This window comes from Molothrus aeneus, chromosome 10, assembly GCF_037042795.1.
Source record: "Molothrus aeneus isolate 106 chromosome 10, BPBGC_Maene_1.0, whole genome shotgun sequence".
Classification (NCBI taxonomy): Eukaryota; Metazoa; Chordata; class Aves; order Passeriformes; family Icteridae; genus Molothrus; species Molothrus aeneus.
Window position 1 is genome coordinate 19,349,854 of NC_089655.1, and position 288,358 is coordinate 19,638,211.

The window sequence follows — 288,358 nt, forward strand, 5'->3', positions numbered from 1 at the left end:
CTCTGCTATTATGTCCATAAGCCCAGAGCCCAGTGCTGCTGAATCATGTGGTTGTAGTAAATGTGACCTGCAAGGTGGATACACAAAATGATGGCAAGCCCAGCCACCCCCTCTCTGCACACTGGATTCCTGTGCCTGTTCTCAGTCAGACTGGCCTCACTCAGCAGGAAGGGAAGAGGATGGCTCATTAGCTGAGGGGTAGAGTAACAAGGCAAAAGCCAATGGGACTGTCTGGCAAAGCTACTGCTTCTGCTAATTAATGAGGAGAGGTGGTTGCTGGGCCAGTGCAGATGTTGCTGCAAATGATGCCATTGCTATCCCTGCCAGCGAGCTCTCGCTGCAGCTCGCACATCTCCAGGTGTTCTTGCCACAACAATAGTCCCTGCTGTTCATTTTGTCTCCTTACAGGGAAAATAAAATCCTTCCTTTTGGTGGGGAGAAATGCTCATTTTGAAGAGTTTATCAAGCCCAGACTACACTCCTTTAATTTCTGTCCCATTTTCCTTCCTCAAACTCTCTTCATTTTCTATTCAAATTGCTTTCCAGACCACAGAATAAGGCTGGAGAGAAACACCCTGAGCGATGCCAATTTCCTGCTCGGTTTCCCAGCCAGGAACACCAGGAGGATGTCTTGAGGGAGCTGCTGACACCTCTTCCCACCCCAGCTCTCTCCTGTCCCCCATGGGGTCATTGGCAATGTGACCAGGCTGGTACTGGCTCTGGCTCTGAACAGGCTGTTTCTCCCCCGCACATTTATTATACAAACCCGTGTAAGTTCACTGGGTAAAACCTGACGTTCAACTTTTGCACAAAGTCAGCAGAATGAAAGGAAAAGAAGGAGAAGCCCAACCCCCACGGCGTTCTCCAGCTTTGCTCCGTATGCAAAACCTGTCTGTGCAGTTCTGCTGAGCGTTGATGCCCTACTTTCATCCCTCACATAGCTCAACTAGAAATACACTGAGATTTCCAGCAAGGTCCCTGCTGTGCAGTGTCTGAGTGAGCAGGCATTGCTGCAGCCCCAGCCCCAGCCATGCCTGCACCATGCCGTTCTCCCAGCACAATTTATACCAACCCCGGGCATCACACAGGATGAGAAAAAAACACCAAACTGGAGAAAATCAATACCCCTTCTCCCTCCAGTTCAAAAAAAAATGTCCTGGCGTGCTGTTGCAAGGGCAAAATTGAAGGAGGAGGTGAGATAACTTAAGATCTCCTTGCCACTATTGCTGCTATCCGTGGTGTTTGTAACAGAGTGGTACCAACAAAACCCTGCTGGTATCGAGGGTGGGTTAGAGCAGCAACATCTGGAGCTCTGAAACAGTCATGAAAATAAAACCATGGCCAAAACTATTCATACTTGCTTTATGTGCTTAAACTGAAAAGAGACTATCAGGTTATTTTTTGTCTGATTAGTGCAGTCCTGAGGAAGCGGAATAAATAAAAGTTTGTCGAAACCAATTTTAAAAACAAGGGGATCTAATGGTGATTATTTGTGTTGAACATAGGGTCAATACACTTTTCTGCCCTGAAAAAAGTGACTGAATTTTAGCAGCTGGTTTCTCAATTTATCCTGAACAATGAGGTTTTTTGACAAGACTGTGGCTGTCTTAGATGGCTTCAGCTTGAAATTCACTTCGGCTGTCTAATGCCTCATTTTCTGCTACATAAGGAGGAAAATGGAAATTATTTCATGACACATATGGATTATTTGCAAATAAGGATGTACATACATGAGCCTAATTCATTTGAGGAATGGCCATTACTGCTGTGACAAGTCAGCTGTTTCCACATGCAGAGCATTAACCTCACAGGTTCTTTGCATGGGGACGTTCCCTGGTTATGACCATCATCTGCAATAGCTGGGATGTGACCCCAAATGTCTCAGCTGTGGGAATGTTAACCTGATAATCCTGTGAAATGTGGCATTTGACTCCTGCTGGGGGCACAAATCTCACATGGAGCCACTGCTCACAGCAGGACAGGGGACAAAGGAGCTTCCCTGCCCACAGAGAGGTGCCCAGGTCCTTGTTTAGGAAGAGGAATCAGGCTCTGAAGGAAAGCCTGATGCAGAGTGCACTTCCCTGGGCAGCCCCCTCTGTTGCAGAAAACACCTATGATGCAATTCCTTGGCAGACTAAATTATAAGTAAAATACTTGTAAAAGTCATGAAGGCACATACATTTAATTTAGACTTCAGGATGCTGTTGCTTTTTTTTTAATTAAATATTAATTCCCTTTAAAAGAGTGCTTTTGAGCTGTTTTGAGAACACAACTGGTAATCTAATGTCATCTAATTAATTAAGAATTTCATACTCATATGTATTAACAGTCTGCTGTTATTGCTGAGGACATTTCACTGGTATTTAAATACATTGAAGCAAACATGAATTGCATTTAAATGGCAATGACCCATCCAGCTTCCTGGAAAGGCATGGCTGGGAGATAAAGTCTGACTTTGCCTCCTGGACCTCAATGTCCTGCCAGTACACTCAGCGTGGATTTCACCCCACAAATCAAGAAATGGCAAGGAAACAACGGAGTTTCTCCCAAAGCACAGCATAGACAGGGTATTTTGTGTGCCCACTGGTGACAAACACAATCTCACCACTGACACCCTCATTAACAGCACCACCTCTCTTTTCTGCTATGCTGTCCTTTCCCACCTTCCTGGTTGATTCTTTTGACATGCACTTTATTGGAGATGTTAGACAGGAGCCCTGTAACATCCAGAGTCACAGATCTGGCAGGAGGTGAAGATTTGAGCCTCTTTGTCCCCTGAGTCCAGCTCTCATCAAGCTGAGATGGGAACCTTTGGTGCATCCCTGTCTTCTTATGTCCCCAAGGATGTGTTAGACAGCTGGAGAGAGAAAGGGTGCAGAAAGGAGAAGATGGGCTGTGGGGGTTTAACCACAAGAGATGCATCAGTGGGATGTGCTCTCCTTTAAGAACTATCTCAGCTGTTTCCATTTCCAGGATGAGTTCCCAGCACTTATGTATTACTCTTACACTTGTCTAATACAGCTCACATCGATTTTTTTCCCCTTACTCTCTGCTGACTGCACAGTCTGAAACACCAAAGACCTTAAAGTCAAGGTCAAGTTTTTATTCCCTGAGTAAACAAGCTGTGGAGAAGGGGAAAGAGGGAGCAAGCACTTACACAAAAAGATAGAAAGCTATTGAACAAATATATTCCTTCTAAAAACCTCTCCTAGGAAGAAGGCGTACAAAAGATTAATTCTTTCAGTCTGCAAATTCTGCAGGAAATAAAATCCTTACTCCTGAGAAATGAATGTTAAGAGCAGGCCAGTGTGCACGTGATCAAAACAAAGCCATTCTCTAATGCCTGAAGTCAAACATGACGTTCAACACTGTAGTCAAGGTACAATGAAGAATTCAAAATCGTTACCATCTTGCTAGCCAAGAGGCTTTTCTTTTGCCCATGCAATGAATACTTTTTTTATTCCTCATCATTGTATCTAAGCATTGATCCCATTACATCAAACTCCCAGTGTTATTTTTGAGCAATTAATGACACCATCCATTATGTTTGCCCATTTGTAATTAGGAGCAAAGTTAGACAGAAAATGTCTGGCTGCTTATCTGTGATTCATGGACTCCCTTGAGCCTACTAATTTGGCTGGAAACTTGGTTAGAAATAATTTTGGCCAAAGATTTTTGGATGATTCTTGCTGTCTTGAGCTGAAATACAACGAGTTCAAGCATTTTGGGGCTTCTGCTTTGGGTTTCTGCCAGGCCGAGAAATGGGTCAATATGAAAATAACAAAGCAGCAAGGTGGAGGTGCAGGAGCTGCCTCACTGGGACAGACCTGGGCCCCATTCAGACCCAATGCTGGCACCAAGAGCATCCCAAGCACAAGTAGGGCTGGACACAACCCTTTCCATCCTCAGCCCTGTCTCTCAAAGATTGATTCAAAGTCTGATGCTCAATGCTCTTTCTGATTTTCATTATGCTTTATCTGATATTTTTCATGAAAACGAGTTAATATATATCTGGTAATAATTGCAAGCTGGTCTTCCAGCTCTGTTTGGAAACAGAGGGTCCCAGCTGGAGCTGACAGCGCAGGTTTGGGACAAAACAAATTATCTTATGCAATTTAGTTTAGCTGTTTTCAATGCTAATATAATTAAATGAGACAAATTCTACAAGGAGAGGTAATACATTTTATTAGAACAAACTGATGGTTTGGGGGAAAAAAGCAGGTATGTTTTCAGGCACACAGACTCTTTTTCAGGCTTATATGCCAGAAAGCCTATCAGTGTATCAGCTCAACAAATGATATTACTTTTCTGTATAAATAGGGCTTCAGTCATATCCTTAGATGATAACAGCAACAATAACATTGCTAACATAATTAAAAGCAGTTGGGGATGACTGAATGCCATTTCACAGCAGCATTGGACATGAAGTTTCCCAAGAATAGCAGGGTGGAGCCATGCTGCAGACACAAAAATATTTGTACTTTTCTCTCTATCTTTACTCTGCAATTCTGATTTTACTCACACCAGTGTAAATGGAAGCCACGGCAGCGATCCCCTTTGGATTTTGCATGTGTTTTAGAGCAGCCTCACCACCTTGTATCTCTAATGCAGAGGATAAAAGTAGGTCATCCATTTTCTCCACCATCCTGCTCTCTCAGTAGCATTAAGCAGAAAGAACAGTTTGTGCACATTTTTAGCTGGCATCACCATCACCGAATTCCATCAAATTATGACCCTTCAGTCCCACCATTGGAGCGACTCCCAGAAAACAGCAACAATGGAAATAAGGCAATAATGGAAATGATGCAAAATAAGATAAATCCTCCTAAGGTGGAAAATGGATTGACAATAAGCCAGCTTAGCTTTCCCTGATGTTGTTTATTTTCATATTATGTTTTTAAAGCAAATTTTCCCCAGACACCTCACAACTGACTTCACAGACACAAATAGAAACAATTTGTACGTCGCGGTAAATCTCTAAAGGAGCAAATCAAGACTTGCAAGAAGGGAGTCAAGACAGGCAAGATAAGAAGTAGAGAATGATTAAACAAAATAATTTTGGAAATTTAGATATTAGAATTTGTTCTCTGGGTGAGAGCAAAGCATGCCATCAAAGAGCAGGAATGTAAAGGAGTTTTTAGGATTAGGTGAGGTGTGGAAAAAGCATCTTCCAGAGAGAGAGGAGACAATAAAATGTGCAACAAAGAGGCTGGAGATTTATGAAAGCTGGGGGGGGAGGAAAGAAAGACAAAAACAGGGAGAGGACTGAGGGCATGTGTGGAGGAGCCCTTGTCTGCTGGCTGGGATTCAGGTGATGCTGCGCCACATCCAGCACCAGGCTCTGCTCCTGGCTGTCCCCAGGAGCCACCAGGGTGCCTTGGCTGCAGCAAACACCTGCTGCAGGTGTCTCCCATGCAGCACTTTGTCTTATTTCCCCTTTTTTAAAACACAGTTTCCAAGCCTGCACTTTTGAGTCACCAGAGAGAACTGCAAGCTCCACCAGCCTGGGAGAGAGCAGAGCGTGCTGCTGACATGCGCAGAAAGGCTCCAGAACGCCCTAAATGAGCACTGCCAATGTTTATTTCTAAACATCAGAGAACCAGGGAAATAGAGTAGCACTTTGACTGTTTTGATTTGGAAACATTTGTGCAGATTCAACACTTGTCTGCAGCACCCTTCTGGGATGAAACCGCATAGGTACAGCAAGTGCCAAAAGTGCAGACACAGAATTTGGAGGGGAAATTCCAAAACTCTGTGTAATTTTGAAGAAAAGCCATTTAAAAGAAGTCTGATAAGGCAGAAAATTTGTATTTCAGATAGCTCACTCCCTCTGTAACCATAACTCTCCCAGGAATCTCATGCTTTTGTTTTGTCTTAACAAAAAGCCAGTAAAAGAGTCACGTTTAAAACTTAACTATTTTTGACCTAACTGCATTTTAGTTATTACCTACTAAATGCCACTGCAGGCCATAAAAATAATTTTAAATTATTGTTTATTTACATGTAAATCCATATTTAATAATTGCTAACTTCATGTTTAAGGGAAGTAACATAGAACGAGGTTCCTGGTGATTCCTATTTCTTATTATAACATCAATTGTGAAAGCAGATTTGCCTAATGGAAGGCCTAGCAGTGAAATTCTCTATAAAAAATGCATGAAGATCAGAAATAATAACCATAACTGTTAACACTGTGTTATTAATCATTAATTTTCATTACCACTATGGATCATAATTATTATGTAGCCACAATAAACACATTGGCCCTGCCATATCCAGACAGTGATGACAGGGGGTTTTCTGCCTCTTTTTAAGAGCTTTGTTGTGTTAAAAGCAGTTTTTCCAGGTTTTCCTCCTCTACAAAGGCAATTTGCCCATGCCAGGGGCTGAGCCTCCTCCTCCTCTCCCTGGCTCAGCCCCACCAGGGGTGTCCTTACCCCACAGCAGCACACACAGCCACAGCCTGGCATCTCAACATTGTGGATCAGCACCAGGGCAAGGGTTGGGAAAGAGTTATTTGATGTTTTTTTGCCTCTTTTAAATCTGTGGGTTATCCTGAGATAATGATCCTGAGGATGATCCTGAGACTGATAGGGGAAGTGGAAAGTGAAAAATCCCACATATCAAATCACAAACCTCCCATCTTCATTAACATCCCCATACAGGAGCAGATGTTCATGGGAAACAAATAACACAGAGAATATCTCTGGAGGAATTTGTTATTACATATTTACAAATATGGCATTGAGGGGTCACTCCAACACAGTTTGCAAAGGTGCAAGGAACATTTTGGGTGTTCATCCAGTGCCTGCCAGGCTCCAAACCCATCCTGACTCGGCTAAGAGCAGCAGCAGCACTGCTGTGCACATATCTTCTGCATCAATTTCCCCCTCCCTTGCTGGAACCTGGATAATACTCATTCCTCAGTGCTGTGATCACAGTGGAAAGCCCAAACTCACCCTTTTCCCCTGAAACATAATTCAGTGGGATATTATTTCATAAAAAAAATATGGCTGGTATATTTTTGTTTCACATGAAAAAGACTGGGATTCAATAATGCAGACATGGTCTCACGGGAATGAAATCCCTGCTTATATTTGGCCATGCAAATTTAATTTTTGTTAACCCTGAAGTGGAAGGAGAACTCAGTGTATTTAACAGGAGTGACTGGCAGAGCTGTCTGCACTGAAGACCACAGTACAGTTGCCTTGGGCTGAGAATAATAATAGAACTGGAAATTATTTTTGAATTGTGATGTCTTGGAGAAAGACTTTTTAAAAGCAGCTGTACATACTCTGAGTCATTGCAGCAAGGCCACCAGATTGCACATTTGTCACTGCTCCATTCCAGCCATGGAGTGTCAATCTGCACCTGGGGTTATAGGAAACAGAGACAGGTAGGAGGCAAGGGGAATAGACTAAAATATGGAGAAAGGAAGGCTCTGAAGACACCTCATTGTGGCTTTCCCAGGACTTAAAGCTAATAAAGAAGAGGGAGAGCAACTTTTTACATGGAGAGATAGTGATTTGAGCCTTAATGGTCTTAAACTAAAAGAGAGAGATTCAGATTAGATGTTAGGAAGAAATTCTTTACTATGGGATGGTGAGATGGTGGGATGGCAGCACAGGCTGCCCAAACAGATGTGGATGCTCCCTCCCTGAAGTGTCCAAGGGCAGGTTGGATGGGGCTTGCAGCAGCCTGGGAGAGTGGAAGATGCCCCTGCTCATGGCAGAGGGAAGGAACAAGATGATCTTTTAAAGTCCCTTCCAACCCAAACCACCTATGATTATATGAAAACAGAAGAAAATGGCACTAACAATGCACAGTGAATGAATCAGAATTTTCTAATCCCAGTGCTGGGCAGGGCACTGAAATGCATCTTGATTTGCTGCTCACTGGTGTAGCTCATGCATCCCCTTCCTCCTGCTGAATCTAGAAACAGGTAAAGGCTCTGAAGGGCATGAGAACCACCTGTAGAAAATGACAGTTTGTTAGGGATTGCTCACTATCCTGATTCTTGCAGCAAAATCCTAAAGAGCTGCAGGGAGGGAGGCAAAAAGTAGTGGATATGCTTCTGGGGCAGCAGGGTCCAGCTACCCCATCGTGACAATGTTGCTGTGTCTGGTGTCCAGATAGGCTCTGGGCACAAGAACTTTTAAACCAGTTAGATGAGGAGGCCAAGGCCCAGAGAGAGTGAGATTGAAGAGGTAATGAAGGCACAGCTGCAGTCCTGGCTCCTCTCCATGGATCACGCTTCCAGTGATGCTCACACTGCCACAACAGGGACGTGTGAGTGCTGCAGGCAGCTCACAGCCCTTTCCCACAAAACTGTGGGCATAATAAACCCCAAATTCATCTGCTGCTAATGAAGAGACTTTAGAATAAGATACCCCAAGGCCTTGAGTGGCCTCAGGTGTCTTGGGGAGTTGCAGCATCTGAAGAGCTCCACCACAGGAGATGTCCCTGAGTCATTTGGCTCTGCAGGGCTCACCCACCACAACCTCCCGAGCACAGGGATGTGCCTGATGGCTGAGAGGGTCCCTGCTCTGCAGTGAGCACCATGGGGAGGGAGGTGAGCTTAAACACCAGCAAAACCATGGTCTGAGAGTGCCAGAGCCAGGGCAGAAACTGAGCCAGCCATAAACAGAGCCGGTCCCACAGCGATTGTTTGATTAAGGCTGTTTTTGGAATCGAAACTCACGGGAGGGAAGGGAACCAGAAAGGAGATAAATCAGCCTTTAAAAGCTGCACAGCCTTGTGGCTGAAGCCTCTCAGCCGTTTCAGGTGGTGAGGAACAGAGAACACAACAAATCCCCCTTTGTTCTTCTGCCCCCTCTGTGTGCCTGATCCGGAGATAAGACACAGGCAAGGGTTCAATTTGCTGGTGAACCATGGGGTTATTCATTAACCTGCTAGGCTAAATAAAATCCTGATAAGGGCAAACCCGGGTGCAGTGGGGCCTGAAGACAGCCATGGAGTGGGCAGGAATGTCCCTGTTCTGTGCCAGGGCCACCGAGTCACCAATGGTCACACATACTCAGGGTGCCACCATGCTTTGGGGCACACAAAAAGCTCCATTTCAGCAGCCCCCTTTTTGCACAGCAAAACCAGGGATGTGGAGGAAAGGCAGAAATATACTGTTGGATGAAGGCATTGCTTCCTTTTAGCAGCTGGAGATGAGACAGGAGTGAAAACAGTGAGAAAAGTAGATGAATATGGATTTTTTAGATTGGTCGTCAAATCCAAAAAAAGGAGAAAATGAGTAAACTCAAGTATTTTCCTCAACAGGAAGAGAGATGGTCTTTTTTTATTATATAATTCTGGTTTAAAAAATCCTTCCCTAAAATTTAGGTCAGTTTTTAAACAACAAAGCTTGTTTCCAAACAAAAAGTCAAAATATTTTGTTTTGATGATGTTGAAACAAAATGTCTCCATATCTCCAAACCATTTCTTTCTGACATGTCGGAATGAAACATTTGTACACTTTCTAATTTTTTTCGCAAATACCGTTGGTTCCTGCATTTTGCAGTGAACTTATCCATTCAGGGAATGTCACTCAACTCCAAAAATTACCATACATACAGAGCTACCTCTGTTGCCACATTATGTCTCGTGCAAGCGTGCCAAATGTGAATTCCTCACAAGGGAGCTGGTGAGACTTCAAAGCTGACCGATAAAGCCTGGGAAGGCACAATGCCAATTAAAAGGGTCAAAACGTTCCTCAACTTTCCTTCAACCCTCCCCAGGGTCCCCTCCGCAGGTCAGTGCTGTGAGCCACGGGCAGGTGAGTTGTCTTGCTCTCTTTGAAGAGCGCATGTTTGGGGGTCAGGCCAAAGCTCACACCCCCTCATGTGTGCTCAGATTAGTGCTGTAATTCTCATTAAGGCAGCCTGTCTAAATCAGAGGTTCTGGGAAATGCATTTGATGGATCATGGTAGGGACCCTGTTGGTCTGCAGGTCTCTGCAGGTATCTCAAGGACCTCTCTGCTGGCTTCTTGCAGGGAGGTTTTGTGGGGTCTAGCCATGAAATCATGGGCACACCTGGAAATCTGTGAGTCCTCCAGAGCCTGAAATTTTGTGTAAGGAGCCATGAGACAGAAACATCCCTCTACACAGCCCTGAGGAAGGAGCCCCCCAGGAAGGCTGGTAGGTTGCTGTAATGCTTGGGGTGACTCTTCTCATCTCATTTGTCTTCAGAAAGCATCTTTCAGCTTTCCTCTTGGGGTCTGATCATCAGCTCCCTGGTTAAATATTATTAGACTGGGGATGTTGCATGGTTCTCCTGGTGTCTGGGTGGGTGAGAGAAGCCCAGGTCCTGCTGGGGTGGTGGAGTTTTATGGACAGTGGCAGCCAAACCCTCCTCAGCACAGCACACCCATCTGAGGCCACAGCTGGCACACACCAGAGTTTCATTAGCTCCCACTGATTTAAATCAAACCCCCTCTTTGTTGCTAATCACTCCATTCAGGGTTGGAAAGTCCACAGAAACAAAAATATACCCAGTTAGTCAGCAGGCTTGTGAATATTTTGAGATAGTGTAGGTCAAAAGTCAATTTGCCGGCATTATCTTGATTATCCTATGGAAGTCTTTACTCAAAAATAGTCTCCAAAAGTGCAAGTTTAGCAAAACTTGGAGCTGGAATCATTGGAAAACATTAAACGTACTCACCAAGCTAAATCCACATGAGGCCAGTTACTGTGTAATAGACAGATGCTTTTAACTAACCTTTTATGTTTTGGTGCTTATTCACATCCAGGAGCAATATTATAGGTGTAAGGTTAGAATAAAAAATAATAACTTCCTAAAATCATAATGCAGGGCTTTTATATTCAGATCTACCAGGTGCATGCAGAATCACAGAATTATAGAATTATAGAATCACAGGATGGCCTGGGTTGGAAGGAACCTTTAAAATTACCTTGTTCCAACCCCCCTGCGGTGGACAGGGACAACTTCCACTGGACCAGGTGGCTCAGAGCTGCATCCAGCCTGGCCTTGGACACTTCCAGGGATGGGGCATGTGCATTTATCGTTTTTTAAAATAAATCATAGGTTAAAACAATCTATAGGGGTTGCTGGTGTCAGGACAGCTGGCAAGCATGGTACATGGAGAGATTTTTTTTAGGGAATCTGTTTCTCCAGGGTTATTTTCTTGGTCACCCTTAGTGGTCAGGGATGCAGGGGATGCCTGGGCTGGAGACTCGCTGTGCTCTCTGTGCACTATGACTCCTGGCTGTGGAAGGCACCAAAATGATGCTCCAGCTTTCCTTATCTGCCTGCATGCACACACAAACAATTTGTACACCTTCATCTCATTCTGCCATGCTCCATTACAGTGATTTATGTGCTGTCTGTCATCTGGAGCACTGGAGGAACACAAGTGAGGGAAGAGCAATAAACAAATAATAATCAGCAGAGATAACACTGCAATGAGTCCACAAATGCTCCCCCCAAACAGGCAGCAGTGTTAAGCCCCCAAGGAAAGGGGTATTAGAGGGGCTTTTAGTTCTCCAGAGAAAGGCAAAAGAGGGAGCCTTTGGCAGGGGGATAAATCCTATGGAGGAGTGATCCAGCACTGTGCTCTTTGGAGGGCACAGGCAACACCAGAACAGATTGGCTGTGGGCATGGAAAAAGAAATCTGATATTGTGAAATGGAAAAAGGAGAGCTCCTGGTAGGGAGGTAAAGAAGGAGATGGATAGTGGCAGGAAACAAGGGTGGGTTGGGCTGCAGGGCTGAGTGTGCTGTGAGCACTGAATCCCCCTGCCCAGCAGGCAGGAAGAACAGGTGCTGTGTGTGCCACAGGGCTGAGGAGGCCAAAAATATTCATCCCTTTTACCCTCGTGGCCCTGCCTTTGATTGCTGCCTGTCACCTCAGGGCCCCTTGTCCCAGCCAAAGCACAGCACTGTACTGGGGGCTTTGCCAGGGCTGTGACATGCCCAGGCCTGTGACAGGTGGCTTTGGGAAAGGGTTTGGGCTGGAAAGGACACGTGAAAGCTCACCTGGCCCATGCTGGGGGGTTCTGTGCAGGGCTGGGAGCTGGACTCATTGATCCCTGTGGGACCCTCCCAGCCCAGGACATTCTGTGATTCTCTTTGCACAGCTTGTGTCACAGAACCACTGGCCAGGGCACACCCCTGTGGGGCCTGTGTGGCTGAACAGGGGCCTCTTGCTCAGCACCCAGCATCCCTACATGATTGGAGAAGAGCTGGGGCCCTTGCAGATATTAGCGGACGGTAAATTTTTCCCTTCGTTTGTTATTCGTGATGAATAATGAATTATTCTCATAACATTTACTATGCTGTTCATTTATTATACAGGACAGGGGAATGTTTAGAGCTAATTATTGCTAGGAAGGCTCTGCACTTGCAAAATATGTGACTTTTGCATATTTTTATATCTGTGCTTCAAGTGGGGGAAGGGCTGTTTTTCTGCTTTGGCAGGGCTCAGAGCCAGGCATTGCTGGAGAAGCCAGACAGACAAATCCTGGGGAGCAGGAGGAGATGGCCTCCTGAATGGGGAGAGGTTGGGGACACTGTTTGTTATGCTCTAAGTACTGTATTGGGAGACTTAAGTGAGTAATATCCTCAACAGTGATCTACCAAGGGCTGTAAATTGTCAGTTGTCAAAACTAACTGTGCTGTGCTGCTGCTCACCAACAGATTTATCCTGGCCATTTACAGTTGGTAAATAATTTATCCATTACTTTGAAAAATGCTTTTAAGGAGCCTCATGTCCATCTCCTCTCCCCTGGGTGCAGCACTCTGCTGGCTCCCCAGGGCCAGCTGTGTCCGTGTCCTGCCCCTGCACACAAGGGTCATTGTCCTGGTTTGCCTTGAGTGCCCAGCTACAGGAGGCAGAGCTGGCAGGAAGGTTGCAGTGTCCCCAAAGCTTAGCCCTGCTTGAAAGGGAGCATCATGGATGCACCCATGCCTTTCCAAGTCCTGTGTGGCAGCTTGTGGGTCCAACCCCCAGCTGGAGGGAGCTGGCACAGATACCACTGACCTTGGTGGAGCAATGTACATTTACAGCAGGAGACAAGCTAGTTTGTGCTGTCTAATATCCTCCTTATCTTCATTATGTGCCTAATATCAATGTCCCCTTGTGGCTTCTAGAGATAGCCTTACATATCTCTGGATAACTGTTAACAGAGCTAAGCCAGTGAGAGCTTTATAAAGCCATGGGGAAAGATAGCTCAACACCATGTTTCTGAATAATTGATTATCACATGCTTCAGTATAAAACTGATCTTCAGTGATACCCTTTTGGCTGTGCCTCATCATCCTTTTTTGTTTTATTTTCATTCCCCAGCAGAAATCTCTCTCCACCAGCTGCCTTTGTAACCTCGTAAGAGCATTGTGAGCTGCCAGTAAATGATCTTTTATTTTATTTTTCATCCTTGTAGTGGTAAATTATTGTGTCAGCACAGAGATGATGCAGGTGACTAACCTCATAAAATGTAGTAAATGATTAATAAAATCTCAAATAAAAATGGCTCCATGGGCAGATCATAACTCGCCTCTCAAGCAGCCCCATGCCTTTAGAGGATACAGCCTGATTGCTCTGTGGGTGAGATTTTTTTTTGCCATGAGACAACAGAGAAATGCCAACCTAGAAGCAGCTTGTGAGCACTAAGAGAGAGACACCACACTCTGATTTTCAGGCGCAGGGACCCCCCCTGCACTGAGCAGTGTCACCACAAGCTGGGGTCCCACAGGCAGCTGTTGTGCTCTGGTGCCACTGGGGCCAGGGCCACAGCTGGACACAGGGACACCAGGGACACATGCTTCAGAGCAGGGAGACCCTTGTGAGCATGGCAGGATGCTCACACCTGTGGGTGATGGGGGAGCCTCTGCTAAACCATGGCCATGATCCCAGAGACACAGAACAGCTGCTCCAGAGTCTGCTCCAAGGGGCTTTTTAAATTATTTTTCTCTTCAGACAGGGACAATTACTTTTGGTAAGGTTAAATCAGCTACTTTGATGGAAAGGCTGCTGGGCTGAAGCCCACTCTCAGCAGATTTCAGAGGGGATGAGGGTTTGGCATGCAGTGTCAAAAGTGGTCCCCACTTACTCAGAGATTTCTGGAGCAAATCAACTGTCCAGAGGCAAACAAGTGCTAAAGAGGAGCAGATCAATCCCTCCAGAAAGGCCTTGCCTGGATCCTTGCCTGTCCTTCCCAGTGGGAAGCTGAACCACCAGCCAGCAGGACTGGGAAAGGTGTGCACATGAGGGCACATGAAGGCACTTTCTGTTCATGTTAGTTTTGCAGGACCCACAAACCTCAGAGGCTGTGCCTCAGCTGCATCCCCATCACTTTGGCACTTACCTCCACAGGCACAGAATCCTTGCAGCACACAAGAAAATGCCTTTCTTGAAGCAGCTCTTTATTCCCTGAAGGCACAATAAGGGACAGAGACCTCAGAGAAAGGGAGACAAACTGTACTTTTCCATGCTACTCCAACTATTAACATTCCAGTATTGGCCAAGCACTTGTAGAGCTGTAATGAGAACATCCTCTTATGTGCTGTTTCCAGGATTTATGCACAACAAGCAATACATAAATATCAATTAATGAAGCAACTATAGAAAAATTAATTAAAACATGAGAGGATAGAAAAGCCCCCTAAAAAGGAACGACACGTTCACAAATCCCTCCCTCCTGCTCAGAAGAAAGCTCTCAATTCCAGAGGAAGGAAACCATTAATTTTTTTTTAATTGCACAATATTTTAAATTAATTTCCATAAGCACCACGATAGAAACAGCTAGTGGGGGAGGGAAAATTAAAGATTTCAAGCTTAAATTAGGACTTGATAGCTGTCTCTTGCCTGCTGGTTCTGATCCAAACCCCCTCTATCCTTTAATTTCCCTTAATATGGTGGCAGAGGTGTAGACAGCAAGGAGCAGCCTGGCTGGGGTCATCCATGAAGTCCTTAGTGTCAGGGCTTAACTAATGGCACCTAAACCTATAAACCTAAAGCTATAACCATTAATGCATTAATTAGCCTGAATTAAAATTAAAAACTATTAAAGAACACAGCTGAAGGTGAAAACCCCACATTCATGGTGAGGTTGCTTTTTTTTTTCCTGTTCACTGTTCCAGCCACAATCTGGACATGGTTTATTGGTAGAAAGTGGCAGCTGAGTTGACCCTGGCTCCAGCACAGCCATGGGATTCTCTCTCCATTGGCCATCCCAGGATGTAGCTCATCCTGCTGGAAGGAAACATGGAACAAAACAGGGAAATGGGCAAGGAGCACCTCATGGGCCAGCCAGGCAGAGAGTCATGGACTGTGCTTGGCAGGCACTGTGGGCAGGCTGGAAAACCTTTTGCAACCTGCTCACCCCAAGATGACATCTGTGACTGTATTTTCATTTTTTCTGTGTCACAGTGATTGTCCCTTTGGGTCCCACAGAGTTCTGGTGCCAAGGAGCTGCCAGTGGCAGGCACTGGACTTGGAGAGCATTGGTTGCAAACTGTAAAAATCTCTGATCCTATTTTTCCTCAGGCTTTTCCAGCTGTGAGCCAGGGATATCTATTCTCTTTCAGTGGAGAAAAAGTGGATCAGTGTGACTGCCTTTTATAGAAAAATAAATGGAAAATAGGGCAACTCAGCAATGCTTTTCCTGCTTTTCCAAGAAGTGCCCAAGTGCTCTGCATCCATGGAGGGGGTGAGCACACCAGCACTAGGATAAATAAACTGCAGCAGTGGCTGCTGCACACAGCAGTGCCCTACAGAAACACTGGCTCAGGGATGCATTGTGGTGCTGTTCACAGGGGTCCCAGGATGAGGGAAGAGATGAGGATCTGACTCCATGTTTCAGAAGGCTTGATTTATTATTTTATGATATATATTATATTAAAACTATACTAAAAGAATAGAAGAAAGGATTTCATCAGAAGGCTAGCTAAGAATAGAAAAAGGATGATAACAAAGGCTTGTGACTGACCGAGACAGTCTGGACAGCTGGACTGTGATTGGCCATTAATTAGGAACATCCAACATGGACCAATCCCAGATGCACCTGTTGCATTCCACAGCAGCAGATAACCAATGTTTACATTTTGTTCCTGTGGCCTCTCAGCTTCTCAGGAGAAAAAATCCTAAGGAAAGGATTTTTCATAAAATATGTCTGTGACAATGCACAGCCAGTGTCTCACCATGCACTCACTGCCTGTTATCTGAGGCACTGCCAGGGCTGGACCCTCATTAACAACACCAACAATAATAACATTTTCCTTTGCCAGCACCCAGAGCTGAGATTCCAGAGTGTTTTCCTTCAGGCAGCACCCAGTTGTCTTTGTGTGCAGCTGGAGCTTTGCCCAGCTTGGTTTGACCCAGCACTTCAGGAACTGATCAACGCTGCTCCCACCCAGCAGGTCACGGTGCTTAGCAAAGAGCAGAACTTCTTCTGACCTACCAAATACAGGATATTTTACAGCATCTATCTCAGAGCTTGATGAACAAATGCAGATTTTCTACAAATCACTGTGCATGTGAGGCCAGGTGTCAGGAAGGAGCTGCTGAGGGCACGAACCACCAGGCCATGCCTTGTCCCCTGCTGTCCCCTCTCAGGAAAGGTCACCCCTGCCTTCCTAACAATTTCCCCCCTCAGTAAGGACCTGCTCCTTTGAGTTATGTTGCCTTCTGCATTTATCAAAAATGTCATCTGTTTGCTGTAATGGGTAAAAATAATATTTTGCACATGTCTGGGGTTGCCTCCTGGAGGCTCCTCACAAACAGTGTGAAATCAGCTCTTACAGTGAGCTGGGCAGGTCAGTGCCTATGTTAATGTGTCTGTATTCCCACAGATGGCTGAGAATGATGATCAGAATTTACAACTGTGCAGTTGGGGAGCCAGTCAAGATCTGGGGAAGGCAGTGGTGGGGTCAGGAGCAGAGCTCAAGGTTACCAGAGTCCCCAGCCTAAAGGAGGGTGCAGCCTAGGACAAGGAGCCCCACCTAATGCTGTAGCAGAGTGGTCTCAGCCTTTGGCTTTATTATGCCCAGACCACATTGACTTGCCCTTTTCCTTTCTTTCCACCCTTCCAGCAATGAGCTGTGCTAACACAGCTGGTTCATCACTTCCCTCCATGCTGGGAGAAGGGTTCTGCCCAGGGTCACTTCTGAGCATCCCAGTGGTGATCAGTGAGCACCACCACGGCTCTGCCTTCACCAGGGATGCCTTTGCTGCCTGAAACTCCACCTGGCATCAGCTCCCACACCAGGACAAAGCAGAGCACACAGCCCGTTTCCTCATTTAACAGAACTTGTTAATTTTTCTCTTTTATAACCTGCATCATTATCAGCAGCAAATTACTGCTATCGATAACTCGTTAGCAAATAAAATGAAAGACAACTGCTGCCGACATCTGTATGAAGCCATGTCTGAGTGGCTCTGGCTCCTGCTTATTGGCCTTTTAGTATTCATTAGGGCTGGTAAACGGTGTGTGTTTAAAATGCTGATCCCTGCAGCATGTGCTGAACTCTCAATCTGCATTAGCTGAGGCAGCGGCTCGTACCAGCTCTGCTGCCTAACGAACTTGATTTATCATCGTTTCCTAAGCCCTGTTTATGAGGCTGTTTTGTTTGTAATGACTTAATATTTTTTTCACATGGGAGAATTTATCAACATCTGTGCATCACATTGTGTCGGGTGTCCGGGTGGCCTTGGCTGCAGTTGTGGAGCAGAGCTGGGGCAGAGCAGTTCTGCTGGGAGTCCTGGGACTGCTTCCCAAATGACAGCTAATTTAAAAGGTGCTGCTTCCTCTGGCCATTCGTATCAAAAGAAGGAAAAGCTGATTATCATTTCCTCTTCTGTCCTTTCTCTGTCTGGCTGAGGAAAAGGAGTGCAGGGTTTGGGAGCTCCCTGCCATGGGCTGCCAGCCAGGTCGGGTGGCACAAAAAAAGATGGGTTGGACTTCTGTACTGTAATAAATGATATTTGTGCACGTCACCAGGCACTGAGCAAGGAGGAATGTTGTTCTGACATTGACTCTGTCCTCTCCAGCAGGCTTGACCCTGACCAGATAAGATGCTCTGTGCTGTTCTGTTCCTTATCTCTAAAGGCTGCAGCCCTGTGACATCAAAGATACACAGAACTGCTCCTTAGCACAATTACCCACAACATCTTCAGCTGGTGCCCTCAAAACCTGGCTCACAGTCTGCCAAAAGCATGACTTCAGATACTTTGTGCACAGCATTAGACAAAGACTGGGCATCTTACACCACCTTAATGATATTCTCAAGCATCTTCCAGTGGCCTCTGGATCTCCTCTGGTCTCCCTTTTGCAAACCAAGGCAGCTCCTGAGATGGAATTCCCTTATAGAGAAAATGTCTCTATGCATTTGAGGCTTTGTTGGTTGTGTTTTGTTTGTTTTTTATAGTCAGCTAAATAAATATAAATATTTTAAAGCTAAATATTAAAACATTAGAAGCTTTCTCTGATATAGGATTACATCCAGCTTTAATAGAAATATGTGTGGTTTCCTACTTACCTGTCTCTGAGGGTGGAAGGTGGACATCAGTGTCTCCAGAGTGGCTGGGATGGAAAGGTAATTGTGAAACACTCGGGGCTTGGGGCACACAGGCCCCTGTGGGCCTTGCTATGGCTTTGGGAGCTCAGATATGAACCCAAACTGCTGGACTTCCCACCATGTTTCACTGTCAGGAAATTTCCCACTTCCTGGGAAAGTTCTTTGGCTGAACCACAGACAAAAATCAAAGAAAATTACTGTTCTTCTGACCTGGAAAAATCAGTATTTGATGCTTCTATTCAAAGGCCAATAGAGCCACATGAAAAAGCCACCTCTGAGCTACACAGAGCAGCAATAGGGGAAACTGGGAACCAGGGTGCTGCTCACCCAATTTCAGGTCTCCTTGTGCAGCAGAGCAGTGTTACAGAAGTGGTAGCAGTAGTCCTCTTGTAAACACACTTTACTGGGTCACACAGCACATTTGTTTCCAATTTGCTTATTCCTGGAATTTGGCATATAACTTGTCATCCACAGCATCTGTGGAAATTTTTATTAGAAGGGGAAAAGCAGTGGAAAAGATCCACCAGTCCTGGATTTGATTTCTGGCTTGGCCATTAACTCAGGCCATCTTTGTGCAAACAGCCACTGGGTTATCTATCTGAATTCATGCATAAAGAATTGCTGCCATGAGGGGCTGGGGCAGCAATGCACGACTTTGGGGGAGCATCTCCCTGTCTCTCCATCTCTCTGCATCTAAAATATCTCTAAGAATACTTCTCTCCCAAGGTTGAGCTGATTTTTACAGCTTTACTTGGAAATCTTGAGGGGGATGTACCATTAAAGCACAGAGAATGATTATTAACTGATGGAGAGGTATTTTAATGAAATATGCTGGCAATGTTCCCTTTACTGTGCAATGGCAGTGTTAAATAGGCTGCTTGAGGAGCAGCAGATCTTCACTTTCTGAGAGAATGGCTGAGAAATAACCCAAGCTGCTTCCCCCAGTGCATTTGTTCCTGGGTCATTCTTTTTTCTTGCCATCTCTCCTTCATCTCCTCCCCAGTAAATTCGGTGCCAGCTCAAAAGCTGAGGCAATCCACAGCATTCCTCCCCTGAGTTTCTCAGTGCTGGGAAGCCTTTCTCTGTGTCATCCAAAGAGCCCACATTCCCCTTGTGCAACCAGCCTCGGGAGCTCAGCCAGCACTGATTCCCCAAAGCTGTCACTGGGCTCAAATGCTCCTTGCTATCTGTGCTTTGGCTTATCCCAGGATAAATGGTGTGCAAAGGGAATCAGAAGAGAGGCAGAGATGTGGGTTTTGACCATGAAGAGTTCCTTGGAAAGCATCAGCAGCACTGGACACAAAGCTGAGCTGGGCTCTGGGACCATCATCTTGGTGTGGGGAGATCCTCCCCCCTCACCCTGGGCAGGGACCTGCTTTGTGAGCTTTGGGTTTGTTGCACTCCGGTGAAATTGGTTTTGGTTGCAGAAAGCAGGAGGAAGCAGGGATTGTGCACAAAGGCTGAGACCAGACTGGCCACAAGTGGCCGAGCTCTCTCCGGGAAGAAGCTGCAGCAAGATCTCCCCACGAGCACATTACCAGATACATTTCCTTGGGAATGACCTTTTGTGCTGGAATTGGACCAAAATGTGCTCTGCTGAGAGGACCATTCCCCTGAGCTGTCCTCATCCAGAGGCAACACATCCTCACAGCCAATGACTGCCGTGGACTGAGAAGGTCCCTTTGCAACCTGGCCAAATATTCCCACGTTACAGTCATGTCCTCAGAACCAGCAGGGCTAGCAGGCATTTTCCTTCAATTTTTCCCCCAGATCTGCACAAGGAGGTGACTTTGGAGTTCCAGTTTGTCCTCCTGAGACTTTCAGGTTAGCCATAAATTCTGGATATGGGCTGGTATCTTCATTGCTCATGCCAGTCCTGCTGGGTGCCATAGAGCAGTGGGAACCAGAACTTTGTTTTGTGGCCATCTCTAGCAATTATCACATCTCCTGGCATGGGAAGTAGGCTGGCAATTTCCCCCATTTGCATTAGGCCCCTGCCAGTATGCCATGTGAATGGGAAACCAAAACAAATCCTGAAACCCCTGTAAGAAGAGATTGGTGCAGGAAGATCCACTCGTGCAAGGCAGTGCTACCTTCGAGGAACACAGCGAAAGCCAGCCAAAGACACCATCTGCTTGTAGTGGAATTACATTCCCATCTATTTCTGAGCTCCTGCATTGTGAAACTGGAAATGTCTCAGCTGCAGTGTGCACAGGACATGGAACAGCATGGGGATCCACCTGGTGTTTGAGCCCAGGACATGGGCAGAGCCTGCTCATACTGAAATTAAACGAGGTGAGGCCGTAGCAGGCAGCAGAAACCATTGCAGAACTTCTGTGTGTGCCAGAGCCTCTGCAAAGCTCCTCCAAAGAATTCACCAGGCCTCGTCATGGAAGAGTAACAACTACTTGATGAGCCAGTTTCCCACATTATGTATCTGGCATTCCCAGTGCCTTTTCCCCAAAAATAGTTGGATTTCTGTTTGTGAATCATTCAGATTTGCATCAGTTAGAAGCCTGGCTGCACAGTTCTATTTTTTGCTTCTTCTGTTATCTTCCAGTGGTTCACGTCACGCTTCTTTTCCTTCTCTCATGCCTGTTCCTCACACCAAAAGGGTGAATCTTTCACTCCCAACCTCCTTTAAATGTTTTGTAGGAATGCCTGAATCTCTGAACAGAGATGTCATCCACCACAGAAGGCCAGCACCCACGGCAGAGCAGGCAGAGGCTTTGCAGATTGCTCTGGGCAGCCCAGAGGTGGATCCTATTTACTGACCATGGGTTGGAGCCCCTTGGTTTGGAGAGCAGCAGTTGAGATTACCATGGGCCCTTGAGCTGTGAAATCCCAGCCTTTGGGAGCTACCAGCCCCTGGTATTGGTGTGTATCAGCACAGTGAATGTACAGTGGTCATTCTACAGGGCAGGAATGCCCTTGGGACATTTTCTAGCCCAGAAAGGCCCAAATCCTTGCTGAATTTTCAATGCGCTCCTGTACAACAAACAGTGATAAAGACGTGAAAGAAAGGAAACTGCCACCGGAGTGTGGAGCATTTCCATGAACGATTCCAGAAATATTAAATACCATTGGCACAGAATGATTGTGGTGGGGTTTGGAAGTGTGAATATCCTTGGATTTCCGTGGCCAAGGTGAACATTTGCTCAGCCATGTTAAAGCCTATTAGTCAGGTTGTGTGTTAGAGAGCTCTGTCTTTCTAATGTAACTTCCCTGCTCATTTGTCTCACAAAACCATTGCACCCTCCCCTCAATTAAAGTTGCATGGAGCCTTCAGCTCTGTCAATGGTGTAATTTGCATTTTCCTTGGCTTGTGAGCCTTGGGGCTTTGTCTGGTGTTACATAGGATATGCTATACAACAATTAGCCTGGAACCAAGACAACATGCGTTTACATGATAATGAGCTATTTTCTTCTTCAAACCCTGACTCGTGCATTCCAGCCATCTCCCAGTCATTTAGTGTGATTCTAGCCAGTATTTTCAAGAGATTTTGGACAGCCACACAGGTCTGGGATGGCAGGAATATGGCTGCTATGACCATTTGCTGCCAGTCCTCAAGCTGGCAGGGCTGACTGAGAGTAATGTAGGACAGGTGAAGAATCCACTGGGTCCTTCAATTATCATTCTATGGATGCCTGACATTAGCATTTTGAACTGATACAAATTTTATTTTTTTAAGTAATATATTTTATAGTTTTAATGCATCAGCTGGATGCTGTGAAACACTTTCAGCTGCCTTAGTGTATTCTTGCTATTTTCTGATTTCACGGGGTTTGGGCTCATTCCTATTTATTAATGCTGCCCCTTGGATAATTACAGCTCCCTTCGCCTGTGATCGTCTCTGATCATATTATAATTTCCTTTAATCTTCATATGAAACTTCTTTGGATTCAGGATCCAGAATGAATTTGAGTATTATTGATCAAAATAATGTGCCACATCTTAAAAGAGCCCTTACTACATGGTGTATATTCTTGCAGCTCATTACAGCAGAATCACTTTGAAATGCAGTCTTGTCCTCTTCCCTGTAATGGGAAGAAATGATATAGTCTTGATGATACTATTGTTCCCCCTTTTGGTGCAGGATTAGCATCAATCAGCTGGACAGCATGATTGATTTTCTAATTAATAAGGCATTTGTATCAGCTTGCATAACCACACAAAGCTTAATGGGTTCCCTACTGTATCTGAAAACAGATTTTGTGTGTGTGTGAATTTACTCCTGCACTTGGAAGCTTTTTAACCAGTGGCAAGGCTGGTTGTAGAATCCTTCACCTACAGCTCCACAGCGTAGTAAAGGATTTAAAGCATGTTTCACTAATCACCACAACCAGATTTAAAAGCTTATTTTGAATGAAGGCTTTTGTTCCAAGGCTCAAAAACAATTGAGAGACATGGGAAGAGGAGAATTAATGTCCTTCAAGGTGAGCTCAAAATACAGTTGGTGCAGCACTGCTCCACCAGGAGTGGGGACTGCCCTGCCCAGTTTAGCATTGCTTTTTAGCATTTTTTGATTTATCCTGAAACAATCCCTAGGCTAGCAAAATGACCCATCCAGCTTCCCCCTGAGCTCTGTGAGCTCCCCTAGGACACTGTGTGTCACCCTGAATGCTGTAGCAGCTGTCACCTCAAAGGGATGCTTGAGTTAGAGAATTCCCAGCCCCCCCAGATCTCCTAAATGTCAGAGATGGTGGCCAGGGCAGGGAAAGGCCAGTCAATACCCTTAACTGTGCCCCATGCCAGGGAAATCTGAGTCCAGCTGCCACAGACACGAGACTGGAGGGTCACAGTGTGACCAGGTGGTGCTGAGGAATTGGGGCATGTCCTTGGTGAATAAATAAGCAGAAAACCAGTGGAGAGCTGTCCCACTTCAAGCACCTATTCTGGGTTATGGCAGCTAATTGCTGTGATGGCATAAATGATTCAGGTTTAGAAATGATTTAGAATTTCCCACCTTGAGGGGCTGTTTGCAGCCAGAGGATGGCTGCATCTGCAGCAATGCACCTGGGCCAGGCTGCATGCGGGATGCAATTTCCCTGGGAGGATGGGGATAAACCACCAGGCAGGAGCTGAGCAGAGAGGGTGTCCTGTGGGACACCTGGCTGCAAGAAAAACACTGGCTTGAGAAATTCTCAGCTGATGCATCAGTTTCTTGCACATGTGGCCTTCCTGCACTGCCAGTCCCAGGGGAGCAAAGCTGAAATCAATGAGAAGAGCTGGCATCTCCTTCAGTTCAACTTTGATCTGGCTACACTGAGAAAATGGTTTAATTCCCATCTTGCATCACTGTGTCTTTCAACAAAAGGAGAGGAACTGTGGGCTCTGCCCCTGGTATGAATCTCCCCTTGGCTGCACAGTCCCCAGGAGCAAAAAGATGAAACAACGGCTAAATCTTGCAGGCAACCCAAACTAAACGAGGTCAAAGATGTTCCATGATTTTAATCTACCCTGTAAATTAAATGCAGTGCAGATGGGAGCATAGTGAAGCTTCTTCACAATCTTTTTCCCTGGCTTACACTTCCCCAGCCCCCTTGCACTAAATTATAAATCGGATGGAGAAAGCCATACATCAGCATGGATTTTGGCCCCCAGCCCTAACACACTGTCTGGAGAATGAACAAGCTTCACAGTGTTAAAATAAATAGACTCACATGCAAGCCTGGGATGATTTAAACCAGCTCTCAGAGCAAGAATCAGCGGCCACCCATGTGGTGGTTACAGCATCAGGGTCAGACAGGCAGGGATGGCAGCTCACAGGCTATGGGGGGACTGGGGGGGTCACACCACTCACAGCTGCCAGGAGAATGGCAATGTAAAGCTTTGGGGGGAAAAAGACAATGGGAATAATCTGCTGTGTGAGCTGTGCAGGCTGCTACCAACCACACATAGGGCTGGGGGATTCCTGGCCTGGTCCAGCTGATGCTCTTTATTCCTTGAACAGAATCACAGAATATCCTGAGATGGGAGGGACACACAGGGGTCATCAAGTCCTGCTCCTGATTTGGCCAAGATGGTGATACTGGTTTAAAAGTACTTCCATTAATTTAAGAACACCCCAACCTGGCATTAAAGTGCACTAATCTGAAGTGATTTACTACATGTAACATGATGGCAGCTCATTCTCTGCTGGGATATAATTACATATATTTGGAGCTACATGTCAGATCATCCCTTGCATTTCAGGCCAGTTTTGGCTCCCAGAGGACAGAGAGCCCCAGTCTGCACCAGCATCTCCACACACCTCAGAGGTACAGCAGATGAACCAAACTCTCAAAGCCTTCTGTAAAGCAACATCCCCATTCACATGATATAAAAAGTTCTGTGATTTCTCTACCTAGGAAGAAAAAACAACAAAACAGTCGCTGGAGAGCTCTGAGGGTAATGAGGCAGGACAGGCTGAGTTCATGCAGCAATACCCCAGGGCAGTGGGACTTCCACAGGAATGCTGCTGGTCAGCTGAGACTGTGCAATCACTTTAAACCCCCAAGGATGAGGTTTGCACTCAAATATTTCAGCCCTCCTCGATGAGGTTAGAAAAGCACACTGTTAGAATGACTCAGCTGACGTGCAATAAGGGAGGAGAAGATGGAGTGCATGAGTTTTTGCCTTGTGCCTCTATCATGAGAGACTGGTACAAGCCACAGGCTGTGGGGACCTTTCCTGTCCTGGTGAGCAGAGTGAATTTAGGGGCTGGAGTCGCCCTGTTTGGCCACAGGCAGATGCCTCCCTGGCAGAGCAGTGAAAAGCACTGGGTGTGGGACCTCCTGCCCTTGTTCAGATGCTGGAGGAGGATTTCCAGCCCTTGAATTAACCTTGGAGGTTTTCCCAAGCTCTGCCAGGGCCGCTGCTGGAGGCGATCAGCTGCAGCAACCCTGAGACACAGCTCTGCTTTGGCACAGCAAAGCCCCATCACCTGGGCAGGCTCCTGCCTCCCTGGCCCTCCCTTCACCTCCCAGCCTCCTGACAGACCCCTGATTTTTTACATCGTGTATCTGACAATACACATGTCCATCTTGGAATGCTCGGATTTCTGCTGTGATCTTTGATTGGAACATGGGATGCTGGAGCACCAAGTGCAATCAGCTCCTCTTGCAAGCTGTTAACTGGGTTCAGATTTCATATTTGTCCTATGTTTTATCCTTCTGGGGAATTTGTCATCCCTAATTAATCTTGGATCATATCTTGTGTAACCACTTTATTGATTGTTCTAAATGTGCAATCATCTATTATTTTGCTTACTCCATTGGCTAAATGGCATTTTGTTTTTTGAGACCAGCTCATCTTTTTCTCATCAGTTCAAAATCACTGGAATTATTCCATGAATTCACAGATTCATTATGTCTTGTTAATAAAAGGGGATAAAGCTGTCTTCTGTAAATAATTTTATTTCATTTGGTTTCCTCAGAATGGAGAAAGAGATGGACTATTATCCAGGATTTCCTAAGCAAGTCCATCAGTATTTTCAAGTGTTTTTGGCTGAGTGGTAAGGAGTGACAGTGAGCACAGCTCTGCTGCACACTCAGCCTGTCCAGCCAGCAGAGTCAGGGCATGGCCAAATGCCCCACTGTGCACTCAGAGTGGGACAGGAGCATCCCTGGGAGCAGAGACTGTGACTGCTCCACAAAACCTGAGGGAAAAGCTGCTGAGAAGCAGATATCTCTGATCCTCCCCATGAAGGCAGAGTTGTGGCATTTGGACATCCAAGTTGTTTAGCACATGGCATATATTCAATCTCTGAATTTCTAATATTTCACCTGTAAGTAAAAATTAGTCCACTTATATGTTACACCATAACTTTTTTTTTTTACTTCATTTTTTCCTAAGACAGTTTTCTCTGTGAAAAGTGAGGCTTGAGCAAGGTCCCTGGATGGCAGCTCCACGGTGGCAGCCCCAGTGCTGTCAGAGCCATGACACTTTCCAAAGTGAAGTTACAGCCTGTTACCTAACTCAAAGCTGATAGTGGACAAGAAAAGAGATGTTTTCATCTCAATAACTGAAAATAACTTCTGATCTATAAATACACTCTGATCACTTCTGATCTATAAATACACTCATTGAATTTCCCCTGCCTTCTCTGTTGGATTACACAGCTCATGCTGTATTCCAGTTTCTGACAGTAGAACATTTTATGATTCTCCATCACCTCTCCAGGAATGAAACCCTGCTGGGCTCAAGCACTGTATGGCCATGCTGTGCCTGGTGCAGCCCCATGTCACCACTGATTTTGGGGGTGTTACAGAGATCTCTGATCCCAAATATCACCCTTTTTCCAGTTGTTCCTTGTCCTTAGGAATGCCATTGCTTTTGTGGTGAGATCTGCCCATAATATCTCTGGCAACAAAAGCTTTGGGAAAGTGACCACACTGGGTAGTTGTGGTAGAGTGCTCACACAGGGAGACCTGATCCCAAATCCATGTCAGCAGTGGGGTTATTCCCACCAGCCTCTGCTGGCTGGAGTTCAGGAGCCTTTTTTGATCCTCAGCAGGTCTTTTCCCTAGAAAGGGATATTAGCTTTGAGCTGTCTCCTTCTGTATTTCAGAAAAAAAAACCCCAACCTTAAAGGTGAAATTGCTTAACTCACTCTGTGTCAGAGATCAAGAAATGCTACATCTGTTTTTCCCTCCCACAGCCTGCAGCTGCAGAAAGGACAGATTATCCAGGGTCAGGCAAACCCCATCCCCCAGCTGGGGAGCAGAGGAGCATTCCCATCACTGCTGGAAGAGTTAAGGATGGAAGCATCTGAACAGCTGCCTGCTTAAAGCCTCTGGCTCGGGCAGAGATCAGGGCAAATACTTCCCATTTCTTGCAGAAATGATAAAAGGAAATAAAAATCTGAAAGCATTTTGTTAAAGGCAAGCTAAAAGCAAAATAGATAGCTTTATAATTATTTGTATTAATTAATTTTAATTGAATGCTGCCACATTCAGTCTCAGAGGTCCTCTTGCCAGAGCAGCTGAGAATGGGGGGCAGAGGAACCCCCAGCTCTGCTCAGCCTCTGCTCTGTGCTCAGGTACTCCCCAAAACAAGCACAAGGATGAAGATAGAGAAATTGTTTTCAGGCAATATTAGATAATTTGGGAAGCACTTGGGAACTTGGGAATGATTCATACTGAACAAGGTGTGAAAGTGGCAAACTTCAGGGCGGTTATTTGACTTTTCAGCCTCAAAACGAGCGCTATTATTTTTAACATTATTCACTGATGTCATTGCAGCAGCTGCTCGAAATCTGGTGTGGTTTTAAATCACCTGGGAAAAGGGGAACATATTCAGGTGGCACCCCAAGGGCTGGGGAGGCATGGCTTGGTCACACAGGTGAGGGGGTTGATTGTCCATGGCGTGATGCCCACGGTGTGGGAGAATCCTCGGGCACAGCATGGACAGGAACTTTCCAGCTGCCATTTGGGAGAAAATCCTGAGCTTGCAGGGAGCTGCAGTGAGACTCAGGCTCTTGTTTTCTCTTCAGTCACCAGCCTTACGTGGCAGCAGCCAGGGGAAGAGAAGGGCAGAGGGAAGAGCTGCAGGATAAACCCCTCCAGGGTCTCTTCTCCCTTGGATGGCCTCCTCCTCTCACCCCTGAAATGTTTCAGAGGAAGGTTTATCTTTAATTGCAGAACGTTCTGCGGAGTCTCTGTATTATTAAAATGACTCCTGATTTTCTAGGGGTATTCTGTTAATTAGTAGGTTTCTCCTCCCAGCCAGGCTGTAAATGGAAAGAATACATTCTAAACCGATTGCCCTACTTATGCAGCTACTCGGAGGAATGCTAAGATGGATTAACATGCATAGCAGAAGGCTTATGACCCTGGGAGACAGAAGAACCTGGAATAACCTTAATATCCTGTCAACTTGCATTACTGAGCCTCAGTGAACAAGAAGAGCCTATTTAGCAGTCTGTCTTGGAGGAAAAATTCATATCTTTTATCTTGACTTATTCCTCCCTCTTTTCAAATGGAAGTGGGTTTTTTTTTATCTCTCCCAAATTTATTTTTATGAGGCATAATAAAGCTGTGTCACCCCCCCACACACACACACACACATCTCCCCATCCTAAATGACACCCCCACTGCATGGAATGGCTCAGCTCTTGAGAGATGCCTTTGTCATGCTGGTGTGTGCTGAAAACCATCTGCACCCAGCTGGGCAGAGGATGCTGAGCTGCCCCTCCCTGCTGCTGTCACCGATGCTGCCCACGTGTGACACCAGCAATGTCACCTCCCTGCCCCTGCCTGCCCTGGGTGAGCACCACGGTGACTGTGCTGGGCAGAAGGCAGAAGGCTTGAGCTGCCTTCAAACTGTAAAAATCCCCACTTCCAGATATTTCATTCTCCTCCATGAATTGCCATTGTGGATTTCAGGTCTGCCCCAGGCTAAGCCCTATCACCCAAGCCCCAGATATTTTACTGTTCCCAGTCCTCCCAGTCTGGGTGTCTGGGTTCTTCTGAATGACTGATACTGCTGGAAAGATGGCAACCATCACACCCCTCTTAACAATGCACATCTCAGCCCTTCCAAGCCCCTTCCATCACAGAAATAACTGCTAAGGGTAGCAACACTCTTAATGGGATGTCCATCCCCTCAGAGCTGTGCTGTACATTCAACACCTGTGAAGATCACTGGAGTCCATGGAGCTAAACACACCCTTTGTGCTGAAGTGACAACTTAAAAGTCCCTTAATTGCCCCCATGCTGGGGACAACCCAGCCCTGGCCAGCCCTCTCTGGTCCCAGGAGCATCACAGAGGGGGTTTCTGTGCTGCAGGGGTAAACTTTAATGGGAAATGCAGCAGTGCTCCCATGGCAGGCAGAATCTTCATCATCATTAATTATTCCTCCTTCCCTCACCTTTCCACCTGGGGCTTAGCTCAGCCTTGATAAAAGAGGGGGGTATTTCTTTAATGAAAAAAAAAAAAAAGAATCAGAAATGCATCTCACAATTATGGAGTTCAGTCTAATTAGGACTGAAAAACACACATGTGATTGCCTTATGTGTCTGCTCCTGAGATTTCCTTCCATGTTAAGTACGTGTGGAGCACCTTCCCTGATAAATGACATTTTTCTTACAGTTCCCAGGGAGCAAAAGGAGAGAGCCCCGTGCTGCTGCCCCTCAGGAAGGTCTGCTCCCCTCCAGCCCTGCTGCAAGGGGCATTCCAGAGAACTGGGAGCAGAAAGCAGCCCCAGGGTTTGGGACAGCTCCTCATGTCCGTGGAGGGGGAAAAATGTGCTAAGCATAGAAATAGGTCAGGGCTGAAGCAATGCATCCTCCAGTTGCTTTGCTTGCCTCCCTTAAATAGAGGAAACACCAAAAGCTTCATTTCTATTCAAAGTGAGGGCCTTTGGGCTCAAAAACCCTCATAGCAAATGCATAAGGAGGGAAAGCAGCAAATACAAGTATTCCTCCTGCATGAAGGAAATTAGGGAATATAGTGAGGGGAAAACCTCACCTGGGACACATCCAGTATTTATTCCAGCTGCATTTTTCAAAAGCAGCAATCGAACGCTGCGCCTGCTGAAGGACATAATTCAGCTCTCACTGAGGGAAATGGTAAAACTCTCATTTAACAGGATAACTGCTGCTAGCCCAGCCATTGCTATCCCCTCCCTCCCCTCACCACTCCATGCAGGGTCCAGTGCCAGGGGGAGCGTGGTCCAACCTTGCCACTTTCCCAGCATGTCCTTCCCCTAAGGAAAAATGCACCCATGTGCACCAGCACTGCAGAGGAGGTGGTATTAATTTATAAATATATAAATATATAAATCTGGAGCAGCAGGGTGTGCAGGTTCCATGGGAATGGGCTGGGCATTCAATCCCCTATCCTGCCTTTAACAGCAATGTGTGAAGAAGGGGTAGGGGGGATGCAGGATCCAGGATAAGTGTTCCAGCACTTGTCCCACAGTGGCAGGAGAAGGGGACTGTGTGGGAAGAGGCAGAAGAAATATCAGAACCCAGTTAAAAGGTCAGCCAGGCTCTCTCAAGCCCTGGGTCCTCCCCCAGTGAGGAAATCATAACCTTCTTTACACCACAACCTGTCAAAAATATAAACATAATGTATCAGCCTGGATGTGTCAACTAAAACCAGGGAGGAAAATGTCTCTGGGACAGAGCCAGACTCCAGGGAGTGCCTGGCTGCAGAGCCTGAGTCACGCCTGCACATTGCAGCACACACACCTCATTGAGCCCAGCTGTCAGGTTTTGTGTTTGTGGTGTCACCCAGATGGGGTGATGGCATTGCCAAGAGAGTTTCCATGGCCTGGCCCGGCACTGAGGGGTGGCACAGCTCATCCTGGGTCAAGAGCTGACTGCAGCAGGGTCTTACATTTATGCTTGAGGGTCCAGAAAACTGACGCAGCAGAGAGAAATAATAAAGGAAAAGTCACAATGAATGAGGACAATGCAGAGCTCAAATGATGAGATGTCAAATTGCTTGTGAAATTGCCCACGAGACAGAGGACGACGGAAAAAGATGGAGAAACTTCTCTTGACTTTGGTTGGTTAGAAAGGAGGTGAAGAACTCAGCTGTTGATTCATTAGGGTTTTCCTCCAGCATCTCATTGGCTTTGTACCTGCCTTTTCTGCTCAGATCTCCTTCAAATACCCCACCAGGGCTATGGGAAAAACCCTTTGTGAAAATTCACCCTAAGAGCATCATTTTCTGGGTTATTCTCATTTCCACTGCAGCTCCAACCAGCAGAACTATTGCTGGACCCTTCACATGGAGGGACATGTGAAGCCCACTTGTGGTCCTGTAAAATTGCTGGAAAAATTGGGAATGGCAAAGAGACCCTTATATGACTTTTCTCCTTTTTGTTTTTTTTTAAGGAAGATGCTTGGCAAGGAGGGGCTGTGCACTCCTGGGAGCAGAAACACCAGAGCTGCTGGGAGACAAAGGCAAAGAGAGAAAGCAAAAGGCTGAGAGGAGGATGAAGCACCAGAGACAGCCCCATCCTGGCATGCCAGTAGGCAACTAAATAATTGAAATATTTGCTGTCAAGGTGCCACGTTTTCATAGTGTCCCTTGCAAAAAACACTGCACATTATGATGCTATAAATCCTTATTATCTACATCTTCACAACCAGAAGCTTCCCATTACCCAAAAGAAGGGTGAATCCCATGAGACACATCAATGGCCTTGAAAACTCCTCCTGTTATCTTAAGCCTTGATTAATCAACCTTATTTAGTACATGATGGTGGGATAATTGATGCCATCCCTGTATTTTTTTAAAAGTGCAATAAGTGTGTTCGCTTCTGCAGCTCCATTTCCTTATTGCACGGATATTGATGCCTCCTGGAGAGCCCTGTGCAATCCTCTGCCTGGGGACAGTGCCACTGCTCTATATTTTCAGGGCACATTAGCTGGGGGTTCCTGTTTGTGGCATTTTTAGCAGGAGAGCAGGATTGCTGCTTCTCACAAACCCATCTGTTCCTGCTGCTCATTCACAACCTGGAGCCACAGACTCCTGTCATCTCCCTGTCACTCTGGAAAATAATAACTGTGGGAGGACAATATAATGGATTGTTCACCGGCGTATTCCTAGATATTAAAAGTACAATTTGGGGGTTGGTGCCAGAAAAATGGAAAATTATTTTATATGGGTTTAACATAATTATGAGCAAATTAGGCCTGATCCTCATCTCACTTGGGTCTACATTCACTCACAGCTCGTGGAGCTGGCTGGTATTTTTGGAATGTGAAGTCTTCTGTGACATTTTTTACAACAGAGGTAATTTGGAGAGAAAAGTTCTGTAATTTTCCTGGGCTTTTTTTTTCTGCTTCCTTTTTGGCTTCTTTTTTTCCTTATTTCAGTAAACACATGCAAAGAAAAAAGAAAAAAAAAACCTTGCAAGAATTTTCCACAAAGAGAACAACATTTTGTGTTTTCTTGAGAGCATATTGTCAGGCAACAGAGGAACACAACAGAGGCAATTTGGGCTGAGGGAGTTGTTGCCCAGATAGTTTTCTGTCCTCTAAAGCTGCCTTTGTCCCCCAGTATCGTCAGGGTCCATCAAATTCTGCTGCTCCAACTGACTGCCAAGGGAAGCTGCGAAAAAATTTTTGCCAATGATGCTTTGCATGTAAAAAAAAAAAAAATAAAAAAGAGGAAATTCAGCAATTATTATTTTGGCATTATTAAAAATAGGCTTTGGATAAAATACTTAGAGAAGAACTAAGCTCCAATACTGTAAGCCAGACAGAAAGCATCCTCTCTCCTTCCCACTGCTCTTTTTGTCCACTGTGAAAGTCAAGATGAACAAATTTCCCCTTTATTTCTCAGACAACATTTTCTCTTTGAGTAAAGATATAAGAGATCACAGGAAGGTAAAAAGGTCCTTTTCAAAATTGCTTTGGCTTTCCCTAATGTTTTATAGTCTCCAATTAACATCATTGGCCGGTGTCCCCTGAGGCCTCAGGAAGTGCAGTGACAGCATCAATGATCTTCATGACTGATGGACTTTCTGGCAGATGCTTTTAAGCACCAAACCCTGGCCATTGAGTGCCCAAATGTGTTCAAACTGAGTGGCCCCCATGAGCTCCCACAGCTGTAACCAGAGCCCAGCATCCCAATGGAAAGAGCTTCTCTAAGAGCACCTCCAACATTTCAGAGCCTAACATGGGGGGGAGAAAATCCCTTCCTGGTGATGGCACCTCCCCTTTTCTTGCTATTTTTATTCTCTTGTATTATTAAAAAGAAAAATGTTTTCAAAATCCCCCATTCTTTTCCAGGAGGTGGGAGCCCGTGTTGCCTGGAGCACAAATCCCATTTCTGGGATCACACAAACCATGGGTGCAGCCACAGCTCAGGCAGGTTTGGGATGAGCACTGAGTCCCAGGTGAGGGTGGATGAGGCTCCCTGGATGTGCTCAGGCTGTTCAGCTGTTGTTTCAGCGCTGGTGATTTATGCCCTGATGATCCTCTCCACCTGCTGAGTTATTTACAACTGATTTTTCTGGGAACAAAAGTCCCTCAGGCCTTAATAGGAGCATTGCTTTGGGCTGAGCATGTGGGCACTGGGGGCAGAAAACAACCAGGGCAACACAGCAGCCATTCAGTGTGTCTCAGGACTTCAGGCTGAGGACAAAATAAAACCCAGCATCAGGAGAGCTCACTGCTAAATGGTAACTTAAGCCAATTATATGTGCCCCATTCATCTTTTAGATAAGAAGCAGAGAGAAATAGTTTTTCTATTTCCATAATCATGCCACTAACTAGACAAAACGTGATAATCCATAATGAGCTAGGAAGAGAATTAAATGGAGAACAGGGTCCTTTGATGACTTGCCAGTTTTCTCTAACATCATTCATACGGGTTATTGACACAGGACCAATTTTTCATCCTCACTTTAACAGGACTCCCATTATTGCAGCTGAAAAATGGCAGGCACAAATGTTTGCAGGCACATTTTGGTACCTTAATTTAAGATTTCCTCAGATTTACAAGTTCTTAATTGTAAGTACAAGCCAGGTGCCCAGGAAATAATGTCATGTGCAAACAGCTGCAAACACTATTTCTGTGTGATTGGATCTGGTCTCCAGCTCTGGCCCTCAATAACCACCAAGTGGGTTTTCCTCCTTGTGAAACACACTTTGTCACCCTTATTGGCCAGCAATGAACTGGAAATAAATTTCTGAGATGCCAACTCCAGGCGAGAATTTGAGATGGTTTTATAAAGTGTCTGGGGAGAGAAAGCCAAAAAAAAATTGGGAGATTTGTGGAGGAAAATACAGCTTAGTATGAGTTTTGTAAAACTTTGGGGAAAAAATTAAAAATACTGTGACTCCTGGAGTGACTTGGACTCCTGTGTTTTCAGCTCTGCAAGGAAGAGCATGCACTTCAAAAAGTCTGTGTTTTGGGTTCCTTTTCTCCCAACCCTTTCCTTTGAGGCCAGACACCCTCAGCCCTGGCAGAACAGCCATGTGCTGAATACCACATTTCCAATAGCACATCAATTTTATCTCTCTCCCAGGACACCAGAACTTTTTCCAATAAAACCCCAATTTCATTCTAAAAAGACTTCTCCAGCTCTCACATTCATGAAAAAAAAAAAAAGACTTGCAAGGTTAAGGAAGAACCCCAAATTTATTATTCCCACTAAACTTCCCACAGTCCTTTAAATAATATTTTTCTCTGGATTCTGCAGTGCTGCTGTTGTGTCTCCCCCAGGGCTGGACACCTCATGGCCACCAGGTCCCATGGAAAGAGGGACCACAGTGCTGATGGCCCCTGGGCCACCCTGGGGACTGGGGCTTCTAACAGAGCCACTGTGGTGCTCCACCCCAAAATGCATCCCCTGGCAGGGAATATGCTGGAAGGTGAGCCCATGAGAATCCTCCTCAGATTTTTCCTCTTTCTTCTCTTTTTTTTCCAGTTTCTCAGCTCACTCGATTTGAGGTTGGGATGCACAATCTGGTAATATGACAGCAACAAGGGACTTTAAAGTCTTTTCCTGGTCATTACTTATTGATTGTCTAACAGAAAACTCCACTGGGACTGAAAGGAGGAGAGAAATTCTTTCTGAAAAGCATTAATCCCTCTTTTTTAAGGAGATTGAGTTAGATTTTTCCTTTTTTTCAAAGCAGAAGCTGCAGGGGTGGAGTTTTCTTCAGCTGAAACATCTCAGCTAGAGGCATTAAGAGATGGACAGAGGGGAAAAACCTTTCCAGAATTTTGGTTTTTGACTGACAGTTCCCAGAGGGTCCCCCTGTTTTCCCCAGCACTGAAGCTCTCACTGCTGAGAGGGGGGGCCAGGTTTTATATGAATTAAAATTTGAGAGCTTGTGCCCATCAGAGACCAAGTCAGCATCAATTTGCAGTTTGTACAAATTAATACTACATCACGAGAAAATTCAATACAGCAACTTTTGTGTAAAACCACCCCAGGGTGCTTTGCAAATAAAACACACTAAAATGCTGTATGCAAGGTCTGCTCTCCACCAAATGATAAATATTAATGCCCTAAACAGAAGGGATATTTATGCTTCAACCTGCAAGCATTTATTGATTTCCTCATTCCATCCTGGCTGTTGAAATGCGGGTTGAAAGAGCAGCCCCACACCAGCGGGGTGTCCCCCAGCCCAGGGGACACCCTTTGGTTGGGGACACGAAAGGTGGGTGCTCTAAAGCACTGGCAGCACTGTGAGCATCTTGTGTAAACATCTGGGTGTTAAAGATCCCACACTGCTGTGAAATGCTCAGCAAAATATCTGCTGTGAGGGTGGGAGCCCCTGGCTCAGCTGGGGCTGCCCCTGGATCCCTGCGAGTGTCCAAGGCTGGGCTGGACAGGGCTTGGAGCACCCTGGGATAGTGGAAATGTCCCTGCCCATGGCAGGGGGTTGGAACTAATGCTCCACAACCCAAACCATTCTGAGATTCCATGAAAACAAGTCTCAGTCATTGAAGTGTTGGAGGGGACGGGTTGTTTGCTGGGGCAGAGCTTTCTCTGGCACACCTGAACACGCTGGCCTTGAGACAGCCTCGTCTAGCAGGCTGTAAAAGCATTCAAACCAGAGCAATAAATAGATCAGGAGTGATAAGAAATGTGGAGGAGGAGGAGGAGGAGGGAAGAAAGGAGCCTGACAAAGTTCAGGGCCAGTGCAGGGTGGGCATTTCCTTCACCAGGATAACAGAATACACCCAGGCCCTTGGCAATGCTTTGCTGACTATTCCCATCCAAGCCTGGTCCAGAATAGAGTTGATATTTTTTTTCCCTTAAAAATATAATCTCCACACCTTCAGTGTAGGCTGTGGGACAAAATCACTGCCATTTTGGGAGTGCAAATCAGCTCTACCTGCCATGGAGCCAGCAGAGATTTAGCACTGTCATTTAGCACACCACTCATAGATTAAAGGGGCTTGTCCTTTTCACTTCACCTTATTTATGATTTTCAAACAATAAAGCATTCAGGGAGAAATTATGGCTCTGTTAAACCATAGATGTGTCCGTGTTCATCCCCCATAAATGTACCTGAGGGCTGGAAGTTCATCAGTTTGAATTCAGGAATGAATCTGAACTGGAGCCAAGAAAATATTGGACCTAGACCAGCTTGGGTTTACACCAGCTTTACAAAAACCCCTTTGCTTTGAGATTTCAGGCAAGGTGCAGCCTGTTTGTGTTCCAGTCTGGGCTTCACACAACCCAGTGTTGCCCAAACGTTTATGAATTTTTAATTAATATTTAGTGAGGCTGTTTTTCAAGGGGTTTTTTTCCATGTGGATGAGTTCCTGTGCAGCACTGGGGGTGTGCAGGAGAGAGCCACAGCAGGGACACATCTTTAGGGCTCAGAGCCCCCCTTCCTGCCAGGCCAGCAGCCAGCCTGGCCTTCCTGCCTGCATGGATGTGTTTAATTATTCCCAAGGGGCTGGGGGCAAAGAAAATTTTAAAAAGGGGCCAGGGTGACTTTGTCCCTGCGGTGCATGAGAACAGCCAGACACGTGAAGGGCTCAGTTAATGCTGGACCAGCCTGGCACTGTTTGAAACCCAGCAGTCCTTGCTCAGCTGAGGAGAGCTTGGAGTTTAGCACCAGGTAATTAATGTGACATTTAAAAGCAGTTTTCCTCAGCTCAGACCTGCACCTTGGCTGGTGCCACACCACATAGCACTGACCAAACCCACAGCCACAAGGACCCAGCCTTGCACTCAGCTACACCCTGCAGAGCAGCTTCAGGAAGCCAGAGGTCGGGGTTTTTTCTCCATTAATTGTTTTTTTCTAGGGGACACTGGAATCCCAGGGACCTCCCCTTTCAGTACTCACATCACTTTTTAGAGGGCTGGACCAATCCTGACTGCCAGTTCCTTCCTCTCACTGCCTAACACTCCCTTCCCCCTTTTGCCATGGACCATTCCATGCCTTATGTGTGCTTGTTCCCATTGCTAGAAACTCATTTTTTTAGGCATGGTGTATCTGTAATGTGACAGGTTAAAAAGTGGATGGACTCATCACATTACTCACACAAAGGTGAGCAGGAGCTGGCACCCAAATGTGCAAACAGCACAAAGCCCTAAATATCCCAATGCATTTTAGAGTGGTCATTTCTAATTAGCACTTGAATCCAACACCCTACTTAGCCTAATTAGAGACATAACAAAAAACCTGTTTGAGCTCACATGCACATCGAGTATGCAGATCTCTAGCATCCAGCACTGCCCTGCTCCACGGACCAACAGCAAGCAAAGCCTCTCAGCATCCAGCATGGATGAAAACTGGTCCCAGCATGGCCCTAAACTGGTCCCAGGAAGCCAATGTGATGAAAATCTGCACCATTAACTCCATTAAAACGCTTTAAATGTAAATCAGAAAGGTTTTGATGAGAGTTATGTTACTGGGGGAAAGGAAGGCAAACCCACGGTTTAGGAGATGCTGCATTTATATTTTGCATCTTAATCCAGAAGATTTTGCAGTCTAATTTAAACCAGGAAACAGAAGGAAGATAGATGAGGAGGAGGAACAGCAGGGGAGAATCATAAAATGGTTTAGGCTGGAAAGGTTGTTTAAAGGCCATCTAGTCCAACCCCCTGCAACAAAGACGGACATTTTCCATTAGAGCAGTTTCCTCAGAGCTCTGTCCAACCTGACCTCGAATGTTCCCAGGGATGGGTCATCCATGACCTCTCTAGGCAACCTATGCCAGTGTTTCACCACAAAAAATTCTGCCTAACCCTTTTTCTTAGGGTAAAACCATCCCCCCTTGTCCTATCCCAGCTTGCCCTTCAAGCACTGGGCCCAGCCCAGCGCAGGTGGCTGTGCCAGGGCTGGCACCAGCAGCGTTAAAGGCACCTTGTGGCTCTGCAGATCTACCAGGACAGACAAACCAGGCATCACCTCCAAGCCTGGCTGGTTTCAAGGGAAAACACCCCTGCACCAAAGGAACACAGGAAAGCTGCTGTGCCCGTGTGCCCACGCCTCACTTGGGGATGGATGCAGGGAAGCACCGGGAGGTTTCATTGCGATGGAGACGAGGGGCGCTCTCAGCTCCATGGAAACCCGCACAGATGGGATCGGGCTCGGCACAGCGACAGCGCCGAAAGGACAAGCTCTGTTAATATTTAACACGGAGCAGGGACGTGGTAAAACCTAGCAACCCCTCGGCAGTGGTTATGCAATTCACCACTAATAGCTCGGAGGGATCCAGCATCACCTTAGCGCCTCCCCTCCCCCATTTATATACGTGAGGGTTTTTTCTCCCCCTGTTGCTAAACCTTAAAGTGAGAGGAAACAAAGAAATCACTATTGCATAATGCAGACCTACAGCCAAGCCGTATTCCTGCTGTTTTGGAAACATTTGGGGGAAGGAAATCAAAAGCTAAGAAGAGCCATGCGATAGGATCCTATATTTTTTCTTCTTCCTTCCATTTTCTTATTTCCCATTAAATACATTCACTTTCCCCAAGATCTGTTGGACCTTATCTAATACTGAGACATGAAGTAGGGTCTTTGGTAGTGATAATTATTGGCAGTAATATTATAATTATATCCCACAGGTCTACAAAGTGTTATGGCATGATTGCTGTGACCGTGTTCACAGGGGTCTCAGGTTGAGGGAAGAGACGAGGATCTGACTCCATGTTTCAGAAGGCTTGATTTATTATTTTATGATATATATTACATTAAAATGATACTAAAAGAATAGAAGAAAGGATTTCATCAGAAGGCTAGCTAAGAATAGAATAGGAAAGAATGACAACAAAGGTTTGTGGCTCAGGTTCTCTGTCTGAGACAGCTGGTCTGTGATTGGCCATTAATTAGAAACATCCAAAATGGGCCAATCACAGATCCACCTGTTGCATTCCACAGCAGCAGATAATCATTGTTTACATTTTGTTCCTGAGGCCTCTCAGCTTCTCAGGAAGAAAAATCCTAAGAAAAGTGTTTTTCATAAAAGATGTCTGTGACAGATTGCATCATTTCTTAAAGAAAAAAAAAAAGGAGGTTATTGAGAGTTTGCTTCAGGCATCCCACAGGCTTTGCACACCCTGCATCCCCACCAGGTCAGGGTGCTCCACATCAGTCCATCTGCAGCAGTGGGGGCAGCATCAGCAGTGGTGTCACTTGTGGAGGGGCTCGGCTCCAGTGTGAGGCTGGCTGCAGAGGGATTAAGGGAATCCCTGAGCCCCTGGAGCATTTTAGGGCAGCCTCAAGGGCCCAGGATGGCTGGGCTGCCACCAGACATGGTGTGGAGGCCAACAATTGCTGTGCCACAGGTGTGCTCTTGCTCTGCTGTTTATTCTCCCATCTGGTAGCAGAGCGCAGCAGAGCTGGGGTGGGATTACTCCTGGCACTCTGCTTCTCAGGAGGCATCTACCCTGTTCAGCTTTGGTTTAATGCTCCTGAACACAGCTCTTGGCAGAGGACAACCACTTGGGGAGGTAGGTTACCCCAAAGCTGCTCAGGTTCTACCAGAAGGTACCTACCCAAACCACAGAATTTCTATAGTCTATTTCTATAGGCTATATATGTATATTTATAATATAGCCTATTTCTATAGGCTGTCCCATAGGAAAACACAGAAAAGAGAGGGCCTGCTGCTCCTTAGCAGATTCAGCCTTTCCCAAAGGTCCAAAGCTCTGGTTTGAAGCTGTGCTTTGGTCAGGGCCAGGGAGCTCTGGTTTCTGGGAGGAACCTTGGGTTTGCCAAGGTCAGCCAGGGAGCTGCAGTGGCACCTGGAGGGAGGACAGCAGTCACTCAAGGCTCTGCTGCAGGATGCTCCACCTCAGGCAGCCCAGTGCTCTGCATTTCCCATCAGCCAGCCCTCACACATCTCCTCCTGTGCCTCAGTTCTCAGAGTGTAACTTGGAATCAGCAATTCCTCATTTCTTGGGGCTGTTGTGAGACTACACATGAGCCTGTAAGCTGCTCAGTGTATAAGGACATCTGAAGTTTGCACAAAATAATATAAAACACCTCCAAATCCCAATTCTAAACTCCCAAAGAGCACAAGTACACTTTTCTTCCCACTTCATGTTTTTCCCACATGGAAGAGGGGCCTTCCATTAGCCCTTGAGCCAAAACCCTTGGAAAGATCTTGAAAACAAGATAATATATGTTGTGTGGATCCTTTTGCTCTCTTCTGTTAGCTAGCTAACCACCCTAGAAAAACAAGCCATAAATCAATGGAAAGCTTAACCTACAGTCTGCCAATCTGAAAAGCAGACACTGTCCCAGGAATGTGACCACAGCTCACTAAAACAATAGGAACAAAGGGAAAAAAAAACCCCAAACAATTCTAACTTTCACCCACTAATTCAGCAGAGCTGCAGAAACACCAGGCAGGCAGGATCCCCATGAGCTCCACAGCACCTTAAGCCCACAGTCTCCTCCTGAGCAGAGAGGTGCAGAGGGTTTCTAGGTGAAGATGGGTTTCAGCCTCCAGCTCAGCTGGAGAGAATTAAGGCAGCTCAGATTCCTCCTATAAAGGGACTGAGGGTCCCTAACAGTGGCTTTTCTATTTCTCCTCTTTTGTTTTTTAGGCTTTCAGCAGAATTAGGGCTCTTCTAGATTTTGGTGAAGTCACCACTGGTTGTCTTTGTTTTCAGGGTGTAAAGGCAAGGCAAGAAAGCACAGGGTGGGTGTGGTAGGTGCTACAGGACAGTCTGGCATTTTCACGTTCCTTGCATGAAGAGGTGCATCAGAGGGAAGGTTCTCCTCAGAGGCACAAAATGATCTTTACATAAACACAAAGAATCTCAAGGGCTGTGAGCCTCTAGATCGACTGCAATACTCAAAGCACTTTAATGAGCAGTGAGAAAAAAAATGTCATTTTTAAATGTAACTGTGTCCTCAGTGAGGTTAATGCATCAAATCAGGACCAGTCTTCAGAACAAAATGCTGCCCAAAAGACCAGAAATTAAGAGGAATAAGGAAAGAAACCTAATGAGATTGTGAACTCAAAGTGAATTTATGAGCTCTGACCACAAAGCGGTATGGAACAGTAGCAAGGCACTCATTAACAGCTTGCAGTTGCTAATGGGTGACTAAGAGAGAAAGTTTGCTGTAAATAAATGCTAGTATTGCTTCAGGACTCCTGCTTTTGTAACTGGGGCACTTGTAAATCAACATCAGAGCCCTGCAAGCTGTGGGATACCTGTTCTGAGATCAGGCCAGCTGGAAATGAAGCCAAACCCAACAATTTTCCCAGACTGGGGGTTGCAGGAGCTGTTTGGGGGAAGCAGTGCCTGGTGCTCCAGGCTGCCCTGTGGAGTCCTTTCATTATTTAGGCAGAAGAAAGAAACACCCCCTTCTCCCCTCACTTGTGCTAAAAACCAACCCTCAGCCAGCCAGAGAAGTGGCCTGTATTTTTAATACCTTTTTTTTGCACTTCATTACTGAGGGCCTGGAGCAAACTCTGTCATCAGCGATGACATAAGGAATAGAAGCAGTTGCAGGGCACTAGAAGGGAAGGGGAAATTAAGCCATTTAACACACGGGCAGGAGACGTGTGTTTGGGTCCAGGCTGGGATTTTTTTCTAATTAAAAACCTGGAGAAAAACTCCTTGCCTCTAATGGAATAAGCACCAAGGCAACTTTATCTGACCCACGGACTCCCCCCGCTGCCGCTGTCTGCTGTAAGGAGAGCAGAAGGGAGGAGTGGGTGAGTCTGATTTCTATGTAAAGATTGTGCAGCCAGACCTGCCCTGGAGCTGCAAAGCAACCAGACACTGGAACCCAGCCAGTTTTGTGTCGTTTCTGCAGGGCTGGCCAAATGTGCTACTGCTATTTTGGCTTCGCCCGCTTCTTTCCCCTTTTCTAGCCTAATTGCTGTGGCTCCTTGATTTCTGCTCAATGGAAAGGGTTAAATAGTTTGTTATACTGGAATTTGATTTGCAGAAAAAAGCTTTGATGTTTTCACGTTGCCTGTGATTAGCAAATAAATTGTTATTTCTGCTGCCATGGTTAATATTTGGAAATTACCATTAACTGTTTATGCAAGCACAGCTTGCCCTGTCCTTTCCTGTGAATCACTGAAGTCTGTGGAGTTAACCCTCACTGCTGCCCCATGACTCTTCACCAGGCTTTCTGCTCTGCTTTTATGATGGGGTGATGGAAAGTTTATACATGTCAGGTGAGGTTAGAGATAAAGCATAAGAAATGCTGTGCTGCTGGTGTGAAATTATTCCTTATTCCGTAGGCAGAGGGGACTCGCAGAATTATTCAAAAATTCAGGAGGAGCAGCCTTAACTGTGAACACAGGAATGAGATTTCTGTTCCCATCTAGGAGAAAATGCCCTGGCCACAGCAGAGCGTGGAAATTCAAGTGCTTGGCTGGTTGTGCTCATTATCCCCCAAGGTAGAGGTGATGCCAACCTGTGAAGAAACCACAGTGATCTGACAGCTGGGGGCTTTTTATTTCCATTAATTTATTGTCCTTTTCTTTGGAGACGTGTCAGTGCTGGGTATGGAAGCCAGGGATCTCACCCTGGTTGAGATAACACAGCATCTGTAGCACAGTGTCCACTGCCTCACTGAGGAGCAGGGAAGAGCCCCCCTGCTCAGGAGGATGTGGAAACTGGATGGAAAATTCCTCCATGCTCAGATAAGGGACTTGGAAAGCAGCTGCTTTCGGCAGGTTTTAAGAGGTAACATTCCTCTTTCGTGTCATCCTCTGCCACACTTCCCACCTGAAAAGGTGCCATCCTCAAAAGCAGACGCTAGAAAGCTCTTTAAGGACCTTTCAATTGTGGTGTTGGTTAATACAGAAAGCCACAAAATGGAAAGGAAGAACTGGAGGTCAGTTGAAATCTTCCACAGCAGAGAGGCTACAGCTCAACACTCACAGGCTAAAAGACATCTTGTTTGGAAGCAGAGCAGGACCACATTCTCTTCCTCAAGTTGTCAGCTGATTAGGACCTAAAATTCCTTTTAGAATATATTGGTAATAAAACCTTTGAAGCCAGCATGGGATTAACTCTGGATGTTGCTTTGAAATCCGACATTGTGATAGAGAAAATCAGAAATGAGTGGTAGGGCTGGCAGGGAAGCTCTTTGCAGCCCTGCTCAGGAAAGAGTGGGGCTGGGAAATGCACCTCTTGCACAGGCAAGGTATCATTACAAAAGCTCATTTATATCCTCTCTTTTTCAATGTCCTGTGCTGGGTGGCTTGGAAAGAGCATTAGGACAATGCAGAAGTGGTCAGGCAGCATCTTCCCAACTGCTGGTGACCCGTGATGTTTAATTTTAATCAGCCTCACTGGACTATTTTTCAAGAATTCTACAGATTTTTGAATTAATTTGTATTTCTGGTATCCATAACATATTGTGACAATCACTGGTGGTTCCCAAGGTGCCATTGAACATGAATAGAGATATAGGCCAGTTCTGTTTTGGTAACACTGAGCAAGCCTTGCAAATACTTTTCCACCTTAACTGGAGAGCAGACATCAAATGGGATCTGGCTGGACCCCAAAACAAATGAATAGTGCTGATGTTCAGAAAGGAAACACCAGTTGTCCTTAAATAGTCAAGCATTGTTCTCTGACTTCCTGCAATAATCTCAGCCCTTTTACCCAAAAAGATTCCTGACTGTGTGGGTCCAATGCCTCTCTGGTGTCTGCCTGCTGTGTGTTTAAACATTAGTGATTTTTATCCTTTTCCTTTGAACAATCCCGTGCCTAATACACAGCACGTGGCATTTGGTGGGTATGAAGTGGATATTCCACATCCCCTCCTGGATAAAACACGCATGAGGTGATACCTCATGGCGTATAAAGCTTGGTGTCAGCAGTCAGGGAGGGAGACACAGGGGCTGAGGAGCTGCCCCAGTGATGGGGCACACGGGGAACAAGGTGGCCAACAGTGCCTGAGGACAGCTGGGGACTGCTCTGTTTGATCAGCGGTGCCTGAGCACTCACAGCAGCTCACAAATGCAACAGCCACTCCTGGGGAAGTCCAGGTGATCAAAGTGTGAGAGTGTGGCCATGATGGCAAAGCAGCCCAGGAACACCTGGAGAGGTCCAGCGCGGCTGGGCATGGAGGCTGCAGTGAAGGTGACCTGCCACAGCTGCTCAAGAGCTTCAGAGCAATATAAAATAGGGAATATTTTATTTATTGATCCTCCAGTGGCTGGGGGATAGGGCTGGCAGCTCCTGTACCCAATGGGAAGAGGCTGCCAGCAAAGGGGAGGCTGAGCCATGGCAGGAGACACCATGACCATGGGAGATGATGATCTGGGACCCTGCTGGGATGAGCATCCAACACCATGGCAGAGCATCAGTTCTTCTCTGGAGCTGTCTGGGAGAGAGGAGAGAAAACCTTTGGTCCATAGGGCACAAGTCCCGGTGGGAGCAGGGCAGTTTGTCTGTTGCTCCAGGGTCTGATCCCAAATAACCCATGGATAAACACCCCTCAGGAGGTGCAGGGCACAAAGTAAAGCAAGAGGCAATCCTGTGTTCCAATCTGCCACCTGTATTTTTCTCCTGGGAATTGTGGAGCATTTTCCCACCTTAATTATCCTCTTTCCATCTAGATCTTGTTTTTCTGTAAATTAGTGACTGGCATAAAAAGGGGAGGTGACAGACACAACCCAATTAATTTTTGCTGGTGATTCATCTTTTAAAATCTCTGCACATTCACAGGGCTGTGATGGGACATAGACATGGAATCCTCTCCCCAGCACCTGGCCAACCTGGGTGTTAAACCTGCACACCTTTTTGTGGCACCTGATCCCTTGCTGAAGAAGTGTTCATCCTACATTTCATTTTTGCTGAGGAGCACTGACCCAAACCTGTCCTGTGAGACACCAGGAGCTCAATCTGGCTCTTCTCCCCAGTTTGGAAGAACTTCTTGGGACATCCCCATGTGGAGTCCAGGGACACAGTGCAGTGGCAGACAACAATGGATGTGTTGCTGATAAATTGAAGAATCTGCCACCAAAATATATTTGGAGGCTAATTTGACATTTAGCTGATGGGTTGTCCAACCCGCATATCTTATTTAAGTTATGCTTACAAATACACCTCGACCTCTGAACACTTCAGTAATGGGTTGGAGCCAGGAGTGAGTTCTGTTTCACTGAAGTAATTATTTATTCACTTAATGGGGACTGATGGTTTTGCTCAGCTGGGAGCTGTACATAATTAAAACCATGGTCCCTGCCCCAAGAGGCTTCCAGTCTGAAAGATGAAGCTAAGGCTGTGCCAGCAGAAATTGCAGGAATGCTGTGTGCTCAAAGTGGAGGTTCAAAAAATTACATTAAAAAAAAAAAACCCAAATGTGAGCTCTTTTCATACAGCTTGAGACAGGGCATTTGGGGCTAGCATGTATTTAACAGAAGTTTCTGCTTGCCTGGCTGCAACACTGACAAAGAAATGGCTGCTATAGGTCAGAGGTCCTCCCAAAAGCTGTAAGATAAATGCAAACTTGCAGGATAAAAAGAAAAAAATAATAATAATAAAAAAAATATATATACCTAATCCTGAAACTATGCTCAGTGTAACCTGAGGAGAAACATTTCCCAAACTGGAGTTGCCCCCCTTAAACCAGCCCAGGAAAGTGTGGGAGCCAGTGCCAGACACCTTGCCCCAGGCAGAGCAGGCTGATCAAAGAGACCTGGGCTGCAGCAATCCTGACATCCAGCTGTTCTGCAGCTGCCAGGAACCAGTGCCTCTCCCCAGACCCGGGAAAGGGCTCGTGTTCCTGAAAGCTTGGCTGTTTTTTTGCTAATTATATCATTTGGCTTAATAAAAGCTGTTACCTCTCCATACAAATCTTGTGTCTCTTTGAATAGGTTGGCACATTTCCTAATAGAACCAGAAACTGCTTCTTAAACAGAAGTTTGACCATTATTGTTATTAAAATAGGAAAGGAAATGGAGGCTCATTCACAACAAAGTGATATTTATTGCTCAGTTTAATTGCCTAACGAAAAGCACATGACTGGGGATTTGGAGGGGCTGATTTGCAGTTTGGTCACTTTGAAACAAAACCACTCAGGGTGAAATTGCATGCTGGAGCTCAAGGATTGAAATGGCTCAGGCAGCTGAGAGAGGAATAGAAATGTTACCTAAGCACTGGACCCCTCAAGCATCTCCTCAGACTGCGACAATCTCTGGGACATGTGCAGGTTTTATGGCCTTAGGACAAACAGGGAATGGCTCAAACAGGCATTTTCTGCCCAGCCCCTCCCCAGCAAGCCCTGAACCCAGCATTTTCCACGAGTGATTCAGCAGCTTTGTGCAGGGGGTGGGAGCTGCCCTGCTCCGAGCTCTGTCAACATGTAATAAATCCAGCATGATGGCAATGAAATTACTTTTTTTTTTTTTTTTGGATGCCTGGAAAGCTGCTTTCAAAAGTGGCTATACTGGCAGCATGACTTCAAGGCTGGGGAGGTTTGACTCCTGGGCACGGGAGCTCATGGTTGTGGAGAGTGGGAATTCACCAGAGGGACACCCTCTCTCCACAATGATGACCAGGAAAGGTGCCCACACAAACCTAAACCCCATACTTCAAACAAAAAACCAGTCTAAAGTCCTTTTCCTATCACTGAGAGCAAGGATTTTCCCTAAAGTCTCCCTGAATGTCACCAATATCCTGCCATGCCAAGGGCTCCCAGCACAGCCCCTCTGCAGCCAGGCAGAGGGATGGGACCCCAGGGCTTTCCAGCAGCACCGTGGTTTTCCTTAAGTGGCATCTTGTTTATTCCAGTGGAACTGGGAGGCTCTGAGCTATTCCCACAGCACTCTCAGCAATCAGCCCTGCTATGTTGAAGGGCATATTTGTCATGTCTCAGCCAGTCTCTCAGAGAAACAGTCACGGGTCATGTTGGTTACCTAATTTATATGTCAGGGGCTGCAGGAATGAATCAACAGCAATTTTTTTTGTATTTTTCCAGACAGTAGCTTGATATTCCCTGCATGCTGAGCCCTAGGAGTTCCCTGGCTTTTGTGATCATTCGCAGTCCCTCCTCATTTGGCTGATGCTGCAGTAATTCAAGCAGAAAAATGTGCTGTGAGCACAGAGAGACAACATCTCCCTCATGGATGGCCCTCAGAGCAGCTCCTGTGTGTGCAGCCCGTGCTGTGAGGGTGTCCAGGCATCCAGGTGTGGGAACCCAGGACATCCCTCTGGCTGTCCAGGACGGCCAGGACCCCTGCCAGGGGCTCAGAGACCCTGGCACAGAGCCCAAAACACCTGTGGGTTTGATTATGACCCATGGAGCAAATTACCAACCTGATATGAAGATCAGCAAGCCACAACAGTTTAGGTAGAATAATAGTGAAGTTATCACAGGGTGGAAAAGTAGATTTTGGGGTTTTTGGTATGGGGGTTCAGGGGGCAAGATGGAGGGAACTGAGTGTGTCCAGCCTTTCTCCTTCTTCTTCTTGGCCTCCATCTTCTGCTGTGATGGTGGCACTTACAGATTGGTCTAGAGTAGAAGCTCACTGTCTAACATAGGTGATAGGTATTGGAAAGTAACTGTAAACATTGTATATGTAGTTTTTAGAATAAAGACATAACACCACCCTGGGGGCAGGCAGGCTGTGTTAATGGCAGCAGTCGATGATCTCACAGGTCCTACCCCGACGTTAATGCTTTCATGATCCTTGTTCCATTAGAGCTCTCAGGGGGTGGCCAAAATGAAAGCAGAGAGCTGAGGTGAGAGGCCAACACCTCCAGCCCATGCCAGTGCCAGGAGCAGGGGCTGCCCAGCACTTCCACATGGATATTCCTGCTGGGACTGAACATGATCCCATGTGAGACATTTCAGGCAGCTCTTCTCCAGCATGTGAACCTGTGTTTATTTCTATCTGGCCATATGTGTTTGGGAAGATGGATATGGGGAACCATTCCTGATGGAAGCAATATCTGACCTAGAAGCAGTGGCTGTGCAAGTCCCTAAATCCCACAGGACCCCTGTACACCCAGCACGGCGCTGGGCCTGGCAGGTGCCCAGGGAAGGGGAACCTGGCTGCGGTGTGCAGAGCAAAGAGCAAATTAGCCCAGGCCAGGGCTGTGGGGTGACCGAGGGTTCCCCCACACTCTTTAGGGGTGTCTCTGCATTCTGGGGTGCACTGAGGGGTTCAACCTGGCACGGGAGGAGGGGAGCAGGATTCCTCCCAGCAGGAATCACAAAGCAGGGAGGAAGATGTTTCACAAAGATCCCGTTTGGAAATAAAGCACGAGGCTGTGCCCCCAGGGGCCGTGGGAAACACGGTCAGGTGGGGAGGGGAGAAATAAATCCCAGTAGGCGCAGCCTGCCAGAATGGGGACACGCGGAGCAGCAAATTATTAGCTCGGGGGGTTTTTTGCAAGGCGAAAGATCACCCGTTAACTGTTTCTGGGAAATACTTTGCAAAGCCTTTTGTGCAGCAGTTTTTCTTAGAAGGGCTCTCCCAGCACCCCGGGCATCCCGGGTGGTGGTAGGGGAACGCCCCGGCTGCAGAGCTTTGAGCTTGAACTCGTTTATTCAGCTTCGACTTTTCTCTTGATGGAGTAGCTGGACTTAGCCCAAACCTCAAAAGTAAGCTATAGCCAAATATTTTTGAGGTTGGTAATGAGATGCCAAAGCTTTACTTTTTTAAAAGAAAAGAGCCTTGCCCCAAATTCCCCTGCAGCATGTGGGGCCGATGCTCCACGGGCACGGGGCTGGCCATGGCCAAGCTCTGCCCCAGGTGAGCCCAAAACTCACAATTTTCACTGCAGAACAAACATTTGGGCATTTCTGTTCTCACACACCCACAGCTCGGGTTAATTGTGACAGATCATGTCCTTCCCTGCCCTAAATTCCTACTTGGCTCCTGAAGTCTCCCACTTTCCAGCAGCCCAGAAAGATGGTGTGACCTGCAAAGCCTCTGTATTTGAATGAAATCACGAGAAAGGATAAATGCCTTGAGATCTTCAGGCTCTGGTGCAAAGCAGCATTATAAAAATCTGCATCTTCCCTGGGAGAATAGTCAATTAGCAGCTAGATGCCCCCCTCAGCAAGGGAAAGGGTTAATTGCTTTGGTTTCCCCCTGATGCTTATGGTTAGTGCCAATCAGATCTGGAATGATAGGAATAAAATATGATTGAGACTTCTGGCTCTTCCAAAAAGCATATGTTTTAATTAAATTGAGAACTAGCTGGTTAATCAGCACAAGGACTAATGGTCTGATTAGCAGGAAATGCCTGGTGAAAAATAGACCCTCTGTTTGTCTGGGCTGGGGGAGACCCATGGGCTGGGGACAGCCCAGAGCTGGGGGCTGGAGTGCTTTGCAGAGGGCATCGGGCTCCATCCGAGGAACAGACACATCCCTGATCCCAAATATGCCTCTGGAGGGGAGGGGAGAAGGGAAGGATGTCCTTGGATGGAGCTGCCCCCCCTCAGAGTGTCCCTGCTGATGAAACCCTTTCCAGGGAGCATCACAGGGGAGGAGGGGATGCCAGGGTGGCAAATGAAACCTCTGGTCTCAATTGCCTTTGAAAGGGAGAGTGCAAGGATGGGGGAGACAGGATTGCAAAATCAATTTGAAATTTACTGCGTCAAGGGGAAAAAAAATAGCCAAAACGACAATAACAACAACAAAAAGCCCAGCACCATGCAAGAAATAAACTTTTGAAATGAAAGAATCAATGGAGAAATGTCCTTCTGGCCAGCCCTTCCCCCACAGCGCAGAGCACAGGCTTCCTTCTGACTAAAGCTCCGCCTGGAGCATTCTCGGTGGCAGGAGGCCAGGACAGAGCTTAAGGTGCTCTCTGCAGTTTAAGGTGGAGCTGCTCCCCTCACCTTCCCCAGCAGCAGCGGCTGCGGCCACCCCGGAGCAGCATCCTCGGGCTCACAGGGGACACCCTGGACATGGTGACACCCCAGAGACGGTGACACCCCAGAGACGGTGACACCCTGGACATGGTGACACCCCAGACACGGTGACACCCCAGAGATGGTGACACCCTGGACATGGTGACACCCCAGACACGGTGACACCCCAGACACGGTGACACCCCAGAGATGGTGACACCCTGGACATGGTGACACCCCAGAGACGGTGACACCCCAGAGACGGTGACACCCTGGACACGGTGATGCCCCAGAGACGGTGACACCCCACGGACAGTGGCACCCCAGAGACGCTGACACCCCGGACATGGTGATGCCCTGGACACAGTGGCACCCCGGACACAGTGACACTACTGGCACGGTGACACCCCAGAGATGGTCACACCAGACATGGTGACACCCCAAAGATGGTGATACCCCAGACATGCTGACACCCTAGACACAGTGATACCCCAGAGATGGTGACACCCCAGACACGGTGATGCCCTGGACATGGTGACACTCCTGGCACAGTGACACCCCAGAGATGGTGACACCCCGGACACTGTGACACCCCTGGCACAGTGACACCCTGGACACAGTGACACCCCAGAGACGGTGACACCCCGGGCACAGTGACACCCTGACCATGGTGACACCCCTGGCACAGTGACACCCCAGACGTGCCGTGGTGGCTCTGGTTTGCACCCCAGCATGAGCCAAGTCAGGCTCTCTCTGGCAGAGCAGCCTCGGTGGGTTTTGTTCTGCTTGCAGCTGCCTGCAATGGCTTTCACCAAAAAAATGGAATCGGGTGTGAAGTGAGAGGGAAGGGCTGCAGGAATAGGGTGTGCCCCACTGTTGGGAAGAAGTGTTTGGGATGGTCCTGCTGATTCCTGCACCTTGGGGTGTGCTCAGAGCTCTGGGATTCAGCCCCAAACCCTGCAGGAGCCTTGTCCAACATCCCTGACAAGGGTCAGCCAACAGCAGCACGGCCCTGCTGCTTCCTGGGATCAGTGCCATGGCATGAACACCCCAAGGAGCACCCAGAGGAGGAACCTCAGCCTGCAAGCAGGCACAAGGGCACCTCTGTGTCAGAACAGGCTGGGGAGCAGGAAAGGGGAGCTGATGGGCAGCTCTTGGCCCTGAAAGAGGCTGCAGCCCCAGCAGGGAGGGGCTCCAGAAACCAGGACCAACCAAGCCACCCATGCAGAGCCCTGTGCCAGCTGTTGGAGCTAGGATGGCTGCTCCATGCCCTTTCTCTGGATAAGAGGATGCCTCAGGGAAAGGTGGAGGGTCTGATGCCCACCAGAAATGCTTTATCCCACCCAACAGCCCCATCCTTGCCAGTGAGGGACAGAACTCTGGAGAGACTCGTCCCAAAACCACACGGGTGCCCCTCTCCACAGATAAGTGCAGTTTTGGGAGAAGGCTCAGCTGGGGCTGCCTGTGGATTTGAGCTGCCCTGGGATCAGCCCAGCCCCTGTGGACTCCCCCTGTCCCCACAGAGGGACAGCAAAGCAGGGAGGGAGGTGCTTCTCCTGGTCTGGAAGGGGAGCCACAGCACCATGAGGTTAAGAAATAACATGCAGAGGTGATGCAAATGCCACAGCAGGATTTTCAAAAAGGCAAATCCCAGCACTGAGCCCTCCTGAATATGCACAGTGCCACCAAACCTTCAGTGTCACCCCCCCCCCCAGTTAAAGATGTCATTCAGCATGCTGGCAGTGTGGCAGTATCTCCCATTTGAATCTAAATACATGAGATCAGACCTGGTCAGATCTGAACCAGGCTATAGAATGGTACCTGCAGTCTTTAAATTGTGCCTGCTGTAAAATACATTTTACAGAGATTTTTAAAAATTATTTTATTTATTTAAAAGCAATATGAGGAACCAGGTGAAAAATACTGTGCAGCTCTCAGAAAGCCCCAGACCCATCTGTATGGAGCCACCATGGAGACTGGAGAGCTGCCAAGTGCAGAATCTATAAATCATGAATTGAGCCCCCCATTCCCCTCCCTAAATCACAATTGTTTTAAAAAGAAATAAGACATATTGGTTCTTTTAATTTGCCTTTTGGAGTCTGTGCCTGTAGGCACATTTTCCAGCTTTTCAAAAACACAGACTCGAAATTTCTTCTCATTTCTCAGCGAAAGCTGAGCTTCACTTAATTACTTGCATCCAAGAGCCACAGCTTTATGAAAAATTCCAAATATCAGAAGATTGGTATTAAAATCACAGGGGCTGGCAATGCTGAGATTCCAGTTAGATGCAGGATATTCCTTTCATGGGTGTCCAAGAGTAGGCACCAATGGGATGCTGTTCTGCTACAAGAGTAACAAATAGAATGAGTTTTGGTCAACTGACACAGAAAATAGACCTAATGTCTACGTTCCTCTGCCAGGTTTGTCCCTGTTTCCCTCTGGCACTCAGGCCCCAGTGGTTTTTAGTCATGGTGCTGGTGGTAATGCACACAGGGATTTAACTGGGACCAGGGCAAAGGTGGCTGGCATTTGCACAAGGGCTTTGGCAGTCACAGGGCAAAGCACCTGGCAAGGGTGATCAGGAAGCTGGGAGGTGCCAAGGGGAGTTTGAGGGTTAGGAAAGAAAAGCTGAGGCTCAGCCAGCCCTTCAGAGAAGAAACCTGGTGAAATTATGTGGTATTTGAGACATCTTTTGCTCAGGTCCCAACCTGCACCCCCATCAAAGCACTTTTGTTCACCTGGGCTGCTCTCCAGGCTTTGGGTTTAACATTGCAGCCCTGACCCAAAAAAGCATCTTGGGGTCACAGAATCACTTGGGTGGAAAAACCTCCAGGATCATTGAGTGCAACCACTAATCCAGCCCTGACAAGTCCATCATCATCTCCTTAAATGCCATCTATGTGTTTTTTTAATCTCTCCAGGGTTAGTGACTCTACCACTTTCTTTATCAGCCTATTCCAACGCTTGAACACTCTTTCCATGAAGACATTTTTTCTAATATCCCATCTAAAGCTCCCCTGGCACACCTTGAGGACATTTCCATTGTCCTATTGCTTGTTATGTGGGAGAAAAGACCCCCACTTGCATCCCGTCCCACCTTGGGGTTTCTCCTTGGGCTTTCAGTACTCTCTGTGGTTTCTTCTGGATTTAGTTCAGTGGCCATGTCCTCCCAGCCAGGCCTGGTGTCCCAGCAGCACGAGAACATTTCATGTTGCTATTCACGGGGATGATGAGATAATGGCCTGAAATCTTGGTTCCTCTAACATAATTGAAAATGGAGCAAAACTGCAACTCTAAAAAGGAAGTCTAAATTAGGTTGCAGAAGAGAAAAGGATATTTGACATCAGGAGCAGGCTCTGGAAATGCAGTCATTGTTTCTACTTATGGGTTTTGAAATGTAAATAATTTAACACCCAGCTAAGCAGAGGAAAATCTGCTATTTTTGGTTTCTTCTGAACAAAGACAGCTGTGTATTCTAAAACACACAGTTCAGCATCAAAAAATAATAATACAGAAATAATGCTGTCGAGAATGTCTTTAGGTATTTTAGACCCAGTGCCAGGGTCTGGGCTGGCTGTGCCTTGCATTACACAGGAACATTTGCAGAGACCTCGAGTCTCATCAGGTCACTGGAATAAACCCATAAATAAACGACTTGGATGGGCTCGTTCTGGGGGTTCATTAAAAATTTCAGCTGGGGGATAAAAGCACAGGAAGAGCCTTCAGTGAGGTGGCAGCCTGGCTCAGATGGCCAGGCTGATTCCCAGCTGGGTGATGGATCTGGAGTCAGAGGTGGATCCTGCTCTCCTTAACAAGATTCCCACAGCCACAGCGAGCCACCAGCTCTGCTCAGTCCAAAGCAGCACCGAGAAGTGGATTGCAATTCAAATCCTGGTCCCCATTAAATTAACAACAGCTGAAGCTGGCACACAGAGTGTTTCTGGGAGCTGAAGATGAAGCCTCTTCCTTCAGAGACCTTAACTGACTTGTTCTTTGGAAGTTGGTGCAATTAGGCCTGGTTTGTTTTTCTGTTCTCTCAGCCCTCTCAAATACACATTTTTTAATAACTTGCTGAGAGAAATGGTTAAAGCCCTCCCAGCTGTATAAAACCTCCTGCAAATGTCACTGCCTTTCCAGCTGTGCTTGCTGCCTGCTGATAGACTCTGCAACAATTTGATGGGATCTGCTCCTGTTTTTCTGCTGGGTGAAACCAGATGAGATGATGAAACCCCATCCAGTGCCACAAGAGTAACCACAGTATTAGGAGTAGCTGCTGCCCTTCCTTCAGTGTTCACTTGGTCTGGCTCATGAGACTGGGAATATTGTGCTTAGACAGGAAACCTTTGTAGCTCAGAGATGTACAGCTGGGTCCTCCTCCTGGTCCAGACTCTGCAGAGAGGACACAGGGGCAGGGGGGAATTTTCCCTAGCACAGGGGCTGAGTGCCCACCCTGAGGAGGGGCTGCAGCTTTGTGGGCACATCCTGCAAAGGAGGGCAGCACCTGGAGCTGCTGATCACTTCATCCCATCTCCAGCTGGTAGTGGTGGTGCAATCTGGGCTCTCCCAACAACAAGACTTCACAGCCTGGCTGGGGAGGTGAAACCTGTGCTGGAACCTGCCCCAGACAGCTGGGCAGCATCTCCTCTGCCCTGGATGGAAAGGTAGATAAAAACTCCTTTAGAAATATGCAGGTATATCTTGGGTGGCCAGGGTTTCCTACACAGCACAGAAACTCTCCCTGCCCTTGCCAGGCTGCCTGGCTGTAAACACATTACTGAGCTGGAGGGCAAAACACATTGGTGCTGATTCTCCTTGGAAAACCTGACTCTGGGTGTGGGGAGCACCTGGAAATCTTCCTCCCAGCTCTTACATTAATCCAGCCTCGTGGGCCTGCTGAGGCTCATTGAAATTCAGGGGGAGTCTTCCCATTGAGCTTTGAATAAGGTCGTTTTTCTCTTCAATGTTATTTTCTTTTTTCTTTTTCTTTTTTTTATTTTTTAAACCTATGCTCAGTCTGGGGGAAAATGTACTTAAGCCCAGAAGTGCAGGCATGCTGCTGTTGTCTCCCCAGCAGCAATGTGGCTCTGTGAGAGGCTCCATCCCCACAGGGAGCTTGTCAGAGGGGATGGCCTCCAGTGCAAAGCTCTTGAAGCCATTTCACCTCACTCCAAACCCACCCAGATGTTGTGGGTGCATCTGGGCTGATGTGGAGTCAAACGCTGCTTAGGCTGTGCTTGTTTTGCACATAATAGAGAGACAGTGAGGGGAAGAGGTGGGCTGGTGTGTCTAGGATAAGATTCTTCTTGGTTTGGGGGTTGATCTGGCTCCTTTCAATGCCTGCTTTTCATCTGGGTAGCAAAACACAAAGTTAGGTGTTATATGAAACATGTTATCCGGGGGATTTGAAGCACCTCTCAAAGAAGAGAGGTTATTCCCAATTTACAGATGGAAATGAGACTTACCCAGACTTGCACACAGCAGTGGTGGCAGAGCTGGGAATGTTCCTAAATGTGCCTGGTTCCCCCTCCCCAGGGCCACCACATTGTGCTATTCAGGCAGCACAAACTCTGCTGACCCTCAGAGCTCCTTTTATCCCAGACTATCTCCCCTTCCACTTGACTCCAGGCAAAAACGGTGCCAGCAACTGATGTCCATCAGCCATGCTTCAAAATGTCTGATTATTAGGAGAAAAGTCCTTTTTGCCACAAATTTTCCCTGACTTCCCTTAGATTTGAAAGGGTGAAAGGTCCATGGAGAAGCCACAAAACAAAAGACCCTTCACTGTTTCTCCCCCAGCCCTCTTGGCAGCTTTATCAGCCTTGCCCACTTTGCCCTGGGAGATATTTAGGATAGACAAGCAAGCTTTGAGTGCTAACTGCTTTCTATTTTGTCCCATTTCCTGCTGAGCATCCCTCCATCTCCCATCCCTCCCTGGCACCAACACTGCAAACACAAAGGTGAGTGAGTGAGGGCAGGGAACAACGAGTGCTCCAGATATGAAGCAGATGGGATTGAGGAGTCTGGTACCAATTGTCTCTTTTTTAATTCATTGAGACTCTCTCAACCCTCCCATCCCCCCAAGAGTACTCCCTGTATGCTTCATTAGAGAGCTGAAAATGAAGCTGCTCCTTTGCAAGGCAGGATTTTGCAGTATCACCCATGGGTGTGACTTTGCCCCACATTATTAATAATGGTGGTGAATATTTCAGATGGTTTCCTGTGAATGTGGGCTTGGATGCTGCAATTATTTCACTGGGTGAATTCCTCTCCTTTGTTCATGCTCCACCTTTCTTTGAGTGTTCATAGAGTGCATCAACCGGAATTAATGTCTGCAAAAATTGACTTTTGTAACGGGATGAAAATCAATAGAAATTTTCAGCTTCTCTTTTCAAGCTGAATCAGATGAACATTTTGAGCCAAAGTACCAGAATGTGTCATGGATTGAAGAGAAATGGTCAATCAAAATTATCCAAAATCCATGTTTTGACATTTTCCATTGTAGTGAACTGATCAGGTCTTGCTAAATCCTGTTTCCTTTGACTATGAATCACAACACATAAGATTTAATTTCCAGTTACTTCTATAATGGATGTGTGTAGGGTCCTACAGGGCCTTTGAGGCTGTTGGCAGCTGGATGCATTTTCTCCCCTTTTCCCTGCAGGATAAATTCCTTGGTTTTCCTATTTTTGTTGATACATACTCACAAGACTTGCATAATACACCACAGGCTGGAGGGTCTTTTTGATTTATGTGAGATTTCCTCAGGATAAAATTATAGATTTTGCAGTAGCTTATTTCTGCTAGAAAAATGTATTTTAATGGAAAATTCCCAAGTTGCTCTTGAGCTGTGATATTCAGAAACACAAATCAGGGTTCATGGAATGTACTTTTAAAGCATATACTGATTTCTATTCATTTCAGCCATGTTTTGACACCTGAGCCAGGAGGTAAATCTCAAATCCTGTGATCTACATTGATTAACCATCTAGCTCAAAAAAGTAACACTGAAAAACATGAATCAATCATGAGCATAATGAGTTAAAAGCATTTCAAATATCACCCAACTCTGGCGAAGTAACAACCTGCTTGCAGAGACTCCACAAGGAGAAAGAAAATCTAAATTCATTGGATAAATTATTTGTTGCAAATTATTTCTTTAGCTCTAATTAGTAATCTTCATTTTACACAGTAGGCCTCTAATGACCTGCTTGACAACTATGATGTCTGATAGACAGTGGGGATTTGCATGAAAATGAGTTTTGTTTTCTCCCATCCCAGCCATAAAATGACAACAGCGAGGCAGCTCAGCTTTACCATGCAAAAAGGGAATACCCAGGCCCCCAAGTGTTGCAGTGTGAGGTACTTAATTCCTATACCCAAGCTCTGGGTAAGAGAAGATAATTCAGCTATATTTTGGGAAATAGAAGGAAAAAAAAAATAAAAGCCAGGAAGCACTAATTCAAAGAAAACTATGAGGCACTAATTCAAACAAAAAAATAATAGCACCTGGCATACAAAATGTGGTTGCTGAATGGGTCATGTGAAGAGCAGATGATGGAGCAAAAGCAGAGGATCTCAATGAAAATGTGGTGACCCAGCTCTGAAGGGTCTAGCACTGCTGTTTTCCAGGACTGAATAATCCTCTGCCTTTTTATGGCAAGGGTTTTGAAATGCTGGACGTATTTCAAGAGCATTATCATCTCCTGTCTGCTGGAAAGTGACAAGATTTGGATCTTTCTCTGGCTTGTGTATCTTGAGCCCAGACAGATTCAAGCAGAAGATGCTGCTCTTGCCAGTCACCAGCAGCTCAAATAAGGTTAAAACAGAGCAAGAGAAAACCAGGGTAAGGCAACAAAGCTGATGCCCCTCCTGGTGCTCCAAGGATTTCTTTCTCTGGGATTTGCAGTATTTTTTTTGTGATTGCAGCAATGCTATTCCCAGCCGAGTTCAGCACATCTTGTGCTTTGACAGCTGACTGCACCTGGAAATTATTATTTGATAAAAACTGGCAACCTCTCTCATTTTGGAAGGCTTTTCTTTGGAAATGGGACTTTATTCTTACCTGGCTTCTGAGCTTCTGCTGGTGTAAAAGGAGGTGGAAGTGGATGCTGATTTAAGGTGGTGTAAAAAGCACTGCAATACTGCCTGCACAACATTCTCTCAGAGTCCTGATCTGGGGGTGCAGGCAGGGAAAATGTTGATGGTTTGTATTTTGGCAAGTAAGCACTGGGTGCACACACACAGTCTGTCATCAGACAAGCTGCCATCAGAGTTCTGTCCACTTATTTGATGGAAAATGTGAACATGATGGCTTGAATTGCTACAGTAAATCAGTGAGCTATTGGGGTAGCTGAGTCCAGAATCTGACCTGAAAAGCAATCTCATCCAATTTTTCTTTCTTTCTTTTTAAAATTATTTTTTTCAAAATAATATTGCAATCATACAAATTTGTTAAGAAAAAGGCAGTTTTTAGTTGCTGCTCATCCCATTCACTCGATTCTTCCCTTTAATGATTTGGCAAATGATCTCGCAGCAAAAAAAAAAAAATAAAAGATGTAATAAACTGCTTTCAGCCACTTCTCTGTGAATTGATCCTGCTCCTTCTTCATCTTTTGTTGATCTTCTAATTTAATCACTTGTCCAGAGGGCACATGCGATTTTTTAGGAAGTAAAAATGTCACAGAAGAAAAAAGAAGGAGGATGAGAGTGGAAATATCTTCCCTTGCCAGGCTGTGTGTCCTATATGGGAAGCATCACCCAGCACAGGCACTGCCTTGGGCTGGGAACTGAAGTGATGAAGAGGAGCTGCCTTCATCCTGCCAGCATCAGTGTCACCACCCCTGGCCAGGGGAAGCATAAATCATTCAAGGGCCCATGGACAGGCAGCCAGGAACACATCAACACAGCCAGAATGCTGAGTTCTGTTTCACCAGAAAACCAACCTAAAAACAGTGTGGGGAGGGCAGGGAGGGGTGCTCTGTGCCAGCAGCCCCAGCCAGCACTGCCACCTCTGCAGGGGCAGCAGCAAAAGTGACTTTCCACAAGTGGGAGTGAAGAAGGGGGTGTGTGCAGTGCTGGTTCACAGGAGCAATCACTGACCACCATCTGCAGCCTTCAGCTGGTTGGCCATGGCAACCTCTGCCTTTCATGTACCCAGAAAGGCAGAAGCTGAAAAGTTAGCCATGGCTGTGCTTGTGGATGCAGCACTTTAATGATTTATTGAATTCTTCTGTGTGTTGGTTAGGTTGGGTTTTTTTTTTTTTTTTTTTTAGGTCAGAGGTTGCTGTTTTAAAATGCCCTGTAAAAAGCAGATGTGTAAATCAATTAACTTCTGAAGTCCATTTTCATGAGTGGCAGAAAACCTGCTCAGCTCTGGTGCCAGCCCAAACCTGCAGCCCTGATGGTCACCCCACAAAGGTGTTCAGCCCTGTGGCAGCTCTGGGATTCCCAAGCCACAGTCTGTGTGGAGGGGACACAGCACAGCTCCTCACTCCTCACTTTCAGTCCCCAGGCCCCTCTGCCAAGGGACCAGAGAAGATCTGCATCCCTGGCAGAGGAGAAGCAGCAACGGGCAGCAATTTCTGCATGTGGATGCAGAGGGGAGCAGCTGTGGGGTGGCCAAGGGAGGGATGGAGAGCTGCAACATGCAGCAGTGAGGAGCAGGCAGTGCAGGAGGAGAAGTGGCCAAGGAAGTCCTTTCTAGGGAGTTTCCATGAACATCTGCAATGTGCAAAGCCAAGGTGGGACATGTGCCCACAGCCCGAGGTACAGACCTCATCCAAATCTACTCCTGATCCTCTCCAGGCTTAGCTGAGCTGATCCAGGCTGCATCATCTGACAGCTTGTCTCCTGAGACCAGCAGAAAATGGGGATGTCTTTGGGCTTTCCAAACCTGGGGCTGATCCATGTCCCTGTGTCCTCCCCACGTCTCTCCTGGGCACAGGCTGGAGCAGTGAGTGGGGCTGGAACCAAAATAGAAAGTGCCTAGAAAGTGATGGTGGCAGGGTCTGAGTCTGCCTCCACAGGGTTTGGGTCATGTCTCCCGGGGTTTAAAAAAAGAAACTTGACTGCAGGCCAGGTCCTCTGTTGGTATAAATGGCCATGGTCCCCCTGAGCAGAGTTCAATCTATTTATACCAGTGAAGAATTTGGCCCATTGGATAGAAGAAATCCTGTACTCTGCTTTGCTCTTTGAGTTTCTGCCCTGCAGAGCCACAAGACTGTGTGTCCATAGAAAGAAACAACAAAAGGGAGCCTTTCCACTAGCACTGTTCTGCAAAAATTGTGGATACAGGGAAAGTTGAAGTTTTCACAGGAACACACCCATCCTGATTGGACTTTCTTTGGAAACTGTTTTTCAGCAGGCTTGTACCATAAAATTCTCCCCAGCAAAATTTGTCCCCTGCTGAAGCAAACAGCTGAGTTCAAACCACACAGAGCACCAGGGATGGGAAAAAATGAAGGGCAAGAAACCCAAATTCCAGCTTTTGCTCTGCCTGTGGGACTTGCACCAGCAGGGAAGCATCTTACTAAAGGGTGATTTGCTCATCCAGGGTGTTCCTCTCTCCAGGAGGGTGGAGAGGGAATTTGATTTGCTTGTTTGTTTTAGAAAAGCTTTGAAAAGCTTTGGCTTCCTCTCAAATTCAGGGGAAGAGCTGCAAAAATCTCAAATAAATCCCCAAAAAAAACAACAACAACAACAAAAAAAAAAAAAAAAAAAAAAAAAAAAAAAAAAAAAACACCCAACCCTAACACCTCCTTGGGTTTTGAAAGCTTTTTCCTACCCTGTTCCAGAAGGGGCCGTTAATCATAGAGCATTTCAATTGCAGAAAATCTGACTATTGAGTTAAAGAGTCTTTTTGAGCCTAACCAGATGTGTGGGGCTTTTGTAAGTCACTCTCCACATCACAGCAGCTCAATATAGTTATCATTGCTCAGAATATTCATTGCCAGTGGCTGTAAATATGTCTGTATTTCATTGTAGAGACCCCTGCAAGCATCTCGGAACCAAAACTTTCCCTCCACACCCCAGCCACGAAATGAGATTATGCACTGATTGCATAATTACTGTATAACAAGGTTTGCTCAGCCCCTCCGTGCACAATGCCTGTTTTCAGAGCATTTAATGGGAGAGGCATAATGGGCACCAGCTTGAATAGCCTGATGCCAACGAGGCATTGCATTTCCCAAAGCAGCTTGAGTCTGCAAAATCTGGTCCAGCTGCTCAGCACACAGAAGGGTGACAAGGGAGGACTCCCAGGAATTGGAATGTGCAAGGGGAAACACCCCCTTCCCCACTCTGAGGTGGGCTGGCTGGCTCATAGCACTGCCTGGGTTGTTTCTTCAGGCTACACGAGCCAGCTACATTAATGCTGTGACCTTCACATGTGTTTTGCCTGCACCAGCATTTGCAAATCTGGACTGATAATGCTCTCACTAATTTTGCTCTGTCTGCTGCTGCTCTGGTCTTTCCTCTTTGCTCTGAGTGAATGATTTAAAATGGCTCAAATCCCACACAAGGCTTGTTTTTGTAATGAGTAAGGCAGCAAATTTGCTCATGTATTCAGCCCTGGCTCTGTCCTGAGTGGTATGGATCTGGAACAGCCCATAAACAGCAATTTGCTCATCTTTTAAGCTCTATTGTTTAGGCAATGGGTTTTACTTGGATGGTTGAAGGCCAGCCCTCTCTGCGCACAAAATGTTTTCTCTGCTCCAACAATAACTACAACCCTTTCTTTCTGCTTTGCATTTATTTGCAATTAAAATAAATGGACCAAATGCTACCAGATGAAATGAGCACGACATTCCATGTTGACTTACCCACAGCTCCAACAGGTCCCCTGGCCCCGGGGTTGCTGCTTGTCCTCGGTGCCCTTGCACGCTGCTGATGTCCTGGCTCTCCTGTACAAGTCCTTCAGGGACTCGGGGGGTCTTTTCTCAGCCTGAAGGGGGCATGTGGATGGTGCACAGTATTTGCAGCAGGGTGGTCTCCAGTTCTGCACACACGGCTTTATTCTGGGGAATGTGAAGGAGCTGAGCTGGGACCTGTCTCCCTGTGACAGTAGAGCTGTCCATAAGTGTCTGCCTGTTCAAAGAGAGTGGCAAAGCAAAGATTATGGGCCTGAGCTCATTGAAGGTAATTTTTTTAAGGGTTAGGTTGAAACCTTTAGGTTGAAACATGCTGTCTGGGAAAAAATGGTGAAGCATTTTGAGAAATTTTCAGGCTCTTTAATGTCAGACACACTTTGGGGAAAGAGGTTTTCTTGCTCTCATCCTTTCATTATCCACCATCTCCTCCAACTGATGGCTCAAAGCCACTCAGATCATGCTCCTTGGCTTGCCACTGTGCAGTGCTGTGATTTTTATCTCTGGTTTGGTGGGTGCCTGGGGAAGTGCCCAGAACAGGTGCTGCCCCCAACACCAGCTGGGTTGGCAGTGGAGGAAGGGAGTCAGGACAGGACAAACTCAGGGCAGCACAGACATGTCTGTGCCATGCTGAAGAAATCCACCTTCCTCACTATTTTCTGTTGGTGATATAACCAGCAGAAAGCTATTTGGAGAAAGGCTTTCTAAGTCTGAAGTGTGCTGTGGAAGCACTCAGGCTATTGGGAAGGTAATGCCCCTGTTAAAGTCCTTCACCCTTTCTTACTATGCTCACTCACGGCCATAAATTGATGAGCAGCTTTCATGGGAAGGTTGGCAGAGTGAGCTTTTCTGGTGTAGCTTTATGAGCTATGCCAGAACCCTCAGCTGCCCTGAGCCACTCTGGGATGGAGAGAAGTGGAGACAGATATGGGATGGAGAGCAGGGGAGATGGATCTGGGATGGAGAGCACTGGAGATGGATCTGGGATGGAGAGCACTGGAGATGGATCTGGGATGGAGAGCACTGAAGGTGGATCTGGGATGGAGAGCACTGGAGGTGGATCTGGGATGGAGAGCACTGGAGGTACAGACAGTCATCAAACACGTGGGGCAGGAGAGGAAATGCCAACGATTCCCAGGCAGACGTTCACTCCTGCCAAGTATGCCACTGGGCCTTTCATATCCCCACAGAGCAGATATTTTTTAAGTTTTTGCTAGACCTCAGATTTTCAAGGTCCTTCTACAGAGATGTACTGAGCAGAAGAGGAGTGTGGCCATTGAGGTTGGCCTCTGTCCCCCTGGGGTGCTGGCACAATGCATTACCAGGTCAGCCTGATCCCAAACAAGCTGAACGTTCCAGGAGAGAGTGGACACAGTGCTTTCAATCCATCTATTTTTATAAAACACATGGGGGGCTTTGAGCATGGATGGATTTGGCACCCAGGCACACCAACTCCATGAATGCCCCCAGCTGCAGGCACAGCCCGTGCCCCAGCCATGGTGAGAGGGCAGGGGAAAAGCCACAGTGAAACAAGGAGCTGCACAGAAAATGGACATTTTGACAGGCTCCCATTTCATATTAGAAATATTTTGATTTCGTTTCCTCTGCAGAACATAAACAGATTTTGAAACCTCAGAAGTTGCCATGAGACAAAACCCGCTGTTTCCTGGCCAGCTCCAATTGTGGCTTGTGACCAGCCCTTGCCTATTGAAGTCAGAAGTTACACAAGGGAGGATCCTGGCTCAGCACAGATTTGTGTGGAGAAATATGATTTGCCACTATCTCTTGAAACAAAGTTAACTCTTCAGTTAAAGATTCTTTTTGTGTCTGTCTCTCTTTACTACCAGCAAATCCCTGCAGAAAGTGTCCTACAGGCAGTGTGACAATGGGAAGGGCTGATGTGAACGTGACATGTCATGTGAGCATGGCAATGCTTTTATCCCTGCTTTTATCCCTGGAGTGCTGGGATCTGAGTGCAGCCATGGGGCAGCATTCCTCATGTCCCAGCACAGCACAGACACCAAGGGCTGAGCTGAGCCTGAAGCAACATCATTGCCTTCCTCATGTGGGAAAGGTGCTTCCTTCTCCCCGTCCTCTAGATCCACAGGCTGAGAATTTTTGAGTTTTCTTGGAGATTTTAATGCCAGCAAAAGAGAAAAAAAAAAAGAAGAAATGAGCCACCCAACTCCTGCAGACAGCTTTGAAAAGATCAGCTTTGTATTTCTGTGCAGCTCATGAGCTCAGGAGTGCTGACAAAGTGGCCAAAATTAGGGAAGAGCAAGAAAAATGATGAAGTGCTTGGGTAGAGGGGCTTGGCCAGGGTGGGAGAAGGCACTGAGGGTTGTAAGACTGCATTGGAAGAGGAAAATACCCCAGGGGCAGGAGGGAGGTTGGACAGAGGTGGTAGGTGTTGAGAAAAATAAAAGCCAACAGTGGCAGCACACCAGGAAACCTTTCCTCAGTCTGAACTTCAACCCATTGTGAAACCTTCCCTGTGGGGAAATGCTGGAAAGCCCCGAGGTCATGTCAACAACAGTGGGGCTGGCTGGAGCCGCAGGAGGCTGGCAGGAAATGCAGCTCTGGAGAGAGCTGGTGTACCTGGGCTACCCCCAGTTTTATCTGATCACATCAAAGCCACCTGTCCTGCAGGGCTCAGTGCAGGCAGGGACCTGACTGGCAGCCAGGTTTGGCAGAGCAGGAGCAGGAAAAGCCAATTTTGCAACTGGCTGGTTGAGCTACAACAGGAGAGCACAGACCCACTGCCTGTACAGGCACTAAATGTACAGGCCAGTGATTTTCTTTTGGATCAGGGTTTCATCTAAGAGAAAATCCTAATTTCACTGTCTGGTACCAAACAAGTTGATAGCAGTGCCAAGGATTTATAAATATAGGACTTCTTTCAAGATAATCAGTGCTGCTCTTGACCTGAATTCAGGCTGTTAGGTTTTTCATCCCTCTCATGACAATTTCATTTTATCATCCCCGCCACTACACAGATTTTTCTGCAATGACTAATTTTGAAGATGGTAAGCTCACTGCTAAAAAACCGCATCAGAAATGTGTGGTTATCAGGAGCAGTGGGTGCCAAAGGTACAAATCTTACAGCTGCGCGAGGGGAAGCAACAACAGTCATCTGAATACAGAATTATTTGCATCCCATCTTTGTCCTAGTGCCTCTGTAAAAGAAAAACAATCCCTTTTATTTTTCCCAGTGTCTAAGGAATAACATCATAAACCAAAGAATCCCTCCAAGTTACTGTTAAATTTCCTTTGTGGTGTCTGTAGCAATCCCTTAAAGGGTTAGCTCCGAGCATTTCTTAATTTTGCAAGGACAACACAGGAAATGACTGCAACTGTGTTGGGTAAGTACACAGATTGTTTTTTCAATGAATTCTTTGTGTCTTTGATTTCCATTTATACTTCTGCATTCTGGTGCACCTAAGCAAATATTTCTGGGAGGAGCCAGGGAAAACTGAATTTTTTTTCTCAGAACTGACATTTTGAATATTTCCAGCCAGCTTTCAAGTTGACTGAAAAATGAGTGTCATTGTTTGGGAAGAAAATTACCTGGTTTATTCCACATTTTCCCAATATTCAAATTTAAAATCTCAATGGTGTTTAGGAGCTGCAAGGTGTTTATTTCTTGCCTGGGCTCTGCAGTGCTTATCCACGCTGCTCTTGGGGAAGGATGAGAGTTATGTGATGTATCAGATCCGTCATGGCTGCAATTATCTGAGAAGTCATTGCAGACCCTTTTTTATTGTGAGAAATAGAGCTATCATGTTTTGACCACAGCAAATCTTCAAACAGGGAAAGAAGAAATCACGTTCTGTGTTTGCTTTTTCATGTGCCACTGATTGCTATGGTAATCCCATTGCCAAATCCTTTCCTATCTGAAAGCCTGGGCAATTGTTTTTAAAGCCTTAAACCACAGACTGTGCCTCATGAAACCTTCAATATTGACTGTGCTGGCTCTTAGGTTTCACTTTTGAACGTTTGTGGAGATTTGGGGAGATTCCAGCCCAGCGAGCAGCAGGGCTTGTTCATCCTAAGGCAGATGCTTCCAAAACGCAGTGGGAGCAGGGCACACATGTTTCCAATTATCATATAAGAATTAAAAAAAAGCCAAAACATTCTTAGAGGTTTCCAGACTTAGGCCTACGTGTTTACAAAACTGGTTTCAGCTTTTAAGAATGTATTTCCTGGCTTTGAAGCAGAGCCCTTGACTTCATGGGATGTTGGATGTGATCCCTGGCTGCTCCTGGAGCTCCAGTGCCAAAGTAGCTCAGAGCAGGGGCTGATACCCAGAGCTCCATCCCTGCTGTGCCAGGGATGGGAGGGCTGTCCCAGCCTGCCAGCCCCATGGACTGCAATACTTCTATAAGGGTTGGTTGGGGTTTTTTTTATTCCATTCCAGTCTCTGAGGAGATTTTGGCCAGCCCCAGTTAGGAGGCACATTTGTATTCAGTGGTGTAAGAACTAAAGACTTCAGAGTATCCTCAAAATCACAGTGGGGAGGCAGAGACAATGTCCTCTCTTGGGACACCAGTGCTGGATCACTCCCTGATGTGACTTTCCCTGTGTTTTTTCCATAGCCATTTTAAACACCATAAAAAAAGCACCCGTCCCATCAGTCTAAATAGAGTTTATTGTACATTAATGCTTTTATATTAACATTCTAAATACATATTATGTCCTTTTTGCCCTCTGTTTTTTTTTCTTCTTCCATTAGCAGAGAAAACTGCTGTTTTATTTTATGTCCCTTCACTTCAGCACTTGATGTACCTCCACGAAAACCTGCAGTTATTCCATAAAATCAGTCACTGAGGTAAATAATAACAATCTTACCCCATAAACCTGCTGAAACTGTTGAAATACAGCAAAAGATTAGAGCAATCATTATTAATATAAACTACAAGAAAACAGAACATTAGCTGAATCTGTTATAAAAAAGGAATTTTTTTTCCAAGTTGGTTTTAATTTCTAATAAATAACGGAAATATTTTTTTCTGGGAACATGAAGGATAGTTTTATAGCCTCAGTCTATCAGAAACAATGCCCCGTTGGCTCTGTTCTCTGCCACACACACTGAAGAGCTCAGACTCTAAAGCACCAGCTTCTCTTCTTCAGATACAGGGCAAAAATACTGCTAATGAACATTTCATAAAAGCACAAAGACCTTTATCAAAGGGAAGGATGCATAATGCATTTTCAGCGTTATTATTATTATTATAGCACTTGCCTTTACACAATTATTATTTGATGTTTTGGTTTGCTTGAGAAGAACATCTGAAAAAGATCTTCTAAGTCAAATCCAATGCTTTTAAAAGGCACTTAATGAATTTTTCTTGCTGTGTTTATGTTGAAAGGTTATTTGTTTGGAGATCATCTGTCATTTTTTTGTGCAAAACATTTGAATTTTGTAAGTCTATTAGTGAGATTACTTGTGCAATGGGTATATTTTTCCCCAGTCCTGCAGGAGTCTCCTGCATAGTGATTTAGTGCTTTTGGAATCTGCCTGGCTGCCCTGGAGACCATTTTTTTCTTAATTGGTGGAGATACAGATCCAGTCTTTCCAGAACATGCCCGATGTGTCTGTACACACCAGCACAAGGACCTGGGCATCCTCAGCTCCTCTGTGCTGATGGGACATGGAGAGGCTTGGAAATGCCCCATGAGAACAGAGTTTTTGACCTTGCCTTGGGCTTCTTTTGAATAAATCCAAATTGTGGTTAGATAGAGCCTCCCAAAACACCCATCATCTGGGCTGTGGGAAGCCAGATTCTGTGTTTTTTCACAGTAATAGTAAAATAATTTTTTTTTCCCTTACTATTGATTCCACTCCCTAATTTCCTGAGGAATTCCTGTAAAATTCCCCGAGGAGTTGCACATGGGAGGGGACAACCATTTCCAGGTCAACTCAAATACATCATCTTAATTATGTACAGCAAAATTTGATGCCCACTTGTCTCACCTCATGATGGGAGAGCCAGGAGGTCGACACAGCTCTGGAGCCACTCCATCTGTGGTGCTTCTCCTGCACATGGGGGAGTAAATAAAAGCAATGCTGGGATCAGGAAGGGTCATTTCCTGTGCTTCCCTCAGTCTTCCCAACCTGGTGCCCTGCTGGTCCCTGTCCATCACTGTGGGGCAATGTCTGGGAAAACCACTGGGAGGGGTGGATGGTTTTTCACCTGGGGATTCAGTTCAGGCTTCCTTCTACACCACCCTGACAATTGAATTTAATTGATGGAATACTAAACCACGTCACATTTGTGTTAAAATTAAATAGTATGGACCAGACATCTGAGAATCAGGCAGGGCAAAGGGTTTTATTATTTTTTCTCCCTTCTTAGTGTCTCTTTTAACATTGCAAAGGCTGCCAGAATCTGAGTGGTGTTAACACAGAAGATGTCACTTTAAATTGAGAAGTTTATCACTTCAGCTCTCCTTTGCCTCCTTTCTCTGACCAGTTGGTGTCTGGCAGCACGACCTCATCTCTCATTAGCGCCGAGGCAAGAGATGAGGCCGAGCTTGGGCGATCTGACAGGCCAGGCACTTGTTTTTACAGATTGCCTTTAGCAGCTGAACTTGTCAGACATTTTAGGTAGAAAGAGCAGAAATGAGTAATGGAGGCATCTGATTATAGCCATAAAATTCACCCAACCCCAGAAAAACCCAAGCAGATATTTTAAGTGTGCGTTTGCAGGCTCCAGGGCTGCTGAGGCTGCTGCCAGCAGTAATAAACTCCCATCATCCGATCCCAGCCCAGCCCAGCCCAGCCGGCTGCTTTATTTGGGTGAGGTGTGGAGGGCAGAAATTCCCTTTGTTGATTTCCACTCCCAATGGCAGGGTCTGCACAGAAACCCAATAAGCCAGGGCTGTGGATAAATCTTAATTCTATTGCTGCTCCCTTTGGGGATTGGTGTCAGTGGGGTTTTCAGCACTCCTCAGGGTCTCTTTGGGGAGCAACAGTGTTCTGAGATTCCTCAGCTGCCACTGCATGGCCATATCAGATAAAGCACTTAGACCTCTGCCTTTGGCAACCAGGAGAAGCAGAAGTGACCAGAAAACTATGGAATCATAGAAAAACCTAAGGTGGGAGGGATCCACAAGGATCATTGAGTCCAGCTCCTGGCTCTGCACAGGACAACCCCAGGAATCACACCATGTGCCTGAGAGTCTTGTCCAAATGCCTTTTGAACTCGGGCAGGATTGAAGATGTGACCACATCCCTGGGGAGCTGTTCCAGTGCTCAACCACCCTCTGGGTGAAAAGCCTTCCCCTAATATCTAACCTAAATACAGGGATGCCTCTGGTTCTGGCAGCACTGGCCCATCTTCTCCTCAAGGTGTGGGGGCTCAGGAAGCAGAGGCTTTTCTCTTTCCTGGCCAGAATTTTATCTTTTGCTCACATTTTGACAGCACTGACAACAGCTTTGCATTTTGCTCCGTTCCTACAATAGACAAACAGGGATGGTTTCAGCCTGGGATTGAAGCAGGAGGGAGCAGATTTCTCCTCCAACATTCAAACTCCTAAAACTGGGCACATGTGCCCTGGAAGTAGAAGGGTGGTGTGATCATGATGCATGGACACACAGAGGAATGTCATGAAGCCAGACAGCACTGGACTGGCTCCAAAAGCTGCTCTCAGTTCCTTCCCCAAGTTAGTAGGCGAGTGGCCACATCTCCAGTGGAGGTCAGACTGACCTTGGAAAATGCAGGCAATGCAGCTCACCCGGTTTGTAAACTGAGTCCAACACCAGGAGCTGTAAGATGAGGCGGCCCAGGCCAGAAACCTCGACCCCATGACCTGACTTGGTCAGCCCTCCGTGACCCTGAGACAACCAAACCTACACTTTATCATGAAACAGCAGATCCTGTGTCCTTTTGTGGTCATCCCAGCCAAGGTCACACTGGCACAAGGGGTTTAATGCTGAGACTGAGAGAAAAATTTCTGTTTGTTGAGCTGACTGAGAGGCTGAAGATGCTGGAAGGAGGAGAGCCAGGGCTAACAGAGAGCAAGGAAAAACTAATGGCTTTTATTAGTTTCTCATTTCTTTTATTGGTTTCTCATTTATTCTTCCCAGTTACTTGGAACACCTTCTTTTGAGGATTTTTTTTTTTTGCCATTTTTGCTTTACAGCAATTACCCCTGATTGTTTCAAACTATTAGCATTCAGAAATAAAGCACGATTATCTCTTTCCAATATTTTTCGCGGATTTTTGACTTCAAATCCATCCAATAAACCCAACCTGAATTAATGAGCCTACCTAGGCAGTTTTTAGATAAAAGCAAAGGCAAGGAGCCATTCCTGCTTTTCCTGCTGCTCGTCAATGCCCACCAGGCACCTCATGCTGCTATTCCCTACAAATTAAAGGAAATGTCCCAAGGAGTGAGCACTGCCCTAGCAGGACCCTTTTTCCCAGTTTTCAGAGGACACCTGATGGTATTAGCAGCAGCAGAGCTGTGGTGTTTCATCTCCCATGGTTTATGTGCAATTACACAAGGGCAGTTCATGCCCAGGCACTGCCAGAAGCGGTGCCTGCTCCACCACGCTCAGCCCCGCTGCCAACACCTCCCTGCCTCCCATCAAAGAGAAACGTGAGGAGCTGCTTCACCTGATCTGAGGGAAGCTTTTGACATAGTTAACTGTAGCATATTAATTAACAAACTTCAGCACCGAGGCTCCTCTGATGCAGCTCTCACAGGGTTTCACAGCTGGAGTGAAGCAGGAGGAGGGAGGGGATGTTCACAGCTCTGGGTCCTTCACCTTCACACAGATACAGCATCCAAGTACAGCAGCAGCAGCCAGGGTGGTGGTCCACGGTGCTGGGAGGGGATGGAGCTGCAGCATCCCCCAGCCACCTGGCCAACCTCACCCTTGTGTCATCCTGCAGCCCTGGTATCCCACAGAGGGGCTTCTCACTGTGATTTGCTCTGTGAATTTCTAAGGAGATAGAAAAAGGTTACAGCAGGGGCTGCCTGGCTCCTGCTGCGCCACATCCCAGCTTGGCTGTGCCCATATTTAGACTCATTGTGCTTCCGTGGTCCTGTATTCCTGCAGAAACCTAAACCAAGGGAAAATGGGGCAGTGGATGACAGCAATGTCACCATGGCCCCAATGCACAGCAACTGCAGGCCACGGAAATTGGGTCAGCTTCTTCTGGTGTAAATCAGCACTCCTTTGCTGAAGCCAGTGGAGTTAAAAGAGTGCAAGACAGACCAAAAGTAGGTCAATCAGATGCACAGCTCCTTTTATGCAGCAACGTAACCCTCTTCTTTCTTCCTACTATTCTGCACAGTCAAGTAGGTCAGAAGTATCTCCTGTCAGGCAGCTGGGTCCACTGAGGTAGCTCTAAAATATTCTCCAAATCAGTGGGACATCAGGAAAATACATCCCTGTCCCCTCCTGCCACTGTGGTCTCTGAGCACAGGTCTGAGGGGGAACAGGCTCTCAGGGGGCTGATGAAGGCAGGAATTAAAACGCCCCAAAACTCTTAGTCTGGGTCTAACCAGACAAGAGATAACCTACATTCCTAAATACCCCATTCATAGCATTTGCCTTCTGGGAAGGGTTTTGCCATGGCCTGTGCTTGAAAGGGACATCACAGACATGATGAGGGGTTATTCTGGTGGCCCCCAGCAACCCCTGAGCCACCTGCACCAGAGCCTTCTCCTTGTGTGAGCAGTGGGATGTGCTCCTGCAGGGTCCCACAGCTTCCAGTGCCACTGCTCCTGGGGCATGCTTTCTTTCCCAAAGGAGAGCTAGAATAATTGGACCAGACCTCTCCTCAGAAAGCAGGGCAACAACTCCTCTGTTTCCCTGAAGAGCCTCTTATACACAACCTTCTGGACATATTTTACACGCCTCGAACCAGTGAGACCAGAACAACTGCTTAACACCCACTGGAAAAGAGGCATAATTGAAACAAACTGGAAATAAGATCATTAGTGAAGCAATCCAGCTTCCTATTTTCATTCACCAGGAGCAGTGCCAAAAGGTAATTCTGAAGCTGGAGAAACTCTGTGAAGAACTGTGGTGGAGTCAGCGGAGCAGCGCAGGGAGGGAGAACGTGGGTGAGAAATAGTCTTGAATTGCTGAACACATTGTTTGAGCTATAATGATTTTGTGATTCTGACTGAGAACTTTCTGCCTGAATCATAAAATAAATAAGGGTCCCAGAGCACCATAGCAGCAGCCAAGGAGATGAAATCATGAGACTTTCAAAACCAGAGCTGCTCCCAAGTTTGGCAACTCCCCTCTGCGGTGAGGAATGAAAGCTGTGTGCCAAGTCAGTCACAAATTATAAACAGTCACAGAAATGGTTATTTCTTCTGCACACAGCCTTTTTCAACATTTTCTTCTCTTAAACTGTTCCACATCTTGTGCCTGCCTTACCTTGTGTCTATATATAGTCTCTAGAGGTCTGCAATAGGTGACTAGCACGTGTTAGCACCAGTTATCCCCCTGGGTGTCTATGGAGCCAGGATGTGACTGGCTGGATAGTGAGGGGGTCTTAATTGCTTATCACACTGAGACATTACTGTAGTCACAACACCCATGTGAGACAGTGATAGCAGCAACCAGACTTTGGTCCGACAGCAATAAAAATGCACAATACTAATTTCTGCAATTATTTACCACTCACAAGCAAATTAGTCATCTCTTTGCCATACCTGAGACAGTAGATGCCACAAAATACCTTCAGTGCCATCTAGCTACTAAGTTACTTGGAGAGATAAATTTGCAACTCGCACTAATTGTCACAAGGCCCATCAGTAGCAATGTCCTGTTGCAGCAGCTGATGCTCTGCCCTCAGGGGTCTAATCAGGATGGTAATGAAAGCCACAGAGATAATTCGCAACCATAGAAAAATCTGCTTTAAATGGATGCTTATCTAAAGTAAAGTGAATTCCTCAGAATGATGACTAAATGAATAAATAACTACATGCACCCCAAACCCACAGGATATTTCCTTCCACTTGTAAAGCCACTTCAGTATCTCCAGTCCCTCTGAACATTTCCAAGAAGGAGCAACAGCACTTTTGTGGTTTAGCTTTAGTTTCACTGAGACCTAAAGAAACTCTGAAAAGTACCACCCTTGCTTTCTGCTTGCCTTGGGTTCCATGTCCATCTCCATACCCATCATGTTCCAGGATCTCTGAGTCCATCATGGAGGTACTGGAGTGTTTTTATCCCTGCTCATCTCTGAACTGCTGGATTTTTACAGAAAATACAATAACCTTCCAGATTCCATGGACCTATTTTACTGGTGGTGGCCCCACTGGCTGTTTGTGATGAGTGCACCCACAATTATGCCCACACCACAGCCATGTGTGTGTTGTGCCAGGCTGGAGGCAGGCTGGGAATGGCTGCATACTAAGGGATACAGCAGACATGTAGCTTTCCCTAGATAACTCATGCTGAACAGAGCTGCTTTTTCACTTTTTCCACCCCTGGCCCAGACTGTTGCCAGGCATTTTGGTGTGTCCTGGACCAAGTTTCAGAGCAAAAAGCTAAGAGAAGCAAAACAGAATTAATGTCAAAGAGCGGCTGCTTTTATGACATACTGTATTTTGGTGAGGTTATTCCATTTATGGTGTGATTTGTCCAGATAAAATCTGTCTAGAAATGACCTTATGGTCTGGGTATGATGCTGATACAGGATGCATGTGTGCTTGTGCTCCCACAATGTCAAGCAGCAATGCCTGGACAAGGATCAGCTCCATGGATGGAGCAGGCAAGTGTCCCTGCCCACTCTGCAGGTCTGATCCTACTCTGGGTGCATGCTCCTGGGAAGGTGGAATCAGTCCCACCAAGGGAAGATGCCCTGGCTGTGGCAGCAGCACACATCTGGCAGCGATGCCACATGCACTGATGGCAGCAGGACGTGTGTCAGAAGAGATCAGTGCCTGTTGGAGCACAGTCAGGATTTCCTCTTTGGAGGCTCTCACTACCTTAATGCTGGAGAGTTTATCCAGACCAGATTATCATGGAATCACAGAATTATTAAGGTTGGAAAAGACCATTGAGTCCAATCATTATTAACCCAGTAATACCATGTTCACCTCTAAATCATACTTTCAGGTGCCACATTCACACATTTTTTGCAAATCTCCAGGAGCAAACAGCATTAGCCATTTCAGGGAGCCCAAGCCAGCTTCTGCTGGCTGACAATCAGTCTGTAATGCCAACATCAGAGCAAAAGTTTTTGGAGCACATTAATAGTTGAAATTAGTGCTGAGGATGATACTCATTTCATATGGATGGACCTCAGCAGTGTGAAGTGGGTCTTAAAAAGAGCATATGTGTGGCACCCACAAGGAGAATTTTAATTGTTCCTTAAAGCTTTCATTGCAAAAGGCAGATCTGAGCATGGCAAAAGCTGGGAGTTGAAGGTAGTTGAAGCAGAGAAGGCCTGCAGCCCTCAGGTGTCCCTCTGAGCTGGAATTACCATATAGACACTTAAATAAAAATGAGCCCAGCACAGGAACCTGACACCACATCTCAATCCAAGCCTTGCTGATTTACACCAGCCAAAAAGAGGCCTGACCTGCAGGGCCAAACCTGGCCCACGGCTGTGTCCCGGCAGCTGCAGTGATTTAGAAGCTCTGTCAGTGTCAGTCACCAGTGGGTCTCGTTGAAAGCCACATTTATCTTGTAATCTGCACTAGAGGCGTAAACTGCTACTGCTGCTCCCACACAAAATAAATCAGCCCAACGCAGCCCAGAGCTGGTGGCTGTGAGCTCCAGTCCTCACTCTGATTTATACATCTTTATGTTAAAGTCAGCGGTGGCCAAAGGTGGGCAGGAACCTTCCTGTCACCTCCAGGCAGGGGACTCCAGCTGCAGGGTGGCACTGGGGGCAGCATGGGGACCTGCCTGGCCTGGGGACAGCCACAAGCCTTTGGGTCAGCCTGATCCAGGCTTCCAGTGCCTGGCCAGAGCTTCCCAAGGCTGTGGCAGCTGGAGCAGGCACTGCTGTCCTGCTTCGCCAGGGAAATGCCTGAGCACACAGGGTTAACTCAGCCTTCAGGCTCACCTGAAGATGTGTTAATTTTTAGTTAATTTAATGAGTCAATTAACTCATTCTAGGTATTTTTCTCTGGTTCTGAAACAGAGGCTGACAAAACTCAAGAAGAAAGATAATAATATAATACCCACCCAAATGTAGTCCCAGGGAGCGTAAGCCTCCAACTCTTCATATCCCTACTGTGAGCTTACGATTTCAGCAGCTCTCCCCTTTGGGATTTTTTGTTATCACGTAAGATAAAGAGCACTGTTTTCTCTTTCAGTCCTGCATAGCACCACCACTGCTCTATCACTGCCCTGGCACACTCCTTTTGGAGACAAAGCAAAAGCCCCAGGACAGGGGCAAATTTTGAAGCCCACCCAGCAAAGGGAGTACAGGATTTGGGGATGCATCAGAGAATTGGTGATTACCAAACATCCAAACAGGGCCAGAGCAGCGGGGTTTTGGCAAGTAGTGACCCAGGAGGCAGAGGAAAGACAATGCTGTTTTCCTGGCTACAAGAGGGGTGTTGGTGGCAGCCCATGAGAGTCCACCCTGATGAAGAAGAACCATCCAAGTGTTGTGCTGGAGTGTGCGCATTCCTCGGTGTCGAGTGAAGCCACAGGGGTTTGGCAGAGCAGCCACAGCTACACCCGGTCCCTCCACAGATACTGCTGGCAATTTCAGGCAGCAAAATAACACCCTGGCAGTGCCAAAAGCCACAGTGATTAGCAACAGTGTAAGTAATCAAGTAAAATCTCTTTTCCACAGCCAAATGACCAGATTGCCAAGCACGCAAAGGGTAGTAGCTAAAATTGATTGCAGCTCACATGGATAATTTCTATCAGAATTATGTTATTGTATTAAAACAGTGATGCATAATGTATGGCCGTGCATCTCTGCAATAAACATCTTATGTTTAATTTAAAAATCTATGAGTCATTAGAAAAGTTCTCTCATTATGCTGCACAGACCTTTGTTGAGTCAGCCGTAGAAGAGACTTTAAACAAATAAAGTTCAAGGAATCACATGGATGTGAAATACCTGAGCTGGGAATGGGAGTGTGACCTGAGCACTGTGTGATAGCATAAGCTGTGGAACAGCCCATCCTGGGGGCCATGTGCTATGCAGGAAGTAGACATCCCTGCTCTGCACTGGAAGCTTATGCAACAGCCTTGTAGTAGCAGAGGAAAAATCAGCATGTCTGATCCTGAAGCTGTTGCATAGGTTTAACTTCCATGAGGTTCCACGGGCACTTGCAACACAGGTGAAATTGCCAGCTAGGTGGAGGGTTGCATCAAACGTGCAGCCAGGGTGGTTTCCACCAGCACTTGCTGTGAGCTGTGGCTCTGCAGTCACTGCATTTTACAGCAGAGAGACTCGCTCATTCTGATTAAACTTACTCCCCTCCTTGTGTTGGGTAATGTCTCCCTGCCACTCACAGAAACCCTTTGCACCTCCCAGAGGCCTTTTTCCCTCTGTAGCCATCCACAATTCCAACGTGGGTACCAATGGATCTCATTGTTCTGGTTCTTTCTGCAAGCCCTCTGTACTGACAGCAGCTCCTGCTCTCTGCTTGCCGCCTCTCAGCAGGGTGGATCAGCTGGACACCACAGCCAGCTCAGCCAAAAAGCAGAGCTCAGTGCTTGATTCAATGTGAAAACCACCATCAGCTGGGACCAGGTCTGGACAGGCAGTGTGATTTTTTTGTCATGTGAAAATGGGCTGATCAAAGTGCTGCTGGCAGGTAGCGTGGTCGGGCAGTGCTGCAGAGAGCTCGGCGGGCCCGCAGGAAACCACAGCGCTCTGAAACGAGCACGCCTTTGCCAGAGTCAGCAACAGCAGCCTGCAGACCTGAACTTCATTACTTCTCATTTCATACACTCTTTAAACTGATCTCTTCTTTACCTTCCCCCAAGTTTTATATCCTAGAATTTTACTAGGGAATCTTTCCTCTCTGTGGACAAGGAAGGTTTTAGAAGATTTAGGATAATAAAAGCCTTGGGAAAAAGGAAAGCAATGGGGTTTCCAGGTACTGTGCAGAATTGTGCAATGGCAATTTGGAGACAGAAGCACTATTTCTGGCACTGATGTTGCTTGGGAATTCTTCCTCCATGCTATTTCCACACTGCCACCTTCTCTGCAGAGGCCCTCACTGCCCATCCAAGCACCTCACACAGCACAGAGGAGGCATTTTCATCATGTGCAGGAGGAACCAGAGATCTCTGTTGCTATCTAAACATTAGAAGCTTTAATATTTGCTCTTCTCAGGCTCCTGTCCAGCAGCCCATGCAGCTTTCCACATAAAGACAAAGACGTCGATCAATACTGAGCACAGCCGCACCATGCTACTCATTCCTCCCTGAGAGGGGGTTTTACCAAAGCTGAATCACGGCAAAAACCTGCAGAAATGATAGTGATTCCAGGCTTCAGTGGATATCACTGGGAAACAGAGTGGCCGTATGGATTTTCCACCTACCATCAGTTACTAGCAACAAAACATGCTTCACTCCTGAGATGCACACTTAGGGTTGGGTTAAAAATAGATAAAGGAAGGAGAGCAGAGCACTGTGGTGTTTGTGTGTGATCAGCACAGGAGCCAACTCAGCAAGAAAGGCACTGGGCAGGGTTGATCCAGTGATGCCCCTTGGCACAGGGCCACGGCTTTGCCCACTCCTCCTGGAAGATGCTGCTTTGTAAAGCAATGGAGAAAATACAAGAGGGAGTAACAGCAGAGCAAAGCATGGATCACATAAGGACTAACAGCACTCAGCTTTGACGCACGAGGCATGTAGGTAGCTCCCGCACATGGTGCCAAAACCTCTCTTAAAAAATGCCTTCACTGGGATGGATAATACTTTGCTCCTCAGTGCTTGAAACAAATGGAGGATGCCCCACCGTGCCTGTCTTGGCAAGGAAATGGCCTCACCCCCCCCGTGGCTCAAGTGAGGGTCTGCTCAGCTCACAGGGGGATCGGCAGCCTGGTCATGGTGGGTATGTTGCTGTTGTTAATCATGATCACAACTGACACGGAATGTGAGTCAGCAGGAACTGGAAAGTGCAGAAACAAGGCTTCCCTTCCCCACCTTGGAGACCACCCCAGTGGTCCCAGCTGAATGCCTGGGACACCCGAGGCCAGAGCCAGCCAGCTCTGGATTTGGCACCACCATAAAGCCCTCAGCGCCAACAGTTCTCTCTAATTTGGGCAATTTGTGAGAGTGATGGGTGCCCTCATACAGCCCGTGGGGACTGGGCTGTGTAATAGGACACAAGGGAGAAGAAAAGAGAGGCACCAGTGTGTGTGTGCACATCTTTGTGTGCGTGTGTGTGTGTGTGTGTGTGTGTGGCAGTTCAGGTACAACGTCACATCCCTGCTTTATTTATTCCATGAAGTATAAAACCACATAGAAGATGTTTGAGGTTATCTGAATCTTGAACTCCTAAACAAATGATCAACTTCTGACTCATTTCTAAGAAACTCGGGCTTCTGTGACCAAGCTTCCTTTACAGTCATCAGTGAATTTTAAATTACAAGCTGAGAGGACGTAATTTTCAATGAAAGACGCCTCCTGTGCATTTTGTGGGTTTGATTTAGTATCTGGAAGATGATACTAAATATTTGAAGAAATATTTGAGTCTATAACAATTAATGAGCATATTCTGGAGGTTATAGTTGCATCACAGTTCCTACCATGAGTCTCCTTAGTTTTTTTTAACTGCTAACAAACACAGAGGTTGTGTATCTCCACACCCAGTAACTGCCTTCACATTCACGCTAACTTTAACAAGACTCACTGTTTTCCAAGGCCCACGAAAGGCCTTGACCTATAAAATTCAATTTCAAATGGTAAAAATCCCCTGGCCACTGTAGATGCTGGTGACAAACTAATGTGTTATGTTCCATAATGGTCTGTTTTGAGTGCTGGCTTGACCTGTAAGTGTTCTAGATACAACCTGACTAAAATGGGTTTTATTATTTCCCATTAGTGCCTGCCGCAAGAAAATCAACGGGCAGTCCACAGGGGAAATAAAAGTATTTTCTCCTCTAGATAGCATCTGCTGCAAATGTAAACAGACCCTTTCCCATCCCTTTCCTCCTTTCAGTTTCTTTCCAACGCTCTGATGTGATCAGATTTCCCAAGATATGTGCTTTTGTTGCAAGTCCCAAGGCAGGGTGAGAGCAGGAGATGTTCTCCCACCCCACAGGACCCACTCCTGTGGTTGGGTGATGCTCCATCAAACCCCTGCCCAGCAGCTGGTCACAGAGATGCACTCTCATCATGCTGAACTGGCAGCACAGGAGGAGGATGGTGGCTGAGTGGTGTTCCCCATCTTACAGTTGGACTCACTGACATCAGGAACTTTATTTTTCACAGAACTGTAGAATGGTTTGGGTTGGAAGAGACCAAATGCCCCTGCCATGGGCAGGAATGCCACCAGGTTGCTCCAAGCCTAGGAGTGGGGCATTCACAGTTTCTTGGACAACACACAACATATGCCCAGCCACGCTGCTGTGCAGACCCCAACATCCAGAGCAAGCCCGCGATGACCTGGGGCAGAGCCCTGTGCCATGTGAGCACATGGCCCCATGCAGGCACCCTGGGACAGGGCTGATGGCACAGCTGTCCCCTGCACTCTGGCACCCTGGGACAGGGCTGATGGCACTGCTGTCCCCTGCACTCTGGCACCCTGGGACAGGGCTGATGGCACAGCTGTCCCCTGCACTCTGGCACCCTGGGACAGGGCTGATGGCACTGCTGTCCCCTGCACTTGGGCACCCTGGGACAGGGCTGATGGCACTGCTGTCCCCTGCACTTGGGCACCCTGGGACAGAGCTGATGGCACTGCTGTCCCCTGCACTTGGGCACCCTGGGACAGAGCTGATGGCACTGCTGTCCCCTGCACTTGGGCACCCTGGGACAGGGCTGATGGCACAGCTGTCCCCTGCACTTGGGCACCCTGGGACAGAGCTGATGGCACAGCTGTCCCCTGCACTCTGGCACCCTGGGACAGGGCTGATGGCACAGCTGTCCCCTGCACTCTGGCACCCTGGGACAGAGCTGATGGCACTGCTGTCCCCTGCACTCTGGCACCCTGGGACAGAGCTGATGGCACAGCTGTCCCCTGCACTTGGGCACCCTGGGACAGGGCTGATGGCACAGCTGTCCCCTGCACTCTGGCACCATGGGACAGGGCTGATGGCACTGCTGTCCCCTGAACTTGGGCACTGTGGCCACACAGGGACACCCAGCAACTGAGCCTGCCCAGTGCTGCCTCCACACCCCAGGAGCAGCATGTGCTCCTTGGACTCTGCTCCTTCCTGGCTTTTTCTGCCCCTCATCAGAGAGTGCTTCCCAGCAGTGCCCACCAAACTCGCTTGCCCTCCTTTCATTTCCCAAAACTTTTTTTTCTTTTTAAAGCAAATTATGCAGTTAAAAAAAACCCCTAGCATTAAAACCTGCCTCACGTCGTCATGTCTCAGTAAAACAATGACATTTTTCCCTCTTTGATGCTCAGATCTGGCTCTGCAGGAAATTTTACTACCATGACTCTTTCATCTCTCTCCTGGTTTGAAGATAAATGATCCTTGGACTCTTCTGGACCCACATAAATCACAAAAGCAATCTACTAAGAGAGCTGCCTGTGGCACCGACTTCAGCAGGAATTGAAAAGGACAGTCAAAAATATCCATAGTGCTTACACAAGGAGTAACAGACCTGGAGTAATCCAATGCCTTCTCCTTTTGGCAAGGAGGGACCATGGCATGGAGAAGAGGAAAATGGTGGGAACATGGCACTGGGTGAATGACAGCCCTGGGATATCATCCTTGGAGATACCGAGGATCACTGCAGAGAAAGCACAAAACTGAGCAACTTCTGAGGACATGGGATTTGCTTCCAAAGACAAACAAGTCCTGGTTCATCGCCAGGCCATCAAATTTGGTCCTGGGGGTCAGATGCTTGTGACACCATCCCTTTCCTAACTACATCTAGCTTTACCTGCAACTTAAAGGGGGTTTGCCCCCAATCAATATCTGAATAAGGGACTATGGCCAGAGAGATGGCACCTTTGGGGACTCAAGTTTGGGGGTCAGGAGAGGCAGCTCACCTTACACTGCAAAGTTCAGCCTTTGTTGAGGTTTCATTGCAGGATGGAGAAACTTGAATGGTTTCTACTCAGCATTATTTTTTCTCCTTGCAGAAACTCCCCTGAGGGTCCAGAGTGATGAGGAAGACAACCATAGCACCAGAAACTTGGCTTGAGAGTAGGGTGAGAGTCTCCAAACAAGACTTCTCCTGCTTGGAAACTGCACGAGAAACCACAGGGAAAAAAGGACAGCACATGGCCTGGGGGAAATTATTTATCTCACACTGCCTAGCTTGAGGCTGATTTGGCCAAACTGGAGCAGGGAGCATGTGGGGTTAATATCCTGTACACTGAGCTTGATTGGGAGATGGCAATAGGGTGGGCAAGAGTGGCCAGCTCTCAACATGGCCTCGTGGGGTGAAGCAAATCCTCTGCTGCATGAAGGTTTAGGTGCAACTGAGAGCCTGATGCTCGTCCCCAGGCACAGCTTCACCCTGGAGCAGCCTGGCAGGCTGCAGCTGCAGAGAACGCTGCTCCAGCAGCTGCTGCTCCAGCAAGCAACTGCTCCTGGGTGATTTGTGCTTTCCCGTGGGTGGGGTGTGGGCTGCAGAGCTATTTTTGTGTCTCCCCTCGCTTTCACCCGAGTGCAACTGGATACCACAAGCCCCATCAGCCCTGAGCAGCGTGCACAGCACTGCTCATGCAAAGCATGGCGTGCTCGCAGGCAAGGTGATGAGGTTTCTCACTTCTTTTTTTTCCTTAAGCGAATTTTTGAAGCCCTAATTGCCAAGTAGTTGTGTTGCTCATTGCTCCTTGAATTTGGGAACATCTGCTGAAATCATTCAAGCAGGGTTGCTCCCCATTAATACAGGTATTATCTTGAAACTGGATCGAACACAGACCCTCCTGACACTCTGCTCCTTCCAGTCTGATAAAGCACTTTGTGATCCTGTTTTCAGTCATAACATTCCAATCCACACCAGAATCATTTGAGTGCATACATGTACCCCCAGCTATTAAATAGCTTTTTACTACAGTAAAGCACCACCTCCCAGCAGTGACCCCTGCATCAGTCAGGGTGGGATGTGGGGACACTCAGCCTAAAGCATTACGGATGATGCCCTCTATTTTTGCTCCATCTCAGTTCATATTGCACGGCCATCTCCCACTTTTTCATCTGCTTTATTCAACTTTGACTACCTTACTAAAAGAGGTACAGAAATAGGAGCCAGGAAGTGTCATGAGAGATGTTTTTTTGGAATAATTATCCTTTTTTCCATCACAGAGCTGCAAAGAGAAGCAGAAGCTCTCTTGAGTTCTAAGCTCTTCTCATGAGATAATGAAATCAGTAACTCCAAGCTCTTCACGCAGGTTTAGGGATTCCCATGCTTGCATATCTCTACCGGAAGCTCGTGAAAAATCAGGCCTGATTTTCACAGCTGTTTGATTTTTCCCTTTTCTGACTTGGAAAAGCTTGGCAGTGTTTGCATGGCATTTTACACATGTGGAATTACTGATCTAATTTTGGTTTCTTCCATCCTTTTATTTGGGTACAGACAAATAACACCCTTTTGCACAGCGTATTTGTGGGAAATGACACAGGACGCCAGCTCAGAGCAAAACCTCATGAGCAGGAGGACAACAGACAGAGGAAATGGTCTGAAAAGCAATGGATGGAAAGACAGAAGGGGATGAACAACTCCACTTCAGCAGGGTACTGCACGTGAGGAAAGCAGAATGCTGGCTGTGACATTCTGCTCCCTTCAGGACTGATTTTCACAAAGTTTTTGTATTCCTGTTGACACTGTGGTCAGTGGGACCATTGGACTCCACTCCCCTGAAACGAAGCTCTTTGAGGTTGGAAAAGACTTTTAAGATCATCGAGTCCAACCATTAACCCAGCACCAGTGGAGCCACAGGGGAGGATGGCAGGGCAGGGGTGTTAATCAAGAGATAAGTCAGAGTCATGCACTTGAATGTCTTTTCACGAACCAAGTGGGTTGATTTGGCAGAAATTTTCTTATCTTTCGGGTGATTTTCAATGAGAAAAATACTGCTGATCTTCAAGGTTGACTGAGTTGCTCAGGAGAATGAGTCCTGCTGGAGTCCAGCAGCCAGGCTTAGCTGGTGGCCAACACCAGCTTTCCTGCTCCTGTGATTGGGAAGGGTTTTCAGAGCTGGAGGACTACAGACCCAGCCTTCATCCTACGTTCAGTTGTGTGTTTGTGATTTACCAAGCAAATTTATGTGAGCTTTAGGGTGCAATTTCATTAAAATGTCCTTTTTCCCTAACTCCAGAAGATGGTTACAAAACATGCTGAAATTTGTTTTTCACTCATTAGGGCTTCCAAAACTTTGTGCTCATCTATCTTACGTTATTTTTCTTTCTATTTGTGGTTTTGAGGTCATGGCTTCAGAAATGTTAACTCTTCATGTAAAGTTCTGAGCCAAAACCAAATTCTTCTTGAAGGAAATACTGACCTTTCCACTGGTGCCTCACAAATGAAAAACATGGAAATGGATACATGGTAATTGATCTCTCCTTTGATCAAAAGGTACCTCAGGGAAGTTACATCCTCATGGAAAATGCTAAATGATAGTGTTGGGTGGACAGTGCAAACAGACAAGCTTTCCCACAAATATTTGCTTGTCTTAAATCTGCTTGGCTCTGCTCATGGCTCGCCAGAGTTTATTTTCCACAAATATTCTAACAAGAGCTTGTTGGCAAGAATATACATAGAAACTGCTCAAGGTAACATCTGAGGAAACTATTTTTGAAAGTCAGTTTTAAGGCCAGCAACCCTAAACCCCTGCTATTTTCATGTTTTTGGAATTACCATCCCCACGGAGAGGGCAGCATTCCCCTTGGAGGAGGCCAGGCGTGGGGATGTGGCTCTGAGTCATGAGGCAGATTCTTATTCTGCTCTGGGGAAGATGCTGATTAACCAGTGACAGCTGGAGCACTGAGATTGTATGGTCAGAGGAAGAAAGCTCTGGAAATGTTCTCCCCTGCTCCCTGCCTTGAGTTATGGGAAGGCATGAGAATCAGGGATCTCCTCTTATTCCTCTTCCCCAAATACAGATGACAGCTGGCAGTGATGTTCCAGGTGGTATTTCGGGCACAGGGAGCAGTGAGGGTCCTGAACATGCAAGTTTGGGTCGCTGGTCTGGCTGCACATCACTGCCAAAACCAGAGATAGCAAAATTCCCTTCCCTGAGTACTTAGACGACCGAGATCTTGCTGGAGCAGGCTGCAACACGAATCCTCCAGGCAGTTTATATATAGCCTGAGAGAATCAAAGAACATTATTTTAAGTTCATGACCTAGTCTTCATATTCCTTGTAGCAACCACAAGGCAGCTGGGATCAGACTTGCCCTGTGAATGCAAGACTGGGGCACCTTCTCTCTCTGGAGCTTGAGCAAGGAAGCAGATCCTCAGGGAAACCCCACAGCAAACTGGAACTGCAGAACTGGGCTGCTGGGGCTGCATCTTCCAGCTCACTGCAGAGCTTGACATCTTCAAGTCTGGCTTCATTTTGATTCAGAAGAGAATGGCTGGAACTCTCCTCAAAACTAAAAGGAAGACCCTTCTGGATAGATCATAGCATTTAATTTTTATTGAGACTCCTTTATTTCCTATTACTGTAATAAATAATAAACAATAAAACTGGTAAGCCATTCCAGAATGAAAAATATCATAGAATTATATAAAATCCTGAGTTGGAAGGGACCCTCAAAGATCACAGAGTCCAACTCCTGGCCCTGCACAGACACTCCAGGAATCACACCCTGGGCCTGAGAGGATTTGCCAAATCTGAACTGCCAACTCTTGAACTCCGTCAGGCTTGGGGCCGTGACCACTTCCCTGGGAGCCTGTTCAGTGCCCAACCACCCTCTGGGTGAAAAACCTTTTTGTAATATCCAACCTAAACCTTCCCTGACACAACTTGAGGCCACTCCCTCAGGTCCTGCCCCTGGTCACCTTCCACTTCCCCTCATGAGGAAGCTGCAGACGCCAATGAGGTCTGACCTTGGTCTCCTCTTCTCCAGCTGAACAAACCAAGTGACCTCAGCTGCTTTTATGGCTTCCCCTCCAGACCCTTCACCATCCTTGTGTCTCTCCTTTTTATGATCACTACTAGCTTTATATCTTATATTGTGGTGTCCAAACCTGCACACAGCACTCAAGGTGAGGCCACTGATGTGGTTTTTTCTTAAACCTGGTTAGTCTTCGGGGAACACATAATTTTGGACGTATTTTGATGGAAGTATTTCATCAGCAGAGTTTCAAACTTGTCTATCACCTTGTTAATAGTACATAGCAGTAATATTTTGCTCTTCTTCAGGCACCTTACCCAGTTTCTCAAAGCACATTATGAAACTACATGGTTACCTCTATTTTAGACTGATCTTTCTAAAGGTGAGGTGGAAATTTTTTCATTGCACTTCTAAACCATCACTGTAAATTACAAGTGTACAGTCAGGAAACGAAACCATTTTCACAGTGTACGTCAAAATTGGGCAGCATGAACTGACTACAGCCTCCCCAGACAGGAGAGAGAGCTGTGAACAGGAGTCAAGACATTCTTCTCTGCAAACCCCTTCCCATAGAGCTGTTTGTGCATCTCCTCATTGCATGTCTTTTTTCCCCCTCATTTAGGCTGCTGGGTGTGTTTAGTCTGGAAATCTGCTGGGAAAAGCATGGTGGCCTCCTGCTGCCATTGCTATTGATGCTACAGGGTGGAAGGGCCATGCAAATAATTTTGGAACAGGAGATGTGACATGATGGAAAAGAAAATCACAAGAAATTGTTATTGCCTGAAAGCGTTTTAACAACTTTTGCTTTTTATTATGTCTCAAAAAATTTAAAGGGAACAAAACTTAACCATTAGGCTTACAGAATAGAGTGACTCCTGCAAAACACAATCACAAGCAGTTGTGATATTAGCAGCCACCCCTTCAGCATTCTGGTTACGTAGGCACTGAATGAGAAAGGCAGAAGGGTATGTTTGGAAAGGAAACCAATTTTTCACAGGTTCCTCCCTCCACAGTGGGAGACCACAGACTGAGAAGAGCTGACTACCCTTCCGGTAGCAATAATGCAACTGTGCTATTCATAGCGAGACAGAAAAACACCAGCTGATTTTCTTTGCATCATAATCTGGTAACCTCGGAATTAACCTTGCTGGACCCAGATCTGTTAACTTTCACCATGCTTCTCCCATTAAACTAGTGAAGTCTGTGACAGAAATAGCTGCCCACAGCTGTTATGAATTGATATGTTCCCTGATGATGCTTGACACTGCCTGCAGAAAAAAGTTTCTTATTTCATACTCTGCCATGAAGTCAACCTTTTTATTCCTTTTATTTTTTCTATTTTTAATATTCTTTCATTGCAGACTGACGGTATTAGACTGCTGTGCTATGCTTTGCTTGGAATGGAAAGCAGACGTGTTCCTTGAGTCTGCTCCACAGTGGTAACTCCATACCTGATATTTTCAGTTTAGGAAAGGAAGGGTGGAGGGTGCTGGCAGGGCTGAGAAGCTGCAAGTGCATCAAGTTACACCAGAGTATGCCCTGCACTTCCAGTGCTAACAGGGAGCCACAGACCCTGAGATCTCCCAGCCCAGCTGGCAATGACACAAAGGAAGGCAGCAATCCACTTGAGGCCACCATCCTGAGAACACCAGCTCACACACAGCGGCAGCCACGGGTTCAGTGCGTGCTCAGAACGGAAATCCCCAAATCTGCAAACGGCACAAAAATGGCAAAATCCCCATATCTGCAAAACCACCTCTGCAAACTGGTTTATGTATGTACCAAACAAACGCAGATCTTTAGAAACACATTAACACCTGCTTAGAACTCCTTGGGCCTGGCCACCCTGGATGAAGGATGTTTAAGCACTGGTTGAGTGTCACATCCACAAAGTAAAGCTTTCATAAATCTTTTTGAGCCTGAAAAATTGACTTAATTACCAACAGTCAGATTGTGTCCTTGGGACATACAGCACGTTTATAGAACACAAAGTATGGGAAGATGCCTAAAGTGAGAACAGTGACAGCAAAACCCACATGAACTCCTGACTTGCTGGCAAGAACATTTGTAGGGTACAGACAAAGCAGCCCAGGTGCCAGGATCATCTGCTCAGCACTTGGCAATGAGACACCCAGACACGAGGGACCTGCCTGCAACCGTCTGCATTCAAACCACCCAAACTCACCCATTCAAAGCAGCAGCATTTTGTGAAGCTGCATCACTGCAGGGCATCCTGGGGTGGGAAAGTCACCCATCCACCCCAGATGCAGGTACCCCACTCAGTGTCCTGTGCTGTCCACAGGCTGTCCCCGTGGGTGGGAGCCACCAGGCACATGGCTGCTCTGCCAACTGGGACAAAACCAGCTACAGATGGGATGGTGTGGTGTAAAACTCGTCGGGAGCTTGGTTTTCTCCTCCACAGTCTCCAATCCTATCGTGATTTGCAACAAATGAAAGCATTGAGTGTCTCCAAAATCTCCAAATAACTCATGATTTCTGATCGTATGCCCCTTGATCCATGCATGCTCCTGTGTTTGCCTTCCCTTGTCCTGCATCTAGAGCAGAAATTACAAGTTACACCATCAGCAGCCCAGCAAGGTCTAAGTCACAAGGAAGGATCTGAGTCATCTTCCTGGGAGAGTATTTTAGCCATACATCATTGTTTGTTTTCAGGCAAACCCGTACAATTATGCAACATAAATTCTTTTAAAGCATTTGGGACTTCAGTTCAAAATCTTCAATTTTTTCAAAATCTTCAATTTAAAATCCTGTAGATTTTATGGCCAGAGTGAGGGATACAAATTTGTACATAGAAATGAAGACTTGGGAAGCAGTATGTGGGAAGGATTAAAGGGCACACGGAGTCTCATGCACACTCTGGGCAAGTTTTGGCCAGGCTGTACCACAGCATGGGAGACCTGGAAGAGCCCATGTCAAAAGCTGGGTCATGATATTTATGTCTCCAGAGCATGGCTTTGCTCTCCCAGCGCAGTGAGTGTTTTCTGTGAGGACAGGGCCTGATTGTGATCTCTTGTGAGTGCATTTCCACAGGCTTCAATAGAGCCAGGTGACTTTGCCTAGATTAACTCCTGATTTTTGCTGGCTTAAATGGGAATGAAAATACCATCTATTTAAAAACAAGGATCAGTTACATCAGGAGTAGAGGGAAACATTAAAATATCTCCAATCTGAGTATTTTCTCACTCCAGGGAAGTGTAAAGCGAGAGGTATAAGGCAGCCTGGTCCCTCTTAGGCAGCAGGATGACCAGTGCCACAGCCCTGGCACCTTGAGGTTGTTTGTTCATTCGGTCACAAGGGCCTCAACTGTGTCTGAGGTGCTTTTACCACCACCCTCTGCCTTCTCCCTCTCCCATTGCAGGGGACCACGGGTGGGTCTTGCCCCTTTGTCCTCACAGGGTGACAAACACTTCACACTGTCACACTTTTTCTCTAATTAACAGATGGAACACAAATCACCCCCTTCCAGCACAAGCTCTGCACGCACCTTTCTGCTATGAGCAAGACACAAAGCCCAGCTGTGTAACCTTGAAAGCTGCTCTGCATCCACATCCAAAGAGCTCAGCTCTGAGCACCACCAGGACTGGCCCAGTGCTGAGGGTAAGCACAGGCCTCAAGGCTTGTGGGGCAGGAGGCAAATGGGAGGAAACACAGCCCCAAGTCATGTTCCCAGTGCCCAGCTCAGCCTTGGCACTCATCAGTGCTGCTTCCTGTGGTGGAAAACATACACTTACTAAACCAACAACAGGATGAAAGGCAACTGTAACTCAGCACTTGCAAAAAACCCAAATTGTTAATGGTAATTTATTATTTATTATTATTATTACTATCATCATCACTACTATTTAAAGAGCCACTGCTGTTGTGCAGTTACATGACCCTCATTGTACAAACAAGGTCTTGTTCTTGTGACCTGCAGACCCCACCGAGAGCCGGGAGCTAGGGATGCAACAATGGAAAGCAAAGAAAGCGATCCCAAAGCTTGGCTGAATGCTTTCCTCAAAATGTACTCTCATGATTTCAGCAGGCCTAGCAAATAAATCAGAGTTTACAGTGTTGGCTACTTATTTATTTCTGCTTCTGTATAAAGGAGTGTAGTCTAGAGCATTATTTTTTCCTCTCTTTTTTTTTTTTTTTAGGGGAATATACAGACAGCTTTACATTCATTTTTCACTTGCAATGTAAACTCCACTGAAGCTGGGGGAATTATTGACAACCAATACTGAGGCAATCCAAGGCCAGACCTTGACCTATTGATTTCCCTGAGATTGCACAGGACGTATGCAGTGCATTGCAGAATACAGTCTTTGTTTGTTTTGTTTATTACTCAATATATAACCATGTGGAATAAAGGACACCGCCGAGCTGCAGAAATGCCTGAGGATTTCTCTTTAATTGAAATCAGTACCGGGAACATCCTTGCAAATCAAGAGCAGTCAGCCTTTGAGAAAATTCACTGCTTTCACAAAGTTTACTTCCAAATGGGATTTAGCTTTAACTCTTTGTCTCTCACATCAGCTCAGCTACATAACTTTTATTGATTTCTCTGAAGTGGCTACATGCTGCTCAGTAGTCTGGAAACTTCCACGCACAACAGATGCTGTGCAGGACTCTAGTTTATACTAAAGCTGTGCACAGCAGTTTATAAAAATCAAGTACATGTAATTATTAGAGATATTCCTGATATCTGTCAGAATCTGTATTTTTAAAAAGCATCTCCAGATGCTCTTCAAAATCCTTTGGAAGGATTTTGGTTCAGTCCATTAAGAACCTATGACCTAGATCTGAATTTTACTTAAGTTTGACAGTGCTTTAGATTAACTTTTAGTTCAGAGTCCTCTAATTGCAATGCAGAGAGCAGTGCAGAGAGCCCTTAACTCCATCAGCAGTCTGGCTCCAGCTCCAGCCCCCTCTGAGAGCGCCCCCGCCCCTGATAAATGGGTGCCAGCCCCAGCGAGCAGAAGGAACATCTCAGCTCTGATGTACTAATTAAAGTCCCCTCGTTTCCCACACTGGAGCTCCCTGTGTGTTATGAAACAGCCAAACAAGAGTGTTCCTGCTTAGCTAAAGATTTCACAACGGGACTTTCCTTCTTCAGCTGTAATTTTCCAAACTCCCATTTCCAGAGGCTCTCATTTCAGGGCGTTTATTGGATTGAGATGTCTCATAATTATAACAAAAGGGTTCATCCCTCCAGCCTGTTGTGAATGGGCAGCAGCAGGCTGTGAGAGGATCAGGATATGAAGATTAATGCAACAAACTTGAATTCTTTTGCTCCCTCCCTCCCTCCAGTAACCAGTGTGTGTGTGTGTGTGTGTGTGTGCGCGTGCATGCATGTGTGTAGCTGGGAAGGAAAAGAAAGGGCTCCTATGCTCTGGGATAATAGCAAATGCTACTGGAGAGGAAAAAGGGAAACACTGTTTATCCCTAGCAGAGAGATAATTGATCTGTAGTCTGCACACAACTGGTCTCAAAGCAGCCAGCAGCCACATGGAAGGGACTGTAGCTACCCAGAGCCCAAACGAGCCTGTCAAACAAAGGCTTTATGGGGACACCAGGGAGAACAAAAGTGGCACATTTCATTCCTTCATAATAAATCTTCCATCTTTATTGTGCAGAGATGTTTTGCTCCTGGGTGTGCCGTGTTTCAGAGCAGGACCTGCCCCTGCCTCCCCACCCCCGAAATGCTTGACGTTGACCCAGAGCCTGAGCTGTGTGGCTTTATGGGGTTTATTTGTGCCGTGCACAGCCAGGCCCAGCTGTTCTCTGCATCCTCAGACAGCTCCTGGGCTCCAGCTCTATCTCACTCTATTTTATGTGTGCTAAAGGTAATAAAATAACCATTTCTAAATTTAACTAGCATTACATAATGCAGCTATTTATTATGTAAAGCTGCTGCTTACAATGCCCAGAATATTGATCACTACAAAAAATGCAATTCAGCTACAGCTCGTTTAAATTAATGTTACTGTTTCCCTTTCTTTTTGTTTAAAGGATAAATCAAAGATCTAATTTGTCCTCATGAATTCACCCCTGCAAAGCACACAAGGCACCGGGCAGAGCCTTGCTGTCACTCAGGCTCATGTGCAGCTCTCGGCTCAGAATCTGGCAGAGGATTTGCCAAGATGACAATTTGTTCATTATCCAAACCACTGGAAAAGGCAAATAAAGCACACTAACCTGCATACTAACCTGCTTCATTTCAAATCAGGTCAATTTTTTTTTTTTTCTTTTCTCAGCTATAAAGCAGCATCGCAACCACTTAAGAATTCCAGCATTATGACTGTATATCATCATTATCACCTACAGGAGATCATGAATAGGTATTTTCTTACAATAGCACATGAAGCCAGAGAAAATGAAAGATGTTTTCCTATTCTTCAGGCCTTTTGGGGGTAGAAAGAGGGATGGGAAAAGAGAATTAAATATTAACAGAGCGAACAGATCACTAAGCAAAAAACAATTAAATAGCACAGCATCCATTCAACAGTAACACCAAATCATGATGCAACCACAGAGCATGGGGTGACATTCTAATCACGGATTAAAGGACTGATTTGTGTCTCATGAGTATTCATGGGCAAAACCTGATACGTGCTAACTGATCTCGGGGAAATATGTTTTGTGGGAAACATGAGGTTACACCAGTGTCTGAGCAAAATGATGATGCCTTTTCTTGACTGTGCCTTAGGGACAAAGAAAATATTTACCTTTTTATCTCCTACTTTCTTTTTTTCCATGGAGTTGCTTTCCTCCTCACTACAGAATGAGACACAGGGTTTTTCCCATCTACCTGCCCATCCTTACATTTGCCTGTACAAATACAGGCAATCATAAAATGTCACTCCTGCCATTTGATGTCACCAGAAAACCAAAGGTAGGAGAAACCACAGAGCATGCCACTGTGGGCACTTTTCCTCTAATGGCATCCATGAGCCAGCATTTCCAAACATGAATCACTCCTACAAACTGAGAAGGAGATGGTGTAAATCCAGCCCCACAGCAATTGTGCTGTAAGCCATTGCACATGGCTGATCCCTGGGGAAGAGGCGTTGGGACAGCAAACTGGGAAATGCCCTGACCCGGAGGGAGCACCTTTTTCAACCATTAGAGTGGCCTGGCTTGGCTTCAATGCAAAAGTTGCTGTTAGTCACAATCTTATATGAATTCTTTTCTTCCAGTTACCATCAGCTCAGGACACAATAAAATTAAATATAGTAATGGGCCAAATTATGAGCTCCTAGAGAAATTTCCATTTTGGACCACAGAAGACCTCAGAGTCTCGGACTGAGAAAGTTCATCTCTAGTGGTGTCTGAATACCAACTACTGCCATGTAGGTAGAGAGATGTATACTTTGTGCAAAAGACCTGGGAAATGATCCTTTTCAATATTTTCCACTAAACAACTACTCCAAAACATTGAGGAACCCATGCATGACTTCAGTGCACTGAGGAGGCTTTGCTGGGTATCCTCAGGCATCTGACTTACGTAACTGTAGCCCTGGTATATCAGACTGGTTTCCTTTCCCTGTTTTACATTTTGGAAAGTCCCTGATTTCTCCATTTACATCCTCATCAGCTATCAATCATCAATGTCAGTGCAGGACTGTTTGTTAATACTGAGATCACTCTTCTCACTCAGCCTCTGAGCAGTTGTCTTCCTTTCAGCACAGTAAAAAATCCAGCAGCTAAGGCAGTACATTTCTATAATCTTAATGGAGATCATACTTTAAAGGAACCTAAAGAGTGGGAAAGCCCCTGTGGAAAATCCAGTATTTTCATATGCAAGTCAGGTTTTTGGTTGTGTATTAACTACTGTTATTTTCAGTAGCCAGTGTTTCATTTCTGTTCAGAAGCAAATGCAAGAAAGCAAGTGAGCAATTTATAATGAAATAATCAATGCTGGTGGTGAATTTGCTGGTTCCTGTGCACTTAGTCTTGACTATGATAAGAAATTTCTCTTGGGGGCAGCATTTCTTACAGAGATGGATGGATTTATTTTCTGTCTTCAAAATGTTTACCAGCACATCTAGATTTCCTTCTCCAGCTGTACTGCTGGTTGGGGGGCCAAGAGCTCCCCACACTAATGCCAGCAGGGGAGAACAGAGGCATCTCGAGGTGGAACAGCAAACCAAAGGCAAGCCACTGTCCCTTTCCCTTCCCCTGAAATTCCCCACTTAGCAGCTCCAGTGGGGCACTTCATGAGAAACTTGCAGTTCACCCAAGCAACCTGCCATGGGATTTAGGAGCCCCTGTTCCCCAGGGTGGGCTTTGTGGGAGCACCAAAGCACAGGCTGCCTGCACCAGGCACCAGGGATCACTAATGCCAGGGACTATCTGAGGCCCCATTCCCACAGTAAGATGAAGCACATGGAGCTGACTTCAGGCTGCTGAGAGCCCTTAATGTCTGCCCACGCAGCTCCAGCCCCTGCCCTAAGCCTCTAAGGGGCTTGTTTGACTGGTGTGGGACACGTCTGCTGGTGAGTGTGTGGGCTGGGGGTCAAGCCAAGGTGACAGAGAAAATGCAGCTCAGTCATGCTCTGTGTAGGTCAGACATGGGAAGCTGTCCCACAAACATGCCAAGAGGTTACAGACCTATAAATGTTTAATTGGATTTTTCCACATCAGTCCCAGCAGATGAAGTCCTGCAAGGAGTACGGGAGAAGCAGATGCAGTGTCTGCTCTGATGCTCAGGACCATGGGCTCTCAAACCCTGTGGGTTTCTCAGGAGCACGTGGCCAAACTAGGTGAAAATATAGCCAAGGATGGCTAATTAGGAGCCTGGCTTGGAGCAATCCATGAGGGCTCGGCTCTCCTCTGAACTAAACCTGAAGAATATGGCTGAGGTTCAACATCTTGGCAGGAAAGTGCTGGTGAGCAAAGGACTGAAGAAACTATTCAGTGCATTGTGAGAGATGAGAGTAAGAGCAGAAGGGTGCTCCTGCAGGGAATAGTCCCAGAAACCTGAACAAATACACAGCACAAAATAAACTGAGGAGCTTTACACCAATGGAACTTCACATTCCACACTCAGGTGGAATGTCAGGTGTTCAGGATTTATCAACAAAGCTGAGAGGACAGTTGTACTCACAGCTCACTTAACTATGGGAGCCCCAAAACAGATGCTTCTGAATGCAGGCAGAGAGAAACCCAGGTCATTTTTGGAAATTGCCCTCTTGTTTTTTCTCTCTTTGAGACTGAGGGGACTGATTTTCACCTTGTTTATGTGATTGTAAATCAGAAGCAAATTTAGCAAAGGCAAGAAGGTGATGTGGGTGTAGTGTGCTGGAATGCCTAAGAACCATCCTTATTGTTATTATTAAGCTGTAACTGTATGTGGCACTATAAATCAGCCCACCCTGCTGATAAGGGAGTGTTTGGTAACACTACACCTTTGTAACAAGCCTGAGACTGGTGGGGTTTATGAGCAACCCACAACAGTAAATGCCTGAGCTCCCCCTCTGTTGCGAAGAGCCAAGGCTCTTTCCTTTCTGTCACTGTTGTGGCTGAGCCACAAAAACCCTTCTGCTTTCTTCCCTGATATCCAGATCTTTGTGTTTTGCAGTGATTCTCCGAGCAGGTTTTGTATTCTGCAGACTCTGGGTGTCGTTCCAGCAGTTTTCACAGGGGGAATAGAAGATATTTCTGCAGAAATGAAGCATAAACAAAGTGCAGTCCACCTCAATGTGGCTGGTGACCTTTGCTCAGCACCCATAGGTGTGGATGGCTGAAAATCTCACTGCAGAGTACACACTTCTGTTTGGTGCATACTACGTGTGGAAGATGCTTCTGGCCTTAAATTCCTCTTCCCATCCATTGCCCCACAGGACCATTTCCTCTTGTCTTGCTGGGATCAACTGCCTGCCCTTTCCTGCTGCACAAGATGCTCCTGCTCATCTCAACAGCATCACTGATCTAACCTGGGGTACCCCAGTGTCAAAACCAGGAGGCTGAGCTGACTTGCAGAAGCCCCACTGGTGATAATCAAGCATGTAAGTGGGGTTTACAGACATCCCCAAGTGGGGAAACGACTGGTGAGTGAGACAAGGTGCCAGGCAGAGAGAGATCCCTCATCCTCAGCTTCCTGGGGCCACTGTCACCCCGGGCCACTGCCACCCTGGGGCACAAAACCACCAATGACTTCATACAGGGTGCTCCTGTGAGGGCTTTAGAATCAGGGATCAGACCTGACACAATGTGGGTGTTAAAGAGAGGTCATCCTGCAGCCTCTGTGTGTGTTGAGACCAGACTGCCTTTGCATCACAGCCAACGAAGAGGCCTCATTTTGCTTGTGGTCTGCCTTCACATCCTTCACTTCAAATGCCAGGGTACTGTTTTCCAGCTGCAATCCTCTGCTGGTCTTGGGGGAAGGGAGAACAGGTCCTTATCTTTAGAATCAAAAAGAAGAGCTATAGAAACCTCATGAAGAGTGTCTAGCCCTTCCCCCCTCAGCCTGCAGGAGTAAACATCCTCACTTAGGTGTGCCTTTTACCATATTAATAGCTACTTCCCTTTCCGTAATCACTGGGTTATTGCTCAACAAATTGCAGCAACGTTAATAACCAGTGACCCACAAACTCAGTACAGCATCAAAGGTCGCTGCGTTATCTCACGCAACGTACTTGCTTTTGATGAATTGGTACCATTCCCTGGAACATTCTTACAGTAATTTTAAGAGTCATAACATCTTACCATGTGCTGCTTTAACTTTTTGACATGGAGCTAAAAATAGCAAGCGCTGCACAGCCTGGGAGAACAGCTTCAAGTTCAGATCTGAGCTGAAAATCCCCAGTGTTCCAGGCTGTTCGCACGAGCCTTTTGATTTCAACAGACCATAAAGACAAGGTTAAAATGAGAAGTTTGGATATGAGTCCCAAGCAGGAAGGGGACAGGTACAAAAAACGTTTGCCTGACTTCATCTGATTTCTATTTAGAGAATCACAGCATCAAAAGCTGGCAACCGATCTGCAGGCAGAGGCCAGCTCAAAATGATCAGTGATCATAAGCAGATGCTGCTGAGGCTTTGGTTGCTGTGCTGTTTGCTGTCTCGGCCACGTCACCACACGGGTGTCAATGCCCATCTTGGGTCTTGCTCACCCACTACACAACACGTAACACAGCTCACTATTGCTCACTGGCCTCACAGGGCCGAGAAAATGCACAGGGGTTGGTTGGGTTTTGCCAAGTGCTTTGAGACCCCTGGGTGGAAGGTGCCATTACAACTGGTATTGACTGTGGTGATTTGCTGGCTTTCTGTGGGAGGTTAAGATACCGCGATGTTACGGTCAGGCAGAACCCCTCCCCTTTTACTGTTACCGGTTACCGTTAGCCCCTGTTATAAATGACCCAGTTCAACCATTAATAAAGGCCATTTTACCGTCCACCACAATGGTGAGTGCGTGTGCTTGGTCCGTGTGGCAAAGGTGCTGCCACCGAGCCGTTCTTGACTCGGGATGCCACGCCCTAAGTGGCGGCAACAGCTCTCTCCTAGCTCAGCATCCTGCTGGGAAGGCAGGCACTGGAGGAAGTCTTGAGCTCAGAGGGCAGATATGTGCCAGAAGCCCCAGCAAATGAGGGACAGTGTGAGCTCTGCATCCTGTGACCCTACAGGAGGCCAAGCCAGGATCCACGGCCCCCTGCCATGGCCTTTCCTGCAGTGCCTGGGGACAGGAGAGGATCCCTGCGCTTTCTGCGTACCTGATTCTGAGAAAACATGGAAGCCTGGACTATTTCTATATTGTGTTTCCATACCGCCCCTCTGCCACACGCCTGCTGTTCCTTGATCTGCCCTGGCTGATCTCAGGCACTGGGCTGTTCCAGCCCCCTGGGATGCGGGGTGGCTGCACTGGAAGCAGCGAGGAGGTGGCTCTGCCTTGTTTACGTTTGGAGCATGAATGCCTGCTCACAATCCCGTGGGCTGTTCCGGTTATCAGGCACGGCACTGCTCTGCTGGCAGCTCCCGCATCTTGAGCTTGGAGCGGGCGATGCGACACCTTAGGTAATCCAGTGTGGGAAGGGTGAACACCCTGCCATTTACTGGTTATTTATACACCCAGATTGGCTTTCTCTGCCTGCCTAGCTCCTTTACTTTTAAAGGGGAATGTGAATGTTCAAAAGATGTTTTTTGAAACTGTTCTCTCCCCTCGCCTGGATGCAGCCAAGGGAATTCTCTCCTCTAGCTCCCACCAAACTTCGAAGAAATATTGCCATGTCAAAGTAGCCATGAGGCAGCACCCCTGCCACTGGGATTGAGGTGAGGGGAAGATGAGGATAAAGATGACCACCATGGCTACAGAGGTGCCAGGCAGCCCAGAGAGGGGAGAGTAGCCTTTTCCCAAGGATTTAAGGGCTAAGCCTGGAATATCCTTTCACTAAGGCTTAAAGGCACATTTTGAGGCTATGCATGCTGTGAAGCGAGGTGGATGGGTGCAGATGGGATTCCTTGGGTTTGGATTGGAGCAGCATGCCTGCTGCTCCGTACATCTTGCCATCCGCTGTTAGATGTGATCTGTGCAGGCACTGTGGATCCCACTTGCTAAATCCTGGGCAACCTCACATGTGATGTTTTGGGGTAATTCAATCCAAGCTTGTGTTGTGTTTGCTGCGCTGTAGACAGGAAGGAAGACTGTCATGACAGAGTTGTCTTCTTCTCCTACCCATCTGTCCACTCTTCCTTTTATAACAGGGATTTCTTGTGCCATTTCCCTCACGGACTGTTCCCACACAAACACCACAGGAGAAACAACAGCAGAGTGAAATGCAGCACTGCCCTGGTTCCGTGGTTGGATACGGTTTAGGTAACCAGGCTGCTCTCTCTTTTTTTCCACAGGAGGCTCCTTGGCAAAGCCAATAAAATAAGAGGAAAATGTTTTGCACTTGCACTGTCTTTTGTGCCAGGAGCTCTCAGCACGGTACCCACAACAATGAACCAGCCTCACAATGCTCCTTTGGGGCGGATTAGCACAATCACACACATTTTGGATGGCCATGTTAGAGCCAGTTAAGGTCAAAATCATTCACTCCGGTATGCCCTGAAGCACTGTAACTGGATCAGCTCACCAGGGCACCTAATCCATGGGCTGCAGGGCCCCTCCTGACTGCTCACAGCCTCAGCAGGAAGCACAGGATACTCAGCTGCTCCCTGAAGCTATTTGCCAGATGCTGAAAACACCGGGATTCTGCTGGGACTCATGCGGCAGAAAGTGATTATCGGGCTGAGGCGAGAAGCTGGAGAACCTGATAAATTCCCAGTTTCTATTTACTGTTCCCTGAGGACCTATAGAGAAGGAAAAGTGCCCTCCTGGGTGATTTTTCCACCAGCCGTGGGCTGGCTGGCAGAGGACCTGTGTGCTGCCAGCGGTGTCTTGGGACATGTCACCAGAGGGCATTGCTGAGACTTGCAGAGCCCAAACTCGGCTGGGATTGCACCAACAATGCCATGGGGACTCTGAAGAGGGGAATTTTGTGGATTTCACTGTTAACACTATATGGAGCCTACAGGCATCGCCCTAGACATGCCCCAAAGCAGCAACAATCCAGACTGTGCAGAGGCTGGGGTTGGCACAGGAGCTGTACAGGCAGTGGAGATTTAGGATACACCTGGTGCTCCTCATCTTGACATGGCCATTGTCTTTTCACAGTGCTAGCAGCCTAGGAGAAATAAGAATTAAAAAAAAAAAGTGCATAAATAAACATATAAACATGCATCCTCTCAATGTAAATTAAGGCCATATTGCAGGAGAAATTGAATCCAAAGAATGCAAAAAAGTCAAACAAACAAACAAGCAAGCAACCAAAGAAAACCAATTATTTTTTGAGGGAGTCAGGAATGAGTAAACAAAACAATGAGTGTCTCTGGCCTCCAGCATCCGTGCACTGGCACTATCACATCTCCCTGGGAGCAAGGCCTGGCCTTCCTCTTGGAGTCACTCCTGCCTCACCATGATGCCCTTCTACCCTGTGGCTTGTTTATCTCAGTTTAAAACAGTTTAATTGTGACACACGGCTGTGCCTGATGGACTTGGCACCAGCATTTTTTGGTTAAAGCCATAGACAAACCCCAGAAAGATGAGAATTTATTTTTCCATTTTCCTTGGAGCATCCACTTTAGAAGAAATTAATTTCTCCTCCTCCTTGACTGGCCATGCAGCCTTACAGAATCTCCCTGCATCATTTGAAAACCAGCATAGATGGTTGGCCTATTGTGAGAAACCACAGGGAGTTTTTAAGCTGTACAGTAACCAGCTTTAGCTTCACAGGGATGAAAATAGACAATAGCTAGAGGAAGGGGGTTCTGGAGAGCTCCAGCTCACTGTTTCCAATTAGGAAGGGACTTTGGTTCGTTCCATCACTGTAGCACATCTTCCAGAGCAGCACAATTTGTTTGGGTCCTTGCTTGGGTTCTGCTTCCAAGAAACCTCCCTGATCAGCAAAGCACCTCAGAGCGTGCTCCAGTCACGCAGAAATCAACGAGGGCCACGCAAATGCTCCAAGGGGATCCCAAACCTTCCAGCCTTCCCTGAGCCGGCATCTCCCAGCCTGTGGGATGGGGAAGGCAGAGGGAGTGCCCTGGTTGCCAGTGAATGCTCCCAGTGCTGCCTCGCACCACCTGACCCAAGCTCAGCCTAAGCACAGACCACTCTGCTGCTTTTAGCATCTTGTTATCCAAACTGCAACGCGGCCTGCCTTACTTCTAATGAACCAGCCAGTGATGAATTTACTATTTACTGTAAATCTCCTAGCCACTTCCTGGCTAATTTTACAGGTTTTAGCCAAGATTATTCACGCTTCTGGCCGACTACTATCCCACGTCATTGTGGTGGAAGGATCTGTCCCTCATTTATTGTCCTTCCTAGTTTATTGCCTTTGTTTTTCTTTTCACAGATTAATTACAAACATCTCACTCTGTGAACTCCCACTGTATGGTGGCTGTGTGATCTCAGCGCCATGAATTATAGATGCCTGACATATCACACCAAGCTATTATGATTTTTCTTTTCCACAAGCAAGCTATGAATAATGAAAAAGATCTATTAAATTTATAATATTCTCTATCTTTGGTATAGGAACGGGAAGGCAAAGCCCGATGATGCCTTTTATCGCCCTCCCCTCCCTCTATGGGCTCGGGCAGCTCAGACAATGTGTGTCTCAATATGGACTCTGTGTATTTAGAAAAAAAATATTGATGTTGTTGAGATTTCAGCCTTGGGGTCCCTCCGTCAGTTGCACGAGGGTATCTCACGGCTTTATTCAGTCCGCTGGGGACTGTGGCTGGCCAGGGCCACTGTGCAAGGGGCCATGGCTGACACGGCCCCACCACCCGCTCCTGTGCCAGCGGCCTCTTGCCTCCTTTCCTGGCACATTCTGCAGAAGGATGGAGGTGTTCAAATGGAGGGGTGGAGGGAGGCTGTGACAGGCGGCTGAGCGGGGGCTACACGAGAGGAGGGTATGAACCCCCATAGCTCAGAACCGTGACCCTCGGCCGCCCCCTCTCAGGGTTTTCCCCTCAGCGGCCCCTCCTCAGCGCTTTCCCCCGGGGTCTCCCCTCAGTGGCCTTCCCCTCGGGGGTCTCCCCTTAGCCATTTCTCCTCAGGGGTCTCCCCTCGGCACCGCCTTTGCCGCCATTTCCCCTCAGGCCCTTCCCCCCCCCCCCCCCCCCACGGGGGTCTCCCCTCAGCCCTTTCCCGCGGGGTCTCCCCCGGACCCCCCCAGGGGCGCGGCCCCGCCCCCTCCCCCGCGCGCGGCAGCCCCGCGCGGTGCCCGCGCGCCGCCGGTGACGTCACAGCGCGTTATTGCCCGTGCCCGTGAATGACTGAGCGCCGGGGGGGGGGGGGGGGGGACGCGGGGGGAAGGGGGGCGGGGAGGCCGCGCGCGCGCGGCGCCCGGCCAGGCGGAAATGGGCGCGCGGGCCGCGGCGGCGGGCGGGGGAGGGGCGGGAGGCAGGTGGGGCCGCGCCCGGCGGCGCCGCGAAATGGCGGCGGGAGGGTCCCGGGGCCGCGGGTTCGGGGCCCGCTGGGACAGGGGGTGATGTCCTGAGGGGGACCCGGGCCGACAACTGCCCTCGGGCACGGGGGGTCCTGAGCAGAACTGTGGGGCATGGGGAGCCCCCATCCACATCCTCCCATCCACATCCTCCATCCCATGCCCATCCACGTCCCCATCCCTGCCTCTTTACCTATTCCTCATTCCTCATCCCAGTCCTTGCCCTCATGCCCGTCCCCATCTTCGTCCCCATCCACATCAACATCCTAGTCTCCATTCCTGTCCCTGCTCCTCGGTGCCTGCTGTGGGTGACAGAGTGGGGCCCGTGGCTGGTGTCACGGAGGCTCTCGGCAGCCGCAGGTGGCCCCACAGTGTTGAGGCAGCCCCGGCGCTGTGGCCGGGGTGTGTGGGGATGGCCTCCCCACAGCTCCCCGTGCCGTACTCCTGCCTTGGCCATCAGCGTTGGCCCGGCCCAGCCACAGCCTGTTTTCTCACCGTGGCAGGGTCGATCCTGCCCTGCTCCACCCTGGGCACAGTGACAAGGGCATTGTCCCTCACTCACCCCACTGACCATGTCACCCTCGCACACCGCACTGCTCACCTGCCATATCCCTGCACATGGCCCTGCCTGGTTCCCACTCTCCTGGCCACTGCAGTGTGCCGGCACCATCTCACTCAGGGTCAAACCCACCACCTGCTTTTTCAGTGCTCAAACAAGCCACTTTAAGCTTTCTCATGTGTTTCCAACTTGGCTGTGCCACGAGGATTATGATTTATGGCAGTGGGAGGCAGCTGGGGTGCTGCGGGTCCTGGCTCCGTCAGGCACGGCTGGATCCCGGTGTCTGGAGCTGGGGCTTCTCCCCCAACCCAAACCCATAGGATGTGAATTCCTTGGGTCATTCGGATCACCCAGAGCTTCTCCATGGACTCCAGGAGAGCAGGATTGGACACAGTGGGAATCACCTGCCCCAGGTGCAATTTGCTCCACTGGTGTGGTGCAAACTGAGGGAGAAGATCACATCACTTAATTTTATTTATGGGGTCAAGTATCTGCTAATAGCAGAGAGGTTTAATTTCTAGGATACAAAAACACTGCAGAAGCAAATGCCCCAGTGCATTTCAGTGCACACACAGCGTGATTAAAGCCCAGACTGTCATTTGCCACCTGAAAGCTGGATAAAGCACAGGGAAAAAAGTCTGTGGCGAAGCTGAATCCTCTTGTTCATGCCCAACAGGAAGGTAAGGGCTTTACTGGAGCATCCCGTGTGTGATACCTCTGGGAGCTGCTGGAGCCAAACAAGACGGACACAACAAATGCCTTCTGGATATAATCGTTCCCAGGCACAGCAGAAGGGAAGGAAGACTTTTATAAACAATTATCCATGCAAGCTGCAAGAGTAGCATTTGCAGTAGCTCTCCAGGGCCCTGATAATACTCCCTGAGACATGCTGAGATGGATAGGATTTATAAACCGTGGATGGGTATTTCCTACATTGCATCTCTCCTGGCAGTATTATCCCATGAAACTCTCTGCAGAAGACATATATGTTCATGAAAACATTTTATAGCCCTGTTGTGCTGGGATTAATATCAGATACAAAAGTCCAGACCACGCGTACTTTGTTCTTCCTAACACATTTCCAAGTCTGCAAATAGAAAAAGAGTCCAAAGGAGCAGATGACTATTAACTAATATTCTTGCAACTTCGTGCAATTTTGGCATTTCATACATGGTTTTCATAATAATTTACAGGCATGCATTTCTTCAAAAGTAGACAGTGGTGACATTGTGTAAAGCCCTTTGGATGCCCCTCTCCTCACCCCTGGAATCTCCTTGAACTGTCCATTCTCACTCTTCTCATTTTTCAGGTGTGACCAGCACAACACAGAGTAGGGAACTTGCTGGAGAGCTCAGCCTCGTCACTGGAGGGAACTGGAGGAGATGTGACATTCAGGGCAGGTTAGAAACCCATCTGCCCAGCTACCAACCCCAGGCTGTGGGGAGAGAGGTGCCAACATAAGATACCAGCCCCAGCTGCAACTACTGGCACCAAGAGAGTCCACCTCATTTTTGAGGCAATCACGCTGTCATAACAGCCTGTTTTGTGGAAAATGCCAGGATTTATTTAATGAATAACATATATGAACCACCCAAGGTAGGGGGATTCGAATTAGATGATCTTTAAGGTCCCTTTCAACCCAAACCTTTCTAAGACTGTGGACTCAGAAGTTTCCTTAACAGAAAAAAGTCACTGAATCGTCTTTCTGAGGCTTATATGGACGCAGTTGGATTTACACCACTGTGGGAACGAGCAGGGCCATCTCCAGAAATCCAGTTCTCTTTGTGAGAGAAACAGAATGAGAGAATGTTACTGCCTGAAAATATTATCCACACACACAGAACTTCATGTGGAGCAGGCTTCAGGATGGGTTTAGCACAGGGAACCCTTCTCCCTTCAACATGGCCATGAAATCTCACACACCTTGAACATTCCCCATTGCCTCCTGCTCTGAGCTCCACCACTGTGTGCCCAGAATATTCCACAGCCACCAGTGTGCTCGGAGCCTTTCTGTCTGCCCACGGGAACCTGTGGTACCTCCAGGCCATTGGTATTTGAGGCATTCCAGGATGCAGGAGCTGCTCCTGTGCTGCCTGCAGCCCCCTCCCCAGGCAGGAGTGGTCAGATGGGCACCATGCAGGGACCCTTGTGCAAGGAGAACTGAACATGTTGTGCTGAAGAAGTTTTGTTTTACATTAGGCTTATAATTTTAGGACTAATGTTTGGTTTGGAAGCTCAAAGCCGTGCCCAAGCCCGCAGCTGCCAGCTCTGGAGCAGGCAGTGGTGTAATAGCCATTTAATTCCCCTGAACTGTAATCTGATGGTGGGATATGCTCCCAGGCTGCTTTTAGGTCTGACTGGGGAACGAAATCAATCACAGAACACCCGTTACAACGAAAGCGCTGTTGGTGTCAATTACCTAAACTCTGCGAACGTAACTCTTCTAATTTCCTGTTAAATCAGTAATGTTACCAATCTCAGTCTATTATTTTAATTAGGACTGTGACTGCAGTTGCTAGGAGCCGAGCGAGCGCAGACAAATGCGAATGTCTAATTAGTGCCACAAACGAGTGGCAAGTTGAATGTGTCACCATCCTGGATAGCTCCAGCACGGGGTGCAGCGGGAGGCCAGGCAACTTGGGCCAGATCCTGATCTCACTGCCCTCAGTGCCAGCCCAGCAGGCTCCACAGAGGTCACCAATACCCCAGACATCAGCTGGGCTCAGGGAATCCAGATCTGGCCCCTGGTCATTGCAGCTTCTTGGAGCTTCAGCCTGGGTTATTTTTAAAATGTCTGATGCCCCACCTTCTTTGATTGACTTTTTTTTTTCTTCTTGCTGTAACGCCTCCTCAGAGCCAATTATCCTGCAGTGAACACTGCAGTCAGGTTAGCTGAACGTGGGTGTTCCCAGCGCCAGCCGGCATCGGATTCCAGCCCTCCCAGGGGACCGGAGCTCCTAGGGTGGGTATGGAAGTGCTTGGCTCCCTCCTCTCCCTTCCTAGCTGCGAAAGAAACCTCTCAGCTTCTGTCACATCTGACTGCCTCACGCTTCCCCAAAACAGCCGCGCTCTGACAAGGGAGACAGGCGTTTGTTCCGACAGCAGAGCAGCGCTAGCTACCAACCTCACCAGAAAACACGAGCTGAGGACAGAACCCCTGGCTAAATATAGAGCTCAACTGGGAGAGAAAACAATGTGGCATTGCAGATCTATCAAAATTAAGAATGAAAATGTGAAGGCGCTGGTCACTGACGACCCCCGGCTGCTCCCAGCGAGCGCCGTGTGCCCAAAGGTCCAGCCCGCCGCCAGTATCCAGCATGGAATGGCACAGGAGGAGAGCACTGCTTTTATTAGCACTTGGCCATCAGTCAGCAGTCCACACTCCACAAATAAATGAACGGGCTGGGTGCATGTCATCCCAGTTCACGTGTTACAGAAATAACGCTGGACTGGAACCAGAGTTAACACAGCTGAGATTTGGGATGTGGCTGATTTGGAGAGAGGGCAGATGGCAGGGCCTCGTTGGGCTATACCTGCTCTTGGAGGCAGACCTGATTTACAGCTCCATCCATCTTCTACACTCTAATTTCCCTGCTTTAGTAAGTCACTCTCCTGCTTCATATGGTACTTCTTTCAGAACAAATAGACCAGGAAGAAGTCAAGGGTTTGGTGTATATTGGATGGACTGATTTGGTCACCTTTCCAAGACAAAACCAGTAGAGAAATAGTATGAAAAGAGTGAGTGAACCCCGAAGGTGTTGTGCACAGGTTATTCCCAGGGGACCTGAGGACCAGGCAGTGATGCTGTGCCAACACGAGCCCTGCAATGCCTTCAGTCCTGGTACCTCATCTGGGTCTGGCTGTGGCTTCATACATCACTCATGGCTTATGTTGGATTGGATTTTTCCTCCTGTCTCGTGACATTCAAACAGAGGTCAGGCCCTGTTATTTGCTGCATTAAGCTTTGAGCCCAGTTCCCCAGTGATGGAGCCTCTGCCACCGCCTTGCAAGAGCTGCTGTGACCTGCAGAAGGTGCCTGACCTGCCCTTGTTTTTCTCCTGCTTACTTTCCTCTAGTCCTCCAGGAAACAGCTTTAACCAAAGCCACATTGCAAGTGTGTTTTATAACAACAATGCACTGTTACTGTCACTGGTGGGTTTTCAGGCCCTGTCCCAACATGTGTCCTTGCAGCAGAAATGCCTGCATCCCTCCTGGGACAGAGCCAAGCCTCACCAGTCCTGAAGGGTGGGTGCCTACTCCATTCCTGAGAGAGCCCTGGGCAGGGTGGCTGTCACCTCTGAGTTGTTGCAGGTCAATACACTCATCTGAAGAGCCCAGGGGCTGGCAGAGCTCCCTGCTGCCTCCACTGCCCTTGAGATGCCTGTTTTGTGCAGGAAACAGGGAGAGCTGCCATCCTCACGCCCTTGTGTCCTGAAGGAACAGGAGCCACGGCTGGCGGGATGCTGCAGCACCCCTGGTGCTCTGTGGATCCTCATTCCAGCTTTCTGCAGGAAGGGAGGTGTAAAGCACCTGTACCACCCCAGCTGCAGACTGGCCAGGCAGGTTCCTCATCCCACCACGGAGCCCTCTGAGGTGAACCCCTTGATTAAAGCCTGTGTGATGTCACAGATGTGCACAGATACCCTTAGCTGTAGGATTGTGCAACTGGCTGGTAATGTGCATGTTAATAAGGCTATTAAGGTTTACAAATATTCTACTCTTCCTTACAGTTTATAATTTAATTAATTGCCAGTTAATTGTCTTATTTTCCCCCTGTGATTGATGTCAGTGAGTGGGATTAGGCAGCATCAGATGACAGAGGAAGGAGGAATGAATGCAGCTTCCTATGATGGTGTGAGAGGAGATGTTTTTATGGACAAATCCTTTCTGACATGGATGAATACCTCAATGAGATATCACAGAGTATCAGCTCAATACATATTGTAATGGGATCATTAGTGGAGGTACCAGCTGTGTGAGGTTTGCATTCACAAGCCACGAGTAAGTAACGGGGAAATATTGGCTCCTTGGAAATGTTTGCCAAGCATAAATCTTCCCTGTTTTTACTGAGCTGGTGCTCAGTTTACATAAACTGGGAAATAATTCTCTAAGACTTGTGGGACTGCTCCAGCTACTCCTGAAGTTGGTCACGGCAGGGCAGCTTTGGTGAAGGAAGGGAATCTAAATGCAGCCCTGCTGGGCAATATTTTTCCATGGGGAAAAATTAAAGAGGAGGGTTTGAGGAGGGTGTGTAAGCCAGGCTGTGGCTCTGTCCCTAAAACAAAAGGCATCTTTACTTCTAAGCAGAGAAGGGGGGATGCCTGAGCAGACACTGCATCTTCTCTCCAGGATTTTGAGTCTCTCACCAGGCTTGTTCACACCCTGCCCACCCCCAAATGCCTGTTTGATGGACAGGTCTGTGCATCACAGACGTGCTGGGAATATCATTCCTTCAGGATGCCCTAGTGCCTGCAGAACGGGCAATCTGCAGCCACGAGGGCCAAGTGGGTCACTGAGCTCAGGGTGATTCTCCACCTGGAGATGGTGCAGAAGGAACTTTTGCCTTCCCTGAGTCTTTCTGGGTGACCAAAGGCAACCAGCTGTGGGGGAGAATGGCATTCCTTTAGCTCCCAAGGCCTGCAGCAGTGCCAAGCAAGGGGATCTGGGGTAAACAAAAACTCAAGCGACTTTTGACCAGACTTTGATCGCATTTCAGCAGAATAAACCTGGAGTGATTCCAGTGGCTTTGGTGTGAGTGGGATCAAACTGGGCTGCACGGCAGAAAGCTGAATGTTCCTGCTGGGGTGGCTGTGCTGTGTGGTTGAACCCCTGCTTAAATCGGCACAAACTAACGAGGTCATTTCTGAGGCTGGAATCAGAACACGGAGCCGGCCAAACCACATCTGTCTCCTTTAATTCATTCCTTCCATTTTGGGGACTTAGCCTTTAGGAACAGCTATCTGTGATTACATAAAAGAGATTAGCCAACAGTTCTGCATAAATCAAGGCCAGTGCAAGATGTGTCCTAAGTGCATTGCGAAACCTGGGGCTGGTGGAGGACAAGTTCCTCCTCTTGGGGAGTGAGGCTCTGCAGCATGGGCCCAAGGGCAAAACCTTCCTGCTTCTCAAAATGGCCCTTCAGGCAAAACCCTCTCCAAGCAGAGATGGGCACGGTGGGGCATGGTGTGCCCTGGGGTTGTCTGGTGTGGATTTTTTCACCAAAGCAGATTTTCTGTCCGAGATACAGGAGATACACGATGGAAACAATGAAAGAAAGGAAAGGGCTGGAGAACCTTATTGTAAACCAGATCCCCATGTGTGAATGCAAATAAATCTTACTGCTGAAGGAAAAGCCAAACCAGAATGTGTTACATTTAGTCTTTTAGCACAGTTGCTAAGAAAATATCTTGATTCGAACACTGTTGGATGACTCAACAAATCTTTTTTTTTCTGGCTTTTTTTTTTTTCCATTTTGAGGTAATTTCATCATTTTTCCCCCTGTTTGTTTGTCTGTTAACATGCAGGGTGAGGTTGTCCCAAGGTCAGGGAGTTGGAATTTCCCTTCCAGTGTTGTTCTACTGCTCCTCTCCTTTTTTTCTTGCTTTTTTTGCTGCAGGTCACAGCAGATATATGGTGAGGTTGGTGGGGGAAAGCTCATCCTTTCTCTCCCACTCCATCTGCCCTGGATAGTGCCGGTCCCTTGATAGGAGAGCACCTGGCTGGGCATTGTCCTTCCACCTCATCATCAGTATGTCTGCATCACAGCTTCCCTCCTGAGCTTTTAGGGCAAAATTACCAAAAGCAGTCTTGAATTTTTGATGTCTTTATTTTTGGGGAACTGAACATGAGACCCAGCAGCTGAGTTTCAACAGAGCTGAACATCAGTAGCTCCTGTTACTGGCTGAGCACTCATTGCTGCTTGAAATCAGGCTTGGAGTGTCTTTAATGGTATTTATTGTTTACTGGAGAATTGTGCATCAAACCCGAGCAAGACCTGGGAGAAATCAAAGAAAAGGGGATTTTTCCTACTCCCCTGGTAGGAAACTGAAACAATGTGCAATTTAAGATCTGCCACTTAAATGTACGTTGGCTCCTCATGATGAAACCACCTACCCGAAGGCATTTAGAATTATTTTTTTTAAAAAGCACAAAAATGCTTATTTCCTATTGAAATGTTCAGGAAACACATATGCCCTGGAATAGAGCTGAAAATGAATCTGGTTATCTTTCTTCATCCTTTGATCTCTAACATCTTTCAAAATCTGGCCTCCAAGTAATGTGCCCGAGGATACACGAAATCAACGGCTGAATCTTTATCTCCTCCACTCGAGCCTCTCTGCACTGCAGTTCACAACACAGATCCATTGCTCCTCAGGACTAGCCCTGGCTGAGGCAGCCAACAAGACTAATCCCAGAAATACAGGTCCTGGATGGGAATTCACAAATGCCCTGCACAGGCACCCTCCCTGTTTCCTCCCATCCAGGTCGCAGCTGCCTTTGTCCCGGGATTCTCCCCAGATGTGTGGTGAATTTAAAGATCTATCCCAGTCCTTCACCTACATGGAGGAGCACAGAGCCAGTCATTTCTGAACCAAAAGCCACAGAGAACCTGAGGCCTTTTCATGCTGGAAATAACCATGGGGAGGAAGGAGAGTGCCTACAGACAGCAACTGCCTCTGTAGTGAAGGGAAGTCTGAAGTTTCCCCTCTGCTTTTTCGTGCATAACAGCATCTGTATGCCTCATTTCCATCTTCACAGCTCCTGTAATTTACATAATGAACATTTGCAAAGCCTGAGATCTGGGTTCACTTTGTACCACATTTACTGTAGATGACCTTCAGCAAATCATCAAAAAAGTTTCCCAGGCAATTTTCCCAAAGGGTGTGAACATGAAACCTAAGATCATCAGGGAAGGAGGAAAGGGGAATGAAAGCAGATTTCTGAGATATCTGTCATTCAAAGATATGTTTTCTCTTCTACAGCAGAACAAAAATACTTGAATTTAAAAAGAAGGGAGTTTTGTCTTTAAAGCAGGTGTTGGTATCAGGTCCCTCAATAAAGTGACTTTAATTAGGTTTGTCTTCCTAGATCTGCAGAAAGACTATTTCCTTGATAAAAATGCATTTGAAAAAATATTAAGCAGAGGGGAAAAAATCCTCAGAGAGAATTTTATTTGCATTCCTTCATAAGCAATGGATGTAAAAAGAATTTATCCACTTTGGCCCCCAGATCAGGTAATGAATCTGAAAAAAAAAAAAGTCTGGTGACAAATAACTGGCAATCCAGCAGAGATTCAGGACTGAGGAGGAATTCTGACCTCAAAGGATAGGAATAGGACATCAGGGTGAGAACAAGCAGCTGAAGGCACTTATGGCTCCTCTGGAGGTGTCAGCTGCAGCTCTGATTGCACCTCCTGATAGTGCTCCAGCAATCACAAAGTGATAAAGCAGGAACTGACCCATTTTTGCTTCTGACACCCATCCTCAATGAACTGTCCTTTTCATCCCCAAGTTCCTGCAGAGTTCATCTGACAGAGAGTCCTGGGAATCTGCATCTCCAAGATTATATTGAATATGGGACAACAGGGAACACACTTTTATAGGTGTTGGTTGGCTTCTAGGTAAGCACAAATCAGGGATCATCTCTCATCTGAAAAGGGCTTGTGAGTCCACTTTTTGTTTGCTTTTTGGGCAACAACACAGGTTATTGCTCACTGCAGCAACGGAGGATGCTTTGAAAGAAGAAATTGATGTTGTAACTGACTCAGGACTCCTGTTTGTACAGAAAACGAGCTGAAAGCTGAAATGCAGAGCCTTATTCTGGTGATGAAGAAGGGTTCTCATATCAGCTGTCATAAGACTCTTCAGACAGAATGAATCACAAACCCACCATGATAGGCATACTGGAAATGCTCACGTTGATAAACCTGACACTGCTCCCCTTGCTGTAGGCCAGGCACAGATGAGGTGTTGCTTTACATAATAATCTTGAGAAGGCAAGCAAGCTTTTTAGATTCCTTTCTGCTTTGAAAACAGTGCCCTCCTCTTGGGGCAGGTAGGTGTATTTGCATCCTGCCGGGTAATTACAGTGTGATGGGTATTAGCCTGTATCTTCCTGCCTCTGGTTTGTTGCCAGAGCTTTGTCCATATATCCTTTGGGATTGATGTTTCAGCTATAGGGCCACTGGATGAGTGAGAACTGGAATCAGGGTGAATCTTCACCAGCTTGTCTCTTTTAGTGTGGTCTGGCTCTTGGACTCCAGTCATTACCTTGGCCTGCAGGCAGTTAATTGTATAATTAAGTATTTGGAAGATGGGCTGCATGTGGCAAACTTTCCACCTTGGGACCAAAAAGGAAAGGGGGTGGTTTGGAGGGAGAAGAGAAATGGTGCTGTTTGATGGGCCCTGGGAGGGACCGCTGGTCCTCAGTGGCTGCTGCGTCAGGCACAGCAGATAGGGCTGGAAGAGGAGCAGCTGTGTCAGGTGAGGTGTCCAGCACGTTTCCTGAGCCAAATATGGGATCTGTGCAGCTCCCCTATGCATTTTCCTAAAATGACACGAGTCTGCCACAGCTCAGGGCTGCTGGACCTTCCTTCTGGATTGGGAGAGCTTTTGCTTGTAGCCTTAAAGAAAGACCCTGTGGTTTTCAAGCACAGGCTGGACTGTGAACAAATGGTTAATGTTGCTGCAAGGAAGGAATGTTTCCTCCTTTCAGCCTGCCCTTTTTCTATCTTTCTTTCAATTTTTTTTTTTCCATGGTACCATATAGTGTTTAATAATTCAATACATACATAATCCAAAATAAACACACTAATTAACCTTTGTTTTGAGAAATTTAATTAGTTAATGCTTAGTCTCTGTTCAGCTTCCAAACAGTTTGGAGTGGGAAAGGTGCCATGGGGAAAGCATGGCAAAATATGTTTAATGCTGAGCACCTTCAATTATTTAAACAGTAACGTGGGCTGGACCAATTAAAAAACGAAGTTGTTATACAGGCATATACATGCTGAAATATCTTGATGTAGTGTTCTCAAACTCCAGCCTTGCTGCAGAATATGTGGTGAAATATATCTGTGCATGAAGCAACTGTATGAAGGAGGGAAGCTGGTGGATGAGGAGTGATTCAGCTGCTTGCCAGCAGCCCCAGAACTTCCCTGCTGGGCTCAGGGTGCAGCAGGGGTAAGGGAGGTGCTAAAGCTGTTGTGGTGGTGACTGCCCATCCTGGCTGGGGGAAGCTGGAGGACAAATCTTGCCCTGTGTCCCAAATAGATGATGAGTTTTCTGAAAGGTCAGATGCTGTGCTCTGACTCACTAGTACAAGTCATCCACGGCCCAAGTGCCTTCCTTCAAAATATGTTACTGTAGGGTAATAATTTTAGCCAAATCCTCAAGCTTTAATATTCTTCCCCAGATGAACTGTAAATAAAATTATTTCCTAAGAGCACTTATTTGAGCTTGATTATTAAATACATTGCCAAAATCTGGTCGTTTAATATACTGCCTGCTACTTGAGCTGAAGTATCTGAAAGACAAAGAACGAAGTAAACGAAAAGGAAATCAACATTTTGCTAAATTGCATGTTTTTAAAAATCCTATAATTGAGGCTGCTACTTCATTTCCATTTGTAAAACAGATTGAGTTCCCCTTCCATCTACTAATGGATCTGGTTTATCTCTAATACTAACTGCAGCATTTGCATGGTTTGCACAGGCTGCTGGTGACAGGGTTGGGTAGGGAAAGTCAAACATCTCCTGCTGAGCTCTGGGCTGTCACTGAGGAGTGATACTTGGCATAGAACTCTGCTGAACTTCAAGCCCTTGTTCTTTCTCCTATGGCTCCAAAGTCTGGGTCAATCAACCAAAATAAACTTGTTAATTCGTTTTCAGGATTCTGTGTCTCAGGTCTCGCTTGAGAAGCAGTGGGAAGGCTCAGGTGATAATAAAGAAACACCAGACAGTCTGGATGTTTAATTAAACTTGTCCATGCTCTCTCTGACCTAGTGACTGGGCTGGAAATGTCACCAGGACAAAGGCTGCTCATGAGGTTTCCATGTGGGCTTTCTTGTTGCACGAGGCTGTGGGGAGAGGCGGGGGGTTGCAGTTCTTTTCTCATTCTTGCAGGTTATTGTTGGGAAGGGAATTATGCTCTGAAGATCTGGGGAAAAAGAAAACAAGTTTGTGCTTCTTTAGATGAATGAGCCTTTTCTTGGGCCCTGCTCTAGCAAATCTGTTGGCACACACCTGAATTAAGCACTTCTGGGTGCTGGGTCTGGTGGAAACATGCCTGGCTCTTAGTTAGCAGCTGTTCAAGAGCTCAGGTGTACACCTTTAACTGCTGGGGTGAGGAGGCAAAGCAGCTTGTCAGAGGACTGCACCCAGGAATGTGAGCTGGAGACCTCTGTTCTCCCCTGCCTATTGGTTTTTGCAGCCCAGACACTTTTCCTGGTACCCCTGTGCACAGATCTATGATAAAAGCTTCTGTGAGGTGTTTCAGCCTCTAACATCAGTATCCATACCTACAGAAGCAAGCTGAGGATTCACCCTTTGCTGTCCATCCTTTCATTTTGCATTTAGAAACAGAAATGTTTGTCTTTTTAATTTTTTTAAGGCACTCTTGAAAGTGATCCATTGGATTCCCAGCGTGGCAGAGGGAGCCCTGGCCACACAGTGGCCTTTGTGGAGCAGGTCCATGGGCTCAGTGCCACCAGCACCACAGGGGAGCCTGTAATAACCACACCAGCACAGCCCAGATGTCTTGGAGAGGATTTGGTTTCAAGACACATGGCTGCAAGTTCAGGAGAATGTGGAGGGGGGAGGGGTTCTGCTCTAATATACATAATTTGTTTAAAAAGTTTGCAGGTGTTAGAATTTTTATTGAAGGCTGGGAGCTGAGAAATCGTATCCAGTCGGTGAGGTAATGCTTTCTCTGCTTGGGGAGTGCACACAATCTGCATTAAATAAATGGCAGCTGTGTTGCCAGCAGAATTTTATATATATGAAAACTAATCTGAGCCATACCAAGCCAGACCTCCGCTCCTGCAAATCCTGGGAGAGAACAAGAAAATCCACTGATTGCTCACAGCTTTCCCCCAAAAGCTGGTGGGGATTGTCCCCCAGGCGTGGGAGCCCCTGTCCCAGCTCCATCACCCTGCAGCTGTGGGGGATGAGCTGAGGGGACCAGGGATGCTGCTGTGCTGGAGACATCCCTGCAGCTCATCACAGGCTTTGGGGCAGTGGGAACAGCTGCTTGCCCTGTCAGCTCCCAACTAAAATCCTGTGATGTGTGATCCCATGGGGGCCAGTAGAGCTGAGGCCTCACCTCAGCTCCAGCTGCAGGGCTTTGCTCTCCTAAGCCAGAGAAGGAGAGCACACACCAACAGTGGTTCCCATGGAGCTATTCAAGGGTTGTAGTTTTCTGTTTTCTCTTTCTCTGAGCTCAATTCTGCTATATGTTGAAGCCCCAGTAGAGAATTTTTTTCTTCTTATTGTTTTTTTTTTTTTATAGACAGGTTGTAATGTCAGGATATGAGGTTGAAAGGGCAGGTCTGAGTCAACTCTCAGATGAATTCTGAGCATTTCCTTTCTACGTGGATGAATTCCAAGAATTTATCTCAGTTCAATAAACCCCACTTATTTCTGATGCTCATTCAAACAGACTTCGAATCCCTTGTGCCCATAGACCAGGGCTGGTCATTTGGGTTCTGCAAAGCTCTTTCCAGAGAGGTCAGGACATGTGGAGACAGTGGGGGGGGATGTTTTGGGGTGACACTTGAAGTAGGTTTCTTTATTTTTATATATATTATTGATATTACAGATTTGATATATATATATATATATACACGTGTGTTTTCTACTGCCTGTCAGCATGCAGCCTGTAAGACTCAGGTATCATCCTTTCAGGTACTGCTGCATCCAGTGCATGGGGCAGAAGGCCCTGGCAGACACAGGTCCTGCTCTAAGGGTGTGGGTACAGGCTTTGTCCTCAGCACAGCCCAGGAGTGTGGCACCTTCCCATCATCACACAGCAGTTACATAAACTGGGCTAAAATTAGAGCAAATGACAGGCACAACATCATCCCCGGGGGCTCTCAGGGTTTCTAGCAGCTGGGGCTAAGGAAGGCACAGCAATGGTGTGAGTTTTGCTGCTGGAGCCCCCACATCCTACCAGGCTGCCCCCAACATCCTCCCCCTCCCTGAGCCTGGACTGAGCGAGTCCCATGGGGTCTTTTTGTCTGCCTAAAGTAAATTTTCTCTTATTTCCCTCCAGGCTGTCTTTTCCCCTGTTGCTGAATTTTGCTCAGTATAATGATTTCAAGGGCACCATTTTCAATTTCCTCTGTAGAGCCAAAATTAATACTGAGTTTATGCCACAGCATAGCAGCACTTTAAGCATCCACCAACAGTGTGCATATTTCACAATAATGTAATGGCTCCTAAACCCAAATACTGCTTAAACCACCATGGTATCCACTGTAAATATCAGTAATTCCTGCCTGAACTGTGGCACCAGCAACGATGACTCTGTAGGTGCTGCTGATGTGCCCATTAACACCCCCCCATGATAACAATTTTTTTAGCACCAGGGCCACATTTGGATGCTGCTGCAGGGCAGGAAAAGGTGCTGGCCTTCACCTGGGAGAACGGAAAGATTCACAGCTTGCATTTTTCTATTTCCCTTTCAGCACTGCCCCTGTAGGGCAGCCCCTCTCCTCTCGCTTCCATCACTTCCTCTCATCCTGGCTCTAGGCGAGGCTTAGATCCAGACAAGAAAGCTTGGGTCTATTTTCCTCAGTCCCCAAGCCTTGTGGGCAAATTGTTGAGATGAAGGTTTTTGGTTGAGTTACTCCTTTGGGTTATGCCCTTCTGTTTATGCCTTACCCCTTACAAGGGAGGTGGCCATGGGTTTTTTTTTAAGTAATACATATAGGTGGGAAGAACAGAGGGACATTTGTCAAACAAACAGGTTCTAAGTGATTGCCAAGCTATGGATTGACTGACCATGCTTGCTGCCTTGGGATGGTGATTTTGACTCTGTTTAGAAAGGAGCAGGGGGAATTACAAGAACCTGTGTGTGCAAAAGTACACAAGCCATTAATTATGGCGACTGCTGCTTGATAGAATCTAGCAAGAGCTAATGGAGCTTGAGAAACCTGTGGAAAATGTTAGCGAGAGCTGTCAGGATGTTTGTCTTAGAGCTGCTCTGGATGATCTCATCTCTCCAACGTTTCAGAGGGCGAGGGGTGTGCCGGGTCAGCTGGAGCCGGCAGGCAGGCGCCCCCACTTGGGAAAGAGGGTGATGGAGTGGGGGCTCAGGGTCTGCCCAGGCAGAGAGAGGGGCACTTAGAGGGCTCCACGGCTGGAGATGAAAAATAGGGATGGAAAGAGTAGGGCTTGAGGGCATTTGGAAAGCGTTGTGTTGTCTTTTCTTCCTGCTCCTCTGAAACAGCCTAAATAAAATGTCACTTGGCATTGCATAGCAGGGGGATGCAGGGCCTGGGGAGCAGCTCAGAGGGGCAGCACTGGAGCCCCAGGCGAGGCAGGAGGGATGTGGCTGGGATGGGGAGCTGATGTGCTTGCTGCTGCATGCAGGGCAAGAACCAAGGGCAAGAACCACTTCCCAGGGGAATTCCTGCTGCTCCCAACCCTTCTCCACGCTGTGGCTCGCAGAGACTATGCCTGGAGAACCGAGTGATGACAAACAGGTCAAAAATGGTGGCTTGGTAATGTCAAAGCCAGGAGTCAGCTCTGTATTCTGATTTATAAGAGATGTCTCTCTGTGTCCCAGGGCTGCCTTGGCTTTTCATTCATGCTGGCGATGACGAAGGGCCGTGCTTAAGCAGCATGACCGAGCTGGCACGGGCGGCTTTTAGGAGCAGGAAACCGCTCCCTTTATCCTCGCTTGATCTTTTGAGTGAAATACGTGCAGTGCCCTTGTCAGCAGTAAGAGCCTCCTAAGGAAAGAAAGAAAGGTTAGCAAGCAGAAACAGATGTTTACCTTTAACTTCTGGCTTTGTGTGGACTGGGGAGACTGGGGGAGGGGGGTTTGCAGGGCAGGGAAAATGCTCTCTGGAAGCCTGAGAAAGTCCTGTCAGATCGAATCTGCCTTTCCCTTCATTTTGCTGTGGTTTTTATTTGGCCCAGTGTCCTTTCATCATTATTATTATTATTATTTAAACACACCATTCTCTTAAGGGAAAGATAATTGCTTTTTCTTTCTTCTGCCTGAGCTTCTCAACATGATTAAGATATAGAAACCAAATGCCTGGACATGAGGATGATCTAATAGGCACCGACCAGGCCGAGTCACTGTGGCCCAGTTTAAAAACATGGCACTTTTCCAGAATCTATTTGTTTCTCTTAATATGGTGATTTGTTTTTCTATATTGCTCTCTATAATTATCACTGTGCTGTGTATTCACTGGCTCTAGGCTCAGTGTAATATAAATCTGGAATTAGTCTATTGAAGTCAGTGTCAGATACATTTCCTTTAACATCTAAACTAGGTCTTTGGCCCATTTATCCTACTGTAGCTCCAAACTAACTACACTGAAATAAATACACACCAGTGTTTTTCAAAAAGCCTTTGCCATGGTCCTTCCCTCCACCTTCTACCCTTAGGCTAAATCTCGGGCTGAGGTTTAGAAAAAAAAATCACTAAAAAAGTGGTGAAACATTGAAGTAAGTTGCCCAGGGAGGTGTTGGAGTCACCGTCTCTGGAAGTGTTCAAGAGGCCTCTGGATGTGGCACTTGGAGGACATGGTTTAGGGGTGATTGTGGTGGGCTGGGTTGATGGTTGGACTCGATGATCTTGAAGGTCTCTTCCAACTTTGATGAGTCTGTGATTCTGTGAAGATAACAGCTGTAGCATCTTGCTGTGCCTTCAGAATGAGCCTTCTCTAACCCCCACTGAGGTCTGGCTCTGTTTGTCCTTGATGGAGAAGGGATGGCTTGGAGCCAGTGCTTGCCCTGCACTGCTGGTGATGAGGCTGGTGTTCCTTGAGTTCAGCCTCCCTCCCAAATGCAGGATAACCCTGGGCTCAGGCTGCTCTTAAATCTGCTGCTTGAACCTTTTTCCTTTCTCTGGGCTGCCAGGGCTGGAAACTCCCTTTACAGGTCCAGGAGATCCTGTGGCTTGTGTGCACACATAACATGTGCCTAGTCAGAGCTGAATTGGGTCCAATATTTATCCTTCCCAAGGTTGTGTTCAGTAGCTCAAGAGGAAGATGGGGAGGCCCTGGCACAGGCTGCCAGAGAAGTGTGGCTGCCCCTGGATCCCTGGAATTGTTCAAGGCCAGGTTGGATGTGGCTTGGAGCAACCTGGGCTAGTGGAAGGTGTCCCTGCCCATGGCAGGGTGATTGGAATGAGATGGTCTTTAAGGTCCCTTGATGTTCTTATGGTCTTTTCCAGCCTAAATGATCCTATAATTCTATACATGTATAAATTATCAGGGAAAATATTATCATGGTTGCTGTGCTGCACACACACACACGGAGCTGCCTTGAGTGGAGGGACCATGGCTCGTCCCCTGGAAGTAACAAAGTGCTTTTCTGCAGACTCTGGCAGGCATTTCTTTAAAATAAAAGAAATATATACCTTTTCAATCTCTTCCAATTTTAGACTCTGATAATCTGGAGACATCCTGATATATCTGAGGGATTAAGAGCTTTTTTTTCCTTTCTCAGATGAAGGTTGTGCACATCAATGGGTGCCCAAAAATACACCTTGTGCTTCCCAGTGTTTTCCCTAGTTTTTTTTTCTTCAGTCACTGCACAATGAATGCACTTCACAGGGCTGTGCTGCTGCTTGATAACACAGCTGGAAAGAAGCTATTTTCTGATTTTCAGATACTGTGGTTTATCTCTAATGTTGGTTTTCACTGGCAGTTTAAGGAGTTCTTAGAAAACTCTTCAACTTCCCCCTTAGTACTGAGATGGTAAGAGCAGATAAAACTTGTCGCTTAATAATAACCATCAAAAAATTTAGAGGTTTTTTTTTGAGATAAACTCAGGAGCTATTATTTGGTTTTTAGAGACAACACATGGCTCACCTCTACCCCAAGGAGAAAGGGAATTTATTAACTGTCCTTTCTACTGGACCTAAGCAAACAAACAAACAAACACTCCCAACATCCCCCCCCCCCCCAACAGAATGTAGATTTTTGAATTGAAAAGTTGAAATGTGAAGATCTAGGGGCAAACCTTTCAATTCAAAGCCAAAAGTTCTGACTGGGAGATTTTCTTGCTGGGCAGTTTTGTGGGCCAAGACACAGCCCTGTATCACCATGTGATGGCCTTTCAAATGGAAATCAAGATGTTCCTGGTCATGGTGTCTCACTGGGGATGAGGCTGGGCTTGGGAGCTCTTCCCAGGAGGAAAAAGAAAGCATTTTTTGTTAGGAAAAGAAATTTACTATTTTCCACAGGACAGCAGACCTGTTTGTGAAGATTTCTGTTACAAACACACTATTTTTCCAGAAAACATTGTTCCTGCTGGCTACGTGCATCACTTCAGAGCAGAGAGACCTTCTGGTCCTTTCCTAAACATCCCCCCAAACCAGCAATATCCAACCAGCTCCTGCTCCCTGTTAGAATTCAAACCACAGCCTTCCTCACCACTCCTTCTCTCAGATGACATTTAAACCTGTCAGCAGTTACAACTGGAGTCGCGTAATCTTTGCAACCAGTGCAAAAATTGCACTCTGGCTTCTAAAAACAGAAAAAGGAAGGGGATGGCTAAGAATGGACATAAATACTCCAAAATGCCCGTGTGCTGCTGTCCTTGTTGCTGGCCTGATGGTGTTTCCACCACTCCTCCCCTTGGAAAGCAAAATAAATCAGGGCAGTGGTGAGTAATAACATGTAATAAGCAGAGATGAGAAATACAGTTATTAGCAGTCAAATGAGATGGACAGTGTGCCACCCCTGTCCCCATGCCACATTTGATGGCACCTAAGTGTCTCTATGGATAAGGAAAGGGTGCTGGGACACGTCTGCTGAGAAGCTGGAATACAATTCCCATAGAGCAGCTGGAAGGGGATCCCAAAAGGGATCCTCAAAAGACTCCTAAAGAGATTCATAGAATTGTTAAGGTCGGAAAAGACCTCTAAGGTCCTGAAGTCCAGCCAGCAACTCAGCACCACCTTTATGTTCACCACTAAAGCAAGTCCTCAAGTGCCACATCCATGTGTTTTTAACACTTGCAGGGATGGTGACTTCACAGCTTCCTTGGGCAGCTTGCTGTGAGGAATTTTTTCCTAATAGCTAATCTAAACCTCCCTGAATTCTGTCACCCGTGGGCTCTGGCATTTCAGAGCTGGTCGGAACACAGCTATGGCCAATACTGCCTTGAGTCTTGAACACACATGTGAGCCATCCTAATTGCTTTCATCTGGCCCAAAATGTGGCCACTGGTAAGCAAAGACCTGCTGTTTATGTAAAGTACAAAGCAGGCCAGACAGTCCTCTCGAGCTGTTTCCGTTTCCCCATGATTAATATATTCAAGTCTATAGTCATTTGTTTTTACAAACTTCACAAACAAAACCTTGATGTTTTGGTACCAAGCTCAAATATGGGAACAATTTGGTTCCCAGCGCCAGCATTTCTGATGCAAGAACTGAAAGGCGTCCAGAAATGCCGTGTTTTCACTGAATAGTCTTCAGTCCCAAGATATAGCATTTTTAAAGCATTACAGAAGCAAAAACAATCCCAGTGCCTTGAAAGCTTTTTACACTGACTCTGCTTCATGGAAACACTGACTCAGGGCCAAATGGCTGATTATGTCGTGTGATGTAAGAAGGAGTTAGAAAGCTTAGCAGGGCATTAGAATAAAGCAGTGTGTGTGTCTGTGTCTGTGTGCAGTGAAGGGGGGACATGGCATTTATTAGAAAGCTTTAAATCTTTTGCAGCTCCACGTTAGTCACTTGCAAAACAGTCTCAGACCCAGCTGAAAGCGATGGGGATGTGATGTGTGACAAGCTCTAAGCTGCTGAGCTGAGCTGAGCTCCTGCTCGAGATCTTTTCAGTTCATTTCAAGGCTGCAAAGCCTTCCTCGCTGGGGTGTGGGGGAAGCAAACGCTGCTGCTGTGCAGCCAAGGCAGAAAAGGACTCTCTTTTACTTCTGGAAAGGGAGAGCTAAATTGTGGCTTGGCTTCTGCTGTCACACGGAACTAAGGGTGGAGATTTGGGGATGGTGCAGCTCTCCCTCAGTTCAGATGCTGGTAAAGGGAGGACAAAAAATGGCAAAACTGCTGGCAAAAATGTGATGTAAGGAGAGTCCTGCCTGTTCCCTGCTCTGTGCTGGTGGGAGCCACTTCATTGGGGAAGATTTTATCATTTACTTTATCTCATTGTCCAGAGAAGCCATTCATTGCAAACGTCAACTTTGAGACAAGTAAAAGTCAGAGATGACCCAAGTGCCTGGAGGCATAAAAACCAGCTGCTGAATTGTTCCGCTTGTTTAATGAAATGGAGCAGCACAAAGCCACAGTTCAAGTGTAGATCGGTATATACAACACTGGCACTCAAACAATTTGTGGAGCTCACTGCAAATTTAAGGTTGGGAAACCTGGCTGGTGTCAGCTGTTAGGGAGAGACTTGGGATAGAAAGTCCTATTGGAAAAGCTGCCCTTGCTGTAGTGCTGTGATGGTGAACATGAAGGAGCTGGGGATGTGCCAGCTCAGAGCTGCTGTGGGAGGTCAAGGGGAGCTGCTGCTCGAACCTCAGGTCTGGCTACAGCAAAGCTGCTGTCAACTTGCCCTTGAGTGGTGACTCCCTGCAGAGCCACAGGTAAGTAAGTCACTGTCCCCACTGCACCTGCAGGACAGACTGAGATACCAGGCAGATGTGCTGCAGTTCACTCCTGTTTTCTAAGTATTTAAGTATTTCTCTTATACACACACACACACACACACACACACACAGAGCCATCCCACAGCCATCCATGCTGTTCTTTGCTTCCCAGGCACCCCAGTTCCCAGCAGTTTGATTGTGAACTGTCTGCCCATAGTGGCCTCACTGCCCATACTGCTCTCTATGCCCTCATTGCTCTCTCTGCCCTCACCCTGCTCCGTGTCTGCCCATGGCACAGCCCCGTGGCCTCTCCTGCCTGCTGGGCAGCTGTGATGGCTCCAGGCTGTGAGTGCTCCCAGAGTGCAGGGTGAGTAAGGCTGTCTCATCACGCTGCTCCCACCTCCAGTGAGTCATCAGCCAAGAGGAGATGCAGGCACTGAACTATATTTGATGCCTGTATCTGAAACACTGGGTTTGAATGACTGTGCAGGTCATTAGATCCCTAATTTCTTCTTTAATGGATTTTCTAATGTATCTGATGAATAAAGAGATGCTCAATAGTAAATAAAAATACCATTTGCAACCTTGGACTCGAAATGGGGCCATAATGTTGCTTATGTTTACCCAAGGGCTGTGGACCTCACCGAGGTGGAACAGTGTGAATGTTGCAATGACAGGGGCTGGGAGTGTCACTCCAGGCTACTGCCAAAGGAACAACTTGTGCATGCACAGGGTTTTTGGGACATGAATGATCCCATTGACTCCTGATCGACTGCAGATACGACCTGGGCTGAATGGGTCTTGTGTTTGCACGGGGAGATGGCCCAGAAGGACCCAAGAAGGATTCCAAGCAGACATTGCTCAATGTTGCAGTGTATGTGCAGGGTCTGTCCTAGCCCTGGCTGTGACCCCTGAGGGGCTCCTGGGTGCCTGAGGCTGTGGGGGTGGCATGAGCAGGGTTCTGGCTGATGCTGCAGGCTGCCCTGACCCCTCAGAAGGGCTCACACTCCCTGCACGGGGGCTGCCCTCCCTCCTGCTTGGGAGGGAGCTCTGTGCCCTGCTGGCTGCAGCGCTTTCAGCCTCTGGTTTCACAAGTGCCACGTTGGTGCAGGATTATGTGATTACACATCCACATCCATTTGTGTAATGCTGGCAGCCTCCTCTGTGAATATTTCTGTGCCTCCAGTTTCTAAATGGCATTTCTGCTACCAGCCATATATCATCATTACCAGCCAGGCTTTGGAGGATGCACCAGCAAAGTGTGATATTACTTAAACCTCTGCAAGTACTGTCTGATAATTAATCAGGCATGGGTTGGTTGTGTTTTCACCTTACTCAGTGAAGAATAATGCAGTGCAAGGGAGCAGGATTTTTGTTAAAATTCTCTGGTGAGCTGCTCCCCCAGGTCAGGATAGCTGTCTCCCTCTGTGTGTGTATGTGTGTGTATGAGGGCACCATGGACCTGAAGGCTTGTCCAAATCTTTTCCTTCCTCCTGAAGCATCAGACAGCCACTGAGTCAGTGCCAGAGGTGACAGCTCAGCCCAGAGGAACCAAGGGTCCTATCCAAGCCTGCAGACTCCCTGCCCTTGCTGGCCCAGACACCGTTTGATTTTTGGGGTCTCATCCTGCAGCTATTTCTGCTGTGGTGTTTTCTGCAATCGTGCCATTATGTATTAATAGGGGATGGAGCTGGCAGCAGGAAAGGGCAGCAGAAGCACACATTTGTCTTGCTGTCCAGTAAGCCACATAACAAATAGCGATGCCAAGTGTAATCCTGCTTCAGTTAAAACTGTTGCTTTGGTTTGTCATCATTCATTGTTTGCAGTACAGCTGCTTAATGACAGGATGTGGGAAATGAAAAGTTTCTTATGTCCTAGGAGACTTTTTAAAATAAAAATTCCTGAGTGATGAAGGGGAAGAAGGTGCTTGCGTGGAAACTCTGGGTCTCAGTGCCGAGACGCAGCCTGGATGGAGAGAACCTTTCCCCAACAAGGCTCAGGAGATGGAGGTTTTGCTCTCAGCTTTAAAAATAACCTGCTGTGTAAATCCAGGCAGTATCCGTGCCTCAGCTTGCTTTGCTTACATTACACATCTGCTGCAGCTGCCTCTGCCTGGTGCCTTGCAGAACAGGACCTGTGTTTGATAGGAAGAAATTAAAAATAAAAGGCAAATGCCATGGATCTGTGTGTGGCCACATCTTTGCAAAACACCTCATGGCAAATTAAATTACCAAATGTTATATATTGAACCTAAATACAGAGAATGGAGGGAGTTTATCCACATGGACCATGAGCAAGCAGATGGAGTCTGAGGTGGACAGGGCACTTGTAGAGGAGAATTCATTAAGCCAGTAAGGAAAGAGACAACCAGACAACCCCAACTATGCCAAGAACTGGGGTGTGTGGAGGTGCCTTTTTTATTTTTGGGTACATTTTAACAATCTTAATTTTCATACAGGCTGCGGTGGGGCCACAGTGGGGCTCCACCCCTTCTGCCTGTTAATCACTTCTAATTGACAGTGCAGAATTACCAGTGGGTGCATGATCTTTGCTCCCAGTAGGAACTCTCTGTGTGGGTGCACTGCACATCATGTAAGGAAAATAGGGAATGTGATGGGTTTGGAGAGAGATGCATTTCATTTGGGCTTTAAACTCATTTTTGGCAGGTACAGCCCTTGAAGAACCACTGATGTGTATGTGGCCAACAAGTCTGCATAATTGCTAGCCCATGCCCTGCTTCACTCTGCTTCTAGAAATACTCTCCCTCCTCTTCTATGTATATTTATTGAGTCATGTCCTGAACTATGTGGAATCAGTGTGGAATTTGCCTTAGGTTCCTCTCTGCTGGCCCAGGGCTTCTCAGCAGTGTAAGCAAAATTAAAGGAGGTGCTGGGGTTGGGATGAAACCACTCCTGCTTATCAAAGAGCGAGAAAGAGACAAGTCAGGGAGCTGTGCTCTCTGCCCTAAGTGCTGCAGGAGGATTAGGGAGTGGCTGAAATCCCTGAGGTGTGCTTCCCACATACCTGGCATTCTCCATGTTTTACAATCTCAGATAAATGCCACTTTTTTTTTAGGATTATTTGATATATTCTTGCAGTAATCTATTACCAGCAGATCACCACCATGCTCATCACCACTCTCTAGGTCCAAAAGTTGTTTTCTTCTGTGTGTTTGCTTGTATCCCTTGAAAATTTCTATTTCCAACAAGCCTACTGTTATCTCACTTTTGCTATTTTAAGTTCCGTGGCACAAAAAGGCTGACTCACAGAAAGCCATGTTGTAGGAAATATTGGCTCAGCTGAGGAAATAATTCTCAGTTCATTCTCCCACTGTGAGATTTGGGTTTGGTTTTTTTTTTGTTTTGTTTTGTTTTGTTCTTTGGTTGTTTTTTTTTTTTTCCCGGTTGTTATTGTTGGGTGTTTATTTTTGGGGTTTTTTGGGTTTTTTTTTTTCTTTGTGTGTTTATTTTTCTTTTTTTTTTTCTTTTTTTTCTTTTTTTTTTTTTTTTGTGTGCGTGTGTGAGTGAGTTTTGGTCTCACGGTATGGCACACATCAAGCGCTGTGAAATATTGACAGCTATTCCTAAATGCACTGCTCTACCCAGTCTGATCTTTCTTTTTGCTCACACCCTGAAGTGTTTTATGTACCTGCTAGGAACGTTACACAGGATGCTCGCACAGCTCATAAAATTTGGTCTCGTATTGGAAATGTTTTGTGGGAATGTGCTGCTTAATCTACTGCAGCCACTCACAGTTACTGTCATAGGGAGGGGGTGAAGATTACAGCCAACTTGGGGAAGTTTGATACCTTATCAGAAGTCCTCAAGAATAAAACTGAAAGAAATGGATGTTCAATAAAATGTAGATAATTGACTGAAAAAAGGGGAAATACGGAAAGCCCCAGTGAAGTCATCCTTTTGGCTGAGCTTATGCTGCTGTCAGTTCCCTCTGAGTACCTGCAGTCACCCTCTGCTAGGGGATTGAGGGGAATAAATCCTGGGTGTGCTTTAATTAAGTGTTAAGCACATCAGTGATGTGCAGTGAAAGACAAGGCTGGAGATCCAGGATGGAATCCTTGCCCAGCGGGGTGGGGAAACAAAAACAACCCAACAACTACAAAACCTCTATTGACTTCAAGGGCTTTAATCACTGGAGCAAGTTGTCTAATAACATACTGCAGGGTGTGCTTTGGCACTGCCACCTTCATCATTCATTTTATGCTTAATATGCTAGAAAACAATGTTTAACATCTGGTGTAAGTGGATATAGCATATCTGTCTACAAGAAAGCAGCTGAGGCAAATAATTTAAGAAATAAAACCAGTTCAAGTGTACCTATTGATATTTTTTCCTACACTTTTTTGACACTAGCATTAGCAAAACCTAATTAGAAAGTGGTTTTCAACAACTGCTGTCCTCAAGGCATAACGTAGAGCCCTCATATAAATAATATTATCATCTTAAAAATACTTCATAAACACTAATTTACCCCCCCAATTTCTTGTGAGATAGATAATTATGTGTTAACAATAATATAATCACCATTAGTAGCCGTGTTAGTTCTCTCTTTTTATAGACAGAAGCTCATGCCCTGATCATAAACAGCTTGCTGAAGGCCACATGAGAAGCCTTTCAGGACTCTGATTAGGGAGAGAATCAGTCCTGGCTCTGTCCTCCCCTCACATAAAGAACCAGAACAATGATAGTATAATGAAAGAAAAGCAGGGTTTAAGGATGGGCAAGAAAGAGAAATTTCCTTCAGGTTGGCTGGATTCTTGGACTCACAGGAAATATTAAAACAGTATGTGACAGAGATCAAGGTAAATAACAAATATTATACCTTTTGTACTTGTGCCTTTATTTACTCTGCAGTAATTACACCAAGTAATGTAGATTACATTATGATTCACTATGACGCTTACAAGACTGAATTTTTTGCAACCACATCCTGAGCCTGTGAGATAATCTGTTTGATCTCCTACGAGGACCAGATATGTCTTGCTTGAAACTTCAGAGGTATGCCAGAGCAGCTGGGACACACCCTTTTTCGTAACCGTGTTAAAATAAAACAAGTTTGGATTTGCTCAGCCACTGTAGGACGTAACATCTGAGTTACATGCCTGCTGTGAAGGGAGTTTTGCCATAACCTCAGAGTTAACAGGGGCCTCTTCAGTGTTTCTGTCTGAGAAGTAACATTTTCTTTCCATCTTAAAAAATGTGCGTATTTACATACGCAAAAAACCCCAAACCCCAAAACAAAAAAAAAAAAAATCCGACAGAACAAAAAAACCCAATTCTTAGCAAATTATTAAAGCCAAAACACAAATTTGTTGCCATGCCTGTAAGAACCCCGGTTCACACTGAAGCTACAGTGCTGCACCTGCAATAACTGAACCCGCTGAGGTCAGTGTGTGTCACTTCCCAGAGTGAGGTCTGTATCAGCACCTTTCCACGCTGTTCACTCATTTTTCTCCTCTTCTTGTGTGAAACCTCCACCAATCCTCCTGGGGCTGGATTGTGGGTAGTGAGGGATGACATTCAGCTTTTATTTTGTCCTCTCTCTTGTGCCAGGAACCACAGTGGGAGCTCAGGTGGGCAGGGACATTCTCTGCCCCAAACAACAGCCTCTCCATGGGCAGGGAGGCCCTGGGACTGCAGCAACAAACCCACTGGTTTTCCTCCCCAAAAATAAAAAGGGACCATGTGGCTCAGTAGAAGCCAAGGTGCAGGAATCTGGTGCAAGGTGCTTGAAGGAGCTCAGGCAGTGGGCATCTCCTTATTTTCCTTTAAAAATCCGTTCCTCTGGCACTGATCTGGAAGCTCTCCTTGGTGTGACACGTTCACACACACATCTGCGTTTCTCTTACAGCCTTTAGGGAATGATGGGCCTCTGGGTGGGAGGTTGGCAGCAATAAAACAGTAAGGCCAGGCTGTTTGGTAGGCATCCCCATCCTGCAGCAGTCCCGACCTTTTTTGGGGGTCCTGTGGTAGATTTTGAAAATAGCAATGTGAAATTGCCCCTGTGCAGAAGGGCTGAGGCCAGCAGCCGTGTCCAGCAGAAGCTCTGAGCACCAGGGAGGTGCTGAACAGTTCACATGCCTGAACACCAAGTGAGAGCTGAACATGCTCTGAGCAGCACAACTCGTGTCCTAAAACTTCTGAAAGAGCCACTTCATGGCTTTGGATCACACAGTTCATGAGGGACTGTTCACCTGGTCACGCTGCTCCTCTGCTCCTGCTGTTTATTCTGGAAAGCAGAAGCCTCCCAAATCGATCTGGAAAGTGTATCAATGAGATGATTGTCTTTGGATTGACTCCTCCCTGGCTCATGGAGATCTACAGGGTTATCTGTGTGAGTATGCCTTAAAGCAACTGATGAAACTAGTGGTACTGCTATGTTGATCACAAGTGTTGGACATTTTTTACCATATATGATCAATAAATGATGAATCACCAATAAATTTATGCTAAGGTAGGGAAGAAGATGCTCCCTTCTCAGAAAGAAGCCCTTTTCCAGCATGTCCTCTCCTGCAGAGAGTCATTGTCAGCAGCCTCAAAAGGAATAAAACCACTGCCTTCAAACCAGTGAACCTCCATTTCCTTTGTCAGCATGCACAATACAAATAATTTAGAGGTGGTCTTTTTTTCTTAATGTTGATATCTCCCTCAAATTAAGGGGAAAAAAAGGTCTCAGGTGTATGAAGGCCTCTAGGCCGAACTGTTTAGTGCTTCTGATCCAGAGGAACTCTTGGTGGAATTGCTAGGGTGTGGGTGTACCTGCTCATTAGGATTAAAGTGCCCTTGTGCTTCACATTAATCCACTTTGGGATGCAAAGTGACAAAAGCATCTTTGTGGGGGATCCCTCCGTGTGGGGAGCCCGGTCCCTCCGCTGCCCTGCCAAGCCCGGAGCTCCCCCGTGGGAGCCTGACGGTTCTTCTGCTTAAATCAACAGGGTTTAAGTCCCGCTGGTTTAAATATCAGGTTTAACTGGGGCTTGCCTGCATATCAAAGGCACTATGATAATTTTTACGAGGGAAAGTGCGGAGGGGAAGTGTTTGCCTGGTGCTGTCCAGGCTCCTCCCTGCCCTCGGTGCTGAGTCACTGCCCTTCCTCGCCCAGCAGTGCCTGCACCCTCCTGGTGCTGTGTTTGTGCACGATGGGGTCACACATACCCGGGCTGGGGGAGCCCCTGCATCAACAAGAGCTAAAAATGAACAAAGAGCCTTCCTGCTTCGCTGCTATTTATTTACGTGCTGCTGTGCGTGGTGAGCTCCGCTCTGGCACCTGGGTTGTGTGTGGACTGGGCTTGAACTTTTCTGGAGTCAGCCATCTGCTTCCTGCTGATGTGCTGGTGCCTCGCTGTGCCTTCAGTCTCGCTCCAATCTGCACAAGATTTATGGATAGATATTATATAGATTTAACACAATAGCATGGGTTTTATTATTTGCTGGAAAATGTTAATAAACCCCAAGTATTACAGATGCATTTTAATCCCTGAAGTGATTTTTGAGTAGAATGCATGAATTATTAATTATTGTTATTGTTATTATTGCAGTGCATACCTACCTCACAGGGCATTGTGAGGATTAATTAATTCTTGTAAAGATGTAAAAGGCCGTATAGGTGTCAAGGGTTATGACTAAAGTGCTTTGAAAATGGAAACCACTCTGCAAGTGCCAAGTATTATTATTTATGGAGTCCAGGCAGTGTGCTTGGTGCTGTGCAAACACTGGGCCAATTATTGCAAATATTTGCTTATATGTGCTTGGTAGGCCGAGCACTCCCTGTTACAAGTCATTTCAACTATTTTAAAGATACGTCTTAAAAATATGGGCATGAGAAGACTTCCCAGTCATTGGGATTATGGAGCCACTGGCCATGAGCAGCTGTCACTGAAGAACTTCAGAAGCGTGCTTGTATTCAAACACAGAGATGAACCAAGACCTCAGTTCTGCTCCAGTTTTACATCTGAAAGTCAGGGTTTTGTGCAATCTTTCTTGCTACTTTGGGAAGGGAAGTGTAACAAGAGTTATTGTTTAGAAGTGGCTCTCCCAGAAGGCAAAGCCAACTCCCTGAGCTCAGCTCACTCACTGAACAATCTGCTGTAAACCACAACCTGTTCAACTGCCCCGTGTTACCCAACATCCGTTCTTGGAAACCTCTGAAAGCGAGAGCCTCCTTCCCATGCGCTCTGGAAGTGTCCCCTGTAGCTCTGAATCCAGCTGCACATTTGGGCCAGAGAACTGCAAAGGCTAAAGCCCATCACAGAGAGTGAGAGGCCTTTGTGCAGTCCTGAGGGGTGTTCGCCTTCATGAAAAAAGGCAAACCAGAACAAAACAGATGGGGGACAACTATTAAAGCACAAATCCGCCAGAATTCACTTTGCAGATCCTGCAGAGCAGAGCTTCTCGGGAAATTGCCCAGTTGAGCACATCATTGTGTTAAAAAAGAGAGCCTGGTACCCAAGAGCTGCGACTGAACATTTGGAGAACACCAGAGCACGGAAACCTTCAGCCAGATGACTTCAGCTCAGCGCCTTGTCGCTGCTCGGCAGATGGATGGGAAGACAGTGTTTGTAGTTCCTGAGGGCCAAACAACGCACACTTCAGGGATTCTCCCTCCCCCGTTCCTCACACAAGCTTTCTGAATGTCACACCTCTCATTCCCATTTCATGGACTTCTCACGTGTCCTTCCTTAGGCCCCTGCTGTCCCCCAGTCCCCCAAAAGAGTTCCCTTTCCTCTTGCCTTAGGCTATATTCCCCTTCCTCCACACACTGTTACTGCTTATCTTCTTTCACCTGGGAAATAAATCAGAGTATCAAGAGGTCAAACTCCATTAGAAGCACGGACAGATCTAAGATTATAATGCGTGAACGTGTTAATGAGTGCCTTGCCACTTTTTCTTCCCCTCTTAAACTTCTTGATTTTCAGCAAATTTTGGAGCTGAACTGGATATAGTGTTCAAAACTATTCCCTCTTACATACCTAAAGCAGACAGCCTACACACCATTACTGAGAAAAGAAAGGTGCCCTCTTGGGCCACCAAAATCATTACACAGATAAATGCTGGACACCAATGATTTACAGCTACAAATATGCTTCCTAGCTTTTCTAGAGAGATTTAGGTTTCTTTACATAACTTTGGCCTGTATTTAAATATTTTTCTTCATAAAGGAAAGAAAAATGCATGGGTTTGATCCTGAAGAAAATGAGTACTATGAGAGGATCCTACACCCAGAGATCTACACAAGGCTTTGTGGAGCCGATGAACCCCATCAGCCTGTGGTAGGCAAAATCTGCCAATGGTATATCCCAGGTGTTAGACTGAAGGTAAAATCCAGAAATGCTGCCTTAGGACTAGCATAGTTCTCTGGCAATACTCTATCCACAAAAAAAGAAAAATAAAAAAAGAAAAAAAGGCATTATATTCATGATCATCTCTTTTTCCACTGCCAGCTGCAGTGAAATCGTTCTGAAATTGAGTGTGGTGATGTGGACGCCCTGTTTGAGCAGCACCAGAGCTGGGCTGGGGTGTGTGGAGAGCCTTGGAATGAGCTGGGATAACCTCGGATGTTGCCATCGCATCCGTGCAGGGTTTGTGGTCATTGGGACTCTGCACGGGTGCCAATGTCCGGACATGAGAGTGCTGGACCATCGCCCAAGAGTGTGAAATGCTCTTGCAAAACCATTTTAAGATGGAAAGGGCTGCCTGGTGACGAATGTGGTTTTGATTAACAAAGCTCGCTTTCAAAAACAAACAATGCGGCCCTATAGATGACAAACAGCATTTCACTTGTAAAAATGAGCAGCGCCCAGGTAGGACATTGCATTAGCGCCGGGGAGGATTATTTTCATTAAATGGAACGAGAGGGCAGAGGCGGCAGCGGGGTGCCCACACGGGGCTGGATCCCGGTGCCAGGTGCCATCGCCAACCGCGACGGGCTGCGAGGAGAGAGGCAAAACCACCATGTTACATCCTGCATTTACATAAGCTCTGTTGGCAGCGCAGTTTAATGTCTTTCCTAGAAAAGCTCCGCGGCCTGGGGCCTGCCGTGCCCGGGCGGCCTCCCCTTCGCTTCCCTCCCTTCGCCCGCGGCCGCCTCCCCTCCCCTCCCGCACTGCCGGGCGCGGCGGGGAAGGCGTCAGGGAGCGGGTCCCCCTCCCGACCCCCGCGCTGGGCTTGTGTGGCCGGGCCGGGCCGCTCCTCCTCGCCTGGCCTCGCCTCCCGGCTCCGCTGCTTCCCTTCCTCCTTCCTTCCCTCCCTTCCTTCCCTTCCCTTCCCTCCGCCGGCGCCCATTTCGGCGCGGCCGGGCACCCGGAGTGTCTGCGGGCCGCCGGCTGCTCCGCGCCGCTTGGCTCCTTCCCCCAGTAACAGCTCCCACATTCCGCCCCGATCCCTCCTCAATCTCAATCACACACACACATATTACTTTTTTTTTTTTCCCCTCCTTCCTCGGGACTTAATCTCCAGTCCCGTCCCCCCCCCCCCCCCACCCGCCCTCCCCACCCTCCCCTCCCCCGGCCCCTGGCTCGGATATAATTGAATATCACAGCGCTACGCGCTGGGTATTTTTTTTCCTTCCTCCTCCTGTGTGTGTGTGGTGGTTTTGTTGGTTTTTTTTTTTTCCCTGGTGTTTTTTTTTCTCCTCCTCCTCTCGGTGTGGACACCTTAAAAATACATATATATATATATGTGTGTATATACATATATATATATAATCGATAACTATACGCGTGTACACACACACACTCACACAGGCAGGGATGTGCGCGTATATACACGCGGCGGTATAAAACACACGGGAGGAGGAGAGACAATCCAGGGTGAATTCCTCGTGCCTCCATTCCCTGGGAAAGGGGGGAGCAGCCGCTCGCAAGGTAAGAACCGGGGGGCTCGGAGCCCCGGGGGCGGGCGGGGGCCGGCGATGGGGGTGGGGGGCGGCCGCCCTGTTTGTGTCGGTGCGGGCGGGAGGGGGATGGGACCACAACGCCTCTGTGACCCCCCCGTTTTTATTAATATGTGTATATATACATATATATACAGACACACATATACATATATATACACACGTATTTATCCCTTCCCCTCCCCCACCCCGCGCCGCTGGCTTCCCCTCCCCCACCCGCCTTCATTTTTTTTTTTTTAAAATTAAAGAAAAAAAAAAAGAAAAGGTTTAATGGAGCGGGGGGATGGGGGGGACACCGGCCTCGGCAGCGAATGGCACACTGGAGCCATGGCGAGAGGCCTATTTTTAGCCCGATTTGTGTGGAAGAGCGGCTTCCCCTCCCCCCCTTCCCGCATATTTACTTGGGGGGGGAGGGGAAGGGGGGCAGGGCCGGGTCGGGATGGGGGAGGGGAGGCCCTTCCCCTCCCCCACTGGCGGAGCTCTCCCCCATCCCGGCTCCCCGTTCCTGGCGAGGGGATACACCCCCACCCCGGGCCATTCCCCGTGTTCCCCCCAGTGCCAAGTTATTGATCAGTTCGGCGGCGAAGTTCGGGGTGGAACATGCAGTGCCCCGCGGTGCCAGGGAGCGGGCCCGCTTCGAGGCATAAAATAAGCTTTTATTTCCCTATTTCCCAGCGTCTCTCCTTCCCAGGGTTTATCCCAGTCCGAAACCCTGGTGTAAATTGTGTGTTGCATCAATTAGAGGGGCTCTGCACGGTTGATGCAGTGTGTACTGTTTTCTTGGTGGAGGATTTAAGTCCTGAAATGTGTGGCTTGTTATTGTTGTTCCCTCGAAAGGGTTAAAATTTATCGTGTTGTTCCAGGTGAATTTAATCTTTCATCACCGAATTTCCTTTTAAGGCAGCTTGACAGAATAAAAGTCTCTCCCTCGCTTGTCTTTATCCCCAGAACAGCAAAACTTTGTGCTTTATGGCAGGGGCTGGTTGCTGCAGATGACACGTGAGTCTGGAGGAAAGTTTGGTTTGTAGGTCGCTGTGTAGGAAAGTGAAGTTTGCTGGTGAAGTTTTTACTACTCTCCAGTGTGCTCGACTTCCTCGTTTTCCTGTCTGTGTAAATCAAATTCCTAACTGATTTATGGGGGAGGGGATCACAAAACATATTCCTTCCTTATTGTTAAGGCATGGGAGGCATGATCAGGAGAAACAGGTCTTTATTGCATAAAAAAAAAGGAGTTTTGTGGGCTTGTCTGACTCGCTTTGCTGTCCTTCCGTGCTAAAATAAATGTCTGAGCACGTTGTGTGCTTTAAAAAGGTTCTTTGCTGTTGATGGTCTCTGCCCTTTGGGTGCTGTGAGTTGTGCTCCTTGAGCAGCAAGGGCACCATATGCCAGGTTGGGGTTTGGGGTTTGGCTGTACCTGGGCTTTGGGGCAGTTTGGTGCCCTTTTCTTGCTCTGAGTAACCCAGAGGCTTGTCCATGTGAGGCTCAGGTTGGGTTTGGGGCCTTCCTTTGGACACGTGTGTTAGTGGGTTTTTCCGAATATACTGCAAATGAGGACTGGACTGCAAGCTCCTGCGTGTGTCCTTAAATTTAAGTGAGTGGGTATGTGTTTGTGGATGAGCTGTGAAGGGGTTTTTGCCCTTATCCATTGAAAAAAAGGGGCTGCTGATGGTGCTTAGGGCACAGGTGGTGCCCTGTGAAATTGATCGAAACAAACTTTCTGTGCTTTTCTCTAGTGTTTTTTTTCTCCTTTGTTTTTGTTTAAGGTCTAATGGAATGGCAACATTTGTATTATTTACCTAAGGTCACCTGAGGTGGTACACTGTCGCTATCTTAAGTTTTCTTGGGAGAAGTTGGATTTTTCTCCATGAGAACCGTGTTTTCTGGTACTCTGTCATGGGAGCGTGGTGGCCTGCCTCCCAAACTGTTATTGGGAACACCTGGAGAACACTTAGCTCTCATTCCTTCAGGAAAGGAGAAGGAAATGTAATTTAAATCTATGAAAGGAGTTGGGGTTTGGCTTTTGGGCTTTCTAATTTATTTTTAAGAGTTTATAAGAGTGTATAGTTTTTGTTTGAACGTGCACAGCCATAATGCGTGTTTGTAGCATAAAGAATACGATAATTACAAAAGATTCTGTTGCTTTTTCCCCCCTTTAAACAGGTAGTTAAGATTTTTTTTTTTCTTGTGAGTTTCTTTTTTAATATGAATACTTCTTTCAGTTTTACTCTATATATGGTAATTATTGATGTTTGTGTAATGCTTTGAAGTTGTAAGGCAGGATATAAGCGCTAAGTACCCAACAGCAATACTTCATAGTCATTTTCCCATCATGAAAGAGTTTGATGCTAAAAAGTGCTACAGCCCTAAGCATAAAAGAGACTCTGGATGTATTAGGGGAAATGGCCAAAATTGCTGATAATGTTGTTTTCAGATAATAGTTTTAAGTTAGGAAGAACAGATCTGAATAATGTAAAGCAAACTGAGTTATTTTACCTAACTTCATTTTGGTCTGGAATTTAATAGAACGTGGACTTCACATTTGAGTCAGAACGTGTTTGCTGTTAGAAGTTCTGTAGTGGCAGTAAAGACCCACATCCTACAAGGATGTAATCATGCAGGAGTCAGGAAGTCCTGTAAAACACACAGCTTTGTGAACATCAGTGGCCTCGTTCAGCTGAATGAGCTCTGCAGCTGTCTGTGAAGTTGCTCCCAGAAGTTGGGTGTGTTTTGTATTAGTGGTGGGCAGTAGGATGTGAATCTTTCATTACCCTGGTACTGTTTTGGTACAAGAGCACTGTAAAATGTCTTGGGAAGGCCGAGGTAGTGGCGGGTGTGACACCTTTTCATCACTGATTCCTCTGCTCGTTGGGAGTCCCAAGTGACAGTCCCCCCTCCAGTTTTTGCTTGCTTTGCCTGTCCGTTCTGCCCCCTGGTCCCACAGCTGCTGAGGATTGTGGTGCCTGTGTGAATTCTGACACCTTGCTGGCGAGGACACTGCTGGCGGGCGGAGGAGAGACAGACACAAGTCTCTGCCAGTCTTCCCCTCCCCAGCTGGGATAAGGTGGTGGTGGTGGTAAAGTGGTCTGGTCTGTGCTCTGGAGAGGAGAGCAAGGACAGGGTGTGCTGCAGGTCGGTGTTGTGTCAATACTGCAATATTGTGATTCTGAGATGTATCGTACCCTAGTGTGACTCATTGATAATCTAACTCACGTTATTCATTTTGAGTGGTGTGATACTGGTCTGTGTGCTGGCCATCCTCGCTGGGTGTGTGTTTGCACATGCCTGCACCCAGAGTTCAGGGTGTAATAATGACTGTATTTAGTGCCCTAAACATCAGCTCATGCAAGTAGCTGCAGGTTGGGAGAGAAGTGAAAGTGTGTGTGTGCACACTCTGTAATTATGCCTGTTTGGCTCCTGCAAAAAGTAACTGCTCTGAGAATATACTCATTGCATGCTCATTTTTAAATACAAATTTAAGTGTTTGTGTTAGGTGAAGGAGTGTCAGGAGCTTCCCATTAGGAGCTATGATTGACAGCTCTTCTCTCTTTTTGAGTTGCATTGCTGCATTAATGTAGTAGCTTTAAATTAACAGGTGATGAAGAAACCATTTCTATGTTTCTGCTCTTGATTTAGCTAGCCCTGTCCCAAATGTGCCCAGTTTTTTAGGTGCAGAAGTATGAAGTTAGATGGTCTTAATTTCTGTAAAGTCACTTAAATGACGAGTGACTTTACTAGAAAAAGTTCAAGTGATCCTGACCAGAGTAGATTGAGACGGCTTTATTCATTTTATAATTGGCTTCTTCTGAGATAAAGTGTGACAATGAAATGAGGAATAAGGAATATCTTTTGCTATGAAATTGTAGGGGAATATATTGGCTTTCCTTTAATTTTGCAAAATTGAATTAGCTAACTGGAGGTAAGAAGCAGTGAAAATGAGGCAGCATAGCTGTCACTCTGAGAGAGTTGGTAGCTTGAGTGAAAAAGTTTGGAATTCTGGTCTGGAAATTGCCAATTTGTATGAAAACTGGCAAACTTAGGGTTCTGCCGTGTGGTATCTAGTCCAAGATGAGAAGGCCCTTTCCTTCCCACTTGTAATGAAAACAAGGCTGAGCTTGTTTATACAAAATGCCCTAGAGTTTTAGTGGCCTTCTTTGAGCTCAGGTTAAATGTTTCCTTGGTTTGGAAGGATCCACAGAGCCGTAACTCAGCTTACACTCTGAAACCTTTGTCTTTAGTACCTTACCATTACGTTTCTGTGACATCCTTTAGACTTAACTTTTTATATTGATAAGGAGCATTAAAAATAATTCTGCCTTGATAAGAAGTAAATGGTCATTCCAAGCTGGAGGTTGTGTAATTGTAGGGGAATATTCGCTCATTGGTTGGGTGTGTAGGATTTTGCTGTCTTGGCTAGCCAAGGAGTGAAATTGCTGGTGTTGCAGCTCACACCTGCTCACTTGCTTCTTGGATGGGCTGATTGCAGGGAAGACTTTTTAGTGCATTTCCTCACCTGTAGAAATAGTAATCAGAAAGTCTGGTGAATTGGTGTAGCTTTCTGAAGAACTTACTGAAAGAGGCTCCAGAGTGATGAAGGGGAGCGTTATGGAATTGTCTTGGCCAATATATGCAACGTCTTTCGAAGAGTCTCAATTTAATTTGGATACAATTATGTGTCGCCAAACTCAGTGCTAAGTGGAGATACTGAGGTCCTTTGGAATATGTTAGCTAGAATGCCAGAAGCAACATCCCTAGGTATGCTATTGGCCTAACACACCATTTTTTGAGGATGAGTAATGCAGGCAGATTGGGTGTCAGCCTGGCTGTGTGGTTCAGTGCCTGCCCATGGCCCTTCCTGGTGCTCTCTGTATCCTGCTTGCCTCCAGGAGCTGGAGGTGTGGTGGCAGTGGGGATCTGGTCCCTGCATTTGTGCTGTAGTTGTGCTTGGTGCAAGCTTGACTCTACTTAAGAAGAGTATAAGCTGGCATCTGCATCTCTAAAGTAAGATATTAATAGTCTTATTTTCAAAGATGCTGAGTCCCTGCAGTTGCATGTGAAGTTGGCAGTCTCTGTGTGTGCTTAGCATTTCTAAAAATCAACTCTTGTGTGTGGTTTGCAGGCTTTTGCAAACTCCCGTGAGGGTGTAGTTTCTGTTCCTGGGAGCAGTATTAGTAAAAGGCTATGTTGTGTGCTCTGACTTGTGTTTATTGTTGTAATTCTGAAGTCTCCATGTTGCAGAGGAGCAATCTTGCTTACTAGTAATGTCTAGCAGTAAAAAATCAGAATCATCCAGAGAAAACAGTTGTGTGGGATTTTTTGTTTTATGATCGGAGGCTCTGTTCAATCTCTGCTCAGTGTCAGTGTGTTACAGACACTCTCCACAACCCTGTGCCATATGCAGACACGCTGGGTGTCATTTCAGATTGCTGGAGGTGCGTGGCTGGAACTTTGAGCTGCTGGGGTGTGAGTAGCAGACCTTCCCTTCCCCTTCAGTGGGGCAATAGTTTTGCCAGCCTGGCAGGGCAGGCGAGCAGCTGTCCCTGCAGTAATGCTGGTGCTCCTTTTAACCCGTTGTGGGTTTGGGGAATGATGCAGTTGCTTCTCTGGCTGGATGCAGAGCTCCCTCTCGCCCCACTGACCTCAGGCTGATGGTAGATTTTTATGAATTGGGACTGTGAAAGTGGAAACTTTGCTCTGTGCACAGCTTCGTGCCTGTTGGTGGCAAGCAGAGAGCTGCAGAAAAGATCTCTGTGCTGCCTATTCCTGGAGCATTTTTCCAAGGTTATGAGTTACGGGTCAAATATTTACTGTTTATGAAAATACAGTGCTAAATACTGTGTCTGGTGCCAAAACCACAGAAACTGTCAAGGGCTAGAGTCCTAAATAGAACCCATCCTCAAAGTTGCATCCATTTGACATTAACAATGTCAAAAGTTCAGGCTCTTCACATGGGTGACCTATTGCCAGTGAACTGAGTGGGGAATTATGGATGGTGAGCACATGTGAGGCAGATTTGAGTCCCCTGATGGTTCCCTAAAAGTACCAGGCAGAGAGGAGACAGTTTGATTTCCTGGAATAAGTTGCCCAAGCTGTCCAAGGAGTGGAATAACAAGTTTCATAGCTCTTTAGTGGTTTTTGGACAGACTGATTCATGCTTGAGTGTCAGCATGACTCCTGAAAATACTATTTTGCTTTGTAAAAATAGTATTAAAAAGATGTCATTATTTTTCATTTATTATTGATATTGGTCTAACTTACAGTCCTCTTGGACAAATGAGTGTTTCTGCCATTAATTTCAGCAGTTGAGAAAGGAGCTTACCTTAAAATACCGATTGATCTTAAGAGAGATGAGTGAGTCTCACCCTCCCCCCCCCGCTTCCTGGTCTCTCTAGCTCACAGTAAGCATGAGAACTTTTCCTCTTTTAGGTTATGTCTAAATTTGTGGGGAAAAAATAGTTTTGATATTGCATAGACCTATGGGGGAAATAACAAGAGATCTGGGTCAAAAAAGTAGGACGTGCAAGATTTAGAAGGTGTTGAAGTGTATTTATTTGTCCTATATTAGGTTAAAGGAAGTATTGGTGCTCTCAGTTTGGCAACGTGTCCTGCAGTCTGCGGTGTGCTGTAAAGGGAAGACAACTGCTAAACAATGAATCACCACTAATTTTTGTATGGATGTTCACATTCTTCTCTAGTGCAGAAATTTCTGATTGTGTATCAACACAAACACACTTCTCTAAATACAGACTCTTGGAGATAAATTTTAATTGGGCAGTGCTTTGTAAAAATGCAAGTTTTTTGCCATGATGATGTTTGTGATCCTGTAATGTATCAGATTTTATACCTCTTAATGTACTTACAAAGCAAAGTTAGCACAAATGTAGATGGAGGAAAATGAGGGATGGTGTGGTCAAACCATCTATTAATGCTGACATCAAATAAATTGTGCTAGGAACATATCTTGTGTAGCAGTGCTGTTTCCTATTGCTAGTGCAACAAATATGGGGTTTATAGAAGTGGGGTCTGTACTTGATGAACAATATGAATGTTTTCTTGATGCTGACATGGTACCTGATTTTCCACTTTATTTTGAAGGCACAACTAAATTTCACAATCTGGTATGTTGTTTAGACTGTAAGTATTTACCATTGTGGGCATGAAAAAAGTCAGCAATATGAAACTTCAATATGTTGAGTTGTGACAAAACTTGAACACAAATAAAATGAAACAACCTACAAAGCAGTTTTGATGAGCTTGATCTGATAGCAGGAACGGATGTCTAAATGTAGCTGATTAATAGAAACCAACTTATTTTTCTTTTTTTTTTTAACAGCTTTTGCCTTTATAGTAAATATTTGTCACAGTTGTTTGAGTTGTAAGAAAAATGCTTTGTATTTCTGTGAATGTCTTCCAGGGCAGATTGTGAATGGCCTTTGATTACATTAGAAATATCAATGTTATCTTGCTGTTGGCAAAATCCATGTTAGTTGGTTCTTCTGCTGTCTACATGTGCAAGGTTATTTTTTACTTATCCTAGTTCATCAAGGCCTTTTGTAAGATTCTTTTTTACAGTACATATAATACGTATTAAATGCACTAGCAATTAAGTTTTAAGAGTCTCTTCTATTAAAATAAAACAAAAAGCCCTCTATACCACTGGGTCATCCCGTTGAGGTGCCTGGGCACCACAGCCCTCCTAGGTGTATTATTTTCTGGTAAGAAGGGCATTGCTTTTGTCTTAAAAAATGAACCCTCTCTTGGTGTGGTTCTGTGGGCTGATTGTGAAAGCACCAAATTCAATTTTCCCATTAGTCTGCTGTTGTCCCAGTGCCTGGAACACAGCTGAGGTCTCATGTTAGAGAGATGCTCACTGCTTGCATGTGCTGGGGACTTCTGGGGATCCCGTGCGTATCGACAGAAATGGTGGGGAGAATTTTTTTAAAAATTACATGAAAGATAAAGGGATGGAAACTTTCAGGGGTAGCCAGGGAAAACACTGTGGATGTGTTTTGACTCGCTCTTTGACGCTAGGGGTGACTTCACACACGAGGCTCGGAGGGTATGTGAAATGCAGTGTCAGACTCCGGCTAGGAGAACGTCCCTTACGTAGGCTGAGGTCTGGCTGTTGTGCCAGCAGCAAGGCTTGTGTGTGTTGGATGCTGCTGCAGAGCTCCAGAAAGCTCCATTGATGGTGTTGGAATATGTGAAATTTCATTATGCACTTAATGTGCCTCCCACTTACCCAGCTGTGGCCTGGGCCTGTAACCCTGTAACTATCTGCTTGTGGAATGGAGTTTTGTCAAGGTGAAACGAAAGAAATGCTCAGGTTTTAAAAGCACATTCAGAGATCAGGTTAGCCAGATTTCATTTGTGTTAATGTTCTGTAAATGGTGAAAGTTTGGAACTGCAATGTACTTCCGTGTGCCTGTTGCTGCCTAGTTGTATTTGTTAATCTGATGCTGCTGGGCCTACTGCTGTTCTGTGTAATTAAAATAACCCCCCAAGCCTCCCCCCGTGTGATAAAAAGACAAGTGGTGCAAGATTGTGCTGCTTTTTTCTTTCTGAATTAACCCCTTCCAAGTGTCAGGGTGGCTCTGCCTTTTCCTCTTGGCTCTGCTCCTTGTACGTGCTCTAGTGGGAAAGTGACAAATAAGTGTAGTGAACTGTCATTTTGCACCATTTTGTTCTTACACCTTCCTAAGGCTTTATTTAATTTTTCTAATCATTCCCCACCTGTTTTTTTTTTTTTTGGTTTTTTTTTTTTTGGGCTTTCTCTGCCCTCTTTGTTACTTTGGACTTTTTCTTTTGCGTTGTCCCCATCTGTTCTCTTTTCAGTCATTTAAATCAAATTGGTGCCTTCTTGTTTCTGTTCTCTGGGTCTTCTCTGCTTTCTTCCTCTTTCTTAAAATGTTAAAATTATATGCAGGACTCAGTCCTAGGTAGCCCTCTTGAACTGGAGGGGTTGAATGGGTTTGGATGATGTAGCCTGAGTCAGTGGTGGAGCAAAACCTGCTGGGGAAGTTTCATTATCCCGTGTGTGCCCCTGGCAGCGAGCAGGAGGTGAGCGAGGGGCCTGCCTGCGGGCACATGGGTGCTTGGGATGGGCACACGGGGCAGGAAATGCAGAGGACAAATTTTGGCAGTGCTCTTATATGATAAAAATAATCTTGGCTCTAGGCATATAGCATTGATCCAACTCTTGATGAAGTCAGAGGGAGGCTTTGGAGGGAGTTGGTGTGAGCATTTAGTACAGACACGAAAAGCTGAGGAAGTTGGAGTGAAAACCTCTGCGCAAGGTGGGGTTGGCTTTGGGCTCTTCAAAATAAGGGGTTTTATGCAAGAAGTTTTTATTGACATTGTGACTTAAAATTAGTGAAAACAAAGTCAGTCATCGTGAAATCAGTGGCAGCCTTATCTTATTGTTTTTATTGTGGGTAGTGTTGACAAGTCACATGCCCCATTGTTCTGGGTGAACAAACAGGGCTTTGAGGCTGCGAGCTGGGACGTGCGCACAGGCGCCTTTGTCCTGTGGGGAACTGCGACTTTGGAGCTTTGTCTTTAAAGAGTTCACATCCAGAAACTGCATGATAAAACACTCTCTTGCTTGATATCCAAACACCATTTTTGTTTCATGTCTTGTTGTCCAGAACCTAAGAAAATAAACACAGGTGACTTAATGGATCATAAACTCTCTCCTACCTCATTTCCCAGCAAAACCTATGGATAGCAGGCCGGTGTTCTAGCTCCAGAGTGGATGTGCTTGGGACTGAGAGAATGGAGAATGTGCTTTTGAGAAAGTCAGTAAAAGCTTGAAAGTCTTCCAGGTGTAAGTCCTTTACCATAAGGCTGGTGACACTGAAAACAATAATAGTGAACCTCATCTGTACTGAAGTCACACTTTTGTGGATCACCTCTAAATTACTCATGCTGTTTATAAATCCCTGTAATGAGGATATGTGTAGTGTAACTAAGATGGATGCAGTAGAGACTGGCTGCAGGAGCAGACTTGGCACGTGTAGGCTGTGGATGTAGTCATCCAGCCGTATCTGGGGGAGAATTCCATTGAAATTGCTGTGAGTTTTGCTTAAGGAAGAGCAGAAAGATTAGTCTTCCCTGCCTACAGTGATTTTTATTATGTTATTGTTTTTAGTACATCTTAACAATGCCTGTGTAGCTCATTGTCTGGTCCAGTATTTTTGATTTGTAGAATAAATGTGGTTGTGGTTTGGGGTGGTGTTTTGTTTTTTTTTTTTGGTTTGTTTTGTTTTTTTTTTTTAATCAGCATTTAGTCTTGCTTATTCCTCTTTGGAAGCTGGTGCTTGCAGTGTATTTTATACCTCTACAGGACTGTTCACCAAAATGATCTTGAATTGTCAGAGCTCCACAGTAGGTATTACCAAGTTGCTTTCACTTGTAATGGCACGGAAGGTGGTAGAAACTTTCAAGCTGGTAGAGATTCTCGTAGCAATCTTGACTGCGTGTCAACAGTGTCAGCTGCGTGTCCATCTGCTCTCTGGTATTAGAAAACTTCCCCAGTTTGGGTGGCTTGCAGGCAGTCTGTAAAATACTGCCTCAATTTCAATGCAGGATGAATGGCAAACTTTTGGCATCCTAATGTGGGTGTAATACAGCAATGGAATATATTCTGTGGGTTACTGCTCAAGGTTTTCAGGCCTTTTTTTTTTTTTTTTGAGCGTGACTGCAGTTTGTTTACACAGTTCCTTCATAGGAACTGCCTGATAGAGGGAATTATGGAATTACTTTCTGGGTGTAAATTCTCTCCATACATTTCCACAGGCCTGTCTAGCTCTGTGGTGGATCCCCAGAGACACACCTCCACTCCCCACACCCACAATTTTGCTTTCTGAGTTGACCTAATATACGAGTATGTGACAGATAACTGTGTTTACTTGATTTTTTGTTTACATTACTGAAGATTTTCTGTCCACATAATGATTAGGACAGAAAGCTGGTGTCAGGATTATCTGTTATTTCTGCCACTGTGTGACCTTCGCAAATGGATTAACAAATTTACCCATGCACCACTGATTTAATACCTAACAGTGGCTTTTTCAGACCAGTTCAGTGCCCTGAGATCTTCTGGTGAAAGGTTGTGTAGGTAGCAGTGTAAAGTGGCTTTTGTTTAATTTTTCAGTCTCTGCTTACTTGGAGTTTTCAGTTTAAGCAAGTACTCCATTTTAATTTCTAGGTTTTGTCTGTGTCTTTTAGTTTTCTGTGGGACAGAACATGGTCCTTTACATTGGAAATATTTTCTACTAGTGCCAGGACATGTTGAAATCAGGCTACTTGGTTCATAAATTTAGGCATGTTTCTGTCCTTAGTAATGTGGAAATGCAACCTTATATGAAGTTTTAAGATGCCTGCACTTTTTCTGGACCCTGGCAGAGTTTTGGAGTTAGGAAAGGCAGAACTTTCTTGGTGGAGCCGTTTCAGGAATGGGTTTTGGAGAACAGCTACAAAAGCAGCCACTTATCCCAGCACTGGGGGTGGGAAGGGGGGTGATGGGACCCTTGAGCTGACCCTGTTCTTGATGGAGCAGAGGCACAACAGAGTTTCTATCCTCTGATGTGGTATATTGAGTCCTCTGCCAGGCTGAGACAGATTTATGGGTCCTAAAAACATCATCTCTGGAAGGATGTGTTAAACCCAACAGCTGTTTTGGTGGGGAGAGGGGATTAAAGTCCAGGTAGTTTTGCTGCACCAGTTTACAGCCTAGCTCCACAAAACACTGGTGTTGCTACTGTGGAGGCTGTGGCTGAGCCATTGGAGTGAACGTGGTTGGTTTAGGTAAGGGTGGGCCATGAACCCCTTAGCTGAGTTGTGCTGTCAGGCAGAATCTGCTCAGAGTGCAGTGAGCCAGCTGATAGCTCAGCCAGCCTGTACATCAGGCTTGTACTGACTGCTCGGGTTCACCCATACATAAAATACACATAAATCTTTGCCGTGTGCATCTAATTTCATTTGGGTGAGTCTTCCTTTATAGCTTCCTAAATGTGTATTGTTTATAAGTTTAACTATAAACTAATTTACAAGCTTTTATGAAAATCTTTTTTTAATGCCCTTTACTGGGAGCCAGTGGTGTTTTCCTGGCCTGAGGACACTGATTTCTGGTCAATGTTTTCCTTGCTGGTATAGGTGTATCCTGAAGCACATCTCAGTCATGGCTGTCACAGCTGTGCTTGTGACACTGATGAGCAGACATTCACTGTTAAATTATCTTTTTTTCATATGTTGTGTGGACATTTTTCATCTGCTGAAAAAATGAAATTTTAGAGTGTGTTGTAATTCTGGGGAGTCTCTTCACTTTGGGAGTAGTACCTAAAGTTGTAGACATTTGGGTTTTGCTGTTATAAATTGTACTTCTGTATGGTGACTTTTCTTATTTTCACCATGCTCTACCTTGAGAAATATCCCTGGTTATTTTGCAAAGAAAGTCCTGCTAGCACTAAATAAATACCTTGAACTTTGCAAAGATGTATTTACACACACTGGCAGCATGGGTTGAAGTTAAAAGTGGGAATTTACAGTACGCTCACATTTTTTTTGGAATGACTCCAGGAAGAAAGTGTCTCATTCCTGTTTAGAGTAATATATATCTATATATCAGCTGATATAGCTGTTGGTGTAGTCAAGCCCTAATTATTTAAAAAAAATATCACTTAAGTGTGATTCTTTGGTATATTTAGAAGAGCTGAGTGAAGCCCTTTCTTGCTTGAACCATTTTCTTGTGATCTCAGACAGTTTGCATGTTCTTCCTAAGAAATATATTATCGCTCCATTGAAGTCAATTCAGGTTCTTTGGAAGTAATCCAACCTTTAGGAAAGAAAAATATTAGTGTGCATGTTGAGGGAAAGGGTTTCCCTTTATTTCGGAATTTGCTTGTCATGTGTAGCAAATAAGCCATTTTCAGACACATTAAGGCTCTGTGAAACTAATTTTCAGCGCTGACAGTTTTCTAGTCCTGGGTTAAGCGGAAAGATTTAAATTGAATGTTTCCAATTTTTTGTATTGTTTTAAATAGGAAGGGTTATGTATATTTGCTCAGTTATAATTTGAGTGCCCTAGGATAACAGAAAAATGAACCATTTGAAATGCTGAGGATGACAGGGGTTTTTTTGCCAGTTGTTTGTTTCAGTGTCTGAAATGTGTTGTTGCCAGTTTAAATGTTGGACTTTATGGAAGTAGCCTTTGCTTGGAAGCCTTAAATATTTGCAATGTGTTGTTTATTTGGTTTATGAAGTTTTGTGCCATTGGAAGGCTGGTTTTTGTTTTAGCAATGGGTTTTGGCAGAGCACATTTTAGCATATGTAGTCAGTCATAAACAAACTAGAGACCACTAATGCTTTCATCCTGTGGCTGTATCAAAGCATGTAAGGTTGAATTAAAACTGTCTGTCTGACTGTGCTTCTTGGACCTGTGCTGCACTGAGACCTTCAGGATGCTCATGATAAAATTCTTCAGGATGCTCACGATAAAACTCTGTGCCTTCTGCCATTAAAGCAGTGACTCTCTTTTGTTTTTTGTGACTTTAATCTTTTAATCAAGGAGGGGTTTTCAGGTTTCCAGGCTTGGTTTGTGGCTGAAGACCAGCGCTGCACACGCAGAGCTGAGTTGGGCGCCGGTTCTCCACGCAGAGCGCGTGGAGCTCCAGCGGTTTGTGCAGGATTTGATGTGCTTCCCAGGGGAGGACAGGGATTTGGCAGGAGCCTGCCCTTCGGTAGCTGTGTGCTCTTGGAGGTTACGCAAGCTGGGTCATTGAGCCGGGTTGTGGAGCCTGCAGAGGGCTGCACAAGGGCAGAGGTGAGCTGCGGTGGAGAGGAGCCCCAGGATCAAGGGCTTTCCTCCCAGGGCTGTCACCTCAAGGGCAGGACACAGCGAGGACACTCGGGGTGGACAGGAGAAGAGCTTGGAGCCCTCCCCTCAACCCAGGGGTTTCGCAGGCTGTGCTGGAGCACAGCCCTTCTCCAGGAAGCCGCCACCCTCCCTGGGACCTGCCCTTCATTCTCTCCTCGGGTTCAGCCTCCAAACCCATGGCATTCTTCCTACACCTGGTCAAAGCACTTCTTCAGTGTTGCTTCCGAACCAAATGCTGTCTTTGCCTCCCTGTCATTGCAATCATAGAGCTACAGTTTAGAAATTATTATATTTTTTAATATTTGCACATATTTCAGTCTATTTTCCTAAATGTTTTGTTTAGGCTTTTAACATCTTAATGACTCAAAGTCTCAGCTGGTTTTGTTTGGAGCTATTTCTTCCTCAGGCAAAAATCAGACCTAAAATGTTTTTTCTAAAGTTTGTGAAGAAAAAGCTCTTTGGTAGCATTTCTGAGTTGTTGAGATTAGCTCTGAATTTCCAGATAATGTAATTTTCTTTTTTAAAAGAGGTCCCCTCCCCCCTCCCCGGCAAGCCCTAAAGTATTCTTTGTGTGAATGTACTATATGATCTCTAATTATATGATCACATACCATTCCACAAATAGTGCAATACAATAGCATAGAATTATTCCTAGGATCTGGTAGAGGTCTATTCACTAGACTACCTTAAACCCTGAGCTTGCAAGTTGTTTTGTGTAAATTGACTCCTTCGCCTCCCAGAAGCCCTGTTTACTGTAGCTCTGCCTTAAGCCCAGGTTCAAAGCTTGTTATGGAATCAGGGTTTGGGATGTCAGCCTTGAAAGTTGCCATTAACTGCTCTCATACAGCACATGCATATTAAGTAGGATAGCAGAATAACAGTGAAATTGCTCACCTAGGTCTGCAGATGAATTACCATAATTAACTGCTTCTTCCCATGAATTGCACCTAACGAAGGCTGTGCTGTTGGCTGAAAATAAATTGCATAATGCATTGCTGTTGACTAAATTATTTACATACCTTGGAGAGGAGATGGTATAAAAAGGCAGCAGAACGAGTGCTGGACCATTATGAAAAAGAAATGGGGGGAGGGAATCACAGCCAGAATGTGGTGTAGCCTGCCTTCTCCTGGGTCACCCAGGAGCTCTGTGTCCTGTTTGCAACACAGTGTGTGCCTCCATGGTTACATATTTATCACATTGCATTGCATAATGTATGTGTGGAGAAAGCAGAGTTAGATCTGTGCACACAGCCTTGGGCCTGCTCTTAAAAAGAGTGTGGCTGTGTAGTTATAAATTGCTAAAAATGACTTTTTTTTTTCCTCCCCCTGTGTAACTGGTCCCAAAATATCTGAAGTCAAAAGCAGAATGTGGCTTAAAAAAATCAATTATAAACCAAACTGGACAATTTTTGAAATGCTTGCTGTTTTGTGTTTACTTGAGAAGTGTCCTTTGTGTGCCTGTTGTGAGGGGGTTGACGATTAAGCTCTATCCATTATGTGTTTTTCTTAACTTCTTATTTAGCCACGAACTGTTTTAAAAGAGCTGTATTTGGATCTGCTGTCCTTTTGTTGTCTTGTAGAATGCTGTGCAGCCCTATTTATTACAACTTACTAAAAAAGATGGCTCTACTGCATAGAAATTGCTTACACTAATTTACCAGAGGGGTCAGACAATAAATATATGTGTGAGCTGCTCCATGCACACAAAATTACTGTAACACCAAAATTACTGCAGCAACTGAACATGGGCTCCATCAGAGGTGGTGTTCTGTGTTAGAATTTTCCAAAATAAGGCTTGTGTTTTCCATAGGCAAAAACCAATCTGGAATTTTAGATCTTGTTTCCTAATTTTCTGGGGGTTTGCTTTGGCCTGGGACGTTGTTTTGGGCCTAATCTTGACAAAGTCCTTGACAAAACTTGGAAATGCCTTATTTTTTTTTTTCCCTTGTGCATGGGGTTGTCCATCCCTCTGCCTCCATTACGGAGGTGGTGCCTCGGGATGGACAAAGGAAGCTGCAAGTGGGGTCATGGCCCTCACAGAAACTCAGTTGTTTATGTGATCACTTCTGGTTATGGTCCCAGTGGAAATGTGGCTGCACTGGGGAAAAGCTTTGTAAAAACAACTCCGCTGAGGAAACTGGATCGCAAATAATTTTTTATAAGTAGGCCAAAACATTGCGTGATAAGGTTTGTATTGCGTAGGCTCCCTTTTCTTGCCAAATTAGCTGGAATAGGTCAGCTTTTGTGATAGTAGCAATGAGAAAAACTAGTCAGTTGTTTTTTGTTGGTTTTTTTTTTTTACCTATTAAAAATTTTTCTTGAAAAGCTTTATTTCCTGTTTGAGAACATGTGCTTGAAGTTTGGCAAAGATATGATCTTTGTGTCAGGGGATATTTTTGGCTTGGTTTTGTTTTGGATTTGTTTTGTTGGTTTGGGGTTTTTTATTGTTCGTAGGGCTATTGTGTAAAACATAAATCTGACATAGGCAGCCTTAGTTTTTGCATTTCTAATAGACTGTTCAGGCTGGTGAACCACTTACTGTGTTGCAGTATTAAATAGCAATAAATGACAAAAACCCATTAATTGATATGCAGGCAAAAGTGTAAAACTAGCAGAACAGGCTTGGAAATAAAATACATCAATGCTACCTAACATTTGTGACATACCTAACAAATTATGACAAAATATTTTTAACAAACGCTTTTCTCCAAAATTTCAGAATGCTTTCAAACACTTCACACACGGTTCCTGCACTGTACACTTCGTAGTGATGAGTGATTAACACTGCTGCAAATGCATCCTGTCCAAAAAAATGCCACAGAGGAAAATTTGTTTTGTGTGTGTAGCTTTTGGGTTTTTTTAATATTGTGTTTCCTATTTATATTTTTAGAGACTGAGCCAAATTTAATTTATGGAAAAAAATGGGAGATTTCCATAGAAAGGTTTTGAGATTTGCAGTGAACAGAAAGGGAATCTGCTCATGGTTATTACAGTTCTTCAGACACACAGTGAATCTTGAAATCACTGCTGAAGGATGGAGCCTTTAGTGCTATTCTTCTGTTGTTGTCACTGAACTTCTGAGCTGTTATTTAGGAGAGAGGGATGATCAGAAAGGACAGCAAAGACCTTGGAAACACCCTGGCAGAATTGGAAAGCTGAGCTGGGGTGTTTTAAAGGCATATTTCCTTTTAGAGGACTGGAAGAGAAGACCAGAGCCATAAGAGTGTAGAGGAAGGGGAGAAGTAGCATTGATTCTGTTTCTTGCTCTTCCCTTTGGAACACAGATTCCATGAATGCCTGACTTCAGTGCCCTGCTTTAATGTGGTGGGAACTTCACCAGCTTCCTTGTTCTGTCTGTTAACAATCAACTGATTGAGGGTCACGAGTGCTTTACAGGACACGGCCACCTGACGTGGCACTGCTTGTGGGACAGGGACCCATCTGGTCTGGGCTTTAAGTGTGCCTTATTGTGTGCAGGTAGAACTTCAGTGCAAAAATTGTGCAGTAGGGAAGGGATAGAGAGAGGAAAGTGTGCATGGAATTACTGATTTTGCATTGTCTGTGAGGAGAAAGGGTAATTTCAGAATGTGACATAACTGTCTCCAAATTTGTTTGGCTTTTTGGTGGGTTGGATGAAGATTTTTGTGTGTTACAGAAAAATTTTGAGAGATGTCACAAAGGGGATAAATGTAAAAAATGTTGTGCAAAGCCTTGGGCAGTGAGAACCTGCTATGAAGCATGAGTATAGAGGGCAAGATTTTACATTCAGTGTATAATTGTAGATATGGAATAATTGTAAATTTGCAGGTGAGAAAAATACTGTACTTTGCATCAGGCTTTCCAAGTCCCAGTTGAGCAAGGATGGTATTTGTCTTGGCTAACATCTGTTCCTTTCTGGAATAAGTGGCTTTAAAGGAAGGCATGAAACTTTAATATGATTTCTGGTTAGCTCAATCTATCTCTTTCTCCGTAGTTTCAAAACATACTTTATTTTATTAAATTCAAGAATACAGGTTACCTATACAAGCTGCTGGCTCCTTACACAAATAATCATATGATAAATGCAATTAGATTGAAGTCCAGCAATATTGAAATCATTTCCATAGGAAGCTGGCTGCCTGCCCAGACATCTGACGTCATCTAGGAACCACGCTCTTGGTCTTGGACAAATGTCTTCGGCACAGCCCTGTGAAAGTCACTGTGGTTGGGATCTGGGTGGAAATAAGCTCTGAAAGGCTGAGTGTTTATGCCTGATGCCTTCCCAGGCATCTCCCTCCCTGTAGACACCTTCCTGCACACCTCTGAGGAGCCCTGCTCTCCACAGGCACAGGGAGGAGAATGCCAATCCTTAACCATTAAGAATTCTTTCATGTATAGTAACAAGTTTCCACTCAGCCTTCCAAACCCTTGATATGTGCTGGAATAATGTGGGAGAAGGACTTCGTTGTGGCCAACGTAATTCTTGGTAAACAGAGATGAGGAATGATGTCTCATTAAAAAATGTAGTGTGGCAATAGGAAAGTCATGTTTATTACCAGTTCTAGAGTTGTATAAATAGAGATGTGAGACATCTGCTGAGCATTGCTGTCGTAGAAACACTGAAATCACGTTTTTTCAAGTTAATAAATCTCAGAGCTAAGAAGAAGAGTAGTGGAATGAGGGCTTGGAGCAAGGCAAATGAAATGAGCAGGGCAGTGGAATGATGGGAGACTTTTTCAAATGTATTTTGCCAAGGAGGCAGTTGTATAACAATGTTCCATGTTTTAGGATTTGTATCTCCTTGTGCTTGTTGAAAAGCAGGAGAGACTTGACATAACTGGGAAAAGCCTTGCATCAGGCCATTAATTACACTTTTATTTAGGTGGTGAGTGTGTATTGGGCTGGTGGAAAGGAGAGCTGCTTCTGCAGAGCAAGTCATCCCAGCAGTGGGGAGCTCCCTCTGTTGAAGGGACAATTTTAGGGGGATTCCCACATTTTAGAAAGTTTTTGTCTCCTTCTCACCTGCAGGATTTGGCCTTGAAAGATCACTAATGTTTATGATAAAGTAGGACTTGGGGTTTTCTTGGTGGCCTTCTTTTGTTTGATGGGTTATTTATTTATTTAAAAATGTGTCTCAAAATTCTAAAATAAAAAAAAACACCCTCTTTCTGTGCACTGTAGTTCTAAGCTGCTAAGGAGCAGAATCATCGTTTAGATTTAAATGCAAAAGTAAATGAGTAATTTATTGCCTGTTAAACATGAGCAAACAAAATCCCAGTATATTGAAGAATGTTTTGAATCTATTTCCATGGGACATATAGACAAGAATCTCTCATAATTGGTCACCTGTGGCCTAAACAAGGCAATTGTGTCTGCTGTGTGACAGCTGTGTGTTCTTGCAGGATCACTGGTTTTACCTGTTAGAGCAAGAATAAAATAGAAGGTGCAATTGCCACAAAATGTAGTTCCACAAATATATGCCAGTATTTCTCTTTATTACAACAGAGTTGTTGAAATAAGGAGAAACTCAGAAATTGCATCAAGTATATTTCAGACTGGTTTAATAGAATTCTTATGTTTCATTTTGTTGTTTGGTTTTGGGGTTTTTTAATACTCAAAGGTAGACTGCTGGATGTTTTTCTGCTGTATTTATGTACTGAAATTTGTGAGTTATTCAGTTGGCCACCTCCTATCTCTCATCTCATGAATATTAATTCAGAGGTTTTTTTGTTTGTTTAACAAAAAACCTTGTAAAATAATGCTGTGCTGTTTTCCACTCAAACCCTTCCTTATTGCCTGAGCAGAATTGGTTTTGATGGTAGTAATGTTACCTGTCCCTCTCTCCAGTGTTGGCTTTTCTTCAATAAAAGCTCATTCTTCATCCATTTCCAGTTTAGCAACCAGTTCCCCAAACCCATTCAACTTTATCCAAGTGTGATGCCAAACTGGATTCTTTGTGGTGTGGAGCATCCACCAAATTCTGTGGATACAAATACCCTAGTTCTGACTCTAGTGTTAGTATGATGAGGTTGTTAGAAATTTTATAACAAAAATTAACTGTGAACAGCTCAGGAAGAACAGGGCAAGATCTTTTTTTCTTTAAACCCTGAATCATTCTAGCTTGAACTTTTTTTTTTTTAATACATTTTTACAAGCTGTGTTTTGAGTGGAAAAATTGTAAGATTCTGAATATTGTTCAAACAGACCTGAAAACTTGATGACTTTCTGACTGCAAGCTGGATGTCTGCTCTTATGTTCTGTGGACATTTGTGTGTGTAAATGAAATGGCTGCATTCTGTTTAATTTGAATGGTGGAAATTACTGTAGTAATTCCAGTATTATTTAGTGAACCAGTATGATTGCTGGAATGGGGTGGCATGGGAAGATTGAGGGACTTCATTATTTATGGGGCAATTTTTACTTTGTTGTTCATTATATTGGCTTGAAATTAATTCACTGTGAGGTTCCTGTAAAATTGCTTTTTGTGAAATATTATTTATTTTACCTTTTAATAAAACACCCTGACTTCTATGAAAGGCATGAAAATAATTGAAATAAATTATATGCAAATAATTATTTAAATAGTGCGGAAATCTAATGTGTGGTGCAATTAAAATTCCTGGACTCCCATCAGTCTTCCTAAGTGAAGTCCTCATAATGGTGTTTTTCCAGAGGCAGTTTTTCCATGGGAAATTCAGCAGCAGCTTGGGTCAACCAGAGCAACCCTTAGAAACATGGCCAGGATTATCTTTCTAGGGATGCCACGGTGAGGATTTTAGGAACACCTAGACAGAGCTGTTCTCATTGCTGCCTGGATTTAAGGCCTCAGAGGGTTTAAATCTCTAACCCTGCTGGGGTCAGAAGAGCAAGCCCTTACTGGGATTTTGATACACACAGGAGGAAGGAAAGCTCCTTAGGACCCTGGTTGTAGGGAAGAAATTAGGCTTTAACCAGATCTATCTCTTTGTTGGGTGTCTCCCGGTGTAGTTTCCTCACATTGCTGTTTTCTGAAGCTCAAAATAATGCCTTGTTCTCAAGCGATATTAATCATCTTGCATGCATTGAAGTGTGGATCTGACTGTGACTCAGAACAATTTAAAATCAGGCTTCATGTCTTATGAAAATAAATGGCTCCCAGAGGAGAAAGGACTTCTGTTTTCATTTACTGCTCGTGATGGTGAGCTGTGCCTCGGTTTGAGACGTCCCATCTTGCACTGACTTCCTCCGTGTCCCTGTTCAGGCTGACAATGCCATTGGCTTTGATCCCAGCCTTTACTGGGAGAAAAATCTTGTCATGGTTTGGGTGGCTTGTGGACAGATCTGATAAGAGAGGGTTTCTGATGTTTCCTCAGCAGGTCAGGCAGGGATTGACAGAAATACACTGGAGTGTGTTTTAAGCATGGGGAGGGAAAGGTAACTGAAGGGAAGGCAGCTTATAGGAAGAATTGACTCGGCTTTGAGAACAGCCCTGGAGCTAGGAGCTACCAAAGTAAAGGGTGTGAAGATTGATCATTTGGGGGTTGTTGCTGGAGGGTATGTGAAACATTTTGCTATCATTAAAATAACTTAAATATGCGTGTTTTCTAACTGGTACCTTATCTTTACACCACAATTGAAGGAAGTTACTTTTTGTCCTTTTGGATTGCATTGGGTGTGTCTGTTTCGGGGGTTTATAGCCAGTTTCAGAGGGGTTTTTTTACTTGGAATGAATGGTCAAGGTTGGTTACTTAAGTAACAGGTTTCAAAGTGGGAAGGGAAAGTGAAATTTTCAGCGCTGTGTTTGCTCACAGTGAACTCAGCTGAGCAGAACATTTAATGGTTTCATTGAAAACTGTTGAGAGCTACGGGAATTCTTGCCTAAATTAATTCACTGCATTAATTTCTAGAAGACACTGGGTAGTGTGGGTATACAAGCTACACTGTAGTTCCACCTTTGGGCATGGGCTAGTGGATCTTTTTTAAAGCATGATCTTCCCCATCAGAGGCAGCATGTATGATTGGTTGCTTTTTTTTGATTATTGATTAATTATTTTTGATAATTTTAGATTATCTAAAATTCTGACCATCCATTTGTCAGAATTTTAGATAATCTAAGACAGAGTTGCTTTTGTAGACAAGTCTATTTTTGGAGTGTGTTCTGGGAACAGTAAGTTGGGGTGGTAATTTTTATTTATGTTTTTTGGATGCTTTCTCATTGTCCTCATCCTTGTTGAGCTGGACGAAATGGTTACATTTTAAGGCAAAAAATGTAATCTAGTTTGGGAGTTAATGCATTGCATTATTCAACAGCAGCCTCCACCCAGTTAAATGTAGTATTGACAGTTGCAGTAGCACGCTTCAATGTATTGAAGATTAAAATATGTGTGTGTATTTGTGGGAGAGCATTTCTGGTGCTTTTTATTTGATACATGTAATCATCATAGCCCATTTGTCATTTATCTGTCTAGTGTCAGACACGTCACACCTGTGATCCTTCAGAGAACCTGTGATCAGTTATACTTTACTGCAAAGGCAATAGATTTTTGGTAATCTTCCCTTAAAAAGTGGAAAACTTGCATGGACATTGGTGCAGGTTTGGTGCCTACAGTGTAATTTTGTGTTATCCTATATAGCTGCCATGGAAGTTTGGCTTCCTGTTCATTAGATTATTTCTTTATTTTATTATTTCACTTATGAAACTGGCTTTTTTGTAACACTAGTGAAAGCAAAAATCTCAGGAGGCTGTGCTGAATGGCTGCAGTTATTTGAGAAAAATTCAGAATGAAATTTACCTTCTTTTCTCAGCAAGCAAGAACACAAGAATTAGTGCTGATTAAGACCTCCTATGTCGTCATCTTGTTAATTATAATTTTTAGTTATGGCTTAGGGGGAGGGGATGTGTCAGTTTACCCAATGAATTAAGAAAAGAGTAGCAGGTGGAGAGACTCTGAATCTTTGAGCTGTTCAGTCCAGCAAAGTCATGTGTTTGTGTGGAGGGAACTGAATTAGTTCTCCTTGCTTGTGACATCTGTGATATCTTGTGCAACAGAGTGTGGTTGGACTTGGGGCAGGTGTTGGATTTGTGGTTGGATGTGTTCTTGATCTGTGATGACTTTCTGTTGCATTTCATTGAGCTGTGTGTTCCTGGAAATGATAAGCTCTGTCTGGCAGCGGGAGATTCTGGTATTTTTTCATTGTCTTGAGCAACATCTGTACTCAACTGTGCAGTTTCAGAGGGCAGGTATCTGAGGTCTCTACATGACAGTTCATGCTTCCAGCAGCAATTGCTTTGTAGGTGGTCAAATGGAAAATGAGAATCCTATTTGCATTCTCTGTCCTGTTTTCAGTCTGATGGGGAGATTGAGATACTTGAGTTACCTGAACGACATAAAAACCCAAGCGAGCCTGGCCCTAGGCCAGAGCTCCATCTTTGTGCTAAAGGGTGAGTGTGCTTTTTGTAACTGCGCTTATTACCAGGAAATCAGCAAGGGCACAACTGATCCCCTGCCTTTGGAGGAGGAGCAGCAGCAGTGTTTGATCAAATCGGGTGTGTGCCAGATCACAGCTGCTCCTTTAGGGCTTTTTTGTGCAAATCCAATCTGGCAACATAATTTTGTACCAGCTCATCCTTTTGCCTGGCGTGGTGGTTTGATGTGGTGTTTCATGTTCAGCCCTTGACCTGGTTTAGCCAAAGTCCTTGGTGTGTTTGCAGAGAGAACGGGTAAAGGTTCACATCTGTAACAAAAACCTGAAACCCTTGCAATACAAGCAACAGTATTTGCCACTGTAAGAATTTCAAATTATTGCAGTGCAGAGTGTGAGGGCAAATAGTCTCTGGTAGTCAGTACTGGAATAAGATGTATTTCTCCAGTATCCTTCTCTAGCTGTTCAGCCTTCAGACACTAAAGGAAAAAGCATGTTGAAGTTTAACCTGGCAGTTCCACTAGGGTGGACCAATCTGCTGCTGTGGATTTGATGTGTTGTTCACAAGTGTGCTGGGAGAGGTGCATTTTACAGTCACAGCCATGTGCACTAGGGACAGTTCCTTTGTGTTCTAAGCCTCCTGGTAATCCGTGGTTCCAAGCTCCTGTGGATTTATCTGCTCTCCTCTAGAACCACAGCAGCTGAAGCAACTTCCATGAAACTTGAGGATAAGTATGAGGGAGTTTGCTTAGTAAAGAAACAAACTCCATGATGATTTCTGGATGTGAACTTCTAACATAGGAGAGTGCAGTTAAGGTAATTTTAAAGAAATGAAAGTTATTTTATATGAGTGGCAGACTCTCACATCTTCATATGATTTCTTCATTGGTTCCCCTGTTGGCAGTTCACAATCTGTCCTTCAGGCTTGCACTTAATGGGGCGAGTGTTTGCTGCATTTTCTGCTCCTAACTACCATAGGTGCTTATTTGCTCCTCTCTGGCCTGTGGCACTTACAGGTATGCCTCTGGAGTGAGGAAATGAGGAGTCATTAAACTAGAGGAAACTCAAAAATAGCTTGCTTCAGGCAGCTTATTGCAAGGTTGTTTAGTGTTTTTTTTTCTAAATAGCAGAACAAAGCCACAACAGTACAAATGTTTTATGGGCCTTTTCCTCACTGCTGTGACTTGTTTCTTTTTTGTTAATTCTTTTTTTTTCCCCCACCTCATGTCATATTATGAAATTTTTGGGCCGTTACCTTACCATAGCTACAGCCTTAGTGAAAATGAAAATAGTAACCTGAGTAATCCCATATGCCAGGGGTGGCAGCAACGCTTCCCCTGGAGCAGTGGATGAAGCTCTCACTCTTGGTTTAGCTGTGGGATATACAGGTGATACATTGACCTCTCCTCCAGGTTTTGGCAGTAAATCCAAGCTGGGCTTTCTCCCATGGGCTGGGGTGTTCAGTTGCTGTCTGCAGGATGTGATGGGAGCAGTGGTTATCCCATGGCAGCTGCCAGGCTGGGAAGCAAAGTGTGGCCAGGTGAAGAGCAGGCAGAGCCAGGGCCCCTGTGCTTGGTGGGCAGCTCTTGGCAGCACGTGTGGTGTTGGCACCCTGGAGGTGAGGAGCAGTCGGTTCTAAGGGGGAACCCCACTGCTTGGGGCTGCCAGGGAGAAGAAGGTGTCACCCCTCAGGATAAAAATTGGGCATTTGGGGTGGCAGGATTTGAGAACAAAGGAGGTGGCAGCAAAGGCTGGGAGGAAGAATGGCTGGAAAGTGTCAAGGCAGTAGACAGAGGTGGCAGAGGGTGAGTAGCTGGCAGAGGAGAAGCTTGTTTCAAAGTGACTGGGACCATTTGGTTTATGTTAACACATTCTACTTCACAGTTTGGGAGGAGTGCAAATAAACTAGGTCAGCTCATGCAAGCCTTGTTAAGAGAAACATGAAAAAATGGCTAAGTGTAGTGAGAGAAACTATGGGAAACGTCAAAGATAAAATTGTTTGAATGATTTTATAATTTTTAAAATGATTATTTTTATTGGATGTGCAGTGTTAACTTAGTGAGGCAGCATGGATTTTATTTTCCCTGCTGCTGTAGTTAATGATTATCTTGCTTCTTTTGGAGACTGAAAAATAACAGTGGTCTAGTGTGGCTGGGGCTCTGGAAATATCTGTGACTCAGTAGGCAGCAGTTCTGTAAACAGATGCAAGACATCTTAGAAAAGGATATAAAATTATTAAACCATAAAGCAGTGAAACCATAGAACCTTTCAGTGTGTTTACCAAAGTTCTTACAGGTTCACGCTCAGAGGAAATAAAACCACTGGTAGAGAATCTCATTAATTTATGTCTCAGTCAGCTTCAAATCTGTACCAAAAATGCATTTCCTGACTTAAAAATATGAATTTATTAGGACACTACTGCTGTGCTGTGAGTATCATGTGGAAGTTGCTCATCTAGTAAATTAATGGAGGCATGTGCATTGAACCTCCTTACACAGCCATTCCCTTCTGCTACCCAAAGCAGGAACTGATGACTTTTTCCCTGCTGTTGCAGAATAAGGAATTGGACCAGAGGCAGATTAGGCTCTAACAGCAGTTGTGTTAGAGCTGCTGCCAAAGTGCACAGGAGCCAGGTCTGCAGCTTCCCTGCAGGTTTCTGGTTTGTCACAGCCACCTCGTCATCCTCAGTGAAGTTCAGCCCTTGAGAGAAAATCCAATCCATTTTTCACGGCGGTGAGGCGAGGCGTGGAGCTGGAATAACGCAGCGGTGGGGGAGGATTTGTCAGTCCTCAGTGTCCCTCGCTGCCTGTCCCCTCCTGCTGCCATCATCTGGGTCACATGGAGCACCTCTCTTCTCCTGGCAGCAGAAATTCGTAGTGCTGACACCTTTCTTTGTACACTGGACTCAGCATCTAATGCTCTTGAGGCAGAACAATTCCAGAAGCCTGTCCTGCTGATGAGAAAAAAAAAAAAAAAAAACCAAAGTGATTTCTTTTCAAGTCTTTTCTAGAAACTTAGCGAGGTGTCTGCTTGGGGATACAAGTTGGGTCATCCCCACAGTCAGAACTGGCAGTGGAGGAGTTTCATTAGGCGGTCGAGTAATCTCCAGTTTGAGTGGCAGGAACCCATTAACAGCTGAGGGAGGGATGTGAGAGATTTGTAAATTGGGGAGCACTGTGGTGAAGGTAATTAGGGAGTGATTGCTGTTGCTCTAATGCAAAGAGTAAAGGCATCAAATGAAACTAAAAAGTGATATCCAAAATAAACACAGGTATTTTTTTTTCCTAGAATATTCCTGCAGACTTTTTTTGCCTCAGGACATGGTAATGCTAAAAGTTGATGTGAATTCAGAAAGCCATTATGTATTCATGGAAGAAAAATTGACCTGGAGCTATTGAACACTCAGTTTTTGAGCTGACATGGAAAGGGAGACTTTTCAAAAGGGATTGAAAGGAGACTTGTGAATTTAGGAACAGCTTTCATAATGAGCACTGTGTGAGAAAGCATGCTGATGCTCATCAGAAAATACATCAAGTGCATCATTAGCCATTTGGAGGGAGCTGGAGTTGCTCTCTGGTACCAAATCAGTGATAAGCAAGGTGCAAAGGCCCTTCTTGGCTAATAAAAGAGGAGCCTGGTAAGTTGTTATGTTTGAGGCATTAGAAGGTGAAGCTGGTGCAGGACTATAAAGAGACATGGCAAGACAAAAGCCAGTCACCTTTTTAGAAGGATTTTAAGTGGTTCTGAGTGAGGTGAGACTGCCTTTGTCAGGGGCAGCAGAAGCTCAAGTGTGAGGTAACAAAAAACTTCAGTTGGGTTGGGGTGGATGGATGGATGGATGGATGGAATAGGCCTTGTTTTACTGGTGCTAAGCAGAAAGAATTGCTGAACTTAGATATCACCTAGTTAAATCTATGTAAAGACAGAGGCATGTACACCAGTAAAAAATGTGAGTTTTTAAGGAGTGGCATTGTACATCTTGTGTATGTATTTGAGCATTTTGAAGATGTAGATTCAGAGTCTCTAAGGCTTTTGAAACACTTTAAAAATAAGAATACCTTTGGTTTTTATTGCCATTTGCTTAAAGTATAAGGAGCCTTGGAATGTACACTGAGGCTTCAAGAAGTAAAACAATCTTGCTTTTCTTCATGGTTATTTAAAGAGTAAATGCTCTGATTGTGCAGACTTAGTTAAGAGGATTCCTTGAAGAGCAGTGGAAATGGAATGGTGGTGTATGTCAGCCTTTCAGCTAATATGCCAGCTATAGGCTTTAATCTTCTTTTTTCTCCCAAAGTGATCATTACATGAGATTGTGGTTACTGTAATGCAAAGACTAAAGGCATCACCTGAAAATAGAGGGTGATGTCCAAAATAAACACAAGTATATTTTTCATAGAATATTTCTGGAATCTGCCAAGTATTGCTCAGATATGTGTCATAAAGTCTTTTTTTAATTGACCTTGGTTTGGGAATGTTTATGATATTTTTCTCATATTTTTGTGTTAGGAGATTGAATTTCATTTTAGGAAGAAGTTCTGTAGTAAGCAGATACTTAGCTAAAGGGAAGAATTTTGCAAGTATTTTGAAATTCTAGGAGCACTATAAGCATCACCCTGCCAAATTACATTTTAACCTCAGGATGTGGTTTAAACCTTAATTTTTAAGAGAATTCCTTTTAACAACTCTGATTTTTATCTAGGTTTGATTAGAAGCCTTGTGCTTACACAATTAGAATACGTCACCATACAATTAAAAAATGTCCCATGTGTGGTGAATGTTACATATTTGAATATTGGCAAGGTGGAATGGGATGAAGATAGGGCTGCTGTTCAAGCTTGGGAAGACAGTCACGTTAAAGTTTCTTGCTTCTTTTTTTCCCCCCTAGATGTTCACAGTTAAATCTCCAGCTTTCTCTTTGTGCAGCTGCTGTTCTTTTTCCTGGCAGAAGATGATTGGGGGTAGCATTGGTTACAGTGTGGGTGCATGTGTTTAGCTCCCCTGGTGTTTAGGGGAAATGAAGCTGGGCTCTTTTTGTCCCCACCATGCTTTGCTTTTCATGTTTCAAAAATGTGCTTCTATATAAAATATTTAAGAGTGTTTGTGCCTATATACATATATATAAAATACAGTGTTTATATGAACATGCTTCTTGGATAGAGTTGCCTTGGTTTAGGTTAGAAATAGCAATTATGTGCTAACAAATTGCCTATTACATATGCCCAGTATACAATTTTTCCAGTAAATTTGTAACAGTTTGCTCAGTTCCAAGCCTGTGTGAGTGTGTGTTGCCTCTCCAACCTATTCTGGTTTTTGCGTGTGGAAATAAATTAATTTGGTTTTGCATGTTAAGTACTGTATTAATGCAAACTCAAATAGTCACATATATTTATGGGACTTTGCAATTGCTTGACTTTTAAGATGCTTGATAACGAATTGGAATTAAATGCAAACTCAAGGAGCTCCTTTGGCAAATAAGCATAGATGCTCATTGCACTCATCATGTGGCAGTTTTTCATGCACACAGTATTTATTTTAGCAGCATGAACTGTAGAATGTGCCCCTTAAAGTGCCAATTGTGGCTCAATTATAGACGCAGAAATCACAATTTTAAGTTGTTTTGCTGAAGGCTGTGCACTGGCTCTCTCTGAAGACAAGTGCACATTTTGGGAATAAAAAATCCACAACCAGCAGTACCTGCTGGATGTGGATGTGCTGCAATTGTATTTTCTACCAGGGTTTATTTTATAAAAGAACTGTTGAAATCATGTTGTTAAGGTTTCAAAGTCAAATATCCCAACAGCAGTGAATAGACAGAATAAACCATTGTAGGATTCAAGATGTCCAAGAGCACACACCACCACTGGCTGCTGCTTGGCCATCACCCACAGGTTCTTCTCAGCTGTGGGTCCCAGCCTGGATTGATGGAAGGGCTCTTCCCTCCCTGGAGCCACAGCCTGCATTGGTCCTTGCAGAATTCCAGGGCGTTCCTGGTCTCTTTGGATGCCAGCCTGCTTTCAGGCAGGTTTCAGTAGCTGCTTGTTGCCCCCAGACTGGTGTTACCTGCAAGCTTGATGAGAGTGCATTCCTGGGCTTCCTCTAAGTCACTGGTGGAGTCACTGGATAGGTCAGGTCCCAGGAGAGATGGCTGCAGTATCCCAGGCGTTACTGGCCTCCTGGTCACCACAGAATGGTTTGTGTTGGAAGGGACATTAAAGACCATCTCATTCCAACCAGAACTCTGCCTGGAACAATTCCAGGCATGAGGCATCCATATCTTCTCTGGGAAACCTGTTCCAGAGTCCCCTCACAGTAAAAATTTCTTCCCCATATCCAATCTAAACTGGCCTCTGTTTAAAGCCATTCCCCCTTTTCCTATCACGATGTGCCCTTGTGCAAAGTCCCTCTCTGTATTTTTTTTTTTTTTTTGGAGGTCCCCTTAAGATACTGGAAGGTGCTCTAAGGTCTCTGAAGCTTTTTCTTCTTCAGTTCTCTCAATATAGCTTCATAGCAGAGGTGCTCTAGTCTTTTAAACAACTTTGTGGCTTCCTCTCAGTTGCTGAAGGACCCATTAATTGCTGTGTTTGGAGCCCAGCTGTGTTTCCACCCATTGGGGGGTCATTCATCCCACTGGCCACATCCCAGACTGGATAGGTCCATACTGTGGGGTATAAATTGGGGTAATACCCTCTGCTGCTCTCTGTTTTTATTTGAGGATGGCAGAGAACCTGCCTTTGTGTAGCCACTGAGGACCCCTCAGTCTCCCTGAGCCTTCTGACACGACAGTGGTGGCCTTGCTGTGACCTTGGTTCTCTGCACCCTTGGACACAGCCCATCTGGTCCCATGGGTCAAGATCAAATAATCCCTGGTAGGAACCCCAGCCTTATCTCCCATCTGCTGCCACTAAATCATCCACCTCCTTCAGCAGCAGCCCCACTTTTCCCCTGCTTAGCCTTTTACTATTATTTGCAGCATTAAACGTCAAACTATTTTTGAAGCATTTCCATGAAACGTTGATTTGAAAAGTTGTGGTTTATCAGTGAAATGTAATGCAGAGTGTGTTACACCCCAATTATATGTGCATTAAGCGTTCCCATAAGAAGTCTAAACTGAATTTTGCAAATTTTTATTTAATTATAGACTTACATTTCAGGATGTATTAGGCCACCCACTGAGTGTGAGGGCGTTCTAGATTGCTTCCAAAGAGCTACCGGTTGCTTTGGGAAAACTTAGTTCTTGTCAACCTGATGAAGTTTATAGGAAATCTTCCTGCAAAAATGACAGCAGCTCTCCTCTGACTTCTCTATGGTACCCAATAATTTAATTTTAAAACCATAAAATCCAGTATTTGAAATAACTTCTTGTTAGTGACAAGTATAAATATTTTTCACTTTTATTCAATATTTGAAACAAGTGCCGTGACTGTTTGTGTATGAATGTGTGCATTTGTACACTGCATAGAAAAATACTCAGCATTTATGTGTGCTTCATTCATTTTACTGTTATGAAAAAACCCCTTGTATGTCTATCCAGAACAGAATTTTACTGTAAACCTAATGCAGTGTGCTCATTTGTATGGGTTGCTGCAACTGGAATTTTTCAAATGCATAATGTGGTGGTCATGATAATGTGTTTACAGAGTGTAAAATTTGAGCTTGAATTATGATTACTGAAATAATTGATCGTCAGCATTTGTGCTTTGCATAAGAAGAGTTCAGGAAAGCTGAATATTAAATAAACAGCATGTTGGATGAACAGCATTTCTCTTTCAACTCATCAAATGAACAAAAACTAAAAGAGCATGTATTCTTATTGCCAATTACTGTCCAAGGAGGATAATGATACAATCTTTATGACCTGCTAGAACTGTATTCTTAAAATAAATTTCCCATTACATTCTTCTCACTGTTAAAATACAGTCTTTCTACCAGCAGATAAGTTGTGCCAAAAATAAAACCAGAAAGGTCTCTCATACATAGTTTCTGGTTATTAAATGATGTGTACTCTCCCTATCCCTTCCCAGCAGGATATTCTGGCTTCTCCAAGGGCTTAAGGAGCTCCTGCAGGAACTCAAGGAGCTGGTAGATGCAGGGGGTGAATGAACAAAATTAAAGTTCTCTCCTTAGAACTTCTCACTTGTTTTGATCATCTTGCAAATGAGTAGAAATGTATAGAATTTCTGTTTGTTGAAAAACAATATTTACACTGTGTCTCTGATACCTACAGAACAATGCTCAGGCATCAAAGGGGATCTTCCTTTTGTGGGAATTGTAAACTCTGCAAGAAAATTATTAGAGAAATCATTAGGATTTAGAGGTACATAATTAATATGTGGGAGTCAAATGCGTTATGCACTCAGTGTGTTTATCAGCCCATATTCTGGGAGTGCAATCTCTGAGAGAGGCCCTGAAGTGCTCTGTGGTGTGTGTGGGCCAAGGGTGAGGGATGGAGAAACCTCTCTGATCAGAGCAGCAAAGCACAGAGAGCCTCCTGCTTTGTCTGGATGGGGAGTGTTTGCTGCTCCGAGGGAATAAATAACAGAAATAAATACCAGCAATCATCACACTGTCTCAGGGCTGAGGCCACGGCCAGAGCAGGTGGGGAAATCTTTGAGGAGATGATGCTTTAGTCTCTCTGAGGTGTTCACTCCCCCATGCCTGTGTTTTCCTGGAGCTCTGTGCTCTGGCAGCATGGGAGCAATGCAGAGCCAACAGGTTGCAGGGGTTTGCATGCAGTGGTAAAAAGGAGAATGTGTCTGGCACGGCATAGGCAAGAGGAATACAGGAATATACACCCCCACCTTTCTGGGTTTTGTTCCCTTTGGCAGTCTCTGCTGTCCCTAGTACATCTCTGTTTGTATGCTAAAATGATCAAATCAGTAATGATCACTTTCTTGGGGTTTTTATGCTTTTTCTTGTTTCTTTTCTGCAAGGAGTCCTTCAGGGCTTCTGAAGATCTCATTTCTATTCTTGTGATAGCAGGTGCCTTTGATAATCTGTTTTTCTCCAGTCTTGATTATTCTTTTTCTGTGTTGTTTGTTTCTTCCTTTTGGCAATTACATCCTCAATTTTGGATTATTTTAGATTTCTATTGCTAAAATCAAAACATAGTCACTAACCATCTTTCTGCATTTGCTGATTTATTTTTTTGGGCAGCAAGGCCCCTGCTCCTTTGGCATCCTAGCTGTCTGCATATGGTAATTTATATTGTCTCTTAGCTGCGAGATATTTTTTCTTCAGCAAATTATTCGTGTTTGTTTGCAGCTGATCATTTTTGTTTAATAGCATTTTCTATTCCATGGCACAGCAGCGTCCTGGGAGAAAAGGATTTTCTCTTGGTGCTCTAATGAGTTGTTTTCTTAACTCCCCCAAATGGTGTCCCATTCTTAGAAACAGTCCAGCAAGTGTCCTTGTGGTGTGGACATACAGCAGGGCTTGGCAGATCCGTTCTGCCTTGGTTGGGAATTTCTCAGGCACTGAGCTGGATCCAAGTGAATCAGGCAGGATGCTGATGGAGCCAGGGTGACAATTAAATGCCAGCCCAGGCTCCCAGAGCCTTCAGTGCCCTCTCTGCTCGGGGACTCCAGCCTGAGCTCAGCTGCTCCACGGGAGGAATGACTCTGCAGAGCACCAACCCCCATGGCTCCAAACCAGCAGTGATCTGAAATCAGAGTTTTGGTGCTATGATCAAAAGAATTTTTTGTAGTTTCCATGAGTAAAATCCCTCCAACACTAGCAAAAGGGTTGTGTCTGCTGATCAAAGGGTCCTTTGGCATCCCCAGCCAGTGAGATTCAGTGCAAAGGGAATTTTCAGAAAGCTCATTAAAAATTAACAATATTGTGGGGGAGAAAAGCCCAGAGATAAATCCTTAGAGATCATGTTACTTTAATAGAAGTTTTTACTTGAAATAAGAAATACCTGAATGCCCACTAGAAAACAAGTTCTGTAATAAATTCTTTGCACCACATTCCCTGTTTAAGGATGTGGGAAGTTTATAAATTCTGGATTTTATAACCTGTTTTGTTTCTTCTATGGAGATATCTTTGATTTATCTCAGTGTTTGCTACTGTACAATTTACCATATTAAAAGTCAAATTATGGATTTCTGCACCTTAGATTCTTATGGGTTGTATTGATCTTTCAGGGCCTTTCATGTTTTTGAAGTGTGTAAGACGGTGAAATCTAAATTCAGAAGGTGTTTCTGAGGTTTATTCTTTTATAATGTATGTATTTTATGTTATTGATTCCTTATTTGCTACTGTACAAATGGGAACAACTTTATTATTCTTCTGACATGGCTTGTAGTTAAAATCAGCCCTCTTGGCCCAGTCTTTGGTGTTTCTCACTGATGTTCCAGAAGGGATACAGAGGAGGCACTGTAAAGAAACTTCTGGATGAGATGTACAAGTTAATTATCAATGAGCTGAGATTTTATGATACCCACAGTGAACTTGTGGGGAATGCTTCCCTGCAGAAGCTAGAGCAAGTGTGGCACTGCTGAAATGAAGTGTAAAAAAAAGCTTATTTTCAATGCATACTAAATTCAGAAATAGTTGCAGGCACAATTAATAGAGGTAACTTCCTGTGGCAACTGCCCTCTTATTCTTTCTTTCTTTCTCAGTGTAATTACTTGAAGATTACTGTAGTCTGGATACAACTTTGTGGATTATTTCAATATATTTGCTGGTTTAGAATTCAATGGTAAAGTTAAGCTTAAAAAAACAAACAAAACCCATCCCACCCAGGACTGAATGATTAAATTTCCTTTATTTGTTTGTTTGGTGCTCACTTTTGTATCTCCAGAGGAGCACTGAGCACCTCAGGATGTGGGTTAGGTCCTGCTAGGGTTTTCCTTGGATCTATTTTCAGTGACTTCCATCCAGAGACAAAGGGACTACCCAGTGCTGCCCTATTCAAAATCTTTTTTTTTTTTTGCAAGTAGTGAACATCAAGGCTGATTATAGATGTTGTTTTAAGGAGGTCTTTTAGTCTTTAATTTACACCTTTGACTATTTAATACCAGAAGAAATGTCTGCTAAGCCCAGGGTGGATCGAAGGGAAAGCAATTTAATCAACAGGTAGAAGCCCTTGTTTGAAGTAATTGATTGTAATTTTGCTTTGGATTTAGAGAAATCAAACTTTGGCGAGAAAATAACTGTGCTGCAATCTATTAAAATGTTTGATTTGCTACTAAGATTGAATTGTTGAAGTAGAAGTGGTATTTATTTTGCTAATCAGGCTGATTTACTGCTTTGCTCTGCTTTTGTTAAAGCACATAACCTTTATTTATACAAATTATTTGAGCTTTTATGACTTTTTAGGAAGTTGCATGTTGATGAATAGTGTATTTCTAATTTGTGTGAAACTGCATTTAGAGGAAGGCGTGTATCTAATACATGAAATTTTCACTTGGTTTACTGTTGCAGTGTACTGGATAAAAGAGGGAGACTTCTGAATTTCGAATTAGGGAAAAGTGCTCTTTTGACAGTAGTGAAATGAACTGATTTTCTTGTTCAGTATTTTGGAATTAGTGGGGGTTTGTAGTCTCATAACTGGCAGATAAATTTCTTATCCTTGCGTGTCTGGAGCGCATGCAAAGCACTGAAGCCACTTGAATTCAAAATAGTTGTGGTATTAAAAATCATTTCTGTGCCACTGTAAAAACTGGCCACTTATCACTTTTAGTTCATGAACACTCTGCCTGTGATTTCCAGCAGTTCCACTGATTGATTAGTTTTCTTCAAACTGTAAATATTGCTTGATTATTTCATTTATCTGATATTTTCTTCTAGTGGCTTCAACCAGGTTTTGGTTCAGGTTGCCAAAAATTTAAATTGAATTTGAAATTAAAATCTAAACTCAGTTTTGACATGATATTTTTATAGTATCTATATCTGCAGTGGGTTCTGTCATCAAAACACTGAAGAATTTCAGTTAAAAAATTGCAAAAGGATTTTTTACTCATCATCTTTTTAAAATAGAAATTCTTTGTAAATATGAAAAGAACTGTGTGGTTTTGAATGGAATAAACAGAAATGCTTCTGTAGTATTCTCTCTTCTGCTTCCCTGATGCTGTGAGGCAGCAGCACAGGGCAGGAGACACAGCCCTGCCCTCCAGTTCTCTTTAGGCACCACCATTTGGTTGTGTTTTCTTCTACTTGGTTAAAATAGTAAGCAGCAGGGTTTAAAATTTACTTTGTGGTATCTGTAGGGGTTTCTATTTTAATCTTCCTTAATTCTAAACTTATTAAATAATAATGTCATGGAAGTGTCTATCTTCTTTACCAGAATTTTTATGTTCACCCTACCTCAGTTCTGGCTTTTTGGGTCTCTCTGGCCACGAGCAACTCAGCTACTCATCTTGGGCAGTGCCCACAGTTTTTAGATACTTAGACAGTTTTAGATAGTTAGTTAATTTAAAAGAGAAAAGCCTCAGGAGGCTTTGGGTGGAGTGCCTGAGATAGGACTGCTGAAATGACCTCACCAGGTCAAGCCTGCTGGTGACTAAGGGTGAGCAGGAGTGTCTCCCTGGTTTGTTAGTCAAGAGAAACGCAGATCTTGGCTTTAATGCTTTGGCAAGCACACCTCTCTTCTTAAAGTGTGTCACATGAGGGATGTGACATGTTTGTACATGGAGAGTTACATGTGAAATCAGACTGGCCCTGCAGTATGAAGTCCTGCCAGAAAGGAGAAGCTGCTGCAGTGATCATTGCAGCACATTGCTGGAATCCAGGGTTATTTCCTTATCTTACCCTGTATGGCTCTGCAGCTTGTGCTGGGACAGAGGAATTCCATGCAGCGATGGGAGGCTTTGTAGATCACTTCCATACATGTGTTACTGACACTTCACACTGGGGCTGCTTCTCTGGCATGAATTATTTGCACTTCCCTGTGGCTGCCTCCCTTCATCCACACTCAGCTTTGCCCTGTGAGCCCATGGATGGTCTTGCCTCTCCATGCAGCCACTCTCTTCAAACTTTAGTAAGAATGTTTGGCAAGTGTTGTTTTGAGGACTGGCAATTGTTCAAGTCAGTTAAGAATTTTGCAGTAAAGTCGTTACACAATGAAGTTATAAAAATTAACTCTTTGTATGCAGGCTAAAGTAAATGAGTGTAGTTTGATTTTTACTGCTTTACGGGAACAGAAAGATAAAACTAGTCAAGTTTTCTGAATCACTGAATTAACCAATTAGCTAAAAATGCCCCAAGGAAATTATCCTAACTTGACCAAAGGACAAATAGTGCTAATTGCTCTTAAACTGAGCTTGTTTAGTCTGCAGATGCTGCTAGCAAAACTGCATCCTTTTTGTGGGAGAGGGAGTGCCAGTGTGTAGGTGGCAAACACACCCAGCTTGTGACAAGGAGGGTCAGCAAGACTTCTCTGAAAAGGTGTCAAAATCAGTCCAGTAGTAGTATTCCTGGGAGAATATGGCAAGTGGATTTATTTCTGGGTAAAGTTGGTGTAAAAAAAGAAGGGGATATGTTAAATGGGTCAGAAGTGCTAGTGTTTCAGATGCTTTTATAATTCCAAGGTTTTGCTTGTTCCTTCGGCAGTGATAAGAAAGATAAGACACAAGAAAAAGTCTGATAAATGATTGCAGCTGTACTGTATCACACAATAAAAAAATATATGTATTGAACCTTGTTTTTATCTGATATGGTAAACAGTCTCTTCTGAAGTGCAGCAACTTGTAAACCTGTTTTTTTTTTTTTTTCCTTTTTGGTGCATCATTATTGGGCTACCAAGTCCTGTGCATTTATTACTCTGTGCTGTATGGGGTCTGTGTATTTATTAGTGCTAAATACCTCATATTGTTCCCTTTCAACATTCTGCCACTGACTTGGAAAAGTATGGCATGAAAGTATCCTCCAAAAAAATAGGGAAGAAAAGCCCTTGACTAGGTGTGACTGGAATAATATCTACAATGTTCTGTTTGGAGATGAACCAGACCCCAATCTTTGGTGTTTGACACTGAGGGGAAATACTTCTGCTAGGTGGAGTATTTTTGACAAGTGTGTTCAATTGTGTTCAATACTCCTCCCCTGAGCATTTGTCACTTGCTTCCTTGGAAAACCAGTGTATGTTAGCATGATCACAAAAGAAAACAGCAAAATATACAGGCCTTCTGTTTGTTCTCCATCAGTAAAAAGACCTAAATATCTGTAGGTTCAAATGGAAAATAGAGGCATAGCTTTGTGGGTTTTTTTTTTAGGTTCATGAATATTCATCACTTTTTCCCTTAAAAAATGAAAACTGGGCTGGTCTGTGGATGGTTTAGTGACTCTGTATCTCAGAGCAGCAAAAACCACATCAGGAGCAAATCTTTTCAGTGATGGTACCTACCTGGCATATTTTAATATTAAGATGTGGGTAAATTTTCCATCTTTAGCTAGGTAAAAGATTAAGGAAGTTTTATTTCCCAAAGACCAAGAAAGTATTGAGTTTGTTACTTTCTCTGAGCAATCTGGTAATCACATTGATAATTATGAGTTGACTTAAAAAATAGAAAAAAAGTCCCAAACCCACTGGTTTCATGAAGCCCTGACAGCAGTTAGAGAATGAGAATTCTGTAGGTGACTGCAGAGGCAGAGCTCTGTAAATGTAATTCCCAAACGGTGAAACCCTATCCCCAGCCTATTCCAGTTTGAACGAGATTTGCAGGATGCACAGCTCAGCCAGTTTCAGATTCCTGGTGTGAAACAATCAAGATAAGAATCAAAAAGTAAAGAAAGGGAAAAGCCCTGTTAGATCAAACACTAAACACTAATCTTTCTCCTTAGGCAGAATTACTCCTTCCAGAATCCTTACTGCTCTTGTTTAAAATAACAGAAGCCCCATGGCACCGAGAGTTTCTCTTAACTTGTCTTCAGCTGCATGATTTTGTTATGGGGAAGTTTTTCCTGGTTATTTAAAATGTATTTGCAACTACCCAATCTTTACCAGACAAACCTAAGTCTTCTCAAGAAATTGCTGTTTTTTCTCCTGTCGGTGATGTTACATAGCTGTACTTGAGACTGATCCCTTAACTAACACCAGCATTCTTTTTTTTTTCTGCTTTTTAAATTGTTTGTAAAGTGGTGTAATAGGTTATCTAATCCCACTTTCACTTGTTTGTAGGATAAACACCTGCTGTGTGTTGCTCTGTATGTGTAACACGTAAGTTCAAAGGGATATAAATTGAGCTGTACAGCTGCAATGACTGTAGGAAATCCAACAGAAAATACTTGCAGTGAAACAAAAATATTGACTTCACTCATTTTGGCAACAAAATAAGTTTACTTAGGGTTTTTTTCCCCTATTGAAAATGAGTGTAAAACCATTTCCTACAAGCAGGAAAACCAACATAATTGAAATGTTAATAAAACAGTATTTTTAGGAGATGGGATTTTTTGTTTTAAATTTCTGGATATACCACCTAGGTCTGTCCTGGAGGGTACATAGTTTATTAATTCAAGTGTACGCATACAGCTAAGCCCTCTTTACTGCTTAGGACAGGCTTGAATACGGGCACTGTTAGGTTGTTACCAATTAATCATGGCCTAGTTGATGATCTTTGTAAAACCTCTCTGCTGTGGCTTTGTTTCCTGAAGTCTCAGTTCTTTTGAATATGTTGTCTTTGATGAATCAAATACATGTTTTCCTTGGTCATGCTTAAGTTTTGTTGTTACGAAAAGAAACCAACAAAGGACAAGTGGCATGATTATATTAGTTTAATATGCTGCTGTTGATTAATGACTTTAGTCCATTTATTTAATAGCTGCTGTTCTCCTTGACCATAGTGTTAAAGTAAATAGTTTGCTGTTTCTCTGTACTGTAAGCTCCTTATTCTCTGGGACAGGTTTTGGTGTCTCTTACTCCATGTACAAGTCCAATATTGATGCAGCTATTTTTGTATTCAGTCAGTGTGACAGACAAACAGCTCTGGTATCCAAATGGTTTGAAAAGACAGCAGAATAACAGATACCTGTTTTACACACTTGGTGCTTGTGCTGTTTGTGGTACAGCTTGTACCTAGTACATCATTCTAGGTTTGAGAGCTTTTTGTGCTGGGCTCCCTTTCTCTGTCCAAGGCACCAGGCATCCTTTGGAAACACGTATTTTGATGGTGGAGCTATAGGTCAATGCTCCTCCTGCATTTCTTCCCTTTCTTGAGCCAGGTCTGTCCTCCTCTGACCCTGCAGTGGGGTGCTTCAAGAGCTGAGTGGAAGAAAATTTAATTTTGTTTTCAGAGGAAAGGAAGTGTTGAGAACACCCAGCTGGGAGAGGGTAGATGAGGGTAAACTGAGGTCTCCCCATGCAATAGCAGTGAGATCTTGGCTAGGATGAGATTTGAGCTTAAAACGAAACCAAAGCCTTCAGGTGAGCCACACCTCTGAGGTCTTAGGGACAAGAGGCAGCTCCTTTGGCTGTGCCTCTGCCTTCTGTGACTTTAGCCCCTGCTGCAGGGAAGGTTTCCTTTCTCAGGGGCAGGAAAGCCTCCGTGCTAATGAGCAGCACAGGCTTTTCTCCTATTCCCTGCTCTGCAATTTGTCACAGCTCAGTAGCTGCTGTGTAAGAATAAGTTGTCCTTTTAGCAGGGATGGCTGGATAAGCAGTGCATGAACAAGGGCAGCCCTCTCCAGGTAGATTTTAACTCTTTGTGAATCAGAGCCCTCAATTGAAGTTGCAAAATTGCTCTGTTGGAGAAGTGATGGAGACATGGAAAGAGCAGAGGCCAAAGATTGTAGGAATGGTATTGTCTACTGGTGGCATGGTGTGAAAATTTGGAAGAAGGAAAAAATCCTTGTGTTGCTTGGTCTTGGGCAACGTGTCTGCTTCTTAGTCACAGGGTTTACCTGTACAGGAAGAACTTCATCTCCAGGTTATTTGTGTGAAAATATGACCGACACACAGTAGTAGTTCTGAAAGGTGATACAACTGCCTGAGTGCATTGTGCTTCAGGTGTCACTCAGTTTTGAAGGTTCCTGGGGAAATGAGAGGGGACTGTACGCAGAAGTGCAGCAGTTTTTGTTGACCAGTATTTTTGAAAAATAAAATAAAAAGAAAGAAGTTATTCCTTGATGCATTTAATTGATGATTTCAGGGTATTCAGTGTTACCCTTTTTTTGGCAGTGTGAGAGGCTTATGTTTTTCTCTGGCTTTGCACAAAATAATAACAGTAATAATAATTCTAGGAAGAATCTGGAACCCATTATTATAAACACCTTATTTTAGTGGAGCTGCATCCCAGGAACACCTGGAGTGTATGAGCCCAAGGGCCACCACAAACTTTGCTTTTGGCCTCTGGTATGACTTAAAGTTTTCAGAAAAATGTTTTCATACCTGTGGATTTTTAAGTGCTTTTGAGTTTTAAAAGTAACTTATAATTTTGAGTGCTATTTTAAAAGAATTCTTGGATCCTAACTCTTCAGCCTCTACGCTATCACTATCACCCAATATTGCGAGCAAGGTAGATTTTAAAGAACATTTTGGAATACCTTAGTTTTTAACCCTGCCCCTTTGCTGCAAGGGCAGGTACCCTGGGAATTATTCCTGCAGTGGGCAGACAGAAGGCAACCAGGCTTCCTGGTGTGTCCTCAGACAGGGAGAGTCACTTGAGCAGCCCTGGGTGTGCCCAGCGTTCAGGGTCAGTGGCCACAGCGGGACAGCTCCAGCCTGTTGACGTCAGGCTGTCTGCAAACACCTCCGGCAGCACCAACCAAGCCCCACTGCATTGTCTGAATGTCCTCAGCAGCTCCTTCGCTTGGCTCGGCAGCAAATGGACATCTGAGCCGTGTCTTTGGAAGGATGCCCTGATTGACTTTGGGGTGCCCAAAGAACTAAAGGTGGTAGTGGCACCAACACTGAGGGAAACCCAGCCAGGGCTCCCATGGTGGTTACACTCACTGAGGTTGGAAATAATAACAATATTGTCAAGTCCTTTTGTTATTTTGGGAGATTTCCTTCTGTAAACATATTGAGCCTAGTTCCAAATGTGATCTCTGTGTAAAACGTGTGTCCCACCTCACTGAAATACGGCATATTTGAGACAGAATTTTAATTAATTCAGTAAATTAAGATTGCTATAATCTAGATAAGCTCTTCTGCATGGCTACTGTGAATTCCAAAGCAAAAGAATATATTGTTCTGAAAACACAGTATCTATCTGAAAACACAGATGAGGCAGGCACTGTTAGCAGAAGAAGGTGATTTTCCCAGGAAAGCAGTTTGAGCTTTGTTCCATATCCCACATTGGAGACCAGTTTAAAAGTCCTTCCAACCTTGCAATTACCAGTTCCCTGCAGGCACATTTCCATGTTGGCAAAAGCAGCTGTGGCCTTCCTTCAGCTGTGAAGGCTCATCTGAGTTTACTGGGTCTGAGTTCTGAGTGGAGAATGGAAGGGTTCTTACCCACCAGTGCAGCTGAGTTGATTTAGTGAGCTGGAGAAGACTGAGTTAGTATATGGGAAATATGTCTGTTCTTGCTCTGAGGAATGGGGAAAAATATTCTGATTTTTTTAAATTTTTTTTTGTTTTGTTTTGTTTCATGTTCTTGGGGTTTTTTTGTGTCTTGGTTCAGTGTTTAAGGTAAGTATTTGAAATCTGTAATAACAGAGTGGCCCCTAAATGTTACACCTCAGGTTTTTATTCTTTTTTTTTTTTTAGAGAAGGAAAAATCTTTTTCTCTTTCCTATTTGAAGTGAGTCTGCTGAGAGCACCCACTTTGACAAGTTGTTTTAGCTGATTAATATTCCAGTGATTAATTTAAATTTAAAACTCAGTTCTAGACTAAAAAAACAGAAAAATTATTTGTAAATATGCTACTGTTTTGAGCAATATGTCAGTAGTCATCATGTCCACCATTTTTGGAAGAAGAACTCCACAAATTGGAAACTACCTTGAATTTTCACAGGTGGGCCCTGATCCTGCAGGTAGCAGGTGGGGTTTTGTGAGTGCTCTAAGGTCCTTTGGCATGAGAGTGCTTTGGGTAATAACTCTTTATACTCTTTCCCAGTCTAGACTGGGTTTAACTTCATTCTCTAGGACCTTCTAACTTCCAGTTTATGTGAATTGGATTACTTGCTAATGAATTTCATTTAAATGCTTGCAAGTGAAATGGTGCTGCAGTGCTGCTTGCCTTCCTACCAGCTGATTGGTATTGACAAGATTACTGGGGTGCATTATGGGCTTTTAATGGAGCTGGCTGAGTTGGTTTCCTCTCCAACAATTCAACTTCCTTCCCTGTCAGTGGGTTATGAGCTATTTTCTATGATTGCCTCAGTTTTTGACTGTAACAGAAACTGGTGTTTAAATTTCTGCAGTATTCTCTTGCTCTGGTCTGACTTAGCCTGTGTTTATCCTGTGTTTCTCATTGCACAGTGAATCCTGTTTCTGTGGGTTTGCAATGAGTGGTTTCTGTATCTGGATGAACTTTTCTCCAGAATAGTGCTGTCTGCTTGCCCAGTTCTTATTCTTTATCCCCTCAGATACCCTTTGTATTAGCAGTTGATTCACATATGTCCATGGACATACAGGTGCTTGTTCTATAAAAGAGTATTCCTGAAACGTGGAAAGTTGTGCAGCTTTAATGTGATATGAATGTACAAGTTAAGCATTTCTTTGAAACATCTGGAAGGTTGGCTTACATCAGTTTTTTCTATATTTCTGATGGAATAAAGGTAGAAGAACAAAGATCAGGAAATAAAAATGGCTTAATTGACAGAGAAGATCTGTTTCAGGTAGAGTTTGTGTGGATAAGTCTCTGGGCAGGTCTTACCTACTTTCAGTTCTTCCCCTGATGAGGCTTCCTGTAAAACATCCTCGCCCACGCCCTGCTCCCAGAGCGAAGTACAGGAGCAGTCTGTGCATGTTATTTTGTCACTAGGAACCCTATTGCTACCTACCACTTTCAAGTAATGACACTTCTTAACTACATCTTGTGTGTGGTGCTGATTTCCCCCCCCCACACACTTGTATGTATTTGTTTCTCCTGAATTTTCTGAGTTGGTATTTGTCTCAGTTTAGCCTCTCTGTCAGATCTGAAAAGCAGATGTTGTTGTAGACGTGCTGAATTGCTTAAAAAAAATTATTGCCATACATCACTGTGGAACTGTGATTAAAAGAAATAACTTTGGTTTTCTCTGTTTATGTTCCAAGCACAGCAGTGGTAGAATCACCATTAGCTTTGTATGTGCCTATTAACCAAATGAAAGGAAGGATTCAATGGAGTGATTAGTTTTCAATTTAGGCTTTTAAAGTTATTGTCTCATGGTTTTTGCAGCCTAGTTACTGAGGGGAATATCCAGGGTTTAGTTATTTTTAATTCTGTTTTGATTGGGACACTTTTTCCAGTTACTGGAATTCAGATTAAAGCAGGATACTCAAGGATAATTTAGAAGAAAAGATACTGTGTCCTTAGAAGGCTTCTGTGATTCGGAAAGCACAACATCTCATGGCTAAATTTGTTGTTAGAACTCAAATAGCACCAAAATCTCAGAAAGTAGTTTAAACAGTGTGATCCTAAGAGGATTAGAAAGAAGCACAAGTTCACATGGGGAACACGAGCAATTCAAAGCTCATGCAAAAACCACTGCTTTAACCATAACACATACCCAATGTAATGTCTGGGAAAGAGAAGGTAGCACCCATAGCAGCATTTATGGAAGGAAATGGTTAAACATTTCTGCAAGTAGCATTTAAAGAAATCCTTGCTTTGAACTGATTGTGTTCGGAAGCAGGTAAGGACTAACATCAGCGCACGTCTGGTCTGTGTGTTTATAACCAGATCTGTCACTGTGTTGGTGCCAGGGTTGTTTTTATCTGTGGTTTCCTTTGCACCACGTGGTTATTGCTTGGCTGATAGCAGCAGCCCAGTCTGTGCAGGCAGCCTGGATGGGTATCTGCTGCTTTGATGAAGCTGGTTTGGTGTGTTGGTTTAGCCCTGCAGGTGAGAACTGCCTGACTCATGCAGGCTGGGTTTAAGCCTGGGGCATGGCTGGTCTCTGTACACCCCAGCAGGGTAGGATGCTCTTCACAGGGAGATGAGGGCTGTTGTACTGAGTGTTTGGCCCCAAATCTCCAAGGGGCACGCGCACCAGTTGTGTCATTTTGTGCAGAAAAAACTGGTGTGGGCAAGACTGGTAAGCACTGGCTCTGAGCACACGTTGTGTTCATCGAAATCATCTTTCTTTTCAAGTTGAGTGGAGCAGTTTTCAGTTGATGTTGAACACATCACCAGGCAGTGGTGAGCCGTTCCAGCTCCTCCAAAATGAAGGATCCAAACTCACAAGCTGCTGTGCATTCCCCAGGTGTGCCTTATCAACTTAAAAATAATCCACCAGATGCCCTTTAAGTGTCATGTACAATAGCTGTTACTGCATCTGGGCACCTGTTTAAATCACCGTAACGTGGTGGAATATAAAGGTGAGAGATAGTCTGAAATCAATACATTATAACTGTCACCTGCATTGTTTCAAGGTACATGCCAAAATCCAATAAGATAAATTTGGAAAGGAAAAAAAGCTGCTGATGAGGCGTTTGTACTCAGCAATTGATTCTGAAGAAGGACATTGCAGAGTTTTCTAAGTGTTTACACATCGCTTCAAGCGCCCTTCTTTAAAACTGGAGCCTACAACCAATTAACATTGAAGGAGGAATGAAGTCAGTGAACCCTTTCTTTTCTAATTCTCTGCTCTCTTGAGTCTTTGCTTCCAGCTTCTTTCCGTGTCACTGCCCTGTTTAGATGTAAAGCAAAGGACAAGAAGCCTCTTCCACGGATCAGGCAGAAAGGTTTCCCTCTCTGGCTTCAATGATAAGTACTGCACTCGAGATTGCACAAGGGCAAAGAGGTGTTGGAAGGAGAGAGTTTGGGCAGTGTGTACTGAAAAAAGCCTTTTTTCCTTGAAGAAAATCTTGTATGTCTGTGCGATCATCCCTTTATTTGTGTTTGTAATGTTCCTTCCCAAATGGAGTAAACCAAACCAAGCGTCACACTCAGAAGCAGGGCCCTCCTCTGCCTTTCTCTGCACACAGCTTTTATCATGATTTAGATTGTCCTCCAAACAATCTTGTTTGGTTGCTGTTTTGTCCTGCTTTTAAGGAAAACTCGTTATAAGCAAATAATGTTTTTATGGGGTCTGCAGAGCGGGTGTTAAAGCATTCTCTTCTCAGCTCTGACTGTGGAAAAAAAAAGCTTTGAGTAGCCGTGCATAGGATACTGTACCTCTTGAGGAGTGGAGTTTCACTCAGCCTATTTACATATTTTCTGCAGCACAAGTACAACTAAGCAAGGAAATAAGAGCATGTTTGCAAATTCTTTCAATTCCCAGCATTCCTGCATTCCTCAGCATCCTCTGCAGTGCCTCTTGCTTGCACTGTGAAGGTGATGTTACTGCCTGCCTTGTGGGATCTTCTAAGAATAAAATAAGTCCAAATGGTGCAGCTCTTTTCTTTTATTTTCTTCTTTCTTTTCTTTTTTTTTTTTTTGGGCTGGGTCCAAAAATGGCTCTATAATGAATGATTTCCTGCTGGTTGAGCTTGAAAGTTGCACATGAGAACCTTGTGTTAATCATGAGTCCCACAAACTGTAGTTACTCTTTACTCATAGTAAAAGTTTTTTGACCACAGGTTGCAGATGCTTGGTAAAGAATTGAATCTAAAAATAGTCTGGTAATACTTCATTAGTCAGCCATGTCCATCTGTCACCCTTCCTGCTCTTTGAGTGGGTGATTAGATTATGTCCTAAAGAAAAGTCGTCTGGCAAGTATTTGTACGGAGGGCAACCACTCAGGAATATTAGTGTGGATAAAAATCATTTGTCACTGCTGAATAAAAATGAATGTTGTAGTGGATGGAGTTACCTCATATTTGGATGTCAAAAGCTGTGTGCTTACACTTAGTTATTTTATTGTAGGGTGCATAAAATTATTATTGACGTGTAAAGAAAATTACTAAAATGTAGAAGAGTGTGGATTTGTTTGGATTATGTTTTTATTTGGGTTTTAAAGGTGGACAAGAGTTCTCTTGAATTTTGCACTAGGAAGATTTATGTTATTTTCATGTTGTCAAGTGTTGCTAGCAATTAGTGTGAGCTGGTTGTTTTCTTTAATTACTGAGGTCACTGCAGGAGTTGGTAACTCTTTGGGCTCATGGGCACACCTGTGTACATAAATTGAGTTATTTAGTGCAAGATGTGTTAGGAAAACAGATTTTTCTTTTACTGCTTCACAGTGGATGTAACCATTTTGGAAGTCATACCATTGGAATTTTGATTTTTGTTTGGAGCTTTTCAAAATTTTTAGGTGTCAGTACCTGTGGTTTCAAGATAATAAATACTAACATTTCCTATTTTGTCTCCTTATTTTTCTGTCAGCATCACCCTTCTGTGGCAAGAGGCACCCGAAAGGAAAACTTCTGCATATCAATGCACTGCCAATGGTAAGTACCTTTTTAACTGACTAAAGCTGGTGTGGTTTCTGTCTGCACACGTGCCATTAGCAGGCTTACACTGCAAATAGTGTTTTTAGAATAACTACTTTTTAGTATTCAAGTGGATTATTTTCATTTTTTAAGGAACATCTAGACCATTATGCTGTTTGACAGAAATATTACAATTGCACCTGGTTTTATCCTGTGGAAAGTAGGGCAGCATGTTAATTTTGAAGTGAGAAGTGTGACTCGACAGTAACATAGCTCATCCTGTTAGTAACTGGTGTTGCTTCCTCTTTTGGCCAAGAGCCTGTTTGGGGTGAGCTGTAGCCAAGCTGAAAATTCTGTTGCCCCCACTTGGGTGCTCTCTGCAGTTTGTTTCAATACTAACAGAAAAAAAAAAACCCAAGACCAGCTCTGCATTGTCAGGTGTATTTTACTCCAGCCCATTTGGCAGTGTAGGACCAGTGAAGTTAAAATCTTAGCTTCCGTAGAAAGGGGCAATCTTCTTATTCCATCTCTGAATGTTAGTGTTGCAGACTGCTGCAAATTCATATTTTCAGGCTATCCTTATGGTTTGCTGGTGCTTCCTGATAGCTGTGCAGATGGAAAGCAGAGCTGAGGTCTGAAGGGAAGGACTGGAACTTGCTGCTTCAGCTTTGATCAAACAACCTCTTTTTTAGCAGTTTTGATATCTTCTGTTGTCACAGTTGAGGTGTGCAAGAGTGGTACCTTCAGCATTAGCCTTAAGAATTAAATGCATAAAGTGCCAGTGTGAATTCTATATTTAAATCATCTCTCTCTTGTTGTGCTCAGTACAGAAGTTAAAGGGATAATGTTTTGAACCACTTGCTTTGAAAACATAGTTTTGGATTTGAGAGCTGAGCTGATTTCTGTTGGTTTGCATGTGGAAATGGATCTAAAGAATATTTAAATCAATTACAGCCTCACTTATTTATACCTTTGCAACTCCACTGTCTTTGCCCTGTGAGGAAAAATGATGCTCAAAGAGAGTTTGCTTGGATGTAACTCCTTCACTTTGAGGTAGTGAGCAATTCTGTTAACTCCCAAAGATGTCATGGAGTGAAATGTAATATATTTGTCACAAAGTAAAGCAAATATACCTCTGAAATCAGAAGATCTGCACCAAGGATATATGTTGTTTAATAGTCTGGTTTTTAGGCTCAGAGTTTATATGAGTAGAGTTTATATTAATTAGAGATGAATTTCAGGTGGTGGGAATGGATTTGTTGAGTGAGAAAGAATAGTGTTTACCTGGTCACTCAGACTGGTATTTCAACTTCTTGGTCCTGAAATGAGCAGTGCTCTCAGCCTTTTCTAGTATTGTTAAATCTTCATTGTTGTTGTTGACCTTTTTCCAGCAAAAAGCTGCTCTGTTTTCTTTTTATTTTGTAGTGGTTGAGTGTTATTATAGTTATGATTTAAGATACTGATCTGTATTACTGCCTCTCTTAAAAACATGACTCATTTCATATTAACCTAGTCCTTATACTTCATAAAATTTTAAAATACTGTGAGACTGTACTTGAAATGTTACTGCATTTTGTCCTAATTTTCCCCCTACAAATTATATTAGAAATTCAGAATTGCACAGTCTCAAGGGCATGGTAGTTGTTACAGTGATCATAAAACATACTCAGCTGTTACTTGCAGTGAAGTACTCCCCACTCTTGTCTTTGAGGGCTGTTTTTGTGCTATAAGTTGTTATACTTTATTATTCAAGAGATTTCTAAGCTATTACTCACCTCTGATTAACTTTGAGATAGTTTGAATGTAGATTTAAGAGACAAGCTAGACACATTTTTTACCATCCCCAAAGTAATTGTAACTAAACCTGTACAGTAAAAAAGACTTTTAGAGGTTTTTATTATGTTTTTCTCTTTGCTGTGTGTAAACAAAGTGTGAGCCAGAGGTCACTGAAGAAAGCAGGTTTTGTACATCCCCCAGAAAGGCCTTGCTTTAACCATGGTTGCTCATGTTCAACACATATATTTGAATAAGAAATTAATTTCTGATTCCCTTGAGAAATGGTTGTAGCATTTTTGGTCATGTTTAAATCCTGATTGTCAGTTCCATTTCTTAGTAGTAAAAACACCCAAAATAACAATTTACACATACTCCATCCTTTTTTGTTGTTTTCTTAGATTTTCAATTTTCAAGGTAATTAAAAGAAACTTATTTTTTGCATCATATTATGTTATGATATGCATAATATATTCTATTATGTATATGTTAACTGATAAACCAAATAGGGTAAAATACTAGTTACTCTTTAAAAATTATTGTAATTGTTGGCAATTCTTTAGAAAAATAAATATTGATATTGTGATATAGCATGGCTGTGTTCTCAGTGGGTGTAAGTTCTCCTTCTCATTTTTGCAGCCAAATTTAACATTCCTCACAATGTCTAAGGAAAGATGCAAAGGCTTAATGAAAAAGGCCTGGTAATTGCAGGAAAGTAAGTGTCTAATGCTACTTTTCTAGGATTTTGAAGGTTCATTTAGAGGCTGATAACTGGTACTTAATCTGTGGTCACAAGAATTAATGTGTCAGAAATAAAAATGTGAAGTCATGGATCTTTGGTCTAAGCAAATGATGACATCAGGATTTCAACAAGGGCTTTAGCAAATACATTTTCTTATTATGTGATGGAACTTGTAGCTTACCCAAGAAAGATTTTCCATTGTGTCTTGCTTTTTTGTGAGTTTTGGAAGCAAACCAGTTTGCCTTTCTGTCTTTGCAAGTCATTGAAGCAGGTTTGTGTGTTCACATAAGTGAACGTGGGAATATAGGAATGTGCATGTATTTATACACACATATAGGTGTATATCTAAATTTAGAAATACAGAATGGACTGTGCAAAAGCCAGGAGCTTACAGAAAGGTGGGAGCTACCAGTTTGTGACTCTCCCATGACAGCTTGCTGGGATGGGTTTAATTTTGCAGAGGTAACCAGAAAGGGCTGGGAAGGACTCAAGCTGGGCCATGTGCTGGCCTTCTTACAGGCATCCTGGCAAACACTGTGTCCAGGCTCTGAGCCTTTACATGGATGGTTTGACAAAGATCAACACCCTGATCAGTTAAAAAGGTCTAATGCAGAGAGCATTGAGGATGTTATTGTTTATTACAAGCTGGCACAGGTAAAGTCTGAGGATAGGCAGTGAACACAAAATTACCTAGTCCCCAGGCAAGCAGAGTCATCAACAGCTAAGGCATGTCCTCACAGTCTTGGGGGGAATACCAAGTAGGTGATTTACATCCATTCTTTTCAGTGCTGCCTACTTCTAGGTGAACACATTATGCTGTGTTTCGAGGGTGTAGCACACCTATTGTGTGTTGTGTCAACTGTTCCTACTCATAAGAGATGGGATAGAGCAGCTCTGCAGGCACTGGGTCTCTTGGGCCAGCAAATCCAGGGGTGCAACATTTCAGTGTAATTACCTGCAGGGGATTTGCTCAGAAACAGCAGGAGGGCTTGGAGGAGCTGGGGAGAGCAAGTCACTCTAAAGTGAAGGGAGACTGTCTGCAAAAATTTCCCCAAGACTGCAGCGAGTCATTTTTAATTTGAATGTCTTTGTGGTGCCTTCAGGTAGTCCTGTGACCTTCACACTCCTTAGAAGACAGGTAAATCCATTTATTCATTTACCTATTAGCCCATGCTTCTCCAGCAGCTAAACCCATCCAAATACTGATCTGCCAGGCCACTATGCTGAAATTCTTCCATGCAAAGGAAGACAACCAAGGGAGGGAATATGAGCTGGAGAGCTGGGTTTGGTGTGGAAGCCTTGTCTCTGCTGGCACCTCCCAAGGACTACTGGAGGTCTGGGCCTCTAGCTCCAAGGTTTTTGCACTGGAATTGCAAAACTGGCTTTGTTTCAAGAGGAGCTGAATGGCATCTCTCAGCTAGGGGTGTATAAAATGAGCATCTGCTGATGAGCAGCTCTTTGCAAGGTGGTGGAGCTGAAGGTTGGTTGTCGTACTGAGAGCAGGGACCCCTGCTTTCCAGAGTTTATGGAACTTGACAGGACTAAAGATGTTGCCCTCAATAACCTAGAATAATTGATTCAAAATAAATAACCCTGCAAGACTTAAGGCCCTTATTCTATGAAATAGAAATGCATGTGCCTACATGTAACTTTTAGTGTAGGAGTAGTTCTTTTGCAATATAAATAAGGAGTTCTTGCATGCATAAAGCTAACCAAGCTTGAAAGCACATTGAACAGTAGGGCCTAAAAGTGCTCGTGAAATTTATTGTTGAGGCTGTTGGTTGTACAGTTTATGGAGTGCAGCCTTAAAAGGAAAAAAACCTATTTCTAGCAGGTTCTGAAATAGTCTCAAATAATCGACCACATGAAATTTTGGACTGTTTTGCTCCTTCTGAAATCAGTGGATGCTGTTATTAATGAGGAAAGGTGAAGTGCAATGTATTTTGTGTGATAATTGGTTGTGGCTAAACAGTTATATTTCAAAATGTTCATACATCAGTTCTATTTATTGGATCAGCATGAATTAGCTAATCTAGTGGTTTATGTGTGGAAGAGGAAATACTGCTGATAATGTGATATAAAAGAAAAGTTCCATCGTGTGGTAGGGTGCAAACTGTGGTAAGCATTAAAAATTGTACATACACTATTCTGAATAATTTTTGGAAGGGTTTTTGAATTTTCTGTTTCTTTACAGAGAGCAAGTTAAGCACACTAGCAAGATCCCTTTCTGACTGAGAGGGAAAACACCCCTTTTCTCCTATTTCTGCCATTAAAGTTCACCCCTGAATGAATCAACTGAAACGGAAATGAACGTCCTTTAAAAATTGAAGTTTTGGCTCTGTTTTGAAGAAGCATTTGTCAGAGAACTTTGTCTGCTGTTTCTCTAAGCATTTTACAGTTCAAAAATAAGCTTTGACTAAGAATTCTCAGCAAAATCATAAATATGTAATTATCTAAGCAGCTGGAATATTTAGCCCCTGGCAGGTGCCCAGTGCAGTGCAAGAGCAAAGGGAACTGGGCCAGTATCTCAAGCTAGTAGAACATCTAAAACAGGGTGAGGGCCATTACTATTCCTTATCTCCTGCTATTTCTAGTTTTTAAATCTTAAATATATCTGAAAAGAGGCTGTATCTGCTGCTATGGGTTGTCCTCTCTTACAGCTGGCTTAGTCTGGTTTTTTTATTGTTTTCCTCTGTTTTACCTGCCCTAGTTTTTTTGTCTTCACTGCTTTATACTGATGTTGGTTCAATAGATAATAGTAGTGCAGTTAGCATTAGATTATATCTTACTTGATCAGCATGCCATCTGCTTTAGAGGAGAGGGAGATTTTGTGTTTGTGCTCTGGGTTCACTGACATATGCCCATGAAGTTGTATAACCTGAAATTACCCTTTTCCTGCTCTGTTATATGAAAAAATTAGAAATACGGTGTAAAGTCTTGTCAACATTGGCAAAGTTTGTTGCATAGTTAAAAAATTAAACTGGCTTTTGTGTGTACATGTAGTAGGATATTGTAGAGAAAACCCAAGGACAGGCTATTTTGTGTCCCAGCACGTGAGTGCCGCCATCTGCAGAAGAGCAAGGCTGATTTCACAGGAGACCATGTCAATGTGTCACTTGTATCATCAGGCCTTGATCCTGGTTTCCTTCTTGTCAACAGAAAGTTGATGTTAGTCCAAGTTAACAAAAGTAAAAGCTGCCCTTAGTTTCAGCAGTGCTGATGCTGGGAGATAATGAATATTGCTGCAGAACAATAGGAAGTCTGCAGGCTGTGTGGAGTGACACTGTGCTGACTTTTATTTACTCAGGGGAAACAGAGACCTGCTGGCCTTCAAAAACCAGGACCCTGTGTGGCCATCAGCATGGATGGCATGGCTAGAAGTCTGTATTTGCTTCCCAAGTCTTTAGTTCACCCAGTGATGAGAAGCAAAAATTGTAATCATTGTGTTAGTGCACCCATATTTGTAAATAAAGGTCATGTGTGGTGTTCTTATTGTAATTTAGTGAACAAATATAAGAAACTGTTCTAGACAAGGGATTTGAATCCCACACTGAGCATATGTATGTAGGATTGGCATCCATGAATTTAATATTCACACAAATGGAGGGTATTGATGTCAAATGTGAGCCATAATTGGAATCTTTGACCTCATTAATGATATTCATGAAATCTTCCCCTTTCACTTCTTTGGGCTGTAGATGGACCATATTTTACTGTAGTCTACATGTGTTTTAAAAATGTTTTATCCTGTGTTCAGGTGTTTAACAACGGTTTTAACTTATGCTGCTGGACTTAGCTTTTTTTTAAATTCAAGTCCATCATAACAATGTGAAAAGGAGAGGATTTGAATAAAGCAATAACTGGGCATGTGGTGTGACTTGGGAATGGTTCTGTGCATGGCAAGGAGTTGGACTCAATGACCCTCATTGGTCTCTTCCAGCTCAGCTGATTCTGTGAAGCTGGCAAAGGAGCTTTTATAAAATCAGCCATTTCACTCTCTTGTAACTTGTTTTCTCTTCTAGCTTAGTTGACACTTTTTATGAGAACAGCCATGCACTTCTGGTAAAGGGCATACAGTAAGCCAAATTACACATACATGATGGGCTATGGAGAAGTGATTTTGAGTGTGTGCTTACTGATGAGAATCCAGAATAAAGTCACTGGTGGTTAAAACGAACAGAGGGCAGATCAACCATCAGAGCAGAGTCTTTTTCCATGAATAAAAGAAACAATTTTAAAACTATCAGGTACATAACACACAAATTAAGGGGAAAATAGATGGTCAAAGGTCAAAGAGGGAATGAAAGCACAAGTTTTATGGTCACAAGATCAAATGAGGCATTAGTTAATTTTCCTTTTTTTGGTGCAGTTCAGCACAAGTTCAAGTAATTCAACCGAGTGATTGAACTGGAACAGGAAAGAGTGCCAGAAAAACTGGTTGCTAATAACATAAACAGAAAAAATAATCAAACAAAGTTACAACTTGATGTCAGCATTTCACATTAAAATGAATTTGAAAAGACTGGAATTCCATCCTAGTTCATGGAACCTTATTTACATAGAAAATGAATTTGTAACAAATGTTCTTTTAACAGCTGATAAATTATTCTACTAATAAGCCATCAGAATAGATTTAACCAAGAAGTGGCTGAGGCTCAGATAGGGTTTTCTGGAGACTGACCATCTGGGAAATTGGAAGTAACCTGAGTAGTAAGTAAGGGTATCTGAACTGTGAGGAGGTGACTTAATTACGTAAATAGCAAATGGAAACCACATTAGGGATGCTGGGGTTTTGCTCTAAATAGAAGATAAAATACAACTTAATATTTCCTACCATCGATACCCCAAGGTGATGTGCTGCTATTTAGGCAGGATCATTGCTGCCTTTTCTTGTACACATTTCATCCTACTTATGATAAGCAAGTAACTGCTATGTGTTTGAATTTGTGACTGCAAATGCAGCTTAGAATAGATTGTTGGCATACCTTTCCACTAGCCTAATTCCTGGCTTCTTTTATATTTAACTTTTTCTAAAAACAAAATCCTTTTTTGCTGAACCATTCAGTTTTGGTTATTATTAAGATTTTTCCTATGCTGCTGCAGTTTATGAGGTTCCTGTTTTAAAGTCCTCCCCAGTTGTTGAGCAGACTCTTGCACATCCCAGTTCTTGACTCAGACTGGGAGCTGTGGTGAATAGGCTGTTGTGGAGCAAAGTTGCTTCCACTGCTCCATCCAGTTTTGTTTTAACATCCCTTTTGCTGAAGCTGACAGAAATTTCTCAGCAGATTGGCCTCCTCATTGCCCACAGGAGCAGCTGTTGCCATTTTGTTTTGGGTTGTTTTTTGGTTTTTTTTTTTTGGTTTGGTGGCTTGTGGGTTTTTTATCACATGTGTCTCCATGGTGGTCCATGTAGAGTTTCCTTTTTATTATAATGCAAACTACATAAACTACTGTTGTTTTTTTTTTCCTTTCAAATGCCCATGTCAAAGCAGTTGCAGGGCTTACCCTGTCGAGGTTGACTTGCACTTGGACTGTCTCTGTTAAAGCTTTCCATTTTCACCAGACTGCTTTTCAGTCTGTCCACAGCAGGATGCAGATTGTGGCATGTTTGGAAGAGGAAGGAGTGTTACATGTGATGCTCTGAAATATCTTAGTCCTGATGTCCGAGTGTCTGGAGTTCATGGGGTTGGGACATGGGACAGAAACTGTAGCCTGAGAGAAAGCAGTGTAATGATCAGAAAGATTATAGTTCAGCAAATTCAGAAGCACATAAGCAAGTCCTGGACTCATTTTTTGTCTGATTTGGAAGACAGTTTAATCCGTTACGTAAATCTTTAAATTTATGCTTTGAAAAAGGAGTGTTATGTGCGCAAATTCTAAATCATTCTGAAAAGAACTCATGGCATCTATACATAGCAAACCTCTGGGGAAAAAATAGTAATTTTTTAGGGTTCCTGAGGTTCTGTTGTTACCCCAAGATAGATGTGGGACGTTTTGCAAGTGCAGGAATGGAGAAACATCAGGAAAGGCAAATCTTGAGCAGAGTGTTACTAGAAGTGCCAAGTTACAGCTGTGATGGGTGACATCAACTTAAAAAGATGTCAGCTATGCAGGACTCATAAGTTAGGAACCTCTGTGCTTGCTTTTGAAGAAAAAAGCATTGCAGCTTAAGTGAAGTCAATTGTTCCACATATTTTTGTGACTCGTAACTCATCTGGTGAAAAACCCACAGTGGTTTGTAGGTTTGGAGTGCTCTGAGTAGGGAAAGGAGCTTGGGCATCCCAGGAGGACGTCTGGGTCGCAGAGTAACACACTTCCTTCCTTATTCTCTTGCCCTGGCAGCATGGCATTTGTGTGTTTGCAGGGCTATATCCACAGGAAAATTAATTCATGCCAGAGAAATTATTTATTTAAAATAAATCTAACTTTGCCTCATGCATCTGTCTGGCTACACCCGTGAAAATTGCCAAGAGGTCAGCTGAAAAATCGCCTGGAGGTCAGCTGAAAAAGGACTGTTTGGGAAGTGGGTCAATTCACAGCCCTCCCTTGGACAGTTTATGGGAGCTGAGTAGCACTTGGGACAATTGGGAAGATGGTGATGTGGCTCAATTCCACAAGCAGCTCACTGCACACTGTGTCAGGGTTGAGAAATGCCAGTGCAGCCTTGCCATGTGTATGGTTTCAGGGGGTTTGAAGAGCAGTTTTGTGGCTACCTCAGCTTTAAATTCAGTGTGATGCACAGTGCCTCTGCCAGCACATGTTGAAATCCTGTAAGAGTGCTATAATTAGGAAGCTTAGCTGAAGAATTGGGTGAAGGAAACACTTGCTGCATTCCTTAAGTATAGAGGATTTGTCAAAAAGCAAAGTGTTCCCTAACTTGCTATGAATTCCTAGGAGGATTTCATGACAGACATCTTGGGTTAAATGAAAAGGAATATACTGAAAAGAGGGAGGGGGACAATTGTTTCTGTTGTAATGTGTGAATGCCATAAAATCCTCCAAAATGCAGCATTTTCAAGTAGGGGTTTTGCTTCTTTTTCCTTCTCTCATTTTTATCTTAGTAAAGGAGGATTGGAGGATCTGTAAAGTGTGGTCTTCACTGTAGGAAATGCATCTATTTATCACTTTGAGTCAAATCCAAGCAAGCTATATGGATTGTTTCAGTAACACCTTGGAAAAAAAATAATTTGTTTTGGGAACCTTAAACCTACTAAATATTTGCTGAGTGAAGAAAGAATCATAGCCAGGCAGAAGTGCCTGTGTAAGGTTTTGCCTCACACTAGGATAATGGCTGCAAATTTCTAGAGCTTCAGAATGCTGTTTAATAAGGCATTCCCTAGCTCAGCCCAACAGCCAGAGCCAAGAACAGTAAAAAGTGCCTTTTCCTGTGATGTTTTTACCTTCCCTCTCTCAGCCTGTTCCTGCAAATCACTTCCCTGCTGGCTCAGCTCTGGTGCAGCTCAGTGCCTGTGTTTCTGCTGGGCTCCCTGGGGCTGAGCAAGGACCTGCCTGGAGGAGGCTGGTTAGAAATATGGTTAGAAAATGAGAGAATCCCATTCCCTCACTGCTACCTCTATATTGTTGCTTTTTTTCCAGACACAATTAGACTTGTTACATAGCTCTTTATCTAGCTATTTTTCTAAAATAAACCAAGGGCTAGCATTTAATCCTCATTCAATGCTAAAAATATTTCATTCCACTGGCCAGAGCAGTTACTGAATTTAGATAAAGATGACAATATTCAACATTGTATTTATCTTAAGACAGTAGTAACTGGCACTTCCAGGGATTTCCAGAAAAGCTGTGTTACCTCTCAGCACTTCCATTATCATCGAAAACTCTTCATTATATTTTGTCTCCCACAGAAGAGGAAACTTTTTTTTTTTTAATGGATGTGCTAGGAGGACAGACCTGGAGGACCTTGGTCCATAAGAGAGAGTAGCAGATGGTCTAATATATATTAAAACAAAACAACAAAAGTCCTGGACAGGAGACTTTGTTGTTGACCTTTGGTGTTGTTTATTGACCTTGTCTGGGGAGATTACCATCTCTTCAGCACAGGAACTGTGCACAGTCCTACCTGTTTATGCAACCTTAGCACAATGGGGGCCCCATGGTAAAAAGAGATCTTTTGGATGATGTGGTTATTCAAATAAATGGTGGCAGTAATAATGTTCTTTTATCTGGTTTGAGTTGTTGTGAATGTTGAGCAAAGAGAGATGTACCTGAAGTAGAACAGCAACATTTGAAGTGAAATGAGTAAAGTCCCTTGCATCATGTGTTGCTTTTTAATTGCCTGTGTGTTTTGTAGATGTTTTTGTACCGCTCCATTTTATCCAAGTGTGTATAAAACCACATCAGAGATTTTTACAAGGGTTCTATCAGTGTATTTTGTGATTTATACTCAGTAGTAAAGATGATGACTGCCAGAGGTTTTTTGGTTTTATATAATCCTGGATTTGCAGCCTTGTAATTCACTTGCTGTCTGTTATAGAGTCCAGAACAGTGATAAAAACTTTGCACATAGACTTGGTTGACTTTTCCTTCTCTACAAGTCAAGGAATCACAGCTGAGGGGGTGGCCACCCCTCCTCTGCACAGTACCTGCTCCTTTTCCTCCCAGGCACTGGTTTCTGGTACCCTTTTGTTTTATTTTGGTTTTTTTCTCTTATTTCAGAATTTCAAGTGGAATTGAGGGACAGAGTAAATAGAGATGAATTTGGTTACATATGGCTGTGCTGTGAAAAATGCAGGTCGTTTGTGTCTAGAAAATGGGTCAGGTTTTAATTGCATTATCAAGGGTAGTTAATGCTTAAACAGTTTGCTTCTCAATATAAGAGGGAACAACAACAGATCTGCTATTAACTTTTCAGAGCATTTCTAAAATTATAGTAAATATGTATAAACCTAAAGTGTGACAGGCCCTACAAACCTGTAACTGCTTGGAAGTGCTCTCAGTTTTCTTCATGACAAAATGAGCTATTTTTAATTTTCAATACTGTATGTTGTGGCATATCTACAGTGAGACTCTTCTCATCCCAATGTTGCTACGCTGAACAGACAGACCAGTTCACATGACCTGAGGCAGAAAAGAACATTTTCAGAATATTCTGAGTAGCTTTTCTAGCAGATTAAGGAGCTGAAGTTCAAGTTCATGATCAGTTGACAGTGCTGGCTCATCCTTGTGCCTCTGCCTGCCTTCCATACCCTGTGCCCCACGTGTTGTCCAGAGGTTGTGTTCAGGAGTAACCCTGGCTGCTTTTTTGTGCTGTGTTGCACAGGGTCATTGGATTTTGCTCTTTTCTCAGCTGCAATTCAGGTGCAGAGCACGATGGCAAAGGATTTATTGTTCCTGTGGTTATATAATGGGATAGTCAGTGACAATAATTTCAATTAATTAGGTTAAATTCAGCGGAAAGGCAGCTTCTGTGGCATCTTGGAGAGAGACTCCTCTTACTTACCAGGAGATCCACCTTAGGCTGACTGAGGAGTCTGTGGTTTGTCTGGTAGAAATTCATTCCCTCGGCAGTGTCACAGAACCTGTGGGCTATATAACAGCAGTCTGAAAATGTATTATTTACAAAAGGATGTTAAATCTGTTAGCAAAAGGGGTAAAGTTTTCATTGTTGCCTAAATTTGTTTTCCCCCTTCCCACTGTGATTTGAAGAAAATTTTGGTGTGGATTTTTTGAGTGATCTGTATGAGGTAGGACTTAGTAGAAAACCACTTGTCTTCATCTCCATAACATGTTCAAACCTCTAAATTCTATCCCTATTTCTAGTAAAGATGAAATGAAATCATCATAAAAAAATGATGTCACATGTCCTTCCCTCTGTAAAGCCAGTTTTGCCTAGGGTAAGTGTAACAGAAAAAAAAAATATTTTCCCACTGCTGATAGTGTTTGCAAGTTTTAATATGAGTGTTGCAAGTAAAATGATTTGGGATAGGAGAAAAATCAGAAGATATGAACTAGGTCTTGACTTGGTGCTGGTTTTATATAAAGCAGGGGTGGTGTGAGGGTGGTTGTGGTGTTACAGCTGCAGAGGCAAAACTGGTTATTGATTGCTGGGCTCCAGTTTTTATTCATAACTGTAGGACATGTGGATTCCTACAGCTGTTGCTGGAGTGAAATTTGCTGATAATGGAGACTTTTACTTTGCTGGTCAAGCCCACTCTAATTCTGAACATTTTTAAAAGATCTCCTTAAGATTTAAATATTTTTAGTATATATGAAGAAAAAACTTATCAGGGGATAGATGAAACCACATTCATGTCTTCTTTCTTACCTTCTTTTTGAGTGCCTTGCAGCTTTTTTGCTTACAATTGTGGCATTTATTAGAAAAAAATAAAGTGTACAATGGATATAAAAATAGCTCACATGATGAAAGTGGCTTTGGATCCCAGCTAGCTTTGTATTTATTTCTTGTAGATTTTGTTTCCTTTTCCTGTTTTTTTTCTTCTAGGTTTTTCAATAGTTATAGTGTTAGAATGAATTTTAGGATAAAAAAAAAAAAAATTTAGGAAATGGAAAACCACAGACAATCCCGTTCCCAGACAGCAAATGGTGATCTTAATAACTTATCTTAATAACAGGATTCTCTTCACTCTCCTTGGAGTTAAAGGTGAATTGGCAATGTGCAATATTAGTTACAGCTCCAATTGATTTCTTTGTACAAGTACTTTGGTATGCATAAATGCAGGAGAAATTAAACAGCTGGCAGAAGCCTCCTGGTTTTGTGTAAATCTTAAGGCTAGGAGGAGGAATTTTTAATTTTTTTTTCTTCAAGATTCAAAGAGTTAGCTGTAGAAGGAAGTTCTGTAAATGGCATTATTAGGAGTGTGCTCCTGCAAGCTGATGGGAAGTGATGTGGTTTCATACCAAGAGAAAAGCTGAGCAGCAGTGATTTCTGTGTCTCTCTTCAAGTCTGTCTTTCCAGCATTTCTGAGTATTCCAAATTATTCTGCTGTACAACTGTAAAAATGGATTATTATCCACTGAGACATGAATACAGGTCCACTCTTGTTGATGGGATTGTGTTCCTTAGTCGTAAATTTGTTTCAGGAGCTGTTTCTATGTAATTGTCTCCATTTCTGCTTTCTCTCTATGGCAGGCATACCTGAAACAATGAGTCCTGCTTCTCTCTCAGCAGAAGGCTTGAGGCAATTCAGTGTGTTTTTGCAGGGTTTCTCCTGCCAGCTTTCCATCTCCACTGAGCATCCTCTGCAGGATGCTCCTTTTTCTGCTCTTCTGCAGATAGTGTCGGGCATCTGGAGAGAGAAAGGGAGGAGAACTGTTTTCAGGGCAAATCACAGAACCTAAACTAGAAGAAAACTCAGTGAAATAGGTGATATTTTTTTAAAATATAACCCTCCTCTTCCAAAGTCCCCAACACAGTCAAGTTTTTTTCAGAGGAGATTGGGGTTTTTAGGCTTTGTTGGTGACTCTTCCATTTAAATCCAGTCTGAAGATAGAGTGGTGTGTTCTATTGCACCTCAGGGTGCGCTGCTGGTGGTACCAGCAATTAAAGCTGGTCTTTCTCTGGGAAAGAACAAAATTAGATCCAGGAATTTCTTATGACCATCTCCTGGACACTCACTCCTCCTAGCATCACTGTGTCCAGTGTCCCACCCAGTTGCACTGCTTCTTATTTTCTTTTGCATACACTTCTAGATGGAAAAATATTTGCACCAGCTTATGTGATGTAATAAAGGCTATTAAAATCCAACATGGCTTTTGTACATATAGTTGCCTGTAATGGAAGTGAGGTATTAATTTGGGAAGGCATACAAAAGGGGTATTGTAATTGAGCAGTGGCTGACATGTCGCTCAAAACTCAAAGTAGGTTGTACTATAAATATAGTCTCTTGTTTTGCAATTGACATTTTGCTAGTGGGTGGCTAATTTGAAAGGAAATAGACCAGTGATCTAATATTAATAACTAATTAATAGTTATGTGGATATTTTAAGTCTATTTTTCTGCTTATTTATAGGCATATATTATTCATCTATGCTGTGTATCCTTTGCATGTATGTTTAATTCTGAAACTTTTGCTTCAGTAGCATACAGGCTTTGCAATCAAAAGCTTGATAGCAAAGTTGGTATGTTCTTCAAACCCACTTTTTGAGGATGGCAATTTCAAAGTAAGAACACTTTTAACCACTGAGGGAAGTCTCCCCCTTGAAGCAAGGCCTAAGAGGAAAGCCAGTGATGCATTGTCTACATCTCACCTGTATTTGTGAGTCCTAATCAGCATCACTCCTGTATGTATCCTCTGTTTAAAGTAGAATACAGAGCAGTTTTTAGGCTTCCACTGAAAGTGTGTGCCTCATAGACAAAATGAAGAGGAATAAAATAAGAAGGAGCATCTCACAGGCAGCTTGATCCTTTGGGATCAGAATAAAACATGCATTCAAGTGCTCATTGCTTCTCGCAGCATGTGTGTTACTATACCAAAGAGAGGTGATGTTTTTGTTTGCTCTGATGGGACAAACTTCAACATAGGGTTTTGTCTCTTCTACCTATTCTCCCTGTCTCCTGCCTTCTCTCTCACACTCACATTCATCTGTAAATTAATAAGCATATGTGATACTTGTCCTTTTAATGAATTCTTAATTGAATTGATAATAAGACAGGAAGACTATGGGAGAGATTCATTGTACTTCGTATATGCCTGATATTTTTAGATCTGTTTTGTCACATAGCCAAACATTTTTAAATGTATTCCACCAAACTCCACAGAGCAGTGCTGTGACATCTGGGCCTTGACTGTTAGCTGTGGAATTTGTGTGTGTTGTCTTTGCATCTCATCCCTCTTGTGTGAATAACTTTGCTGTGAAGTGCTCAACTCACAGGGAACAAACGTTGTTTGCCACTATCTCTAGAGTTTGCATTACTCATTTAGCTACTGTCCTAGGAGGTTTAAGGTGTGTCCTATTTCCTGTTGTTGGATTAAAACCCTGCTGCAGTCACCTGTGGGACTCACCTCTTGGTGGAAGCACCCATGCTCCCTTCAACCACAGCTGCATCTGCTGCATTCAGGTCTTCTCAGCATTTGTAGCAGATGTGAGGAAAAGCCCATATTAGCAGCAGATGTGTGACAACAAGCAGATATACAGAATTCTGCCTTTTAATGCCCTGCAAAGGGTGAGTGAGGGTTGCAGCTGTTTGCTTGTTGCAGGGCATGGCATTGATGACAGAGGAAACATTGTGTGGGGCTTTTAGCTTCTGTGCCTTTCCAAAGGTGCTGAGCTCTTCTGTATTTGGTCTCCCCAAAGCTGTGTCTCTGTGTTCCAGCATAGTTCACAGTGTCACTGCTGTGAATCAAACAGCTGTGGATAGATCCCTTGGAGCAAGCATCCTCCTTCCATTTTCTTACAGATATCCAGAGATTGCAATCTCAAAGTGCTTTTGTTTGTTTGTTTGGGCTTTTGTTTTTGTTTGTTTTCGTTTGGTTGGTTTTTTTGGGGAGGTGGAGGCGGTTTCTTTTTCCTGGTTCTTATGTACTTTGCTATGCAGAGGGCAGCTCTGGGCAGAGAACTAATCCTGAAAATCCTGAGTCACAGATGCAGGGATCTTAGCTGGGGAGGTTGATGTTCCAGGCATCACTTGGAATCCAGACCATTTGAAGAAGTGCTTGAGGTTTTTGTCCATTGATAAAATCCATTGATAAAATGCAGCTGGCAGTGTTTGTCCAGCTCCAAGGACAGAGCTGACACCAGTGATGCATTCGTGGTGCTCAGGGTTGTGTGTGGGGCCAAATGAGGCACACAGAGTTTAAACTCTGCAGGACACATCAGGTTTGAGTTCTCTGATTTCCCTGACTTCAGAGTCAGTTTGAAGCATGTTGGAAGTGACTGTCAGGGGGTTGTTTTGAAGTTTTTGTCCCTGTATATTTTTCTGACTCTTTAATGTATGACAGTTCATGTTTTTATTTTCAGTTCTCTGTGACTCAGGGAATCTTTTCTCTATGAGTATGCTTATTCCAGGCAGTATTTAATATAGTCCTGTTGATTCTCATGTAATAATGAGAACCCATCAAAAGATGCAGTCTTAATCTGCCAAGGTTTATAGATGCTTTGTTGTTCTCTAGCAATAAAAAACCCCTCTTAATACTTAAAAATTTTGCAAAAATTCTCTTGTATTTAATGTGTTGACATGGTGTTATGTTGTAGGTTGGATTTGATGATCTCAGAGGTCTTTTCCAACCTAAATGAGTCTGTGGCAACTTCAGTGTTTTCTTCTCTGTAAAAAGCATATCTGCACCTGGGCAATCCTGCTTGTCCTTGTAATATTTACTTGCTAACCTTTTGTATTAAAAATAGTAAACCATGTTTGTCAAATAACATAGCAGGTCACAACACTTGAGGCATCTTAAAAATTACCTGTCTTGGTAGTGCACTGGAAGTGTCAGACACTGAGAATGTGGAACAATGGTTCCTGTGGAAGGTTCTTGTGTCTTGAGCTGCTTCTGATCTACCAATAAATTCAAAGAACTTCACATCTGGTTGTGAGCAGGAGCAATAGGCAGTTCATGTGTTGGAAATAAACAAGTGAAGTTCATGAGTGACTCTCATACACACATTGTGACCGTGGTCACAGGGGTTTTCAGGTGAAGTAAGAGATGAGAATGTTGACTCCACGATCAGAAGGCTTGATTTATTATTTTATGATATATATATTACATTATAACTATACTAAAAAGAAAAGGAAGGAAAAGGTTTCCTCAGAAACTAGCTAAGCTAAGAATAGAATAGAAAAGAATGATAACAAAGGCAGCTCTCTCTCTCTCAGACTCTGTCCAAGATAGCTTGGTCCTTGACTGGCCATTAATTATAAGCATCCAAGATGGGCCAGTCACAGGTGGACCTGTTGCATTCCACAGCAGCAGATAACCATTGTTTACATTCTGTCTCTGAGGCCTCTCAGCTTCTCAGAAGGAAAAATCCTAAAGAAAGGATTTTTAGTAAAGATGTCTATGACAACACATGAGTTTTGAAGTATGGATGATTTTAATGTCTGGGATCCGTGTTTGGTTTGGATGTATAGACTTGGAATACAGTCTTCCAACTGAATGGATTTTTTTTTTACTGTTTTTGCTTTAGGTTCTCTTATGTTCCATAAGTATCTCACTAGTGCTGCTTTGGTGTTTATAGGTTTTGAGGTGGTGTTTTCCTACATGAACACACAATTTTCTGAGTAGCAGCACAAATAATTGTCCTTTCGCAAACATTTTTTCTCCCCCTCTCATATTATTAAAGGCCCATTGAGTCTGAAAATTAAGTAATGTAGCTTCCCACAAACATGCATATTTTTCAGCGTAATTGGAAGATGTTTTGGATTACTGTCTTCAGGCCTGTGGAGCCAAGAACCCAATTATAGGCATGGTTAGAAGGCGATCGTGTGCGTTAGTCAGATTATAACAAGATTCCAATAATGTAAAATTGCTGCACGACAAATTAGTTTGTATAGTTTTGACAGTTGTTGCCTTTAATAAACTAAATTATAAAGCAATACACAGCTGCAGCGCTTGCGAAATTGAAGAAAAATTGACTCTTATTTCCCTGTCAAAATCTTTTCCACAGAGCAGGACCATGGGCATGTGTAGGTCTGCTCTGAGTTGTTCAGTGGGCTTTGAGAGTCCACCTGTCCCAAGATGATTTTCTCTGTGAGGAGATGAGAGGTTACAGGGCTGTGTTTAAGACTTTGTCAGGCACCTTCTTTTTACTGTTAGTGATGACAGATGCAGTCACAATCTTTTGGGCTGACACTTGTAAAGCCAAGATTTGGTGGGGGGCTAATTGTAATTTATATATAAATGATGACTAGATTAATGCTGCCTGCTTATTTGCACTACAAACCTGAGCTCAAGTCTCCTGGCAGAGTGCAGGAGCCATCAGTGTGGTAACTCCATGTACCAATTGAATTGGATCTCTGAAATCCAAGAGCCTGTTGTTCCTTGGAGTAAGGTGTTACTACAACACTCTAAAACAATGCAAAATCTACTACATTCTGGCAATCAGGCTATTCAATCAGTAGCTTTTTTACACTTTTCTGTCCTGAGCTATGTTCCAGCTGCAGGTTTGAGAACCACTGTGGCTGCCGAGTGACATTTGTATCTATGCTGGCAAGTCTCTATTTTAGCGATATGGACTTAATTAGATATGACAGAATTATGATACAACCTGTTTTGGTCCAATTTAGCACCAAGTCCCACTATTTTTACATGCATTTCCAGACAAATTAAAGCCCAGTTTGAGATCTGTGCTCCATCCCAGCTACTTGATATCTATTCAAAAGGAAGGGAGACTCCAGCAGCACATGGTCACTGCCCTGCAGTTTGGAGCTTTCCTTTTCACAGTCCAGGAGCAGCAAGGGCAGACCTTATTTCTGAGTGTCCTTGGCTGCTGTCGCTTGCAGGGTTTCAGCTCCTGCACTTTTCTCCTGGGAGAACATGATGGCACTGACTTAATGGGGGTAAATGGGAAGATGAAGGCTGCTCATTTTCTGTGCGTGGTGAGGGTGAATCTCTGGTCATGAATTCAGAGGCAGGCACGAAGTACAGAGCAGCCTTCTGCTCTCACAGTGCTGACAGTGATATTGGTTGATGGCGTTAAATAAAGCTGCTAGAGATTGTGTAGAGTGGCAAGGGAGAAAAGGAAGAAAAAGGATTTATTTACCATATTCTAAAATGGTAAAATGGAGAATTTTCAGGAATGAGAATGATGACCAGCTTTACAGTGCTTTTGAGTGGCTTACATTTTGAAGGGTGTTTTTTTTTGTTTTTTTTTTTTTTTAAAAAGAGCTGCAAGCTCCAGACATCATTTTTAATGAGCATGCAAAATACTGGCTGTAGTATTTGCAGCACCAGTCATGAAACAATACTCTTGGAGGTAGTCTTTAAAAATTAAATACTTCTACCTTCCAGTTTTGAAAAAACGATTCCTGTGTTTGATTTTTTCAATAAGCATATCCTTATAAAACTTAAATGCTTTAAGCCAAATAGCATGCATTATGGTCAGGCCAAAGAACTGGAATATCTGTCAAATAGAAAGAATGAGAATTTCAGCATCTTGTTTTCAAAATAGTTGTACACACTCCTTGCTTCCTTCATGTGCCCTTGGCAGTCAGTCAGCTGTAAGACTTTTTGAACGCCATGATGTGCTCTGAAAATATCCTCTGCACTTCGTAAATTGTTAAGAGGATGAATTATGGAAATGACAGTGGATAAGGAAGAGCAGCAAAGATGCACATTCACTTGGGACATTGCCTTGAGGCTGGTGTCATTTGTTGGTTGGATGGTCTTTGAAATAGAGGCATTAGAGGGAATAAGTTGTAGCAAGCAGATGAAATATCTCATTTATAGGCATACTCATTGCACAGAAAGAAAACAACATCAAATATTATTAACAGGTGGTCTAGTGGGAAGGCAGCAGTAAACAATACTTCCTAAAAGTGAGCAATTCCTCTCTCCCTGATGGGCCACGTTCAGTTTATAAAAGGCACATCAGTATTTTAATGACCACATAGTTTACTTTTTTGTCTTGTTTTCCCTAACTACATATGGTTTGAAATCAAAACAAGCAAAACCCTAGTCAGTCATTAAAAAAAGTAAAAGTTACTTGTTTGTTTGTTGAAAAAACCTTTTGATTATTTTTACTTTTTTTTTAAATATAAAAATTAAGTCCTAATCTAATAGCAGTATGGATTTTGTTTAAAATAAATACAAGAGAAGAAAAATAAAAAAATGTTTTGGAAAAAACCCCACCAATGGAATGGGTAAATGGGCTCTGGGCTGATCAGGGAGCATGCTCTAGTGGCAGGTTAATCCAGCATGGCTTTCTTGGGTGCCCATCCTCCACCTTCACTGGTATTAATCAGCTTCTTCAAGAAAGTGACATTTTCACAGAATCTTATTAAATTTACCATCTCTGTTGCTCTCCAGTGCCAAGGCAAGTGCAATGTGTTTACATGTGGCATCATCACATATATTGGTGGTAGTGAGATGAAATTCCTGCTCTCTAATTAATTTTGCAGTGGGGAACTTATGTCTATTTTTGCAGATGGTTTTTAAATGCACAGATATTTTAAGCTGCAGAGGGGAAGATTTCATGCTCACGATGCACAAATTCTTATGGAGTGTGAGCATTTTAGTAACAGACACAGTTGTTAAGTTTCCCTGTTAGCATCACGTAAAATGTTGGATTCTCAAGCCCTGCACATTTTTACAGTGTTTTCTGTTCTAGTCCTCTCCCCAAGGCTGGAAAATTTCTTTACTCCTTCCTCTCTTGTTCAACTTTTTTTTTCATTAATGAGACTGTAGGTTTACAGTTTGATTCTCTTCAGGTTTCTGAAATACACATAGATACGCATCTTGTAAGAAAGAAAAATAAAATACTAAGTAACTTTGAAGCAATTCACAGCTGAAGAGTAGGTGTAGTAATGGAAACTATGCCCTGTGATTACAGGTGAGCACCCTGAGATGGGGTTCATTTCATCATATCACTTGGTAGAAATATCGTTAAATGTGAAGTTTTTATCCTACATCCTTCACTGTATGTGAAGGGTTTTTTGCCACAAATTCTATTCACATCACTAACATTATATATAGGGTCTTTAAGTAATGTGTCTGTGCAGCACATGCTAAAATTTTTATTCTTATTAATTTGAAGCACATAAAAAATAAAATCTAGCGGATTCTCTGATGGTCATGTTATGAGCTGCAAGTGCCTGCAGAAGTAGCTGACTATCAGGATCCATCTGAAAAATTTCTTTTATTGCTTAGTCATTCCTAAAAGCCCTGTTAAGTTAGGCCACGCATTTAATTGTTGCTGTTTCCCTCAGCCCTCTCCATGCCATGGCTGAAGGAGCTGAGCAGGTTTCTGCTGTTGCAGGGAGGTTCATGCAATGGTAAAATTCTGTGTTCAGTGTGTTTTGTGTTTTCTTGTGTGCTCTGTGGGGAACTGTGGAGAGGAAAGGAATTCCTCTTAAAGCAGCTCCTGTTGAGGGGTGTGGTGGTTCCTCTGCTCTCCTGTAGGGCCTCCGGGTTCTTTCTGTTGTTTGGCATCATTTTGGGGGTAATTCCAGTTATTTCCTTCAGCAGAGCTTGTTCCAAATGAATGAAAAAACCTTAATGTAAACATAAAGTGTACAAGGTTCAAAGCATAAAAATTGAAACTTACTGCTCTGTCTTGTTTGTTCAACCAGCAGGATCAACATCCCCTTTTCATGACCTTTTGCACTTGGAGTTAAAATTTTATAAGCTTTTAAACTTTGCTTCTGATTGTTTTTTCCAAATCAAATTTTAGCAATGCAGTTGGCATATACAGTTAGGTTTGTAGAAATGATCAAAGCAGTACATAATGGCCTAGCAGGGAATTAAAATTACATTAATGGAGGGTCAGGACTTTTTCACTTAGTTCTTGTGAACTACTGTCAGTGTTAAAGGAGGACCAGGACACTTTTCCAGTCCAGGGTGGTGGTATCATGCTTTTGGAGATTATTGTGCATTTGGCTGTTGGAGGCTTTTCTGGAGGGAAAGAGGAGAAAGAAGTTTACTTGATTCTCTTGGGAACTGACACATGGAAAATGATTGCTGACCAAAATACCCTGTGGCTCCCCAGTCAAAAGAGGAAAAAAATTCAAGTCTTATTGAGCTTAGAAAGAGACAAAATAACAGAGGGTTTCTTAGAGGTCACTACTTTTAGGATGATGGAAAGTCTGAAATGCTAAGTCCTGTTTAAGGCATATATTGCCTTCCTTGGTTTTAATCCTAGTATTAAGGAGGTGCTGTGGAAGTTTTAGTGTTACTTGTAATGAATTTGGTGAGCCTTTGTAGCTGGAGTTCAGTACTTAGAAACTTGTTTGTTCCTTTCCTGATCCCCTTCCAGAGGGCAGAGTTAGCTGTTTCACTATTGAGTGCATCCTGCTTCAAACAGCATTTTTTTGACATGTGGATTCTTTTCTTGTGATGCCCAGACAGTGCTCCTGTGCTTCTGCCTTCAATCTTCTCCTTAATCCTTTAGTTTACATAAGATCACTTTCTAATGATTTAATCTGTAATGAATATTGGTGGTAGGAATCAGCATGTTACACAAATACAGGATCAGGAATTATTCTGATCACAGGTGTGTAATGTTTTAATTTTGAAGTCACCTGTAGAAATGAACTTAATGAAGGTATTTTAAGGATTTTTCATATAACTGGCTCTTTATAATTTGTTGGTGTGAAATTCAGCTCCTGAATGGTCACTTTTGAAAACACTGGATGGTTTGATCATAGCCTTGTGTTTCCTGGTTTTTATCTTCCTATTGAATCATTTTATTTGTATTGGTTAGCACTGCAATATCTATTGCATCGATACTTACCCCTTTGTAAACTTTTTCTGGAGTCTCATAAAGTTCACTTTGTCAATGTGGACAGACAAAAAGAACAGAAATTCCTTTGAAGTTAATGTGCTGTTCTGTGGTGGGGGTTTGCTTTTAACTAAAAGAGTGAGAAGAGGATAGAGTTGAAACTGTGACTGTAATTTGTTTTTTAAAATAAATTCCATGTAAATAATTAAGGTCTCTAATTTTTGTTTGTTTATTTTCTTAACTAAGCATATATTGTTATCAGTAGGAAACTGAATGTTGTTTTAATTCTTTCAGTAAAAAGACTGGTAGAAAAATAGCTTTTATCCTTTTTTCATCCTTTAAAATAAATATTGATAGAAACTATCATAATATGGTTTGTGTTACAGGTGGTGTAATACCAAGGGCTGTACTGCTGCCACATCACAATTTTGTGGGGTTTCAGAGAGTAGTTCTGGTAAGGACACTCAATGATTTATCTATTTATTTGTCATAAAAGTGGGCTGTAGTTTGGTACAATTTAGTATTACCTGCATTTACAGTATTTGTTAGGTATCAGTTTCTGCAGTTCACTGAATCCTTACATTAAGTGTTCTTTTATTCAATGGTCTTTAACAGCTCCTTTTGGAGCTGTTAGTGTCTCATGTGTAAATCCATATTCATTTTGTTGAGAGTTACGATATAACACATCAATTCACACTATGGAAATAATAATAAATAGACCTTTTGTCAAAACACATTGTAAAAACTGTATTTGTCTCCTTGAAGTGTGGAGTCACTATTGCCTCGGTGTGTATCAGTTCTAAAAAAGGGTGTAAAATTACTGTATTTTGATAATAGTATGTTTTTTTCGAGTGCTAAAGTCTTGTCTTCCTAAAGGAAAATACAAGTGTGTGGTTCAGAGGGCAAATATGCAGACTGTGTGTTGTTATTAGTGTCTTCTTAAATGTGATGTACAGTCATGATTCTGCAGTTATTTTCTTTAAATGTATGGAACTGCAATCCCTGTATCATTTCTTTTGGTTTTGGAAACTTTTCCTTAGATATGTTTTCTTATCTCTTCTCCATGGCTGGAGTTACAAGGGAGATGAGATTACCTATACTTATTCTTAGAAAGGGAAAATTCCTTGTGCACCAGGCCATCAGCAGCCATGCTCAAGTATTGTGCAAGAGCACAATTGAGCATTTGTTCTTTCAGCAGGAGATAACTGAGACCACATTTGTATCTGTAGAATTTTTAATATATACCATAATTTAACAAATGTCTTGTGGGTGTAGCAGATGTCTTTTCTTTCCCCTGCACCCCCTTCCTTTTTTTTTTTTTTTTTTTTTAATATGCAATCCCTTAAAATTTTTGGCAAACTCTCTATGTGTGCTGTCCTAGGTCATTAGAGGGCACTCAGAGACAGAGGGAATTTATTTTAACAAACCCTACCTTGCAAGTAGCTCCCCAGAAGGTAGAGAAGGATATTGCTGATGTTCTTTGTGGTCTTGCAGGGTAGTGTGGTACTGGCTCTGCTCCAACACATCACTTAAGCAGTTGAAGGCAGCTGGGCTGGAATATGTTTAAATATTCTTCTGGATTGATCTGTATCCATGTGTACCTTCTAAAAACAAGGTGGGGTCCACAAGAATTTCTCAATGGGGTTTTCTGGTCAAGCTAAGAAACAAATAAGGCATTGGAGATATTGAGGAGAGAGAGGGGTGTCCTTGCTTGAGAAGTCTCTGGACTGATAAATTAAAGCAGCAAAAGGTGTTGGAAGTTGTGAGTGAATAAAGACTGAAGCCATTTTTCCTTCTGCCATGGCACTAGGTTGGTTTATCTAAAATAATTGGGCATGGCACTACTCACACTGTGTGATTTCCAGTCCTGTAAATGCATAATGCCAGGAGCATGCACCACTCATGCATGTAGGCTTACTTTAGAATTTCTAAGTCTTGGAGTGGCAGAAAATGGGCTTTTAGATTTACAGGAGAGAAATGGCTTTGGGAAGGTTTGAGTAGCATCACTCAAGAATGTTAAATGGCAATTCTGCAAAGTAAAAACATCATTGCTTTATAAATATTGTAAGAAAAGAAAGATGATGGGAGCTCTTTGGAGTCTGAGAAATACTGAAAATTTTTCAAAATGTTGTGAGCAATTTGTGCAGTACTTATTAAAGTATAATGTCATCTGGAAAAGTCATGGACTTCTTCATCTCTATCATCTCTTTATTTTCAAATAATGCTCCCATTACTGAAAATGGGTGAGCAGAATTTTATGTGCATAGAATCTGTTTGAGGCGAGGTAGAGGTAACCAAAGATGATGAGTTTCTTTTTGTCAAAAGCCATCCTATGTAATTTGTTTGACACTGAACTAGCAGAAGCAGTTCCTGTGATTGGTTCATTCTGCAGAAGGCAGAGCAGAGGTCACTTGTGGGACAAGCTGCAGCCCATTTCAGTGCAGCTGCCTGGGTAATAGTGGCCTGCAGTTACAAGGCAGGGTGTATTTCCATCTCTGCTAATGTTTTAGCTTGACTCAGCAAAACTGGTTTTTCTACACAAAGCTGTGGTTGTGTTTCCAATTGCATCAGTGGAGGAGCATTTTAATTCAAAATAGCACCTTCTGCTGGAGGGGGGTCCTTATCAGACAGATGAGGTATTGTCAGGTTTTGAATAGTTTGCTTCAAAGGGGATTAATTAAAAAATTAGTGAGAACAGATGTCTGATGTTGGCCTGAACAGTCAGAAAGAAGAGGAAATGTCCCGGGTTTGAACTTTTTATCTTAATTGGATCCCTTGTGACTCTCAGCCCATTTGATAAGAGTTTATTCAGTAGACTCTCCTGCTTCTACTGTACAAAGCCAACAGCTTTAAATTTTAAAGTTTTTATGTATGGGTTAGGCACTCAGGCAAGTTTTTGCATACAGCTTGGGAGGATGATTCCTTCACAAAACAAAAACTTTCTATACCACAGGCTGCTTTAGTATAGCTTTTTTATATCCCATGTGCTATACAGAAAAGCAAAATAGTGTTCTTTTAAACTATTTTAAAATATATTTTTGAATGTCATTATATATTCTTGTACAGGTGTGTTCAGGCTCCTTTTACCAGTTAGACCTTCTGTAGAGTGCCAAATTAGCAAGAGGAGCATTTGGTATGCTGCTTTAATCTTCCAAGATCAACAATGCAATTACTTCTAGAGATGCAGGTGACTTTGCAATGTGTAGGAGCTGTCTGGGGCTGTGTTATGGCAGGCACAGTCATCCAATCTCTGGGAATTTTTCCTTTGCAGTAGTATAAATATGCCTTTAGACTTAAGTGCTGATGAAGTATCAGAACTTGGCATTTATTCAAAGTTGTCCTTAGTGTGGGATAATTTGAGTCAGGCAAAATATTCCAATTTCTACAGGCAAGGAAAGAAGCTTGTTTTTATTTTTCAGAGCTTTCTGTGAAAGAAAAGGCTTGTCTTGATGATTCAGATATTGGAACAGTTCCCAGTAAAAAAAAAAGGTATATTGCAGGGAATGGAGAATCTGGTCAAGGAGGCTGATGGCACTGACAGTGTCGTGTGCCTCTTCCATGTATTACAGACATATCACTTCAGCATACATGCTATTCTTAATATTCTGTCAAAAGACCCTTGATACAGCTTCATTTTGAGAAAAAAAAAGCAGATGCTGAAGGCAGAAGGGGGATCAGCTTAATGTCTAGGCAATTTTTGGAGGCATGAGTGAGGTTTTTCATCAAATATATATATGCTTGAAGGGAAAAATCAATACAACTTCTTATTGAACTTTTGGTATAGCTAATATAGATGGAGATGTCTCTGCCAAAATACACAGCACTAATACCTAGACAGTACAGGTTTTGCTCATGAAAACCTCCACAGTCAGATTTGAGGTATGGTACAGAGTAGGACGTAGGGATGCAGAGATGAAATGTGTGCATTGAGGGTGGTTCCTGTAGCAGAAACTGAAAATTGTATAAATTAAGGGAAGAGATACTTGCAGGCTTAGAAAACAATCTGTCCCTTGTTGCAGAGTTCCTGGGGCTGAGGTGTTTGTCAGAGCTGCCTGTGTGCCCACCAGGGTCTCCAGTCCCACAGTGGGACTGCACCGAGGGTCACCGCACTGCCCCTCTCGTCCCTTGGTTGTCACCTCACTGCCTCCTGGGCCCTGAAGGGACCATGAGGACAGAGTGTTGGGGAAGATGAAACAGGAAAGCCTTATAAATATGATTGTCTGGCAAAAGATTTTGAGAATATAGAAACTATAAGCGAGATTGAAATGAAGGCAAGCTTTGAGATCCCTTCATTACTGAACAATGAGAAAACAACAATGTGGCCACTGAAGGTGCTCCCCTTCTGATGAAACAAGACCCTCTGCAAGCTGGCAGGTCCAAGGGTCCAAGCAGACCCTGCCAGCTTGGCAGAAGGGGTCCAAAGAGGAGTTTTTAGGGTTTGAAATGTAGCACAGTATGGTAATGTAGTGATTCCTATAGGTTGTATGGAAATGCTATAGGATTTGTATGTTGTACTAGATTGGTTAAGTGAGAATCAGAAAATTCAACACAGAAGATGATTTATTGTATTGTAACGGGAGCTTCGCTCACTTTTCTGTGCTCTTAGCTCTTACTCTTGCTCTTACCTCTTGTCTCTTAGCTCTTGCCTTTTACTCTCTTACCCTCTCATCCTCTCTCCCCCTCTCTTCTCTCAGTCCTGCTCTGATCTGTGCCTGGCAGCTCCCAGCAGGGCCCTGCACCCAGGCCCTTTGCAGTAACCCACAAGTTCCATGACCTGGCTCCAGAGATCTCTCGTCTCCGTCTGTCCCGACCGTGCTACCCCCCATCAATCCTACAAGGAATAATGCCCAGTCTTTCATTTTGTAAAAGTAAAGCAGCACTCTGCCCTAGTGACTGACCCTGTGGCCCCTACCCCACCTCTGGCCACTTTTCCAGGCTGTCTCAGGAACACACTCCTCCATCCCTCCTGCCTTGGCAGCTCTGAGATGTTGCTGTTGCTTTATTCCTCTATTACTTCATGATAAGTCATACCACTATTGCAGATTGACATACAGAGCAGTGAAAAAAGAAATGGGAATTTCTACATTGGTCTCACATTCCTGATATTTTCAGTTGCAGATGGAAAATAGGATGAGTAGAGTGATGATGCTGTGTCACTGCCTGGGACACTGAATCAGGGCTGTCTGCAGCTGCAGTCACTCGTGTTCTCAGTGGCCATGCCCAGTGTCTGTAGCAGGGCTGAGATCATGGGTATTCCCTCCCTAATATTTGATTTAAGTTTAACAAATAAGAAGAGCTCTGTCTCTTTGAATACCAAAATTAATGTTTGTCAGACAGTGTTTGTTTCTTAATTTCTTTTGTGGCTTTTGAGAGATGGGTCTTGGTAGGAAGTAGCCACAAAAGGCAAGAACTTCACATCCTCTTCTTCTTTAGAAATAATTCTGATATGGCATCTAGGTGATCTAGGTCCTTCAGGAAAATTTAGCTGCCTAACTTCAAAGTTCACCTGAAATTAAATCTTGAGGTGCCAAAGTGAATACAGTTGGTTTCTGATTCACTTCACAGGCCCTTTTTCTGAAATAAATTTGTAAGTGTTAAATTTGTTTTAATTAGTACATCTTTTTTTAAAATGATGAACATCTGATTTAATATTTTTTTTTTCCTGCTAATTGGTCTTTAACTATTGAAAAAAAACCTAGATGAAGATGGTTTTGTACTGCCCTTTTGCACCTGATGTTGTTTACACTGGTAACTGATTTCTGACATTTGTCCTCAGAAGCCGCAGTTTGATTATTCCTGAACAAAAATGTGCTGTCGTTCTAAGATGGCTTCTTCAAGACCCAGAGCTATGGTTTGCACTTTTTACATACTGCTGTTGCTTTTGCTTTTATTTAAGAATAAGATGGTGTAGTGGTATGAGGAAAGGAGGCTTTTTTTGCAGATCGGCACCCAGTAGGGCAGGGATAGTGCAGGCGGGTGGGAGTAGACACGGCTCTTGGAGGTTCACACGGATTCTGGTTTTGCATTCATGGGACCAGTTACACGTTATCTGGGACTTTTGGTTTGGCAAAAAGTGCGGGGGTTTCCACTTTTTTCAAGATCCTGCACTCATAATGGTTATTTACCTGCAGATCCCCACAGGCTCCTTTCAGGCTGCTTTAGTGAACAGAGGTGAATGTGAAACTGCTTGGGCAAAGCAAAGAGTTGAGTTTTTGTTCTGAGGATAAACTTTCTTAAGCTTTCTTTAGAACTCCATTCATGCATAATGCTGCAGTCAGTTGTGAGTTACACGTCTTTAAATCTCTTGAGGTGAACGTATGGGGCTAGAAGAACCTGTCATTTTACACTTAATTTATTCCAGCCTTTAGGATCTGTTTTATGGCTGTGGAAAATTTTGAATACTAAATATGATGAATGTTAGCCTGCATTTTTGATACCAAATTCTGCTGGCCAACTACATTAGATTTTTAGCATGTTTAATATCTGGGTAAATGGAGAAAAGCTTGTTTGAAGTGCAGTGTATTTCTGCTATTAAGGTTCACAAGTACCAATCTACCTGTTTGCCATTAATCCACAACTCATGAATAATACTGACCTTGTCCTAAGAAGTCAGAGGTATTCAAGGTTTTTTTCTTAAAAAAATCTACAACAAACCCCAGCATTGTTAGTAAAGCTAATTAATTGTTTTCCCTGTCCAAAGGGCACCCTATTCTTTTTCTTCATTCCAAATTTAAAAATGGATTAAGAAATCTGGCCTCCTCTTCAGTAAGTAGCAGGTTCTGATGTAGTTGCTCTTGAGCTGATTCTGTGATAAATGACCACTAAAGCTGGAAATTATCTTTCCTTGTTAGCAGTTCATATTTTCTTGACTTGAAATTTCAATAAATTGTAACTAAAGGATCTTCTCTATGTCCTGTGGGGTTGTTAGATTGGATTTTTTTTCGTTTTTCACCCCATTATGGTATTCCCTCACAGGGGTTTTGTGTTTCATCCTTAATTTTTCAGAAACCCGGGACTCAGAGCAGTTACTGTTCAGCAAGACATCTGCCTCAGGAAAAGAATTGGCAGCTTTTATGCATCACAAAGGAATTTCAGAAAAATTATTTATTCCTAAATTAGATTCTGCCAGAGTACATCATTCCAAAACTTCTTTTCTCATGGGAAAGGCATAAAAGCCTAGGCTTAACTATGGGGAAATAAGCTGGGTTTATTTGCGTTTAGAATTGATCAAAGCCTCTTCAAGACCTGTTCTGTGCACTGAGCACCTTGTTACTGCCTCTCTCTTTTTCATATGTTGATATCCTCAACACTGCTGAAGCTGTACTGTGCCTGATAATCCCTGATGTTTTCTAAAATAATGTAGGGGTCAGGAAAGATGCTCACACACACACACACACACACACACACACAGAGCATCCTTCCACTCCAGGAAATGCTTTTCCTGCTCCATTTACATGGTCAGTATTATTTATGGAGTAGTTCTGTCAACTTTTTACACTGAAAATAATACCTGCACTTGCAAACAACTTTGGAGGTGCTTAAAAAGCTGAGATGAGAGTGTTCAGGCTCAGACCTGAGGGGCAGGGTCAGTGAGGGAGTGGATCCTTTGTTGGGAAAGGTCGTGTTCATCAGTCTGTGCCCAGACTGATGCATGTTTGGCTTTCAGTTTTAATTTGGTTGTTCACCAGGGAAGAGGAACCAGTCCCCAAAGACCTGCAGAAATTTAATGTAGTTACCCAAGTAATGATATCAACCTTAATAAAACCCAAAAATACAATGTTTTGAAAAAAAAGCCTATTCCAGCACCATCAGGCAGAAGTGGCCACCAATGAGTGTTTTCAATTGTGGACTCCAAACTGGAGCAGAATTCACTGCTCTCAGAACTGCTGGGCAAGGGCTGCTTGGATCCCTGCAGGCTCAGCCTTGCAAGTCCCCAGTCACACATTTTGGACTCTTTTTATTTTGCTGCTGATTGTGCAAAAAATCTAGATGTGCAGTCTGACGCTGACTGGAGCAGGGAGGTGCCCAGCTAACCCTGGGCTGTGCTGAGCTGTAGGCAGCAACCTGGGGCACATAGGAGGTGCTGGCTGGCTCTGCAGACCTGCTCTGGTCCCAGTTTCTGCACCTGTTCAGGTACTGAGAGCTCAGAGCAGTGCTTGGTTACTCTGTGCAGGTGTCACTCTGAATCACCTCGAATTCTTGTTGTTATGGCAACATTAAAAAACTTCCTTATCAGGAGTGAGGGAACCCATGCTGGTAAATACACTGAAGTGCGTCAGACAATGGCCTTTCTCCTGCAGGCTGTTCAGGACATGACTCAGGGCACCAGGCTAAACAAACAAGGATAAATAAAATGAACAGGGTTTACTTGGACTAGAAAACACTGTTGTTGATTATGAAGTGATTTTTTTTTTCCAACCAGCAGAATTTATTTGTGCAAAATGTTAGCAACTTGTGTCGTAATGGAATAGTAATGAAAGGACATAGAAAAAGGAGGGACTGAAGGAGGCACAGATGAATGCTCTGGAGAGATGGGCTCAGGAGTGCAGAGTACGTGTAGGCAGTGCATGGTGAGGAGGTGAAAACCAGGGCAAATGTGTGGCCACAGGCTTGAGATCGGATGTCAGATGAAGAGATGAAAGCTGGAAGATGGATCACCAGCTTGGGAAAGATAGCAAGGGCAGTGGGCAGAAGCTGCAAAAGGGTGACAGTGCATGAAAAGGGAAGAGGAGCCCATACAGCCGTATGGAAAAACCCCAGTCAAGATAGGGCTGCTGTTGTAGGAGTGCAGGAATACCTTCCCACAGCTGCTTCTGGGAGCTACATCTGCTGTTTTATTACTAGCAGGTAGCAATGTAAATATTTTAATCATAACAAATAGAATCCATGCCAGGCTATACAATCACTAATCACCATTCCACAGTAAGATTTACAGAACACACAAAACTCCCCCAAAAACCACAGACAGCTGAGAACTGACTAATTACAAAAGTCTGCCCAAACTGCAGCAGTTTTCCATGGAGAAATAAGTGGCATTAGTTGGAGAATGAGTCTTGTTTTGTAAGCCAGCAGCAGCCCAGTGAAAAACCGTGTCACTGTTAGTGCACCAGTATCCATCAGCTCAAGCAATTGATGTAGATGTAATCACTGTCTCTAATAGAAATAAAGTCAGGGTAATGGAACATTGTCACAGGATCAATGTCTCCTGTTTTGAAAATAAACCCCCTCAGCTTTGCTTTTGCATTTATGTACCAGCAGGCGACCACATCATTCAATTCAATTGACACAGTCCCTTAGAGCCCTGAATGATCTATTGTGGGAACATCAGGAAGAACATATTGGAAAAAATGGAATGTTCCTGATCAGACTTACAGGCCATGTTATTTAGTGGGTTTTCTAGCAGTGAAAATGAGAATAAATCAAGTGAGAGCAGAAACTTAGCACGGTATGGAGATTTTTAACCCCGTTTAGCTGTTAATTTCTACAGGTTCTTGATCAAAAAGATTGAACCACGGGAGTTGTGTTTATTTTCAGTGGTGGTGTTCACAAATAGAAAATCACTTTTGGACCTTGCCCTTCCCCTCCTTAGTCTCAGCAGAAGCCCTTGATGGGGCTCATTTTGACTGACTCAAGGGCTCTTCTGAATCTGTTATTTTCTCAGAATTTTTTACACAGTTTGATCCAAGCGAGGTTTAATGGGTGTGCTCCCACATTCATCCATAATTAATTTCTTGCAAAGGCTTTAATGCAGCACAGGAGATCAGCAGCCGTATAGTTGCATGCTTAAAACCAGGTGCATGCCAAAAAGGCATATAGAGGATTTTAAACAACGTTGCATAAAAGGCTTTTTCCAGTTTTCACCTTTTTTGGACTGGATTCCAGCAGCTGTTCTGTGTCTAGATCCAGGCAGCATTAGCAGGCAGCTATTTTAGCACTTAGTAAAGCCATTGAACAATTTCACAAAGCCTTCTTGAGGCAGGGTCTAAAAGTTTGATTGCAGAAGTCTGTCTTTATTGGAATTAGGTATTCCTGAAGGACTGTAACTCTTTAAAGGGACATCCTTCTAATGGCCTAAAGAATGGAAGCTGCAGAGCTTGTTTGATGTTACCACTGTTCTGAGATGCCCCTCTAATAAGGTGATTTTCCCTTTTTGAGGGACAGATGGACAGATGTCTCTCCCTGGAGGAATGCCAAGCATTTGTGTGGTACTTCCCTCTCCATTACAGAGATATATTTAGCTCACAGAGCCTGAAATTTGGACCTTGCAGGTCATCTTGAAGGAGTGCAAACCTACACCAGTGCTCCCTCAGGTGATTCTGCTAATTCTGGTCATCAATCAGGACCAATCACTTTCTAATCAGTTTTACAAATGCCACATTTGCAGTTTTGCTGCCATAATGATCTGTCCAACTTGTGTGTGGGTAGGACAGTCTAACCCTGAAGGTCAACCCATCAAGCCACAGGTTCTTCCTTTCTAAAAATGACTTTGGTCTGAATTAGACAATTGAATTGATCCAGGAGCATTTCATAATGTTTAGCTGTATTTCCTGGTGTGTTCTGATGATTATTCAAGTTTTGAAAGAGGGTGGTGGTTTAATCTTTGAGCAACTATGTCTGGACAGTTTTCACTTAATCCCAGTTTGTCTCCATCAGGAAGCCTGAGCTCTGTGATTAAAAATCTTTCACTAAACAAGATGTTTGGGCTTGGGATCTTGTGGGGAGTCAGGGAGGGATGGCTTTCATGAAGTAATCAAAAATGAGGCAGGACTTACTGCTGGAGGTTTTATTGCATGTTCTGAGCAGCTGAGTTTGGCTTTTAAGTTATAAGGGAACATGTTTGCATGTGCAGAAGGATGTATCAGTACTAGCTGCATTTCAGCAAGGTTGTAATTGTGATGCAGGAGAGCTGTGCCTTTAAAGAGGTGTCACGGAATCACAGAATGATTGGCATTGGAAGGGACCTCTGGAGATCCTTTAGTCCATCTGTGTCTACTTTCATTGTTACCCAGAGAGTTGAAAAGTCTTTAAAATACTAATAAACAATATGTCTTTATTATTCTGATACAGGAAATAAGGAGAATCTTCCCCAAACATAATTTCTTCTGGCGTTGCATTGTAATAATGAGAAGAAAAAAGGTTTTAAGAACATAAAGTGTTGAATGAAGTGTCAATACCAGAAAAATCCCTGTATCTTTGGTCAGGAAGATGTATTTTCAACTCCAGAAAGCACAGAAGTTTGCAGCTCTGCAGCCATAGCTGTGGAAACACAATACTGGATATGCTGTTGCTCGTGTCTGTGCTGTCACATCCGGAATTCCAGCTCCTGGGTCACACAGCATGGGACTTTGGGGAGGAGATTTGGAGTTCAGTAATTAAATACTACTTTGCTCTAGGCAAAATCAACAAATGGGCTTCATCTGCAGCATATTTTGTAACTGTACTCAGGACTGGGCTGCATTTTTCAGATAAGTAGACAGTAACTTACTTTTAGCCAAGGTTCTGGGTGATTTTGTGTTTTGTTGTGGGTTTTGTTTGGTTTTTATTTTTTTCCTTCTCTTCCTTTTCAGGGTTGTAATTCTTTTTCTTCAGAAGATTTCAGACTGGCTTTGTCATCTTGTATTCTTCATACTCTCAAATTGGCATGGAAAGGCAGAGACTGTTGCCATAAATTAGGTCACTAAAGCTGAAGTACAGAATACAAATATTTATTGCCTGAGCTAAGGAAGGCAATTCAGATGAGGAAAGGAAAAGTTATTTTTTTTAGTGTTCAGAAATTAAGCTATATTCCTGAGGCTAAAAGCAAAGCAATAGAGTTAAACAATGAACATGAGAAGCATCTCTTGGTTTAAATTACTAGAAGGAAAACTAGCAAAGCCTGATATGAGAAATCAGTGAGAAGGTTGATAAGATAGAATTACAGGTCATTTTTGTGCGAGTGCACATCTGACATGTTATTAAATCTTAAACAAAAGGGCATTTAGCTTATAGCAGTTTAAAGGCACAGGTAAAAATGCAGAAAATGAGAGCACTATTTTGAGATATTACAGAAAACACTTGGGCATTTAACTTGAAAAAATGTTTTTCTTTTCATTCAGAATGTTAGAATTCCTAACTGCAGATCATCAGATAGTAGGAAAACCTTACCTAGGGTTCAATTGCACTGTGCCCAATACAGTATTGGCTGGCATCACTCAAGTGAAGATGTGAAAGAGCAGACAGGAGTGTTTAGAGCAAGTAGTTGGTACACTTGGAAGAAAAGTCAACCTTTTTTTTTCTTTTTACGGTGTGACAAAATGTTCATTTTGATTGAATTTGGTATCTAATAAATTCTTACACAGAAGGATGTACAACACGAGTCATAGACTGCATGCTTGATATAAAGGAGCCACTAATTAATTTTATGAGTTTTCCTTTGTAAAGCATTTTTAAAGGGCTATGCAGAACTCTTCTTTTGATGTAAACTTAGGAATTTCCTCAGCCATTGGGGAAGGACCCACCATGTCTTGGGGAAAAGCATTTGGAGAAAGCTTTAGTAGAACAGCAGCCACAAGGAACAGTGTTTTGTGGTTTAAATCTCCAGTCCTGTAACCTGTGGTGGCTTTGGTATCTGAAAGAAATCCTGCTGAAACCTCACACATCCAGGAATTTGGTCTGAGTGGCTGGATTGAAACAGCACCCTTTGCTCTTTTTATTTTAATCATCGTGGCCATTAAAACCAAGAAATACTCTTAAGCAACAATTGATAAAATGTTTTTGTGCACATATGCTAGTAAAATACTTGTCTGGGTTTCTTGCAGAAAATGAAAAAATAAAAGCTCTAATGGAAATATTTCTGTTTGTAGTGGTTTTAGTGTTTCTGTAGCCAGACTTCTGTTTTCCATGGATAAATGTAGCAGTCTGTTTATGTCTGAACAATAGGCATTCTTCAGAGCTGCCCAGAGCATTAGCTGCTCCCTTTAACATATCATATCTGGTATCAAAATATTGATTGATATGGTTTTGGGGAATTATTATTCACAGCAACCTGTCAGGTTTTCCTGTTATCTTACCTACTGGGAATGTGTTGGAGCCCAGCTACAACTGCAGAAATATCACTTTCTTAGGCTGTTATTTGATGATACAATAGCTCTAATTGTAGTGTAACTCCGGTATACATTATCAAATGGTGATTAAGAGATGCCCAGGAATAATCTGATGTATAAACTTTCTCTGCTAGTTCAGATTTGTCTGAGAAAAACCCTAAACAACCTAAAAAACCTATTAGGCCGGGAGCCATATCGAGTGGCATCTGTTCTCCAGCATTTGGCATGAACCTGGACAAGGAGTACAAAGCTAGCACAAACATGTGGAGTGGAATAATGATTTGTCAGAAGCACAGCCAGGTTTGCACTGTTGGGCACTGATCAGACCTGGTGTTGGTGAGAGTGGAATCCAGTCTCCTTTTTAATGGATTTTAGGTGTAGATTTTGCCAAGGTATGAAGTGTGTGGATGGTCCTCAAGGGACAGAGGTGCTGGGGTGGGACCTGCCCTGTCTGCCCTGGGGCAGGCACAGAAACACAGACACACTTCTGCCAGGCTGGGAGCAAAGCCAGAGCTGGGGTTGTCTCTGGGATAAGAAACCTCATTTCCTTTGGAAAAAGGAGCTTCCAAACGATTTTTTGTGTGATTCCTGGCATGGAATGAGTGGGTCAGGTTGTCTGAAGCACAGGTGTGTGTCCTGTCTGCTCCTGACCTGTTAGTGAGTAAATCTCAAGGCTAGCATCTCTATAGACAGTTGGCTTTTATGGCTGATGTCTGTTATGCCTGATAAATTTTGGGACTTTAGGGACTTTCTGTAGCAGTCTTAAAAATTACCTGGGCTATCTGGATGTTGTGCTGATTCTAACTGAGCAGTGCTGTTACAAACTACAGGCCTATCCTCTGGGAAGGGAAATAAAACCTGGGAAGATGCCTTCTGAAATGGACTTTCTTTTGAGCAGGGAATATTGATCCTGGTATGGTCTCATGAGCAATTTGAGCATCATTCATAAGCTCTCATGCCCATCCTTTTTTTACCCATCATGGGGTATTTTATTTATTTATTTAATCCTGGTTTTAGCAGTGAGAAATCCGCTTCACATGTGCTGTGCCTGCTCCAGGGTGCAAAACAAAAGTAGAGGCAAGTGGGAGAGATTTCCTTTAAAAGCATAATTGGCTCTAAAACAGCAGTGTGGGTGCATCATACTTTACCATGTAATTCCACAGAATGTTTTGAGGAAGACCTGAAATGTTTCTAAGGGCAAGGAAAAAAAAAGGGCCTTAAGGATCTCATCACAATTTTAGAATGGGTTTGGGACATAAAGCTGCAAATATCTTAAGATATTTTAATGGTCCCTATGCAAATTAGGCTACAAATCTAAGACTGCTAGGAGTTACACGTTAACTTCTTACTTTTGTCTCATTTTTATGTGTCTCTTCAGTGATTTAATTTCTGCATATAAAATGAAGAGCAATATTAATATCTATTAAAGTGTCCAAAATGAGTAGTTGATTGCTTGTGGAAATAGTGAATCTGGGGGGAAATAGCCAGCATTGATGAAGTAATTTTTTTAGGATGTGGGGTACATGCATAGGTCCATTGTCACAAACAATGTGAGAGTTGGCAGCCTGGTGTTAATTCAAAGTGTGTTAAAGGGAAATAATGATTGTATCCTCTTCTACTGTATTTTCTCTTTAAGGTGACATTTTGCTTTGGGTTGGAAGGAAGGTGGTTTGCTGCTCATTCTTCGGACATTTCTTGTGTCACTTGGCTGTGGGACGCTGTCCCCAGGCTCTGCCCGAGCCGCAGGGCCTGGGGTGGGTGAAACACAGAAAAACCCTTCCAGAAAATGTAAAAGAGCACTGAAAACATGCACAAAGCAGTATTTTGGTAAAACACCGAAACCTTTTGCACCCTTTCCAGTTTCAAGCCCCTCATCAGGCAAACATGAGTGTGTTTTATGGGGCTGTTTCTGTGTTTTTCTGGTGGCCAAGGTGCCACAGCTGGTGCTGCAGTGCCACCTCCCGATGGCCAGGCAGGACCAGAGCTGCTTGTGCGAAACACTCGGAACCAGCCTTGAAAAATGAGCCTCCTTTGTCAAAGTGCACAGCACTTTTGACAGACAAGCAAAAAGATTTGGGTTTTGTTTTTTCCCTCCAGCTACCCAGCTATGTAACAGGTGAATTGATGTGGCACCTGCACGGTTCTGCTTTGAGGGGGGAGCCCTCTTTATATAAATAATTCAGGACCTCTCTGTGTGACAGATAGCACTTTCATCAGATTTCTGTGGTTTGATCTATCGTTTTTGGTGATGCAGCAAGATTTTGAAACTTAGTGACAGACCCATGAAACAAACACTGCCATTTGTGTGTGTGTGTATGTAATGTAAAAAAAAACCTTCTTTATGAGTCTCTTTAAAGTTAATTACCTTCTCCTCTGAAGGAAAATATTGTTCCTCTTCCTACAGCATTTTTCTGTAAAAAAGTCTTAAAGAAAGATAATTTGCTCCATGTATGGCAACAAAACGTAGCTAAATAAAATCAGTGTCTGGTCCTGCACATGGTGGAATTGGTTGCTAATGCATGAAATGGCTAAAAATGCCATTAATTTTACATTCTGCTCAGCAAACAAGTCCTCAAAGTATTCAGTGGAGTTTGGCAGGGATGTCTTGTACCCTAGGTGTGGGTGAGGCTGTGGAGAGGTTGGTAGGGCTGGTATCCATGTACATTCCTGTACCAGTCATGTTGCACTTGCTAGAAGTCATTATCTTGGAGCAGCTTTTTCCTTTAGAAATGAAAAGGATTTAAGTAGAACTGCAATTTGATTTTTTTTTCCTTAAGAAACTAAAGCCACCTCCCCCACAGCACGGTAGTGAGCTGGGTGACCACATGCCTGGGGCAGGTTTGGGGATGTCCATGTGTGCTGTGAGGCAAATAAATTCATTTTCATACCCAAGTTCATCCTTTAGCCTCTGCTCTTCTTGAGGGGTTTAACTGGGTCTTGTATTCAACACTTCCCCACTGGAACAGCAGTGGCAAGTGCCTGTCCATGCAGCCATGTGGCTGGAGCCCTCTTGTAGTAGGAAAAGTCACTCTCTAGTACTTTTTTACATCAGATCCCAGGTAGAACTTTGTCAAATAGCAGTAGGAAAGTCACTTTGCCCTCTCAGACTCCAGTGTAGGAGAAGCAATGGTGGTGGTCAGCTGGGTAAAAACCTGGGAAGGTTTGCTGATGGAAAGTGCTGGACAGATAATTGGAACAGGAGGCGGACGTTATTTCATAACATGTTCTGAAAGCTGATGTTTTCACTTGTTTACTTGGAAAGGTCAGAGTTTTCAGAAATTCAGACATCATGAGAATGTTCTCAAAAATGATACTTTGAGTTAAAAAAAAATACTGTATTCTGTCTCTTCATGTTTTAAAGACTGCTGTTGCCTCATATTTTCCAAGTTTATAATCAAAAGTATATATAGTCTGATACATGATTTGTCTTTCTAAATATTTGCCATTACTAAAATCAAGAAAAAAAATGTGTGTGTGTGTAAATATATATATCCCATCAATATTTTGAAGCACTGATTGAAACCCTAGGGAAATATTGCTAAAATGAACTGTTTAAAGTTTGTTTCTAATGTCAAGAATTCCTTTTGCAAAGCCAAAAGGTATGGCTGAGATGTTTTCTAATCTTTGGTGGCATTAACTGGGCTTGCTTGAGCAGACACCATGTTGTATCTCATACTGTTCTGTACCTTTTTACTAGAGCAGGAATACCTGAAAATTGGAATAGATAAGAATGTAAAAGTGAGAACCTGCCAATGTGAAACCAAGTTTTTGGTCTTTGTTAACCAGGCAGAGAGAGACCCATGTTATAAGAAATGTGTTCCATAATGTAATGAAACTTGATTATTTTTTAAAACCTGTGATAGGAGGCCTTTTTTAGTACTGCTATTAAACAGCAGAGTTCCCCAGTCCATACCAACTTGCATCATATGAGAATGCAGCTTGTTAATATTTAATTTACTGACCTTTATTTTGTGGTGAGACAAATGACTTTTTAATGACTCCAGTAGACTTATTTGCATTATAAAATAAAACCATTGTCTATGCTGCCAGGGAGCTACTTACTTTATAAATATAGCATTTGTTGGGAAATACCTATTAGGTACTAAAAATATTTAATTGACCTACTTTTTTTTTGTTATTTTCAGGGTTGTGTCCTTTGTTGTGACCTCATGGTTTAACTGGGAATAAAGATGAGTATAAGCAGTGATGAGGTTAACTTCCTGGTATATAGATACTTGCAAGAGTCAGGTGAGTTTTTACAATTCTGGTTATTAAACAATGCATACATAATTTATTTGATCTTCATCTGCAACTGGCTTTAGCAAACACAGGCTCATTTAATTATTTTGCCAGTAGGCATGGATTCTGTCTGAACGGTTTCTTGGTGTTTCTTCTCAACAAGAGAATGAATTCCTGCCAAGTTACCTTCTGTAACATAATCAGATTTAGTCATTTGGAGTCTTCAGATGGCAGTCGAGCAGCCAAGGGCTCACTTGATTGCTAAAATGCATTTTCCTGGAGATCACTTCTCCACAGGGTGATGATGGCGCTTTGCACCATTTTCTTCAGGGCTGCTTGAAGAAGAAAATAGAAAGATCAGCAAAATGCTGGTTTTTCCTGTTGTTTTGGAGTGATGGTGCTCCTGCCAGCTGGTCCTGTTGTGGAGCCGAATTCCTTGCGTGGGAGGGCAGATGTGGCTGAGCTTCAAAGGAAGAAATGACAACTGTGACTATGACTTGTATCACTTGACTCTATTTAGAGATGAACAGATTTTTTACAGGAATAACCCTTGGGGTTCCCAAAAGCCTTCATCCCCTCCAGGGATGAAGGCTTTTTTTTTTTTTTGGAGGATCTTGTCTTTCTGAGTAGCCAGAATCTCCTGCTTTTTAGGAGAAAGAGCAAAAGACACTTGAATATTGTCAGACTTGAAAAGAAACCCTTTTCCTATCATATCCCTCCACACTGGCTGTGTCTGCACAACACAAGAATGCAGCAGTGCTCCCTTATTTTTAAAGCTTCCCCAGCCCAGTCAGATCAGCAGTTTGAATTTGTGTTGCATGTTTGGGTTTCTAGATGCAGCCATATGGCTTCAGGGAGTTTTGTGGTGGTGGTTATTCGTGAAGCTCTGTAAGAGACAACATCATCTTTTACTCACAACTGTGATATTGATTGCTTAACACAGCCTACATTTAGAATGGGAAGATCTGACTGGAAGTCAGGGCATGCCCCAGTAAATGAACAACTGATGATTGTCAGCTGGCAGGAGGGAATATGATCTCAGCAGTACATAAAAGAAGTCTGCATATTAAAGCAAAAAATACACTTTTAAGGCTGGAGTTTAAGAGATCAGCTTTAATGTATATACTATATATATATATATATAAGAAAATATACACATATATTTCATATTTTACCTTATTGTTTCAACTTCTGATTCATAGTTTTTGTTTAGTGATTGCTAATGGGTGGCTTCAGGCTTGTTGGAAATGCATTTGACTGATGCAACATATGTCCACTGCTCATGGACTTCCCCAACTGAGGAGAGAAGCACCAGAAGCAATGGTGGATGGCAGACTTTTACAGCTTCTGCTTGTCGAAAGAAAGCAAAACCTCATTTTTCTGCCTGAATTTACTGAAAACTACTACACGCTCTTGTTCCAGTTGCAGATTGCTTTTGTCGTAGAAGCCAAACTTATAAAATTGCTTCATCTTCATTTGAAAGTTTGCAGGCAGCTTCTTGCTTACCTGACAGGGAAGAAGGAAAAAAAAATAAAGTGGTTTAAGAAAAAATGCCATGACAATAGTTAACTTGCTGAAACAACTATTTTTCTTTAGCTTAAATTCACTTTTTCAAGGTGATCAAATAAATAGCAAGCAGCTATTGCTGCACCATGTTTGCTACTTCTTAATCAGTGCACAGTGCTGATGTAGCTCTAAATGACAGAGTGTATACAATTATGGCAGCACTGTACCATAAGCTGAATTCTGTTCACATACAGATCCATTTAACTTTGATGGGTATTAAATCAGTGAGTGAAAATAGCAAGTGAGTCTTGTGTCTTGGATATATATATATATATTTCATTAAATACTGCATATGATATAATATTTACATGTAGTTTGTGAATATATAAACACATTTAAATGCTATAGTGAATAGTATATTTTATATTGATTCATGCACAAATGTTTTGCCGTTGATACTGTAATTAATAATTGTTGTGTTCATATATGAACTTTGCTTTTCTCCTTTAGTACACTTAAATTCTGAGGCAATTAAGGTGTTTTGACAGGTTTTTGGTAGTTTAGAAGCATTCTGTAGCATTTTACTTTGTGTAATTTGCACAGGTGTTAAACAGAAGGTCCTACTGTGGTACAGCAAGTAGCATTGTCTATCTGTAAATCAATTCTGATGTCTTTGCCTTGTCTTTAGGGTTTTCCCATTCAGCATTTACCTTTGGTATAGAGAGCCATATCAGCCAGTCTAATATAAATGGTGCTCTGGTGCCACCAGCTGCTTTGATTTCCATCATCCAGAAAGGTCTGCAGTATGTAGAGGCAGAAGTCAGTATTAATGAGGTAAGGAGGCTTTGCCTGCAGGAGCATTGTGTCCTTGCTTGCAGTAAGTTTGAATGTTAGTATTTATTCTTAACTTTCTTGTATCTTGTTTGCTTACTTTTACTTCAGATTCCTTACTGCTGGTGTTCACCATGACTCTAGTGGTGGAACCAGAGTGGAGTGAGATAATTGGGTGGGGTTCTGCCCAATGCAGCCACACACCACCAGGCATGGTGTTCTGGCTCATTGCTTAAAGGTCCATTGTCTGCAGAGTTTTTACCCTCCTCTAAGTTTTTAGTGGATCCAGTACAGTAGGATAATAATGGAGACCAGCAATCTCTTCATTTTTTGGTTTCTTAGATTGGCACTAGGGAGGTGGGAGAGCGCTGTGCCGCTCTTGTTTGGGCTCTTGTGTCATCACAGGGAAGTAATGTGAGCCCAAAGGCAGGATTTCCAAGGAGAGGGTTTGAATTTGTGGCAGGAAAGCTGAAGGTATATGCCAGTTTGCCTTTTGCCTCTGCTGGCTAATTCATCTTGAGCAGGATCTGTTAAATTTGATGTTTAAATGGTTATTCCAGCAGTACAGAAAGCTATGTATCTTCCTGCCTGATGCTGCAGACGCTCTCCCTCAATTTCCGTTCTCATTTGTGCCTGGAAGGTGAGAAGCCTTTCTGTGTGTCAGTCAGATTACTGAAGGGAATTTTTTTTCCCCGTTAATTCTGCTCACTTTCCAGTCTCCCTTATGTCTGCTGTTTGTGTGGTTTTCACAGTCCTAGTGAAACAAATCCTTTCCCTTAGGAAGCCTCAGAAAAATAAAGCAAGTGATAGGAAGAGAAGAAGACCCTATATTTATTGCAAGGAATCCTTCTAGTCCCTAAAAATAGATCCTTACAAAGCCCTAGCATATGTATAAGAGTATTTTTAACTGGGTCTTGTCCATTTCAGGATAAAATTCTTCCTTGTTGTTTGAAAGCATGCCAGCACAGTTTAAAAAAAGGAAGAAAACTAGTCAACTCCCCAGATAATATGTTTATGGAAAGTATTAGTCTAATAAGACTATAACTTCACAAGTCAGTGACCCGAGTTGCAATGTTTGCAGCTCTCTCTTCAAACAAACCATTAGATTTTGCTGCAGCCACTCATGTTTGAAATCATATTCATAGATAGCTTACAGAATTTTTTGATTTAGCAGACAATTCAGCAAACTTGAAACAAGTAACTTCTGCTTCTCCCAGAGGCCTGCAGTGGCTTTTTTTTTGCATATTTATGGTGGCCACTTAACTTTAAACTAAAATTCCAGTCGTGACCACAACAATGATGAGATATCACTTCCAGCAGCATATGTAAACCACTTTATTATATTAAATCAAAACGTTTTCTTTAGTTTTGCTTGGAATCTTTGCCCATAATGTTAATTTCTACTTGGTGTTATCTTTTGTTTTTTTCTTTTCTCCCTGTGCTGTAATTTAGGATGGTACCTTGTTTGATGGTAGGCCGATAGAGTCTCTCTCACTGATAGATGCAGTGATGCCTGATGTGGTACAGACAAGACAACAGGCCTACAGAGACAAACTTGCACAACAGCAGGCAGCAGCTGCTGCAGCTGCAGCTGCCACCAACCAACAGGGATCAGCGAAAAATGGAGAAAATACTGCAAATGGAGAGGAGAATGGAGCACACACTATAGCAAGTAAGTTGAGACAGAAATTGCTTTAAGCTGGGTTAGCATTTTCTAGTTGTTTATCATTGTGTGAGCTTGTAGGCAATGAGGTAAAAATGTGGAGTTTGGAGTAACCCTTCAGCTTGCAGAGAATTCCTTCATCACAGGTCATCCTTGAACAGATTGTTTATCACCTTTGGTTGTCCCCATTTTTGATATCTGGGGTTGCAGGAGTCAGAGTTCTGAATTTGTTAATTCACGATATTCCCTTGACCAGTCTCACTTTCATAACTGCTTCTTTTCCATCACCTGAAGGTTTTTCACAGGGCCCTTGCATAAAAAGGAAAAAAAATTGAGTCATCCCTGCTCAAGGAATGAGGAGAGGAGTCTGCCAGTCCATGGCTGGTTAAAACTGAGTATTGCTGGTGAAGCTGTGCAAACTCCTTCCAAAAAGTTCTGTAAAACCCATGGATCTAAGAGCTGTACCCAGCTCTTCTAGTGATACTGAGGTCAGGCTAGCTATGTGTCCCTTGTCTCTTATATCAGTTTTCACTATTTGCTATTCAAAATTGCTCAATGCAACTACTCTCAGGTTTGCTTTATTCATGAATTCCATTTTAGTTGTGATTGGTGAAATAAATAAGTTCTGTTTGTCATCACTGGTCAAAGGAACATATCTTACAATGAGGCTTAGGATGGAAAAGTTGGTGTCAGGCATTAAACTGTGGTTTTGAAAATACTCTTCTGGAAGTCTGAATTGAATGTTTAAGTGTGGGAGTTACATTTCTCTCTGTAAAAACACCTGAAAAAATGCCATTTTTGGAAGAATATTAATATTGAGCCATGTACAAATTTTACAGCCTGATTTTACTAGACTTTTTTTGTAAACATATATGATAAAAAGCTAGAAATACATTCTTTGGCTGAAACAAATGAGGTCTCTACTTTGATGCTTTAATTTAAAAATTTCAAAGGAGTATTGATAACTGTGAGCTGGATAGAGGAAGGATAGACCTCAGATCTCAGCCCTGTTAAATGTGATCTACCAGCAACCCCTGCTGGCTGTACAGCACTTCAGACTGGCATCAATCCTCTGACTGAAGCAGTGCTTTATGTGCTGCTCTTTCTGAAAAAATACTCATGTTTTAATAGCCTTTTCTGTTTTCTCACATGCACAAACAGTGACAGAAACCCTTAATGCTAAATTAAGCAATAGCTGTGAAATGATTTCTTTAACCGCAGTGAATAAATATGGAGCAGGTGAACTGTGCAGCATTCCTTACATTCTGCATTTGCACTCATCGTGAATTTATTTTTAATAATAGAAAATGATTGATGGTAGATGCCAAGAAAACTGTTTTGTCAGTTGAATTAGCCCCAGTATGTTCTACAGAACAATATGGTTTCAGTCTCACTTCCATGCAGAAAGTTACACTGCCATAATTCCATGGTAATTGCTGATGAAGTTTGAGAAGCTTAGTTATGTTAACTCTATCAACAAATGTGATTATATTCATTAAAGGAATTTTTTAAATGGAGTGTTGGAGATGTAGATTTAAAACCTGTTTGACTGCAATTGGTGAAAAGAGAGATTTTTGAAGATGAATGTGTTATGAATGTATTCCTACAGCACAAGCTAGACTAGTAACATATTGTACTATGCAGTATTGGGCCTGAAAAACAGAGTACTTGTAACAGCATTTATTTTTTAGCATAGCAAAAAGTTCACTTTTGGCCCTAATTCTGAAGCACCAAATTTAAATCCATTTGGATGTGAAGGTTTACAGGGGAGAGGAGCTTTCTCACATTTTCAAAACTCCCCATCTGTTTATAGTGCTACATTAATTGGAACTGAAAAAATAAAAGAGCATGACAGCTCTGTCAAATTTTTGAATCACGTAAATTGTGAATTCTTGCACTCACGGCAGAAGAATCTGAACCATACAGGAGTCACAACGTCCTAAAATACTAAAATCCATCTCTCTGTACTGTTGTTTCCCATAATGCAGATAATCACACGGATATGATGGAAGTAGATGGAGATGTGGAAATCCCTCCCAACAAGGCAGTGGTGCTGCGTGGCCACGAGTCTGAAGTGTTCATCTGTGCCTGGAATCCCGTTAGTGACCTTCTGGCCTCAGGGTATGGGCACTGCCTGTGTGTGTGTGTGTGGAGTGTCTGTGCTGGGGCACTGGAGATGATGATGATTATTATTATTGATTATTATTATTTATTATTTTTATTATTATTATTAATTGATGATTATGCACAGAAAGGGCAGAAGGCTCAGGGAACACCTGCCCCAAGCATCAAATGTTACAGCGTTTGTTCTTTAGAGAATAGTGCTTTAATACTGAATTTATTATCCTTAATTAATCAATATATAATAAATTAAGTACCATAACATTCAGCTACAATATATAAATATATATGTATAATTGTATATATAATATATTATATATGAGTATAATTATAATTTATATATTTATATAATATATTATATATGAGTATAATTATCATTTATATATTTAGATAATATATATTATAGAATACATCACATAACATATATATTGTGTAGCACATACATATCATTATATTCTATATTATCTATTCTATATTACATACTATGTATGTATATATGTACATATATGTAATATGTATAAAATATATAAATATATAAATGTAATATATACAAAATGTATGTGTGATATATATAAAATGTAAATATATATGTGTATATGTAATATATATAAAAAACTATATATAGTGCTTTATATGACTATATATATAAGTCAAATATATTTTTATGGTATTTATATAGTATATATATATTATTTTACACACCATATATTATAGCGCTACATATTATTAGCTGCTGTATGGTATATTGCGCGTTATATAACATCGCAGCCTGTCACTATGAGGACACGTGTGCCTGTCCCCATGACATGAAGGGAATGGCCCGTGTGTGAGCAGCAGGATCTCTGTCCCCCCGGTGTCGTGCAGGTCTGGCGATTCGACGGCGCGGATCTGGAACCTGAGCGAGAACAGCACGAGCGGCTCCACGCAGCTGGTGCTGCGGCACTGCATCCGCGAGGGGGGGCAGGATGTGCCCAGCAACAAGGACGTCACCTCGCTGGACTGGAACGTGAGTGCTCCCAGGAGAACCCTGCTCACAGCACCTCATGGCCACGTTTAACTGGCAGCAGCGCTGGCCTCTGTGCCAGCACCTGAAATGTTTCTGTTTTGATCAGTGTTGTAACTTCTATTATACTTCAGGAATTTCTTTCTAATAACTTGCGACCAATAAAATACCATAAATCCTATGCATATCAGTTCTACCTCACATTTGCTTTGTGCTCTTTAGCTTTGACCTAAGCAGTAAAAATAAATAATCAAATAACCTTTTTGCTGGCAGAGTGAAGGTACACTTCTAGCAACTGGGTCTTATGATGGCTTTGCAAGGATATGGACTAAAGATGGTAAGCAAAATACTTTTTAATTTACGATATATTTTCCTATATTGTGGCTCACGGCATAGTTTTTTATTTTTTAATGTATTCATATCAATATAAATTTTCAGGTAATCTTGCCAGCACCTTAGGGCAACATAAAGGTCCTATATTTGCGTTAAAATGGAACAAGAAAGGAAACTTCATTTTAAGTGCAGGAGTGGACAAGGTGAGATAATCTTTGGTAAAATTAAAATTCTTTCCTTCACCGTTATAATCTAACTGTAAGCAAAATAGCAAAACTATGCAAAGTAAGTAAATGAAACGAAAGGCTTGGGATGTAAATGTGTGCTTGCAAAGATCTTGTTGTGCTTAGCTATGTTTCCTTGGGTTTTATAGCAGTTTATTGAGATATTTTAATTTCCTAGATTTCAGTGTCTGTAGATCTCTTCCCATTTAGGTTAGTCTGAGTTGGAAAGTAAGTGTATTGAAACCAGAAACATTAAACCTTTGTAAAACCAAACCATCTAAATTCAGTGAAGCACTTCAAGGAAAGCCTTAGGAAAAAAATTGTCCTAAAGGGGTAGGTCGAGGATGAGTTGGATATCAGTCAAACCTGAGAATGATTATAAAGATTAGAGCTGGAACATAAGGGAGAAGTTGATATATGTCACTGGGGGGCTGCCAATTGTGTAATGCCACAGAGCTCATTGTTTGACTGTGTTTTTTTTCACATCTCTAAACAAATTCAGGTTTACAAGGTCTTCCAGTTCAGAGCTGCTGTTAGTGTGAGAGGTTTTATGTATGAATGGTAGGAAGGGCACAGAGTGATGGGAAATGTACTTAAAGTGAATTCAGAGAATCAAATAGACTATAGCAAGAATGAGGAGAGTTGATTTTTTTCCTCTGTAAGTGATTCAAGGTGCAGAAGTCAGCACAGGTTCTCTCTTAGAGTGGCAAACTGCAACCTCAGTACAACCACTTAAAAATGGCAGTGTCACTGTAAAGTAGGCCATTTTCTCCTTTATTTGTTTTTTTTTCCTGCATGCATTTACTTGGTTTGCTTTATTAGCCAGCTTTATAAATGCTTGTGCTGGCACAAAGGAAGGAAAATTTAATTTCAAAGCGTGGAAAGGATATGTTTACTCTTTTGGCATCTGTGATGGTTATGCCAATTTTTAAATATTTGTGGAAGTACAGCTTTCATTTGTAGGGAAATAATTAGGGAAGAAATAGAAACCTCATTCAGTCAATAAAACTTCTTAGACAAACTGAGATTATGCTTTGAAAAATATTCTGCTTTAGTAGAGGGAATGACCCAACCTTAGGCTCCTTTTCCATAGTTATTTTATGTGGTCAGTTCCACTGAATTTGATGCTAAAATTTTCATTGATCATTGAGGTAGGGCAGAGGTATTGGCATATAATATACTGATGGTAAGGTACTGATTTTGTCATGTAAGGTTTCTTTAACCAGAAGGTTATGAAAGTATTGGCAGAGAACAACATAGAATGAAATTACACCCTTAAATTTTTCAGTATGTGACTAACTGTTAATAACATCTCCTTAGGAACGAGTGAGTAGCTGATACTACAATTTGAATATACAAGTATTTGAAATTAAAATAGGTGTGTGGAATGGATTAGGAGAATATAAATAGGACTAAGGGAATAAAACTGTTTCAAAGCCCACAAATTCCTTTTTCCCTCTAGACCCCAAAATGTTGTGGCTAAACATCTTTCTAATGCAATCTTAAATTTTCTACTGTTTTCTGTACATCTACTACTATTTCTTTTAGTACTGGATCAAACTCTAGAAATGTATAATCAAGAGCAGGTTTGGGTGATGGTGAGCAGGGTAGGTATTCTCATACTTGTGAGTGGTGGTAGTTGTGGGGAAATTTGTACAAGTTTGTTTATTGTTTATTTATCTGTTTAACACAGACCACAATTATTTGGGATGCCCACACTGGCGAAGCCAAGCAACAGTTTCCTTTTCATTCTGGTAAGTCTTCATTTCATCATTCAGATTTGTCTTCTAAAAAGACAAAAATACGTTATTTTTAAAAATAAATTTAAAAATCTGATTTTTGTGGTGCTTATTTGCATAATTTAAGAATCTTACAGGTAGTCTTTGGTTACTTATAGTCCCATATTGGAATATTGAGAATGTAAACAAAGATGGATTTGTTCTGATTTTATGACTCACAGTTTTATTGCAGTTCCAATGAAGTCATAGGAGATAAATAATCCAAGTATTCCTGACTTTCTGTAGTATGCTGGCAGACAAATCATGGGGGCAGCCCACAGGGATTAGTGTTTCTCACCTAAGGAGTGCATTTGTCATCCTCCTGCTGCAGAGATCCCACTCCATATCCCATTGTTCCCCTGTCCCTGGATTGTTTGGCCACAAACCAGCTGAAAGCTGTTCCCTGGCCAGCTGAGGTGGCAGTGCAGGAGGTCAGACAAATTGCATGCTGAGCAATCCTGGCAGAATCAGCTGGAAAAGGGTGGAGAGGATGGCACACATGCCATTGAAGGGCCTCGTTCCCACTCCCTGTTCCGCTCGCGCCGCATTTCCAGAGCCATGACAGCAGTCAGAAACATCAACTCAGCATTTACTCCAACCAGTTCTCCCTGTGCTAACTGCCATAAATAGCTGGCTTGATCAAATGGAACATGTTGCCCATGAGTAAGCTTCAAGTTACCACACCTTATAATGCTGGAATTAAGAAGGGAAATAAATCCTCACCCATCCATGAGCAGGAGCTGCTGGTGGAGATGAGCTCATGCATGATGATGTGTGAAGCTGTGGGAACCTGTTCCTTGTGCTGACTCCTGAGATTTGTTTATAGATGACTTAACTACAGCTTGATGTCCTGCTCCACTGTCTTCTGTATAACTTTAATTTCACATATGTTCCATATTATGATGACTTATATTAAATTTGTTCCATTTTGTGTAAGACTTGTTTTAGCTGCATTTCTTACTGTTCATAGTGCTTATCTTCAGAACTGCTGTAAAATTAACGATTGCTTCCTGTTGGCTTTTGTTTCAAGGTGGTGCATGCTAAATTTGTACATCAAATTCCTGCAGAGTGTGTACTGTAGCTTTAAATATCTTTCTTTTTCTTTTAGCACCAGCATTAGATGTTGATTGGCAGAGTAACAACACATTTGCCTCTTGCAGTACAGACATGTGTATTCACGTTTGTAAACTAGGACAAGATAGGCCCATCAAAACCTTCCAGGGTCACACAGTAAGTACTGCACAAAGGGGGTTGCTCTGTGATATTTTTATTTATGAGAGATGGGGGGCTCAGTAAACTTAGCAGTACCCAGCACTTGTGTAATTGGTTACAGGCAGTAGATGCACACATAGGTAGTTGTGGTTAAGGTCTTATGGTAATCACAATCTCTGTGATTATCAGAACAATTCTCTCCTCCATGTGCAGCTTGTTTTATCAGTGTCAGGGTGCAAGAGTGAGCTTTAGGAAAAGAAGCACGGTAACATCAAAACTTTACCAGGTGGTGTACAAGAATGCATGGGAAATGTGATAAATGGATAGCAAAAACCTGTTAGTTGTTATTGAAGGCAAAGCTATGAATAAAAATTAGGTGTTAAAATCCTGACAATTATGCAAACCCTCATAACTGCTGTCCAGCTTTGTCTTTTGTAAGCTATCATTTTGTAATGGAAGGGAAGACTCCAACTAACTCTCATTGTTCACTTTTAGAATGAAGTAAATGCAATCAAATGGGATCCAACTGGGAATCTGCTGGCATCCTGCTCTGATGACATGACTCTAAAGGTAATGGGAGTTCTGGGCTGGCCCTTGTCTCTGTAGCCTCTGGAATGCACTCCATTAGCCTGGACATCCCAGCAGCATCACTGTACTTGCTGTGTTGTCTTATATTCGTTCTTTTTTAATGTAACAAGGTTAGGCAACCCTAGAAATCCTTGTTAATCAGGGCCAAGCTTTGGTCCAGAGGACTTGTTACAGGCTGCCAGCCTGAGACTTGGAGCATGATTTATTAGGTGCATTTAGCTGTTCACAGAATCAGGTCATTAATCATTAAGCTGTCACGCTTGATGGTTGCTTTTGGTTAAAAGAAGAAAGTTGGAATGCATGTCAGGTAGCACATTCAAGAATGGGTGACTTGCTCCTTTCCTGGTTTTCTTCTGCTTTCCCTTTCTTTCTAGTTAAAATCTTTGCCATGTTGTTTCTTCAGAGGCTGTGTGCACTCCTGGATTTTTCCAGTTCATCAGGAGTCATTCTGCAGTTTTCAATCACACCTACACTTGTCCTCCCAGTGATTCACAGCTGTGTGCTTTCTTGTAGAACAGGGGCAAACTTGTGAGTGCAGAGGACACTGCAGCTTACACATGTGACTTCAGGGCACTCCAGACATCCTTACAAACCTGCCACCAGCAAAAATGAGGTTGTTCATGCCTGACAGGCCTGTGCTGCTTCCATGGTACAGATGCTTTACATTCACTGGGACCTTTAGCACTGTGCTTGGTAGAGTTTCAGGATACATTTTTTACATTGACAGCACTGTCCAGCTAGTAACCCTTGGGACAGTTAATTCCATCCAGCTCACTGTTATTTAATCAAGGAATGGCTGAATGAGTGGCCACATATCCCTCCTGCTGGCACACAGTCAGGCTCTGGCAAGGGAAATCACCTTATCTAAATATAAACACTTAAGCATTAAGCCTCCAGTCTAAAGCTGGATGTCTAGACATCTCCAGTCAGCACTGTCTAGCACTGCTGAAGAGCAAGTTATCCTTTCCTAAGTTAAGTGTCTTAAGTCAAGTGTGATGAGGAAACCCCTGAGAGCATCAGTTGTTCTCCATTGGCAGTGCATGGAGTCAAAATAGCCAGCTTAAGCCAGGTATTTAATATTTAAACAGCTGAAACTCCAGGGTGATGAATTCCAGTCTGGAGCTTGAGCTGCTGTTGCTGCTGCCTCTCCAGGAGTAGAGGTGACAACTGGGAAAGTGTCAGCATTTGTGGGATTCAGGCAATTAACTTCTTGGTGGCTGTTTTAAATGGAGCCCAGGCTGGAAAGAATGCTATTGTTTTGTTCAGGATTAGCTCAAAAGCCAGGTGCTGGAGGCTAAGTCTACACATCACTAATCACTTGTGGATCACTTACTTTTCAATGGCAGAAGGAATAAATACCAGGTTTGGAAGCACATGGAAGGAGCCTAGGGATTTATTTACTTGGTCAGTTTCTATCTACAACATAATGTTCTCTAGGGCAGCTGATACAGACTCTTTCATTATGCTAGTTTTGGGAAGAGAAGCTAGATTTTGATCCCATCAATTAAACTGGAAATACAATTTCAATTCTGTCTGCACATTGAAAATCAATTTCCTCTTCAGCAAAGCAGCAGTTCTGAAAAGCACTATTTGTTTATACATGCACCTCAATTGCAGCTTAAGCATGCTTCTGGTAGCTTTTTCCTGCAAAAAGTGAACTAAAAGCATTACTGAGATATTAAAAATAACATTCAGGTGTTATCTACCATGTGAAATTTCTGCCATATAAAAGCCTTCCCAAATCCCTTCTGTAGAAGCCATGTAAACTCTTACTAGAATAAAGTTATTTTGTTTGTTGAGTATTATCATACAGGACTTGGAGTCCTCTAATGACCTCTGTGAAGTACTGAACACTGAAATCTGGCAATGCAAATACTAATATGTCAGGAAAATGCCATAGTGGTATTTGTGTCTCTGGATTTGTATGAATACAGAAAATTTCTCTACTATCCCTTTATTTCACTCAGTCTGTGTAGCAAGAAGTTCATTTAAAAATAGGACCATGGTATTTTATCAACTCAGACATGAACATTTACATACTGCTCTTCTCATTTCAGCATCTGCTCTCATCCCTGCACTTTTCAAGGGGTTTGCAGTTCACTCAGGCAGTTTGGTTTCTACAGGCAGCACCTTTATTATTCATTAGCCTCACTGGGGAATTGGAGCACAAAGAATGAAAGGTCCTGGAATAAAACTTGGCATAATTACTCTAGAAACCTAGCAATCATAGCAAATGTTTTGAGTGGCCTAAAGGTAACAGTCAGCCTGCAAATGATAAAGAAGAAACATGTAAAATGTATTTTAGTACAATATTGTGCTAACTTATTTGTGTTTTCCTCCCTTTTTATCATAGATCTGGAGTATGAAGCAAGACAGTTGTGTCCATGATTTACAAGCACACAACAAAGAAATTTATACTATCAAATGGAGTCCTACAGGACCAGGAACAAATAATCCAAATGCCAATCTTATGTTAGCAAGGTACTATTTATTCCTGGTTTTAAATGCTTGTTAAACATTATTTTTATCTCACTTTCTATAAATGTAAGTTCATGGAATGTTTTGAAGTACATAAGATACTTTATCATATTCTATTTGTATCAGCAACAAAAATATGTTGAATTGAGATGTAATTAATCTGTTGTTTTTTTTTCCTTGACAGTGCATCCTTTGATTCTACTGTTAGGTTATGGGATGTAGACAGAGGAATTTGTATTCATACTCTGACAAAACATCAAGAACCTGTGTACAGTGTAGCTTTCAGTCCTGATGGCAGGTACCTGGCCAGTGGCTCCTTTGATAAATGTGTACACATCTGGAATACACAGGTATTGCTCATGTCTGTGTTGAGAAGTTTGTGTTTTGGTCTTTTCCATCCTTCCAAACTTTGTTTATCCATCATACTTCAGTCACAAAGAGCTTTGTCATTGCTAACACACTGGTTTGCTCTTTGTTCTGAGATTATTTCTTTTAATGGTTGTACATTTAATTTCTCTCTTTGAATGGTTGCCTGTGGTGAAGTAATACTTGTCTTTACTTTGTCTTAGCAAAAAAACCAAAAAGACATAAAAACAAGCCAAAAAGATCCAAACCAAAAACTCTGACACCAACAAAACCCCACATTGAACAAACTTTCTCCAAGAACATATTTCATCCAAAAATACTCTTTGTTAACTCTGAACTTTAAATTCCTGATAAAACAGGGGCTTTTGTGAAAAATGATGACTGGGTGTAGACATACTAATCTGATTGGCTGTCTCATTGAATTTCACTGACAAACAAGAGAATGCAAAATGAGGGAAGATAATGATGGCAAAGTATTTCTCTGAAACTTTCTCAAAAAGTACACTATTACTTGTTTTGTATTTCTGGCAGAAAAAAAGGGCTTGTTCAAAGTCTAAAGACCTTGCTGTCAGGCATGATGCAATCTCTGGCTACTGAACATTGAGTATAAATTTCTGAAAGGCTCATTTTATCATTTTAGTAATTGGAAGTAGTTGTGACCATCCCCAGTTTTGCCCATCAAACACAGGAGCTCAAGCTGCAAGGGTTGTGCCACATTCTTTAACAAGGTGCTGAGACTGTCCACAAATCTCTTCTGGACCACTTTCCTCTGAGAATTTTAGCTTTTCAAAGCAGTGGGGAAATTTTACATGTACAAATTGTGCTTGATTTTGTTGTATTAATTACTTGCCTTGTCCCTTTTTTAGACAGGTGCCCTAGTTCACAGTTATCGGGGAACAGGAGGGATTTTTGAGGTTTGCTGGAATGCAGCAGGAGACAAAGTTGGAGCAAGTGCTTCAGATGGTTCAGTAAGTGTTGCTTGACTTGGTTGGTGTTCCAATAACAAACATCTTCTGGAAATCTTTCAACCAACAATGGAGACAAAATTTCCTTCTCTAGCTGAAGGTTGAATACAGCCAGCTCAGCTGTAGGCTTTCAACTGTAACCCTGCTGTGGTATTTTAAGGAGAATATCCAATCCAAAAACCTCAGAAGGTTGGAGATATCTCCAATTTATATTTTCTGTTCCTTCTGGGGCTTACCGTGTCAGTGTGTTCAGTGTGGCAGGTTTGGAAACAAATTTGTTTTTCTTTCTCTGCCCTTTTTGAGGGAAGATGCTCAGTGTAGGTGATATTATTATAATGCATGACAGGAATGAAATACCTTCTGCACTGAATTCAACAGCAAAACAAAGTGCAGATTTCCAAGTGCTTGTAATTAAAAAGTTCCTAAAAATGTCAGCAGCTATATATAAATATCAGTCTGCTTACTTTGCTTAGGAAAAGCAGGGAATAAAATCATGTTTAACTAATCATGGATGCTCCCACTGTCATTTCACTGCAGGGTGTTAGAGCATCTCCTCCTGGCTGCTCTGACACTGCCCTGCAGAGAGCTGCAGTGGGGTGGGAATGTGCTCCATAAGGAGCATAGTCCTGGGGCTTTTGCTTGCCTCTGTCTCACCATGGTTGGCAAAGAAAGAGGAGAGCCTAAGGAAAAGCAAAAATAAAGTAAAATAAGGCTGATAAGGGAATTGTGTTTTGAAGTGCTGTAGCTTCCTTTAACAAACGTCAGCAAAAAGCCATCCTGGCAGCTCAGTAGTGCAGAGTCTCAGGTGGCATCTTAACACAGGTGCCAAAGCAATTCCCTCCTGAATGCTCCTTGCTGGGAAGTAATGCTGTTTTGTTAGAGTTCAAATCACAAAATAGGAAGTTCTGGATTTTAAGAAGTCTAAATTTTAGAGAATTAATTTCAATTGGTCTTTATATCATCTTAGTCTTGTAAGTATAGGCAATATCATAAAAGGACAAAAGCCCAAGGCATATCCTGAGCAGAAATTGATTATCACTCCCCCAGATGACCCTTTTTTATACATGCTGTGTAACCTTTCCAGTCCTCCAATTCAATCAGGCTCTTGGGCCAAAGTTACTTGGAGTAGATTTGTTTTCACTTAGTTTCTGATATTTTGAAAAATGTTGGGCTTAATTTGTTCTATATTGTTCGCTAGCAAAAGCCCTTTTCCTCCACTCTGTTTTAAATGTGCTTGCACCTGGTGTTATCTTGTGTGTGGTTATATTTTACTAATAGATTTCTATATCTGACAGACCCAGCAGCACTACTTAGTGGAGATTTTGGGAAGACTAAAACTGGAATTTGTACACCGTTAACTGTTTTTTCTGATCTATTTTAGTACTTGTCCTTGTACTTGAATCTAGTTTGTAAAAATATAAAATGAAGCTAGAGTCACTTCTTGGCCTCACAGTATTAAATAACAGACAAACAGCTTACATAAGATGTTGTTGCTGCTCTGATTGTAATTCTGAAGGTAGCAGCGCCTTAGTTCATAAATGGCTCACCTGTTCATTTTGATGTTATTTAATCATTGTTAATAGATACAAGGTTAAGCTGCCACCACCCACGTGGCAGGTTTTGCTCTGATGCTTCCCCCAGAGCTGTGGGAGCCCGTGGTGCTGTGCAGCTGCTGCATGTGTGTCTCTCTCTTTGCAGGTTTGTGTACTAGACCTCCGGAAATAGCGCTCTTAGTTGGAAGCCATGGACCGACTATGAATGTGTACATAGCCAAAATGACTGTCCCTGACCCATGTACTGCTATAGTCCCAATCGAACCATGGCCAGTCCACTACAGCCAAATGTAAAAGAAATATATACATATACTGTATATAAAAAAAAAAGGAGGAAAAAAAAAAAAAAAAAACAGGAGAAAGAAAAAAAAAAAATTTACACCCTGAAGAGGATGACAGAGTTTTGTCACAGCTTGTGAATCCTGTTCACCAAGTGCTGGAATCTGCTGTGCCCCAAAATAACATTTAAAGGTTTTTGGATATGAAAAACAGAAGAGAGCGAGAGAGAGAGAGAAATATACCATATACAAGAGCAGACCCATATACATACCAAAATCAGAAGATACTAATGGCAGCCTTCATTACCCCTTCCCCCATGAGATCCATTCTCACGTGGATTTGTGGGGTATTTTTGTTTTCCTTCTCAGTAGTTGAGCAGTTTGTGTGTACAGAGAAAATGGACTTACAGAAATCTGCAGCAGTAGTTTTTTTTTTTTTCTTTGCTTTTAAACATTGGGTTTTCTGTTTTGTTTTGGTTAAGTTTACGGATGCATGAAGTAAGGGAGTGATTTAGTTTCTTGTTTATATTTTTTCACCTTGGAAAAGAAAAAAAAAGGCGTTTCTTTGAAACATGTTTTGATGCATTCTTTGAAGAGGTAGTTTGAACCTGATAATGTTTGGTACATTTTGTGGCTCCCAGAGCACAATTTTGTGAACAGAGGGGGAGGGTGGAAAAGGGATTAGGGAGAGAGAAGAAAAAAAAAAAAAATCCTTCTTTGCAGCGTGATATTCCACATCCTTCTCATCTACAAAGCAGGATGGAAATGGGTATAATGCTATGTTTGATTTTCTGATGACATGGCTGAAATGCAGTAATTTCTTATTTGGGACATAATTCTGCCAAACTTAAGAACAGAAGGGCACAAAAACACAGGAAAAATAAAACAAACAGGGATGCAAAAAAAAAGGAGAAAAAAACAAAGAGGAAAAATGCATCTTCTGTTGCTTTAAGACCATAGCTAAAATATGGTTAAATTGTGCACTATTGTGAAAAAGGAGCAAAGTATAGCTGGGGGATTTTGTTTAAGAGGTTAAGATCTTTCTGGACAAGGGTTCATGCCACAGCTTCTTTGAGAGTTGCCCATCATTATTTGTAGGAGCTTAGATGTATAATTGTAACCAAACTCCAGTATTAAAAGTATTTCATGTAATTTTTCTTTATTAAAATAAAATCTTTGGCATATATTTGATAACACTGCCATTAAGAGGCAAAATGTTTACTACCTTAGATTTAAAAAAAAAAAATCTTAAACAGAGGACTTGCTTCAAGTTTATTTTAATAGCAGTGATTCAGCTTATTTAAAAGATGAATACTTGCACTAATTCCCCTGCTGCTCCAGTCCTGCAGTTTATTGTATCTTGTGACTACATTTTTTTCCAAATATAGGGTAGATGTAAGCTGCTATTTTTTTAATAATCACTACTATATAGTGTCTTTTACTCTGTTTACAATATCAAGTATTTTTCTTACAATGACAGATGTATATGGCAAACCTTTTTCTGCTCATGTGATTAAAAGTATACTAATAGTGATTTTATTTGTAAATGATAGCATGAGATTGTGTTTATGCGTATGTGTAGTCGAAAAGGTTGCATCATGTCTTGCATAAGATTCCAAGAGTGTAAATTTATAAAAAGAGAGGTTGTCAAATTTATGTCACAGACATTTTACTTAAGGAATGGTTTATATTACAGAGCTTTGCAAAGTTATCGGTTTTATAACACTATTTCAATCACAATTAATTTTGTGACTTATGATTGTTAGTCTCTAACCTATTTTTTTATTCATTTGGGGTTCTTTTTCCCCTGTCCAAGTTAAGTATAAATTCATTTAATTGAGATAATGCAGCTTTGACATTTAACCATTGTTCTTTAGGCATCGATATCTGCTATTTCCATGAAATAAACATGACTTGAAGCAAGTCTGAGTTTGGCTAAGGTAGGGTAGCAATTTGCCAGTGGTTAAGACAAGTCAACAATAATACATGGTTTATATACACCCCAGGATTATACTGCTATCATACACAGCATTTAAAACCAACACCAAGTCATATCCATAAAGACAGTTATCTGTGGTGGTTCTGTGCCAGCTATTTTTAGGGTTTTGGAACATATTGCAAATGTTTAGAGCAATTACCCTGTGAGTTACAATATGTAGGAAACCTAATATATTGAGTGTCTGGCACTTGAAATATTGCTTTTATTGCTGGAGGTCCATGACTGTGGCTGACCTCTGTCATTTAATGAAAAAAAATAAAAATAAAAAAAAAATTCTGTGCAATAATTTTAAACTGTGCTCCCAGGAATAGACACAAATGTTTTGAGTATGTTTAAGCTGCATTTTTTGTTTAGCAATGCATTTGTCAATTGCACTGAATTTAAATCTGAAAGTCAGAAGTGATTCTTGATAGTACTTTTGTATTTTAATATGGACAGTTTATTCATTTTCATAAAAGCTATTGGATGATTCTTTCAGCCAACCTAAACTGAATTGTGGTGGAATTCTGTGACATAGCTGCAAAATCACACAGCCATGTTTTAGGGTATTGCCATTTTCCTCTTTCTCAATCATCAGCTGTTTTTTTGGTTGCAACTCTAGCTGCTTCAGCATAGCATCACACACTCAGAAATAGAGAGCACCAGAGCTCCAGCGTGTCCAGGCAGGGCTGTCAGGGGCGTCGGCTCCGTTGGCTCGAGCGCTGCCGTGGGGCCCGGCCAGCGTCCCCGAGCCGAGGTGTCCCAGTGCCACGGGGCCAGCGCAGCGTCCCCAGGCAGTGTCCCCAAGCCCAGCTCTGGCCGTAGCTGTCCTGCCTCGCATGCCACAGTGCTGCTCCTGCTCCCGCGTGCCCGGAGCCGCCGCGCGCCGACCGCAAACCAGACAAAAACACCGCAGAACCCTGGTGTTAATTGCTGGTTTTTATAGCACAAAGGCCTCGTGTTCCAGGGTGGGGTAGACTGTCCAAATCCCTCCTTTCAAAGGGGAAGCCACATGGTAGCAAGGCCCTGACTTTGTGTAGCGTGTGCGTGCATGCTCAGTCTTACAGATGGAGTCGTTCCTATTTTTATCAGTTTGACATGACAACAGGCAAATATCCAAACAGGGGATAAAAGGAAGGGGAAAAGCTGGGCTCAGAATTAATGATGGGGTAAGAAATGAACTGCTCTTGAGTTCGCTGTCTTTCTGTGCATCCATCTCAGAATCCCGTTTGTCATTTTTGCATGACCAGATCCAGGTTTCTGTAGAGTTTGTCTTTTTCTATTTTTACTTCACCTTTTTCTGCATTTTTAAATTGATGTAAAGATTCCCAACCAGTGGACTTTTTAGTGTAGTTAAGAGAATATCTAGGTCTTCATAAAAGCTTTTTTAGACTCTTTGTAATGTTGATAAACTGAGTTTATTCTGGGACTACCATTGTGCAGGGTTATTTAGCATGTCTACTAGATGATTGGAAATCTTATATGAAACACTAAAAGTGCCTCTTTTTCTGGGTTGGGTGGAGGGGAGGTAGTAGTTACCAGAGTCAGAACGACATGGCATTTCGAAGCATGTTTCTTGATTTCGTGACACTTTAATGCATCTTGAGAGAAAGGCCAAAGATTTCTACCAATTTTAATTGATTTTCATTTTAAAAAGCACTCCTTTTTCCTTACACTGCTTACCTCATGCTGGGGCGTCTGATGGGGAATGTCCTTTGTGTTTAGGGAGAGCAGTGGGCAGCACAGGGCGGCCGTGCCGGTTTGCCAGCAGAGCCACCTCAGCAGCCGACACCTTTAATTCATTACAGGAGCTTCATTGCCACTGCAAACTGGGGGTTCAGCCTGTAAATACAAGGCTGTCTGTTCAGCAGAGAGGGGAGCCTTGGGATCTGCTTTTTCCAATCTTTACTCCACCAGGAATCCCACTCTCTGTCACTTCACCCTCGCCAGGGCGAGCGCTGGCTGTGCCGAAGCCCAGCGTGGATAAAATCAGCCTCACCCCCCTCCAGCCGAGGGCCCCCCGTGTCCCTGGGGTTCTGCCAGAGCAGGGCCTGCTGGATTTAGCCCAGTTCCTTTTTGGCTGATGAGCAGGATAGCTCCTCCCTTCCCAAAGCCCTGTAGAGCCATTCCCCAGTGGGATCACTTCCACCCTCTCCAGACGCCTGAAGAAAGCAGAAGCAACATTGTGGCATGTTAGCAGCAAATGCGGCTTCGGGAGACAGCAGTAAATCTCCATCGAGATCCCTGACATTTTCCGTAGGGAGAGAGACATGGAGCAGTCCTCACTTCTCCCTCTAGAGAAAGCTCTGAAATACCATGAGCTGTGAAAGTGTGACTGTCTTCACTGTCAGTCTGGTGGGAGGCAGACGAACCAGGAAAATCTGCCATTTCGAGTGGATTGCAGATTTAGTGTTAATAGCGCTTCAGATCAGTAGTTTTGAGTACATAATTCGCTTTCTCTGCCTTTAAGTTTGAAGCTTGACAATAACTTGAGGCATGTTTTTGTTTTGTTTTTGTTTTTAATTTTTAAATAATCATTCATTTTTACTTCATAATGTTTTTTGACATTTGTGGGTAAATACAAGAAAACAGTCTGCATGTTGTTGCTAGTCCAGTGTACTTTGCAATCTTGTCCTCAACAGACTGCAGTGTGCAGAACAGTAATTCTAGAATACAGAAGTAATTTTCTCTCTCTCCTGACATTGACATTGTAGTTGTAATGGTTTCATTTGGAGTTACAAATCCTTTGGGTCTAATTCTGTGAGCCTACCTATAGCACTGGATTAAAATGTCTGCATCATTTCTTCAGTTATCCAGTTAAACTACAACTGTTGTAAAAGTGTAAACCAGCCCATGACAGTTTTTTGTACTTGTTTAAAGGACTTTTATTGTTCAGTTTTCATGATTATTGTCTAAAGAAGACTGATATAGATGTTCTATACTGTCCTGGACCATGTTAATTACACTTTATGATGTATTTTGGTTCTACATCACAATGATTTGTCCCCAAGGCCCTTATATCCCTTCTAGGCACATTTTCTGTTGCAGTTTCCCTTTGCATTGTATTGCTTTGACAACTGTAATTTGAATCAGATCTGAAAGAGGTCCAGAATAAAATATATTTTGATATTACCTTGGCTGAATGTTATATACCAATAACTTTAGATGCTTGGGATGGAAGATTTGCAGATCATTAAGCTGGGGAAGTGACAGACTGAAACACTATTTTTAATATTTGGTTTGGCACATTTTCACATAAGACAAGGTGCAAACAGCAGCAGGAGCTAATGCAGTGTGCGGCTGCGGGATCTTTGTGAGCGCACGGTAGATCCTGTGATGGTTACACCATCCCCTGCCACCCCGTCCTGCTGTTCCATTTAGGGGAACTGATTTATTTTGTGTTTTACATGCTCCATCTTCCCCTCACCCCTACACCTGTGGAACAGAAGCGGAGTCCAGTGGTGCTTGCAGCTGTGTGGAAGATGCTGAGGCGTGGGAGCAGCTCCTCCCTGGTGATGGAATCTCACACTGGGGAGATCTGGTGGTGCAGAGTGACTCAGTTTGGCTGTGCAGAGCAACATTGTTTGTGTTACTGTATTGCAGATAAATGTGTGAAACCATTCAGATTCACGTGTGAAATAGCACACATCCATCATGGATATAATGGTTTAATTCCTTTGGAATTGTGGGTCATGTCATTATCCAAGTGAGAGAACCTGGGCAGTTTCTTTTCAATGTGTCACCAATTTATGGTGAAATTGCTGCTTTTTCGTGTAGATTGCTGATTTGCTCTATATCCAAAAGTAGTGGCTTTCTCAGTAATGCTATCAAAATTGGTTCTAATATTTTGAAACTTGCTGTTGAAAAGTGCCTGTAATGAATTGAAACAGAGGAGTGACTGTTTTACAAGTGTAAAACCAGTCTTGCCTTCCCTTCACCTGGAGTCTGAGCACATTGCAGGATTTCTGCATCACCTCGATTTTGAAGCAGCGATGTTGGAGCAGTTTCAGGGTTCTGAGACAGACTGTGAGCTGATATTTCATTAGTGCAAACACGTTGTGTTATGTACATGTTGCTCTCACATGGTAGTGATGGCCAGATCCATCCTGTGAAGAGGAGACATCATTTCAGGTAGGTGCCTTATTTCACTGCTTCCCAAATGTTCCCTTTGGTCTTTAGTTACAGCCTGATTCTTACAACTCTGTAGGAGCTTGTGGTCTCAGGTATTCATAAAATCCATGTTCCCTACCTCACAGGGAAATGATTTAATGGAAGTCAAAGCAATATCTTTGGTTTGCTGATGTCAGCAGAGGGCAGCTGTAATGGAATAATAATTTGGGAGGGATTTATTGATGATTCTGTAGAGAGTGATGATGCCTCAGTTAGTATTTTGTCCTTAAGGAAAGCTGACCCAGGAGTTCTGCAGTGCAGGGGCTTTCATGGTGATCTGACTAACTGAAAATTGGTGCCATAAAGGCTTGGTTCAAGGATTAATAAAGACAGGTTTTCTTAACAGATGTCATATGAAAAGGTTCTGCTTTCAGATTAATTCTTCAGTTACTAAGTCAAGATTTTGGCTTCAAAAAAATGTCAAGACATCTTGATAGAGGTTGAGTACTTTCAGCAGACTATTTTCTTTTTCTCCACAGTTTTTCTGGCTTGTTCTAGATGCTGAGTGCCCTGATTTTAACCTTGAGAATGCTGAGTTACATGTTCTTGAACTTCAAGACTTCACTGGACTGGTGACAGCTCAGACTGAGTGTTCTGCCTTCCCAATTAGAGAATCAAAGGGCCCAGCTCACAGTGATGCTGTTGGGAAATTCCCAATTATTTCAGTGCAACCAGACCTAGGGCAGCACTTGTGAAAAGAGATGTTGGTGGATGAAGGACTTTTTATTCTGACATATCAAAAATCCATCCATTAAAGATCAAGTTTCCTGTGCTGAAGTGCTCATGCCACAAGCCCAAGGCACCTTTTGCTCCTTGTGTGTTGTCTCAGCCTTGGTGGAAACCATGACATCTGCAGGCTCCATTTGGTTTAATTTGTACCTTTGTCCTTGCTTCAAATGCTTTCTGCTGACAAGAATCTCTGAAGGTGTGGGGCCTTGCCTTAGTAAATGCCAGGCAGAGGGGCACAGGTGGGGGTTGTGTCATGTGGACATGGCTGGGGGCTCCCCAAAGCTGCCCTTGGTCCCCACAGCCTCTGTCTTGCTCAGGGAGTTGTGCTGCTGCATCATTTGCAGTTCCAGCAGCCACGTGGAACACAGTGTCTGCTGGCTGCTGCACTTGGGCTCTCTGCTTTATAAATATGGAAAAAAACCTTTTTTTTTTTATGACACAATAACCATGTATTCATATTACTTGGGAGCCACAATAATTTTAACATATATCCCTTGATTTTTCATCAGTGATTAGTTTTTAAAGTAGCAATTTCCCACCACAGGACAATAGTGAAGAATTGCACTTAGTTTGCTTCTTAAATAGTTACTTGAAAGTTTTGCAGTTCTTTCCCTTTCTGTGGCTACAGCCCATCTGTCTTCAGTTTGCTTGAACACTGCAGAAAAGTCAGGTGCTGATTAGGTGGATGGAACAAACTGCTTTCTAGCAGTGAGTAATTTGAAGCCAGGAGCCAATTCCCAAGACACAGAAGTAGGAGTTCGTGTAGTTGCAATTCTGTTGTTTACCATCTCACGCTCAGATTGGTAAAACTTGCTGTGTGTGCTGAATTAAATATTCTATTATTTTATCCTATTTATTTCTATCCAGTTCCTGCAGCTAATTCTATGGGAAAATCATTCAATATAGTTTTCATAGAGAGCAAATTATAACTTTGCCCTGTGTGTTGTTCAAGCAGGAAATTCTCCAATAATTCTTGGAAATGTCAGCTGTATAGAGATGTAGTTTGGTGCTGCTGTCTGGACAGTGATTGATCTCCAATTTGGGGCTTTAGGTATATGATTTCTTACCTTGAGCATTCAAGAGCAAAATACTTGTTGACCCATTTATTTCTTTATCTCCTAGCTTATTACTGTTTGCTTGGCTGGGTGGATAAATTGACTCAGTGTTTCCATCAAATGCTTTTCTACTTGCAGGTAAATTGTGCCTCTGAATTGGACAATAAGAAACAATAAGGGTGAGAACTCTGTGCCCATAGTGCTCTGTTAGTTTGAAATCAGCACATTCTGGCTTTCTTTGCGTTTGCAGCTGGATCACTTTTTACATGGATATAGGAATTCCAAGAGTTCTGTCCAGCTCTTCTGCCATTTTATTCCACTTTCTCTGTGAGGACTTGTAAATGAGCAGAATAAAGGGCAGAATAACTTTTGCTTTTGGAGTTTCTGTTTGAAAATAACTGGAGTCAGCAAGTGATGAGGAAGGTGGGGAGAAATGCCTGAGGTTGTAGGTGAGGAAGGGCAGGGGGAGTTGCACATGCCTGGTCCTGCCAGGCTGCTCTCCAAGGCTTTCCTGTTGAAATACTGCAATAACCTTAATGGTAAAACACTGTCCTCTCTAACCTGAATCTTCTGTGCAATTAAAAACTGCATTTTGTCCACCCTGAATGTGGGGGGGGGGGGGGGAAGCAAGCTGTTTATTGTCCACAGCAGCCTTCTATGTCTTTGAAATCTGTTGTGTCTTTCCTTCTTTAAGCTGAACCATCCTCAGAGTGTCTTAATCAATTCATCAACACCAGCTGCTCTCCTTGACAGACAATCTAATGAATACTGAAATAAGAATCTTGTTTATAAGAAATACGGTCTCTGAAAGGAGGCAGGGAGAAACCGAAAACAAAATAAGATTTCTGGTTTTGCAATTCTGCTATAATAACTCTTGAGAAGTAGCTCAGTAATTTATAGCAATTTATAATTTTTGCTTGGCTAATGCCCCAGCAATGACCCCCCTGGTTTTTGGATCTTTTACATAAACACCTTTTTTCCCTTCTGCAACCTTTGTGTTGTTCCCCTTTTGTGGTTTTCAGCTAGTGACAGGTTTTTGTCCAAGGCTGCCCAGCAGGTCTGTGCAAAGCTAGGAATTAAACTCAAAATTTTCCCCAGAATAGGACAGAGGACCAGGCTGAGGTTGTATCTGCTCATGGCTTCTACCTGGGACCCTGCTCCCAAACCAGCACTGTGACAGAAATGTTCAGAAACGTTCAGAAACAGTGAGAGTGGAGAAGGGCCCCTGGGAAGCAGGGCCTGCACTGAAACAAAACAGAAAAGTGAATTCAGGAAATGCTCCAGTGATACATTAAGACATTGGTAATAGTTACAAAGAAGAGAGAAAAAAATTTAACTGCTCTATATTGAACATGCTTTCAGCAGTAAATGCATTTTAATATGATAAAAATGTATTTCAGACAGGGCTGCTTCTGTCTCATGGAGAACCACCTATTCCTGGTTTCTGACCACTGTCTTAAGAAGGGCTTCTTTTAAATAGACCAAAGTCATAAGGATTCAACAACATCCAAATCTATTGTGAATCAAAAGCTTTAAACACACACCGTGTATGGAACTGGGGAACTCCAAATACCTGCAGGCTAAGTAGAGAGACCATTGCTCAACTGAGACTGCTGCTGCCATGGGGAGCGTGGGGAAAATGCAGCTCCTTTTACAGCCCTCTTTGAGAGAGGGGTTTTAAGGATCCAGCAGTGCCAGTGGTGCTAGAGAGGGTAGGTGTGTGCTGTATTTCCAGCTGCTTCCATATCCCCAGGAGAAGTGGATGCCAGAAGAGGAGATGTTATTAGCACGGGATCACATATCATGGCACATGTTCATTAACATTAAGAAATTCCCACTGCTGCTGAGCGGGAGGGATGTGCTATTTTCCCATTTCTGCCTCTCCTCTCTTTTCCAACATTGCAATTCCAGCTGGTATGGCTGCAGCAGTGCTTGGTTCACGGTAAGCTGTGAGATTTTGGGTTTGTTTCCTTCTCCCAGGGTTAGGGCAGGAGCTGTAAGTGCTTTGTGCAGGTTCCTGAGCAGTCACAGAGCTCGGGAGCTGCTGCTGTCCCAGCAGGACCCACCATGCACTGAGGGCTTTTGCCAGAAACACAAAACCCAGCTTGATCTGGACTAATAGGGCTGGATTTGAAGTGTCAGGGTGTGGGTGAGTGACTCGCTAAAGTATCCTGGCAGCTCTTCTGGCCTGGAGTGATGCTGCTTGTGCAGAGCTGTCCCGTGTGGGTGAGTGTGGGGACAGGCAAAGGGCAATGTGCTGCTGCCACTGCTCCTGTGATCTGAGCTGAGCTGCAAATGGCCAGCACAGAACTGCCTTGCACTGGGAGCAAGAGCAGTCAGGCAGATTCAGAGCTTAAGTAGTGTTATTATTTCCCATTTCCTGCAAGGCAATTTGCTGCACTTCCAGCCTGCCTTCCCCTCCATCCAAAGCAGCAGCCAGAGGAGTCATTAAAACAAAGCTCAGATCCCAAGATTGCCTCTAATTCAGATCCTAAAGTGATGGGAAAATGTATAGTTTCAAGAGAAAGCATGTGCAAGTACCAAACCTCCCCCAACTGCAGAGATGTGTGTCTGTTCAAACCCAGCCCCTCTGTGCTTTAGAGGAAACAATTTACTACTTAAGTAAATAAACACAGCTGTTAAGAAGTTAAGATTAGACTGTCAGATTCCTGGGTAAATGATGGTGTGCAGGCCCTCGCTGTCTGCAGAAGGGAAGATGGAGCATGCCTCAAGGGTGGAAAAAAGGAGATTAAAAGGCAGATAAAAGAGCTGATGCATTGGGACCATGATCCTTCCAGCTGAAGGGTGGATGGAGTGCTCTTCCACAGGGAATTACAGCAGGTGCAGGTGTCTGTGTGGGTGTGTGGGGGATGCAGGGGAAGGTGAGGGTTTCAGGGAGAGCACCAGGCTGTCAGCTTTGCAGAACAACCGGGGAGCTTCCACAGGCACAGCTGGATGTTGGAGCTGGCTGCTGTGTAATTCCAGGCCTTCCTGTTGTTTCCTTGCATCATTTGTCCTGCAGGAGAGCTGGCTCTTCCCTGAGGCACAGTCTGTGGCCATCAGTGCAGGATTTAATGGCATTAACAGCAGAGCAGTCTCTGACAGCAGCAGGGAGAGGGATTTCAGCAATGCTCTGTTTTGCCTTTCTCACCCATAAATGCCATACCCCAGGAAGGTGGAAGGATGTTTTCCTCTTGGAATTATAGATACTTCTAGGCTGGCTGACTCTAAATCCAGCAGCCAAATCTCTGGGAAACTCAGTACAAAAAACCTAACCACTGTCTCTGTGACTTTGGCTTTAAACATTGATTACATTTGGTGTAACCTCAGACAGGGGTTGCAGTTCTGCCTGAAAATCCACTGCTCTTCTGTCACTTTTGGTGCTCTCCTGTTAAACTGTGCTGCACCTTTTCCTAGTGCCAATGCCATGGCTGAAATCCATGTTTTAGGTTTTGTTTCATTTATTTTTTATCAGCCCAAGAGACTTTGCAGGAGCTGCCTGGGAGCCTGGCTCCTTCCTTCTCACTCCCTGCTCTGATGGTTTTCCTGTTGGCTGCCTCTCCCTGCACCCTTCACCAGCCTATTCTTCCCTGGCCTCTTTCCATTCCTGCATCTTCTGCTGGTTTCACTCAGCTGCTGAGTCAGTGATTCACTTTCCCAGGTGCCTCAGGAGGTGATATTTCAGTGCAGATCATCACTAGCACCCATCCCATGGCTCCCTGGCAGCTGAATGGATCAGGGGCTCTGGTTTTGGAAGCCCAGCCAACAGGTCTTGCTTCACAGTCATTCCTTGTTTTTCTCCCTTGAAGGAAGATGTGGTGAGGGTGTTGAGGTTTTGATGTTACCTATTAAATCATGCCTAGCTGCTCATTTTAAAATAATATATATCCATATAGAAGTGCCCAGGATGAGCATCCATGGTTAATAGCAATTTAAAAACCACAGTCCTCAGGTGATTTATCTAAGTGATGCACGTTGGATGTTTTTGAGATGCAAGCTGTCTGAGAAAATGAAGTTTTTCTGTTTCACTAGAAAATGCAGTAGTTACTTATTTGGTTTAATTATTCCATATGTTAATGCCTTGCTGCTCTTGCAGCTGCTGGCAGAGAAAGGCTCCTTTCAGGCAGTGCTGTGCATACTAATGAATCCCAAGGTTTGTTTTCCTGGCTTTTACACTTGTGATACCCCTCCATCCTGCTATGGGCGGCCCTGGATAACTACAGCAGAGAACCCTGTACTTAGTGGAAACAAAATCTATTGATGACAAACAAGTTTCCTGTTATGATAAGGACTGAAGTGAATTCAGTGTGTGCTGGAAGGCAACCATGAGACTTGTTGGAGAAATCAGATGTGCCTTTGAAAAGCATGGGAGAAATGCTTGAGGGAGTTGATTTCATTTTTTAGTTGATTTCACTCAAAATGTCTCCAGGAGGTTCAGCTCTTTTTTCTTCTGCCACTCAGGAGCCTTACAGCTCCAGGGGTCCTGGACATGGGTTATCCCTGTAGGACTCGTGGATCCACAGCTCTTTTAACCCTCTCTCTGTTACAGACACTTGGCTCAGTTCTGTTTCTGTTACATTTACAGCCCCATCCCTGTGCCTAGTATCTGCCTAAGAGGCTATTTCTGCTTTATGTCCATTTGTGGTGTTATTTACAGTGGAGCTGCCAGTGCATTCACTGCCCAAAATACCAGCAGAGTTTTACAGGTGTTGCTTTGCCAGCTGGTGCAGAATCCTTGGAATCAATCTGTGGCTCTGCTCATCCACCAGGAGCCCAGGGCTGTGCCTGCCCTGGCACACACAGACCAGCTCCTCTCCTCTGGCTGGGCTGTTTTGGCCTCATTTCGGGGTTGTTGGCCTTTAAAAGCAAAGTACAACAAAAATAAATTTGAAAAAAGGAAAGAGGGGGAGGGAAGAGAGAGAGGGAACAAGCCAGGCTCTGCTTCTGCTTCTTCCCAAGCCATATTCAGCCCTCACACATCCTGCACAGCTCTTCAGGGCTGTGTAATTGTCTGGCAGGGCCGTGCTCTCCCTTCTCTGTGCTGAGAGGAAGCTGCTGAGCCCATGTTCTTTTTGAAAATAACAGTAATAAAGGAGACTTTAAAGGAAAAGCTGCTGTCCCCTGCAGAGTGTGCTTGTTTGGGCAGTTTGATGTCCCATTTTTATTATAAATATAATTGAATTTCCAATAGTTACACACAAACAACTGTCGTTTGGGAATAAAAAGAAGAGACGTATGCTAATCGAAAGCTCCCATAATTACACAATCTTCAAATTAATTAACGAGCCAAAGGCAGCCAAACATTAGCATTTAGAAAGTGCTTTGCTGCATTAGCCACTAATGAGTTCATTTAAATCCATCATGCAACCCATTTTGGAAAGCGTGAGCCATATTTAATCATATTCAATCAGATTTAATAATGGAATTCCTAACACGAGGCATTGTTGATTGTGAAATTACCATAGAATTTTATTTGCTAAATACAGGAGAGAAAACATAGGTATTTATTGTTGGTTGAATTGTACCTTGAGGGAAACCTGAGGAAAAAAAGATACACATGTTCAGGTAAGTATATTCTTAATGTGAGAAGTGGCAAGGGATTTTGTTTGGTTGATTTGTTTTTTTGGGGCTTGTTGGGGGGGGTGGGGGGTGGTTGGTTATTTTTAAATTATTATTATTATTTGGTTTTATTATAATTAAATGAAAGGAAATTAAGTCACTTTTGAGAAATTAATCAGTAGTTTCCCAAATATACTTGGGAATTCCATGACAAAATACTTTTTGCTTGAACTACTTGCTGGTTTCAGCCTAGGCAATTATGGCACAGCTCTGCTCCCCATTCTGTTCCTTTAGAGCTGAGATAACACAAAAGGAGCCACAAGAGCTTCTCTGCATTTAAATCAGAGCAACTGAGGTGAAACCTCCATTCCTGCCTTTTCACAGACAGTCTAATTTCTGGTCCCATTGAAGGCACCAGGGCTTTGTCACTGGACTTAATAGAGCAGATAAATCACCATCAGCTCAGAGAGGAGACTTCTTCCACCAAAGTCAGGGCACTTATGAAACACAAGACACTCCTTTGAATAAAATATATTTCTCTGCAAAGCCTTTTGTTGGACATTTCAGCCAGATAGAGCTGTTTCCATGGGAAATTTCAACCCAACAGATCCTTGAACTCTAGGCTACATTGGCAGAAGGAAAAGCCAAAGGTTGGGCTGCCCACCTGGCACGTGGCAGACCAGAGAGGGCACCACTAGAGTGCTGTCCTTGGATAGAGGCTGTCCTGGTGTGGGATTCTTCCCTTTTTTTCATGAGAGGCCTTGACAGGACTCAGTTTTGTTCCCATATCTTGAATTTTCCTGAGTGTTTGGTCCCCAGGGCAAGGGAAGGCCCTGGTGAGCGGCAGTGGCCCCCAGGTCCAGCACCATCCTGGCGTGGCACCACTGCTAATGAAGTTCTCACAAGAGAAACAAGCAAGGCTAAAAGGCCCTGGACTCTCCAGGGAATTGTTCATATCCTTGTCCTTGGGGACAGGTTTATTAGAAATAGAGGAAGAACCAGTGGCTGAGATCAGAACAATCCCTGGCTGGAGTTACCTGGCTCTCTGCATGTGTGGGAGAGGAACCTGGATGCTCCCTCTGAGCTTCCCTTGGCATCTCTGCAGCACCTGGAGCTGTGTCTCTCTGACCCCTCTGCTGCCTGCTGTTCTCCAGGGGATCCTGCTGCCCTGCCTGCTCACCACGTGCTGGGAGCGCAGGATCTAGCAGCATGGAGGTCAGATGTTCTCCTTTTTTATTGAACAAACAAATCCCTAATATTTTATTAGAAATTGAGAAGCTTTCAGTCTTTGGGTCTTGGAGCAGTAGTGGTTTTCATTTTCTTTCTGAAAAGTTGGATAGTCCAGAAAAAAAATTAATCCTCTCCCCAAATGAAAAGGACTTATTTGAAAACAATTTCTCTTTGATTTCCTCATAAGCTTCTCTGTTCTACCCCTTATCCGGTGCTGCTGCTTCAAATTCAGCTTTTCAGCTTTGTGACCCAGGTCAGAAAGAAAGGGATTAACTCATTAACCACCCATAAACACCAATAAAGCTGCTCTGAGGATCTCTAAGAACCTTAGCAGCAGTAACATGCCCTGGAATGAGTGTGTAGGTGAAGGGATTAAATGCCAAAAAAGTCACTCTTTTATCAAATATGTTCACAATAATTCATTAAAAATATTACTGTGCCTTCAGTGGATAAAGGAATAGCATTTTGTGTCTGTCCCACAGTTCAGCAGAAACCCAGGAATTCCAATTCCCAATCTCTTGGTGTAATTACAAAACTTTCCTTGGTGAAATGTTAGTTGTAGGAGTTGCTTCTTTGCATCCTAATGCATAAATATCCACCATTAATAGCAGCATAATGGAATAAATTTGCCAGGTCTCATGAAAATACACTGACTGAAACATTTGATTAGGACAAGTTTAAGACTTCAGAGGATGCCTTCAGCTGCTTGTAAAGGTAAAAGCAATCATAAAAACTAAGTGACTCAGTTAGAAGCTGTATCCTTAAGCTTTTAAATGCACATTCCCTCTAATTACCAAGTAGTTCTGGATGAAATGCACTTTACAAGTAACAGGACAAAGTTTCAGAGCATTTGTGTTCTTGCAAGTTGAAAGCCATTAACATTTTAGAACTTAGTAACAAAGGGAAAATTGCACTGGGAGAAGGAGTGTGTGTACTTAAACCTGTGCCAGCCAATCCGTGGGTGTTCATTTTTCATTTAAGAACTGTTTATTTTCCCTTAAATCAATCAAAAATGCATTCAGGTTGAGCTAAATGCAGTCCCTTGAATCCAAAGTGCCTCAATCCTGTGGCTGTTGTGCTGCCTTAACTTCAGGGTTTCTGGGGCTGAGGCAAACCAGGCTGATGCAGCCAAATGCAGATAAAGCCTTTCTCAAAAACACCACTTTGCCTCTGTCTACCCCAATATCAGTGCCTTTTTTGGCTGATCCTGTAAAAGGTTGCTTAAAACATCCCTGACAGGAATTCCAAGGAATGCTCTCATGTTTCCAAGGAGGATTATTTTAATAATCAACATCAGACAACATCACAAGATGCTTTTATAGCAGGCAGTGTGTGTGTCACACTGTGCTCAGGAAAACTTGAGTAAAATACCAGATTAGGCAGGCCACTATATACTCATTCCTTTTTCAAGGTTTGTCTCTCACATGTTCCTCTGAAGGGATAATGGAAAAATTATTCAGCCTCCTAGGCCTGCTAAGTTGAAGTGGGAAGAGCTTAATTTCTAAAACAAGCCACAGGCAATTTTCACTGCTGACGTTCCCAGATCTCCACATTTCTGCTCTCCCTTGGCTGAGTGGTGTCCTGCAGTCAAGTGTCCAGTTTGGTGCTGAGGGTGGTTCCTTAGGGCAGGATCCATTGTGCATCCCAGCATTCCCGTGTGAGATGCCCTCAGCACTCAGGCTCACAGACTGAGCCCAGGTGATCTGTGCTCATGCACCCACGGGGGGTGAAGCCAGCCTGGGCAAGTGTGGTCAGATCAGGCAGGAAAGGCACAAAGCCCAGCACAGCCCTGCTGGGAGAGCTGGGGCTCTGGGGACAGGCCAGCACTTTGGGGCTGTCACCTTGCAGTAGGTGAGGGCTGACTCCTGAACCCTCACAGGTGTGAAATAGGGGAGCTGGAGCCTCTTGCTCTGAAGTGAAAACCTGTGTGCCTTCAAATTTCAGGATTCCAGAGGTGTTTGAAATCCAAATCAGGGGTTTAGTAGCTTAATGTCCCTAATTGACATAAGTGAGAGTGCCTATATTCTTTGCTAGTGTTGGTGTCATAAATATCTCCACTAAGTAGCAATTAAGCTGCTGGGATTTGGACTGTATGCCATTATAAGAGGTAATTATAAAAGAATTGGATTAATTGGTTCCTGAATTATTTATGTAGACATAAATATTGCACACGAGATCGGTGTTAAAGAGGATACTGGCATGAAGAGAGGAAGGGGATGATGTATTGATTTATGCTGTTTATTTAGCTCTTCATCCCAAAAATATTAGAAAGGTAGAAGTTTGTTTAAGACTATTCCCACATTAATGTGCGTACATCACCTTATCAGCTTTTAGAGAAATACACTCCCCAGATAAAGCCATTCTGTGTGCTTTTGTAATCTCTCCAAGTCCCCACAAATAATAAGTGTTGAGAGTTCTCTCTTGTCAATACAATGAAGTCAATCTTCTGTCTGTTGCAGTATAATTTAGAGCTGGGGGAAATTACTGATTTCACAGATATTAACTTTATCGAATATACAAACAACAGATGTATTATAGGGGAAAGAAGGAATTTTGTGTGAGCAGCACAAAGAACTCCAGCAATCAGCAAATTCAATCTGCTTTTGACACTGCAGCATTCTCATAGCCTAGCTATGCTTGTCAGCTGTAAAAATAATATAATACAAAGAGGTGGCAAAGTGAAAACAAGACAGGCTATTTAGTATGCAAACAACCAAGAAACTTAGAGAGGAGACATTTATGAAAACAGAGATTATGGTTTGAATTAAAACTGTCATCTCTAAACTGATCTTTTTTTTGTGTTTCAGGGCACTACTTGATGGGGTCAGGAAGAAATAGCCTGAAAAGTAAAACAAAGTGTTGAAGTTGGAAAAAGCCACTCTGAAAGGGCAGACTGGGATAAATGTATCTGGACCTTCGTGGTCCTTCCCTAGGGAGGCCAGACTGGCTGATGGGAGGGGTTACCTGCCACAAATGCATTGAGTGTTTTATGGATCTCTCTTTTGCCATCCCTTTTGAAGACAGAGAAACCATTTAATGCCCCAGCAGTGGGTCAGACAGGGGAGGTGCTGCACCCTGGGGAACCCTGGCAGCCAGGGGAGATGGATAACAAAATGTCAGAGAGAGGACCCTTCCCTTGTCAAAGGGGTCTGCAGGGGCACTCATGTGATGTGTGCAGGGAGCCAGGCTGCCTGCAGACTGGGTTTGTGACAATTAAAATTTTCCCTCCTTTTTTTGAGCCTGCATTGCTTTATAGCTGGCTGGCCTCGCCACCTGTGGGAGCTGTAACCAGGATTTGAAGCTTTGTGCATTTCTTAAAAGTGGGGCACAAACTGGGGTAGATGGGGAGAGGTTTTTGTGTTCTCAGGAGGAAAAGACACAGGGAGAATATTTTGGGCCATGTCTTGCAGCATCAAAAAGCAGATTTCAGCCATTTCACAGGAGCTGAAATACCTGAAAATTACATGAAAGGTAAAGCCTGGAACAGCACAGTCTGAAGCTTCTTAGGTAGCAGTAACCATAGAGAGAAATGGAAATGCTGACAGACAGACTCTAACAGGACGAGTTTTTCAGCTTGGTTTAAAAGAGATGTCAATACAAGAAATCACCCACTCCTAATTACAAATTAGCACAGACTGAGTGGTTTGCTACAGCTTCAGAAGTTGAGGTTGAAGTGCCCAGTCTCAAGCCATGTGTGCTCTTGGTGATTCCACAGAGGTGACAATGATTCTTTTCCAGTTTCTTGCTTCTGATGGCCACAATTTCCCTTTGAGCTCTCACCTGGGTGCTGGTTTCTTCAGTTTTACCTGCTCAGGCCCAGGGAAAGTCACAGGACCTGCAGAAAATAAAGCAAAGGCAGCCCCAGGGGTTTAGCATGGGTGTTGTACACACACCATAACTGTGCTCAGCTCTTTACCCCAGGCCTCCGGGAGAGTGGGGTGTGGGCCAGGAAACAACAACAAAAAATGGATATTGCTGGGGCTGAAGTCAGTCTGGCTGTTGTGGGAAGAGCTGGTCTAAAACAGTCTGGAAGAGTTACCTTGTATTGTTAGTGTTGAAATATCAGGTTTCTGGTAATTTGACAATTTTTAAAGGTGGATGTCAAAACAAATAATTTTTACTTGCTTGTGTAAATTAATTTCATTTTGCCTTATTGAAATACTTGATCTGTTTACTATTTTGTGTAAGACAATATTTTAGGATGTTTTGACATTATCAAAATGAAATGGCTCAACATCATGGAAACAGAACATTTCTGTGACTTTGTCTCACAGGAAAGCTTGTTTTTCTCCTAATAGTGAATAAGAATATATTTCAAGATGTCAATATTTTCCCTGAAATTCATGAATTCAGCTTTCTGGAAAGCTTTTGGTTTATATCACTCAGCCTTGGTGAGATTTAAACTTTTAAGTTGCCTCTCCTGGTGGAGAGCAGACAGAAAATAAAGACAGGTTTAGGGCCTGGTAATTCCTGGGTGTGACTGCTGGTGTGGAGTTTGCTGATGGGACATGTGGAGTCCTTTTGTCACCTTCTCACCCACCCGTGAAAGGGAGCATCACTGATTTTCAGGTCATCCTCAGGAGGCACTGAGAAGAGGGATGGTGCTCTCTAAAAAGCAATTCTGAGGTAAGACACAGTTCAAGAGTACAGCTTGACCTTTGCCTAGTGTTGAGTCCTGTTGTCTTTGCACCCCTTTAGTCCCTGGTGATGCTGAACACCCCAGACCCCCCAGCTTGGGATCCACCTTGGGGCTGTGAGCTGGGAGCATCCATGGCACCTCCTGGTGTGGTCTGGGATCACCCTCTTCCCTCCCAGCTGGCTACAGCAGAAAAGCTTAAGCAGACAGATAAAACCAAATGGTGTCTGCGGAGAAATGTAAATGTTTGCACAAGGCATCTGCAAAAGCAGGCTGATGGCTTCCCAACAGCTCCAGCTCGTGCCAATACAGGGAGCAGGCAGCCTCTGGGCAAATCCTGTATCATCCTTGTGCTCTCCCAGGCTGGCAGCAGGGCACTGTGGTGATGTGTCTGTTCCCTCAGATGGGAGAGAGCTGGAAGGGAAAGGTTTGTGGCCAGCTTAACTCTCATACCAGAGCTTCACACAAGCCCCTGCAGCAGTCACCTGTCATTCCACTGATGGAAACTGAACCACAGGTCCACTCATGCAGAATCACAAATACTGCCCTGCTGTGGAGCAACTCGTGTTTGTCCAGGCTGTGGTGCTGGGGAGGGCCTCAGATCAGCCATGGGAGCCTTGGGGAATGGCTGAGAATTAAATATGAGCTTCCAGCTTGCATTTCAGCTCTTTTCACCTTGAAAGACAACAGTGCTGCATTGTCAAGTCCTTCAGTTGAGGATCTGACCCTTAGCCCATGGAACTGGACAATTCCAATTGCTCACCATCTTTGGTGAGTAGCTTGAGCCAGTATCTTTCACACTACCTTTACTGGAGTGGTTTAAGCACTGATGCAGCCAGGTGTGTCTCAGATGATGTGTTGTGATTGTTCAAGAAATGTAGAATGGTTTGTTGCTTTGTTTGGTTTTGGTCAGGCTTTATTAAGTGGAAGAGTAGAGGGGATGACAGCAGGAGGTGATATCAGTGATTGCTGCTTGCACGTGTCTACTGTGTTGAGGGTATTGCTGACTGTCTTTAATTGCTGGAAGAGCAAAATGCCAGAACACAAATGCCAGCAATGCTCATTTCTTATTCTGGCACTCTGTGGGTGAGACTGAGTCCATTGGGAGCTGGGAATGGGCATCAGTTCCTGTCACTCGGCTGGCAGCTGGCTCTCCAGGGGCTCACACGGTGACTCTCCAGAGGAGCTGCTGATGGCCCAGCACTGAATTCACCCCCGTGCCAGAGCCCAGCAGCCACAGGCTCACGGTGTGAGGCTGGTCCCAGCCCGGTGCTGCAGCCCAGCATCAGCCCCCGGAAAAAGTCTCTTATAAATGCAGAGCAGGTGGCACTGGCTCTCCCCGGTGTCTGTCTCAGGAGCCAAACCCTGCTTGCCGACGGTGACCGTCCTTGTGTGTGACAACGCATTGGGTGCAGCTGCGCTGTCCCCAGCCTGCAGAGGTGTGAAAGGCAAGAAGAAGCACCAAAGAGTTCGATAACTTAGCCGGTACTATTGTAAATAATACAATTATAGAGGGCGGTGAATAGGTGGCTGCCAGAAAGGTGCCAACTGCTCAGCGGCCTTTTTTTTCCAGGCGGGGGAAGGCCCGGGCATGTCCCGGCTCTTCCCAGGGGCGGGAATGCCGCGTGAATCCCGGGAATGCCGAACTTCGGGAATGCCGAATCCCGGGAATGCGGCGTGAATCCCGGGAATGCCGAACTCCGGGAATTCCGAACTCCGGGAATGCCGAGCTCCGAGAATGCCGCGTGAATCCCGGGAATGCCCGCGCTGCAATGGCGGCCCAGCACCGCCAGGTGGCGCCCGCGCGCCGCTCCCGGCCCTGAGACCGCGCCGAGTGCCTCAGGGACGGACGGACGGATGGATTGACGGATGGATTGATGGATGGACGGACGGGCCGATGGATTGATGGCCCTTGTCACCGCTGAGGCTGTCTGAAGGTGCAGGCAGCCGCTGCCGAGCACCCGGCTCACCCTCATTTCTCACTCGTGAGCCCCTTGCTGTTGCACGCCTCAGAGCGAGAGCCGCCTCGGCCTTCCCTCAGCGCTGCTGCTTCATGGGCAACAGAGCAAAAAAGAACCTGGGAACCTTTTCATTGGATGGCTTATTTGCAAATACTTGTTCACATATACTTATTTGCAAATAAGTATTCACAAGGGAGGCTGGTGTTGGGGTTTTCTTTCCAAATATTCGGTGAATATCTGCTCGAGAGGATGTGGAAGCAGTTGCTCGTATAAGCTGGATCTAACTCAGGGAGAGGGTTACAGGTTCCCCAAAAGCAGCTGAGCCCTGGCCAGACAGTGGCTTTGCCTCTGAAGGGTTATCCTGACCAAAGCAGCAATGCATCCTGCTGAGTACTCCCTGTGCATGTGTTGGAAACCAGCAACTGGGCTGGTGGCACATATTTCATCTTCAGGACTCACTTTTGGCTCTGGGTTTTCACATCTCCTCGCCTGGAGTATCCTAGAGGAGCCAGCAGGCATGGTAGAGTTGATTAAAACTCACATTTTTTGGTGATGGGCACAGCCAGGAGGTGCTGATGGCCAAAAACCAGCATTGCCTTAGTCAGCAAAGATGACACAAATCACCTGGTGCTTCTGGGAAGACAAGGTGGAAAGGGGAAGCTTTTTCCTTTAGGAGAAGGGATAGCTCTGCCAAGGTGTGGGATATCTTGTCTCTTTGCCCCAAATCCAGCACTTTCTAGTGTCACCCATTCTGTGCAGATCATCTGCTGGGTGATCTCCAGAGGGCAGAGCCAGAACGAGGTATTACAGGGGAGACAGGCAAGAGATGGGGGGGTGTCACTCCTGAATGCCCTTCCCAGGAAAGAACCTCCTCATCCAAACTACCAGGGCCAGGGTGATTTCTCCCTGACAAGCCAGGGATGTGTGGGGCACCTCGTGCTCCAGCTGCAGTGGGCAGAGCCTGGGCAATCTGGAGGAGCTGGCACCTCCAGCCCTGCAGCTGTCACTTGTCCAAATGCAGCAGGGGGAAAGGAGAACAAAACCATAGAACACACAGCAGTTCAGTGCAAGAGCCAAATGTAAATCTCAGGAGCTTAAACTCTCAATCCCAGCCTGACTTTTAGGAAACCTTTCCAAATGCTGCTTCACAATGAAAGACTTTCTTGCAGTAGTTTTAGCTTGACTGGAAGAAGCCGATTTTACCCAGAAATTTTCTGGAAGAGGAGGGAAAAAAAAACCCTACTCTGTCTGTGAGGTATGTCTAAGTCCATCTCTAACACTCCACAGGAGGCAGGGTTAAACAGGGAAAATGGGATGTTGTGTTTTAAAATTGCAGTTGAAATCTCCCATCACTCATTGTAACCACATTTTTTGTACTGCCATGGGGGACTAGGGAGAAAGTGCACAGAAAATTGAAGAACAGCCATCTAAACATTTAATGGTGCACCTGTGGCAAAAATTGACTGTAAACTCCTACTCTCACCCCTTTCTAGTGGCTGTGATTGATCACTGCCAGCACCAAAGTCAGTGTCCCAGTGCCTGACCTGCCATCCAGTGGGAGCATGAGGCTGCATGCCCAGCCAACAGCATGCCTTCATTTCTGTCTCAGCATGCTGCTCTGGGCAGATGAACACTGTCTAGTACTTCAAAAAGAAAAAAAAAAAAAAGTCAAAAAAATAGCTAGATCATGTAAAAGTGGAAACCCAGCTCTGTTTTCCAAAGGGCCTGGAGAAAAGGCATGCCTGGCTGCCTCTAAATTAGATCACAAATTTTTCTGGCTGTTGGCAGCATCTCAGTGTTCACCCTGAAGGCAAAGATCTGAACAAATGATGTTTTGCTATCACAGGCCCCTGTACCTGTGCTGTGCTCCCACTAAAGCATGGGGAATGTCCCTGTGTGAGATGTGGGGGCTTTGGGAACCTGCAGGAATTGCTGTTCCTGGGAAGGCACAGGGACAATGGTGAGGAAACCACTGCTCCCTGTGGGTGGTTCACAGCCTGTGGCACTTAACACTTGTCACCAGTTTGGTGAAATAAAACGCTCTGGGGGGAGAGAGGGCAGGGGATGGGGTGTGTGTGCTGCAGACAGGAATCACTCAAGGAGTGTTTTTCAGATCTTTTACTCAATGAAATCCTTCATAAACATGGTGAGTGCTGATGCTGACATATGTGCTACATAACTACAGGTGTGCTCCTGCATCTATCCCCATGTCAAAAGCATTTTCAGCTGCCTGGGCTGTGCTCTGGCAGTGTGAGTGATTTTCCTCACAGGGTCTGTCCTTGCCATGCTCATGCAGCTCTCACCAAGGCTTTTGCATTGAAAGCAGGATCAGACCCTCGGGAAGCACAAGGTGACACTGGTGACACAAGAGAAAAAAATGCTGATGTGTTTGTGGTCCCGGCTCCGAACTCTTCATTGGTTCCTCTAATTGATTGTTTGCTGCCCATGTTTTCTGTAGCAAGGATGTTTCCTGAGCAGGAGGCAGTGACACTTGTGCCCTTGGCCAGTCTCAGCTCAATAAACAGCTTGTGTTCTGCAACAAGTGTTAGAGTGGGACCAGGACTCCCACAGACCCAGGTGGGGACATTGCCTCCAGCTCCTGATGCTGCTGAGCTCTGTAGAATTCAGGTAGGTTTGATTTTATTGGTTTCTGATGCTGCTGATGGAGAATGCTACAAATTAAGGAGTTGGATGAACCTAAACTGGGCAAAAATGTATTTGTTGTTCTGAATTGAAGCTCTCACTGGACAATAGCAAATGTAATTAAATGTATCACACTCTTGGAAAATAATTCCTCCTGCTCCAACACCCCCTCCTACAAGGCAGAATCCTCAAAAGGCCTTTTCTGTAGAGTTCTGCCCCAGCCTGTTGCTTATCTCATGTGCCACATGAAGCCTTGTCCTTACCAGCACAAACATGTTGGAGAAGTGACGTGAGAGGAGACCCCTGGGGAGGGATAAGGCAGTGCAGGGTTTTCAGGAGAACCTGGAGATAGCTGTGAAGCTCTGTTCCCTCTCAAACATGAGTTTGGCCACACAAATAGAATGAAAACCTTACTCTAGACTTAAGCTCTTGCCTGTTTAGCTGACCTGATTAAACAGCAATTTTTCCCCCTGTTGAGCACCTACCCCAAGACTTCCCTCCCTCTGCCTTTGCATCCCTCCCCCAGGCAGCTATGACAGGTCTGTGTCCCCAGGGCTCTCAGCAGATCCCTGGAGTAGCTCTGCTCTCACAGATCTCTGTAGGACAGGTCCTGCTGTGCTTGTGCCTCCAAGTCCTGTCCTGGATCTGCTCGGAGCCATCTCTGTCCCAGAGTAATTTCCAGGTGTAGGAAAATGGTTGTGGCTGTCACATGTTACACAGGCTGGTAGACAAATGAGTCAATGTTATCTTCAAAATAGGGAGGGTGGGAAGTAACTTTGCCCCTCTGCCCTGCCCCTGGGCAGGTGTGTGCAGGGGAAAGGGATGCTTTGGGTTTTTAGAGGAAATAATTTTTTTGCAGTGCTTTGAGAGAGGCAAGGTAATACCTTCTCAAACATCCCTGAGTAATCCCAAATAGTGCTGCTCTCTGAGTTTTTCCATTTGTTTTACATGGATGGGCTAGGGATTTTCACAACTAAACTTCAAAGGTTAAATGCAGTGAAGTCAGCAGGAAAATATGTGTATTTAACCTTTGGCTGTGGCTAGGTAAACCACTTAATTTCACAAAGTTTGCACTGGAAAAGCCTGTATTTTATGATTGTCAGAAGGACATAAATTGAGTGTGGGCAGGAAGAGGAAAACAGGTCTGGAAAATTCTCTTCAGAGTTTGCTCTTGAGTGCACTTCCCTGGTGTGAATATTTTCATGGTGATGATCACACAGCTAACCTGACCTTCTCCAGGACTGTGCTGTGGGGCAGCATCCTCAAAAAGCTGGGCAGAACATTGCATTAACACTGAAATGCATTTTGCTGCTGTGTCCCCATGGGACACAAACTCACCCTGCACAGGGTGTGGGGGCAGCAGAAGAGGGACCTGACTCCAGCCATGGTACCTATGGTCACCTCAGAGCAATGAGGCACTAACAGGGTTGGTTTTGGCTGTGCCACAACAATAATAAACTGGGTAGGTGGCATCCAAGTGGCTCTGCTGCAGTCATGTCACCTGGTCTGCCAGCTAAAAATACCCCCATAATCAAAACGAGTCTGGTTGCTATAGTCACAATATTTTAGGCAAATCTCAGCTTTCATTAAAAAGGGAAGGGAAGGAAAGGTTAGGCTTCATCTTCCTGAGCCAGAGAAAAGTTTAAAACACTAAGCAAACATGACCCTGCATTTCAAAGATCAGGAGTTAGGTCCTACCCAGAAAAGCACCATTCATCCTCAAATTGTTATTAAATGCTGTCAGTATTTATTGAGTGGGGTTTTTAAAATTATTTTAAAGGCTGCACCATGATGGTGGGCAACTGCTGCCAAGATTTTAATCACTGAAAATTGGCAGAGCTTTGTAAACTGTTACACAATCAATGAAGGTGCTTCACAGCAGTTGGGAAGATCAAGATAGATATTGGATTAAACTTGCTAATTAGTGCTAAATACAAAATGCATGTGCAGTGACTGCCTTCCTTGGTTTCCATATCAGGATCAAGACAAACTGAACTGTTATTCCTGCTTTTTTTTTTTCTACTTGCTGCCTGTGTGCTACTGGATTTTCCAAAATATCCACTGAGTTTGCATTGATTATACAGTTTCTTATGGTGTTTCTTTGTTACAAAATTTATTATATTTTCTTACACTCACTGAGTGAACTCATAGGGAAAAAAGGTCCCTTTGTGCCTCTACAAAGTTTAATTTTGGGAAAAGTCTCTTCTGAGCAAGAACGTGATGATGTTGTTATGTCTGGGACCGTACTTTAGTGTTAGAATTTATAATATTTAATGCCTACCTGGAGATTACTTATCATGTAATGCATTTTATTATATTTATTGAGTAGCAAATGGGTGAAACATGATGTGATCCCTTGTTCTGCACAGTCTGCTGCCCCATGGCAGTGAGCAGGAGGGACACACAAGGTGCATTGCTCTGGCAGGTGGGATTTTTGGGCTGAATTTCTTGCAGGAGCAGAGCCCTGCAGCAGGCAGTTGGCTGGAGGAGGACCAGACCTGGCTCCCATTCATTCCTGGTGTGGCTACTTCACTGAGCTTGGGGTTTTTGGGATGTGACTGCATTTGGGGAAATGGGGGATGAAATTGTCATGAACAACAGCGGTAACTTCACTTGGGAGTGTTGTGGTCCACAGAGGGATTTGGATGTCTACAAAGGGGAGCTGATTTGCCAAATAGCCACTAATGAATAGCCTAAATCAGGTGCTTGAGACTAGGCAGGGCAGACCAACACTGAGGTGTCAAAACTACCTTTGAAGCATTGAACTGTTTTGCCTACAGCGTAATTTCCCTGTGCAGTGGAGGAATGCAGATGTGTCTGCCTGACTGGAGAGCAGGGGAGCTAAACCCATTCATGTTTAGGAGTCTCCTCACCATACATTTGAGTACTTAATGTCTTTTTCAGCATCTCTGCACCTGAATTCCCTCATCCATAATTCAGCCATGATTTGAGGCGTTCTGTGATCCTGCACAACTTCTGCACATCACAGCCAGGGAAGGGACTGCAAGCAGGGCTTGTTTCCTCCACAGTGCTTAGAAAATTGAACCTGCACCCCAACCATGAGGCAAACTGGTTTGGAGCAATTATTCTGCTGGTGTTAACGACTGACCCAGCTGCTGACAGAGTTTTACATGTTGCAACCAACAGCAAGGCTTGCTCTTTGCTCCACTCTTGGCTGTGACCATTCTGCTCTGTTGCTGCAGGGAAAGGAAACTCTTCAGGAAGGTTGGCTCATCCAAGGACAACAATGATAGCCATAATATTTTCCGTGTCTTTTGTTGGCATGAGGGAAGGGGGAGGATGTGATATTTTTAAAACAATACCTTCTTAAATAGGAAAGTATGACTGAAAAAGTGAATTAAATTTACCATGAGCAAGTTGGAGTTTATTATTAAAGTTGATTGTTTATTATTAAAGTTTAAAATTAAAGTTTATTATTAAAGTTGACTAAAGCTGACATACAGCTTTTTAGAGCATGTGTGTCAGTGATAAGGAGTGAGCAGAAATGCTTACTCGATTCAAACCAGCAACCAAGTCCAGAGGGTGGTTTCTTTTGCTTAATTCTTTTAAAAACCAAGTAATTTCTTTGGTATCCTCTCACAGACAGCCAGTATTATCGACATCATTTAAGGCAGTCTTCTGTCTCCTGGGTTGTTTCCAATGATGTGATGATTTTTTCCTGGCTTATTTACTCCTTTATCTTCATGAAGAAGTGGGTTCTTGCCCTCCAAATGGAAAGAAGCTCTGAAATGGCTGGCTCTGGCTTTGCTGGGAGATCTGTAGTAATTAGAAGAGGACCAGTCTAGTTAGGTGATACAATGTAAATGTTTAATTGTGATTTCTACTTGAAATGTATCAGATAGATTTGCAGAAGAATTGACTGCTGAGTGACTAAAACTGTTTGACTCCTGAGGCAATCCCAGTCTGTAAAGCCTGAGTTTCTGGTTATGCAAAGACAGCTGACCCCAAAAAAGTGCCTGTGAGGCAAAATCCTGAGAAGACCTCACTCACATTCATTCTATGCAATATTACCATCAACTTCTAGGTTGCCTGTAAAAAACCAGCATCAGGACTGGATCAGGAGTGGCAGTGCAGGAGCTGATTGGTGCCTCAGGGAGGCTGGGGTGCTGAGTGTCCGCTGGAGGCAAGTGCAGACCCCACCCAGGATGCAGCAGGGATGAGATGTGCTTGGTGCAGCTGCAGGAGATGAGGGGGAGGCGTGACTCAGACGTGCCATTGTTTTTGATGTGCCTGCTGGTGACTGCAGCAGTGCCTTGCCAAGCTGTGCTGGTTTGGAAGTTGATCCTGTCAGTGGGATGCCCCAGCCGTCTGCAGGAAAGTGAAGATAGATTGTCCATGGGATTCCTGCATGTGATTCTTTTTTAAAGGACAAATTTCCACCATTTTTATGTGGGAGCAGCAGGAACCACAGAGATCTCTCCTGGACTTGAGCTAACCCCTCTGGTCTAGCTGTAATACTTATATAATTTAATGTACAAAGCTTCAGGTTGTCGTCATTATGTCCCCTCATGTAAAGTACTTTAGGAACAATTTGGCCAAGGCAGCAGGGATATTTCTGTGTAAATATGTCATGAGATCCAGCCTTTTATTGTTAATAAAAAGGCAGGATGTCAATTTAAGCTCTTGTCTATCCAATGCATCTGAGGTCTGCTGATTTATGGAGTACTGTAAATTGCAATCATATAAGCCTGTAACACTCTGGCAGCTATTTAAATAGCAAAACTTTCTTCCAAAAACATGATATATGGAAGGTATAAAAGTTTTAAAGCAAGAGCCTGCTTTAATAGGGAAAGAGTATTAGCTTTCATTTACTGACAAGAAAGAGCTGATTTTCCTTACAAGAAATGCTCCTTCCATAACTACCCCATGCTTCGTATTAATCAAGTCATTGCTTTTCTGCTGCCAAGATCCTGGGCAAGATTTGCTTGTGGGAGAGTTGGGAAAGGTTAATATTCTCTGAATACTTGGTGACAGAGCTGAGCAGTCAGGGCATGGATTGAATTCCTGGTCCCCAGTAAAATCAAAGGCCAAACACTCATTTGCTGGTGAAACCAAACGAGGTTTTGTGACCAGGAGGGAAATGGAGGAATGACAAAATAAATCAAGCTGAAGTGTCAGTCTGCAGCAGGAAGGTCCAAGGGCCAAATGTCACTCTCAGCACTCTGCCATTCACTGTGGATGTTCGCACAAATCCTGCCTTCCACCAGACATTTCCCCTGGCTCCCGTGGGAGGGGGATGCCAGCAGGCAGGAGTGCAAGTGCCTGCCAGTTTTAGGTGCATTAGATTGGCACTTCTGAGATGATAAAAGACACAGGAGTCTCATGAGAAGGGAATAGGGGATTTGAGCAGTCTGGCAAACTCGCTCGTGGTGGCGCAGAAACCTTTGTTTGTAAGTGAGCTGAAGTCTTCAGCATCTAAAACAGCTCTTACCTTGCACAAGGAAGTGACTGCTTATAGACATCCCTGTTCCAGGAGCAAGGGAACAGCAGAGCACAGGCAGGAAGGTGCACTGGTGTGATTTTACTGTCAGAAACTATTTGCATATCAGAATAAGAAAGATACTGATTTGCTATGTAACAAATATCATATATAATACAAATATTGACACAGAGATAACTACAAACTGGTTCTTACTCTTTAACATGTCACAGTAATTGACCCTATTAAAGAGGCTGTTAGAAATAAGACTATTCTGTCAAGCTGGGATCTCTACTGGTTCTCTAGATCAGCTTATATTTTTTTTTTATAAAATCTATTTATCTTAGGAATATAAATATCCCATATAAAAGGGTATTACTCTTGTTATTTTACAGATGTCCTACATGTGCTCTTCCTCACAAGTGACTGCCCTGAAACTGCACAGACTTCAGTGAGAACTGAAGAGAGAACTGGAAACATGAAATAGAGAGGAGAATGGGGATCACTCTGTTCTAAATGAGGCCAGTTTGGTGATGAGGGTAACTAATTCTTGGTTGTGGTACCCCAGGGGGAGTGCTGGCGTTTGGCTTTTGTAAACTTCCTGGTGGGAAGGAGCATGGAGGGGCACTTCTTCTCCTAAGGAAGGTCATGGGGCTTCTTGCTTTCAGAATTGACAACAGGCTGGAAGGGAGAGATGAAAATCCTGCTTTTAGATATAAGTCTAGCACTGGACATTTAACTGAACTGTGTTTTTTGGGAACAAATGAGGCTGCTGGAACCTCTAAAATAGTTGCTCACTAAGAGCATTGCTCATCTTAGCAAGAAAGCTAAGATTTTTGCACAGATAAGACCAACGTTTCATTTCCTTCAAGGCAAAGTCCCTGTTGCATAGCATTGTCCTTCAGGTGTAACAGGATAACTGCTGTGCTGATATGAAGACTTGGGAGGGCCACTGGGAGGCCTCTGGGAAAGGTGCAGTGGAGGAGAAGGAGGTGTCTGAAGCAGGAACACACACACAAGCTCAGCATTTTGCATAGAAAGGTGCCATTAAATTCACTGAGCTTCCCTTCTGCTTTCTAGTGCTGCAGAAGGGAAGGGCTGCTCCAGCTGACAGGTGTGCTTTATTTAGCTCTGGCTTAGTCTGGTTTTTTGTAAGAAGGCAAACTGGAGGGAAGAGCTGTCTGTTCAATCCTTCCTGAGGCCAATGAAGATGCTTGTTTAACCTGCTGGTTCTTAGGTATAGGTACTGCTGCTCCACTTGTGCCTCCCTTAATTCTGATTTCAGTACAGAGTTTAAGGTTATGAAAAGGAGATTTAAAAATACTTGATTCCACATATGGTGCTCTCTTCAGAGGCTGATCATATGCCCATCTCCAGGCCAGATTCTCAGAGAATATTAATACCAGACCTAAATTTAGGGGTATATGAATTTGACTCATAAGCTTGAATTTCTGTACCAAAACAGGAATTTTGTCATAGTGCTAATAGTCAGTTTTATTGAATGGAAAGATTTGAAGACTGAATTTTAAATGGATTTTACCCCACTGGTATGGTGCAGAGTCTAGCAAGCATTGCTGTGGGAAGTGTAGCCAATTTTTGTCTCAGCCACGTCAGGGCAGGCACCTTTCTGTGCTTTGGAAGGGGTTTGGTGAGGAACCCATCTCCTATGTGAGCATCACTTATCTCACAAGTGGCCCAGATTCTGCTGATGCTATGCCATTTCTCTTCTGCCCAGAGAAGGTATTGGTGGGTTTATCTTACACCAAAAATCTGATTTTACAGACTTCTTTACTATAACAGGTGAGAAGCTGCCAAAAGCATGTTAGGCATTGTATTTGGTGCCTTTTTTGTAACTTCTCTGACATAATTTAAACATTTCTTCTTGGCTGGGTCTTGTTTGCACAGATATGAACCCTTCCAACAGAATTGGGACAGTGGTATTAGAGCTGATGCTATCCCCTCTATGATAATGTCTGACCACGTCTCTCAGAGACTTCTGAAGGAATATTCTCAGTGGAATATTTTCCGTGGAATATTTTCCTTCAGGTTTATATTGGAGTCTGCACCTCATAACATCCTCTTGAATCCAGAGCACTGCCACAGACTAGAAGGACTAGATGGATAACTTTAATAAAATAACGACATTTCCCTTAAACCTGTTAGGAAGAAGGATATTGTTTTGGGGCAATGATTTTTTTTTTTTTTTTAAAGCTTTAGGACAACTTTCAGTGTTGCTTACAGTCCTGTGTTTCTTCCCACTGGATTTCTCTTTTGAACACTTTCAAATATGTGTGAAGGCCTTCCCACAAATGTGAATAAGCTAAATGTGGATTCATTTCCAGTTCACCGCCTTCTGAAGTGTGACATTTTCTGCCTTTTGAGTTGGTCTTCCAGCTGGCCACAGAAAGCATCACAATTGAGTATTAACTTTATTGTCTTGAGAAATCATTTCTCTTGAACACTTCCAGTATCTTAAAAGCTCTTTCTCACAGCTAAATTCCCAAGCTGGAAAAAAAGTCATATGGGAAAAAAAGGAAAAAATAAAGAAATAAGAAATTTCTTCATCTGGAGCTACATGCAGTCATTGTTTTCAAATACCTTTTATTTTCTGATGTGGTGTTCATGTACAAGAATGTATAGATTAGATCATAATGGAAAATAGGAGTGCTTGTGCTTGGTTAGAATACACTGCTTTGCCTGGCAAATCATAAATATCCTGTTATCTTGCTGCAGTTGGTCATTTTGTTTGCTCCCTGACGTCTGGAGCTTTGCTGTGGCAGCAGCTGAAGCTTTGTGCTTCATATCCTTGAGCTTCTGACAGTAAATCAAGAAGAACCTCTGAAGCAGCAATGGTTTGTGATGCACAGATGAGCCTGGTGGCACAGCTTCACAGAGACAAGAGTCTGGGAAAAATAAAGTCCTTACTGCCAGGCAGTGCCAAGCTAGGACATACACACAGAGCTGCTTCACTCAGCTAGATTGTTGTGTATTCCTGTCTCAATAGACAGGCATTGAAGTTTTAAGTTTCCTGTGGCTGTGAGCAATAGGTGGGAATGGCAGCTTGGGGAAGGGGCCTCAGCTGGCAGAGCAGAAGTCAAATGTGGGCTGGTGCTGGAGCACTCACTCACATGAAAACCAGGATTTGAGACAGGTGTGGTAGAACTGCTGCTATGAAAACGTGTCTAGATATTTTTCACTCCTTGCAAGAGACAGATAAAAAGCCTTAACTGAGACTTGGGTGTAAGAAATGTTGAGGTGCAATAGGTACTTGAACAGAGTGAAAGAGAATGGTTTGATCAGTGCTGGCTTAATGGTCTACTTATATTACAAAAAAAAAACCCAAAACGCTGCAAAACAACAAACCAAATGTCTACCTCAAGGTCTTGGTGTTTCTTTAGGATTTTTGCTGTCTTTCAGATAAGGCCAACACAGAGCAGGGGAAGGTGATGCTTGAAACTGTCCTCCCATTCAACCCTCCCAACAGGGTACTATTGCACAGCCCACCTTCCCCTGGTAGTCCACCACCCTCAGACTCATTTAACTTTATTTATTTAAAGGATTTCTGAACTTCAGCAGTGGATTATCCTATCGAAGGTAAGCAGCAATGTGCTTGCCATGGCTGAATACCAGAGCTATTTTTCCCTATTTCTTAAAAGCATTTTGAATTCTGGATGTGTCATTCATTATGACCACAGTGCTTCCAGACTTCCCCTCACCTGAAAATTTAATACTCCCAATTCCATCACCTTGATAATTAATGAAAATGTTGATAACACTGTGAGATTTGGGACAGGCCCTGCAGCATCCATGAGTAGATCCTTATGTATTGTGATTGTTCTGTGGGGGAACAGTCTTTGGATACAGCCACCCTGTCACACTCTGCTTTACCCATAACAGAGAAAAAGTTTAGCAAGAGATTTTCCCTGGTTTGTTTCTGAGACTGGTGAGTGGAACAGCACTGAAGGTCTTGCTTTGAGATCGATGACAGCTACTGTTTTTACCTCCAGAAGGTTTGTTACCTGCTGTAGAAATAAAACACATTTCTTTGCCATGCTTTCCTCTTAACAAATCTACTGCTGGCTGCATCTCATCTCCTTGTTATCTTCCTGATTCTGACAAATGGTTTGATTTGTTTCTGCAGGAACTGGAGTTAATCCGATTGATTTATAAATCTCCCAGCTACTCCTTTTTTCTCTCTTTAAAGAACTGCACTATGCTCATCTTTTTTCAGTCTTTCAGTAGCTTATCCCTCCTCCGTAGGATCACAAAGATGAATGCTAATAGTTCTTTGATAGCTTCCACCAGCTCTTTTGGCAGCCTTGATAGTGTTTGTCAGGCTCTGTCTGTCTGAAAGTTTGCTCATTTCATTACCAACCATTTACTTGCAAAGTAATGTTTTAAATAAAGGTTCATTCAGAAAGGCCACTGATCTTGCAGGGCTCTCCTCTGTAGATCCTTCTCCTGTGTTCATTGTCGACATTTTCCTTTTCTTTGGAGTTCCTTCTCTTCCTGATGTTACTTGAGAGTGATTCCTTATTCTTCACGTCTTTTACAGCTGTGTGCCTTGATCTCTCTGATTTTTAGTGAATAAATATATCTTTCTCATTCTTTATAAATTCTCTATAACATTAACTACTTAAAATAATTTTTCTAAGGGAAAAAAGAAAGCACCCTCTCTCCACATACTTCTCTTTTCAAGCCTTTCTTACACTTTCCCAGGTTGTCCTCATCCCACACTTATTGATTTATGTGAAGCTGCTATTTTTCTGCCACACCATAGATATTTTCTGATCATTATCCTGGTCTATCTTCACCATTCTTCTCCTTCCCTCCAGCCAAGAGTCATGGGCAACTGCTTCCTGCTGGCTGCCAGACTGGGTGACTCTAGTGCCCAAAAAATTACAAAAGTTAGTGCTTGGGCTTTTCTAATAATGTCTCCTTGCTCGCCTTTTGGCAGAATCTGTTCCCTAAACTGAAATTGAATTTATGAGAATTTTGATGTCTCTGAAACCACACTCTCTAATGGTTTTACTGCTTTTTAAAAAAAAATTCACCCAGATCTAATTGCATTATTGAAAATGATTATAATATATGGAGGAGAGTTTCTGTGGTCTCTGAGAAATCTTTTATTCAGAAACAGCCAAAAAGACCATCTAATGCTTACAGGAAAGATACTTTGAAGAGCTTTTCTCAATTAAAGGGAGTGGGAAAGAGTCATGAGAAGACTTAACTCTGGGGTGCATTCAAGACAGAGATTTGAGCTACAGGGATGGAAAAACTGCTTGTTGCAAGGCAGAAAAGTATATTTAAAGGTCAGGAAACAATTTGTAGTTCAAGAGCAAAAGCTTCTGAAAGCTCTTAATTCCTGGTGTAATTACCCTCTGTGAAGCAGGGCATTAGCACTCCATGTTGCCCTAATTAGTTTACCAGACCACATATTCCAGGTAAATCGTGCTTGCAATTGGCCTGGTGCTTGTTTGTGATTAACAAGCATTCAGATGAAAAATTGAATGTCATGTGAGCACTACTCCAAGCTCAGTAAATGTCACGCAGTTGAGATAGTCTGGAGGCAGCAGCAGCAAAACATCAGGAAAAAAAGCATGAGCTGTGCATAAGAGGAGCCTTCTAGAATTCCAGGCCTAAAATATGAGGATGGGGAAGCAGAGACAGTCTAGTGAGGAGCTGTAACTTAAAATATTAATACTGACAAAGAACAGAAGAACAACTCCACCTACTTTATCTCAAGCCATTAGCTTTGATTTAGTGCATCCAGGGAAGCCTTTCGGTCCTTTCTGTGCTATCTTCACACTCCAGCTTAATAGCATTTGTTTAAATGAGGAGTGGTCCCTCAAGCCATATTTCTCTTTAAGAGGCAAGTCCCAGCACAGAGTAATAAGTAGGCTGGGAACAATATATTTTAAAAGAAGAAATAGATTCTGCCAGCTCAATTTAAGGAAATATTTATTACACATAATTTCTCAACTGTTTTCTGAGTAAGCAATATAAAATGATCCTTATGAACAGCAAAATGGAAGGAAGAAAAGAGTGTGCATCATTATGGGGGGTTTAATCTTCTGTGTGTCTGCCTGTTGTTCTGAATGAAGTCTTGACTTACATGAACTAATGGCATCCACCCTGGGTGTCTCAGAAATTTTATTCCCCAGATGACCTTGTTTTTAACAATGCCATGCACCTACATCCTCCTTTTCATGTTTTGCTTTCTAATAAATGACAACAAGCTTGGTGACTTTAAGGGAAGGAAAGGGTTGCAAGTCTTGTCTTGTCTTGTCCATGACCAAATATTTTCCAGGCCATTGAGCTGCAGGTGTGATGACACTTGGCAGAGTGGGAATGGAGTTGCTCTGTTTTGTGCTTGCATGGCTGCTCTGGTCCCAAGTGAGAGTGTCTGTTTGCTGTAACTTATTAAAACCCACATCCCCAGCTCCTTGCAGTTCATAGTTTCTTGTGAGTTTTCTGCCATTTGCCTCCTCTGAGAAACAAATAGGCCAAGTGTGAAACATGGGCTTAAAACATGTGCATCATGTAAAAGTAGCATGGTTCAACAGCCTCAGAATAACTGCTTTTTTTTTTCTTTATATAAACATATTAAATTGGTATTGGGTTTCCAGGGCATCATTTTAGCTGTAGCTAAAAATACAATCAGTGCACCACATTTTGGAAGATTTAACTCAGCAAAATTGTTTATATGCGAAATGTTTCCTGCTGAGTGTCACAAATAATAATTTAGTTTAGAATGTGGCACCCCACAGATCCAAAAAGCACTGCTGTGGAAGGAAGATGTTGCTCCCTCCCTGTTTCAAGTGTTCTGGTATCTTGTTTTCCTGTCACTGTGAGCCTGGTAATCCCTCTGCAGACCCAGATATTTTACAACTGCATTATTAAATTGCTTAAGTACTTCCTTTCTTTTACCTCCATGGAATTATGACAGAGTGCTCTACCTCTTGTTCCTTTTTGTATTATTTTTATTAGTCACAGGAACGTCGTTGAACTGATTGACACAGTTTGTTACAAATCGATGCAATTTTTAAAAATCCAGTTACAGGTGGTTTAAATTCTATTCTTTTTGTTAATGTAATCAGACATCGTTTGCTTTGCTTGCTGGAGAGTGGTTGCTCATCTCAGAGCTGATGGCTCCAAGTTGTTACAATTGTCATTTTTTATTTCTTGTGACTTGCTCATATTTTTTATTTCTGTTTTATGAGAACACTTTCCAGTGAGTTTATCTTTCTTAGCTTAGTTCTTTGTCTAAGAACTTGTGCAAATTGGACAAGGATGGGCAGAAGCTGGTCCCATACTGGGAGTACACCGGAGAATGTTGTGAGAAGTTAACACCTGAACCTAGAAAGCTCCAATTCCCCTCGATGTGCAATGGGACACAGTCTCTGTGGCTGGGAGGACAATGGGAAGGTCATTGGTGACTCACCTTTCACTGTTGGCAGGGACGCAGCAGGTAGGAAAGGGTGGATGGTTCTTTCAGTGCCCTTGTAAATCACAAATAGATTTGGACACAGGCCCTGCTCCTCAAGGCATTGTTGATTCAGTTCTTTGTGATCAATCCGGTACCTCCAAAGGGTGCCAGCAGCAAAGCTGCAGGATGCAGCTCCAGGGAGGGGCTGCTGGAAAGAAGGATTTGTTCACATCCCTGCTCCCCATCTGGGGTCCTGACTGCCTGCAGGGGCTCTGCTCCTGGGGAGGGGCTGAGTGGAGAGAGGACAATAAGTGATCTGCAAGTGACAGGAATTGGTCACATATGGTGATGACAGCAGCCCCATGTTACTTCATCGTCTTCTTAGGCCAAGTAGTATGTTTGTCAGAGAGGCTGGGATGAGGATGTGAATAAACACTTGGTAAAGGAGTATGGAATCCCTCTGGGAAGGGGGTCTAAAGTGGGATTTCACCTTCCTCCTTTCTCTTACAAAAAGTGCTATTCCTAGGAAGAACTGCACTGAGCCATTTAAATAATGAAATAGGAAGTTGTGAAAATAAGGGAGTATTATTTTGGGGGTTATTTAAGCATTTTATATCTAACAAGCATCAAATAAAAAATGAAAGGAAAAAAAAAATCAAGAATGTTCACATGGATGGCCCCTGGTGCTGCAGAGAAACTCCAGTCATTGTGTTGGTCATGCTACAAATATAAAACAGAAAAGACCCTTTGCATAAAGATCCCATGGTCCAAGACAAATAGGGATACAGGGGGTAGCAGGTGCACTGCTGCTGACCCAGGGTGGTTTCCTGGTTGGTTGGAGGTTCAGGGTGTGTTGTAGCATGGGGATTTCAGGAAGGATTTGAAGGAAGGCAATAACTTGGGTTTGCAAATTCATATGGGTGTATTTCAAATTAGTCCTTAGAAATCACAAATTCCGTTTTGGTCTCCCTAGCTCACAGCTGCTTCCCTCAATAATATTGAGCTTTCCCAGGTGAAATAGAGGCTGAATTACATTGTAATGATCTTGTACACAACTCTTCATTACTCAGGTGATACAATAACATGGGGGAGTTCATAGAGTTGCCAGAGCCTGGGCAGCACTGGCAGTGCTTATGTGAGAAGTGGGTTAACCTGTGTTTGTCTTTTATCTTCCCAACAACTCACGTTTCAAAATAACTTCATATCCTTTACAGGGTTAGTGTTGGTTGGGACTTCATAATTACCTGCTTCTCTTTTGGTCAAAATAATTAAAACTGAGAATGAAAGACTTGGGACTGAATAATGCAGTTTTCAGCCAAAAGCTCCTGGTCAGGGTCTGAGAAGAGCTACTTGCAAGAGCCCTGATGGTGCTTTGGGATTTCAGTCTGAACCCCTGTAGACCAAGATTCATCACTGTCTTTTCTTACTGAACAATCCTGTGAGTTTACATCTGAGAGTCTGTGACCATGGTGCAAGAAGGAAAATTAAATCTAGCTCAGAGAAGGGGAGGTGGGCACTGGAGGCTTATTTCTGTATGCAAACTTTTTGGCTGTGACCCAGAAGTGTTGCAATGGAAAATGATTGTCAGCTTTTCAATCATGTTCCTTTTTATTGTGAAGGGAACACTAAGTGTACCATGTCCAAAGTTTTCTGTGATAAAAGATGTCATTTAAAAAGTCAGACTTCATTAATTTGAGGACTTCAGGATGGATCAGAAATTGATATACCTTGCAAATGACAACAAGTTAATAGGAGTGTAATTATTGCAGGAAGACCCTTGGTATTAGGCACTGTTTGGATGTCTCCCCATCCTGTTGTTTAGAAGAATATATTCCAAAAGCACTTTGGCAATTGAAAGGAGTGCATTTCAGTGAAAAAGTGAGACAGATGAGAAAGGAAGAGGTTTCTGAGCATAGTGAATTTAAATAGTATACCATAATGTGCCAGTAGCAGTCAGATTTTAACACTGAATATAATAGCAATATGGCTCTGCTGTCAGAGCCATTTTTACATTAAGAGCCTTCAGGTTTTTGGAGTGGTACAGATCCCAATTAAAGTGTTCAATTCCCATTTGAGTCCCCTTGAGCTTTGTTTCTCCTCACACACAATAGTGGGAATGAATTAGATGTCATCCCTCTTCGTGCCTGTGTGGGCCCACAGAGCTCTGTGGAAAAAGCTGCTTAAATTTGTTTGCTGCTGCTGTCCCATGGAACATGGTAATTGAAATGTGGGTATGGGAGGTGTGACACAGAAAATCTGATACTGTCACATCAAGGCTCCTCTTGAAATAGTTGTCAGAGCAGGGGATGCAAGGGACATTCAGCTGAAGTAAAGTGCTGCAGATCACTTTGTGTGCTTTCTGGAGAAGGAGAAATAGGACTTGGTATTTACAAGCCAACTGCCTTGACCAGGCTCTTCACATACTTTGGTCTGTTTCCAGTCTTGCACTTCTTCAAATTCCTGGTGCAAATTATTCCATGACATAAAGAAAATAATCCTCCAGAATGGCTTAATTTTTTTCCAGATGAAATAAAATCCCAACACTCTGGAACTTTGACCAAAGCCCAGCACAAATTTTAGAGTGAGAAAATGTTCACTAAAAAAAAAATAATTGATAGAATCAGTAACTTAGCAACAAGACCCACTTTTGAACCAGAATGTAATGGGATCAGAGGGGAGAAATTAATGTCTTGTGGTTTGAACACCAGGCATCCTTGATCATTGGAAGAATGAATGGATGGAGTGGATGATATCCTAAAATCTATTGCATGAGAGGTGTCTGGGAGCATCTGTTGCTCTGCCTCAATAGTGGGAAAAATATATTCTTGGACCCCAGGATAAGAACAGGAATTGATTTAGAAGAAAGTACAACACACACAAACCTGCTGTGTTGTCTTGGCCAAAGAGATTTGATCAATAGATTGCTGGTCAATAGCTGAAACTTTCTGCAGTTCATGGTTGAGCAGCTTGACTTCTCAGCTGAAGTGGAGCTGGAAAGCCCAGCAGAATCTGTGCTTCACTGGAGGAAGTAGCCAGGAGACAAAACCAAGCACCTTAAGACACAGGGCTGCTCATGTGTTTGTTCCTTACTGAGAGAATGTAACCTAATAGACAGCTTTGAAGGATAAGTTTGTGTTTATCTGTGCTAATCTACTTTGCTGGGGAAAAAACAAAGGCTTAAATGAGAGTTTTGGCAGAAGAAGCTGTTTAAAAATGCATCCTGTGAGAGAGAGTGTGAGGGCTGCCCTGCACAAAGTGGGTGTAGGAACCATCCTGCTTTGTGCTGCTTCTCCCACTGGGCAGAGGAGACTTGGGGTGGCCTGCACAGGGCACAGAGGCCATGGTGCTGGGGAGCAAGGGAGAAGTTGGGTTTAACCTTTAACCTTCAGCTGTGCCCACCAGTTTGCATTGGCCAGGTGGACTGGTGGGGAGGAAATCTCCTGTGTCCAGTCAGGAGGAGCCTCAGTCAAAGCTCTGGTTTGAACACAAGGCAGTGATGTAAGTCAGTGCAGCTCCTGAAATAATCAAGTCCCACTGCTGCCATCCCTACTCAGATATTATGTAATGGTCCCATGTGCTGAGAAAACACTCACTGGAATTAACAATGCTGAGCATTATTTAATGTGATGAGTGTGGCAGGCAAAAGCTACTCCTCCAAAATAATAAATCATATGACATTTAGCTACCTTTTTCTTGGCAAGAAGACATCAAGTTTCAGCCTTTCATGAGTTGCTTTTGAAGTGCTTTTGCATTAGGAAGAGTGGGCCTACAAATGAGGTACAATGCAATTCTGCATTTAGTGCTATCTTGTGATAGGGAGATTAAATTTATCTAGGCTGCAAAGCAACTGATCTTGGGTTTTATCTGTACCTCATCTATGGTTTTTGCTTTATTCAGACCCACTTTGTCTTCCCAGTGCCCTCAGGTTTTTATCCTCACTGCCTCACCTGCAACTCCATTTCTGAAAGCTGGGAGAAGATTTTGATCTACTGGGACATGGTAAGAGAATGGTTGCTTTTCCCCCACACAGTGCTCAGCATGCAGTGGCACACTTGTGTTCAGGTTGGGCTCCATTGGCTTCAGAGAGCCACAGAGATGAAGTGAAAAAGTGCAGCCATTGCCGGGACAGGGCAGCACCATCCTGGCACAGTAGAAATGCAGCCATATTCCTGCTGTATTTTGTGTTTGGTGGGGTTTGTCATTCTTTTCCAGATGGTCCTACTAAAAGAAAAGGCAATATCTGATGTTTCAATAACATTAGGTTTATGATCTTTATAAAAGTTTGGGTGTTACAAACATGCTGGAGCACATCTTCAGTAAATTTCTGCTGGGAGAAGTGCAATGTTAAAAGCATGCAAGCAAGAAGAGCACCAATTACTGCTTTAGGGTATGTTCTTGCCATTGATGTGGCTGAAAGTCACTGCTGTAATTGTTATTCAGCACAGAAATTGAAAATGTTCTTGGGCTGCAAGCAGTCTGACCTGCAGAGGAAGCCATATCTCACTGTGATGTGCTGAGTGTTCACTTGGGTGAAAGGCAGGAAGGAGTGGGGCACATCCAGTATTTCACTGTCACTGTCACCTTCCTGGCCTGCTAATGTAACCAAGAATCAGCTGCAGAGTTCCATTAATTCTCAGTTAAATAATTCCTGACATTGGTCTAAAACTTTTCTGACCAAACATTATAGGCTGAACTGTTGACATCAAAGTTTAAAACTCCTGTGTGCTGTTGGAAGTGTCTCCAACTGGCTGCTGATGAATTTGGTCCTCTGTTTATTGCTTCTAATGACACAAGCATTTTTTCCCTGATGGAGAGACCTCAATTTCAGACACATCATCTCCACAGTAATTAGTGATAAATCATCTTCACTGCATTTCCTTGACACACATAATGTTGTATTTTTACTCTCAAGTTGTTCTGTTTCAGTCAGCTTGGCTGAAATAGCCTTTTAATAATAAAAGCAAAAAAACCCCAAAAAAAACCAAACAAACAAAACCAAAAAAACCAAACCAAAACAAAAAAAAAAAAGCCCAAACATTTTAAAGAATATTTTATGAAAAGTCCAACACCCAGATGAGAAAGCCCAGCATTAAGGACACATATGAACCTTCAGGTCAGCTTCTTTCTTGTGCCCTCTCTGGTCACTGATAATTTATGACTTCCTGCCTTCTCCACTTGCTCTTGTATCATCCTAGGGGGATTCACACAGTTTTTTTTCCACTCTTCACATAGACTGTGTGTGGCCTTGAAAACTGCTTTTTAATAACTATCTGAGTGCTGCATTGAATAAAGCTTCACTTACTCATTGCATTTCTCTAGGGCTTTCAATATGTTTTCCAAAGCTCTTGTAATTATGGATGAACTCACCTTCCCCTAACAGTTTCCAGAGTAGCAGGTGACATTCCTGCTTTACACCAGGGAAATGGGAGCCCGGAAAGGTCAAGCCAAAAATTCTCAACTTGCAGGAAATGTCACCCAGTCTGGGGTTTCTACACCAAAATGTAAAGAGTTTTTATTCTTTTTCTTTCTTTTTTTTTTTTTTAAGACATCTTAGCATTTAAAGCACAGCTATAATTGTTCTCAGCTGCAGCTGATGACATTCAGCAAGTCCTGCCAATCCAACTGCAAGTGCCCAAGCCCAGGCAGCAGGAATCCAGGAGTGTTCCCATGTGAGAGGAGTACTTGCCAAATATTGTGAATGAGTTCTGGGTCAGAGGAGGAGCAGATTTATTTCCATTCTCAGGGGTGGCACTTCAGGGCTGAGCTCTGAGACAGTAATTTTTCCTTCTGATGTTCTCCTTCTCACTCAATTATGTCCAGCAGTTAGAGACAACACAGGTTTTCCATGTGGGCAAAAAGTTATGTAACATTTACTTAAACTTTGAAATTATTAATCTGGGGGGTTGTTTTTAAAGAAGTATGGGTTTTTTCTTTATTGATCTTCAAATGCTTTGGGTTTTGAATTTATGGATTTGTAAATGTGGGTACAAAACATTTCTGAATTTCTGTCCTCATGGCATGAAGGAAATAACGTTTATTCTTTGTATTATATGCTGGAGTAAAAGCACCTTTAGCAGTATTAGTCTGTTAATTTTCTTCATAAATTTAATCAAGGTAAGTTGTTCCCTATAAACCTATTTCTGTTTCCCCAGAGATTTCCTGTTGATTCCTCTGTGCTGTCTGTTACCAGTCACACTAAAAATGAAAAGCAGACCCCAAAGCCATAGGGAGACACAAGTTACAGACGTGCAGCAACAATTAAACTTCATTGCAGATGGGGAAGGAGACAAACACGGCAATTGAAAAACCCACCATTTTCTAAACAATAGAAAAATCACTTAAGAAAAATCTTTAGGTTGTGTTTCTCAAAGGGTGTTTTAAGAGGCTGGGATCCATTAGTTTTGAATTTGCAGAAACCTGGATGTGACTTAGCCATGTCCCACGATTTAAATGATAATAGATGTTCTGGGCAAGTCTAGTAAACCAGGTATGCATTGGGCTGTGCACATGCACAGGGGCAGAACATGTGCACATATATTTGCCATTATTGATTTTTTTATTGATTTCTTTTTTCTCTGATGATTTAGCAATATCTAAATGCAGCAAAGTGTGGGGTGAAAATAACTATTGCAAGAAGTAAGTAGTGCTGGAATTTTAAAATCTTTATTAGCAGACAAAATCCCAGAGCATCGCTCTCCCAAATGGGAATGGAAAGGCACAAGGGGTAATTAATCACTGAGGGGCAAAATAGCATTCAGTACTTGGTTGTGCTTGTCCTTGAACCACTGGTTCTCCACCTGACGACCCAGCTCAGCATGTGGCATTTTTGCAACATGTAGGATTGTTTTGGAATAAAGGAGCACAGGATTTGTTAGATTTTAAAGCTCAATGATTTTCTTTTTTTAATTAGCAGTAAAGCATTAAGGCACTTCAGATGCAAACTCGAACAATAAATGGGGTTTGCTCTGCATTTATGGCTAGTGAATAAAGATTGCACAAAGGTGGTAACTTTTGATTTTGCATTAACCCAGCTTGGCTCTGCAGTAGGTGCTGAGCTCATGTGATGAGAAATGAATCAATTGCTGTCTGTGCCTTGCAGTGGTTGTCCTCAGTGAAATAATCTAAACCTGTCAGATGGTGACAGCTTGCTCTACCTTCACAAATAGCACCATTTTTGAGAAATCAAGGACTGCTGATATTGCTGTAATAGATCTAAAAGTGCATACTGATGTGATCTGCCACTTCTGCAAGATGGAATTTGAAGCTGCTAATATACAGAATATTTCTGCTGCTTCAGCTTCTCATCTCAGAAATGTGGATTAGATCTTTGAAAGAGTTCAGCACTGAACAAATCTCCATCTTGTCTAGTTCTGATACTTGGATCATAATACATGAAAGCTGATTTAAACAAAAAAAAAAAAAAGGCTCCCATACAATAAAAGCTACAACAAGCTTAAGAAACCACCTGGAGAACATCCCTTGAGTGTCCCAAATATGAGGTACTGAAATGTGGAGCCCACCAACTCTATTACAGCTTGTACAAACAAAAGAAAAGGTACTGGAGTACTTCTCATCTCCCAGAACTCTAAAGAATTTTCAGAGCACTCAGCCATAATCTTTTGTGTTTGAATAGATCTTGGCAAATGTGAAGCATTTTCAGTGTTTTGGCCAAAAATGTAAACTGAGGAAAATCTGAATTGCAATCCAAGCAAGATGGCTGTTACTGATGGTTTTCAGTTTTGCAATGGATGGAGAGGTAGTGATCAGACTTTAAAAACTTCAAAAACTTTATTTTTGTTAACCAGAAACCAGTTGTTCAATGCGAACTGAAATACTTCAATTTCATGAGAATTGGTTTGGCTTTATCTAAACATAGGCAAAAAGAAGGCATTGAAAAAAGAAAATGCCAGTTGAAAATGAAAAATCTGATTTTGAAGTATTCTGAAAAAAATCCACTCTTTTCTTACTGAATTTTTTTTTCATTTTGACACAATTTTGCAATTAGTTTTCACTGGCAGTATTGAATAACCATTTGGGGATGAATTCACTTTTTATCAGGATGTTGTCTGCCCACCTTTACCTTGAAGAGCTCATGCAGAGCCAGCGGGAGAAGGGCAGGGGCTGCTGTTACTGTGCTGTTAAAGAAGGATCATAGAGCCTTTAATGTCTCGTGGCTGTTGAGATCTTAAACAAAAACAAGTGAATGAGCTTCAAGCTTCATTTCCAGCCACAACACAATGAACATTGGTCAGCTTTAGGAGAGCATCCCTGTCAAAATGATACTTAAAGATTTGTGAAAATTCTTTCCTAAATGGTTCATTCATGTTATTTGTTCTTTTTTTGTGTGTGGCTTGAGCACCGCTGTAAATCTAAGTGAACAGCATCTAGTTGTGTGTGGCTCTGTTCTAAATATAGTGCAACAGAAAAAGAACTTTAATTTCTCCATAAGGTCTCTTGAGACTCAATGTATTTTTGAAACACCATTGGCTGCCCTGACACTGTGACAGCAGCCAGTTGTTTTAAAGGAGATTTGCTTGCTGAAAATGGTGCAGTTGACCTTGGTGCTGTTGTATTTTCAGTAGGAAAAAGTGGTCAGAGGCTAAAGTGATGCCTGACAGAGGAAGCAAAGGCAGTTTATTAGGCTAAAATTTCAGCTTTTCTGATAAAAGTGAAGAAGTAGTGCTTAAGTGCAAAGAACAGGTGAAGAGTAAAGACAATGAGGCTGTAGAGGAGCACCCACCTGGTCATTGCAGCTGACATTTCTTGCCTTTGCACAGCATCAAGAGGCTCAGCAAGGCTGCACAATCCATATCCATGCTGCCCATGGCACGTGGGCAGGATGAGAGGATTTTTCCTGGAGAGTTTTCAATCTCCAGTGGTTGGCTGACAGGTGGGGTTGGTGCAGTATTTGTGTTTGCATTTGATGAGGAGCTTTACCACAGAGAGTAAAACAACCTGCCCAGAGTAAGAACAGGGCTGAGTTGGAAAAGGACCAGATTTGTTGAGATTCAGATCATTGCTTTTTTTTGCCATAAGGTAATTTATCTTCCACTTTGACTTCCACTGTGCATTTAATCAGGTGCTGAGTGAATATCTTACTTTGGAAATCCAAACTAATAATGGACATAAAAATCGTGGTAAATGATAAGATGCAATAAGACAAGTCATATCTTCCATAATGACACCATAATGAACTGAATTTAAAATGAAATCCTATCATGAACAGTCACGGCCCATTAGACAATGAAATTCCTTGTTAAAGTGACTTTTCAAAAGTACTTTGCAAAAAGTGAAAATGAAACAAAATTACAAAATGGTTGGAAGTCACTTGCAGCCAGATCCTGATAATGTTTTGGGGTAAACCCCCATGAGCTTCAGTGAGTATTTTGCTCATTCAAGGACATAAACTCTAAAAGCACTGACTGTGGATTACATGCCACAGAAATAATTTCAGCAAGATTTAACAGCTAATATCACCAATTTATGTTCTAAAATGGTGTACCCATTGAGAACAGATGGAAAAAGAAGTAAAAAGAGGGGGGGTTAATCTCTTTGCTTTTGGTGATTGCTGCTTTACATGGATCATGCAGAACAGGGAGAAAACACAAAGTCCCTTGATTTTTAAACACCACATGCTTTGAAGAAAACATTTCAGGAACAGGAAGTGGGAACATTTCCCAAAAACAACCAAAAGGAGATGCAGGGAATGGAAATGACTGTGGAGGTGCTTGTTTTTCTTGGTAAATGTTCCAGAATAACCTTTTTATAGATGCAAGTACTATTGTCATTGTCATCTTCAAAGGAAATTAAACAAAGCTTTCTCATCAGCAATGATTATTGTGAACTGGAGTTGGCGTGAAAATTTAAATTGTAAAAAAATAACAACAAAAGGTCCAACTCTCATGGAGGAACAGCAGGATGTAGGTTCCTGTTGCTCATCAGGCCTGTGGACATCCAGCTGAAGGTGTATTAAAATGGGGCCATAAACTCCTAAATCAAACACTTTAAGAGTTTTTGCACTTGATATTTTCTTTATTTACAATCTGGATATTCCATAGGATTTTGAGCTCTTCTGTACTAGGTATTAACCATGAGAGAAATAGATTTCTATGTCCTTTTAAAAAGTTTCTTTTTTTTTTTTTTAAAGTAAAAGAATTACTGCAAGTGCACATTTATTGTTCTAGCAGTATTAACAAAAATATCAGATATACAAAGAAAGTGTATTATATTATTGTAGGAATGAGAAGGTTTGGGTTTTTTGTTTGTATTTTTTTGGGAGTTTTTTTTGGTCTTTTATGAGCATCTGTTCTATAGTAATTGCCATGCTTGGGTAATTCATCTAATGATTACAGGGCTGTTGGTAGAGGAAGCTGTAAAGCAGCAAGTAAACATAAGCTTATGTAGCTTTAAAGAAGGCAAAAGAAGAAAATATCCTATTCTGAATGATTCACAATTCTGGATCCCATCAGGCTGCACTTCTGAAAGGGCTGCAGGCTTAGCTGCTGTCATTGTTCCCAGCTGGAGCTCTCATACCAGCTTCTTTTGAAATCTGACCATTAGAGCTTGTTTTGATACATCCTTGAGTGTGAACATAAAAGCTGAAGTAAATTGTTTCATCAATACTGGTTCATAATTTTAGTCCAAAGCTGTCTGGGGTGCTTGCATACAGGGAATAGCTCTGAAAAGAAGGTAATTGTGTCTCTTATTCAATGTATCTACCTGGCAATGCTATTTAGAATTGCTATTTGGGGAAGAAAAAGAGAAATGGAGAGGATGCTGTCTAGAAGACTTATGTACTTTTAAAAAATTGGTTAAATTTTAACTCTGTTCATTTGGACAGAGATAAAACGGGGCAGATAGATTTATTCTCATTTTACTCTGATGAAAATAGAACTTGATTCAGGTGTCATTTTCCATGCTGATCTGCTGCTTTTGCTTTTGTTGGTTTTGGTTTACAGCAAAGAGAATTGGGGCTTTAGTGTTTGAGTCAACTCCTAATGTAGGCTTGTAGCCAAAAAATCTCTTTGCTGGTCCACCAAAGCATTTGTCAATAAATTCTCAAATGCACAGTTGTTTTGAACCCGAATCCAGTTATTCACCTGATGTAGGAAGTGTTATGGAGCAGTGAAATAGCAAATTGTTATTTCATTTTGCTCCTCTAGATGGTTAAGCAAAAAAACCCCAAAAAACTGGATTCCACTTTGAGCAGATCATAGGAAATAATAAACTGGAACTGCAATAAAGCTCCCCAGTAGGGCAAAGGATACAGCATTGACGTGATAATAGAAGTACACTAAGCATACTAAACAAAAGCAAGCTCTGCTTTGGCAGGAGGCCTAGGAAGAGTGAGCTAAACTAGATCAGAGTTGGCTAAAAGACCAAATGGAGTCAGCAATATTTAGCATAAATAAAACTCCAGCCTTGCAGCTTTTAAATCTCTGCCCATCCTTTGTGCACTTCCTGCTCACAGGTTGAATTTCATCAAAAAGCACTTCCTAAACAAAGAACAAAAAGGAAAATAAACCCCCATTCATTATCAAATGAAAAGCATTTTAAACTGGTGAAATTTTAGTTGCTATGTTGTGAGTTAAGTGTAGGGAAATGAAGGAGAAAACCACACTGGTATTCTCAAATGGCAGTGTTGTACACGAAAGGAAAATAAGTCAAAATTAGAGGCAATCTCCATTCTATTTCTACAAGTAGTCCCTTGTATAACATTAAGCAGAAGAGACTGAAGCTCAGGCTGGCATGCTCAGAACCAGGAATTTGGACAGGCTGAGTCCCAGTGCACTTCAGCCACGCTTCATTCATTAACCATAGCCCAGGGGGGGCAGCACAGCTCCGTACGCAGACGTGCATGCTTTGCACTAATGCCTTCATGGCTGCAGGCTTCTGCTGGAGGGAGCAGGCAGGAGAAACATCCCTCAGTAACCAGCTGAAACACCAGGTAACACAGCACAGTCATGTCAGGGCTGCTCCTTGGAAGGCTCCATCCCTTGTAGGCAGCCATTGGGGATGCGTAAGGAAATGTTCATGGATGTTCATGATTGTGTTCTCTTACAGCTGTGCCCCTGGGCCAGGGTGCAGAGATAAGGATTGCAGGTGGGAAGGGATGAATTTTCCTCAGGGATATGAGAATCTGTCACCTAGGCTGGCAGGGTATGGAGGGGAGCACTGCACATCTCTCATTGTGCTTGGTGGAACGGGAGTGGGAAGTGAAACCTACAGAAGAGAAATTGGAAATATGCTGAATTGAGTAGAAACTGCATTGAGTAGGAGTAACTGCTGGATTTGGGAGAGAGCATTTTGGAAGGAAAGGGTTTTGTGTGTGGAGCTAAATAACTGGTAATATTTTGTATCTGAAAGCGTGTAGAGTTGGCTTTGAAAGCAAAGAAATGTCAAAGAAGTCTAAGCTACTATTTGGGCTGCAGTAGCTGCAGAGGTGAGATGGGGTTCTATAAGTGGGATAAGTGAAGGAGAAATTGCCAGAAATGACCAGCCAGAAATGGTTTAGGCTCCTGTCTCATTCCTTACTCTGCAAAAGTAGCACAGGGACTATTGCTTCCCTTATTTCCAACTGCAGAAAACCCAATAGGCAGCAAAATTTCAGTGAAGAAGTGATGGCAGCTCCGGAACAGAGTTCATAATGGAAACAACAAAACAACCTTAACTGCAGCACATATTTTTGCTCCCATAATAGATATCTGCCATTTTATTTTAGCTACATTAGTGAAAAATAGTGTCTCAAATGTATTTTTCACCTGCTTTCTAAAAGAAACAATAGATATGTGATTGTTGGGTCCTTTTTCTCTCCAGTTACCAGCTGGGAAATTTGGAATAGAAAGTAAATTATGTTCCCAGTATCTTATCTTTGCAAGAAGATTGTGATCAGATTGAGAAGGAGAGACACAGATTAGCCCCCAGGGAGCAGGCAGGCTGAACTCCAGGACTGCACACTTGTCCTGTGGAGAGTTTTTGTTAGCTGGGAAGTGTGTTTGCCTCCAGCTTGGCTTCTGCAGAGATTGCTGCTCACCTGCAGAGTTCAGCCCTGGGGCAAATAGGGAGTGAGGGGAAGGAGAGGGGGAACAGTGGTGCTGCTGACAGGGAGTGTGGGCTCAGAGGAGAAAAGATCCAAATCTGTAGGGAACCGGATTTATGGGTTCTGCTCCTTGAGGAACATCTTATTTATCTGAGGAATAACACCTCAGAGTAAAACTGTATCTGTCTGTTTTGCCTACAGGCTGGATGAAAGCAGAGCAGCATCCTTTAGCTCTGACCAGAGCCCAGCACAGTGTTACAGATCCAACTCTGCATGTGCACCAAGGGTTTTCAGGTTAGTGCACCCTAACCAAAGTGATCGAAGCTCGGACACCAGCCTTTGATGTACTGGGGCAGAGCTGCATCCTCGTGCTGGGTCCTTGTCAGGGTGAGAGGAGGTGAGGCAGGATGGAACAGTTGGGTATGAACACGAGGAAGCAAACAGAAAAATAGCAGGGGTTTCAGCATATTCCCTACTTGTAATGTTTTCCCAAATTTTGTGCTTGCCTTAAGGCTTTTAGAAAATGCAGATTTTTTTTAAAACATGACTGGCAAGTTTTTAATCAAATCCTGGCTAATCTGTCCTTTTGGTCTAGTCTGAAAGGATTTTCTCTAATATTTATCTTCCAGCATATCTCTCCATCTAGTTTTGAACTGCTATAAATTGAATTTCATGTAGTTTCTTTATGAGGTTACTTTACAATCCAATATCTAAGGCAAAAATCCTCCCCTTTTTTCCTCCTCTATACCTAAATTTGACCAAATATTTTTCTGTTTCCCCTGTAGCTTCATGTTCATATTAAGTTATGTATTTAATTCTCACCATGAAAGCTTTATTTTTTCTTTCTCTTAATGATTCCTTTTACATGTATTTAATTCCCATGAAAATGCATACAACTTTTAACCAAAAAGTGCTATTTAATTTCTTTTTGCTGGAACTTAAGGAAGAAGGTGAGTGTCTCACATCCTGGCAACTCTGGATTTTAACATCAGGATGGAATCTTAAAAAAATACCTCCCTCCATTCACTGCCTGTAAATGGCTAGGAACAAAAATGTTTACATGCCTGCTATTGCCATCATTTATGCAATCTAATTCTACAGTGCTGGGACCACCACTCTATAAATTTCAATTATGCCATTAGCAGTAACTCTTCACTGCAGTAATTGGTACACTCACTTTATCTAATGGAGTATTTTCCCTCTAATTGACTTCAAATTTATCATATAAATGTCAAAGCCAATTTTTCCTATAATAACCTATTATCTCTGCTGTTCTAGCTCGCTACACTCACAAGAAACAGAGCAATAATAATCTTTTGGGATAATGAAGGACAGAAGTAATTCACAAAGTGCTGAAAAGAATGACAGCTACCTCTAACCTGTCAAAACCAGAAACTTTTAATATATTCATTTAATTAGACTACTAGTCCCCTTCACATGATCATTTTGCTCTCACTATAAAATAAGAATGAATCCAGATTTTACTATAAAATGATAATATCTAGTGTTTAGATGGTAGACTTCCTATCAACATGTTTTTAGACAAGTATTCCCATTATCAGAGGCTTTCAAATTTCTCTCCTAACTCTGTAAGGGTAATCAATAGCAGCACAAGAAATGGGCTATTACACCATGACACAGAAATGGCAAAAGCACAAAGAAAAGAATTTTTAATGTGTAAATTAATTTTTGAGAAGAAATAGGAGCAGGGGGTGGGAATGATGCAAGTATACTCATCAATCCCATAGATTTTACATAGGATCAGCTAAAACTGCATTACCATATGAAGATCCAAAATAGAAATTTCTAGTAAATTAATTCTGGAAGTCTAGGCTGCTGTACAGAGAGCCATAAGAGTGAGCCTGAGATGAGTGATAGAATGGTAAACTTGGACTTCTATATTTTTAAATTTCTTTTTTTTTTTTTTTTTGAGGAGTTTTCAGGACATTTTCTGTAAGATGCATGTGTTTGGTGCTGTTTCTTTTTTCCATCTTGAAACAGTGGAGTGTAGAACTGGGGCTGGGTCTTAGCCTCATGAGGACAGATACTGCACCAGCTGGTTTTGGGATTACTCTGCTCCTGTCCATCAGTGATGCCTGGAAAGCAGTCAGCAGTGACAAGTTTGCATCCCTTGAAAGGAGGCACCTGAACAAAACCTGGATAAAAATCTTTTCAGATTCATTCTTCAAAATGGAAAGGTAAGGTGTAAATTCTCCCTCTTAAGAAATCCAATTAAACTACA

At 43.6% G+C, this 288,358-nt stretch overlaps 1 protein-coding gene across 2 annotated transcripts; it reads left to right on the forward strand.

Moving 5' to 3' along the window:
• Window positions 1-132,256: 132,256 nt before the first annotated feature.
• On the forward strand, window positions 132,257-241,357 carry TBL1XR1 (TBL1X/Y related 1). 2 transcript variants are annotated; one of them, XM_066556323.1, is made up of 17 exons: window positions 132,257-132,482; window positions 179,114-179,178; window positions 202,414-202,481; window positions 219,255-219,357; window positions 221,543-221,688; window positions 223,138-223,357; window positions 225,337-225,469; window positions 226,334-226,475; window positions 226,746-226,809; window positions 226,911-227,008; window positions 228,723-228,783; window positions 229,916-230,037; window positions 230,515-230,589; window positions 232,961-233,088; window positions 233,270-233,435; window positions 234,318-234,419; window positions 236,115-241,357. In XM_066556323.1, the coding sequence occupies exons 4-17, from the start codon at window positions 219,300-219,302 to the stop codon at window positions 236,139-236,141; spliced, it is 1,542 nt and encodes a 513-aa protein (XP_066412420.1). In that variant the 5' UTR covers window positions 132,257-132,482; window positions 179,114-179,178; window positions 202,414-202,481; window positions 219,255-219,299; the 3' UTR covers window positions 236,142-241,357. The 2 variants fall into 2 exon arrangements, with proteins under 2 accessions (XP_066412420.1, XP_066412421.1); XM_066556324.1 differs by lacking the exon at window positions 202,414-202,481.
• Window positions 241,358-288,358: the final 47,001 nt, after the last annotated feature.

Coding starts and splice junctions, on each gene's coding strand:
- TBL1XR1 (XM_066556323.1), top strand. CDS start 219,300: ATGAGTATAAGCAGTGATGAGGTTAACTTCCTGGTATATAGATACTTG. Junction 225,470..226,333: donor AGTGACCTTCTGGCCTCAGG/GTATGGGCACTG, acceptor GGTGTCGTGCAG/GTCTGGCGATTCGACGGCGC. Junction 230,590..232,960: donor CTGATGACATGACTCTAAAG/GTAATGGGAGTT, acceptor TTTTTATCATAG/ATCTGGAGTATGAAGCAAGA.